Genomic DNA, 268,758 nt, shown 5'->3' with positions numbered 1-268,758 from the left:
CTTTTTCTTCACCAAGAAATTATGAAACCCTTAGAGTGTTGAAAGGGGACATTGTGTTTCACGCAGCACTTATGAGAAGGTTACCCAATGGGCTCAGCAGCCTCTAACATACTGTATGGGAAGAGGGTTGAAAAAGGGTGAGTGGGTTTAAAAGGCACACACCAACAAGTTTACCCTTTGCTTTCTTGGGGGGGGGTGTTCTACTAGGACCCCCAAGAAAACAAGAACCACAGAAGAGCCTGTTATCTCATTTCAGCTTGTGCACAGAAAGCTGGACTTGGGCTGTGAGAATGGGCAGAGGGAATCTATTCGTTCCATCCAGCATATTGTGTGGGGTAAGGACGCAGTTAATCTACGCCACTCAGCGAAAATAACAGATTTAACATCCAGAGTTCCTTGTAGGAATTGAGATGCAGACAGTGAAGGAATTAGCTGAATGTCACAGCCAGGAATAGACTCTATGCAGCCCTTTGCCCACCAGTGGGAAGTGCTACAGCAAGACAATAGGCAGACACCACACACTCGTAAGGAAGAAAGGCAAGTGGTGATGGGGACCTTCTTTTTCCATGTGACATCGCCTGGCTAGCTGCCCAACTATGAGTTGCATGTGGAGCAGGAGAGGAAGTCTCTAGCAGCCACGATACCCCAGTGTTTTCTGTTTTGTCTTGTTCCTATTGAGTAGTTAAGAGGATTGCGAGAGGACGGAGAGAGATCTGATAAGGAGGCAAGGTTAGGGTAAATAAAAACATGAGCATGAGCAGGACAGGAAGGGCCTAGAACAAGTTTCCTGCTCTGGCAATGCTCAGTGCTCACCGGAGGAACTTGGCGACCGCTAACCTGGCATCCTCCAAGACGGTGCTGGTATTGGCATATGGCTCTCTCATCTACTGGCTGAAGCTCCATGACCTTTCTTTGAAGTGCAGCTTCAAGTGTTTACATATCCCAGAATTTCATATCCCAGAAAAGCAGCAGGGCTGTTGGGGAGGGTGAAGAGATACGACAGGGAAAGAGAAAACATTTCCTCCCATCTGCACAGTGTAGCTACTAGACAAATTCATGAAGAGTAAAGTTATTAATGGCTACTAGTTGTGAAGGCCCTGTACTCCCTCCTCCAGTATCAGAGGTTGTATGTCTCCGGATGCCAGCTCCTGGGAAGCAACAGCATGAGAGCGTTATGGGCAACTTAGAGGCTTCGCAGAGGCATCTGGCTGGCCACTGTGGGAAAGGGGATGTTGAACTAGAGGGGCCTTTGGCATGATCCAGCAGGGCTTTTCTTATGTTCATACAGTCATGCTCTTAGAACAAAGTCCACCTTGTGGGTCTCCTTTCCAAGCTCAAAGCAAAGCTGGCGACAAGGCTTTAGGGATGGGCAGGAGATTCAGTTGGAATCCAGAGGAGAAAGGCAATGGGAACACGTTGCCAGGGTGGTCAGGACAAGACGCCTCCTTGCTAGCTTAGGAGCATTCAGCACAAACAAAACAAGTCATGGAATACGTATGTTCAAACCACATTATAGATGGAACACAATGCTCCAGCTAGCTCTAAGCCACACTCCTGGTGGAGGGTGTAATTGATGTGGGATAGCCTTCCTGCTCGGGTGTGGGTAGAGATAGCTATGCTGCTGGTCACAGTTTTAAATAAATAAATAAAATGAGTTTTTGTCAATTCTAGCTTTGTGCAGGGTCGGGGGGACGGGGACTTTGCAGCCATAAATGAAATAAAAACTTGTAATAATAAATCTAAGTAGAGTGACACCCTGATTCAAATCTCACCTCTGCCATGAAGTCACTGCCTGGCCTTCAGAAAATCTCTCTCAGTCTCATGACTTATTCTACGGGGTTGCTGTACGCATTAAAACAACATGTGAATTTATATCGTTGTACAGTATATGTTTGTGCTAAATCTTCCTTTGCCTACATTTCTTCTTTGCTGCACTTCTTGCTTTGGCTTTTGTTTCCTTGTGGGGCCTAGTTTAAGCTACTATAGTTTTTGTTTACAAATCTCTTTGTCCTTCCCTTTATCTACATCTTCTTCCCTTTCTCTCTATTTACCCTCTCCATCACCTCTGCCCCAGTTTGCTTCCTCTATGTCACACTCTTCTTGTTCTTTCTCTCTGGCTGCCCTTTTTCTCTGACACTCACTACCTCCCTCACATTTGTGCTTTTCCTTTCTTGTCCTTGTTTTCACTGCATATGAAAATGCAACTCTTCCCTTGAGCCTTTGCCCTTCAGTCTCTGCCTCTTCTTTCCTCTCCCCCGCCATTCCTTTTCTGTTCTTTCACCTGTCCTCAAGGTGTTGACATGTAGATAATAAACTTGATAGCAGGCAGAGCCCATTTCTTTCATACTGGGCAGGACCTAGCTTGTTGAAGGACTTTATATACAATAAACATTATTAGTATTACATGAAAGGTGTGCCAACTCGGAAGCAGGACCTTTTTTTGAAGACATTAAAAGAATACTCAGCTGATGGACCTCCTGCCCTTTCCCACCACCTGTCCATGGCCGTAAAACAATAGAAATTCTTAACTAACTGACCAATCACATTGGTTCTGCCCCCCCACAAAAGTCCTCCCCCGTCCAACAAAATTCCTGGCTACGCCCATGCACCTGTCTTTTAATCTTTGCCCATATCCCCGCTGGTCCTCTGTCACCCTGGTGTGGTGTTGTGGTCCAATTATTTAGCCATGAAGTTTGCTAAGTGATCTTGGGCCACCCATACACACTACTGTGTTTACTCTGCATCCAGTGTGCCCCCCCCCACCAGGAAGCATGGTAAACATTAGCCATAATCCATATCTATCCCGAAATTACTTAGTAAATACTTCAATGCATTTCCCCCCCAAACTAGCTTTGATCTGAATTGAGATAAAGAATGACATAGCTGCGTTTTAGGCCCGAAACGTGTACATAGCCATTGTCTCTCAGCCTAACCTACCTCACAGGTTTTTTGCAAGGATAAAACGGACAGGGGTGAGAACTACGCATGCCACCTTGAACTCCTTGGAGGAAAAGTGGGGTATGAATGTCATTGTTGTTACTGGGAAGAGAGGGGAGTGGGGTGGCTGAATTGATTAGTGGAGCAATGGGACAGATGGCATAGTGGCAGCACTCTCTCTTGCCCAAGGTTGGAGACCTCCACTTTCAAGTCACGACCCAGACAGCCCTTGTTATAGAGCCACAGGCTCCAGGTAGTATGGGATTCTTGCCTAAGAATCACAACGGAGGAAGATGAGCTTCCATGCAGCAGCGCATTAGAAATGCACTCCTAGCTCAGCAATGCTGATACATATCTACCCTGCCAAAGGTCATTGCGGGAAGGGAAACTCAACTACTCTCTGGTGAAGGAACTCTTGGCTGCTTGAACTGCTCAGCATATGCAACTACCTCTCCTGTTCAGTTGAGAATTAACTCCAGCTCTTCCCACACCCACTTTACCACCAGAACCCAGTCCTTTGTGGCACCATTAGCGATAATGGCTCCATAGCTGCTGAGTGCTTTAATAATGGGATTGTGGTTGACTGTGGAAGGCCTCTAGGGTGTATTCCCAGCACCCAGCCCTCCACTCTCTGAAGAGGAAGCAGAACAAGGATAAAATTTGCCAGCTCTTCCAGTGCCCCTCAGCCCTGCCTCTAACTCCACATATATTGCAGCCTGAGCCTTACAAAAAAAACTCAAAGTGACTTATAGATCAATAAAAAAACTCTATGTACAAATATTTAAAAATAAATACATACCTAAAGAAAATAAATACATAAATAACATACAATTTAAGAAGTTGTATTACACTTGTGGTTTAATATACCGTACTTGTGGTTGTGTTATTTTTGTGCTTTGGCAATGAAGTCTCTCCATCAACAGTTCTCCATCAAGGACATGACAGGGTTTTGGGGCGTGCAGTTCTCTGGCCTTGTTCCCCCTAGCAGCAGGAGAGCAATGGCGAACTTCCCAGGAGTTGTTAAAGGCTTTCTTGGAACTCAGAGTGACAGAAATTGGGCAAGCCCTTTCTCTCAGTGACTCCTGCCTTCCTTCTAGAGGCACAGGGATTCCCTATGGCCATTGAGGAAGGGAAACAGGATAAGGCAAGAGGACATGTCTCCCACTTTCTCCACTCGTAGCACAAGCCCTAATCTATAGATGGAGATAGTAGTCTTCTACTAGGTGCTTGTAGGTATTAGGTTACACCTAGGATTCTGGGATGAAGAAGCAATAAAAAGTTACTGTTAAAAAGTGCCTCATTCTGAATTTGAATTAAAAAAAAATTAAATAGAGCATTTTTCCTCTCCAGATGAAGCAGTTTGGATTCAAAGTGCAGCATCTCATGAAAAATGAAGCATTTCCCCTTCTGCAGATACTTCCAAGGGGTTATAATACCTCCAGTCAGCTAATGCTGAAAGTGCATATTCAAAGGTGGTTGTTGTAACCTCCATTCAGCTGCTCAGCAGTTACAGTGACCTCCTTTGAACTTTGACAGGTGTCACCAACCTGATCTCTGGTGATTAACAAGTGGGTGGTCCTGACCATCTGTCAAAGCTGACCCACGTGGGTGAGGGATTTTTGAATTCACCCTGTGAACAGGATCCCGTTCATTCCTGCCTTAAAGCAAGATAGAAAAAAGGTGCCATTTTATTTGGGAGCTTTTTCTTTTTACATCCATTTTATGAAGATGCAATATGACACAGACTTCAAACCATATAAATCCTTTGCAATGGTATGCGTTTATAAATGCTGTACATTTTTGTATTTTTTGCATTGTTGCTGTATTTCACAATCTGTAACTATTGAAAATAACTATTATCGGCAAAATGAAAGACTAATCATGTCTATTTGGACGAGGGCTTGCCTTCATTCTAAACTTACAGATTTAATACAAAAGCAGCATAATACTCCAGTACTTTCTTCTAACAAGGAATTGTCCCTCATAATTGCCTATGGATCGTCCCACTGCAGGAGTGGGGAACCTGTGGCCCTCTTGATGCCACTGGATTCCAACTTCCATAAGCCCCTGCCAGCATGGCCAATGGTCAGAGGTGATGGGACTTGTAATCTGGCAACATCAGGGGGCGGGGGGATGGCAAATTCCCCACTCCTGGCTGGCCTATCTCTTGGGGAAGGGGGGGAGCAGTGAGGAGTTGCTGTCTCCAGTCTAGTGCTCTTGAGTACCATTTCTTCATGACCCAAAGAGAGTGCCATTTGCCTAGTCCGGAACACCAGTTTGTGAATGGTTCTGTTTTCCAAGGCCTTGGCCTCCAGCTAAGCACTCCTTAAGGCCCACTCCTCTTGGCCCTCACCCTCTTGTTTTTTCCCCTCACTGGCCTTTCATTCATCTCCAGACAAAACAGTCCTCCGCTTAGCAACTAAGGTTGCAGGCAGAATTGGTTTGTTTATATTATTAATAATAAACTGCCTCAGACACAAACCAAACAACATAATATGGCATTGGGTTCCAGGCCAGACCTCTATCACAAAAGAATCAAAGTGGAAAGCAAATGCATCGGGGCGGGCGGGCAGTGATAGTTCTTTACAACGGACTTGCAAACAAGACCACAAAAGCTGCTTCATGAATCATTAAATCTTTACATTCCTGATGTTTAACCATTTCTTTCAAAACTGCTTGTGCTAAAGACTTGCCATGTAAGAGATTATTTATAACCCCCACAAATTCTTGGCATACAGGTGTTCCAAGAGGCAAGAACAAAACAAAGGCCCAGTTTACAGAACTTCCCTGCTAGGTTACAAGACTGGCCCTATTGTTAGGCAGAGTGAGGTCAGGCAGCAGATGCTGAGAGGCAGGCAGCAGCAGTGAGATGCGGGGAGGTAGATCGGTGTGTGCCTCCCCCTAAGCTAGCCCATCAGATGCTGTGGAAGATGCTGTTCCATTACCAGTGTTGAATTAAGATTCAAATGCTAGTCCAGTTCAATTCCATCCATGGATTGAGGGGTGCCCTCCTTTACTACTGGCAGCAAAATCTTTTGGGCTAAGTACCCTTGAATAAATTCCTGCTAACCACAGGTGACTTCAATTACCATGCCTTTTTCACAACACCCAGAGGCAGATATTATTGTCTCTTTACATTGTTCATCAAACATGGTGACTTCTCTGATACGGAAAGCAAGTGAAATAGAGCAGGCACAACAAACCCACTCCCTCTTAAGACATCTCTTACACAGGGCTCATACACACATACTGCTTACATGTACCGTGTTTCTCATATTATAAGACACGTCTTATATTTATTTTTTCCTCAAAAAAACACACTATGGCTTATTTTCAAGGGATGTCTTATTTTTTTCCTCCTCCTGCTGCCGCGGCCGGCATTGCTGCTCCTCCTATCACTATGTCTTATTTTCGGGGTATGGCTTATATTCCTTGAATGCTTAAAAATCCTGCTATGGCTTATTTTATGGGGATGCCTTAAAATATGAGAAACAGGGTATTTAACTTAATTACTCAAGATTAGATAACACAGCTGCTTGTCTGAAGTTACTCTGCTGAAAGGCAAAGTATGGTATAAGGTGAAAATAAAGTTCTACCTGTGGTATTAGGTAAATCACCACTTGATGTTGGAATCCTCCAGGGGTGACCATACATGTAGAAACCATTGGAATTAATGGGACTGTGCAAAGAGTGAATAAAGACCTGGGAATCAAAGCAGGCCTTGGGTGGAATTTTTTTTACAAGGTATAGGGCAGGCATCCCCAAACTGCGGCCCTCCAGATGTTTTGGCCTACAACTCCCATAATTCTTAGCTAAGAGGACCAGTGGTCAGGGATGATGGGAATTGTAGGCCAAAACATCTGGAGGGCCGAAGTCTGGGGATGTCTGGTATAGTGCAAAAACCCACACCAACAACTAGGAACCTTAGAAATAAAAGGCATGGACATATACAGATGTGTATGGTATTATTATTTTCTCTTGGTTTACTTCCTTGCTTTTTACATGTTATGGTTCCTAGGAATGGTGGTTGTTAATAAATGTAGATTATATATTACTGTTTATTGACTTCATTTCATTTACATTCCTAAGAATTTGGGTTGGGGTCAATGATGACTTTAAATAAACACAGAAGTTTGGGGAACTTGAGCACACACACACACAAATTTTGTCCCTATATTCCCAGTTCTACAGTAATAGATAATCTAGGCCTGATGCTAGCAAATTTGCATGTTTATAGTCAGAGGAGTCCATTGTTAGCAACAGTCAGCCCACAGTTTATAGATTCAGAATTTGCACAAACTAGGGTTGCCATATGTCTGGAATTTCCCAGACATAGCTGGTATTCAGCCCTCGTAAACAGCATCCGGGCAGAAATTGAGTTTTTTTTTTTTTGAGATTTTGCAAAAAAAGTTCAACAACTTTGGGAATTCCCACCCCCTTTTTAGGAATATGGCAACCTTAGCGTGCACACACCCACACACCACTTTTATCCTCGGTTGACATCCAGTGCTGACAGGAGGAAAGTGGCAAGTGGGGGGAGAGTTCTCCACTCCTCACCCGTGGACCCCTTCAGCAGTTAGAGTTGCCTCCCTACCTGTGTGTCTACATGATTAGGAACAACCTGCCAATTTCCTTATGGAGTACAGACTAGAAAGTGAGAGAGGGGATTGTTGTTGTTGTTTAGTCGTTTAGTCGTGTCCAACTCTTCGTGACCCCATGGACCATAGCACGCCAGGCACTCCTGTCTTCCACTGCCTCCCACAGTTTGGTCAAACTCAGGTTCGTAGGTTCGAGAACACTGTCCAACCATCTCGTCCTCTGCCGTCCCCTTCTCCTAGTGCCCTCAATCTTTCCCAACATCAGGGTCTTTTCCAGGGAGACTTCTCTTCTCATGAGAAGAGATGACTCTTCTCATATCCTCAGAGAAAAAGAGAAGAGGAGAGAGGGGATAAGATACTGCAATATATTCTGGGTGTTTCAGCTAAAGGTATCAGTATATGCAAACATTTGCAGCTATATTCAACACAAGTCCTAAGAACTGAAATTCAGGACCAGATTTAAACAACAGTGGATTAACAAGAAATTCTTAGCTTCATGAATCATTAAAACAATGGCAAGCACCCGATGTTTAACTTTTTCCGAACTGTTTGCTCTAAGGATGTACTTATGTGTGGAAATATTTGCATATATTTTGTATCTTCCCTAGTAATCAAGCACTGTGGTTTTGTATTTGGCTGCAGTGATTTTTTGCTAAATGTGTGGATGCACGGATGATTAAATGTGCATGGTTACATAGCTGCAGCACAGTGTAATTATTTACTGTGACACCTGAAAAATGAAGGGTTTGATGTAACTTGAAACCTCATATTGTTGTATCCCAACAGCAGTAGGTCAAGATTTGAAAGAAACCAGAGCAGCTCATTCCTTTATACCCTTTATATTTTGGCGGCTGTTCAGGGATAATCTTGTCGCACCAATAAAAAAATTTGTGTGTTTTGTTCAGTGATGTGAAGGAGAATCAGGGGAAAGAGGTGGGTTACAAATTGGGAGCTCTCAGTTTTGCCTGTTCTGCTTCTCACAACATGAATAAATTAATATTAACCTAACCCTCTTTTCACTACATGCAGATAAAACAAGCTCTCTATTGCACAATTTCATTGTTTGCTAGCAGAGAAGACCTAATGCTTCCTTCTAGCACAGGGTTTGCCAACTGTTTAGGGCCAGTGGGTACATTTGGAATGTTGGGGTGGCAGTCACAAAATGGCTGCCACTTATAAAATAGCAGAAAAAGACGCAAGAACACTAGTGAATGTAGGGCTGCCAAACGTCAGACACAGCCGGGATTTGGCCATCAGAAACAGGGCAGAATTGCTTTTAAAATGTGTGGGTAAATTCAGATGTATGGCAGCCCATGTTGGAAGTGTAGATTTTGGTAAATTTCCTTAAAAAAAAGCTTACAAACTAAATTCCCCCCTCAAGATTTTGCAAAGAAAAGCTCAACTTTTGTGCCCATATTTTCACTTCTTGAAATATGGCAACCCTAAGTGCAGACATCAGTGGGGGAAGGTACCTACACCAGCCATCACCATGTTCACTCACAGAGAGAAGCTCTTTTCACCTCTTGGTTCAGAACAGATTCAGTCTTGGCATCCAGTCAAATGTGGGCATGTTGAAGAGGGCATGTTTAATGTAGGAGAATCTGAGCCAGTGCAAACAGGAGCTGAGCAGGAAGAGAAAACAGTTTCTCATACACTGTGGATTTTTCATGGAATGTTTACTAAGACTTTCACGGGCACCATAGCAGGTACTTTTGGACACACGTACACCTGCATGTTCCATGTTGCTGACCCCTGCTTTATTGGATTAGCAACAGTACTGATCTTCAGGACTTTTCAAATGCCCCCCTCCCCAGCCATCCCAGGGACCTCAATGTGGAACTGGTTCCTTTCTGAAAAGACTCAAGAAACTTTGCTGCCTGAGGTAGATTAACAAATGGGGCTTTCCTCCCTAAGGCAAAGGGCATAGTATACAAGGCTGGCCAAGTTATTTTGGCACCTGAAGTAGAAAAGCCCACAAACACTTCTCTCTTGGAGTAAAAATACAATAATAATCATTTAAACGCCTCACATTTTGCTGTCCTTTCATGACAACCAAAATAGCTGCCTGAGGCATCCACCACACTCTTCCTAATGGTAGGACTGGGCCTGACTCCTCTTGGGGCCCTTTGTGTTTGATATTCTTCATTACTGCTTTGTCCCAGATGATCTTTGTGTGTATTTTGTGTTTTTTTTTAAGGTCTAGGTATTTATGTAGCCCTGAGCCGATAAGTTCTGCCAGTTCACTTGCCTATCTTGAAACCCAAAGCGCTACTACCTGTGCTCAAGGATATTGCCAGGCCAGTATCATGGACAGCCACAAAAACGTTCCTTCCCCCTTCAACGTCCATTCTGCGGAGGACTGGTTAATGCTAGTTAATATTTGGTATAGTCTTCTAATATTATAGTAAAGTGATAGCCTGGGCACCACCTGTTGTGGCGTGGGGTTTGTGATTTCAGCTCTCTTGACAAAACATGCTGGAGACAGTTCTCTAGTAACAGCTCTTTATTAAAGTGAACAAGACTGACTGTGAGGGCAGGAAGGCTACATTTATAGGGACAGGGAACTAGCTAGAAGGGGATACATTTTGGAGGGAACAATATCAGGCAATCACAGTGCTGCCTTTTGGAGGGAACCAATAAGACAGAGGATCCAAATACAGCAGCTTAAATGAACCAATAGTAGCTGTACCCTCTGGAACCAAAAGGCAGTTACTTTATCCTAATGCAAATACAGACAATAATAATACAGAGATAAAATCCTTTGACTCAATACACAACACCCCTCCCCCCCTAGTGAGCACAGCAGACGTAATCCCTCAGGTACTGTGGGGGCCTACAACTTCTACTTGATCTCCTGACAACAGGTGTTGCAGGTTCTGGATTGGGTGTTACCTGTGGTGGAGGGGCTGCTATAGGGGTTTCGTCAGGAACAGATGGAGTCCCAGACATCTCAGGGTCCCCTACCTGTACCTCATCATCCTGAGGACTAGCAGACCCTGGTTCATTTGCTGAAGCCCCTGGTGACTGCACCTCTGGGCCATTTTCACTCTGGTCTCGCAGCTGTGCGTCATTAGCCAGGGATGAATTATCTGACTCCTCCCTGCTGAGCGCCCGGCGCCTCAGCTGATCTATATGTCTCTTCCAAACTTGCCCATTTTCCAAGGTCACATAATAGGACACAGGTCCACTAGCCCGGGTGATCACACCGGCCACCCACCACGGACCTCGTGAATAGTTCCTCACCCAGACCAGATCTTCAGGGGCGAGATACCTTGTTGTGTCAGTCTCAGCCTGGGGGGTTGCTCTTGAATTACGGTTTGGCATTTTATCTGGGTGGACATAATCCAGCACCGTTACCAGTCTTCTACCTAAGAGCAGCTCGGCTGGCGACTTGCCCGTCGCAGTACACGGCGTCGCATGCTGCAAAAATAGCATTCGCGCAATGCGAGCCGACCAGTTACCCTCCATTAAGCGCGCAATGGATTCTTTGGCTGTTCTTACCATGCGCTCAGCCTGCCCATTGGAGGATGGGTGAAAGGGCGCGGATGTGACCCCTCTTATGAAGTTATCAGCCAAGAATGCCTTGAATTCTTGGGATACAAAAGCTGCCCCATTATCTGATACAATGGTCTCAGGTAACCCGTGGGTTGCAAACAGCTGCCTCAACACCTTGATTACGGCAGCTAATGCCATGCTAGGGACCATCGCCACTTCTAACCATTTGGAATATGCATCAACGATAACCAAAAAGACCTTCCCTTGGAATGGCCCAGCAAAATCTATGTGCAGCCGGCTCCAGGGAGTCCTGGACTGCTCCCACCAGTGGACTGGTGCTCTGGCCACTTCTGGCCGCACCTCTTGGCATGCCTTGCATGTTCGTACCCATTGTTCTATGTTCTGGTCAATTCCAGGCCACCACACATAACATCGGGCTAGCGACTTCATCCTGACCATTCCTGGGTGTCCCATGTGAAGCGTCTCAAGAACCCTGTTTCTCAGTGGTGCTGGGATGATCACTCTATCTCCCCATAGGAGACAACCCTTATGCATGGACAATTCGTGCTGCCTTGTCGCATAAGGCCTGAATTTTTCTTCATGCGGACCACCTGGCCACCCCCTCCCCACCCCAAGTGAGCACACGGGAGAGAACAGCATCTTTCCTCGTTTTCTCAGCTATATCAGTAGCTGTTACAGGAGCCCCCGGAAGTGTTTCTAGCATCATAATGTGCTCCGCCGGAGCAGGATCCTCATTGCTCCCGCCAGGAAGGGGCAATTGACTCAGCGCATCAGCGTGGCACAACTGTTTCCCCGGCACATGGGTCAAGGTGTACTGGAACCCATTCAGGAATATTGACCAACGCAACATTATGGGGGAGAGAATTTGTGGTGTTTGTTTGTTTGGGTTGAACAACCCTAACAGTGGTTTGTGGTCCGTTTCAATGGAGAAATGGCGACCATACAAATAATCATAGAACCTTTTGATTCCTGACACAATTGCTAGTGCCTCTTTATCAATTTGAGCATAGTTGCGCTCCGTGGGTGACAACGTACGGGAATAGAAAGAGATGGGCTTTTCCGACCCATCCGGTTCCCTATGACTCAGCACAGCCCCCAGGCCGTATTGAGAGGCATCACATGCCAGGACCAGCGGCTTCGACTCATCATAATGAGCAAGGACGCTCCTGCTACTCAGCATTTCTCGCAAGGAGTCAAAAGCCTTCTGCTGCTCCCGCCCCCATCGCCACACATTCTTTTTCTGCAAAAGTCTATGTAATGGTTCAGCTACCGAAGCTTTCTGGGGTAAGAATGAATGATAAAAGTTAATAAGTCCCAGGAATGACTGCAACTCCGTCTTGTTCTGTGGTCGTGGTGCCTCGATGATGGCCTTAATCTTAGCATCTGTGGGGTGGATGCCTGATGCATCAATTTTAAACCCCAAAAAATCCACAGTTGGCACCCCAAAACTTCATTTTTCTTTTTTCAGTTGCAACCCCACCTCCTTGAACTTGAGCAACACTGCACGGACACGCGCAACCAGTTCCTGTGGGTCTTTTCCAGCAATCAAAACGTCATCAAAAAATGGCAAGACCCCCGACAGACCCCTTAACAGGCGTTCCATGAGCCCTTGAAAAATCCCTGGGGCCACACAAACTCCGAACTGTAATCTGTTAACTCTGAACGCCCCTTTATGTGTGACAATAGTCTGTGCTTCCGCTGATTGTGGGGTTACTGACAGCTGTTGGTAAGTTTGTGCCAGGTCAATTTTGGCGAACACCTTGCCCCCAGCCAGTTTAGCCAACAGATGTGATACGACTGGAATGGGGTATGAGTTTCCCCTGAGTGCCTTATTGATAGTACATTTGTAATCTGCACATATCCTGACTTCCCCATTTGCTTTAAGGGGCGTGACGATTGGAGTCTCCCACTTAGCAGAGTCCACGGGTGAGAGAACTCCCTGCTTGACCAATTTATCCAGCTCTGCCTTGATCTTGGGTTGCAGTGCAAATGGCACTCGCCTTGGTTTGAGTCGGATTGGGACCACCCCGGGGTCCAACTCGAAGTCAAATGGGGGCCCTTTATAACAACCCAGTTTTCCATTAAAGAGACCAGCAAATTCTTTGCATAATGCCTCGCTCATCTCAGGGCAGGTTTGGATTGAATTAAGCCCTGAGATACTCAGTCCCAGGGTGGGGAACCAGTCAGTGCCCAGGAGACTGGGGCGACTGCCCTTCGCAATCACCAGTTTGAGTACAGCCTGTTTGTCCCGGAACTGTACTCTCACGGCACACATTCCCATAACATGGATGCGGCCTGCTGAGTACGACTGCAAGGTTGCCGGGAAGGGCTCCAGAGGGGGCAACTTACCCCTAGGGAAGAATGTCTTCGCGGTCTGGTCCGACACAATGGTGAATGCAGATCCAGAGTCCACCTCCATGTCGCACTGCTGACCCTCAATCTTCACCTTGACGTGTGCCTTGCCTTGCGCTGGAAACTGCACGGCCCTCCCGTTGATCTCCGTTATGTAGTGGCAGTCCTTTCGAAAATGAGTTGCTGTGGGCGGTCTGTGATGCTCCAGTCTAGGTGCTCCTGTTGCTCCCGACGCCGCCGATCTACAGACCCTGGCGATGTGACCTGTCTTCCCGCACATCCGGCACATAGCATCCCTGAAACGACAACTCTTCCGCCCATGGTTTCCGCCACAACCTGGGCAACTGCCTCGGTGATCTTTGTGCACTGTGCAGGCCTGACGCACCAACTCGACCCCACGGACTGGGCTCTGGCTCGGAGTAGCCTCTAGCTCGTCCATGGCATGCGCAACTTCTATCTGTGGCTTAGTGGCCTTGCGACTGGCATCAAGCTCCTCTCTTTCATAATTCTCCGTGGCGGTGGCCTCCTTCAAGGCTGAAGCAAGGGTAACCTCTTCTTTAGCCACGATGCGTCTTCTGGCTTTCTTGCTGCTCAGACCACCAATAAACCGATCCAGGAGAGTCTCTTCCAGATTTTGGAAGCCGCAGTGCTGAGCGAGCTTCTGGAGTTCAGCCAGAAATGCGGATACAGACTCCCCAGCATGCTGCTGCCTCTTATGGAACTCCATCCGCCGGGCCATCTTGGAATGTGGCCCTTCTTTTGCTGGCATCGGTGATCCCTTGAGCCACTGCGAAGAACTCGAAGCGTTCGACGTAGTCTTCCCAGGTGTGGGGCTCTGATGGCTGGAAGGGCTCCAATACCCTTGGACTCTCCATTGTCCTAGCGGGCAGGGTCGTCTTCTCAGCTGGCCAGTGAGTCTTGTTCTCAGCTGCAATCTGGACTCTGAGGCAGGGTTGTGTTTAACCGCTCCTCAGCATTCCGGATCCCATCCTCGTCGCCAGTTGTTGTGGCGTGGGGTTTGTGATTTCAGCTCTCTTGACAAAACATGCTGGAGACAGTTCTCTAGTAACAGCTCTTTATTAAAGTGAACAAGACTGACTGTGAGGGCAGGAAGGCTACATTTATAGGGACAGGGAACTAGCTAGAAGGGAATACATTTTGGAGGGAACAATATCAGGCAATCACAGTGCTGCCTTTTGGAGGGAACCAATAAGACAGAGGATCCAAATACAGCAGCTTAAATGAACCAATAGTAGCTGTACCCTCTGGAACCAAAAGGCAGTTACTTTATCCTAATGCAAATACAGACAATAATAATACAGAGATAAAATCCTTTGACTCAATACACAACACCACCAGCCCAAAGATCTGCCGTATCTCAATCCTTCCCTTCCTTCAACGTCCACTCAGAGGAGATAACCAAGGACTGTTTTGTTTCTGTTGGGCCCCGTGAGGCAATCTGCAACGAAAGAGACTTATACATTGCTTAACAAGAGGCTTGTGCAAACACTTTCTCCTGTGCCAATGTTGTGTTGACAGGACAGTGAGAAAGCACCATCTTTCTCCCAAGGGAACAAAGCAGCTAAAATCCTGCTAGAGACAGCGTACCTATTCCTGGGCCTGAGGAATCGTGTTGGCATGTGGAAGAAACACAGGGAACAGAGCATGAGTCCCTTTCCTGATTTCACACAGCCTTTGCTACCACCAGCCAGCAATTCTGAAGAGGGTTGTTTCTGTGTTCATACAGCAGCAGGCCAGACAGTGTGGTGGGAAGGTTTGAAAAGGATTAGATAAAGGGAATATTCACAGATTCATCATAGCCTTTCAATATTGTGAAAATAACTAAGGGCAGGAACAGGAACAGCACATCCCATTTTGTTGCTCCTGCTCCCCCGCTGCTGGCGAAACACAGCTCTCTTACCTGCATGACACAGCAGCGCCCACAAAGCAACAGCAGCAGTGCCAGCTTCCGGCAAGATCTCATCGGAAACCAGTGCCACTTTTCCACTGGCAGCAGATGCAGTGGGGAGCCGGAAGGGGCAGCAGAGGCAATGTGGGTGCTTCTTCTTGGGCTTCTGCTGCTCAAGGCAGATGCCTCACCTTGCCTCTTCAGAGGGCCGGGCCTAGGCAGGAATTCCATTTCTCTCAGGACCCAGCATAGGGCAAAATCTGCCTTTCTGCTGCTGCATCTTGGCAGTGATTTGTATTGTGTTTTGTTCCAACAAAACTCCTCAGTCCCTCTGGCAATTGAGGACAGTGATTATTTGGGAGGTTGGGGAAGTGGGATAGGATTCCCAGCACAACAGAATAAAAATTCTTCTTCTACATTATAGGTTTTCCTGAGCAGGCTTCATGCTGTTTTCTCTTCCGTGCAGTACTTGAATCCCATCCAGGAATGAGGCAAAATTATTCTGTAATTTACTTTTGTGCCAAGAGCGCCAGCTCTGAACGTTTTCCAGGGGTCCATTAATGCAAGCTTTATTTGCTTCTGTCAAGGGCACTTCAGAGCTGATGCCACATAAACATTGTGATGTGGGCAATCCCCGGCCCCATCATGAAATTTGGCTCGGAAGAGAGGAAGGAATTAGAGTAAAGGCCAGGCACCTTTCTTTTCTTTTTTGTACAGGAATCCTTTGCTAAGAGAAGTTTTTACCACTTCATCCAGCCCCTAACTAAAATAAATTTTATTTACAGTATTATTATTATTATTATTATTATTATTATTATTATTAAATAACATAAGGACATAGAAAAGACCCTGATGGATCAGGCCAATGGCCCATCTATGTAAGTCCAACATCCTGCTCTCACAGTACCTAACCAGATGCCTCTGGGAATCCTCTAGACTAGAGACTTTTAACCTTTTGATCTCTATGGATGTTCTTGATTGCTATTAGTATCTACTCACTATAACACTACTATTGCCTAGGGTGGCCATGTGTCCTCCTTTACAAAGGACAGTCCACTATTTGAATGACAGACAGAGGGCAGTCTTCTGTGAAATAGTATCCTCTATTTGAAGTGCTGTCCAGTCCAAGAACCCTAGGAAGGGAGAGCACCAGGGGACTTGAAATTGCCCATCAAGCCCCTCAGACAGCAGACTAATCAGGCACACGGGTCTTCCTCACAGCCTTCCCCACTATGGTCAGATATATTGTGTTATATTTAATTTATAGCAATTATTTCTAAATTTGCATCTATACAAATTTTATGCAAATCGCCACCTCTGTTGTCTTGTTTTCTGGTGATTTCTAAATGGCCGCCCCTCATGCAGCACCCGAAAGCGGGAATGAGTAAAGTTCTGTTCGCAGCAGCAGCACTCCCTGTTACAAACTTTAACTATCTGTTTCTTTGCACATTGTTGACCTGTGGTGGAGCATGCTTTCAGAGATTCGCTTACGTAGGTACTTCCTCCTCTCAAGGTTATTGGGTTGTTCCTTGAGTTTCTGAGTAGAGCTATATTACATTTGATTGCACACAATCAGCCGCTTAAGGGTGCACATTAAAAAAGAGAGAGAGAGGAAGAAACTGACCTTTCTTTATGCCGTTGCAAAGCAGCCAATTGCCTTAAAGGAGAATATCCGTAGCCTGGGAGGCTCGGGGCCTTCTTGGCATGACAGTACAGTGGTACCTCGGGTTAAGAACTATAAATTCATTCTGGAGGTCCGTTCTTAACCTGAAACTGTTCTTAACTTGAGGTACCACTTTAGCTAATGGGGCCTCCCGCGCCGCCACCACGCGATTTCTGTTCTCATCCTGAAGTAAAGTTCTTAACCCAAGGTGCTATTTGTGGGTTAGCAGAGTCTGTAACCTGAAGCATCTGTAATCTGAGGTACCACTGTATAAATCCAGCAGGCCCCTGGCAGGGCCCCTTAGCCAGTTTAGCCCTCCAAGGCCCACGGCAAATGTACCCAGCTGCCTCCCACCTCTGCATGGGCCTGTCCATAGACTTGTTGTCTGTAGTTCCCTAAGAAAAGGAGAACCCCTGGCCTTCCAAATATTGCTGGACTGACTACAACTCCCGTAATCCCTGATCATTGGCTAGGTCTGTCCTTCAAGACCAGCTCTCCAAATAATAATCAGGGCAAACGCATAGCTCCATCCTGAGGCAGATGTGAATGTGCAGAGCTTTTTTGCACACAGGATTGGGGACACGGGTGACACAGTGGTCTAAAAAACCACAGAGCCTAGGGCATTTCCTTCCCAACTCCACAGCTTAATCCTCGCAGCTTCATTTAATACATACTAGAAATGTTGGTGTTTCCCTGTGGATTTCAAGAATTAATACAGTACATAGTGAATGCCTTTTCTGGCTGTGTAAGCAGCTTGATAGACAGCAGGTGAATTATATATTGTTTGGAAGAATCCTGAGGTCTTATCAGGCTCAGTCACAGACCTCCGGTGTGAGTTTAGGTGAGTTTCTTTCAATGCATCTTTCTCTCTCTCATTACAAGGAATAACGGAATAATCCACACCATGGGGCCAGTCTTAGGTCCTTGTCCTGCCAACAAATTTTGTCATTTTCTATAGGAGCTCAGGGTAAAGTGTCCAAAGCAGGGATACTCAGATATGTAGAGAAAGGGAAACAATACAGACTCCAAGAACAAGAAGCCGATATGGATTTATGGAAACCGAGTGATAATCCTGGGAGTTGTGCAGCCACAGGACGAACCTTCTGTTAATTGCCTTTTTGCCAGGAAGAAGAAAGGAACACATTAAGAATTGTTATTATAACTCCCATCACAAGGAGACCAATCTGGTGCAGTAGGCCCTGTTTCTTTCATATGAGTGAAGTAGCCTGCTTGCAGCCTGAATGGCAGGGAAAGGAAGCAGTGTACAGTACAGTACAGTGTTTTCCCTTTGGAATGGATCCAGGGTTCTTCCTTCCTTCCTTCATCCCCTCCCTCCCTCAAACATAACAGATGCCAGACGTGTCTGCCTGCGCAACAGCCAACCCCTGAGGCATGGGATCTATCAACAGGGCAGTGAAGGTTTATGGATCTCAATACAAAAGGTTGGCAGTCACCAGTGTCCAAGCACCTTGCTCTGCAGCAGCCACTCTCTTGTCTAGTCCAGAGCTCCACAAGACCAGAAAAAGGTGGTCTCTCTTCAACAGAAAGAAAGGGACAGCGTTTACAAACAATGGCTGAATACCTGAGCCCAGTGCTATTTTTCTATAAAAAGAGGTGTCGGAATTCACCATGAACACCTCCCTCGTTCTCTTAGAATGGCAATGGCCCCACCTGAGAGGTGCCAGAACTGAATCAGGCAAGTTCCGACTGAAAAAAACCCCAGGCTGGCCCACACAAAATCGTCTGTCAGATATGGGACAAATGCGCACATTATTGGGAAGGGTTATATGAGTCATCCTTGAAGCTGTAAGACTGGCACAAAAAAACGGTGTCTGTAACTGACTGATGGAGTTGGGGTATGAATCTTCAGTATTAAGACCTCACAGGAGCATTTCATGGTATTTAGGCCAGAAATATGTGGATTTCTGAAGGACCAGCATGATGGCTAAAATCCTAACCCAACATACCTGGGAGTAAGCCCCGTTGAATTCAATAGGACTGGCTTCTGAGAATACATGATTAGGGTTGTGCTATATGGTTGCTATCTAGCCCCAGATACCATTTGTTTGAAACAAGTGTGCTCTTTCACATTACTACTCTTTGTCTGTCCTTTTGATATTGTCAAAATTATGAGGACAATTAGGCCACTCAGTTCCAATGGTCATGTTCACCACCTCACATGATTTTATTATGGGTTGTATGAAATATATGTCATGCTTTGATTACTTACCATATGTCATGCTTTGATTACTTACCTAGCACCTCAGCTGGTTGTCAAAATAGGCTTGATTCTGATGGCGGGCAGAGGCAGGATGTGAGAAGCAAAGAAGGGAGACTACACTTAAGACATTTCAGCATTGTAGTTTATATCAGTCTTATGCTGCTTCAAATTGTCTGACATGGTTTCCCCCAAAGAACTGGAGGAAGAAATTACAGTTATATCTGTTTTAAGTTTGTAGTATAGATATGCCCTTAGAACATGATGGTGTCCTTGTTTGTTTATTTAATCATTTTTAATACCACCCTCCATCTGAGGATCACAGAGCGTTTTACAGATTAAAAACACCAAGGTACATAATGTAGGATTTGTCCACTCTTCCACTCATCCCTTGCCTAGAAAGCATGGCCCTGAGCAGTTTTGCCTTTGCCCCTCCACTTTCCCCCAGACAACCTGCTTTTTAGCACTTTTTAGCTGTTGCTTACCTGGTCAGGACTGGGGTGGGGTAGGACAGTATTGAGATAAGAGCAGTGCAGATGTCCTGGCAGAAGTGCACCTGTACAACCCTAACCTTACTGCTGCCTAACTCCACTCCAGCCAGGTGAGTGGCAGTGATCAAAGCGTGGGGAAGGCATCTCCATCCCACCACAGGTGCTGCTACTACTCAAACCACCTCTTTATCATTTGGCCTTTTAAATTGTTTTTAGCTATGCTGCTGTTTGTGATGTTTTCAATGATGCTTTAATGTTTTTATGATGTTGTTTTAATGCTTTTTATTGTGTTTTAAATTTTTTAATCTGCTGTGCACTGCCTTGGTATATTGCAGAAATGCACTGTATTAAAATGTTTTAAAATAGTACCTATTGCTGGAAATCTGGAAGGGCAGAGCATCTGCTTCCATTACCCTGCAGATTGAGGACTGATCCATGCTAATCACCTACAAGCAGATAACATTTGAAAATGACTCTTACAGGGACACTTCCCACGCTACCTGGGCATCACACAGAGAGAGATCTTTGAGTAGCATATGGTTGCAGAACACATGACCTGCAGCACAAAACGTGGTGTTATGTTATGTCACATTCACACTATGCATTAAAGTACATGCCTTCCCCTAAAGAATCCTGGGAACTGTTGTTTGTTAAGGGTGCTGGGGAGGGTGCTACAGTTCCCATGATTCTTTGTCATGTGCTTTCAATGAACAGTGTGGATGTGCCCTGCACCTCATTTAACAACTGTTACAAACCCACTGGTCCTTTCCCCCCTTTCCCTCTGTCCTGTAATTTCCCCCTCTTCGCTTCCCTTCTCTGGCTATTCCTTTCGCCTCTCATCTTAGCCTTTGTACATTATGTACTAAATGAAATCCTGTTTGAGTAATGAAACAATCAAAACCATGTTGTTGTTGTTGTTGTTTAGTCGTGTCCAACTCTTCGTGACCCCATGGACCGGAGCACGCCACGCGCTCCTGTCTTCCACTGCCTCCCGCAGTTTGGTCAAATTCATGTTCGTAGCTTCGTGAACACTGTCCAACCATCTCGTCCTCTGCCGTCCTCTTCTCCTTGTGCCCTCAATCTTTCCCAACATCAGGGTCTTTTCCAGGGAGTCTTCTCTTGTCATGAGGTGGCCAAAGTATTGGAGCCTCAGCTTCAGGATCTGTCCTTCCAGTGAGCACTCAGGGCTGATTTCCTTAAGAATGGATAGCTTTGATCTTCTTGCAGTCCATGGGACTCTCAAGTGTCTCCTCAAGCACCATAATTCAAAAGCATCAATCCTTCAGCGATCAGCCTTCTTTATGGTCCAGCTCTCACTTCCATACATCACTACTGGGAAAACCATAGCTTTAACTATACGGACCTTTGTTGGCAAGGTGATGTCTCTGCTTTTAAGATGCTGTCTAGGTTTGTCATCGCTTTTCTCCCAAGAAGCAGGCACCTTTTGATTTCGTGACTGCTGTCACCATCTGCAGTGATAATGGAACACAAGAAAGTAAAATCTCTCACTGCCTCCATTTCTTCCCCTTCTATTTGCCAGGAGGTGACGGGACCAGTGGCCATGATCTTAGTTTTTTTGATGTTGAGCTTCAGGCCATAGTGTGCTTTAAAGGTAAAGGACCCCTGACAGTTAAGTCCAGTCGCAGACGACTCTGGGGTTGCGACTCTCATCTCGCTTTACAGGCCAAGGGAGCTGGTGTTTGTATGCAGACATTTTTCCGGGTCATGTGGCCAGCATGACTAAGCCACTTCTGGCACAACAGGACAAAAGTTTAAGCTATATTAAAACAATTCTAGTAAGGTTTAGCCAAGAGAGGGTTTGCCAATCCTGGCTTAGTAGAACGAATTTGCAATTTAACCTTTAGTCAAATGGTTAGAGGTGTTTCCACACCCACACCCACCCCACCAGTAAAAGCAGGGGCACTTTACTTTTTTTATATAAAGGGGTGTTGTTGATCTTAAAGGGATGCCGGAACTGCGTTGGGGAATGCAGATTATGGGGCAGGGAAAGTGGCTGAGGTAGCCTTGCCTGAAAAACCTTGAAACAAGAACATCTCTGAAACTCTCTCCAAGATTAGCTGTTTATTTATGCAAAACAAAAACCCACAGTTAAACTAGGCCTTAACTGTGTAAAAGCCACTCATGACTAACTGAGAGACAGACCACTTCAAGGCTGTTTTCCAGAAGGCTGGTCCAAAACATTCCCTTCCCAGCCTATCAACAGCCTTGGGCAGAGGTACCCAGGGAGCTTTCAGACAGTCACTGTTTTCAGGTGAGATTCAATCACTTATGCACGCAAATTCAGGTCTCATAATTATAGTGGATTGGGAGCCACAACAAACCCACTTCCCCAAAAGATCCATTTTTTTTTTGAGATAAAGAAAGTGACAGGACAAGTGGCCTAACACTTGCCTTGACACAGAGTCATCTAGCCTCCCCCTCAAACAAATTAAGAATGCTAAGTAAACAGGTTGAATTGATGTACCCCCCCCCCTCTTCAGGGTGAATAGTTCCACTGCAGATTCTCCAAATTTGTGGAGATTTGGTTGGATTGGAATTTACCCAATGTTAATAACGCAATATCCAACAAAGTTGCCCCACAAGCACAAAGACATCTGTCTGCACAATGAGACTTCTTCTCCTCTTCCTGCATGTTCCCCCAACAGCCCTCACATATATTCTGGGGTTCCCCAACCCTCGAGCAGATTTGGTGGGGGGACAGACAAGGAGAGAAGAAAGGGAGTCCTATCAAACAGATGAAGAGCCTTGCAATATCAGGATAACTGTTGGATAAAACTGAAAGTTTATTTGAGCAGCAGTGAAAACAAATTTGCAAAAAACTGAAATGAATGGGTGCCAAACTCATGCGTGATCTCCTAAATACATTAGCCTGAATGTGCCAACTCCACTTCAGATCTTTCCATGCTAAGAAGGTCTGAAAGGGACCTAAGCACATCAGGATGTGTGTGTGTCTAGAATTCCCTTTGCAATCAGGAACTCTTGATAAGACAGGGTTCCTGATAATAGAATCTGAAGCCAGCTTGTGTGGAGATATTGGGGTGTGCCCCCTTCCCATTTTAACCTGCATGTATCCTGACAAATGCCGGCATCAGGCTTTTCCCGCTCAGCTAATCCTCAGTTGTCAACTTACAAAAAAAAAACAGCGGTCACTCCACACCTGCTTCAACTTCCACTAACCTTAACATTCTATACTCCAAGCGATCCTCTTCCCTCCAAATGCAAGAACTAAGCTTGGGGGCAAACGGAGGTTGGGCCAGAGCCTGTTTTTAATTTAACATGATATTCTTGGGAAAAACACAGACGGGATTCATGCTAAAAATAAACATAGGAAACGTGTACGCTAAAGGGTTGATTTGCAGGAAATGCACCACAGACCTTGGAATGATGATTCCTTGGAGTTGTATGGAAACACCAGTAGGGAAGTCTACTGGAAAAACTAGTAGGAAGAACTGTGGAGCACAAGAGCTGTGGTAAGGGAATGGGAAAATATGTTCATCTTTCACTTGGGGAGGCTTTGGCATAGAATACTGCCACCCTCATGAACCCTCACAAGTCAGGCTTTGTACTGGCTTAAACAAAACTGGCTTTATTGCAGTAGTTGTATATATAGCACATCAAAGGAAAATAAACAGAAATGCATTATCTCAACCTAAGATTTATGCTGTGTGGTGTCCTCTGGAGATCTGAGAACCAGGCTATATTGCTTATGAGCAGAGGCACTTGCTCTCCGTGAACCAAGAAACCAAGAGCTAGAGAAGCTGTCAGTACAGCTAGCTTGCCTGCTACAAGAATTGTTAGTGCAAGTGGTCTAGTCTGCTCACAAGATGCCGGTTTTCTAACCCTGGAGGAGGAGTTACGGTCTTTCAAGACTCCTCTCTGACCACATCACACTATTTGCTTGAGTAGACTGATCGTACAGTGATGTCTGCTCCATCTCAAAAATCCTATAGCCTAGAAACCCAAATTCTGTAATTTGACTGTAAACAGAACATGCTACGCAGGGTGAGGACCGACGCAATGTACGACTATCCAGCTGTTTACCTTCCAGCTTCACACCAGAACTCACCATCTGCATGAATAATGGCAGAACTGCTGATCATTGGTCCATTGTCGGCAGAATGCACACACCAGAAGTGAGATGTAATGTAGACATGGAATCTGGCAAACACCACGACTGCTACCGCTGCTGAAGATATTTGCTACTGTTCAGTTGCTTAAAAGCAGATTGCCTCTTTGGGGCAGATGTTTCAATGCAAGATCTTGTGTGGTATATGTTGTTTCTCCGCACCCAGGGACGTAGCAGCTACAATAATATGGCTTTGCCCCTGTCCAATCTCTGCCTTACACAGGGGTTTAGTGAGATCCAAATGGAGTGAGAGTGAAATGGCTTGTGTGTTCATTCCCCTGCTTATCATATCTCCACACTGCATATTTAACATTTTCATCTTTGCCCCTGATGGGCTTGAAAATGCTGGCCTGACCCAGACTTGTGCTATTCTACAAGCTGCACTCTAGTGCATGCTTACTTAAGAATCTCGTTGAACACAGTGGTATTTCTAAAGTGTGGCTATATTCCAAGACTTTATTCTATTTTATTGTATTTTTACTTCTGTGATTGGTGAAGACTATGCGGTTCAGATACCCACAAAGGTTTTAATTACTAATTAGTCAAATAAATGTTCCTGTTTCCCTTGTTCTCTCCAAATTACCTCCTTCTATCATAAAAGTTTATGCATGAATATATCCCAAGATGTAATTTTATTGCATTTTTATTCATCTGACTGATGAACACTATGTAGTTAAAATGGCCACAAAGGTTTTTAATAACTAATACAAGCTTGCGTTTCCCCCGCTCTGTCCAAATTACCTCCTTCTATCATATGCGCTTAAGCTTATATGAGCTCTAAATATTTTGGAAGCATTTTGGCCCATTGAAATAAAGCTCTTTGAATAATAGCATTGCCAATATTGTCCAGGCGTTTTGTTTGTGAATAATGTCCTAATGCACAGGCAGCCAATCCAGATGTTGTAGACTCCATCAGTCCCACCCAGCATGGCCAGTGGTCAAGGATGAAGGGAGTTGTAGTGCACACCATTTGGAGGACACCATGTTGGCTACTCCTGAAATAATCATTAGAATGATTCTTTCTGACAAGGAGTCTCTTGCGACCTCCAGAGATACCTCAGCACAAGCCATATAGTCAGAATATTTTGCAGTGCAAGGAAATGGTGGTTCACCAATAAGCAAAAGGTCAGCTATAGATGGGCCTTCTGTGTTACGCTGAGCAAGTTCAAAGGTTTGAGAACTGAGCAGAATCAGGAGTATCAGCCGACAAAAGACAGTAACTCGGTTTGTATGGTTTGTTTATAGAAACCCCGCTAGCAATCTGTACCTGGAAGCAGAAGTAGGCAAAAGGTGGCCATGTGCCAGATTAGATTCTGGGGTACCACCCTTCCCTGACTCCCTCCCTGCTTTCTTCTTTGTTCATGTTCAATTTCACACCATCAGGTAAATCCATATAAATGCAGCCTGTTGGATTGCCAGCATGTTTTCCTCTCTGGGTAGTGCTAGGAAGCAGGAAATCCAAACACACACACACACACACACACACACGGAACATAATCCACTAGGGAGCTCTCTTGTGCAAGCTTTGTTGAAATGAGCAGGATCTTTGCTAGAACCTTCTGGTTAGGTCCCATTGATTTCTGTGGTTCTTTCAGTCTGAGAGAACGTCTGAGTTGCTGTCTCCTGCAATTAAGAGAGTCCCAAATTCACCATCTGGAGACCACTGCCTCCCCTTAACCTCTTGGCATGCCACATCAGTTGCCTGGGTATGTTAATTCAGAAGTAAATCCCACTGTGTTCAGTGCGGCTTGTTCCTAGATCAGTGTGAATAAAAAAAAAAAGTTAATGGGGGGGGAGTGTACGCAGTACATAAAATGGATCTCAGCTGGCTGCAGCCATAATTTTTTGAGGAGTGATAAACTGTGGAAAAATACAGCAAGAGAGAGAGAGAGAGAGAGAGAGAGATTATCTGGGGGAGCTCCAGTTAAGGCATACTCAGAATTAATAGACTTTTAAAAAGTTACATTGGCTATTACCCTCTGTATTTGATAACAATAATCTGTTTTTCTATATATTTATTCAATACCTTATATTCATTTGGTCTTCTATTTATTGTTCGGGGAACCCCCATTTAGGCACAGTCTAGCTCAGGCATAGGCAAACTCGGCCCTCCATATTTTTTGGGACTACAACTACCATCATCCCTGACCTCTGCTCCTGTTAACTAGGGATGATGGAAGTTGTAGTCCAAAAACAACTGGAGGGCCGAGTTTGCCTGTGCCTGATCTAGCTGAAGTTAAAGCACTTAAGTTCCATTGATTTAATCACATGCTTAAGTCTCTTCTACTGGGCTCATTCAGATTTTAACATGCTTACTTTTGTTTGGATTTACATCCTTAATTTGTAGGGGGTGCCATGGTACTTCCTTGAAGTTGGTGTAGATATGCATGCATATGCATGTTTGACAAGGATGCTTTGGAATCTAGCCAAGTATTTCAGCATGGAAAAATAGAAGTCCTAAGTAAAAATTCCAGAATAACGCTTGAAATTGCTGGTAGAACAATTTTTTCTGCAGACAAAAGAAAGGATCATGAATGGAAGGAGAAAAGAATTGATAATCAGTGGAGATGTAGCAAACTAAAGAATGTGTAATAGGATGTCAATGACAGATAGTTCGGGAGGTCTGTATAGGATATGATAGGATGGAAAAAATTATGTATAATGGATACTGTATTTTAAAAGTGCAAAAATAAAAATTAGAAAAAGAAAAAGAAATTACTGTCAGAACTGCTAGTGACAAGGGTGCATGATTGACCTGACAACCAAACCACTACAGAGGCAGCAAGCGTGAATTCTGAAGTTACAGAAGCACATCTAACATGGTTTCAACTGTAAACATTGAATGCTTGTGCCAAACCATATTTGGCATATCAGGACCTGATGTCTGCTAATATGCAGGAGCAATGATCATCTCTACAAACAAAACCAGGCACTGAGAGACTTCATATGTATGTGGATGTGGTGTGTGCTTGTACGTGGGTGGAAGAACCGTGCAGGGCCTATGTTCTAAGCTCTTCCAGCAAATAACACAAAGTGGATTCCTTTACTAGGAAAATATGCTTTGTACTGGCCCCGCAAGCCTTTTTTGGGTTGTTTTCAATCACGTTGCTCTTTCTGAAGAAACAGTGCCTCCCTCTTCCGGAGAGCTCCCTTCTCTGCCTGAGAATTAGCACAGAACCAGACGTTCACAGGGCAGTGAGAAAACGGGCCTGTTCTGTACTGACACACACACACACAAGGAGCCTGCTAAATAGCTCACAACAGTTGCATGTTTGGTATGTACAGAGGTGGACACGCACGTGAATGTAGACATCTGTCTGGTTGCTGCTGCAAAAGCAGGCAACTCTTTCTCTGCAGCTCCTATGAAAATAAAATACAATAAAACAATCAACAGGTGTGGTTTCCCCTTCATTAGCATAGCATGTCAGAATAATCTACCTCTGTTGGCTTTCTGTATAGATGTTAAAGACGCAGAACCTCTGTCAAAGGTGGGCAAGGTGGCAATTTGAACTACGAGACAGGATTACTGAAATATGATTCATGTGCTGCTACCTTTGAAGATGGTTCAGAAATTTCAGCTAGTGCAAAATGCAAGTAATGGGGGCCAGGAGATCTGAACACCTGACACCCCAGCTGCTCACAGAGAGACTCTGTATGAATTGCACTGGCTATCACGGTACTGGCTCAAGACATTTTGCTGCCTGACGTTAAGGATAAGGTGGCACCCCAGCCCTATTCCATGTACAGACTCTGCCAATCTAATCTTCTTTCAGCATGGTGATAGGACAGCATCTCCGCACTGCACATAAGAGGCCAGCATAATAGAGGGCAGGCTGTAGGGCACACACAGATCTGTCCTTCAGTACCTCATTGCTGCTCTTCGCTGCCCCAGCACCTGCTGCCTGCGGTGGCTGTCCCACTGCCTAGTGGCACAGCAGACCCTGGGCTAGCAGTCTTTTTTTATCTGGGCCTCTTAGGCCCTAAATCTGGCTACCTAAAGGACTGCTTGCGCCCATACGTGCGTGCCCATAATTTGAGGTCTTTGTCTGAGTTCCTGCTTGTGCGAACCAGGTGAGACAATAGGTAACAGGGATTTTTTTTTGCTGGTGGCTTAATAGCTGCAGAACTCTCTTCCAATAAGCATTTCCTTGGCCCCTGCAGTCCTTGCATTCAAGAAAGCCTTTAAAACCTACGTTTTCACTGTTGCCGTTCTTTAAGAGAGTTTAGCATGGTGCTCTAATTCGCACATCTTTTCATCGATATTCACTCATTGCTTCTTCACATTCGGATGTTCTAAATGTCTCCTCTCTCTTTTGAGTTGTGAGGGCTTGGCCCTGAAAAGTGACTAAGAAATAACGTGAATAAATAAATACCATTTTTTAAGGCAGCTCTATTCAAGAACAGAGCAGCAATGAAGGGCAGTATACAAATGTAATAAATAATATTTTTTGTTGCTGTCGTTATACCTTTAACTTGATATGCAGAGATGAAGCAGTTACCCTTTACCTGTCAATTCATCTCCTTGCTGAGGAATACCTACTAGGCACCAGCATGTTGTGCCGCTGTTTGAAAGCATAGATGCCAAGCTGGTAAATTGGTCATCATCTGTGGCTGGCATTTACAGCACATTGCACTATAGCCTCTAATGATTCTGCTCTTGAAGATCCCAGATGCTTCTGGTGTGACATGGCTGGATGCAGTAGAATGTTGGCTGGATCCTGCAGAGCTTCTCCAGCATTCTTAAGGGCTGCCACACACAATATGCTGTTGGACCTCATAGCCAGAAAGGAAATATATTTGGGCCTGTTGCCAGTAATTCCTGATGTATGATGATCAACAGCCCAGCCACTGGTGTCTGTAGCAGCCTTTTATGGATCAGGCCCCAGGACAATAGCTGGAAATATAATTGGTGGGTGTATGATTGCTTCTGCGCATGCCATGAATAAATGAATTTTGTGCCCTGTACCATCACTAGGATATGGAAAATATGTTGAACAAGGCAGAAAAATGCAGAATGTATACATATGTACATATATGTGATCACTTTTCTAGCCATAAAATAAAAATCTCTCACACTACATGAACTCAACTAATATCTTATCTTAAAATGAATGCGGGAACCAGCTCTTAACTTTGGGTGACTACTGATGACTGAAAATAGCTGTTTGTACATGCAGAAATCCCACCAAGAAAATCTGACACAATTGTCATTGAAGATAAGGTTTTGCTTTGCTTACCTTCTTAGACACCTTTTAAACCATAGCCTCAGCGGCATTCACTGCCATTACCTGGAATTGAGCAGAGGCCTTTGGCTCACTTGTGATAAGATGCCTAATGCTAATGCTGAGGTAAGAAGATAACACTTTTTTCAGGAAACAGTGTTATGTCTGTTCTTACCATTGATTTAGAACAAACTGGAAAATCCATATGATTTCCAGCTAATTCAAGGTTCCCGGGAATCATGGGGAGGACAGCAAAAAAAAAAAAAGCAAAAAAAAGCAAGCAAACAGTCCGGCTTCTTCCCGCACCTACAAGAGAAGCTTCATTTGCAAAATCAAGTACTGTAGGTAGAGACACTCACAGCAACACCCCGGCTCCTAATTTCTGCAGATGAAGTTACTGTTGAGGTACAGGAGCTGAGGATGGTAAAAAGTTGGCAGCTGTATTAGCAAGATTATCCCTGACCGCTTTGGAGCAAAAACTCTATGCTCAAAAACACTGCAATGTCTGCTGCTGGAATTCACCAGGGAGAATCTTATTCCTAAATTTATATTAAGCTCAACCAAGACCACTTTAGGCCATGCTTCAGTATTTATTTATTTATTTATTTATTTATTTATTTATTTATTATGTTAATGCAAATTATATCCCACTCTTCCTCCCAAAGGAATATGGGAATATGATGTTGAAGCATCAGTGTTGAACTAAGATTCAGCTGCCAGGCCAGTCAGTTTCTGTGGAAGGTGAGTGGAATTGCCCTCTTCTCGCTTGCCTGAGGCCATCAAATGTCTTGGGCTAGTAGTCCTAACACCATGGCCCTCTCTGAACAAGAACAGCTGACAAATCGCTAAAGGTCGAGGCCTGTCAAAAGACCAAAGTCCATTCCAGCACCCATAGAGCAGATTTTCTTCCTACTTGGGATGGAAAAGTTGTACTTTTTCTCTCTGGGACTGTCACTGAAGCGGAGCTGGGAATACACTAGGAATTCACCCTGGAGACAGACATGTCCCTCTGCAATTATGGGGTGAGCAAGGGTCAGCTGCTGTAATGGGAAGCTGTTATTTCTGATGCTGCCCCTTTGTGCCGGGAACTTAAGGGTATGCTCACATTACCATTTACTGCAGCTCCGGTGTACTCCACTGCTGGTTTTTAAAGGTGGGTTCATATGCCGCTAGCCACCATCTGCATGTATTCTGAAGCTTTTAGAGAAATACTCTTCCTCGATGCGGTCTATCTCAACCCAATTTCCATAGGATTTGAAAATAGAAACCACAGTTCCATTGTGGCGTAAACAGTTCGGGCAGCTTCTGCACATGTGCAGATGATGGCGCATGTGCAAACAGAAGCCTCACTGAATTGGAGTTTGGCATGGTGGGGGCATTGAATCATCTGGTGAGGACGTCTACCCCCCTGCTCTGGTGTGAGAAGCAAAAAAGTGACATGGAAATGCAGTGGGGGGTGGGGGGTGGGGAATAACCTCAAAAGCTGCTTACTCTCTTTGGTCTGTAGTCATTCCCCACTCCAGACCCTGGACCAAGCTACAGGTGCGCGTGTGTGTAACTCTAGTACAAGGCAGTGTGGGAGGATGTTGCAATGTTCCTCATCGAGGCTATAGGAGAGGCTTTATAAATCAGACAAATGGTTCAACGAGCCCAGAGCTGTCAGTCTTGATGAGGAACAGGTCTCAGAATCATTGAACCAAGCCATTGGGTTGTCTCTAGAGCAAATCTTTTAAGAAAGGTATGAAGGGGTGGGCAGAGCATGTCCTTATCTTTCAACTTTTCCTCTCCCCGGCAGAAAGAACATGCTGCTCCAAAATGCCCAATTTCTAAAATTTATTTCTTCATTTTAAAGACTCCCATGCTGTTTTGCAGGACAACCACCTCACAAAGCGGTATACAAACCATCAGATTAGTCAAAACAGTCAATGCAACCATATTAAAGTTTTAAAAACCTGGCAGGTGACCTATACGCTGCATCATTCTCCTGCCGCTTCTGCCTCTGCCTGGCACGGTGCTCATCCTCTTGAGGCCTCAGCTGATGGAAGGCAGCACCTCGCTGCTCTGGCTGTTTCCCTCTCGCGGCTTTTCTGTAATGATGCTAAACAGATCTAGGCAGGGCCAGCATCAGCCCACAACAGAGGAACACGAACTGGGCTGCTTGGAGCAGAGAGGCACCGCTAGATCTTTAAAAGACAAAGGGCACAGACCAATGACAAAAAAAATTGCATGCCATTTGCAGGTGCTAATTTATATGTTCAGACACAATTTTGGGCTGCTCTTCATAGGGGAAGTCACTCTATGATACAGAAGGGAAAACTCACGTTCAACCATACCCAAAAGCCTGGATGGAAAGGCGAGCTTTGGCGTGTCACCAAAAATGTGTGCAATGTAGGTGCCAGATGCACATGTTGACCTTAGAATTAGTACTTATTGTATAATTATTATTGGTCTTATGCTTGTTGATTCATTCTTGTCTTTTTTTTAAAAAAATATATATTTTTATTAATTTTCCAATTAAAACCAATTATATCACATTCATTATTTCAAATTATACACATATATATATCAATCAAACCGAATGTTATGCCAAATCGTCTAGAGAGTTTTTTATTTGGGTTCCCATGCTTCAAGAAATTGGGGATTCCTCGCAACCGTCCACTGCCGTCTTTTTTCTAAGGTTCAAATCGTCCTCCAAGTTCATAATAATCCAGATCTTCCCCTTACAGTCACATAGATGTTTTCCACTTTCAACCGATTGTTTCCCAGCTGCTGAGATAAATATCAAACAAGGTTTCACAGATGTTCTTTCTCCTGTGTGGGTTAATCAGTCCAGCCTCCCCATAAATCTTCTTGGTCTGGAGCTCCCTGTTGCGTCAACTCTCAACACGAAGCAGCGCCATCTTAAAAAAGCTCAAATCACTTTCGTTTTCTCTCATAGCCATGAAGATTAACGATCTTTATAGAATTTACAGCTTTTCCAGGCAGAAGACCCAAACATCAAACCATAAACTCTTGGTAAATTAATGGATCTCCTTGCCCTATAGCTGAACTTAGCTTCAGGTCGCTGCTCCAATTCAAAGTGCGTCACAGCTCATAAATCCTCCGAACGCGTCCAGGACTCCTTCCGTCCGACTAGGGGGGGGGGGGCTTTTCTCATCGGCAACTCCACATCTTTAAAAAATATGCTCAGTAACAACAGTTTATAAAGTTCAACTCACACAGTCTTTTGCTTCTCTTTCACTCCAAACAAGCCAGGACATCGCGTCTGGGAAGGTACGAAGTATGAAGAAAAATAAATAAAAAACTCAATTCCCTTATCGCTCCGTCCCCATCAATCCTTCTTCCAGATGATATACAGCCTTTGACTCCTCTCCCTCAGCAGCATAAATTTCTCAGCAGTAAACAGCGCTTCTTCCCCTCCTTCTGAAGTATGTCCATAGTTTTAAGCCTAATTATCTTCTTTAACCATGGAAATCCCCGCCATGCAGATTAGCGTCCGGGAGTCCTGGCCCTCGTAAGTGCTTTTCAGCCCAAGCTCCCCCCACTCCATAACCAGTCGGAGTGGGTCTGGGGGCATCGCGGGCCAGCGGCCCCTCTCCGTAACCCCCGGAGAGGGTAGGGGGTTGCCATTTACTCCCCTAGCAACCGCCAAATTCCTTACGAAGGTCAGAGGGATGGAAAACAGGTCCGCCATTCCTGCCGGCGGAAACCGGAACCCCGATTCATTCTTGTCTTAATGCTCTCTCTCTCTCTTGACTGACTGTTTATTTACGCTGTAAAGATTTCAAAATTCCTCTAATGTTTTGATGGGCAGGGGAACAGGGGAAGGGGCAAAGATGGGTGGGTGGGCTTTATTGAAGGTGTAAGGTTGAGTGTGGTATATTTTTTATGTAATGGGAAATTTCTAACAGACTGTTAATAATACAAAAACACGGGAGGAGGGGGAAAGGGACAGGCAATCTGGGGCTCAGGCCCCCTAGATCCCCTCCAAGAAACCCCCTGATTCAGAAGATGCAAACACAAAGAACGTCTGCCTGCTTGCCTGCTATAGAATGGATTCTGAGTCCATGAATTGCAAAGCGATAGAATGGGTTGAAAAGGATGGGCTGGAATGGAATGAAATCCTTATTCCCTCCCAACAGACCCTTTTCACCCACCCTGTCTCATTGCAACACAAAGTATTGAGCTCATAGGTCAGTTATTTCTCTTTTATAGCATCCAAAGAGACTGGGGGAATTGATTCTCACCATTCACCTCCCGACATATTCCAATATAAACTCTATAAAATATTTTTCTTTGAGAGGCAGGCAGGCAGGCGGGCTGCCACATTCTGTACTGGCTGCAGCTTACAGATGGCAGCCCCAGGCAGATTTCGGCACAGTAGAAAAGTTCTTAGCTTTTGCTCCTTGCTAGTCTTTTGCTACAATTTTTCTTTTGTGTCTGATAAACCAAGTAGCTGCTACTAAATCTGCCCCACACTCTATCCTGCTCTCAGGAGCAATACAGTAGATGCAGAGCAATGGTGCTCCATCGCTTTGTTGAGGTGTGTGTGTGTGTGTGTGTGTGTGTGTGTGTGTGTGTGTGTCCTTCAAGGAGATCTAAGAAAGTGGTGGGCAAGCAAAAGCCACACCAAGTGGGAAGAGACTCATGGCAAGAGAGGCAGGTGGTGTTCTATGTGTGAGATCCTGACATGCGGCTATTTCTGGCTACACATGAAAGTGGCACAATTGCATCATCCTGCTACTTCTCAAGTAGAGAATCAGATAACATATATGTGGCAGATCCTGAAAAGGGGGTGGGTGGGTTTAAAAGCCAGTCTGTGCCAGTGACACAGATAACGGTCCAAGTAGGTCCTGATATGTAATTGTTTCTTGCGCCATTAACACATAGTGTAGTTTTACTAGCCATGAGCTGTACAACAAGCTTGACTACGGAGAGGAAATTCTAACAAAATAGGGCATCTTTAGAGTCATCTGTTTTATCTTGCTATGGCTGGAACTGATTCCATTAAAAAAAAAATGCTAAAAGTAATTGAACTGCATACTACCGTCTTTTACTTAGAGGCCACAGCTGCAAAGGCCTTTCTCCGAGCCATCAATGTTCTAACCCGGGGGTTCCCAGGGGGAACTGTTGTGCTGACCTTCAGTTGGCAGACGCCAGTTACCATGAGCCCTAGCCAACTTGGACACTGACCTTCACACCCTAGACCAGGGGTCACTAATCTTTTTGGACCAGTGGGCACATTTTAAATTTTGAGAGCGTGCTGTAGGCTCCCGTCACAAAATGGCTACCATGGGGGCAAGGCATAACACAATGTGTTGTAACACAAATTAGAGTGAGTACAATCATTGCTCCTCCTTCCCCTACCCCTGGGCAAGCTCATACTTACCATGGGAAGTCAGGTATAGGATACCAATGGGGAGAGCTGAATTCTCACACGATTGGCACAAATCTCTGATCCCAGACTTGGGTACCACTTGCTTTGGGACATCTATATCTTCCTCCATCCATTTCTTCTTTTATTGTGTGTACTGTAGCAAATTGTCATGGCTTTGGGTTGCTGGGGATCTGTTTATCTTTAAGATCAAGGTGTATATGTACTGTGTGATTTTCTGACCACATATATGTAACTTGGCTGCGGCTGCCTGAAGCACCATCTATATATTCTGCCTCCTTTATTTCATATAATAAAACAACATTTATTTATTCCTCTGGGGTGAACTTATCAGGCATAAGGTTAAGAGCCGAAACATATACTGTATTCATAAATAGTCACATGTATTGACTCTGGCAAAATATCCCAAACCTATTGGGAATGTGTGTAGGGGTACGGGGGTGGGGGGTGGGGTGGACATGCATGTGGATTCAGACTTACACCACATAACAAAAGATGCACATTGCTTGGTAGGAAAAAATGAATGGCAAACTATGGCATTTCCAAGAAAATAAAACAGAAGCAGGGAAAGTGCGCTAAAAGGGAACGGAAAACAGTAGTTCTTTAGGAGCCTAGGGATTCCTATAGCTGGTGTTCAAGCAACTCACTGGAAAAAGCTGGCTCTTATGGCTGGGTGAAGTGTCACTTCATCGGCTGAAAACACTGGCTCATTTCGTGTAAATCACTTAGAAGCGTACCTGCACATTTTGCTTCATAACTTTATTTTAAGTGTCTTGCTGCTTTACTCTTGAGTAAGGACCTTTGAGGCATGCATGGTGGCCCCACCTACTGGCCAGTGTTTATGGTGGTTACGAAAGTGCTAGTGCTGCTTTTTAGCAAATGGCACAACCCACACTTCAGGCCAGCTGATGAGGGCTGTCATGATGTTTGCACAACACCCCCCCTTAAGCCTTGCATAGAACCCTGCTCCTGACAAACTGGTCACCTGAACCTATCCACCTGAACCTAACCTATCCACAGATTACCACTGCCCACATTTCTGAGGTGGTTTGAGGTATGGTGTTGGCCTCTGTCCACAGAAAGAATTCACAAAGTCAAGCACTTTGCTCTTTGTAAAGCTGGCTGTGAGTTCACAGCAGATGTATAGGCTGGTTCTCCCACCAGCACTGCTGAGGATCTTGGAGCTCTCAACGTGCTGATGGTTGAAGCTCTACCAAGGTATTACGTTGATGTTGACCAGCACCTCAGAACACTGGGTGCTTTGACATGGAGACACGTTTTTCTAGTTCATTGCAGATTATGCTTGTAAGGCAAGAACACAAGTGGAGCAGGTGAGTTATACCAGCCCTTTGAGTGCATGACAGGCTGGCGTGCTGCCACAAGCACTGTGTTTTGGGATACCTCTTTGTGTATCACCTACTGCAATGGATGTCTTGCCTGTGTTGCAAGTTTTCCCGCTTTGGAAACACCCAGCTTCCTGCTATCTTTACAATACCCTGACACAGAGAGATCAAGCAGGAGCCAGCTACTCTGAAGGATGAAGGCTCGGGGCCACTTTCCCACATTTGGCAAGTAGTTTGAACTATCATTTGGTTGCTGCCTATTTGAGTGATCTTCAGGCCCACAGACAACATCTCTCCACTTGAGTGCATACCTAGGACTTATGTGTACTGGGCCCTACAGACAGCAGGAGCCAAGGGAGATGTTGAGAATAGGAACCTGTTTAGCAGAACAGGGAGTGATCATAGTTAGACAGCCCATTAACCAGTTCTGGGTAAAGAGGGAGGCTGCTAGCCAAGAACATCTGTGGGCCGGCTTCCTAGCGCTACTGGACTGGAAAAAGCTGGCTCTTATGGCTGGGTGAAGTGTCAAATTAGTTCTCATAAATGTTTGAATACTATGTGTTCTATCTGGCTGGCTCATCAAATTGATCCAAATAAGAGGGTTTTTGTTTGTTTGCCTGCCTGCCTGCCTGCCTGCCTGCTTGCTTGCAGCAGGAATGCAGAGTGTGACTCAGTTGCCAGACAACACCTTCCAAGCTTCCGTGTTGACAGCAAGGAAATATTTTCACTCGAGCGCTCCAAGACCAAATTCAAGCTGTGGACAAAAAGCGAGTCCTCATCTCCCCAATCATAATCATACACTTCCCCCATCCCATCTGCCCGGCCACCTTCTCTTCTGCACCAGCAGGTCTACCAATGCTTGTAAGTTAAGGTTATCAGACGTCCCCGTTTCCCGAGGACCATCCCTGGATTTACAAATCAGTCCCCATACAAAATCCATTGAAATTGAAAAGTGTCCATGGATTCATTGGGGAAAAAACTGGTAACCTTATTGTAAGTCCTATTTTGATTGTGGGCTGCATGACTATGACAAATCATTACATGCAACACACTTCCTCACATACTCCTTTTACCCTTGCTTGTACCATTGGTAAAAACAGTCCTCTGAGGTTAAATGAAAGGAACTTCTTCACACAATGCAGAATTAATCTGTGGAATTTATTCCCTCACAAAGGACTGCTGGCTGCTATCTCTTGATTGCTTTACAGAGGCCATGGTAGCTCCCCCACCTGAGTGCAAAGAAAGTCAAGCCTCCAGGGATGGGGAATCTGTGACCCCCCAGAACTTCCATCAGCCCAACATAGCCAATGGCTAAGGATGATGAGAGATGTAGTCTAACAATATCTGGAGGGCCACAGGTTGCCTATTCCTGATGCATCCTTTGGAGTACCTCAGGCTGAAAACACACAAAGAAAGGCTGTTGCCTCCACGTCCTGCTGGAATTTCCAAAGAAATCATGCTGGGACCAGACCAGATGGAGCTTTGTTCTCATCTACAAATCTTTTTTATATATATATTCTTGAAAGGCATTTTTGTAATTTAGCATGTGTCTTTTCTCCCTTCCCTATTCAAGTCAAAGGCTAAGTAGTCCCTGCTGCACCATTCCAAAAGGAGTGCTAAGCTGGTCTTAAAAAACTCCTCTAACAGCTGCAATGTTATAGCGGTCCCTGAAGACTCTCACACCATTTAGCAAGGCATTTGCACCCAACTCTCTCCCCTCCTGCAGCATGTACAAAATTACCGCCCGCCCCCCCAAGCTATATGGGGAATAGGATTTTGCACTACTTCTGAGTGCTCGGTCCAGAGAAGTGTGTTTTTAATACCAAGAAATAAAGTTGCTAGGACATCTGAATAAGCCCCCCAAAAAGATAGAATGACACACAGAGCAGGATCCAGATGAGTTCTACTAATGGAAGCCCATGCAAGGCTTCCCACTGGCACAGCAAGGCTTCCCCCCAAAAATAAATTGACTCGGTGTGTGTGTGTGTGTGTGCACGTGCGCCAGGGGAACGCACACAACAGTGTGTGGGTGTGGGAGAGGGCAGACTACAAGTGCTTCTGGGATGAGGTGGAGTGGAATGAGGAGAGTAGCTTCTCCGGGGCACCATCATCCTACATGGAGAAGCAGCTGTTTACAAGGGTGGAGTCTTGGTTTTCTCTGGGAGACATCCTATTATTTCTTATTGTGCTCTTTAAAACAACTTTAGGGGATGGAACAGGTCCAAGTCCAACTACCAAAAGGTAAATAAAACACAGATGGCAATATACGTCATGCAGGCTTCAAAAACAAGCACCATCCCAATTGCTTTTGCGTGGCACGTTCAGCTCAATGCAGGCACTCCCGGGGGTCAATTGCACTAAAATGTTGGCAGCATGGCTGCAGCTAAGGAATGGATGGGCAAGTAACTTTGCTCTCAGTATTTTAGGAGCAAACTTTGACTCTTAACAGCTAGAGTGCTCCCAGACATTCTGTACTGAACCAGTTTCATGATATATGAAATTGCAGACCAGTTACTACAATGGCTTGCTGAATCTCTGTTTAGACCTGTATGGGCCAGCTAATTGTCTTGTGCATCCTGACAGGGGATGAACAAGTTGGCCTTTTTCCCCTCATTGTTTGTGCCCTGCCTCCCATGGGGGGAAGCCATCCCATTTCCCAGCCCCCAATCAGCCGGCAGGATGGCGTGTTTGTTCCTGCTTGTTGCTTTTCAGAAACATAGCCACAATAGTCCTGCCCGACACAGCCAAGACAGTAAGCTCAAGGTCCACCTTGTTGACTAAGGATGGCCTGGTACAGTGGTTGCAGTAAGAAGACTGGAAGACAAGACTACCATAAGCATCACTGCGGTCCCTCAAAGGGTGGGCATCTGACACATCCCTGCTAATTTGATTCTAAGATAGGGGGAGGTTTTGTATGTACCTGGGAAGGGGGGGGGAGCAACTCCTTCCAATACCACATGACCAGAGCATTCAAGGGCCTACACAGCTCACTAGGAGCTGTAGAATCCCAGAGTGCCCATTAAAATGAAATTGCTGGCTCCACACAGTGCAGCATCTGGTTCCACTTCACATGCAGGGCCATTTCCTACCCAGCCCTCACCAACCTGTTTAACATTTGCACTGCTCCAAGCAGGGAGATTTAGAAATATTTGAGCCAAGGAAACACACATATCACAGGGCAGAAATTGAATGACTATTTTGAGGTGATTTGCTCTCACTCCAGAGGCAGACCCCTAGCACACGAGACACATTATTTTTATGTTGCTGCTCTGACAGGGCTCAAGCATAGAGACACACCCCCCCCCCAGGAAAAAGTTGCACCTGGTCATGAAGTTAGGGTGTTGCAGTTGTTTTACTGGGTATTTCTCTGGGTAGTTTTCTTTTTCCCAATGTGCCATCTGCCAACTCTCTTCTGAGGTAATTGCTACAGGCACCTGCTCACTTCTCCCTTAGCAGACACCAGAGAACCATCTTGCTTACCCAGATCTGCAATACCACCCAAACCAGCTAGGTCCCGACTCTCGCATCCTACCATTTCCTCCACAGAGGAAGTTTTTAATTTTGTCCATGTCGGCCAAGAGATGGGATAAGCCAGATTTCCATTTGTGGGCACTCTGCACCTCCCCTCCCCTCCCCACAACACACCCCTTAAACACACATGCAGGCAAAAAGCAATTTAGTAATGTCAATATATTTTTATCTTAAAGATGCTTTACACATAGAATACAAAAATATGCCCAAGGAGAACGTGGTGCCTGGTCTACCCACAAGGCTTCCAATGCCAGGGCACAGGAAGGCAGCAAGGCTTGGCAGAAACCTCACCCACTCTGAGCATGAGGTGTGGGTCCCGAGGGCAACTAGGCTCCACATCCTACCTGGGCTTAGTGTCTTAAAAGAGATACAGTAGGTGGAGTGGGGCTGTGAGGTGTGATTGAAGAGGGAGGGGGCCTTCACGGCTCCTAGGGTGACCAGACAGTGCCTGAACTACAGTATTGGGATACAGTACAGGGAAGAGGCCCAACATTTGGGTGTGTGTGTGTGTGTGTGTGCGCGCGCGCGCATGTGTGTAGTGTCAGTGAGAGAATATCAATAATTTAACAGAGGCAGCTTTTCAGGCATTATTAACTGGGCCACCCTGGGAGGTAGGTCAGTATGACAAAGTTGGACAGATTAGTCAAAGACAGATCTCAACAAGGACATGCCCAAACCCAGACCGCAAGGAGAACCTGCTGCTGTTGCTGCTTGTGGTTTTTCTGCCCTCTGGGAACGTCCCCAGTGCCAAGCAGCACCACCCTGAGCAGAGGAGTTCCCCAGAACCAGTCCAGTAAGGGAATATTCCTAGCAGTAATTGGGACGGGGGAATGCCACTGGTGTGACAGGCTCAGCAATGGCTCATCGCCAGTGAGACACATGGGACAACAACCTTTGTACTATCCACACAGTGTGAGTGACTGGGGGCAAGAAACCCAGCTGCAGATGGGGGGGAGGCGGTTAAAGAGGGGGTGGGCCTTGAAACCACGTTTCGCTCTGGGGAAGTGGTTGGGGGCAGGCCAGGCCAGATCCATTCAGGGGGAGTGGGAGTGGCTGGCTATACAGCCTTGTGTCTCTGCTGTCAGCTGTTCTCAGCCATGCCCAACCAAAGGAAGCTGGAGACTGCTGCTCAAAATGAATTCATATTCAACAGCTGATGATGGGGCAGGGAAGCAGAGGCAGGCTTTGTTAGGCAGGGTAGGACCAGCAGCTGAAACTCAGCTGGAAGGACTGCCTAGTCACATGGAAGGAAAGGATTTCTCTAGGAAACAGGATTGGGGTCAGGGACTTTATTTCCTCCACCAGTTTTGGTGTTTTTTCACCTTGTAATCTGATGCGCTCTGATTTCTGAGTGCCACTCTTGCATTTACTACCCAAAGCCAAGCTATGAGGATCAAGCAAGAGAGAGCAGCTCTCAATCTTCCCAGTGCATATCGTACCAAAATGGATTGGAGCTGGACCAGCGGAGGATGTTCATGCTGGAATAAGAGGGATGCGTGTGTGTACCCTCTTAGCCTATCCAGAGCAGATATGCACAGTGAGGAGCTTTTGCTGCACCTGCCCACCCACCCAAATGGTTGTGTCAGGGCTGTCCAAACCCATCCGAGCTCACCCCAGCCTCATCCATCGCCCAAGAGTGCCTGTGAGAGCCCCCCCCCCCCGACTAACTGCCTATCAGGATGCCCACATATCCTTGTTCAAGGACAGGCCTGGAAACCAGCAAGGAGCAGCTGCATCTCCCTGAGAACAGCAGACTGTATGAGCAGAGTGGCAGAAGCCAAGAACTGGCAGCAAGGGACTCCTAGCGGACTGTGTTCCGGTCTGAGGGAGCCTCATGCACAAAGAGGTGGTCAGCAGCAGTGATTCTGGCCCCCATTCACATTACACTCCAGTCATTAATGCAGGTGACTTATTGCTTGAGGGCCTCTCCAGCCCCTAGGGAAAGGAGGCAGGTGTGGCCCAGCATCGAAGTGAGGGCACAGTGGTGTGCCAGGCCCACCAGTGGCCTGCCTAGTAGTCCTGCCTGCAGGGTCCAGCAGAGGGCGCAGAGTCCTAGTAGCGCCCAACCTTGGCGTCGCCAATCGCTCCCCAGACGTCGAAGACAAACTCGTCGGGGAAGGCAAAGTCCCCCAGCTGCTCGTCCAGGGACTCAGCAAATTCGTCAGGATTCCGTTTGTCCTTTCCCAGCTCCACCATGGTAGCAGCTATGTGGGGGAAGGAAAGAAAGCCAGGTGAGCATCTGCTCCACACCCCAAACAGCTCACAAGCCTACACAACAACTGAGACGGCACAGGAAGAGCGTCACATTGGCTCCCATTCCACCATTGGAAGGGTGGGCAAATCAAGGAGATGCGCCAGCATCTACAGGGAGGTTCCCGTCTCTTAACTAGTTTGCTTTGGGTTGTTTATTTCCAGATTAAAAGAGGAGAGGTAGCGGCAACTCACCTAGCTCTGTGTCACGGATGCCCATGTAACTCTCCAAAAGATCATCCACCTTCTCGATGGCCTTTTCCTCAAATGCAGATGGCTGTGAAGAGGAAGAACACAACGCATGAAACAGCAGCAATGTCTGTTATCCTCTCTATTAACTTGGGGGGTGCCAGCTGTGACTTGGCTACGGTTACTAGCTGACAGGGCCAATGGGTCTAATGCAGAAGAAAATGGCTGCAATGTGGCTGAAGAATTTTGGTAGAGATTGGAGGGCAGGAGAATCTAGAGCTGGTTATCTGGGGACCACATGTGGCTCCATGTCTTCAGAAGACGCATGAAGGCTGTGAGGAAGAGTACCAACCCAGGGCTGCGTGTATCAGCTGGACTATCCCTCTTGCCACCAATACCATCATAACATCCCTTTACTTCTCTGATCTGCACAATAACTTGAATGAGAAGCAGGGAGAAGGAGATGAGAGAAACAGAAGGAGAGATGGCTTCTCCCCCCTCCTCTAAAACCACGCCACAAGGAAGAGCTCAGGGGCAGGGGTAAATATGCTGCTGGGCATCCCTCTCACCAGAGGTGGATGGATTTGTGGACAGCTGCTTTAAACCACTCTTGGAAAAAAGTGGAGCAGAGCAGAGCTCCTGATCCTTCTGCTCTACATTTCTGGGCTTGCTGAACACACACCTGTTCCTCCACAGTGGCTGGTCCTTTGGCCCGAAGCCGCAGGGTGCCCCTTCCTGTGCCAAGCTGAGCGCTCCCGCTGTGTTTGCCTCCTGCAGACCGCTGACTGATCATATCTGGAACAGAGCAAGAGAAAAGCCTGGTGAGCTTTTCTGCAGAGTCTGCACGCTGATGGTCCCAGCTTAGAAACAAGCCCAACAGAATGTTTTCCAATGCAGTGAAAGCATAACCACACACAGTTTTCAGCATGTTACTACTGACCCACATTTTAAGGCGGTTTGCAGTCACGTGCCAAAAGCACAGAGGTGAAGGTCCATGCACATAAGGGAAGTTCACAGAGAAGTGCTTCAAGCTCTAAGTCAAAAGGGAAAAATGTTTTCCAGGACTACCACACACTGTGAAACGGTCATGAAGCCATTGTAATATCTAGAGAAGACCATTTCGCTCAAGTCCAATTCCAAGCAAGTGACACCCAACCTGTATCACTGACTGTTTGTCAAAGTACAAGAATGATACGACTTTAAAAAGCAACTTCAAAATGATACATTAAAAAGCAATAATTCCAAAAGGAGAACCAGGAAGAAACACATTTTAGTATGCCAAGTGCACAGATAGGTAAGCGGGATGTCAGTGGAACTGGGGAGGATATGATGTGTGGGGCAGCATGCGCCAACCAAGGAAAGAAAGGACAGACATTGAGAGAGCCATTCAAGAAATGGTGTAGGCAATAGCAATGGTAAGGACAATCTTTCTACAGTGGAAGCTAACAGGGGAGTGATGGCAAGGAGACCACTGTGAAGCAAGCTTGGGAAATGCCATTCTATGTAGCTGAAGATATCCCAAAACAACACACATCAGGCCCATTTCCTTCTCACATCCCAATGCTCAAATAAAACAAAAAAGACATCTTCTCAGCAGCAGCTCCCATGCCTGCAGATGTCATATTTCCATAGCCCTTGCCAGAACTGCACCTTCTGAGTCTACGTGCCTCTCGAGACACTGTTAATTTCAGCCGAATAATCAATTAAAGCCCCTAGGGAGAGGGAATTTGTCCTGTTAGATCCATAGCCTGCCAAGGGGTCAATGCCTCTGCAGCACAGTTCCCAAATAGAGGAAAGGGGAAAGGGGAAGTGGAGGGGGGTAAAGTCTAGCACTGCAGGACAGTCTGAATTAGACATTCTTTCTAAAGGCAAGAATAGAAAGAGTGATGGATGTTGGAAGAAGCCAGCTGTGTCAACACCAAGGGGGAGATGCGGGGCAAGAACAGGATCCAGGGGGAGCAAACTTGCAAGAACTCTACCCCAACAAGTTAAGCATAATCAAAAACAAGATAGTGATAACAGAGCTATGTTGGGCAGAGGAGATGCAGAGGGCCATTTCAGATGTTAACAGAAGAGCAGTTAATTCAGGGTTTGTGCCAGTGTTTCAAGTGGCACCTTTCCACGCTTTCAGGTTATTGTTGATCATATTGCCTATGGCAGAGGCAGGGGACCTGTAGCTTTCCAGAGGTTGATGGATTAACTCTCACCTATCTCTGACTACTGCTCACACTGGCTGTGGCTGATGGGGATTGCAGGGCAGCAGTAGGCGGAGGGGCACAAGTTCTACACATTCCTATGAGGAGATCTGTGAGCTCCTAATCCAAAATACAGACTGTTCTCTTCACATTATACCTGGAAACATGGAAAGGAAAACCGCAAGCTGGTCACCTGTCTTGCTCTCACACACCCTCAGCTCCAGTCCCTCAGCAGCCTGCAGTGGACACTGTGGAAGAATTCAGCACTGCACTGAGCTGGCCATTCCATTGGCAGAAGCACCACAGCTGGCAAGTGGAATGAGTCTCTCCTCTCCTCCCCCTACACATGGTTCTGTGGGTTCTCCTGACCTCCTTCTCAAGCCAACTGAAGAGGCCATGCCAGGAGGAGAGAGGGGAAAGCCCCTCGCATGCCGAAGTCCTAGCACAGGGCTTCTGCTTGATGGGACCTGCTAGGTGGCCTCCACCCTGTGCATTCAACCACAGTACAAACAGGATGGGCATTTCTTTCCCCGCCAGTATTTTACCTCTGCCAAGGTTTTGTACAAATTCTGCAAGCTTGAGAAAGCAGTCTTTGCTCACTTCCTCTGAAAGTGCATGAGGGTGGTGAAACCATCCGCCACAATGTCCTAATCTCCTTGCCATTTCCCGACTTCTGCAATTGCTTTGGGCCCCTGTTGCCATCACTGGTTTGTAGTGGTTCATCGAGTACCTGATAAGGAGGTTTGTTCTTTACACAGCTGCAACTGTCTGGCCTGTTGCTGATCTGGATGCTTCCTTTCCTGTAGCTTATGTTCAGACCGCTTGTAAAATTTATTCTCTAACCTCCAAGCAGACTGTAGCCGCAGGAGCCTTTTCCTTAAATCAGCAACATTATCCAAAGCACTCTCGCCACTTACAAGCAGTAACAGGAAGGCCACTGCATATAGCGGGCCCTTTCTCTATAGTTTACAGTGGAAATGCACAAGATAATATTTTATCTCAGACACTGTGCATTTTTGCCCACAGAACATTGTGTTGAACTACATGAACAGAGGGTCTATGGGAGATGTGTTAATCTGATGTCATTAACACAGGGCACTTTATGGAGGGACATGGAAAGTATCAATTCTTTAATGAAGCACTTAATAGTCCCATGGACTTCTAGAAGATCAAACCTATCCATTCTTAAGGAAATCAGCCCTGAGTGCACACTGGAAGGACAGATCCTGAAGCTGAGGCTCCAATACTTTGGCCACCTCATGAGAAGAGAAGACTCCCTGGAGAAGACCCTGATGTTGGGGAAAATTGAGGGCACAAGGAGAAGGGGACGACAGAGGACAAGATGGTTGGACAGTGTTCTCAAAGCTATGAACATGAGTCTGACCAAACTGCGGAAGACAGTGGAAGACGGAAGTGCCTGGCGTGCTCTGGTTCATGGGGTCACGAAGAGTCAGACACGACTAAACAACAACAACAATAGGATTAGCCAACTAAACTGGCTGGGGACAATAGGGAATTTTGTCCAAAACATCTGGAGGGCATTAGGTTGGGGAAGGCTTTCATGAAATGGAAGTACCACTCTTTTTCACAACCAATTAATGGAAGGGTGAAGAATGGTGCAAAAGAATACAGAACTGCAGCGATATCCTCCCCAACCCAGCATATGATCTGAGTCTATCAGCAGGAATGCAGTGCTTAGAAATGGAAAACTTCTGCCAAGCTATTTCCCCCCCTGTATATTCTGTGGTATACACTGGCCTAGTTGAATAAGCTCAAAAGTCTACAGATTTCCTGCCCAAAGGAACTAAAAAGCACTTCATATTAGTTCAAATCATTGCTTAAAATCTCTGTCATAACAGAAGTGTGCAATGACACGGGAGCAGCTTTGAGAAAAGAATTAAAACAAGTGCTGAGGCTTTCAAATTTGTTTTGTTCTCTGAAGTCAGATGCCCAACAGAACTAACTGGTGGGAGGCAGCCTCCAATCCAGTGTGTGGTCCTGGAAAAGTAACAGGCAGGTTAAAGCCCTGGCTGGGAATGGAAGAACGCAATATTCTAGGAATGTCGCTGGGATGAGGCATTGACTTCCTTTGCCATGACAATTAGCCTGCCAGCTTATAAGGCAGATGTGGCCACAAGAGTGGTCACGTGCTTCTGGGTAACATAATCAAGAAGAAATGGCCACGCTTTGGGCAGCAGGGGGTGAGTGTCTCCCATTAATTTAATGAGGACTACCTTCATGTTCCAGGCTAGAGCGGGTCTTTCCAACTGGAGGACAGGCTTCAACAGTCACTTCGACAGAAAATTTTAGTTAATTGCCAGAGGAGAAAGAAATGCTTTTGTTATTGAAGTGAGAAGCCGTTGCAACATACACTTTCAATGCAGTTAACAGGGTAACTCAGACACTTAATAAGTAAGAAACAGAGATTCCAAAAGAGGCAGTGAGCTCTGGAGCAAAAGCTTAGCACCTCTTTTACATGCTCCTACGGTAGCTCTTCATTTATAAAGGAAAAACTTAGGTTTTCTATAGTTCACTATAATTGCCTGCATTCATAATGAGAGATTGTGCAGAATCAATCTTCTATCAGCCAGAGAGGTAGAGCAATTCCTGATTTGGATGAGAGGCCAGGCAAGCACTCTATGGCAGCCTTCCCTAAACTGGTGCTCTACTGGTGGACTACAATTCCCATAATCCCTGACCACTGGCCAGGGCTCATGCCATGGGAGTTGCAGCTCAAAACATACAGATGGCAGCAGGTTGGTCCATCTAGCTCAGAATTGTCCACACCATGAGCAAGGAGCCTTTTAAAGGTCAAAGGCTGTATAGCCAGCCTTTGGGTAATCTTGTGGGGCTGCATCCCAAATCCAAATGTTGGCAGAGCCAAAGCCACACCTACTTTTGATCAGCCATACTCAGTCATGTAGATCTCCCTCCTGAGCTATCTCCACTCCATGCATCTCTCTCTTCCCTTGTATAGGAATTTGGCTTAAAAAAATATCCAATTTGTGTTAATGGGACTTTTTCTTCCTAATGGCCACACAGGGGGGCAAATGCCACAAATGGGCAAGGCAGAATTAGCCATTCTTACCAACTCCTCAAATATCACACACCCCTATGTGGTCACAAAGACTTTGCGGGAAACATCTGCATTGCAAGCTGCTGGTTCTTCACCATGATCTAGGCCAGGCACCCCCAAACTGCGGCCCTCCAGATGTTTTGGCCTACAGCTCCCATGATCCCTAGCTAACAGGACCAGTGGTCTGAGAAGATGGGAATTGTAGTCCAAAACATTTGGAGGGCCGAAGTTTGGGGATGCCTGATCTAGGCTGAGAGGAGGTTCTCCAAGGCTGCAAACAAGGGTCTTTCCCAGCCCCCATTGGAGATGCCTAAGCATGCAAGTCTTGTGGTCTACCACCAAACTGAGATCCTTCTCTAAAACTAGAGGAAGATTGCACAGGCCAGTATTCTTCTCTTCCGGAAAGAAACTCCTCCCTTTTTGCAACATACAACAGCACACTTCGTGCTCATGTCACACTGACGTGATTCATCCGGTGCTTCAATACACTGCTCCCAAGGACCTGCCAGGTTGTTCCACAACACACACATGTGCTCCTTCCTTGTTTATGTGCACACAGCTGTGGTGTTGTCTGTAATTATAACCAGAGTTTTCTCCAGGGGCAGCTAAAGACATGTAACGCCAGATGGTTGATACGTACTTTCCCAAGTGACCTTGGCTCCTCATGGTGCATCAGCCCGGCCACCCTAAGGTGGCAGCGGCACTGGCAAGACAGATTAATAGCGCTTTTCTGAAACTACACTTCTTGATTATATCGACAGACATGTTGATTGGGAATAGGCTCTACAGATCAATTGGCAAACTGCAAGAAGAGGAACCCAATACTCTGCCCCTGCCATCAGTGAAGTCAGCCTTCTCCTTTGCCTTATCACATAATCCCAGTGTCAGAGCTGCAAGGAGGCATGGTACAAATTGTACAAGCTAGGCAACCGCTCTCTAGTTAACAAGGACAGAGGAGCCCCATGTCCAGCAAACTGGGGTTTGCAGAGTTCAGTAATCCAGAGAAAAACAACTGCCTGCTCACAACATCCTGGCACCATCCCCAGCAGCAGCTGCCTGGCTCCTCCAAGCCTCCAGCACACCCACCCTCAGATCCCTCCAGCATTCCACTATCCTCCAAGTGCAAATTAGCACATTATGGGCTGCGGCTGTGCCAGGTTTAAGATCAGAAAAGGCTATAGTCTTGGCAGCAGACTGCCCTTAGACACTGTGATGGGTTTGGGCTGAGCTCAAACATATGGCACAATTAAAGAGCCACGCGACAGACAAGAACTGGCACACCAACTTTAAGAACTGACATGCTGCCTGTAGGAAAGACCAGGATGCAGACCTACCAATGGGACCTCTCTATACCCTCCCTCCCTGCGTTTTATGATGCTAGGGCAGACTTGCACAGGAGCTGTGGTCTCCAAACTGCCCCACTGGCTTTCACATGGGGACAGACACGAGAATGAGTTTTCCTCTGCTGCAGTGGCTCTTGCTTTGCATTCCCTTCCTGAGGAGTACACTTGACCGCAGAGAAGAGGTGCTCTCGGTTAAGAAGGAAAGGGCAAAGGATTTACACAGGCTGCTCTCCTACCCATAATTTATAAGCAACCGTTTCTAACACATACACACTCAAAATAGGGAAAAACAACATTCACTCAGGTCCAATTCCACTGCTTCATGCAGACCCTACATGGGCCTCCTCAACTACTGAGAGTCTGCTTACAGCTCCCTACGGCGGAGCTGGGAATGCACAGACAGAAGCAGCACACATAAAATGCTTGGTTGTTCTATCTGGTCTGGCAGGGACGTTTGTTTGGCCAGAAGCTGGGTACTATCCCCAGATGTTCCTGGCCCAGTTCTTTGTAGGTTTCCTGCCTCTTCCCTTTCAGCTTCATGGTGGGGACATTCCAAGGAATGATACACCCCTAACTGGGCGACAAAGCCTCATAGTATTCTTGGCTGGCCCTTGCCTTTAGACTTGGCTGGGTGTCCAGGCGTCAACAACTTTTTCATCACCTTCATTATGAAGAGCAATGAGAGCCAGTGAAATAGCTAATCTGCAAGGGGTGGGATGGGGGGACACACACAGCAATTCAGAGGAGCCCATCAATGCAGACCATGCATTAAACAGCCAGCTAAAATACCAATGAAAAGGAACAAAAAAGCAGTAGGACCAAAATGCACACACAGAACTAGGGCAGGGAGAGAAAGTATTGATTTCCCAAGACTAAGACTGTTCACCCTGAACCCCAATTTTATTCGCCTAGGGACAATTCTAGCAGTGCCCCCTCCAACGTATCTCTGTTATAGCAGGAGGACTGCAGTAATTGGCCTTCACCAGAAAGACCAACTAGAAATATAATGAGCAAGGGAAGTGCTGCTCCAGGAGATTCTTTCATTGCTCCAACATAAAGGGTCAATGTCTAAACAAATATGTGATGCGAGATTGATGAAAGTGCTTAAGGATGGAATCTGGCAGTTAGCAGGCAATAGCTCAAATTGGTTTATGGCATGAGTAGAAAGAAGACTTGTGGATTTCTGGGAAAGAGACCTCTGCTGCAGGGTGGGCCCATGAGGACCGTATAGTCCCACATACTGGTAGAGAAATGAAAAACTCCACAATGTAGACCAAGCCATAACCAAGGGTCCAGCTAACACATTTGACTGCATCAAGAATTGGCACCTGGATACTTTTTAAACTGGCCATTTTATTTTTAAATCAAAATGATAGTCAGTGGCAGTTTATTTCTCTTACATTACAACATTAAATTCAAAACAAGTAGATCCCAGAAGTAATAGGGGGAAAGTTATAAAGATGTCAGGATATGAAATTTTGCTGGAGCTTATTCATATTATTAGGCCATCTTGACAGTAACTTTGCTGTTGGTTTATTATCTGCAGCAAAAATACTTTGGTGTTATTATTGTAAAATATATATTCTCCGGACATGTGGCTGGTTGTCAAAGAGTTTATGCCCTAACTCATGCAGTTATGTGAAGGCAGACAACAAAATGAGTTCAAATGGTAACTGATATCTCTCTCTGAAGAAGTATAGGTAACAATGCTGTACTGAAGAAAAATCCCAAAATACTTATTAAGGCAATACCTTTATTAGGCCAAGCAAAATATCACAAGATAGCAGTCAAATTTTCTAGTTCTCCAGAACTCTTTATCTAACCGGTCAAAAAAGCAAGAAAGAAGAGAGAAATAACATGTCGCTGTCCTAAGGCAGACTGAGAGAGGGGCTAACAGACATTCAAATGAGGCTCTTTTAGGGACTATGCAAGTATTGGCTTGCACCAAGGCTTACTGGGAAGAAAAACCGGTTTGTTTGCTTTGGTTCCAAGTAGTTGGAACCAAGTTTCTGTCTCACTGGCAAATCCCAAAAGCAAAAGCCCTGTTTCTGGAACGAATGAATCATTCCACAGCTCAGCTCTCCTGTGAAATACCTGTGCAGGTTAAGGAGCAACATTGGTTGCTTGCGAAATGATCCAGTGTCTAGGCAATAAATGGAGCCTTTGGGGTTCCAAAAATTGGCAGCAAAAATTGTTCTACTGGAAAAGTGCTAATTTTGTTTCTCTCTTTCTCCGTGTTTCTTCTCCTCACGCTTCGCTGGCCAGCCAGCTTAGCAAAGAACATCATTCACATCCAAGTATTGCATGATGGGGAGGAGGATCAGTGCAACCTTCCTGAAGCACTAACAAATATTAATCTAGCAGAGGAGATGAAAGTGAATAACAAACACACACACAACAGCCACAGCCAAGGAAGGAATAACTTGGAAAGTGGAAAATCATCCTTCCCAGAACTGTCTGGTGAGTCACTCAAGGAGGAAGAAATTTGCAGTGGCAGAGGCAGACTGAAATGATGGATAAGCAGTGCTGCAAACACAGCAGGGGTTGCAATGCATTTAGAAACTGGAACTGCTCATGACTTATTCTGGGTAACACGAAGAAGCATTAAGCATAGCGGATGTACCACAGACACAGAACTCCAAGGTGCGGTTATTACCCAGCAATGTGATCTTAGGCTCTCTCTGCTAAGTAGAACACTACAGGCGCAGGGAGGTTACTTAGTACCAGGATTCAAAGACATCCTGTATGGCAACCAGCCTAATGCACCAGCCACAGAGGAATATAATGACAGCACAAGGCTCTGACCAAAAGGGAGCTGGATCCTACCCAGAATACAGTTGTTAAGAGCAGGAGTCTTCACCATGCAGGAGATAAAATGAAAAACTGAGCTTTGTGTGTTCGACAGGGAAGTCGACAGGGAAGTCCAGCCCCAGGTTTTGCTCCACATACCTCTCACTTCCTCAAGTTCTCCTCTGGGTCACTTAAGACTACACTGCTTCTCCCTCCCCATCATGGATAACCTCCCCATCTTACACTGACTAAGTGCAGAATCCACTCTGTGCTCACTTGAGCCAACACTGAGAAAAATTGCTGCTCTATTCAGATACCAGTTCTGCTCTCCCAAAGGTAGCTGTTTCACCTTACTACATGGCAAGGGCCACCCTCTCTGCTTGCCTAGGAAGAGGATGCGTAAAAAGTTTCTTCCACCCAGCAGATTTGGCTCAGGGTAGAGAATGCTACTGAGCTGGTGCCACCCTGACCTCTGCTGGCGAGAGAAGACTACAGCACCACACTTTCAAACGAGGGCTGCCTCTCCAGGGATTTTCTCCCAATACCGAAGTTACTTGTGTGCACTATATATTTTGTTAATGCATGTGAGAGAGATTTTAAATTCATTGTATATCCACGTTTTGCCAGCACATTCCAAATCTCAGAACTGCACGTGTGAAAACTCCCTCAACCACAATGTAAATTATATGGTGCAGGTGCTTAACGAAGCTCCTGTGCCACATTTGTGCAAGCTTGTTAGAATCCTGAAAACTGCAGATATCCATTATTAGGGAGCTGCTATACTCTGGTGGCCAACTGCTTGACTACTGTAACAAGCTCTATGTGGGGCAGCCCCTGAAGATGATCCGGAGGCTGCAGCCCATGTAGAATGTGGCTCTTGGGTTGGTAAGTGGGGTAACCTGGTGGGACCACAGGGCTGCGTGTGAACTACCAGGTCTGACATACTAGCATTCAAAGCCCTAAACAGCTTGGGACCCAAGTACCTAAAAAAGCACCTTCAATTACCAACCATATTGAGACTATCATCGACAAAGGAGGCCCTGTAGCTGCTGTCACCAGTGGGGATTGGCAGTGACTCGTAATGGGGCCTTCTCAGTGGTGGTTCCTCATTTGTGGAATGCCCTCCCTAGGAAGGTACACCTGCCCCTTCATTATTAATTTTCAGGAGGAATTTTAGAACATGCCTTTTTACGCAGGCATTTGATGACTGAAAGATACCGTCAACTCTGAAATTATGAGCTGCGAGAGTAAGTGATTGTTTAAAACTTTTTTTTTTAAAAAAAAACCTCCTAACTGTATTGTTTAACTACTGACACATCTGCCACCCTGGGTTCCTTTGGGAGGGAGGTGAATCTATAAGCCTAATAAATAATAATATAGTTGGAAGAGATATTTTAAAACAGTACAGTAGTTGCTCAAGATAACTGAAGATGAAAGGAGGCAACTAATATGAAGCCCAAACTTACTCATTTTCTGAAGAACTAAACTGAAAAGTATCCCATGTTTTGTATTAACAGTATCATGATATACCACAGAATCAGGGCAATTTATGTCTCAGCTTCACCATGCTCATGAAACCAATGTGCAAATTGGGTCAATTACAAACAACTGCCTGGGCATGAGGCCACAGCTAATTTGAATAAGAGTCCTTTCTACAAAAATGATATGTCCAGGCTGGTGCTGTGGCACCAGCGACATCTGTTGGCTGTGTTACAGCACAACTGTCAACGGGTGCCATAAACTTCTTTTCTTATCATTATCATATTTCACGATATGAAATTTGGCTGGCATGCATGTCTTTGGTATGAGAAAGCCAAAATATATAAAAGTTTCATGAACCATGTCATTAGGAGAAATTTGTATAGAGTCTGGGAGAAATATAAAAAATTGTTGGAAAGAAAAACACCCTTATGGTTATCGCCAACCAAAGCAATTACAATTAAGACAATAAATATGGATAGATGGTGGGAGTCCTTTTGAGACTTATTGGACTTTTCAGGAAGAGAACCCAAATTGAAACCAATGGAAGAAGTAAGGAACCAAGTTACTGTTTGATTACAGTATTATCTAATAAACAATATGTTTAAATTAGATAAGAAAAATGGCTTTTTGGACCAAAGCTCACAATTTGAAAGAGAGTTATTGCTGAGTAATGAAAAACTACTGTCTAAAATGTATAAATTATTATTGGAATGAGAAACAAAATACGAGCTGGTTAAAGCATCGATGACCCATTGGGCAATGGATTTAGGGTACAATATAAAACTAAACCTCTGGGAGAAACTTTGGAAGAATGATTTGAAATTTACTGCATGCTACACACTGAAAGAGAATTATATGAGAATGATCCATAGATGGTATTTAACTCTGAGTAGATTGGCTAAGATGTATAATGCAGAATCTGATTTGTGTTGGAAATATAAAGAAGTAGAAGGAACCTTTTTTCCATATGTGGTGGGCATGCAAAAAAGTTAAAAGTATATTGGAAAATGATATATAATGAGATGAAAAAAATGTTCAAACCAATTCCCCCACACACCCGAAAGAGAAGCATTTCTGTTAGGAATTGTTCAAACAGAAGTTGCCAGGAGTCAGAAAAAAATAATATTTATGTAACAGCAGCAGCTCAGATTTTGCTAGCCCAAAAATGGAAAGTGAGGGAGGTCTTTAGCAAGGAGGACTGGCAACTTAGGATGATAGAATATGCAGTTAGCAGGTCTAATAAGCAGAATAAGGGAGCAAGAAGAACAGGGATTTAAAGAGTGGAATTTTTTTGTCGAGTATATTGAAAACTATTGTGCACAGTTGAAAAATGCTGGCAGTACTAAAGTAAATTCAACAGTAAAATATATATTGAAATAATGTAAGATAGGAAAATAGAATTAGATGGATCTATCAAAATATGCATGTATGGTAGATAAGTTAAATGACCCTTGGAAGGAGAGGAAGGGAAGTCAATGAATGTATGGTATAATAAAAAAATGTTTAATTTGAAATGTAAATTTTGAAAATTTAATAAAAAATATATTAAATAAACTTATTTTCTGGGTTGTATGCACTCACAGCACTTGAAAAATAATTCTGCACGCACACAGTTTAAATTATGCGGCAAGAAAAAATGGGATGTATAAATAATGCAATCTTGCACCATGTATTCTGGATTTGATAGTCATTTGAAGTGGCAGGGGATGGGGAAGAGAGAAGAGGAGGAGGAGGCAGGGCATCAAAGTCCTCTCCGGCTACTCAAAATCTTATTCTGCCACCTATCTGGATTCAGATTTCAGCAGGTATTATCCACACATTATTGAGAATAGCCACCCATCCATAAGAAATAGAAAATTGCTTTTTCTTTTTTCTTTTCTTTTATAAAGGTCCTCAGGAAGTTGAAGACAGACAAAGATAGCACACACTGCAAGAGGGCAAACTTCCCTTAACTCTAAGCTCAGGTGAGTCTGCTGCCAACTGAAACGGAGCCTAGCCTCTTCTCCGCTAATCCTTTGACACATGTATGTTGAATTAGAAGAACGGTTCTGTGTTTCCCTCAGCTAGGCTCATACAAATTATGGAAACCTCTCTGTGCATCTGTATTGGGTGCAAAACTTACAATTTTGTCTTGCATGTCATGAGCAAAATGTGAACCACGTTTTGCTCAAAGTTCAGTTTAGAAGCTAACAGGAAACCAGCCTGCTGCAAGTAGAGAATTCAAACACACCCTATGTCAACTTTCTCCTCTTACACCAGGTGGTTGCCAAGTATTAAAACACTTCCTCCTTAGAGGAAGAGTATATAAACCTGCCTATAAAAATGCATGGGACCCAGGTGAGTCTAGGGCTTGCTGATTAGAAGGTTGGCGGTTTGAATCCCTGCAATGGGGTGAGCTCCCGTTGCTCAGTCCCAGCTCCTGCCTACCTAGCAGTTCGAAAGCACACCAGTGCAAGTAAATAAATAGGGACCGCTCCGGCAGGAAGGTAAACGGCATTTCCGTGCGCTGCTCTGGTTCGCCAGAAGCAGCTTTGTCATGCTGGCCACATGACCTGGAAGCTGTCTGCGGACAAATGCTGGCTCCCTCAGCCTATAGAGCGGGATGAGCGCCACAACCCCAGAGTCGGACACGACTGGACCTGATGGTCAGGGGCCCCTTTACCTTTACCTTTTATAAAAGGTGCATAGAAACCAGAGGTTCTCTGTGATGAATTTTGTACTCTTAAGACATATGCATCGTAGAAACTTAGATCCTGTTTGCTACACTCCAATGTGAGAGTTCCTGAAGGTGTTTGGAATGTAGGCCACTGAAAGAATCATTGATTGCCACAGGGAAAGCCAAAATACAAGTGTGTGTCATTAGCCAAAGTGTACAAATGTTATTCATTCTGTGTTCTTGAAAATGAAGTCAGATATACCCTTACTTTTGACTGGGAATCTGATCTGGAAATTGGCTTAAAAGCTCCAGTACAATGGTAATCAAATTCTTTCTGACTTGATGCAATACCGAGGACAAAGCCAGATATTAGCTTGCACCTTCATTTTCTATGCCTAATCTGCACCTGCTACCTTATTGTAAAGTAAGACATCAACAGGTTAGTTGAAGTACCCTTGACATTTTGCTTGAGCACTGCATGTATGAAGATTACATGCAACAGTTTGTGGGATGGTGATGCCCATAGCTGGCATACTGAGGGTTGGTCAAGAAGGAATGTTGCTGCCCTTGAGCGGAAAAAGATGTCCCGCCCCAGGTTATTATAACTGAGAGGCAGTCTAAGAAATAGCAGTCCTCAAGCAAGAGAAGGCACGGATTTTCCTCCAGCAATTACGGAGTCCTTAGTTTTACCTCCTCTTTAACCAGTGGATTGGCTTGTAATGGAAACATGCCCCCGGGACCAACTGAATCTCCTATCAGTGACCAGAAGGGCAGTCTAAAAGAGGGCATAAGCCACCTCAATTACCTCTAGTCTTGTGAAAATAAAGTTCAGCTACGGTTGCTTTGAGAAACAGCACACTGCCAACTCCCCATTTCTTGAATGATGTATTTTTATCTATTTTTTCTACACTTCCCAGAAATTCAGAGTGTGCAGAATACACTTACCAAAAGCCTTCCGGGGCTCAGTGAGCTTCAGTGTGAAAGTGCGGCCTTTGGGCAGGTCCTTGAGCATTTTGGCGACCTCATAATGCCGGCAGCCGATAAGACTCTGTCCATTGATAGACTCGATCATGTCTCCCACATTGATGACTTGGATCCTGTCAATAACACTCCCTTCCTTGATTCTCTGCCAACAACAGATGGGAACAGTCAAGATGCAAATACAGACCCAACCATTTCCTGACACTTCCCACCTCAAGAAGAAGTTGTGTCCAGAAATCAAGTGATAAACTATACGGCAATAGAGGGTCTAACTCTAAGATGACCTAGGCTCACTCATCCATTCTAGCTTCACAACCATACCTTTATGATGGACAACTGTCAGCATTTCTACAGGGAAGGAAGCAAGTTAGTGAGAGAGGGGAAGAGTGAAGCTCATAATTAAGCAAGCCAATGGCAGAATCCTTTTCATTGATGTTTTTCTAACACCTGGTTATGACCAGACAACTAGTGTGCCAAGACCAATTCCTTGGTGAGCATCACGTGCCTTTTAAGCATGTGGGGAAATCTCTATTGTCAGGCCTCCAAGTAGAGAAGACCATGTACCTCTGAGGAGTAAGAAGCCCAGCTTTGTGTTCAGTGTGTTTTAACTCCCCTGTCTCATGACCTTTCAGTCTTGGGATCCACCATGGCCCTAAACTATGTACATACAATGCTCACTCTGCTCCATTCTGCTCCAGTGCTGAGCCTGCAGCTTTTTCCTCCCTGAGGATTGTGACTCATAATTACACTTATATATTTAATTGACTCATGGTGGATGCAAGCAGCAGCCTAACCAGTCTGGCATCCTGTTTCCAGCAGAAGCAATTGTCAAATACCTTGGAAGGAGGTATAACCCCACCTCACCAAGCAAAGTTATACTTCTGGAAACAGTTTAGAAAAAGGAATAGTGCTTCTGGATCACCAAATAACCCGCACATCAAGCCCAAGGAATAAGAGCCTTCTTCATACAAAGCTGCATGTAATGAGCACCCCGAGTCTATCTCTTCCCTGACCCATGGTTCCTAGACAGATTGCCTTTATTACACTGCAACAGGGTGCCAGCATTCCTTTTCTTGCAGGCTTTGCCTTGCAAGAGTGGAGAACGCCCAGGACCACAAACTGAGTGTGAGACGTTGCCTGTGCACGCTTGTACTGCATGTGGAAGTGTGCAGCAGAATCACTCTGGAGAGGGGTTACATGTGATTAATGATACAGAGAAGTAGAAAAGGGGGAGGAGACGAGAACAAGGGAGAGCACTGCTAAGGAGAACAGACTTTGACAGCTTCTGAAACCAAAGCAGGCCAGTACTGGCCTGGAGAGGTTCTGAATACTGTTTCACAGGGTATTTAGGTAATTGTGAACAGATTTCTGTTTTAAAGCTGCTTAAAGAACTGCAACAGCAAACCTTCACATTAAAAACAAACACTGCAGTGTTGTGCTGTTTCTAAAAGGGCAGGGACTCCCTCAGATCATCCTGTGATAATACACAGTCACTTCCTCCAGGACTGAGAAGCTGATGAACCCTGGGCGGAGACAGCAACTGTTTATTAACTACGTAGCTGGTACTGTGGCAGCTCTGCCCAATGCCACGTGATGATTTCCTTATCTATCCAAAAATACCAAACCGACACTAGTCTTACAGCTCCTTTACACCTCCATGAGAAAGCACAGGAAGTTCCAACTGCTCCAACAGAAAACACCAATCTTAAGTAGAGCCACAACTTATTTTCTGCAAGAAAGCTGGAACAGGGCCATGTGGCAGGTGGTCTATACTAATCTACTCCAGGAGAGAATGAGTGTTGCAATCTCATGCTCTTGCACATGCTCAGAACTGTGAAAGCAGAGCAGGCTCCAGTATTTTCCAGAATGTAAGCTAATCCTTAGTTTATGAACCAATCGTACGAAGGGAACATAAGCAAGGGTACAAAGAGGATTGAGGCTCTTGCATGAGAGGTAGAGCTCTGTTCCAAGCGTCTAGGAACGTATAACCTGAAAAGTGGAATCCAATATTCCTGCAGAATCTGAGGAATCTCACACACATACAAAAACACCACTACCACCACATGCACTTTTAAAGAAGGAGGAACAGAATAACTATTCTACCGGTAGTTAGAAAATGGAGTGTGGTTGGGTTAGTGTAGTCAGGTAGACAAGCTTCTGTACTCAGTAGTACAGGGGAAAATTTGTGGAATATTTGAAAAATCTAGGTATGCAAGTAAGTTCATTTGTAGGGTTAACTTAAAACAAGCAGTTAAATATTATTGAGAGAAACAGAAGATTATCTTAAAAATGGAGTAAAGTAGAAAATGCAGTGTAAAAAACTAAAATTAAGAAACCACAAAAGTTGGGGGGAGTCAAATATGTAATTGTATTGGATGTATGTGTTTGTAATGTGTCTGCAAATTTTTGAAAACTGAAAAATATTTTTTTAAAAAAAGTAACACCAAACTAAGGTTTGCAAACCAAACAAACTATAGTTTCACCTAGCTCACGGCATGTTGGCAGTAAACAAACTGTTAAGCCACTGAGCAGGTTTCACGCATAACGCTAATCCATGCTTTTAGAAACCATAAGCATTATGTGCTAACTTGTCCACTATGTAAATAAGTACATTAATTCACTTAGATTGAATATATTTCCACATAGCAGAATTTATGGTTTATTATCATATTACTCAAATAATTTTAGCATAGACTTTAAAGAGAGTAAGAACATGAATGCTGGACAAGAGCAAAGATTTAGCTAGTGCAACTTCTTTTCCGACTATAATAGTAATAAACATCAACTGATATTCAGGGATACACTGCCTCAATAACTGGAGGTTCCATTTTGCTATTGTAGCTAATAGACTTGGGTTGTCCTATCTCATTTTAAAGCCATCCAAGCCAGTGGCCATCAGCCTATCTTGTGACAGCAAACTGAATGAATGATCTGTATCATTTTCTTCTGTCTCACTTGAATCAACTCCAATTAATTTAACTGGGTACCCCAAAGCATCTATAAAAGAAATTCTTATCTGCTTCCTCAAACTTTTATACAACAAAAATCTCTGTATCATATCCTCCTTGGTCATATTTTTTTCCTTAACCCCCCCCCAACCCAAATGCCTAGCATTTCTAGACTACTTGGTTTATCAGGATTTTTCTGTTCAGACCCTAGAAGATAACCTGGTTATCATGTTTCATGTAGAAAAGGCCAGCAGGTGTGTTAGGGAGCCTTGTGCATTATACAATCACTTGGTAAAAGAATACATTCTCAGCCAGAGTGGGAAGGAAAAAAGGGCAATTGTTAGGAATGGGTGGGTTGGACTCCCTAGCTCCTGTAAGACACATTAGCTCCCAGGGAAGATTTGTAGCTCACAGTATGAGGATTAGGGTAAGCACTGGGCTTAGTGCCCTCTTGGGAAGTAACTTCTGAAAGATAAAATAGCCTCCCTGAAGCTGATAGATTAGAAAGAACAATGCAAGTAACATTGTGGACCAAAACAAAAACCAAAACACACACACACAAAAAATGGAAGCCCCATACATCCTCCTTCAACAGCAGCAAGAATTCAGTAGGAGAGCAGCACAAGCTGAGCGCACCCAAAGATACCTTGATAAAAGCATAGCCAGCTCCGTTGTCCGTGATGGTCAGGCCGAGGGCTTCCTCAGATTTGAACACCTCAACCTCCTTCCTCTGGCCCTTTGTGTGGGCGAAGATGAAATCCTCTAGGCCAATCTGGCCACCCAACAGTTTTTCCATGTCCACTTTGTGGGTATTTAAGGTGCAGAACATCACCTAGATAATGGGAAAGGAGGCATGAACACTTGACGTTACAGGCATCCTAACTGCTTTAAGAGATAGTACTCAAAGTGCACCAGTGGAGTCTGCCCCTTCGAGAGGTAAGAGACCTGGAAGCTTTTGGCCACAGACCTCCAGCATAAGCTCCCAGATATTCACTGAAGCACAGCCTCATGCCAATCCAAACTGTGGTTGACCCTGACACCTGCGCCACCCAAGCTGACTTAGCCATGCCATCCCCAACACTAAATGGGCATTCCCAGGAAAACATGATGATTGTGCCTACCTCAGCTGGTGAGATTTTAAAGGCCTCAGCAATTTTACTGTACAGTTCTTTGACATTGGTAAAGCCCTCGATCCGTCCAGTGGGGCTTCCATGAGCCAGCTGGGTGTGGAACACAAGTCGAGGGCGGAGACTGGCAGGGGGTGGGGGAAGGCCAGGCTGAAGTGCCCCGCCAACCACACCAATGCTGCCTACCCCCAGCCCGCCCAGGCCACTGCGAATGGGCTCAGCTTCCTCATTCTCCACCAGCGGTGGGGCCTTCTTCCGTCGGCCTAGTCCAAGCGGCATGAGGGAGATGTGGCCAGTCAGCAGCGAGGGTCAGTCGCCCAAGGTATGGACCTAGAAATGGAGGGGGCACAAAGGAGAGCACAAGGTGAAAAGGGGGAAATGGAAAAGGACAGGCAAGCCTCTGGAAAGACGCATTATCTTGAATTCAAGCGAGCACTTTTCCAACAAGGAAGAAAGGAAGCTGGACCAGAAACAGGTATAGAACTTAATATCACTAGACAACAGCAGTTCTCTATTTGTGCCATCAGGTCGGGTAGACTCAGTTTATAAGTAAAGTAGTCTTGCAAATAAGATCACAACAAAATCTTACTGGCTTGCCTGCTCACACATATCTATGGTAGCCCCTTGTGGTAGCCTGAAAAGAGTGAAGAGCAAGGAAGGAAACAAAACTTTCCCCCATTTATGAGCATTTCAATATTCCTGCACAGCAGGGAGTTGGACTAGAAGACCATTTGCCTCCCTTCCAACTCTACGATTCTATGATTTCTCAGTTTGGCAAATGGCTATGGGATATGTGTTTCTTGGGGACATTTTGCCTTCTTGTAGAAACTAGGGTTTCATCTGGGCAATCTATGTATGTACCTGTACACAGATCCCAACCACACCATGACTTTTGCACAGAAGTGCCATAAGTTCCAACTCAAAGGCACGAGACAGCAAACAACTACCATGGGTATTCTGGGCTTTCCTTGGAAAAAAGGGAAGGCTGTAGCCCAGTGGCAGAGCATCTGCTCTATATGTTCTATCACTGCTGTCTAAAGGCAGGGATGGGAAAGACTCGCAGCTTGAAACCCCATAGTGCTGCTGCCAGGGCGCTGGGCTGGCGGGGGGGCGCTGCGCAGCGAAGCCGCGTGAAAGCCGTGCTGCGCGCTGCGAGGGCGGGGGCTCCGGAGTGATCTCCACACCTCAGCGCCAAGGCGCCCGACCTGCTCGAGACGACCCTGGCTGCTGCCAGTCAGCGTAGAAATTACTAAGCTAGACCAATGGCATGACTTTGTAGAAGGTAGCTTCCTATGTTCCTGTGGAAATGTAACAGCCAGACCAGCCGTCACAGTGAATTCTATTATGGAAATACAGTACAGGTATGTAAAACAACTATATCCATTGAACCAGACAACAACAAATGGGCCAGCTATGATACCATTAATTTGTACAGTTCCTCTTTATAATTGGCATACAAGACACACATATGTATCCGGGTTGTGTTATTGCCCCAACTCTATCTATTATTTTCATCGCCATGATCCTACACATTGTCAAAGGGAAACTCCCCACCAGAGTAGAAATCATATATCAAATGGATGGAAAGCTCTTTAATCCGAGTACAGTAGTCTGAAAGCAAAGAATAAGGTTACAATAACTTCCGTCATAGAGCTTCAGTATGCTGATGATAAAGTAGTGTGCACACTCAGAGGATGGCCTCCTAACCATCCGAAAAATCTTTGCAGAAGCTTATGGAAAGCTTGGCCTATCGTTCAACATCCCCAAAACTGAAGTGCTGCACCAACAAGCACAAAACAACCCCTGTGCAGCACTATAAATTCAACTTAATGGTGTAATGTTGGAAAATGTTGATCACGTCTCCTACCTGGGCACAGGTAGGTAGCCGTGTTGGTCTGGGTCGAAGTAAAATAAAAATATTCCTTCAGTAGCACCTTAAAGACCAACTAAGTTTTTATTTTGGTATGAGCTTTCGTGTGCATGCACACTTCTTCAGAATTTTTTTATTTTACTCCTACCTGGGCAGTTATCTTTTCACAAGGGCCAACACTGATGCCGAAATCCAGCATCACCTGAGCTCTGCAAGTGCAGCTTTCTCCCAATTGAAGCGCATAGTGTTTGAGGACCGGGACATTCTCAGGGAAACCAAATTGCTTGTTTACAAAGCTATCATACTACCAACTTTCCTGTACGCTTGTGAAACATAGACTATTTATAATAAGGTTACCAGAATTTTTTCAATGAATCCAGGGACACTTTTCAACTTCAGTAGGAATGATAGGATTTTGTCAAGAGACTGATTTGTAAATCCTCACCATGATCAACTTCTGCCCGGAAACCTATATCCCCACTGTGGAAAGACATGTGGTTTCAGAATTGACCTCCACAGTCACATTAATAGATTCACTGTTAAGACCATGTTCATGGAAGACAATCTTACTTGGCTATGAGTGATCACCAAAGAAGAAGAAGAATTACTACTAGCATGCTCCTAACATGAACAATAATCTCAGTCAACAATGCATGTTTTCAAGAAAAAATGTATTGGAAAATTTCCAGTGTTTTTTCCTATGCATATTTGCATAGGGAAATTTCCGTGTGCATCAGGAAATTTTTCCTAGAGAATGATCTAATTAGCATGTTTGCTTAACCTGTATTTAATAAATGAAGCTACAAACTCTGATATTGCCAAGCTTACCTAATATTTACTTGCAACTGAAATCCATTAGCTGTCACTAATGAACTTATGAATAGGAAAATTTTCCACAGAGAAGTTTATCACAGGAAAGTTCTCCATTTTGCAAGATTTTCTGCCCCACATCTCAGTAAGACACAGTTAGCTCAAGCTCTCTAGATATGTATGCCTAATCTGTTTGTGGTTGTCTGACTACAGGAACTCTATTTGGTGAGTGGACACACACAGAGGAAACAAAATGGGGAATGGATGGATCTAGATTTTAATCCCTTTGCCATCTTATATCTGACTTTATCTCCTGACTTCTGAGTTTCACTTGATGCGAGAGGTTTCTAGTCTTGCTTGCTGAAAGGCTTATAGGATCCTGAAATGCTGTGAAACACAGAAAGCCTATTGTTGAATTCAAGTTGGAAGGCTGCATCACAGAGACAAGATTTTGCTGTCTGCTGAAGAGAGAACATTCCAGTTGTTCGAAGTTACCAGTGATAGGCTGAACTGAGGCTATATATGAACTGGGTATTTTGTTTTAACATTGAAACTGTAATTTACGGTAAAGATGCCTTGGTCAACCACTGCATATGTTGCTTACTCCAGAAAATGCTCACAGAGATGATGCACATTTTCTATTAACCAGGGGAAGGGGTTAATGAGTAGAAAAGAAATCCCATTTTAGACAGATGACGTTGATGTTGCATCACCTGGATTTTATCACTGTCCAGAGGTGAATACTGGCCAAACTCCTTTTAGCTGTTTGTATATGCATACTTGTTTAACTGCCTCCATAAGCCAAAAGAGGTTTTTATCTATGAAATGGCATTGGGACATATTAATTATCTGCCATGAACTACTATGGTTGTAGAGATCAGGCTCTGGGCAGCAGTCTAGTTGCACAGCCATTTGCTGCTGTTAAACCCCAACTCCCAGAAAAACACACTTGAGGGTGCATTGCAGCACTCAAGAGGGGAAGAGCACATCCTCAGAACGAAGGAAAATGAAGTAAAAGCAAACACTGGGAGATTAAGCATCCTAACATTCACCACTTTTAAAAGGCAATACAATGTTCCCATGTTGAAGCAGTACACTAGGGAGCAGTTCACCACTAAAATGTGGGTTTTTTAAATCAAATAACAAGGCCATACAGTACAACAGTACAGGCCAGGTTTGTTTAGGGGTGGGGCAAGAAGAGGGGTATTGTCTCTCATCTTTCTCACCACAGGCTATATCCAACAGGCACCTGAAATGCTCACATGATATTCCACACAGCAATTACAATGGCTGTGACCACAAGAAGAGCCCTGATGGATCAGACCAAAGACTGATCAAGTACAACATACAATTTTGCACAGTGGCCAGCTAGATGCCTCTGGGAAACCGACAAGCAGGATATGAGGGTATGAGGGTACTAGCCCTCTTCTATGCTTGATCCTCAGCAACTTGTACTCAGAGGTACTTATATTGCCTCTGATCCTGGAGGGTAATATAGAGCAACCGTGATTATAGTCAATGATAACTCTGCCCTCCATGAATCTGTCTAATAAGTGTGCTGTAGAGATGGGGGAAATGCTTCTTCCCCCAATAAAATTGATGAACTTCCATGATGTCTCCTTCCCTTACACACCTTTCTTCTAAATTAAAAGAAGCAAGCATTGTATTCTTTCTCTGTAGTGGAGTTGCTTCAGCCCCCTGACCCATTTGGTTGCCCTTTCTTGCACCTTTCCCTAAAAGTGACAGGAAATGGGCATTTCAAAGCTGGATTCAGTACAAGAAACCACTGTAAAATCTCAGGTCTGGGTCCATGTTCAGTACCGCTCCATAACACACAGGTAATTGAAACAAGAACAACCAATAGGTAAACACTATCAGATTAAGATTTAAATAAACCAAAGATTAGAAATAACTGGGAAGAAAATGTCTAACTGTCAAGACTTTGGTTTAGAAGCAGCTGTATGTATTAACAGGAGACAAATTATTGCTCCAAGTTAAAAACTGTGCATAATGCAGACAAAACAGATAAAAAATACCCTAAAATAGCCTTTGGGTCCAACAACATGACTCTCTCCTAAAGGAAAAAGCCCTTGATTAATACAGCAGGACACAAGATCCTAGCCTTTCTGCTAATTTATGTGCATCTCCAAACCAGGCTGTGGGAACGTGCAAGTGTTGGGACTGGCGCAGCAGGAGCAAGCCTCCGACGCCTCTGTTCTGGGATCAGGGTGGAGCAGGCCTTTGCAAGTTGATTCAGAGCAGAGAAACAGGCTACAGGGTGTTCCCTAGAGGGTGGGACAGCAAGGGAACGCAGCCAAACCTGTGAGTGCTCCACATTGAAGAACAGCTAAAGCAAACTACAGGGCAAGGCATTCCACATTCTAAGCACAGCCTTCAGCATTGTCAGAACACTACTGCCAACAACACTTCCCCTTCAAACATTGCCAAAAGTAACTATTTTCAAAGCAATATTTTGTCTCCTTTTATGCTGCAAGTTCCACTGTGGTCTGGCTTGTCCCATCATTTTCAGCTCCCAGCAATCATTACACCATTCTGCACTTGCATATGTCTCCCTTGACTTCTCTTCCAAACTCTGCCAGAGACCAAGATCTTATCCCTATTTCAATATTACATTCATATCCCATCTTTCCTCAAGGGGCTCACTGAGATAAACATGGTCCTCTGTGCTATTTTTCTAGAAAAGGGGTGCTGGAATTCACCATGAAAACCTCCCTCATTCTCTTAGAATGGCAATGGCACCCACCTGAGAGGTGCCAGCCCAGAACCCACCTGAGAGGTGCCAGAACTGAGTTTCTGTGAGTTCCTCCTGAAAAAAAGCCCTGGTCCTCCTCCCTCCCTCTTTTATTCTCAGCACCCATTTTCAGGCTGTGAGATGATGATTTGCCCACGCTGACCCAGTAAGCTTCACAGGTCAACGTTGATTTGAACGTGGGCCTCCCCAGTCTTCCTGATTTCACAATATTCCCATTTGAAGCTATTATGAAAAATATAATCACACACTCCAGAGCGTGAACCCACCAATATTATGGCCATTTACAGGTCATGGAATTAGCTCTAAACAAGACTCCTGACAGGTGCTGAATTTTAATTTGTCTAGACAGCAGACATACTGGAGACAAAGTGCTGACAAGGCCCCATCATAGCAGAAATGCAGAAGGCAAAAGGCTGAAAGCCCTAAAGCTATAATATTTACCTATAAAAGAAATCATTTTGAAATACTAACACATCTAAACTTAAACTAGTGTGAAGCATCCTAAGGATTTCCAAATTTGAAGCCCAATGTATAGTTTTGGGGAGGGCCAAATAACTTCAGAGATCCGCTCCATAAATCCTACTCAAGTTTTGTTGACATTCCATACTGTAGCTGACTAGGATAGGCGTTAAAATGCTAAGCCTTGAATAACTGAAGGTCTCAAATGAATTTTTGTGGTAATGCCTCTGTATTAAGATAGAATTACTTCACCTAGGCCTAAACAATCAAGAGGAGGCTTGCCAAACCTCCTATAACTCTCCAGTGAAGAGATAGCCTCCTATCTCCGCTGCTCTTACAGCTAAGGATTTGCTTTCTAAATTTTTAACAAAGCCTTCGTTTCCTGCTGTTAGAAACACTACTGGTTGACTTCCACCTGTTACCGTATCATCATCATCATCATCATCATCATCGGTATCCCCTTGAGTCCAAGAGGACTGTCTCCCATGTTAGGATTGCAGAAGAAGTATTTCCCTTTGAAGTGCATCCCATTACCAGCAGCCTCACCAGCTGTTATTACCATCACTACTATTTAACCTTTTTTATTGTCTGTGTGAGACAATATGTGACCTCACGTATAAAAGCCACTCCTGCCCAGATGGCTTACTATGTAAGACTGGGAGGACAAAGATGAAGGGAGATAACAGGAAGAAAGTAGCAAAGGACAGGTGGGAGAGGGTTGTGCTTACTATTACTCCTGCATGTTAACAGGATCAAAATGAAGGCACAGTATTATTTCAAATGACTTGGATAGAATACTTTGTGCATCGCAGAAAATCCTTTGCTATTCTTGCAACAGACCACAATCAATTTGTGATCCACAATTACCACTGAATCCTTATCAGCAGAGCTAGAGCCTAGCTAGCCTACTTTTTCTAATACTATAAGTACATTATACCAGACAGTTGCTAGATCCCACAGCAGGAAAGCATGTGAGCAACAGTGTTACTTCACCAACATCAACACAGAGGTGGGTGGGGAGACCTTTCAGCAATTTTGTTTTACTCTTCGAATGAATACTGTTTTTGGAAAGGAAAGATGGTCAGAATCAACAGGGTTCCTCCCTGCTTCTGCTCCCTGGGTTCAGCTAGAGAAGAAAACAAATGGCACCTCACCCTACAGTGGGCGCAGTTTCCTGCTTCAGGAACCAGTGACCAGTGACCTCTTGGCAGTAAGTGAAGGAAGGTCCCCAACCTCAGGTGGGGAAGAGAGTGTGAACTGGCAGGGCTGAGGAAAAGGGTGGGCTACATTATACACATCTGCATGAATAGGCCAATTCATATCTCATCAGTAACACAAATATACTGTATACTGAATGCATTATAGAAACTCACCAGTATCCTGCTATTGGAACATATTATGCACATTCACCCACATTTACTCCTTTTTCATCATTATTCTACCTGCAAGATTTAAGATTTCAAATAATTTGGAGCGTTTTGCAAAATGTAGAAAGCCAAAGGAGAATCAGTGATTAGGCTTAAATGGTCAGTAGGAGGGGAACAGAATATGGTGGCCACAGGAGGGAATAAATGTGTATGGTGCTGTATTGTTAGATTTCGCACAACTTTGGTGACAGGTTATGCTTGCCAAGCACCTATCCACCCCGACCTTGTTAAAATGGTAAGGGACGGTAATGGAACAGACAGTGTGCGTCCCTTTTGACCTAGATAAGAAGCCTTTGAATGCCTCTGAAGAGTAAAATGGAAGCACTTGCCAGTTTGGCCAGTTGTTGAATAGCACCTAGGTTACAGAACACAAATCTTTTTTCTCCAACTTCCTCAAACGTTAACACCCTCAACAGATTACCTATAGCAATAAAAGAAGAACAAAAGTCCAACACCTTATACCACTGAGCCAATCATAGAGGAACACCTTCTAAATTCAGCAAAAGAGCCTTCAGTTAGGAAAGATGGAAGCCCAAATGCAGGAGAATGGCATAAAGTACACAATTTAGGAGAAATATCTGACAAAACTGGATTTTTTTTTAGCTTCTCAAGTCTCCTGAGAAAGCAGGGGTGCTGACCTCACTGGAGAGATGTTAAATGAACAGGAAAGCCAGTTTCCTTTGCTACTAGGCATTTGGGTGTTGCTACCAAGTTTCCCTCAATTCCTACACTACAATAAAAGGAAAACAGAAAAGTCAGTTTCGGTAGTGAAACTCAATCCTCTCATCATTGATAACACAGAGACACTGACCCAAACACTCTCCTAAGCCCACTTGGCATCAAGAACAGCAGGAACCATGGAACTCGGCACACTTTGAAACAGGTGGGTCTTTATCAGGCACTTGTTAAACCATCTTATTTTATATTCTCTGAACGTAGCAGGATAGTTAAAAAACGCCTCACCTAACTTAATAGTACAGAGCGGACCTGCATGGACGTTTATTTAACCGCCTACCCCCTTTTACTAATGGAAGGGGGAGCAGAGGGTGAGGGAAGAGAAACTCTCAGCATGTGCAGGGGGAAAAACAACCCTGAAATTCAAGTCACAACACACCCAGGGGCTCCATTCAGAGAACCCAGGAGTCCGGGCTGCCGCTCCAGCTGGCAACTCCCCTCAAGAGCAGGCTGTCTCGGGGCAACGGCACTACTTTCCCTACGTGTTTTGTATCCAGGCAACCCCGGCGGGGCATTTTGCATCTGCAAACGGGCAGGAAGCTCCCTCCCGCCGGGTGGGGGTTGGGGAAAGAGCGCTGGATGCCAGGACTCCTGGGTTCCCCCTCACCCCTGAATCTCGCTTCCTCTTAGGAGCCGCCCCCACTTCTCCCACACACACACACACACTCCAGAGCTCCCTTCCCTCGCAGCGCAGCCTACACTCCTCCCCCCGGAGCCCCTCTCCTTAGGCAAGGCACGTCCATTCCCTTCTCCTTCTCCTCCTCCTCCTTACCAGCGTCCCTTTCCTCGCCGGGCCCGTCCCTCAGCCAAACTACAACCCCGCGCAGCCAGGCCTGTCCCTCAGCAGGAGGCGGGACTCAGAAGCCGCGCCTACTAGCCAATTGGAGCGCGCTTCGCCTCCTTCCTTGGCTAATCACAGGTTGCCCTCCCAAAGCAAGGAGAACATTCCGGGTCCTTCGTATCAAGTTCCACACAACCGCCGCCGCCACCCTCAGCTTCGAGGTGCAATGGAAGGGGTGGGATGGGGTTGCGGAGCAGAAACGCAGAGCGGATGGAACATACCATCCTCGAAGTGGGGGGAGAGGTGGATACCGTAGTAACCATCTAGGAAGGGCTTTGGGGATATCGCTTCTTACAACTGCCCGCTGCCCTGAACCCGCCCGAGTGACCTCTCCTCTTCCCCCTCCCCTCCCGGAAAAATGCGTCCGGCTGGCGTCCGTGTTCTCATTGCCTTCTAGTGGTCAATTCTGTCACTACAGCGCGCTTGGAACCAATGGGAAGGCGGGCGGGCGGGCGCGGCTTGAGCCGGAGGCGAATTGGCTGTCCCGGTTGGAGGGAGGGGGAGGCCTGTCGGTGCCTGGCGCTTAGCAGCCGAGCGCCGGGGTGGGAAGGGACGCTATTGCGATCATGCCTTTTCTCTAGGTTAGGTTAGGGGGCGGACTGGAGTTTACCACTTCGGCCTCGCCCCGGAACCTGTTGTGAATTCGAGGGGATCGAAACATATAAAGCCGGATAACTGCGCTTTTCCTTCACGCGAAACCAGCCCTGCTCCTCGTCCCGCAAAAGCCTCTCCTTCCAGCCTCCACCTTAGGCCGTAGGAGAGGTGGTTCTTGGAGGGCAGCGGTGGCGTCCAAGGCTGGGGGGAGAGGACCAACATGTCATACTCAGAGTGACCGTGGGAGGCCGTCTTGCCCACTTTCAGAAACGGGGTGTCAACATCCGCTCCCCACGACGCACATCACACACACATTTTCCTTCACTGCGTCGAAGAGAATCTCCCAGTTCTCGGTGATTTCGAAATCTGGATTAAAATGCCATTGAAATCAATTGGGCGCGACAGAATTATCATAGGTTGGGGCGGCTGCTTGCCTTGAAGTAGGCCCATTTAAGTATCCCGAGCGCCAGCCCTACCATTAGGCAAAGCGAGGCAGCAGGGAAGCTCAGCAAAGCACACGCAAATGCATAGGTCATATAATAATATCCTGTGTCATATCAGTGTTTTTTCCGGGGGGGGGGACACGGGTACGCATACCCCTAAACATTTTGTGAATCTACGTTTGGCCTCATTGACGGCAGTATTTCAATAGGAGTAGGAAACAGAGTATCCCTAAACTTTTTTTTTTTTAGAAAAAAGGACTGCATATAATATACAGCTGTGACTCTTCCAGGGCTAGCCTACCCACAAGTCAAGGTGAGGCAACTGTCTCTGGTGGCAGGATCCACAGGGGCAGCAGATCCAGCCTCTCTGTGAATAGGAGGCACTGCTGGTCCTCTCCTCCTGCCTTTGTTCCTCATCTTCCCTAGCAGGGACACACCATTTTGTGGTTCATCTCAGGTGTCAAAATGCCTTGGGCCGGCCCTGGGCTCTGCATTAGTACTTTGAATTTGCAGGGTGGGGCTATCTTTGGTTATATAAGACGACAGTCGGAATAGTAGTCTTCATTATGCTTGGGGGGGGGATGATGCTGATTTAATCCCAGTTCTGTGCATGTTCAGTGGTGCTGTGCACATTGAAATTAAGGAAGGGTTTTGCTGGTTTATTTCAGGTAGCAAAATGTATTGGGCTAGCCCTGATTATCCTGCTCTTCCTCCAAAGGTGGCATCCATACAGTAGTTATCTTCTCCACTCCTGTAGACTCCTAACATTTGTACCAGATAGGTTTGGCTGTCAGCTACCCAGCCATTATTCTGTGACATACCCAGGTGTGGCCTGTCCCGTTTTGCCACCCTGCACATGCTTCATGCACTGCCCACCCCCACTGAAGCCTCGCTTTCTGGGGTTGTGCAGCTGCAACTTCCAGGTTCAAATAACATCTTTCTAAAACCCAGAAACCGCCACAGCCGCTTCTCTGATGCAGAGGCATCGCTTGGGTTCTACCACCTGAGGCGGCAACCTGTCTGCATGGACAAGCCCAGCCCTGGCCATACCACAGCTTATTAACAGCCTAGGCCAGGAATTGAGAACTTGTGGCTCTGCAGATAGTGTTGGACTGTAGCTCCCATCATCCCTCCCATTTGTCTGTGCTGTTTGGGACCAATGGAGTGGAACGCCAACATCTGGAGAGCCACGTATGAGCTAGGCACCAAGAATTAACATACCAGGGAAAGAAGTTCAACTCAAGCCTGTGCTCTACTTGTACTGCTTTTCTTCAGATAGAAAAAAATGTGATTCGTGACCTACCATCTGAACTGATAAGAGTTCACTTTACCTCCATATTCTGCATGTGTAGCATCAACCCCCCCCCGTCACTCTTCTTGGCTGCTATCTGGTTGAGCTTCCTAAAATTAATCTCTTGGAACTTGCTGGCTCAAGCTCATATGGCTCACACATGCAGCAGACTATCGCTTCAGCTGTCAGATCACATTTTGGAATGTGCTTCCTGCCCCCATATAAAATATTCAGCAAGCTAAAAACTAGCACAGCTTGTTGCTCTCTGTTATGCTAGTTTTCAACTTGTAGAGAACTGAGAATTCTTCACATAGGAAAGAATTCAGAAATGTGATCCAGCTCCTACTTATCTACCCTCCTCTTCCTGCTGCACACATAGACTTTTGGGAACAGGGAGCTAAATACTTTAAGCCAGGCATGTCCAAAGTCTGTTTCGGAGGCCTCATCCGGCTCGCCACTCACTTCAATCCAGCCCCTGTGGCAGTTTATTTCTTGGGTAAAATCCTAAAAAAAAAACTCAACTTCAATCATAAAAAAGGACAACAACTTTGGTCAGCCCTCTTTGAAAAAAGTTTGGACACCACTGGTTTAAGCAAATGAAGAGATCTCTTAGAATGCAGAACAAAACCTTAAAATTTAAGCACAGTTTACAGTAAGAATAATTATTTGGATGAGGCTGGTGCAATAGCATATACGAGTTGGCAGTCAATACTCTGGAGGGTTTGTTTTCAGGGCTTTCGCTCTTAGCCTTTACTCCCTGTGGCCTAAATCGTCACTAGAAAAAAAATCTGTGTGAATTGACAGAATGTAGGAAGCAGGGCCATAAACAGTAGTGTATTAAGGGTAGAGTTGTTGCCAATATATCCATTGTATGGAGAGGAAGAAGGAGAAAACATCAAAATGAAGGCAATTTTAAGATACCTTAAAATTGTGTTGAACAACCTCTTCATCTTCTTGTTGAACTTCTTGCAGGAATCCTATTGGACTACATGCATATAGTACCAATACTTGACCAGAATGCAGATACACCTCCTTAGACCACACACGTATTAAGGTAAAGGTAAAAGGTAAAGGACACCTGACAGTTAAGTCCAGTCACAGACGACTCTGGAGTTGCAGCGCTCATCTTACTTTACTGGCCGAGGGAGTCAGCATTTGTCCACAGTTTTTCCGGGCCATGTGGTCAGCACGACTAAACCGCTTCTGGAGAAACCAGAGCAGCACACGGGAACGCCGTTTACCTTCCTGCTGGAGCGGTACCTATTTATCTACTTGCACTTTGACATGCTTTCGAACTGCTGGGTTGGCAGGAGCTGGGACCGAACAACAGGAGCTCACCCCGTCATGAGGATTCGAACCACCGACCTTCCAATCGGCAAGCTCTAGGCTATGTGGTTTAGACCACAGTGCCACCCATGTAAATTTCACTCAGTTTTCTGCTGGTATTTACAATAAAGGAAGATCCAAGCTTAGGTCATCATAGAATCATAGAGTTGGAAGAGACCACAAGGGCCATTCAGTCCAACCCCCTGCCAAGCAGGAAACACGATCAAAGCATTATTGACATATGCTTGTCAAGCCTCTGCTTAAAGACCTCCAAAGAAGGAGACTCCACCACACTCCTTGTTAGCAAATTCCACTGCTGAACAGCTCTTACTGTCAGTAAGTTCTTCCTAATGTTTAGGTGGAATCTTCTTTCTTGTAGTCCATGTCCGCTTCTCTGGAGCAGCAGAAAACCTTTCTCCCTTCTCTATATGACATCCTTTTATCTATTTGAACATGGCTATCATATCACCCCTTAACCTTCTCTTCTCCAGGCTAAACATACCCAGCTCCCTAAGCCGTTCCCCATAAGGCACCGTTTCCAGGCCTTTGACCATTTTGGTTGCCCTCTTCTGGACACATTCCAGCTTGTCAGTATCCTCCTTGAACTGTGGTGCCCAGAACTGGACACAGTACTCCAGGCGAGGTCTGACCAGAGCAGAATACAGTGGTACTATTACTTCCCTTGATCTAGATGCTATATACTCCTATTGATGCAGCCCAGAATTGCATTGGCTTTTTTAGTTGCTGCATCACACTGTTGACTCATGTCAAGTTTGTGGTCTACCAAGACTCCTAAATCCTTTTCACATGTACTGCTCTCAAGCCAGATGTCTCCCATCCTGTATTTGTGCCTTTCATTTTTTTTTTTTGCCCAAGTGTAGTACTTTACATTTCTCCTTGTTAAAATTCATCTTGTTTGCTTTGGCCCAATTGTCTAATCTGTTAAGGTCATTTTGAAGTGTGATCCTGTCCTCTGGGGTATTAGCCACCCCTCCCAATTTGGTGTCGTCTGCAAACTTGCTCAGGATGCCCTCAAGCCCATCATCCAAGTCATTGATAAAGATGTTGAATAAGACTGGGCCCAAGACATAACCTTGTGGCACCCCACTAGTCACTACTCTCCAGGATGAGCAGGAGCCATTGATGAGCACCCTTTGGGTTCAGTCAGCCAGCCAGTTACAAATCCACTGAATGGTAGCTTTGTCTAGCCCGCATTTTACCAGCTTATTTACAAGAATATCATGGGGCACCTTGTCAAAGGCCTTGCTGAAATCAAGATAGGCTACATCCACAGCGTTTCCTTCATCGACTACTAGGCTTGTAATTCTGTCAAAAAATGAGATCAGATTAGTCTGACATGACTTATTTTTCAGAAACCCATGCTGACCTTTAGTGATCAGAGTTTATTTCTAGGTGCTCACAGACCGTTTGCTTAATGATCTGCTCTAGAATCTTTCCTGGTATTGATGTCAGGCTGACTGGGCAGTAATTGTTTGGGTCCTCTCTTTTCCCCTTTTTGAAAATAGGGACAACATTTGCCCTCCTCTTTCAAACCTGCCCCCCTTTTTATCTTATACTCGTATGATGGAAATGCTGCTGGTGCATGTCCATAAGATGCCAACCCACCACCTGAAGATGAATTCTCTAGCTTTTTCCTGTAGAAACATTTACATTTGCTTATTAAGAAACAAAGTGTTCACAAGCTATTTTAGGCACATACACATCATTATGTACGAGACAGATAATTTTAGTTTGAGATAAAGTATATGACCCATTATTTGGAATTCATGTCTATCAGACACATAGTGGGTACCGTACAGAACTTCTGATGTACAGTGAGATTTTTTAGTGAACATGTAAAGACCATATGGCAAGGCACAGAAGCCCTTCGGTTTACAATTGCTATTCATTAGACTAGTAGTGATCACGCAGAGGAATGAAGAAGCAATCTTGCTGAGGAAATTAAACAGGTTGCATTTCTAGAAGAAATGGGTAGCTTTGCTTGCAGTAATCAGTTATTTTCCTTCCATATAATCCCTCTTTAGGATCAGATAGCACAGTGGAATGCCTGTTCAGAGAATTTAGTGACAAGGATCGAGCAGAAGCTGTGGATTTGTGTTGTAGCTAAAGAGCATTTCTTCATATCTTGGAATGCATTCCATTTTAGTTTTAAGCCAGTAAACTGTAAGCCATTTAATGTTAATTTGGTATTTTTCAAACCCAGAACACTGAAGAAAGAAGCTCAGTATGACAAGTTTCTTACTTCAATGAGCATGAACCAATAAACACTCACATCTAGGTTTGTTTGCACTAGTTATAATTTTTTTAAAAATGTTTACAGGAGGCTATACATGTTCCTTCACAAGAAACAATACCTTTAAGAAAAATGACTAATGCTTTACTCTTTTCAGCTTCAATAGTTATCACCTATTGAAATACTTGTTTATTAAAGAATGTCTTCAACTGAACATTTTACATCTTTTCTGCCAGTCCAATCAATCAACCAGGATCAAGTCCGACATATACGGTAAACAGTGTATGGCAAGAAGACAAAGATTTTACTGAAAAACCTGTAAACTTCTTACATGCTGTCAAGAAGTTATAAGGCAGCATCCTGCTTGCTTAACAGGGGAGGCCATACTCCACCAATTTACCTTCTGGAAAACAGCAATTTATGACCAAGTTTCAGGATGCCTTGCCTTCCGGGAGCTTCAACACATGGCACCATTTTAGAATGGCTTAGTAAGGGCACCCTTAAGAGCAACAAGCAAGTTAGAAAACTGAACATTAAAGGTACCCCCTGGGAATGAGATAGTGCAGAATGCAATAAGACACAGTACAGCAAAAACAAGAGATTGGAGGTGTTTACTTCTGAAGTCCAGTTTAGATTGTAATCTCCTCCTTCCAATGGGAGGACCTATGTGACATGCCCCAAGTAGGGTTAGCCAACTAAGTGAAGGCATGAATTATGATTGGTTGTCGTCTTCCATGTTCAATTAAAAGATGTTCTGCCAATTCCTTCTCTTGGGTAACTGAGCATTGCTATAAATGTTTTGAGCAATGACAACCTGGGCCAAAAGTCACTGAGAAGTGCAATGTTCATCTTGCAAGAATGGATTTCCCGAAAATCTTTTAGCAACATGAAGTTAACTTCCCTACCCACTGCCAAAAGTGACTCTGAAATCCTGATTCCAGTTCCAATTGCTCTGCTTTGGAGGCACAGCAGTCCAGTTCTGCCTGTCTTATTATATTGGCAAGATTTGTTCTAGGACGCTTTTTGAAGACTGTGGAATTCTGTCTGGGAATCTTATATCAAACTCAATAATAAGATCCCCTCGTTGGCTTGGATTCTTGGGGAATGGAAGACCTTCTCCAGGAATTCTTCGCTTCATTCCAGGTTTAATGATATCCTTGAATACCATTGGTATGTTCCTACCATCTAGAGTTGGTGTGTTCACAGTGCAGCCACATAGAGCCTAAACACAAAAACAAGCCAGAGAAGATAATGCCATTTTCTGTAAATAGTTCCCTCTTGTAATTCTCATTGAACCCAAGTATTTTTAGTGGGCCTATGACAACTGACTAGAGTTCACGAAGACGGGAGGAAATGCTGACAACTCTTGAGCTAAACATTGAAGCTACATATAGGCCTACAATCAGCATCCCATAACATTTCACTGTGCCTGAAATCATGCTGCTGCTACCATATCATGAGCTGCTTCCTCAGTGCGCTCCCCATGAGGCTCTGATGAAGTATACTCTTAATAGCTTGCCCATAATATAACAACTCATACTATAATCATGTGTAGTGGTGAGTAGGAAATAGATTGGAACATTCTCAATTTTTACCCATTTCAAAATCTAGTAATTTAGAAACTTCAGATGGAGTTCAAATGTTGTGCTATCATGAACAATCCATCTGTGCAAGAATTACAGCTTGCCTGATGGAATGACTGCCCCCTCACTTCCTCCCCACAAAGCTCTGCGGTTCTCTGAATGCCCCCCCCCCCGAGCCAATTTCAGAGGCAAGCCCCACTGTACAAATAGAAATCCCTGCATAGGACTTCTGCTGACTGGGCATGTTAAGTGAATCCAACCCTTTGTTCCTCACTTCATTAATCAGCAACAAGTCAGGAATTTCCACTTACCTCACGGAGGCTGATTTTGGCTGGATATACAATATCAGACCCATCTCTTCTAAAAATATTATGTGGCTTGTCTTTTAAAACAAATACAATATCAGCTGGAATGTTGTTTGGTGTCTGGTCTCCTTCTTTGGGGAATGTAATCTTTGTTCCTTCTTTCCAGCCACGTTTGACTTCAATTGTTAGAATCTTATCTTCATTGCGTGCGCTTTTCCCATCTGGACCGAGACGTTTATGAGAAATTTTCATTTTCTTGGTGCATCCAGAGTAAATCTCCTCCAATGATACTCTCAACTCATGAGTAATGGGTGGGTCTTGTTTCTTGCGTATATGTTCAGGGCCCCCACGACCACGGGAAAAGCCAATGTTACCAAAGTTCTGAAAGCTTGTGAAGGGGTCATCAACATCCATGTCTTCATCGCCATTCCTCTGGACAAAAAAGGTATCAAAAGGATTCCTCCCACCAAAGAATTCTGCAAACATGGCATGAGGATCTCCATGAAAGGTGTAAGTGAATGAAGTGCCATTGGGACCACCTACTCCGCCGCTGCTGCTGGGACCACCTCCCTTTAGTCCTGAAATACATACAAGGACAAACAAATTAACCTCTTTCAGCAATTACCACTGGAATTTAATCAAACACTTCTAAGGAAGTCCTGTATCAAAAGGCCAAGCATGTGCTAGCAAAGAAATGCCAAGTAAAGTTTTTATCAGAACTGTTGCAGCCTTCTTTTTCTCCATTTTCCTCAAGTGCAGTGTGTTGAGAACCCTACCATTCAGGAGTAGCTAACGCCGTGTCCTTCACCATGTTATAACTCCCATCACCTCTCAACGTTGGTCATGCTGGTTGGGGCTGATGTGTACTGCAATCCAACAATATCTAGAAGGCCCTACACTGGCTAACCTTCACATTTTGTAGAGATTATAAATAACTGAATCCATGCTGCTACACAAACACAGCACCATTTAGGATGCATTTCACCTTAGCCTGCATAAACAAATAGCCCTTTAACATGACATTAATAAATATTATTGGGAACAGATCTACAAATCAAAACTAACATGGTAAAGAACAGGTTAGCATGAAGAATATGCTAGAATCTTCTAGCAAGTACTAGAAGACCTTTTTGTAGCAAAGGCTCCACCTATCCTAGACAGCCTGTCATGCAGCCCAATTTATCCAGTCAATACATGTTACCAACAATGTTACAGGAAAATGCTAAGCATTTTACTATGAATGTAGGCAATAGAACACCAGAATAATTACACAAACCAAATATATTTGTAACTATATTTAAATACTTTAGTCTTATGTGCTACATGCCTTAATATATCACAAAAGTAACAGTATTGTGTTTAGTTTCTTCTAAAAAACAACAACAATTCAAACATAGCATACTAAGTTGCTGGAAAGCATGAACGTACTTGTAGCAAGTTTATTATTGAAAAACTGAGAGGTCCTCAGAAAAACAATAGAGATAAATCCTACATCAAGTTATTTTTTCACTTTCTTCCCTGCCTAAATGATTTCAACTTTATTTCAAAGTAGGTTTCTCAAACAGGAAGAACCTGAAAGGTAATGGTGGATTTTTAAGGAGTGACCTTAATACTATATGAACAATTCAAAGATGGCAACTCATCTGGCTAGTTTCCAGGACGACAGAGTAAAATAACTTGTTCTTTCTTCTCACCTACTTTCCCCTCCCTTCACCTATCTTAGAAAACCAGTTCTAGTAGATTAGTTGCTGAACAGTCTTTCCAAAAGCCACTCCAAAGGGAAATGCTTCCCAACAGCACTAAATAGCAGAGTTGATCATCAGTTATAAAGCAGAGATTTTTAGAAGATGTTATCGCTCAAGGGTGGGGCAGGAGGGAGAGGAGGAAAGTTACGACCGGGGTGGGGTGGGGGGAATGACACTATTTGACTCTACTCTCGATATCAAAGCAACTTCTGCGAGAGGAAAAAATGCTTAGCTTACGTAAGTGCAAAAAAAATTCTAATTATCTGGTCCCATTCGAGGACGCTGGCTCGACCACCCTGTGCTTTTTTTGTACGCACTATATACCACACGGTTTCAAAGTCAACTTTCCATTTGAAAAACTGTCAGGTTTGCGTTAATCCTGACTCCATGACACCTCGAAAAGCGGGGCTTATTTTGCATCCCGTCCTTTACACTAGAAGCAGATCCCCTCCACATCCTCGCCCATTCTCTTCCCGCATATAAAAGAATAACAGACAACAGCTAAGAGGTGGTATATACAATACATAAGACACTCGGGAACCCCTGTCTAGAGCAAACGGCTACGATCTCACTGCGGGACTTCGGAGCTGTGTGAACGTGCAGGGGGACCGAGTTAGCTCCGGTCCCAAGAGCTCCGCTTCTACCCTTTCCTCCCAAGCATCCTCTCCCTCCACCACCCCCCCAAACACGCACCCTCCTCGCCGAACTTGTCGAAGATCTCGCGCTTCTTCGGGTCGCTCAGCACGTCGTACGCCTCGGCGATCTCTTTGAACCGCTCCTCGGCTCCCGGGTCCTTGTTCTTGTCCGGGTGATAGCGCAGCGCCTGCTTGCGATACGCCTTCTTAATGTCGTCCTCACTCGCCCCGCGGGTCAGGCCCAAGATCCGGTAATAGTCCTTCCCCATCGCCAGTCACCGAATGCCCTCGCTCTCAATCACTGGCTCAATTAGCTTTCTCCTCGCACGGCTGTCCTGGCTATAGCTCGGCGGCAGCCGCTTCCCCCTCACTATTTATATGGCGGGCGGAGGAATCTTCCAGAGCTTACCACAACGTTCTCCGCCCCAAACCCGCCCACCCCTTCTGCCCTCGCCAATCGCGGCCTACAGCCACTTACGCTCCACCAATGGCAACGGGGTTTGCGTCACACATGGTGGGGAAAGCAACGGTTGCCGAGATCTCGCCCCCCCCCCCGCCCGGCCCCCGGCCTTAATTGCGGAGGTGAAGAGCATTCTCTGCAACACCAACGGTTCTCATTCTCCAGAGTTCTGGATACGGCGGCGGCCGCCCGCTGGGCCCGGACGAATCAGGCGAAGCTGCGGGATGCGCGTTGTCCGCATCTGGATGAGAAGCTACAGGCCGTCCAATGAAAATGATCCTGCCGAGGCCTCGCCCTCGCTGGTGCGCCATCACCTGCGAGTAGAAACTCCGCCCACAAGCCACGCCCCCGTTTTGTTGTTATCTAAACCCGCCAATCCGCAGAGGGCCCTCATTTAACTAATTCAGCGAGAGGGAACCGGTGGCCCTTAACATATTGTCGGACGTCACCGTGGGGCCAATGGTCAGGAATGAGGGTAGCTGTAATCCAAACACAAGTGAAGTTCCCTTTAGGACCTGTAGTGCTGCAGATCCCTTTCTTAAGGTGTCTGGGGGCAGCAATGTTCGTTTTCCCATTTCACAGATTTTTCTAGCCTTTTTAAAAAAGACTCCAGGACAGGCAGCGTGTGCGGCTCCTTTTCAGTGGCATCACACCATCCAATGAGAAGAGTGGTTCTCATCCATCACTTCCCTGTCTCTTAATGTGTGGAAGTTTGTAATCTGTTCACATAGTCCAGATTGGACACCAATGGCCAGCTGTTGTATTCCATGAGAACCGAATATTGCTTCCTTCTGCCCTGATGGATGTGTGCCCGACTCCGTTGTCTCTTCTGTTTCATATGAACATTTTTTGAATTAGTGGTTTTATATACAGGTAGGTAGCCGTGTTGGTCTGGGTCGAAGTAAAATAAAAAAATTCCTACAGTAGCACCTTAAAGACCAACTAAGTTTTTATTTTGGTATGCGCTTTCGTGTGCATGCACACTTCTTCAGATAGGTTTTATATAGTCTGCATTAATACCAGATTATTACACTCCTCTTAAACCTTGATTCAATAGAGGGTATACGTCTGTCTCTTCTGCCAGCGGGGTTGCTGAGGTACCTGAGAATAATTACACTAAGAGCTTCTCTGAAAAACCTGTTCCAGCATAATTCCATCAGAGCTGTATTACTCTTGCTCCAGAGTTCAGGGCAACTGCTTTCCTTTCAAATATTATTAAGGGCCGGCTACACCAATTCATTCCCTTCTGTAAAAATAGTTTGTAACAGTTTCAAAACGGGGTTTCCAACGAAGCTTTTCATTTAAACAGATCCCCTGCTATTTGTGGAGCAGTCATCAATTGTCCACTTACGTTCCCTAGATGAATCCCCCCCAACCCCACATTTTAAAATAGTGCTGTCGTGTTACTTATTGCAAAAGGAGTTGAAATTGACTCACATTGACCTCAAACCAGTTCAGTGAACAGACAACAGATCTAAATCATTAGTACCGGTATGTATCAGAATCTGAACAGGAGGAAAAAGGCAGGAGATTGCACCTCTTGTATTATGTTGTTAATAAGCAATTAAATAAAAAGGGACCAAAATGTAACTTTGACCTGTTGGCATATGTAATGCTTTCTTTGGTGGAACTTTTGAAGCAGCCACAACAATCAATAGCTATACTAAGTTGAAGCTTATTTATGGAATCAAAAGCACTAGTTCGGTCTACAAGGGCTGTGAACACATTACTGGATGGCCCATGAACAGTTTTATTTATTGTTAGATTATAAAGAACAATTTTTCAGTCTATGGTGCATTAGTCTTTTAAAAATTCCAGTTATAAGTTTTAGAATTGTGAGTGTTAACTTCTAAAAATATTTCCTGTTCTGTTCTAAAAGATGTATAAGATCATTTTTGTCCTACCAGTGTGCATTCCATGGCACACTGATGGTACCATTGGACTTGAAGACAGGAAAAGGCATGATCAACTTAAGAGGCAGATTATCAGTTTCTGCTCTGTGTTCTATGGTTCAGTGAATAACTTTTGTTCATAAAATAGAGGAAGCTGGTATGTAACCCACAATACTGCTTCCCTGTGTGTTAACTCAGAAGTCAATCTCACTATATTCAGTGGGGCTTACCATAGCTGTCAAGTTTTCCCTTTTCTTGCGAGGAAGCCTATTCAGCATAAGGGAATTTCCCTTAAAAAAAGGGAGAACTTGACAGCTATGCTTACTACCAGGTAATTGCATAGGATTGCACCCTAGTCTTGAACTTGCCGGCTCCTGAAACCCTTTGAACTCTTATTCAGACCCATGCCCTGACTTCATTCTGAATTAAGGTAGTTACAACAAACACCAGACAGTAGGTCATTATGTTAGGCATGCAGTAATTTTAAAGTGTTGTGTTAGCAATTCCCTACAATGTGAAATTCAGGAGATAATTGCAGGTTAGTGGTTGTTAGATAAATGCAAATTGAAATAACTTTTAACTGGAGAGTAACAGCCCTCATAAGCCTGATAAGAAAGCATTAGCATATGTTACCTCTGCGATGTTCTGCTTTCAGATAAGCATTCTCTCTAGAAGAAGTGGATGATCAAAATTTCAGTACAGAAAAACTCAGAATTTTGGAGAAAACATTCTTTTATGTGTGAGTGTGAGTCACAAAAGCAGTTACTGTACTCAATTTTCTTAGGAACTGCTTTTCAACTTTGTAAAAATTAGTGTTCATAACCATCTTTGTAATCAGGCACAGAACAAAATCAGATGAATTTGCAAGCAGCACTTTACAACCTGCCTGAAGCATGGGAGGTTATGCAAGATATACATCTCATTTAGCACTCAATTTAATGATAAGAACATCTGTCAAAAGCAGGGTGGGGAACCTCCAAGGGGTTTTTAAAATCAGAATCTCCTCTTAAACCTCCTTTAAATACATCCTTGGTGGCATGACCACAAAACATAGGAAGTGTTATGTTCTACTTTTTTCCCATCAAGGAGGTCCCAGAGTATGGTTGACATGCTTGTTTATCATCACCTTACTGTAGATTGTTCCCAGGCTTCCCTGTTGTCCTGCCTCCTGTACAATGTATATATGTAGCTAAAGAATAAGATCATATAAACATCAAATATTAATAATTTCATTATTTTTAAATATCAAAGTGCAGATTTTATGTGCTGTTCTCCCCTTCAATATTTCAAAGTGGGCTGTGGGCTTAGTCTAAAACCAACATAAAGGCTAACACCCTTACTACACTGATAGCATTTATTATCTGCTAAGAATATGCTCATCTGTCTCCTGAGAAATCTCTATGTGGGACAAGAAGCTACAGTTAGAACTGGATATGGAAAAACTGACTGGTTCAAAATTGGGAAAGGAGTACGACAAGCAGGGCCTGCTCTAGGTGTAACCCCGGTGGTGCGGGGCGCCAGGGTGGGACTAGAGGAGGAATTAAAGAACCTTTTAATGAGGGTGAAAGACCCCTTGGGCCTTCACATCTCTAATCCCATGCATTGGGCACAGAGCACAGGGCTTAGACATGATAGCTAAATCAGACCTCCATGTTCAGAGGCAGTATATTATTAAATACCAATTGTTAGGAAGAAAGAACAAGGAAGTCCTGTGAGCTTCCATAAGGCACCTTCAGTGGATATTGTGGGTAACAGGATGCTGAACTCATGGGCCCTTGGTCTGACTCAGCAGGGCTTGTGGCTTTATTTGTTCCTGTGGTTACAGCACTCAGATAAAATTTTGTTGCTTTTATTGTCTGGAAAGGCACTAAATAAGTGTGTGTGTGTGTGTGTGTGTGTGTGTGTGTGTGTTTGTGTGTACACTAACCCAAGGTTGAAGAGAATTAAGGGTCAACAAAAGAGAGACTACCCAGTGAAGCAGATTACCGAGATTGATTTCACAACAAAATACCATAAAACTGTAAGGGATTAATATGAATGCATTGTAACTGGGGCTGAGGGTTAAATTTGTTGTTGTTTGGTCGTGTCCAACTCTTCGTGACCCCATGGACCAGATTACGCCAGGTTAAATAGTCATGGTTAAATACTAACTCTCACACATCCAACCTCAAAGCTCCTGCCTCCAGTCAGCTGGACAGAGGAGAAGAGACCTCATGATATACAGTACTTCAGTTTCACTTCTCCCAAATTACAAACAGGCACCAAATCTTCACCAATCCAGACCAGTCTCTGTTGCTCTCCCTTGCACAGCAAGACCCATAAATCCTAAATACACTGTTGGCTCCTGGACAAAACGGGAAAGGAAATCTATTCCTTCTACTGTTATTCATCCCATCATTATTGACAATTAACCTCTTAAACATTTTGATGGCACATGTGACATAACAGGAAAGTCCAGAAGAAACATCAGGCATCTTTTCAACTGATTGAGTGCTACAGCAAACATGAGAAGGAAGTGTCAAGGAGAAAAATAAATGATTTTGTTAAAAAAAAAACCAACAACAGCCAAAAACCACAACAAAAATACCCACTCTGATCAGAATAGGATAAGCTAAAAGATAAATAAGGATGAAATGAATGACATTCAAGATGTGTACTGACAGATGTAAAGGAGAAGAAACATAAATTGGAAATTCGTTAGAGCATCAGAGCATGCCAGGTTCTAATACCATTATTATTAGAACCGAGATCCTTTCCGAAAGGGTGAAGTTTAAAATATAGAAAGTGTATCGGATGTCTGGAGATCATCTATTAGTGTGAATCACAGCATGCAGCTGAGGAGGGAGAAGAGATGGAGAACTGGTGTTCATGGAGACACCTCAAGAAATACGTGCTAACTCTAAACCCAGGTACTAGAACCTGGAAAAGATGAGATAATCAAGTGTATAAACAGTTTGACTATCATCATCTCTTAAGATTTCTACGGCATTTCATTAGATAAAATTTAGACATAAAATAGCTTTGCAAATGATTTTGATGTCCATTCAGGAGGAATTTGACTGCTCTGTAGGATCCAGAAGGTACACATTTCCAATTGTGTGCTAAATGGAAACTGCCAGTGTTTAGGATTGCTTGGAGATAATAGTTGTGGTAGGTTGGCTTGGTTTATTGGCCATTATTTGGCATGGCAACTGTTGTGTATTGAGTCAAAGGATTTTATATCTGTATTATTATTGTCTGTATTTGCATTAGGATAAAGTAACTGCCTTTTGGTTCCAGAGGGTACAGCTACTATTGGTTCATTTAAGCTGCTGTATTTGGATCCTCTGTCTTATTGGTTCCCTCCAAAAGGCAGCACTGTGATTGCCTGATATTGTTCCCTCCAAAATGTATCCCTTCCTAGCCAGTCCCCTGTCCCTATAAATGTAGCGTTCCTGCCCTCACAGTCAGTCTTGTTCACTTTAATAAAGAGCTGTTACTAGAGAACTGTCTCCAGCATGTTTTGTCAAGAAAGCTGAAATCACAAACCCCACGTCACAACAACTGGCGACGAAGGTGGGATCCGGAATGCTGAGGAGCGGTTAAACACAACCCTGCCTCAGAGTCCGGATTGCAGCTGAGAACAAGACTCACTGGCCAGCTGAGAAGACGACCCTGCCCGCTAGGACAATGGAGAGTCCAAGGGTATTGGAGCCCTTCCAGCCATCAGAGCCCCACACCTGGGAAGACTACGTCGAACGCTTCGAGTTCTTTGCAGTGGCTCAAGGGATCACCGATGCCAGCAAAAGAAGGGCCACATTCCTGAGCTATTGTGGGCCCGAGACCTTCAAGCTGGCCAAGGCATTACTTGCTCCAGCGAAGCTGAGTGAGACATCTCTCAAAGATATTCTTGCCTGCCTAACAAGCCACTTGGCGCCTACTGAGACCAAGATGGCCCGGCGGATGGAGTTCCATAAGAGGCAGCAGCATGCTGGGGAGTCTGTATCCGCATTTCTGGCTGAACTCCGGAAGCTCGCTCAGCACTGCGGCTTCCAAAATCTGGAAGAGACTCTCCTGGATCGGTTTATTGGTGGTCTGAGCAGCAAGAAAGCCAGAAGACGCATCGTGGCTAAAGAAGAGGTTACCCTTGCTTCAGCCTTGAAGGAGGCCACCGCCACGGAGAATTATGAAAGAGAGGAGCTTGATGCCAGTCGCAAGGCCACTAAGCCACAGATAGAAGTTGCGCATGCCATGGACGAGCTAGAGGCTACTCCGAGCCAGAGCCCAGTCCGTGGGGTTGAGTTGGTGCGTCAGGCCTGCACAGTGCACAAAGATCGCCGAGGCAGTTGCCCAGGTTGTGGCGGAAACCATGAGCGGAAGAGTTGTCGTTTCAGGGATGCTATGTGCCGGACGTGCGGAAAGACGGGTCACATCGCCAGGGTCTGTAGATCGGCGGCGTCAGGAGCGACAGGAGCACCTAGACTGGAGCATCGCAGACCGCCCACAGCACCTCGTTTTCTAAAGGACTGCCACTACGTAACGGAGATCAACGGGAGGGCCGTGCAGTTTCCAGCGCAAGGCAAGGCACACGTCAAGGTGAAGATTGAGGGTCAGCAGTGCGACATGGAGGTGGACTCCGGATCTGCATTCACCATCGTGTCGGACCAGACTGCGAAGACATTCTTCCCCAGGGGTAAGTTGCCCCCTCTGGAGCCCTTCCCGGCAACCTTGCAGTCGTACTCAGCAGGCCGCATCCATGTTATGGGAATGTGTGCTGTGAGAGTACAGTTCCGGGACAAACAGGCTGTACTCAAACTGGTGATTGCGAAGGGCAGTCGCCCCAGTCTCCTGGGCACTGACTGGTTCCCCGCCCTGGGACTGAGTATCTCAGGGCTAAATTCAATCCAAACCTGCCCTGAGATGAGCGAGGCATTATGCAAGGAATTTGCTGGTCTCTTTAATGGAAAACTGGGTTGTTATAAAGGGCCCCCAGTTGACTTCGAATTGGATCCCGGGGTGGCCCCAATCCGACTCAAACCAAGGCGAGTGCCATTTGCACTGCAACCCAAGATCGAGGCAGAGCTGGATAAATTGGTCAAGCAGGGAGTTCTCTCACCCGTGGACTCTGCTAAGTGGGAGACTCCAATCGTCACGCCCCTTAAAGCAAATGGGGAAGTCAGGATATGTGCAGATTACAAATGTACTATCAATAAGGCACTCAGGGGAAACTCATACCCCATTCCAGTCGTATCACATCTGTTGGCTAAACTGGCTGGGGGCAAGGTGTTCGCCAAAATTGACCTGGCACAAGCTTACCAACAGCTGCCAGTAACCCCACAATCAGCGGAAGCACAGACTATTGTCACACATAAAGGGGCGTTCAGAGTTAACAGATTACAGTTCGGAGTTTGTGTGGCCCCAGGGATTTTTCAAGGGCTCATGGAACGCCTGTTAAGGGGTCTGCCGGGGGTCTTGCCATTTTTTGATGACGTTTTGATTGCTGGAAAAGACCCACAGGAACTTGTTGCGCGTGTCCGTGCAGTGTTGCTCAAGTTCAAGGAGGTGGGGTTGCAACTGAAATAAGAAAAATTCAGGCCTTATGCGACAAGGCAGCACGAATTGTCCATGCATAAGGGTTGTCTCCTATGGGGAGATAGGGTGATCATCCCAGCACCACTGAGAAACAGGGTTCTTGAGACACTTCACATGGGACACCCAGGAATGGTCAGGATGAAGTCGCTAGCCCGATGTTATGTGTGGTGGCCTGGAATGGACCAGAACATAGAACAATGGGTACGAACATGCAAGGCATGCCAAGAGGTGCGGCCAGAAGTGGCCAGAGCACCAGTCCACTGGTGGGAGCAGTCCAGGACTCCCTGGAGCCGGTTGCACATAGATTTTGCTGGGCCATTCCAAGGGAAGGTCTTTTTGGTTATCGTTGATGCATATTCCAAATGGTTAGAAGTGGCGATGGTCCCTAGCATGGCATCAGCTGCCGTAATCAAGGTGTTGAGGCAGCTGTTTGCAACCCACGGGTTACCTGAGACCATTGTATCAGATAATGGGGCAGCTTTTGTATCCCAAGAATTCAGGGCATTCTTGGCTGATAACTTCATAAGAGGGGTCACATCCGCGCCCTTTCACCCATCCTCCAATGGGCAGGCTGAGCGCATGGTACGAACAGCCAAAGAATCCATTGCGCGCTTAATGGAGGGTAACTGGTCGGCTCGCATTGCACGAATGTTATTTTTGCAGCATGCGACGCCGTGTACTGCGACGGGCAAGTCGCCAGCCGAGCTGCTCTTAGGTAGAAGACTGGTAACGGTGCTGGATTATGTCCACCCAGATAAAATGCCAAACCGTAATTCAAGAGCAACCCCCCAGGCTGAGAGTGACACAACAAGGTATCTCGCCCCTGAAGATCTGGTCTGGGTGAGGAACTATTCACGAGGTCCGCGGTGGGTGGCCGGTGTGATCACCCGGGCTAGTGGACCTGTGTCCTATTATGTGACCTTGGAAAATGGGCAAGTTTGGAAGAGACATATAGATCAGCTGAGGCGCCGGGCGCTCAGCAGGGAGGAGTCAGATAATTCATCCCTGGCTAATGACGCACAGCTGCAAGACCAGAGTGAAAATGGCCCAGAGGTGCAGTCACCAGGGGCTTCAGCAAATGAACCAGGGTCTGCTAGTCCTCAGGATGACGAGGTACAGGTAGGGGACCCTGAGATGTCTGGGACTCCATCTGTTCCTGACGAAACCCCTATAGCAGCCCCTCCACCACAGGTAACACCCAATCCAGAACCTGCAACACCTGTTGTCAGGAGATCAGGTAGAAGTTGTAGGACCCCACAGTACCTGAGGGATTACGTCTGCTGTGCTCACTAGGGGGGGAGGGGTGTTGTGTATTGAGTCAAAGGATTTTATATCTGTATTATTATTGTCTGTATTTGCATTAGGATAAAGTAACTGCCTTTTGGTTCCAGAGGGTACAGCTACTATTGGTTCATTTAAGCTGCTGTATTTGGATCCTCTGTCTTATTGGTTCCCTCCAAAAGGCAGCACTGTGATTGCCTGATATTGTTCCCTCCAAAATGTATCCCTTCCTAGCCAGTCCCCTGTCCCTATAAATGTAGCGTTCCTGCCCTCACAGTCAGTCTTGTTCACTTTAATAAAGAGCTGTTACTAGAGAACTGTCTCCAGCATGTTTTGTCAAGAAAGCTGAAATCACAAACCCCACGTCACAACAGCAACCATAAAAGTACCCTGTTTATGTCACCAACTAAAAGGTCTTCAGCATGATTGAAGGCTGATAAAAGGAACACAGGGCAACTCCTTTCTCTTACTAAGCACATGACAGGTGATTTTAGAGTAGAGCTAGGGACCACAACATAGCATCATTTTACTTTTAAGCAATTAAAGGTAAGGATTCACATGTTAAGTTGGATTATGGGAACTCTGGAGACTATCCAGTCTTGCATTGGTTTGCTTCCCATGTTCTCTTGGATATCATCCATAATTGCTTAAAAAGCTTCTCCAACTACGTGCAGTTGGAGCAAGGATTGATGTGCAATGGAATGTTCTCCCACTCTCCTCCCAATACCCTCCCAAATCTTATTTGGGGTTTTCCAAACCCTTCAGAGAAGATTTGGGAAGGGCATGTGGCATGCATGGGGGAAGAGAGGGGAGCAGAGTGAGGAATTTTCTGTTGCCCAAGCGTAAATCATTGTTTTGATGCAATAACTTAGTTAGAAACCACATGGTGTCCAAAATTAAAAAAATGTGTAAACTCACAGCTGAATATTGGAATTAGTTTGATGCATAAGAATGAATGAGTTATTTCTGTTTTACTTTGTTTTTATTGCATCCCTAAACGTACTGCATATAAACATTGAGTGTGGTGATCTCCTAAGCGGTAGGCGCTTCCAGATGGTCACTACTTTGGGGTGGGATTTAATCACATACCTGCAAATTCAGGTTGCAGCATTGTAATTCACTATAAGTTCTTGGAATAATGAAAGTGATGAGGGAATGCAGTGGAAATTGTGGAGCAACACTTGCTTTGATCTAACATTGCCCGGCCAACCTGCAAACAAATCAGAATGAATGCTCAATAATCAGGTTGTCTGGGAACGCCTAGAGCTATCAGAACAGTGTATTGTTTTTCTGAGCACTGCAATAGGCAGCTTCTTTGTTTCCTTACATCCTAGTGAACCTCAGTGTTGAATTACACTCCATGGTTTCTTTCCCTGGATCATCTTTTTGAATAACATGGAACACTTCGGGGTGTGTGTGTGTGTGTGTGTGTTTGCGTTTGCAGAGTGGGGGTAGAAAAGCAGCAGGAGAGAGGGTTTGAGATGAACAATTAAATACTGTTGTTTATCTCTCCATTTCATCTCTTCTGTTCATTCACTTGTGACATTTCTGACCCTGTGATCAGTGTAGCATTAGCCAATTCAAATTGTGCAACCTCTGTTCTGAGTGAAGCACTGAATCAGTTGTTGAGAGTTTCATTAAAGTATTTGCATAATTCCCATTAACAATGAAAAATGAAAACTTGTGTTTATTACCTAACCTTGGGTATAGATTTTACTTGAAAAAGGGTTCTGAGTAGGCATAGGCACAAAGAATTGAACTGATCTTTCTGCTCATGGAATACAAGCTTTTAAAATATCACTAGACTAGAAAAAGGAGGCTATTTTTAAAAACCAGTGAAATCCAGCAACAAACTAGACATTTTGTGATTACAGCGATTTCACTACAACAGATAGAGTAATTTTGCTGGGACTCTGAGATTCTGCAGCCTCTGAGTCCTTTGTGAAGTTAAAAGAGCAGCCAGGAGTTAAAGGAAATGGTCACAACAATAGTCACAACTCATAACAGGGATGATGATAAATATTGACAAGGATCTAACTCATTTCCATCCTGTGACCTGTTCACGTTGTCCTAAGGAGCTAGCATTAAGAAGAGATAAGGGCTAAACTACATTTGGTGTTTGTCGAGCTCTTTCTCCTTGTGCTGTTGACTTTAAAGAGATAAATGTGCTGGGGGTGGCAACTGAGCTGAATCAGGATCCTTCATCCCTGCTGTGCTCCTGATTGAAATGGCCCATCATACTTACTGAAAGCTACCATTGGCGTCAGTAGGAGCTTTATTCCCATTCAGAGTAGTGTACATGGAATGGAAATCCAATTGGGACCATGGTGGAGAGGAGACTATAGCAGTATAGCTCCCTTCCCCCCAGCCATGGGCCTGATCTGACTTAGGCCTACCCACCCTGGCTATTTCTTTTTAAAAACATTAACTTTGCAAGAGCAAAAATATAAGACAAGTGTCCCAATGGACTCTGGACTCCATTGGAATCAAGTTCATCCTTCCCTCTACTTCTTTAGACAGTTGTTTTGGATGCTACTGGGTATAAATGGATAAGAGGCGTCTTAAAGCAGCCTTTGATGTGCACATAGATTACCCGGTACCTAGCAGAAGTAGAACTAGCTGGCCTCTTTCTTCTGTAAGATATTTCAGTCTTTATGAGGTGTATCACAGGATGGATGCTGCTGCCAGCTCATTCAGCAAGGTGCGAGAGGGTGAAACTGAGTTTAGTAAACCACAGGTAGTTAATTCCACCCTTGAGTCTCCCTCAGCCAATACTGTTGGTTCCTGTGGTTCCATGGTTAGGATGGCACACATACAGGTACTAGCATATGGTAGGAGGAAGAAAAAGACTTGTCCAATTTTTAAATTTTTAATTAGGGTTTGAGAATAAGCCAGGATCTGAAACCATCTTGATTCTGGCTTGTTCTCCGGTAGTTTAAACATACTACAGTTCCCTGAGTTCAAATGTACCAAGGAACTGTGATTGGTTGAAAATTTAAAGTAGATTCCCCCCCTCCACTTTCTTTACAGGGAAAAAAGGAGGGACAGGGAAAAAAGAGGGGCAGTGTATGGGTTCAAGGCTTGTGGAAACTCATTAACTAGCAGAATATCATGATTTCCGGGTACAGTATGCCTGAAGCAGCTCCTATTCTAAGTGTGACTGGTTTTATTTATCTGAAGAAGTGTGCATGCACACGAAAACTCATACCAATGACAAACCTAATTGGTCTCTAAGGTGCTACTGGAAGGTTTCTTTTTAATTTTGTTTCGACTACGGCAGACCAACTCGGCTACCTACCTGTAACTAGTTTTATTGATGGTGTTTCCTGCTTGGCAGGGGGTTGTACTGGATGGTCCTTGTGGTCTCTTCCAACTATGATTCTATGATTTATGTCACAGAAGATCTGATACAGCAGTAGCTCAAACAGCAGGCAAAGGACATCGTTCTGGTACTAAGTGTGGCTACAATCCTAACTTCAAGGGAGTTACTTTTACTACTCAATTCCTTGTTGGAATATTGCATTAGGAAACTTTGTGCCAGGGATGTTGGGGAACATTTGGCCATCAAGTTGTTGTTGGACTACAACTCCCAACATTCCTGACTATGCTTGCTGGGACTGATGCCAGTTGGAGTCCAACAACATTTTGAGGACTGCCAGTTCCCCATACCTGGCCCTCAACAAAAAATACACTAGAAAGCTATTGTTTGGACGTTAAGAATACAGTCAAACATAATCTGTTCCAGAAGGCCATTTGGCTTCCAAAATGTTTGACAACCAAGGTGCGGCTTCTGATTGGTTGCAGGAACTTCCTGCACTCAAGTGGAAGCCATGGCGGAGGTTTGGCTTCCAAAAAACATTAGAAAACTGGAGCTTTTACTTCCGAGGTATGACTGTACTTCCACTTTATTTATATGGGGGGGGGGGACTCCTACGTTTTCTCATTGCAAAGTCTTTGATCAGACCTTCAAAACTAATCTTACGTAACACATCAGCTTCCATACTTAGTAGAGATAAGGCATTGCACAGTTAGAATCATACAGTTGGAAGAGACCACAAGGGCCATCCAGTCTGTCACGGTCCGGTCGGCGGGCGTCAGGACCAGAGGCAAGATGGTGGGGTAGAAGCAGGAACAGGTGCAGGGCTGAGGGTCCAGCCGCAGGCAGTTGCAGGGTCAAGGAGCAAGGCAGAGACGAAGGTCCAAGGAGCAAGAAGCAAGGCGAAGGCTCAAGGAACAAGAAGCAAGGCGAAGGCTCAAGGAACAAGAAGCAAGGCGAAGGCTCAAGGAACAAGAAGCAAGGCGAAGGTCCACGGGTCGAGGAGCAAGGCGAAGGCAAAGCAAGGGTCCAAGGGTTGAGGATCCAGGCGTTGGCAAGGCAAGGTTCCAAGGAACAAGGCGAAGGCTCAAGGAACAAGAAGCACGGCGAAGGTTCAAGGAACAAGAAGCAAGGCGAAGGTCCACGGCACAAGGATCAATACGTCGGCAAGGCAAGGGTCCACGGAGCAAGGATCACGACGTCGGCAAGGCAAGGGTCCACAGAGCAAGGATCAAGACGTCGGCAAGGCAAGGGTCCACGGAGCAAGGATCAAGACGTCGGCAAGGCAAGGGTCCACGGAGCAAGGATCAAGACGTCGGCAAGGCAAGGGTCCATGGAGCAAGGATCAAGACGTCGGCAAGGCAAGGGTCCAAGGAGCAAGAATCAAGGCGTCGGCAAGGCAAGGGTCCAAGGAGCAAGGATCAAGAGGCCAGATGCAAGCAGGCAGGGATAGCGTTGCTGTGGCAAAAAGCTGAAGGGAAATGCTGGGCTTTTATCCCTCCCAGCTCCTGCCACCAGGTGCAGTGAGATCTCAAGTGGCTCCACCTGGGTGACTACTCCTTGCCTCTCCAGCACAAGCTGAGGTCTTCACCTGTGTGGCCACGCCTTGCTTCTCCAGCACAAGCTGAGGCAGGCCCCAGTCCTGCAAAGCACTACAGGCCCCAGAGCCTGACTCCTGCCCATACTCCTGACACAGTCCAACCCCCTGCCAAGCAGGAAACACCATCAAAGCATTCTTGACATATGCCTGTCAAGCTTCTGCTTAAAGACCTCCAAAGAAGGAGACTCCACCACACTCCTTGGCAACAAATTCCACTGTTGAACAGCTCTTACTGTCAGGAAGTTCTTCCTAATGTTTAGGTGGAATCTTCTTTCTTGTAGTTTGAATCCATTGCTCCGTGTCCACTTCTCTGGAGCAGCAGAAAACAACCTTTCTCCCTCCTCTATATGACATCCTTTTATATATTTGAACATGGCTATCATATCACCCCTTAACCTTCTCTTCTCCAGGCTAAACATACCCAGCTCCCTAAGCCGTTCCTCATAAGACATTGTTTCCAGGCCTTTGACCATTTTGGACGGTTGCCTCCTTCTGGACACGTTCCAGCTTGTCAGTATCCTTCTTGAACTGTGGTGCCCAGAACTGGACACAGTACTCCAGTTGTTCTGTTGGAATTTTTTAATATACTTCAACTGAGAGAATGAACACTCAGCTGAGCAATGTGTGACCATTGTTAAAAATCCAGCAATGGGAACTATCTGTGGTGCCCCTCTTCCCTTGATACACTAAGCACATGCTTATTTTGTTTAATGGTTAATCCTGCCCTGGTTGCTGGTGCTGGGATTGGTCCAACCAAAGGGCAATGCACAACTAGGGAGCAAAAAAGGAAGTGAGGAGGAGCACTGGGCAAGCTGTTGCTCCCAGCCCACAGTACAGTATTGACATGCACTGCTGACATGTGTTGATGTCTGGATTGTTCTAAATATGATTTTGGTTCTGGCTTTGGGTTTTAAATTCCATTTTTAGGAATGTGTTCAGTTAATGGGACAGGGTTTGGGGGGTTCTCTTTAGTTTTAGGAGGGAAGGAGGTTAAGTGTGTCAACGTGAAATATTTGTTGTGTGTGTGCTGGAGTCTTAATTTGAGTCATTGCACTGCTAAGCTTGTGCTGAGCTCTTTCCTCCCCATCTAACCTTCTCTTTGTGAATCAGGTTTCCTCATAGGTGAGTTGGTGACTGCTGGAGAGCTGAGAGGAAGGATTAAAAGTGGAGTGTTTAAATACTGAAAACCTGTTAGCAGTGAGTCAGTTGGGTGTGGTGCTGGGAGTGACACAGGGGAAAGCACACAAGGATTGTCCAGCTCACTAGGTTAGTAATTTAATTTAAAAACCAAGGCTGCATTGCATGTACAAACTTGCTATGTGCAGACTTGTTAGCAATACCTATCCGGTAAAGGTAAAGGTAGTCATGACCGACTCTGGGGTTGCGGCGCTAATCTCGCATTATTGGCTGAGGAAGCTGGCGTACAGCTTCCAGGTCATGTGGCCAACATGACAAAGCTGCTTCTAGAGAACCAGAGCAGCGCACAGAAACGCCGTTTACCTTCCCGCTGTAGTCTTACCTATTTATCTACTTGCACTCGAACTGCTAGGTTAGCAGGAGCTGGGACCGAGCAACGGGAGCTCACCCTGTCGTGGGGATTCGAACCGCCGACCTTCTGATCAGCAAACCCTAGGCTCTGTGGTTTAACCCACAGCGCCACCCGTATCCCACCTATCCGTTAGGGCGTGTCATTTTAGGGGGTTAAACTTTTTTGTTGTTGTTCCAAATTCCTTCCCTGAGGGGTCTTTAAAAAGTTTTTTTTGGATGTCAGGAATCCAAATCTGTCATTATTTACATCTGGCTTAGTAAGTCTATGTTTGAGGAAAATACAGATAAACTGCTTTTGGAAAACCAAATATTTTTTATTTTACCTACTGAAAATGGCAGGTAATGCTAAATAATAATAATACCGTTATAAGAAAAAAACTGCTCCTTTGTCCCTTATGGGGTATCCAAGAGCCCGCATAGAGTCCTTATGTAAGTTTTCTATCAGTAGGAGAAAATAAAAGAGGCCAACCAGAGAATATTGAGAAGCAAAGCAGCTAGTAAGCATGATCTTTATTAAACTGTTGCAACAGGGTCCCCCGCTCACCCCACGCAGGGAGGGAGGAGAGGAACCCAGAACAATGGTGTCCAAGCTCTTATATATAGACATTTGACATTGCCTCCCCTGTAGCTCAAGACCACCCCTCAAAACATCATACATACATCACAGAAAGATTGAGTGTGTTGCTTCACTCTTGTACGCCAGGATACCTGATAAAGCCTTATCTCAGACATAGTTACAGGTAGGTAGCAGTGTTGGTCTGAGTCGAAACAAAATAAAAAAATTCCTTCAGTAGCACCTTAAAGACCAACTAAGTTTTTATTTTGGTGTGAGCTTTCATGTGCATGCACACTTCTTCAGATTGCAGTCATTAACAGTCGTTAACAGTCATCAACAGGTCTACCACTCCTATCAGCCCATCACCCATTCCCATCACCCCCCCCACCCCACCCTCTGAATATACATAAGGGTCTGGTGACTTCTGTTTCAGTGTATCTGAAGAAGTGTGCATGCACACGAAAGCTCATACCAAAATAAAAACTTAGTTGGTCTTTAAGGTGCTACTGAAGGAATTTTTTTATTTTATCTCAGGCATGTCCAACTCCCAAGAGACTGTGATCTACTCCCAGTATAAAAAACTGGCCGTGATCTACCCATTTTCATTGGAGGGAGGAGGAGCGTGTGTGGGGTGGGTGGATTGCCCAGAGTTGTGGAGCTTTTTTGGGGTGGAGGATATTGCACAGAGTTTTTTAGCTTTTCCCCTGTAACTTTTTGTACACGATAAGGATCCCAGGATCAGCCGGGGATCTACTAGTAGATAACGATCTACTGGTTGGACATCCCTGCCTTATCTGATTGCCATTCCTTTGAGATGGTAAATACTTAGTTCCTGAATCTCTTACACATGTTGATAGCGTGCTCAGCTTAACAGATACTTGCCAGACTGTATTTACAGGGAGGTGTAAGCCTCTACAGTCCAAAGACAATTGGAAAGCTTTTCCCATTTCCTTCCTCCTTGCAGAGAAATATTTGAGGTCAATTTGAGAGAGTCAAAATAGCTTCAGGATTATTCTCCTGTACTATTTCAGCCACGTGGTTTATATACTTATTTATGTGTTTGCCTTGTACATTTAAGAACATTTATTTTATATATATATATATAAGACCTTAGAATTCCTATAATAAAATTATTATTAACATATAACTCTGAATACATGGCAATCATTTTTCATTATTTCTATGATTTTTTCACACATTTTACTTACCAAGCAAAACCAAATTATATTAATTTAACCAAAATATAATTTGAATTCCCAAGTCATCTTACGACTTTTTAGCACCCCTCATTTTGGGAATTTGAAAGTCGAGAAATTCAACAAGCCCTAGTGGCCCGTGTCAGTTAATATTTTGGCATTCATGTGCTGCAATTACTCGCAGGTCTCCAACCTAGATTACTGTACATATTTAATTTTATATCAATAGATCCCTGAATAGGTAGCGCTGTCGGTGAACAGCAGGTGGAGCACTTCAACTAGTAGCAGTAACATTGATAATTCAATTTGGAAGTCTTGTAGACTCTCTTATCACCATCAGCAACTTGGACTTCCTTATGCTATACAAGGTAGAAGTGTCAATAGTGGAGTTACAGGCATGTGCAGAATTAGGCCCCCCTGTGGCTGAGAGCCCCCCCTCCAAGTTATTAGTATACATTGTTAACTGAGAGCATACATTTGCAACCCGACTACAAACAATGAATGGCCAGCAACTTAGTACAGCGTGTTTCAACTTTGTGTGGTTGGAGGCTGGCCAGTTCAAATTACACAAATTAAATGGATAACTCTTTTTGTGCAGGGTTTTTCTGGTGTGGAAAGAGTGTTTAAGCTCTCAGACTTGTTTACTAGACTCTACAAGGCTCTCGCAAGATCTCGAACAGCCTCACTCACTACCGTAACTAGTACTGCATTTACAGAGAAATCATCATTTTTGGGGGACAATAAGAAGTTTATAGGGAAGCTTCCAGTGTGTAATGAATAGAATGGTGGTTGTCTTCCGTATCATGGTCTGCAAGATAAGGGAGCTTTAATGACATCACTGCCCATGTGAAGACAGATTTAGGTACCTCAGCAGCACTGGAGCTGATGTAATGCAGTGGCCAGAGCTGGGATGGGGAACCTTTGGTCCTCCAGATGTTGCTGGACTAGAATGCCCATCATTCCTGATGAATGGCCATTCTGGTTAGGACTTATGAGAGCTGAAGTCCAACAGCTACCGGAGTGCCAAAAGCAGAGCCGACTCAGCCATTAGGTAGACTGAGGTGGCTGCCTCAGGCAGCTGAAGCCCCCAAGGCAGCAGCCTCCACCTCCACCGCCAGTGCAGAAGTGGCACCAGTATTGGCTGAAATCGCATTCAAAATGGATCAATATCTTGTGGCGCGTGCAAGATCTCATGCAATTTCGGTGATATCTCATCTTAAGTTGGCGCCAATGCCAGCACTGCTTCTCTGCCAGTGGTAGAAGCAGCAGGCCAGGTGGAGAAGTGGTTGCGGAGGCAGTAGGTATGATGGCAACAGTGACAGAGCAGGGAAGGTGGCCCAAAGTTATCCTTGCTTGGGACTGGGAGAGCTCAGTTCAAATTCGAGCACAACTAAAAAAAAACCTCATTGGATGATGATCCTGGGCCACTCAATATTTCCCAGCATAAGTTGCTCACAGGGTTTTTGTAAGGCAAAAGTGGAATATCTTCCCATGTATGCCTCCCTGACTTCATCAGAGAAGGGTGGGATGCAAATGTGATTAATGCAAAATGGAAGTTTATAGGGTAGCTGGTGTCTGTAATGGAATTCCTGCTGCTTTGACTTCAACCAGAAGCTATGATAGTCTTCGCTGCCTTTCGTTAGCTGCCTTTTATTGCAGAGAATGCTGCTATTTAGTAACAGACAAGAAACGGCTGAGTAGCGATTTGTGTAAAATCACAGTGGATTCCATTGATGAGCAATGTGCTGGCATGTTTAGAGCCAAGTTTCTGTGTGGGTGTGCCAGGAGGAGATCCTAGGCAATGACTCATTAATATATTTTAACCCTCATTTTGTGGGAGAATGTGGTAAGAAGGTACCATCCTTGGCAAATAATTACATGCATGATTCATTAAAAAGATTAAAGGGGTCACAAAAAAACTATAAGTCTGCACCAAGCCTCTCAAGCTATTAAATGTCTGAACAGTACCATAAGTTGTGTGAAAGAAGCCTCTGGCTTTGGATGTCAATGAACCTATTCTCCCTCTCAAATTATTGTGTGTGTGTGTGTGTGTGTGTGTGTGTGTGTGTGTGTGTGTGTTTAGTTCAGGCAGGAGTGAATCCAGTTCTTAGCTATATGACGAACAAAGAGAAAGTATAAGTAATGTAGTGTGTACAGTTAATCACATCCACCTGTATTTTGGCAGATGCTGACTGTAGGCAACAGTGCTAAATTCCATGGATGAACACCCTTCTACAGGCAAACTGCTGATCAGGCACAAACCAGGTTAAGGTTAGTACAGTATTACAAAAGATTGTGCAACAGAAGTGTCTTCTAGTCACTCAACATGTTCAGACAAAAGTGACAACAGAACATATTTTGCACATAGCTCAAGGCCTTGAAACTGGTAAAGGGGGAAATATTTCACAGCAGGAAATAGGAATGAAAATTCTCCCAGGTGCGTCCATGCCTCTAAACATTAAGGTGAGGTGGAAGACTTGTTGAGCCATGAATTTGCATAATTTGCTCCACAATGAAGGTGAAGTGGACTGATAATATAACTATATATACATATGGGTTGAAAATTCAGCGGCCATGATAAATGACCACTAACAGATTTACAGCACAATCCTATGCATGTCTACTCGGAAGTACATGTGAGAATATGAAGCTATTTTATATGGAAACAAACCGTGGGGAACATCTAGCTCAGTATTACTTACGGTAATAAGCAGCAATTCTTCAAGGTCTGCAGCAGAAATTGTTTCCAACATGTCACATCCACACCATACATTTAAAGCAAGTGGCTTCCTGCATAGAATCCTGCGAACTGTAGTTTGTTAAAGATGCTAGGAACTGTAGTTCAGTGAGGGGAAAACTACAATACCCATGGTTACATGGTGCTTTAAATATATGGTGTGAAAATGACGCTGTTCCATCGCATAACGTTTTAACTGGGAATGGCTGGGAAAGAACCTGGGGCAGGATTCAACTAAGTTGTTGTGTGCATGGAATGATGTCCACCTGTGCAACAGGACTTTTCTCTCCTTTCCTCCATCCACATCCCACAAATTTGTTCCTAAAAAGGTTTTTGGGGTGCAATCTCATCATATAAGCAGATGTTGTTCCTATATGCATACCCCACTTAGTGCTGCATTGAATTCCACCCCAGGACCTTCTGCATGCCTACATCTTCTGATGTATAATTCTCACTAATTTACAGAGCAAGATCATCACTTTTGTCTACTTCGGTTGACTTTTGCCCCCAAAGCACAAAAAGCTTTAGGAGTCTTCTTCTACACAGACAAGGCCACAGTCTTGGACAGCCATAATGCAGGTGGGCAGGGGAGAAGAACAAGCGCAGGAGTCTTTGTGACAGCTAGTCATTTGGTGAAAGGGGCAAAAGGAGCTCTCCTATTTTAAATCCGGCTTGCCTGTTCAACCAGTTACAATAAACCTTCAACATATCTGTAGCTATTTTATGTGCATGCTTCTTCACTGCTATCCTCTGGCTATCTAGGACTGCAACCATTTCTTCCAGAATTTGTCTGCCTGGGTGAGCTAAAGTTTCCACTGCCTGATGAATATACTGTAGTGATTCAAAAGCATCAGGGGGATATACGGGGGATGAATACAGCCTTTTAAAGCCATTTGAGGACCTATAGCTCTTCATATCCCCTCCCAATGCTGGAAATCTCTGTCTGCTACATGTTAGCTGAATTATTAATCTGAAGGAGATTCTTTTAATCAGTGCCTTTTTCCTAAAAAAAAACATTTAGGGGTACTCTCATTTTGACACAAGAAAATTCCATTTTATAGTTTAAATTGGGAAAAATAAATACAATAAATGGACAAAAGTACAAAGATTCACAAAATGTTTAGGGTATGCGTTCCTCTGCACCCCCCCCCCCCGAAAAAGCACTGCTTTTAATTTGAAATGCCGTCCTAGAAATAATGACTTTTCAGGGGAGGGGAGATTACAAATAGAAAAGTGAAGCCTCAGACAGTGTTGGCCTTTTAAGTTAGTATTTCCTCCAATTATTCATTTGCCTGTACTGTTTTCCAGAGGCTATATTAATAGAACCTGTGCTTGAAATAGCCTTGCAGTATGCACAGTACATATGAAGGGCATTTGCTAAGGAAAGAGGATTAAGCAAAGGAGTGAAAATAAATGGGAGGTTCTTCTTCAACCACATAGAGACTTTAGACCTGTAATAATTTCCTTATTCTCTTTTCTTGTGCTGTACTTCTGTTGTCTTGTCTCAGCAACTTTATGAGACTATTAGGCTTCCTTCCCACATTTGTCTTCCTTGCCACTATCAACCATGTTGTATTTATGATGAAACTCTACTAGATAACTGCATCTTGCATTGTGTGGGTAAATGCCAGGATCTGTCCAGGTCTTCTTAGGCCCCTATGCCTGGGCAGGACGTCTGGAACACCTTCAGCATACACCCGGGATTCATGGACTCATAACTGGGCTTTATGAGCACCAAATCAGCAGTGAACAGCAGAAGCATTTGTAGAGGTTTCAAAACATTCCTCATTTATTTCTATTAACTACTGCATATTTACAGATCTGGCTTTGTGAGTGTTACAGCCTCTCACTTAGCCATCTTGTCTACAGAAGATATTAAACTGCACACAGCACACAGCAGAGAGCAGAGTCAGGACTGAAAAACAACAAAGTAACAATTCCTAACTGTTCCCTCCCAACAGCAGATATCACCAGATTTTCAGAATGGGAGGGGTGAAAATGCTCACAACCTCCCCCTTTTCATTCTGACCATTATGAAAATCTAGCACAAAAGCAATTTCTTTACATATATACCAAGTTGTTCCTTATTAACAGCTTTAGTCAAAGCATCAGCAGGTATTTCTTTCCCTGGCATATATGAGACTTTTACAACTCCTTTCTGAATGCATTCTCTGGCACGGTGCAATTTGATTAGCAAATGTTTTGTTCTTTGCTTGCACCCTTCTGAATGGATTAGTTCTATGCAGGCTTTGTTGTCCTGATAAACTTGAACTGGACAACAAATTTTTACTCTCATATCCTCACATAGTTGCAACAACCACTCTACATTCATGAGGGAAAAATTTAAAGCGTTGAGTTCTGCTTCACATGAACTCATGCTTATTGTTGCCTGTTTCTTACAAGACCAATCAAATAGGCACTGATTGTACAAATAACACACACCTGAGGTGCTCTTGCCATCAGTTGTATCACTACCAAAACTGGCATCGGCATAGATCTCAAGACCTCCAGATTTTTGGCTAGTAAGCTTCAACCTGTAATGCATAGTGCCTTTTAAATACCTAACTATGCGTTTCAGTGCCTTCCAGTCTTGCACTGTAGGTTGATTTACATATCTGCTGAGCAAATTTACGCTAACAGCAATGTCTGGTCTTGTGCACCTTGCTATAAAACTAAGTTTACCCAAAACACTTCTGAACAATGTAGTGTCAGGAAAAACATTAGCATTAGTATCATGTTGGTACCCTGTGACCATGGGGGTGTCTACAGAATTGGCATCTGTCAGATTTAATTTTTCAATCACATCATTGATCTTACGTGATTGATGCAGCAAAACATCACCTTGCTTATTTCTCTCTACTTCCAGTGAGAGATAATTGCTGACTTCCCCTAGGTCTTTCATATCAAAATGCTTTTGCAGTTTTGCAAGAGTGGTTTTGTAAATATTTGCATCCTTCCAGAAAAACAAAATATCATCCACAAAACAAATGCAGTACAATTTGTGCTGGTTAGATTCTTTAACAAAAACACAAGAATCAGCCTTTCCTTGCTGGAAACCTAAGGAAAACAGCACTTCTGTCAGCTTAGTGTGCCAGCATCGAGCACTTTGTTTTAGACCATACAGGGATTTTTTTAATTTACACACCATTCCCTTTTTTATCTGCACTCCGTCTGGCGGTGACATGTAAATACTCTCATTGAGAATTCCGTACAAAAACGCAGTATTTACGTCGTGATGAGATATGGTCATGCCCTCTTCTGCAGCAATTTTCATCAACAGCCTAACTGTCTCAAATTTGACTGTCGGTGAATATGTCTCATGATAGTCCTGATCAGGAACTTGAGAAAAACCACGTGCAACTAATCTGGCTTTATATCTGACCACTTTACCAGTCTGATCAGTCTTGGTTTTGTAAATCCACCTGCTGTCTACAAGTTTCATGCCTGGTTCTACTGGAACCAATTCCCACGTGTCATTTTTCTTTAGGGAATTCAATTCAGCTTTCATGGCGTTAAGCCAAGGTTCAGCATCTTTTTCAGGTAAATTTTGAACCTCTTTGTAGTTAGTTGGTTCAAAAACTGAGTTTGGATTGCTAGTGGCAGCCATATCTGAAATAGCAGCTTTAGCAAATTCTTTAGAAAATCGTTTAGGTGCTTGTCCCTTGGTAGTTCTCTCAGATCTACGCAATACTCTGGGATCCTCTGGGTCTGGTTCCTCCTCCTTGGGAGAATGGTGACCTGTATCTGGCAAAGATTCTACCTCTAGATCAGTGTGAGACCCATCTGATTTCTTAAAAGAGGTCTTTTCATTCTGATCATCTGTATCAGTGTCAGAATCTGTGCTACCATCAGCATCAATTACAGGTTTTGCCTCTTTGTTAATTGGTTTAACCACCTCATCATCTGAAATGGGATGACATTGAAAAATGCCAACTTTGTCCCATTTTGGATTACAATCCATGCTTCTGGTCAGCCTAATTGTGTTTGTGTCTGTCATCAGCACACGATAAGAACCTTTTTCATAACCTAGAAAAATGCCATGTTGACCAGATTTGCTCAGTTTGTCACCTTGCAGAGTGTGCACCCAAACTTCAGAACCGAAAATTTTTAAATGTTTTACAAACGGTTTCCTTTTGAACAGCATTTCGTATGGGGTGCAATCAATGGCTGATTGATACCTGCGGTTGTAAATATAGGTGAAACACGATAGAGCTTCAGCCCAGAAGGGGTTGGGTAGGCCTGAATCATGCAACAGAGTTTTAATTCCTTGTTGCAAGGTCTGGTTTACTCTTTCACATAAACCATTCTGCCATGGAGATCTGGGCGTGGCAGTCATGTGCTCTATGCCCTGTTCAGCAGTAAAGTTTTCAAACTGTTCTGAACAAAATTCTCCACCCCTGTCAGTAAAAAGACAACGTACATGCTCATCGTGAACATTCCTGAGCCATGCACAAAATTTTTGAAACTTGGAGAAGGCTTCAGACTTCTTTTGTAACATATAGACCCAAACATATCTAGAATAGGCATCTATCAGAACCAAAAAATAACATGAGTTTCCTCTAGAGAGTGCTAGAGGTCCAACCAAGTCTGCATGCACAATCTCATAAGGTTTCTTAACCTCCCTCCCAGATTTTGTACCTTTGGGAGCTTGCTTAATTTTGTTCTCTGCACATGAGACACATTTCATATGATAAGGACACTTTTGAACTTTCATGCCCTCAACCATATTTTGCATTTTACCTACTGCCTGGAAATGCAAATGACCAAACAAACGATGATAATCATGAATACAATGGTTATGCAATTTCTCATTCTTATCTACTGATATATTACAGCACGCCTTTTCAGTTTCTTTAGTTGCTCCAGCAGCTGTACCTGTAACAAAAGGCAATACATATAAACCATCAACACACTTAGCATAAAGAATGAGTTTGTTGTCTCGAAGAATTTCACACCGAGAGTTTGCAAACACCACTTTAAATCCTTGAGCGTCTAGCTGAGAAACACTCAAGAGATTATCCTGCAAATGAGGAGCATACATAACATTTTTAACTGTTGCATTAAGGCTCTGCAAAGAAACCGTTCCCTGAGCCAAACTTTTAATAGTCGTTCCATCCGCTTGATGAATTGCTCCTCCCTGTTTCTCAAGATGAAGAAAGAGATTTTTATCATTGGCCACGTGCCTTGTCGCTCCTGAGTCGACAACAAAAACAGAACGTGTGAGTTGATTAGAACTGCGTGAGATCAAAGCCTTTGATGCAGCTGGCCCTTGGGGTTTTCGGCCTCCTCCCCCTTTGCCTTTGAAGTTGCCCTTCTTCTTTGAAGAGTTTTTACACTGATTTTTAAAATGGCCGACCTCTCCGCAAGAAAAACAGCGGCGCATTTTAAGAGCTTTTGCAACACTTTCACTTTCCCCTGTTGAAGGCTTGTAGGCATTTCCAACAGCCTTGTCCCTGCTTTCTCTAGCAGTCTGTCTGCGATCCCACTCATTCAAGAGCACGCTAGACACATAATCTTCTGTTAGACGGTCATTGGGCAAAGACGACAATTGAGCAGCTACAGCATCATAAGATTCATCCAAACTGTTTATGATAAGCATTGCAAAAACAGCTTCTGAAATATTTAAGTCTCGCTGGACAAGATCCTGTCTGAGACGTTTTAATTGGGCTAGATGGCTGGGCAAATCACCATCTTTCTGCAATTCCAGCCTACACAGCTTTTTAAAGAAAAGCACACTGGATCCTGCATTTTGTCTTAGATGCATATCTCGAAGTTTATTCCAAACAGCCCGTGCAGTCTGCTGGTTCTCCAAGTTGACCAACAACTGGTCCTGGACACTCAGAATAATTGTCCCCCTGGCTCTCATGTCTGCCTCATGCCACGCTGGCCATCCATCATCATCCTCATTAGGGGGGTCATCTTCTATAATATGGTAAAGCTTTTCCCTTTGTAAAAGTGCTTTCATTTTGACCTGCCATGTAGGATAGGTCTCTGGTGTAAGGAGAGGAAAAGATAGAGACATCTGGCCAGAATGTGCAGAAGCCATGCCTGTGTTTAGTTAACAGCAAGACACTTCCCTTCATGCACCCCAAATACTCTTGACTCTCTCAGCAACTTCTCTCCCCACTCAGCACAATTAACAGGCAAACTGGAAAAGCGTCTCTGCTGTCTTCCTGGCAGCCAGCAACATACCTTTCTGTAAATCAAACAGCAGCTTGAAAAACAGCTTCAGCTCACAGCTCAACTCCGATGTGCAGCATCAGATGGAAATGGATCAGAAACATCCAATTATCCAACCATCAATAGCCATCTGCAACCACCAGTCTGCTACCAGCAACCATCCGCCTGCTACCATATGTGGGTAAATGCCAGGATCTGTCCAGGTCTTCTTAGGCCCCTATGCCTGGGCAGGACGTCTGGAACACCTTCAGCATACACCCGGGATTCATGGACTCATAACTGGGCTTTATGAGCACCAAATCAGCAGTGAACAGCAGAAGCATTTGTAGAGGTTTCAAAACATTCCTCATTTATTTCTATTAACTACTGCATATTTACAGATCTGGCTTTGTGAGTGTTACAGCCTCTCACTTAGCCATCTTGTCTACAGAAGATATTAAACTGCACACAGCACACAGCAGAGAGCAGAGTCAGGACTGAAAAACAACAAAGTAACAATTCCTAACTGTTCCCTCCCAACAGCAGATATCACCAGATTTTCAGAATGGGAGGGGTGAAAATGCTCACAGTATGCACAGTACATATGAAGGGCATTTGCTAAGGAAAGAGGATTAAGCAAAGGAGTGAAAATAAATGGGAGGTTCTTCTTCAACCACATAGAGACTTTAGACCTGTAATAATTTCCTTATTCTCTTTTCTTGTGCTGTACTTCTGTTGTCTTGTCTCAGCAACTTTATGAGACTATTAGGCTTCCTTCCCACATTTGTCTTCCTTGCCACTATCAACCATGTTGTATTTATGATGAAACTCTACTAGATAACTGCATCTTGCATTGTGCAAACAGAGAGCCCTTCCAGATGACCTGTTTATTGAGCATTCATTCTGGTTTCTTTGCAGGGGAATTAGATGAAGTTGGCTATTTAATGAGCATTCATTTTGGTTTGGTTGCACGGAGGTTAAATGTGCTGTGCTGTCCACGATTTTTAACTACAATGAATAGGTCTCTGAGTCTGGTTTTATTGGGTTTCAGTCCACATGGGAATTATATATAATGAGACTGAGGTTCAGGCTGACAAATATGCTTTGGGACACGTATAAATGGATAATGTATTACCTTTGTGTTTCCTAGAAGTGTTGGGTTAAGCAGGACCATAATGCTGAAGGCATTGAAACAGATGCAGCTGGTAGGTGGGTTTACTTTTTTTGTCTGGATCTTTAGTCAGCAAACAGATGAAACACATCAGTCTGTTTAGGGTTTGACAGGGCACTGCATTCTTCAGAGTAATTTATTTAACATTGAGAAGGGGCTACCTTTGAAGGTGACTCGGAAACTGTAATTAATCCAGAATGCTCCACCCCCATCGTCCAGCCTGGACATTGAGGTCCAGCGCCGAGGGCCTTCTGGTGGTTCCCTCGCTGCGAGAAGTGAGGTTACAGGGAACGAGGCAGTGGCGCCTGCCCTGTGGAATGCCCTCCCAGCAGATGTCAAGGCAATAAGCAACTATTTTACTTTTAAAATACAACTGAAGGCGTCCCTGTTTAGGGAAGTTTTTAATGTTTGATGCTGTATTGTGTTTTTGATATTCGATTGGAAGCCACCCAGAGTGGCTGGGGAAACACAGCCAGATGGGTGGGGTATAATTAATTAATAAATAATTATATTACAGAAGACCAACCTTGATTCCTGTGAAGTATGTGCAGTGGATACGGCTGATGATGTGTTATTATGTCGCGGCCTGTGGTACAGGGATGAGGAGGAATTTCTTCTCTGCAAGTTGAATGGAGTGTTGTGTTTTCAGCTGTAGGGATTGTAATTCACAATAGAACTCTTTGAGCTTCAGTGCTTGCAATATTGTGGAAGCTTTTATGGTTTACCAGGATTTGTGATGGACTGTACTGTAATTAAGAAGTTGTAATGTTGTAGCCACTAGGTGGCAGTAGCAGGGCCCTTCTTTTCTGGCCTTGCTATGCCATTAAACCAGAAGAAACTACATTCCATCTGTTGTGGGATTAAGTTTAGAACCTATTATTATTAGAGACTAGAGAAAGACTGCACCAGTAGACCTTTATTGTCAGTTTCTGCCCAGTGGTCTTCTCGCAATATACTGCCTATAATGTTAGCCTGCCAATAAATTTGTAGGACATAAAGGCCATGCCCTCCAACATTTTGCCAATGAAAATAGGGATGTCCTATTTAATAATAATAATACTGTAATAATAATAATTATACCCTGTCCATCTGACTGGGATACCCCAGCCACTATAGGTGGCTTCCAACATACATAAAAATATAAAAAACATTAAACATAAAACTTTCCCTTCAAATGTCTTCTAAAGATTGTATAGTTACTTATCTCATTGGCTGAGGGGTCACATAACTCCATACCCTCCAACATTTCTCTGATGAAAATAGGAACATCATAAGGAAAAGTTGGACAGTCTGGGATCGAAACAGAAACCGGGATGGCTTCTGTAAATCCAGGATTGTCCCTAGAAAATAGGGAAACTTGGAGCGGCTGCGTAAAGGTACTGTATATTCCTGTGTATAAGACTACTTTTTAACCCAGGAAAATCTTCTCAAAAGTTGGGGGTCGTCTTATACACCGGGTCATATTTCTTATACGGCGAGTATATACCAAACTATATTTTAACTGGAAAAGCTGGGGGTCGTCTTATACGCCCAGTTGTTTTATAAGCCGGAATATATGGTATATCTAATGAACACTTGCTTATCCCCCAGAGGGAGCAACAGCCAGAATGCTGGTTTGTTTCTCCCTCTTCCTCTCCTGCTCTGGAGGTAGCATCTGAACCAATGTATTCAGGTAACCAGAAAGGAAATTAAGACAAAACATCAGGAAGAACTTTCTGAAGGCAAGAGCTGTTCGACAGTGGAACAGGCTCTCTTGGAAGCTGGTGGACCCTCCTTCCTTGGGTTTTTTAAAGCAGAGGTTGGATCTCGCATGTATTATGCAGTTAGTTGAGAGTCTTGCATTGCAGGGATGGGACTTGCTAACCCTCAGGATCCCTTCCAACTGTACAATTCTATGATTCTATAATCTCTGAGTCCCAGTGAGTTCAGCGAGGCTTACTCCTATGCAAGGCTATCCGCAGCTCAGCCTATCACCTACAGCAGTACTGTATTCGCAAAAGGGTTATTGCATTTCTATGACCTATTGTGATTGGTTCATGTCCCACCCAGCGCCCCCCCCCGTCGAATTTTATGACAGCTTCAGTAGTCTGCCACTCTTATTACCCTGCCCGTTGATTGGCTCGGGTGCTGTCACGCGCCACGTGTTTCCATAGGGACGCTTGGGGCGAGTATGTAGGCGGGTGGGGCCTTCCTATTTCCCTGATTGGTTGGGCACCTGAGCCCGAATCCCTGTGATTCGCCGCCCTGATCCTCGTGCCACGCCCCTTTCAATGATGTTAGGGTGTCACGTGAAGAGAAAGGGTGCCAGGCTGTGACAGCGCCGAGTGCGGAGCTATGAAGTACTATGAGGTGAGGGGGGACGAGCGGAGGCCGGGAAGAGCGGCCGGGAGGGGGAAGCGGTTGTACTCCGGTGCCGCCCTCTTGTCCCGTGGGAAATTCTGCCGCTTGCGCTCTGACCTGAGGGGAGGTTGGGGGGTACGACGCACGCGTGGGACTGTGGCTCGCGGGGGGCGCATGCGCGGGGATTTGTGTCCAGGGGCGCGCGAGTGAAGGCACGCATGTGCGTACAGCCATAGGGCGCGCGTTGGCTATAGGAGAGCAGGAGGGGCCGGGGATAAGCTTTCTCATTTAATCGGCTCCAGGGTAGGGCAGTCCTTTTTTTACTTTGGTGGCACGAACTTTGCACCATTTCTATGTAGGACGTGCAGCCTTAAGCCTTTGAAACTGCTGTCGTGCCTAAGGGGGAGTTCTGTGATACCTGAAAGTTTACATAGGACGCCAGCCTCAGTTGGTCCAGTTAAAATATATAAAGTACTGCCATTATTATTTATTATTTAGATGGTCTTTTTCGTTGGTGTTTCCTTGCATAGTGTGCTCTTGATGCTGATTACAGTACTTAATTCTTTCACACTTGACATAATGACTTCCTGTCTCATTTTTCTTGTTCTCTTAAAATATGAAGTGGCTAACTGCAGCTGTTGAGATATATTCCAAGCCATTGTTTCTCTTAGGTGAGATGTGTTTTCGATAACCATGCTGCCATTAGAATTTTAGATAAGTGGTGCTTTTCTGCACATATACGCTTACCATCTCAGGTGTATATATATATAAGCTCAATGTATATATAAGCTCAATGAGTGGTCGTAGAGGAAGGATGTTTAAAATGCAATAACCATCATTAGAATGTTCCCTCATTCTTGAAATTGCAGCATATGCCCTCTTAGTACAGTGATATATATATTTTGTTCAGATCATTTCAGCTAAAGATGCTTGTTTCACCTGGTACTGCTACTTTATTATGCTGTTATTTGGCACACAACACATTTTTGATTGCTCAAGAGAACCTGATTCTTATTCTCATTGTGCAAGCCTGTCTTGATGTGATAATGTTCTGGCTTGTCCAGACTCCAGCAGTATTATGGGTTGCAAAACTTTGTCAACTTTGCAAGATTTTATTTAAATGGGTCTGGTGCACTGATGCAAGCATGGAATACTATATAATTGTAACTTAATAGAAGTCTCTTGAAAATGTGAACAGTGTAACTTGGTTTGCTAAGTGAGTGAATGTGCAAAGCACTTTTCTATTCATCAGTATGAATGTGGATCCTCCTGGCTGGCTTTTTTTTCTTTTTAGACAGGTGTCTATGTGGGATTTACCCATAAGTCTGACTTCTTTGTACTGCAGCTGTGTGATTTCTAATAATCCTATAGAGAGTGGAATGTGTATGGTGCAGTTTATGAGTTACTGTAGTCCATTGAACATTGGATTGCTCAAAGGCTTTCATGTTTCATCCCGAAAGTGGGAAGTGTGTGCACCTGCAAGGTGCCTGAATAACTTGCTGCTTTTATATGTTAGGACTTACCCACACTTCCTCTTGTCCCACTGCTTTCCTCCAGGAAAACCACTCTTTAGTGCTCAGTTGGAGCAAACAGTAATTCAGTTTTTTCTAGTTACAGGTAGGTACAGTAGGTGTGTTAGTCCGCTGTAGTCGAAACAAAATAAAAAAAATACTTCCAGTAGCACCTTAGAGACCAACTAAGTTTGTCATTGGTGTGAGCTTTTATTTTGTTCAGTTTTTTCTGGATTGATTTTTGCTCCATTTTAGAGCTAAAGAGCATGGCAAGGGCACAGATGCTCAGACCTGTGCCTAGAAAGCACTGGTCAAGAGGAAAACTGCTTGGACCTATGCTTTCTAGGCACAGGACAAGTGGAAATGTGAACGAGCCCTTTAATCAATAAGTCTCTAATTTTGAAAGATAAATTGGAATATTCAGAAAGCTGTTCAAACAGAACTGGCACTTGGTAGTTAGAAATAGGACTTTCTGAGGGAAATATTTAACTATGCTTGATGCATGAATTTGAGGTTTCTTCCATGGTGCCGATTGTTGTCTCTTCTTGGAGATTGGCTGTTGAGCAAGTGAAACCATAGGTCTGTTTCCAGCCAGGAAATTCCTGTAGTTGTCAGTTTCCCAACATCCTTATCAGGAACACCTGCAATTCATGCTTCAGGCACAGTGTGTGGGATACATTGAAGTTCTGCCCTTTGATCCTACATGCATCTGCACAGTGGTGTGATGTACTGAGACACCAGAAAAAAAGAGTAAACTAACTTAGTTGTACTAATACGGTAGCTGAAAAGTTCTGCAGGTTCTGTTAGGAGGCCAACTAACTGTCCAGCATATAAACATATAATAATCACTTTGTGTGTCTTCACTGTTCAACAGTGTAAGCCCTCCTTGGGCATGAAATGTCCAGCCTGGAGTTGGGTAGAAAAAAACTGGCTTTGATTACAGTTTTCTGTTATTCAGAGATACATCAGGCCAGTCATTTAATTTTGTATTAGCTAATGGAGTTATGAGTGGAGTTGAGCTAGTTCATGGAGGTAGAGGAGGGGAATTGCCAGCAGGGCTTTCAACTTGGTTTGAGGGTCCCTTGTTAATCTTACCTGACCTGGAAGACATTTAGGCCCATCTACTTCATTGTTTTGACTGCTAGCAATCTGGTAACTGTGTCCTAGTGGTTTTCAAATTGTGTTCTGTAAAATTCTGAGTTTCATTGGAATCTTATGAGGTTATCAGTGAAAAGATCCATAGACAAGATTTCCTGAAATACAGTTAACTGACCACTACTATTCTTCCCATACATCATGTAAACATGAAATAATACTGTGTTTGTAGGTTGTGCTTGTTTTGTGGTAATGGCAACACCCAACCTGCTTAGTTAGTGACCAAATGAACCAAGTATATACTAAGTAGAACCCTAGAACACACCTCAGAGTCCTTTGTAGCATATTGGAGTTCCATGGCCAATGTGTAGGAGTCCCTTGGCAGACATATCTGTACAGAAAGGCTTCCCTGAAGGTAGAATATTTGGATACAATTAGCCTAAGAGAATTAAAGTCTTGTCTGCAGAATAAGTTTGAAGTGGAGCATTTGTCGTTTTGTGTTTATATTGTTCTGAGACCATGATAACATGTCTCAGTTCCTGCCCAGGAGACATTGCATTAAAAAAAAAAATTAGGTGTTTACAGAATTTTTTTCAAAACAAACATGATGTGGAGAGTTGCATGATTTCTTTTTTAACCGTTCTGAGGATTTGTAACTTGTAAGTAACTGAAGCTTGTAAGGCAAGAAAGCAAATGTTCTGCTGCAATCTGGAGAATGACCTGAGCAGCTAAGTCTGTCTCTTCACCATGAGGTCAGAGCAGCCTTTGCACCTGTTCTGTAAATGGATATATGCCTAGCAGTGCAGCACTTACTAAGATTGGCTATATGTACTGCCTGTCCAACCAGCTCAGCAGTTTCTCAGATATACTGTATGGTGAATGGTCTTGTCTGGGAAGTGAGCAGGAGAATGTTTAATTTCTTTCTAATATATTGATGTGGAATAGAGGAACACCCCTCCCCAGAACAAACTTGGGATACTTTTTTTTCCTAAATAGACAAATGGGCTCAGCCCTCCTGTCTCTAGTTAGCAACATGAACAGATCTAGTTACATCAGGCAGGGGAGATAACTTCAGCATTTGTCTCTACATTATTCTATTCCTGCTGCCAGTTTCAAGTTGAGCCTTTCATAATTAAAATATAAATCTGATTCAACCTGCTTTATCGAAAGGGAAGGCTTGCCTAGGGTGTTACACACCTCATTGAGTAAGATATTATGTATGTTGTACATGTCACCTGTTTGTTATCTTTTAAGAAAGTGGGATGGGGAAAGGATTCAAGGTCTGTTTCAGGCTGAAACATGTAGGAAGCTGTATTCTTGTCTCCTTAGACTTGGGTGAAGAGACAGACTCCTTAGACTTGTCTCCTTAGACTAGGCAGTGTACTTGTGTATGCCTGTTATTAAATACATTGTCCAGTTAACAACCACTTGCATTTCTTCTAAGCCATCTTAACTACCACTGCTTAGTCTTCAGTTACAGCTCCTTAATATTTATACAAAACTTTTTAAGAGCTGTCAATTCAGAGACTGGAATCTTGATAAAGGATCTTTGCTGCACATGCAAAATAAATTCCGGCTAGAATATTAAGGTAAAGAACACAAAGAGCTGTTTGCATTGGAGGCAGCTTGGGACCCCCATACACAAGGTCCAGCCAAGGGCCTATCTCTTGCTTTTTGATTAGCACAGGTTGGGTGGGACATTATGAGATTTGCAGGCAAACAGAGCTGGATTATTAGGCTGATGAGTGGGGATTAAGTGTCTCAGCTAACTGGAGCTTCACACATTACATATACACTGAATTGGTCAGGATGGGAAAGCTGTCACCCTCCAGATGTTGGATCTAACTTCCTTCAGTTGCAGGCAACTTGGCCAATGGCCAGGAATGATCAGTTATAGTGCTACAGCATCTAGAGAGTCACAGGTTCCAAATCCCTGATACAGGATGTTTTAAGTTAGGTTGTGACTAGAATACAAATATACCTGCTTCTCTATGATCTGCTCTTAAAAAGATGACAACTAACCAGCCAAATACAAATCACTAGAATTCCTATGTTAACAATTACAGCATATAACTAATTTGTGCTAAGCGATGCTGGGTATGTACTCTGGCTTAAGTCCCTTGCTGGATCATATCATTCCCTAGTACAACATTCTTTACAAGATTTCCAGCAATCAGAAAGCTTTAAGTAGTTCAATGCAAATCATGGTGTAACTACTGCCCATCCCTGGCCCACTGGATTTCTGTTTCTGATCCATTATCTATCTACCTTCATTTCAAGATGGTCCCTTCCAACTCTATGATTCTATGTTCTTTATCAAGGACAACCTATCTTTTGGATGTGTCTGACCAGCTTTGAAAACTTGGGAGAGGAGTTTCTACAAGTAACTTGTGCAACTTTTCCTTCCTTGGAGGCAGAAGGATAAGTTCTCTGAGTGGGTTGGTGAAGTTAGGAGCATACTTTGTTTGCATTTGAAAGGTAACAATCCTACATCTTGCAGCAATCTGCAGATTCTTAGGATAGTGTTGGCAGCAATGTTAATTCTGCTTTTCACTGGGTAGGTTAGCTTTTCCTCAGATTTCTGAGAGTTTGGGGCACACTTTTTCTGAACTGAAATGGGTGGAAAACCTAACCCCCACATCTGAAAAGATTGGCTAGAATGTGGTCAGCCCAGAGTAGTGACTCGTACAGAGTTGCTGCAACTGACCTCCTTTGAAGGCAGGTAATTCTAACACACATCCCTGTATCGGGTATGATGACATAATTTAATCACTTCTGGTCCAATCAGAAGAGAACTGCCCTTGTAGGAGGCTCACTGAAAAAGTGGTCAGGACCTCATGAGAGCTTTGAATGAATTAAATTAATTGATTCCATTAGTTCTTTCATCTGCGATGAACATATGGTTTGATAATGACTGGTGTAAAGATCAAGCTTTTAATGCAGCCACCCCCAAACTGTGGCCCTCCAGATGTTTTAGCCTACAACTCCCATGATCCCTAGCTAACAGGACCAGTGGTCAGGGATGATGGGAATTGTAGTTTGGGGGTGCCTGTTTTAATGTATCACACTGGTTGGAGGTACTATTTGATCCTGCACAGATCAGGGCAGAGATCATAGCTGTCAAGTAAGCTGGGAGACTTACACGCCACTTCAAGCTAACAGTTTGAACTCTGTTTATCGGGGCAGAGCTCCCTCCCCACCATACCTGCTGCTGCTGCCACCAGCCCTGCCCACTCTGCCACTATCATGAGCCCTGCTGGGCGGCAATGATTTCAGGCAGGATTGTGCCAATTTTGGGTGAGAACTCACCAAAATGGATGCGATCTTGCCCCAAATCAGTGCTGCTGGCAGAGGTGGCAGGGCAAGCGTATTCTGCTGCTTTAAAATGTAGGCATAGGGAACTCTTAAGGCTGAAGTGTAAAGTGAACCTTAATCAAAACTTTTGGATGCTTTTGGAAGTGCCACCTGGGGGGCTTCCGTGGCTCTGCTGGTTGAGCCTCAACCAATTTAGTGTGGCTTTGTTTTCTGAGCCTGAAAACAGCAACTGTTAGACATTTCAGCAGGAATGCCCTCCTCTTAGGTTCTAGTTACAGGTAGGTAGCTGTGTTGGTCTGAGTCGAAGCAAAATAAAAAAATTCCTTCAGTAGCACCTTAAAGACCAACTAAGTTTATATTTTGGTATGAGCTTTCGTGTGCATGCACACTTCTTCAGATACACTTGTATCTGAAGAAGTGTGCATGCACACGAAAGCTCATACCAAAATATAAACTTAGTTGGTCTTTAAGGTGCTACTGAAGGAATTTTTTTATTTTGCTCCTCTTAGGTGTTTGTGCAAGAGGTTTTAAAATGAATGAGCCTGGCTTTCCCTGAGTGAGATCAAGAGCTTATAGAAGCATTGCCATTTGGGAATCTGAATATGATAGTTTTGATTAAGGTTCACTTTACACTTCAGTCTTAAGAGTTCCCTATGCCTACATTTTAAAGAAGCAGAATACAATTCAGTATGCTTTGTTCCAGGTACATTGAATGGGTGTGAATCTCTGGGTCCTCGAAGGTTACCCTATTTGTGTGGAAGCTGGTACAGTGGAACCTCGGGTTACAAACACCTCGGGTTACAAACACTTCGGGTTACAGACTCTGCTAACCCGGAAGTAGTACCTCGGGCTAAGAACTTTGTCCCAGGATGAGAACAGAAATCACGTGACGGCGGCAGCGGGAGGCCCCCTTAGCTAAAGTGGTACCTCAAGTTAAGAACGGACCTCCGAAACGAATTACTGTAAGTTCGTAACCAGAGGTACCACTGTACTTTGGAAGTGGTTGGCTTGCACAAACTGCCATTTGTGTGTATTTTGCAACCTGTTGAGTTTGTTTAGGCATGTTGCAATACGCTCAGTTTAAAAGAAAATCCAGGCTTACAATGCCTGAAGCAGTAGTATTAAATGTGGGAGGTCAGAATTGCCTCGTACCAAGAACTTACTGGTTAGCACACATTTATTTTCTTCAGCTTCTTTTCCACTCTTCATCTTTTGAGTATTTAATGCTGTTTTATTCAGAACCTCTGTTTGATGGGTTTTGAGTTTTTGGTGGAATTATTTTGTATATGACATCATATGTAATGGGTGTTCTTAGTGTGATAGTAATTTAACACTGTCAGCCTAAGCAAGGGCGGCTTTTTACATCCACTTGAGGTCATTCCTTAGCTGTTCAGGTTTTATATGTACACCAGAGGGCGCTCTCAGCTTAGCATTTTGAGAAGATGTGTGTTTATTTTGTTCTCTTTCCAGGGTTGTCCTTTTTTCCCCTTCAGTTGCTTAGCCTGGTATTTGGCAGCAGCAGCAGCCCCACTGCAGATGGATGCATTTACGTAAACTGAAGAGACAAGAGTCCATAGGCTGTGGTCACTGTGCATTTAAAATATCTGTCCCACTCTGGTTAATGTAGTTGGGACCTTTGCCAAGTCGGTCAGTGCAACTTTTGTTTGCTTTTTGTCCCAGTTTTCTGCATATGATGACAAAGCTACCAACTGTCTGGTCTAAATGACAGCATCCAGGCCTACGTGGATGTAGAGGTCACACCCATATCATACATGAATAGCCCAGTCAGTAGAGCTTGAGGCTTAATCTCGGGGTTGTGGGTTTGAGCCCCATAATGGGTGAAAGATTCCTTAATTGTAGAAGGCTGGACCAGCTAACTCTCATGGTCCCTTCCAACTCTACAAGTCTCTGATTCTGCAATTTAAAGCATATTTAAAGCACGTGCCTTCTCCCCCCAAAAATCCTGGGGACTGAAGTTTGTTAAGTGGGCTGGGAATTGTAGCTCTGTGAGGAGTAAACTACAGTTCCCAGGATTATTTGAGGGAAGCCATGTGTTTACATTTATGGAGCAGATGTCAGCCTAGATGCTGTGTGAGTGTCTGCTGCTTCACTATAGGAGCTGCTGCTACTTTTATTATCGTCCAAGTCTCTCACCATGAATGCACTAGTTGGGCTGTGACAATGCAAGAGCAGGATGCTGGACTATAGATGTTCCTTTTGTCTGATCCAAGAGGGCTATTTGTGTTCTTAGGTTCTTTTCAACTTGCAGCTACTCCTGTATATTCAACTCCTACATCTGCTTCTGTAATATGTAATTCTAAACCCAGAATTGTGTTGCAAATACCACCACTAGTTAAAACTTTGTTCCTCATATGAACCATATTTCTTACTTGTCTTTTAAAAACTTTAACCATAACTCATTCTAACCAGTGTGTCAAGAGTGGCTAACCACTATATTACTAGAAGCACAGAGGGTACTGATTTCTATTTTACTTAACATACTCATAAAGCAAGTACTGTATTTTACATTAACTCTCAAGCATTAGCTTCTCCCCTCCCATTTTCTCTCCCCTTTCCTATTTGACTTCTGTCCCAGGCCATCCTGCTGTGACTATGATACCTAAATGAATGGCAGGCACCACCATCTCACTGCATCTCAATGATGCACCCATCTGAAAGCTGTTAAATATTTCCTAGACCTGCTTGGCTTTTTGCCCTGCAGCTCACAAGTCTTGAAACTGGGAAGCCACCACTAACTTATTTCCACATCTCTGCCGTTAGTACTTGTCTGTACTGTATTGTCACATGTTGATTGCATTGTTGAGGGAGTTCCATACTTCTCCAGACCACTTTTTCCTTACAGCTCCATTAATAGCAGAATTGTAGCAGTTTGGAATGCTTTCATTGTAAACTTGCCAAGCTGTCAAGACACTTAAATAGATAACTTCATAGGGGTTATTTTTGTAACTGGGTGTATTATAGGAGTAACACAATACTGACATGCCACTCAGGTGTGAAATATGCATGTGTTGTCTTTTCATGGTGATCAGGAATTTTATGGCTGTATTTCCAGGATAAACTACCTGGGAGATCTGTAATGAGCCTGAAATAGTATCTGCTATATTTTTGGAAAGAGGTTTGCTGGTTTGTTTGTTCTCTGTATATTCAGACACCTCTTGAGAGGTTATTCTCAAACATGGCACAAGGGTTTCCGAGTTGGGGGCGGCGGTCTTCGTCAGTGTTTGGATGCCAGGCGCCATTTTGAATCAAGCTGGCAGACCAAAACATGACTTAGTTTCGATTGACTTCACTCAGTTTTTGGCATGACAGATCCAAACTCACAAATTGCACTGTCAAATTAAAAATCACAATCTTTTTTGGTTCCTAAAAATACATGGGCAGCTCCGGGCACCCCCTGCTAGCAACAAATAAAACAATGAAGTATAATAACTCTGGGCTGTAATTTTGAGATTAACTGAAGTAGAGCATGTGGCAAAACTGTATCAATCATTCAACTTGTCTGGCATAAATACAGTGGTACCTCGGTTTAAGAACAGCCCTGTTCACGAACTATTCGGTTTACGAACTCCGCAAAACCGGAAGTAGTGTCCCGGTTTGTGAACTTTACCTCGGTCTAAGAACGGAAGCCGAACGGTGGAAGGGCACTGGCGGCGGGAGGCCTCATTAGGGAAAGCGCGCTTCGGTTTAAGAACAGACTTCTGGAACGGATTAAGTTCGTAAACTGAGGTACCACTGTACACCCATTTCTTGTGCCTCAGGAGTCATTAGAAGGGACAGAAACAGCAAGCAAGCTGTGACACACATTGGAGTTGTTAATATTTTGAATCAGTGGGGATTAAGGGATGCAATTACCACATTTTTGCACTGTCTTCAGTTACACTTGAGGGTGGGGAGGGGGAAACACCTTAATTTCCCTGCTCTGATTCTCTTCTTGCTCAACTTGGGCAGCTGTGAATGCACATGTATGAGTATGAGAGAGATTTCATAGTAGATAAGCTATGAGTTGACTGCCAGTTGCTCAACTTCACATTGCACCACAGCAAAGACATTGTTGCTGTGTGTCCAATGAAATGCAGAGCTGGAGGTAGCCGCTGACCTTTCTGGGGTGATTTCGTTTGCTATGGTCTCTCTACTACGCCCCTTGCCAGTGAATGTGGCAAGTAGGCTATTTTGCCATACATAGGTTCAATCCATTCCAGAGAGGGAGGTGGTAGACAATTAATGCATTAAATAGCTTTCAAATTCTCTGTTACCTTGGGCAAACAGTGCTGCTATATAGCCTCCAAAAGTCATCTTTTAAACCTTTCTCCCTCTTGAAACTTAAAAGTCTATTACATGGTTGTGACTATTTGGGCTCAGAGATTAAGTTTGGTGAGCTGTTAATATCTTAACCAGTTTATTTCTGGTGATTTTTCAGGCAAATATAATATGCCTTTTTCTTGTGAGAAGGTTTTCCCCCTGAAATACACTTTTCCTCATGCCGAGCTGGAGAACTCTTCAGCCCCAAACACCCTCCATGGACAGATTTCACATAAGCTTGACAAGATTGCACATTCAACCCATCCATGGAAGGGATGCTTTAAAGATTGTCTTAGTTTTCTGAGATACACACTGATATAGATTAAGTACCAGCCTCTGAGCCACACACTGGGGAAATGCCCTCCCCTACATATGTTACACGCCTGTTTATACATTCATCTTGCTTTCCACTGCATTCTTAATCTCAAGCAATTTATAAAGAATGATTTGAGAGGAGATTTCAGCAAACTCCATCCTTGTTTGCATAAAGCAAGTAGTCTGTGAGATAAGCCAGTCTGGTTTATATTAGCTGTTCAGATATTGCTTTCCATTGCCCACCCACCCCTACCTCAAATCCCACCCAGTCCTTAGTTACTTACCAGGGCTTATTCATGTTGGTGGGGCTTTTCTTCCTCCTTCCCTGGTTTGATGGCAGTGCATACTGTACTGGCAATCTGTTTGCTTCCCCATTGGTGGTATCTGGGGAGGTCTGCAGTCCTGCTGCGTTTGAAGGCTGCAGTGTGTTGCTTTGAAACTTTTCACAATTTCTTTGACATCCTGATTCTTCTCTGGAGCACTGCTTCTACTGTGAATAGTCCATCACGACACCGTGCGATCTCCCTGCGCAACTGATTGTCATTCACAACAGCTTAATATGGTCAGCGTGATCTGTGTGCTGCTTCCCCTGGAAGAAATTCTTTGTTCTAGAAGCTCTGAGGCATGAGAGTGACCATTCCAGGCTCTGAGGCACAGTTCTATTAATACCTCTGTTTGGAACTGGCCCTTACTATCTGTTGAAAGTGCTGAACAGACTCCAAATTCTTGTTGTCCCACTCGAGACAGCTTCTAACTTCACAGAGGCCATGAACTTCTAAACTGAGTAGGAGGCTGGAGAGGACGGCACTTTTGAATCTTATCTGTGAAGAATGTAACATATGGAAAAGTCTACTGTGTTAGGTTTGTAGCTTATCTATTCCAGAATCCAGCCACCATCAATGACGTGATCTGGAAGTATAGAATAGCACAAGGCACTACTCATGTATTCTGTTTCCCTGGTTATCACAACTTCTGGCTAGTGTTAGAAATTCCCCAGGTGCCAGGCACATTTTGCATCTGGTATGGTTCCAGTTGCAGACATGTGGAGATCTCTGGATGCCAGGTTGGCGACTGACATCTCCACCCAGCTGGCCCCTCCAGTTCTCTTAAGCAGGTAAGCAGTATAGCTTATTTATTTCATATATATCCCACCTTTTCCTCCAAGGAGTACATGGCTCATCCCCTCCTCAGTTAATCCCTACAACGACCCTGTGAGGTAGGTTAAGAGGTTGTGACTGGTCCAAGGTCACCCAGTGAGCTTTATGACGGAGTGGAAATTTGAACCCTGATCTCCCAGGTCCTAGTCTGACACTCTAACTACTACACCACACTGTCTTCCGATAGTACTTCTGCTATGGGGTAGCTATGTAAATTAAGTTGGTAAATAAATATGGGGGAAGCAAAATTTCCCTTAGAGAAGGATCTGAAATATTTTCATTGAAGCATGAATTTGTTTGTTTTATTTGTTTTGTTCTGGTTTGTTTTATTTGACGTTTTAATGTTTTGTAAACCACTTTACACATTTTTCTTTAAAATATAAAGCAGTATTGAAATGAAATGGAAAATAGTAATAATAGCAACAAATCTCACCAGGGAAAAATGGCGCCTAGACAATCCATTGTGGCAACTGCAACCTAGGTTTAAGGTGCCATTTGGCAATTAACTTCTATCTGAGTTTCTAACACTGCTTCTAGTCTGATGAGAAGCAAGATTTTCATAACTAATTTGCAAAGGGGCCTATCATGCCATTGAGCACAAATGTGCTTGAACCCATGTAATGATACATTGGACACCAACACACATGGGCTTTTGTGTGCTCTGTGTCTCTTGATGCTATTGCTTTGATAGCACAAAGGCTGGTTTACCTTGACCCAGACACTTAAATCATTTGGGGCGGAGGGGGGGGAATGTGAAATTGCACCCTAAGGCTCAGGAGCAGGCATCCCCAAACTGCGGCCCTCCAGATGTTTTGGCCTACAACTCCCATGATCCCTAGCTAACAGGACCAGTGGTCGGGGAAGATGGGAATTGTAGTCCAAAACATCTGGAGGGCCGAAGTTTGGGGATGCCTGCTCAAGAGCATGTTCATCAGCTTTCAAATGACACCTTGTTGATGCAGATCAATTGAGCAGTCCAGTTGTGCACTTTTAATATTTTTGTGTAAAATGTAATCTCTGCAGCCTGGTAACCTTCCTAAATTTTGCATGCAAGAGCAAAGTGGTGAAAACAATATGGAAAGGAACTATTGCTGTAAGATGGGGTAGCCAATATGGTATGCTCCAGAAGTGGGGATCCAGCAACAACCCCCATCAACTCAGCCAGCATAGCCAGCAGTCAGGGATGTTCGGAGTTATAGCTCTCCTCAAGATCTGGAGAGCATTATGTTGGCTATCTCTGCTATAAGAAAACAGTCTGTTTAATGGAAACATACAGATTAAGCCAGTTGTGTTCCAGGCTCAATTTAAGGATAGGCTGAAATAGGGTGTGACTACTGGGATTCTAAGGGTTGTATCCAACAAAGTCATCCTGTTCCTGCAAGGACATGCACCTGTACAATGAGTCTTCCTCTCCCAACTCCAAATCTGCTCCAGAGCATTGGAGGGATCCCCAAGAGAGATTGGGAGGGCACACAGGGAGAGGAAAGGACAGGGGGAAGTCCTTGTGCTAACAGGACAACTTGGTTGTATTCTTTGAAGCATGACTTTTAAAACTTACTTTTAATCCGAAGATTTTTTTACAACTGATTTATGTGTATGCTGACTTGTTGCTTCTGTTTTAAACTGTGTTGTTCTCATTAGTTCTCATTAGTTTTCACAGTTTTGACATTATAGCTGATTTTCGTTGTTCAATGTGTTAATTGCCATAACTAACTGTAAGCCACCTTGTGAGATCTTTTTTCAAAGAGACTGCATATAAACCTGTTACCTAGAGAGTATTTTTACTAGGAGACTCATGAATTGAACTAACTAACTAAATAAATACATGATTTCCTGAGTCCCCCCCCAAAAAAACCCCATCATTCAATGTGTGTCTGTTTTAAATAAGTTTACCCAAATTATTAGTACATATGCACCTGGTAGAATCATAGAATTCTAGAGCTGGAAGGGACTTCAAAGGTCATCTACTCCAACTCCCTGCAATGTAGGAATCTCAACTAGATCTTACATGGCAAATGGCCCTCCAGGCTCGCTTAAAAACTTCCAAGGAAGGAGATAAAATTGCACAAAAGACTCTGAAGCATTTGTCTTCAACTGGTGGGTCAAGACCTACTAGTGGATTGTGGTCTGATCTAAGGTGGGTGCAATACAGGGGCCAGAATGGTTGTTATGCATTTATAGAACACGAAACATCGCAAATTCCCAAAGATGCCAACTCCCTCTAATTATTCTGAGGGACAGGGCTTATATATAAGTCTCTAAAGTCCACTTGGACATGGATCATCTCTTAATAATTATTAGACTCCCTGTATAAATGAGATGAACTGAGTGGTACAGTCTTTTTGGGGAGAAAGAGAGAGAGAGATGTTTTCAAAAACTTCCTGCTATGAGTTGACTGGTCAGAAGGCTGCTTGTGAGGAGTTATATGCTGGACTCAGTTTTATATTTAGCTGGGAATGGTAGCAGTTCAACTCCCAACACTATCGGCTTACGCCTTGGAACGCATCCTGCTGAACAGACTAGAAGGGAACCCCTTCTACTTGAAGGGCTGAGTCTGGAACTTTAGTCTTGGCTTCTTCTTCTCTTCTCTTCTCTTTTCTTTTTTAAAAAAGAATACTGGGCAATTAGCTCCTCTTGAGAAACAATTTTGTTTGCTGATCAGGAGAAGGTCTACATGTAGCCAGGAGAGAAACCTGTGGTGGTGATTCCAGCTCTTGATTGTCCACGCCCCTGAGGATTTCCTGCTGTGTGAAGAGGCATGGACGGGACTTTGGTTCTTGTCGAGGGGGGTCCACCCCTTCAAAGAAGTTTCAATGATATAGGAGCCAAGCTACATAAGAAATCTAAAAGGGGTGTTCTTTTTTTTGAGGTGGAGATTCTGGATGCCAAGACCCGGGAAAAGCTGTGCTTCCTGGACAAGGTAAGGACACTCTAATCTGCTGTCACTGAACTTTATAACATGATAAATAACTTTTAAATGGGGAAGGCACTGGGATCTCAAATAGAGGGTAAAGCAGGAGTTGCCCGCTAGTTTAATACTAAAATCTACCAAAGACCTGTATTGCCAGCTAGAGTGTAAATATATATTAAGACAGGAAAACTAAATGGCTGTCCTGTCTTTTGGATGACTTCTGCTAACTGTGAGAGAGGCAGTAGTTAGCATTAATCGGAGATGATCAATTGGAAGAGGCTTCATCTTTAGATATTTCTCAGAATTGATCCATTAAAATGCTTCCTCTCAACTACATAGGCATCCAAAAAAGAGATAAAAGACTGCTGATATTTCTTTCATTTGTGCACACTTCCCAGTGCATTGAAAAGTGGATGTCCTCTTTTCTGCTAGAAGGTATGAGCAGAAGTCCCCATTTCTACCTCCCAATTTTAATATTTAACTAGCAGCAGCTACACTGGTGACTGGGAGTGGCCGCTGAGACCATATAACTCCGGTACGTTTCTGAGCACAATTCAAAGTGTTGGTGCTGACCTTTAAAGCCCTAAATGGCCTCGGTCCTGTATACCTGAAGGAGCGTCTCCACCCCCATCATCCAGCCCGGACACTGAGGTCCAGCAGCAAGGGTCTTCTGGTGGTTCCCTCACTGCGAGAAGTGAGGTTACAGGGAACCAGGCAGAGGGCCTTCTCGGTAGTGGCACCTGCCCTGTGGAACGCCTTCCCAGCAATAAGCAACTATCTTACTTTTAAAAGACATCTGAAGGCGGCCCTGTTTAGGGAAGTTTTTAATGTTTGATGCTGTATTGTGTTTTTAATATTTTGTTGTAAGCTGCCCAGAGTGGCTGGGGAAACCCAGCCAGATGGGCAGGGTATAAATAATAAATGATGATGATGATGATGATGAATATGACATTTACCATTATTATAAATATGTGGTACTTCTGCATGACTTGTGGTCCTGTGGGGCATTCTTCCTCACCTTGAGTCCCCAGATGTTGTTAGGCTACAGCCTCCACCAAGCATGGCCAATAGTCACGGATGATGGCAGCTGGAGCCCAGCCACTTCTGAGGACCCAAGGGTGGGGAGCACAGTTGTGTATGCTTCTCATGGAGGCCTTCAGTGTGACACTCATGGGTTCCCACTCCACCCCCAAATGAATTTTGCTCTCCCTGCTCTGGGAGGCATGTGAGTTATGCTCTTCCCAGCTCACCCCAAAAAAATGTGTGGTGGGGCTGGGGAGAATGCAGTGTATGTGGGGGCCGGGGGGTACTGGAAGAATTGTTCCTGCAAGCCATCCTTCCATGTAAATTGCTTTCCCTGTGCCTGCCAAACAGCTACCTGGCAGTCAGGCTGGAGGGGAGCATCATTGTTATAGGAGGACATGAGTGAGAGGCCCAGCCACCGCCAGATCACACCTCTGCTGGCTCTGGTCGCACCCACTGGCAAGTGGCCAAATTGCCCATCCAGCCCCACATTTGGCCTGCTAGGACAAGCGGTTGCCCACATTTGCTGCAAAGCACAAGATTCTTACTCCTATTCATAAGAATACCACCCTGCCCATCTGGCTGAGCCGCCCTGGCCGATCTGAGCGACTTCCAACACATATAAAAACAATATATAACAAGCTGGCTCCCAGTTTTCTCTGCAGTCATGTGGTATAGCTAGAAAGGCTTGAGCTGGATGTGTTAAGGATCCTTTAAGCCTGATCTGTTGTCAGATGTTTCCGTAGAGGGGTCTTAAAGAGTACATTGCTAGCTGGCTGTTGCTAAATGAGCTGGAGTTTTTCAGGAGGCCAGCAAGTGTGACACACACCACTGTGCAAACCTTCACGCCTTTAAATCCTCACTGACAGCAGCTGCAGGGAGGTGGATATCCGCTGTAGCTGGGAGAGGAGGGCCTTAAGCCTTCTCTTCATATCAGGCTGTTTATTTAAATAAGTTTCCATTCTTACTGTTAACAGTTGATATGTCACTGCCTTGAGTTGCTAAGGCCACAGGAAGAAAGAACTTCGCTAGCCTGAACAGCTTTTGTGACTGCAGCCAAATGCTCCCACTCTCATATGGGATCAAAAACACTGAATGAGTTGGGGAAGTTAATTTATGAGATAACAGGATCAAATATGTAAGTGGGTGTACACACCTGTGCCATGTGCTAAATAAGGTGGCTGGCTAGGATGAACAAAAGCCAATGAGCTTTCTTCTATTAAAATATAACATCATAATGAAAATTGTTTTCAGCCAGATTAGTTTTATAAACATGTTTTGGAAAGCTGGCAGAATCAACTGTTCTTTAGCATTCATGTGCATACATTTGTCAATAAGGCAACCAAATGTGGTTGCTACTCATAGATGCCTTCACTTTGCTGATGAAATCAGCTTATAGATTTACCCCACATAAACCATAGAAGAGAGACTATGATGTGACCCCAACCATGGTTCCCTCTGACTCTGCTCACTGCTTGTTTTAACCCTACACATGGTCAGCATGAGGCCCCTGGCAGCTCACCCATGAGGGAATGTAACCCCAGGCAGGAAACAGGTTGCCCACCCGTGATTAATGTGGCACCTAGCAGCAGCCACGAGTACCATCCTAAGTATTGCCTCATTTACCAAACTAATAAGTGGGGCACAAGAACATGCTGTTTGGGTTGCTGGAGTTTGGGCTGCTTCTTGCTTTGATTGCTGAACGATAGGACTCCAGTGTTGGGTCTCCAGAAATCTCTCTGCTGCAGGATGCCTGCACCCATCTATTTGGGCCACATACTGTTCTGTAAGAATTGACAGCAGAGCGGCCTGTTATGGCCATAGAGGCCTATAAAATGACCACTGACGTGCTAAGTGTCTGTCATGCGAGAAGGATCATATTCGCGATGTGGTTGCATTGCTGACTTGTAAATTTCATTAGACTGGCTCCAATTAATCCCATCCAAGCTCTTGGGTTGGCTGGCTTGTAGTCAGCCGCACTGGCTGTAGCCTCCTGTCCTGCCATGCTCCAAGCCAGTCTAAACAGCTACTGCTGTTAACCTTACTGGTGCTTTAACAGGTCAGTTTTCATAGCCCCTGGGGTATTTGTTAAGTTCTTGCATAGTTGTGCTGCATATGAGAATCGGCCTTGTAAGGCAGAAGACAACCACACCTCCCCACTGGGAGTTGGACTTCAGCTGCCTTAGACACCCTACACCAGCACCTGCTTGGATTGGCTATGATGGTGGGGGGAACACCCTTCTGAAATGTCAGCATCTCCTCCTTCACCTTTCTCAATTCCCTGCATGCCAAGAGGCTTTCTGCACAAGGAAGGGAAGAGGAACACTGTGTTTGTTTTGAGCCGAGTGTGAGATTCCTCCTGGGACAGAGGGAAAGAACACGAGGAAATTGCAGGGGGCTCTGTACTGCCAACTGTAAGCTTACATGCACTTTGTTGCACACATGGGCTGGAATTTTGGGCTTATTATAAACAAAAGATTGTAAAAGCCATTCCTTGTTCATGTGTTCAGTGAATTTATGCAACATAATTCTTACTGTGACATCTGGAGCTTTTGAATTTGGAAATACTTTCAGGACTAGGGCACTTGCTGAATCCTTGTGTCCCCTTTTGTAAAGACACAAAGGGGTAGGTTTAGGGAGCTGTGAGGCGGGAAGAAGTTTCCTTCCCTGGTTTGATGAAGCTCCACTTCTAGGTTCTGAGCCTTTGCAAAAATTCTCAATGTGATTACATCCCTGTAGCTGAAGCTGTCTCATATCAGAAATGATGTCACAGGTGCTAGCCAGTAAGCTGCTATGAAAGCTGCGTAACAAAGCTGAAGAAAAGGAGGCCTGAAAGTGGCTGGAAAAGGCTTCTCTTCAGAAGGATGCAAAATAAGTGACAACACAAAGAGAGAAACATGTACACTCCATTTTATTAGACAGGATTGGCTTAGTCTGCTGGTTGGGGAGCCGCCTCCTATGTCTCTTTCTGTGGTCACTTCTGTTACAGTGCTATCTTTTACTGTTCTCCTCTCTGTGGACCTTCGTCACAAGGCAGGTGGCAGACCACCTTACAAGTCTCCGTAGATAATTAATATTGTTGGGGCAAAAGCAAGAGGAGGTGGCTCCCTAAGAAGTGACAGCCAGCAGTGAGAACAACCTGCTACAAAGAGAGTTCAAACCGTCTGAGTCCCAGCTCATGCTGCTTACTTAGATGTAACCCAAGACCTAAGCTTTGCTTCCCAGGCTGTGTTGCTTTTTGAAGCTTCTGGAGGTGCTGATCCATGCTTGGCACCTGTTCTGGAATCCTCATACATTTCTTTTGCTTTAATTTGAAAGCTGAGTTGGGTGCTCTCTCACCAGTTTCTTCTTGCAACATCTCCATTGCTGGAAGAGAAGTGTGTGTGTGTGTGTGTGTGTGTACACGTGCATGTAGGACAGACAGAACTCACTTTTACTTCCATTGTCAAGGTGGATGTAAGGCTTCCAGTGGCTAGAAATATCATGTGGGAAAGCAGATTTGCTGGCAAAGAATGCAGACCTAGTCTTTTATGGCCAGAAATGGCTGTATAATGACCAGGTTGCTGCTTCTGTGAAGTGAGGGACTGAGATTCTGTTGAAACAGTTTTTTGAATTAAGGGTCTGGTGCTGCATGCATGCAACACTTTTCTTGATTGACTCAGGTGTCCCTGGGTGGAAAGCTTCTCTCTTTCCTACTGCCAGGGTGCTCCATTTGCAAGCACCTCAAAAAGTCTGGGTGCAATTTTTCACACCTAGTTGACACTTGAGGATTACTGAAATGTATGTGCTTTGAAGCCTTGAAGTATATGTTAAGGATAGACAAAGAGTAGCGTGTTTTGAAAACTGAAGTTTGGTACCAATATTTTTTATTGAAAACAGCAAATTAAACATGTATTCACAATTTCTGTTAAAAATGTGATATTAACAATGTGTCACTTATGTGAATTGTGTATTAGTTCATGCTTATCAATATAATAACCAAAAAGTGTTGCTGACACACTCCTCCTGGCGACTAGACATATTTTTGGCATCCACAACTCAGGTCCCAGGAGCCACTTGGCTCCTAGCTTTTATATCCCTTTTCTCTCTATCTAACACTGGTGAGGTTGTACAGTACCCTGGAATCAAACCAGTGTCCTCAAGCATGTATAACATAAGCTATAAGATGCATAAGCTATAAGACCCACTTAAGATGCAAGTATAGGACTGCTCTGCCTGAGGCTGTCTTCTCCTGGCCTTTTCCCCTGGGTAGAAGGTGCTTGGATAGATGGGCTTTATTCACTCTTTAATCATATATGATGTGCTCGGGTTTCCTGATTTCCTTCCTCTGCTTTCTTTTCAGGTTGAGCCCAATGCCACCGTAATAGAGATAAAGAACCTCTTCACTAAGTCCCGTATGTATGGCGCATGTATCCTTGTGTGACTCCTACCTGAACACATGCATCAAAGCAGACCTCTTATTGGTTTTGCCCCTTGTCATTTCCTCACTCCTACAATGGGACTGGCCCTCGGAGGGAGGGAGTGTTGAAAGTGCTGAGCTGCTTGCTTCATGAGTAAAGCTTGCCTCCTGACACCCTCGTCATGCCATTTTAATAATATATTCCTAAAACTACTATTGTCATGCGTTTTCCCTTTAATTGAAAACAACTTCTGAAGGTTCTGATTCTGAACTTCCATTTTTATCTCTGTGGACTTTGGAGAAAGGAAGCTCTTTGCTTTTACCCATGTTTCTTGTTTCTTGATTTGTTGTATTTCCGATGGTGCTGTAAGGCAGCTAAGCAACAGCAGCATACAAAATACAACAAAGTAGCAGTAAAAAATAGACTATTTTATTTTACCTGCTGCTGAAAATGGAGGAACTTTCTCGAGTCAGGAATGGGAAGATCTCCTTTCTGAAACCCTGGGAGGCAGGGCCAGTCATTGTACATACACAGGGCTGAGCCAGATGAAGCAATGTGCAGCTTTCTTTCCCCCTTTTCTCTTTGCAGATCCTCAGTGGTATCCAGCCCGGCAGTCTCTGCGACTGGATCCCAGTAAGTTGGTGTATTACAAAGCCTTCTGATATTTTTCATGCCTCACTTTTGCAGGTAGATTGTCTTAGCTAGGAAGTTATGGGGGAAGGAAGTGGGGCTGCTAAGACTACGTACACTGATAGAGTTACTAAGTCTTTAACCAGAGGATGCAGCAAACATGGGAATTTCTGGCCTTGGGAATTATTATGAGGGGCATACATGAAAGGCTATGTAATCCTGCAAGAAGCTGTCATTTCTTGGACATCCAGATTCATGGGTTTGGTGAGGCATAATTAAAGCATCCATCATCTCGCTTGGAGCCTCTTTGCCCCTCCCCAGTTATGGCTTCCTCTCTCAGAATGTTAGGCAGCCAGAGCTTCTCGGACATGTGACCAATGAAGTAGCCACTTTTGTTTGGTATCCCAGCCAAGGTGCCCATGGCAGTTGCATTGTGATTTCTCCTTTCTTCCAGAGGGGAAGTCCCTAAAGGATGAAGACATCCTTCAGAACTTGCCGGTGGGCACCACAGCAACGCTGTATTTTCGAGACCTGGGAGCACAAATCAGCTGGGTGACCGTAAGTGCGCCTCTTCCTTCCCTACAACAACCACACGGCCTTCCCACGCCCTTGGTTTTTCTCCCCTTCCCTCATCCTGCCTTCTTCCTTTTAGGTCTTCCTCACGGAGTATGCTGGGCCCCTGCTCATTTACTTGCTCTTCTATTTCCGTGTGCCCTTCATCTACGGCCATAAGTATGACTTCACCTCCAGCAAGTATTCTGTTGTACAGTAAGTACCTACAGGCCAAGGTAGCCATCTTCCTGTGTGTTTAGCTTGTACTGGATTACTACGCGCTAGTTTTGCTGGGATCTGAGCCTGCACCAGGTCAATGGGTAGAATATGTGTCCCATCCCTCACCCGCCCACCCGCCTCCCTCTCAATCTGTCTCAAGAACAGGATACATGAAGGAACTTTTCATACTTAAAATCTGTCCTAGATTCCCTGCACTATTGTCAGCATTTCTTGAAACAGGGTTTGAGCTGGCAGGAAATAAAAGGATTATCTGTGGTTGTTGGGTGTAGATGGAGCATTACAGTGTTCCATAGCTTCCTTACGTATTGGTTCTTCTGGCAGGATTTTAGGTCAATGGTTTTTTTTTAGATCAATGTTTTTAGGTCAGTTGACCCGACTCTGCTAGTTTAAACCATTTGCTGCAGACTTCACAAAGGTCTCCAAGTAATCCTTCTGATCAAGGAACCCCAGAATGTGGAAGCTTAAAGCAGAATGCCAGGAGGACTTGCAGAGAACTGGTTATAATTGTGTTCACTGGTCTTGCTGTTGAAATGGGGGCAGAAGGGTCTTTTGCATTTCTCTACAAGGAGAAGGGGACGACAGAGGATGAGATGGTTGGACAGTGTTCTCGAAGCTACGAACATGAGTTTGACCAAACTGCGGGAGGCAGTGGAAGACAGGAGTGCCTGGTGTGCTATGGTCCATGGGGTCACGAAGAGTCGGACACGACTAAATGACTAAACAACAACAACTAGATTTCACTGACTGCTACAATAGCCTCTTATTCTGCCTGCTCTGTTTCTCCTTTCCAGCCTGGCCTGCATCTGCCACTCTTTCCACTACGTCAAGCGCCTCTTGGAGACCCTCTTTGTCCATAGGTTCTCCCATGGGACAATGCCCTTACGTAACATCTTTAAGGTGAGCAGTGCTGGGGATGAGGTTAAGGGAGGAGGATCAGGAAGGGGCAAGCAATAGTGGAGGCAACCCTCAAAATTCCTTATTGTGGTTTTCAAGAAGTAAATGGTATTAGGCATCTTCCTAGGAATGAGGTGATGAGGTCTGGCTTCCTCCTCTGTTTGGGCCTTTCCCAGGGCGTGAAGTTTGCATATTCAGCACATCTCCATTTTGCTACAACTTCACTGGATAACTGTTTCTTAATGTGTTTGTTTCTTTCTCTCCAGAACTGTACATATTATTGGGGTTTTGCTGCCTGGATGGCATACTACATCAATCACCCATTGTATACTCCACCAGGTGAGCCAAAAAATGAAAGGGAAGCTGTGGAATAGATTTTGGTGGTTGGTGCTGGACAAGGATCTCTAATGGCTTTTAAAACAGATGGATATTAATGGGGTTGATCTTTCTTGCCTTGTAATTTAGCAGAAGAATGTCTGGGAGGAAGTCTCAGGCTGTGTTCACACAAGTGACTGACAGCTCTTGGCATGGGAGATAATCTCCTGCACTCAGTTAGGTGCTAATTGGCCAACTTGACATATTAATAGGTGTATGATCATGACCAATCCGGCCCGTGACGACCCCCGCCGCCCGCTCTTACGGCGCGCAGCGCGGCAGTGCTCTTCTGGGTCGGGAAAAAAGCGCCGAAAATCCTTTGTGCGCATGCGTATGGGCCTCTCCCGACCCGGAAGAGGTCATTTCTGGTGAACTTTCGGGTCGGGGGAGGCCCATACGCATGCGCACAATGGATTTTCGGCGCTTTTTCCACCCTGAAAGCGCGCTGCCGCGCCAGTAAGCGCCCGTGCGCATGCGCTCCCCCGCCCGCCGGCCCGCACAGGCGCGCGCTCCCCCGTCCTCTGGCCCGCCGCGCGATCGTCGCGGTGGGAACCAGCCCAAACGCCGGTAAATCTGGGGACCCCTGATCATGACTATTATGTGACTCTTGTGTCCAGGAAATGCAAAAAGACGGGGGTGGTCCAGGTTCAAATTCCTCCCTCAGCTGTTAAATTCACCAAATGACCTTGAGCCAGTCACACACTCTGCCCTAACATTTTCTGTTTTGTCATCCCTTCAGCGTATGGACATGAACAAGTGAAATTGGCACTTATCATTTTTCTGGTAAGAACTTAAGGATGGAGTGTAATAGCCCCATGTGGAATTGAAGTACTGTAGATAAATATATATGTGTTAGAAAATGGGGCAGGAGCCGTGGGGCATGAGGCTGGAGGTGAACTTGGGGTGAAAGCTCAGTCATGCAGAGGCAAGCATATAAAGCAGAGGAGTTAATTTCTACAGAACACAGCTGTGAAACAGTCAGGGCTTCCTATTTACGTTGTGAGACCAGGCCCTATACAGAGTGGGGATTTTCAGTGCTGAATAAGTGCTGGATTTTGCACAAACTTCAATGGTTCCCCCCACGTAACAGAAAGTTGGTGTTGCATTGTTGAGTCATGGGGATAAAAAGAGCTTTGAGGGGTGTGGGGCAGATCAGATCAGTAATGGTCAGAACTCTGCTGTATGGGCTGAGGACTAAGATTGCCAGTGTTGACTGGAAAAAATGAGGTCTTGATAACTAGTGCCTGGGCTGATGAAGATAGAGGCTAGTTCCTCATTTTCCTATGGGTGCTACTGTGTTTAAAACCAAGCTGCCACCTTCTGGTTGTTGATGTTAGCACAGTCTACTCACTTGGCACTTGCCAGAGAATGAGAGGGCAGGTTGTTTCCCCATGGGGCTTACAATCTAAAAACATCCACAAGCGGGAACAAAAAGAGGAATGGAATGGAAATGGTACCAGGATAAATGGGGAAGAGTTACTTCAGTTGCCCATGCTTTGGCTTAGTTACAGTAGGACAGCCTTCGTCAACCTGGTGCCCTCCAGTTGTTTTGAACTACATCCCTGGGGCTGATGGTAGGTGTAGACCAAATCACCTTGAGGGCATCAGGCTAGCAGAGGCTGCAGTAGGAAGTGGGTCTAGGGGGTTGTGCATCACAATCCCAATTTCCTTGATTTGAGCACTTGCTTAGTGGTGCACAATTCTAGGGCGGTGGTACAAAAAAAAAGTGTCTGTGAGTTTATGGAGGGAGAGGGTATCCTGCACTGAGGGAGCAGGATCCCTCCAAGCCGTTTCCTAAGATTTTTGCAAAAATGTGTCCGCACAGGCTTTTCATGGCAGACTTTTCATGCAGAAATGTCACTTGTGATAAGGGGGGGGGGGGACCTGTGAGAGGTCAGTGCTTGGTCTCTTCACATGCCTATGTTGAAACTGACTCTGATTCCTCTTGTAGTTCTGCCAGCTGGGAAACTTCTCAATTCATATTGCTCTACGGAACCTGCGCCCTGCTGGTGAGTACAGGGGAGCCTTGTGGAGTGCCTCCCTACCAGTAGCTACTATAGGTGCATGGCAAGGACCTACTCTGGGTCTGTCTTAAGGCTGTTCGGCTGAAGGGACATGTACCATAAGGTACTGGCAGCCCAGAGCTGGTGAAACCCTGTGCAATTGCTCTTCAACAAAGGGAAAGCATTGCTGAGATTTGAACAGTCCTGAAAACACTATGAACAGTGAACTTAGGGCCTGTGTAAATGTGCATGATTCATTTTTCCAACATTGGTGGGTTTTGCAGAGTCTACGCTGTGTTTTGAATAACCTTTGAGAAAAGAGTTGAGCAGGAGAGCAGAAGGACACTGAGTTGAAGAGGTTAGGATAGATGCAGATGGGGTGGAGGAGAGACAAAAGAAAATACTTCGCACAGTGCATAGGCTATGCAATTGGCTCCCACAAGAGACTTAGATGCCTTTAGAAGAGGAGTAGACAAATTCATGGAGGGCAGGGTTATCGGTGGCTACTAACCCTGTAGGAACAGGATGCTGGACTAGATGGGTCACTGACTTGATCCCATAGGGCTTTCCTTATGTTCCAGAGAGAGTGCACGTGTGCAAGTGTATATGCATGCATGAGATTGAAAGGAGGAGAGGACAGTGGTACCTCTGGTTACGAACTTAATTTGTACCGGAGGTCCGTTCTTAACCTGAAACCGTTCTTAACCTGAGGTACCACTTTAGCCAATGAGGCCTCCCGCTGCCGCCAGCACGTGATTTCTGTTCTCATCCTGAGGTAAAGTTCTTAACCCGAGGTACTACTTTTGTGTTAGTGGAGTCTGTGACCCGAAGTACCACTGTACTCTCCTCTCCTCCTCCTCTCAATCTCATTCATGCATGCATACACTTGCACACATGCTCTCTCTCTTTTTTTTGCTGGGGTTGTGGAGGCCACATATGTCTTTATGTAGCATTGATACTTTTTGGTATTCTGGATTCTATGTGTCTAGGCATACACACATATACACGTAGTCCAACTGGGTTTTTGCTGCAGAAGTTCTTAAGACCAGAAACACCTTGACAGATCTTGTTAGTGACCATATTTTTGTAAGCTTATTCTGTGGGCTTCAGACAGAACATAATGTCTGAGAGAGGTGCCACATGAGGTTTATTTACATGCTGCTTGCCATAGGTGGGCTGTGCCAAAGCAGTCCTCAATTAAGTTGTACTGTAGTAGCTTGGTGTCCCTGGCTCAACTCTCTGTCTGGTGAAATGCATAGTTGGATGATCAGGACCCCATGCAGTGGTGTCTGCAGATGCCTCAAGCTATGATAAAGCTGAGGATGGTGGCAGTGGCATTTTTTCCTGGAGCCGCATGTGAGGAGGAAGCAGAATGTTCTTGCTGTGCAAGCTGGTTCCACCAAAAAGCTCCCTGCTATACTAGAGACAAAGTGCCTTTAAGTACAGAAAATAGTACCATTTGGGTTAGACTCAGCCTGACCCCTGTGTTTTTCTCCCTCATGGCTTGGATTTATGGCCTACTTGAAATGAGGCTGCACTTTAAATTTTAATACTGTATTTTAATCTGTATTTTAACTAATTGTTTTTATGTTTTATTGTGGTTCTGTTGGTGTCAGCCACTTATGGCCTACTTGAAATGAGGCTGCACTTTAAATTTTAATACTGTATTTTAATCTGTATTTTAATTAATTGTTTTTATGTTTTGTTGTGGTTCTGTTGGTGTCAGCCGCCCTGAGCCCGGTTTTTGACCGGGGAGGGCGGGGTATAAATAAAAATTTATTATTATTATTATTATTAAAAGGGTGTGTTTGTATATTGCTATCTTTATGAAATGAATCAAACTCTTAATTCTCCCCCTAGGTTCTAAAGCCAGGAAGATCCCATTTCCTACCAAGAACCCCTTCACATGGCTTTTCTTGCTTGTCTCCTGCCCTAATTACACCTACGAGGTGAGAACAGGATAGAACACCACAGCAAATTAGAGGGTCTTGAATCCGGAAGGTCCCTCATGTATCTTGTTCAGAACATGTTTTCACATGTATGGGCCTTTTCTGAAGTGTCTCCCCATTTGTGGAATGCTCTCCCCAGTGAGGTTTGGCTAGCACCTTCATTATACACCTTTAGGCGGCAGGTGGAAACATTCTTCATGCAGGTGGAAACATTCTTCATCCAGGCCAGGCATGCCCAACCTTTGGCCCTCCAGATGTTTTGGACTACAATTTCCACCATCCCTGACCACTGGTCCTGTTAGCTAGGGATCATGGGAGTTGTAGGCCAAAACATCTGGAGGGCCGCAGGTTGGGCATGCTGATCCAGGCCTTTGGCTGATTAACATTCTATACCAGTGCTTTTTTTCTGGGGGGAAAGGTGGGGGAACTCAACATGAAATTTGTTTGTTTATTGTGGGCCCAGTCACAGTACCACACCCCCACAAGCCAAAAGGCTACTGGGTTGTTGTTTTTTAATTTAGGTTGTTGTGAAGGGTCAGTTGCGCTGAAGGGTCTTACTCACCTTGCCTGCTACAATCCTGAGCTGGTGTTCTTCTCTTCCAGGTGGGATCCTGGATTGGCTTTGCCATTATGACTCAGTGCCTTCCAGGTAAGTCCTAGCCTGCTCTGAAGAAAGATGTCTTAAATAATGGTTTGCAGGGGATAACAGTAGGGTTATAAATCAGGGTGGGTTGGTTGCCTGCAAGCCTCCCTCCAGTTCTTTTTCTTTTTTTTTAATTTTTAAAATGTCAACTTTATTAAAGTTCATATTAAAATACAGTTTCTTTAAATTCATACATACTTAAACAAAATATAAAGGTAAAGGTAAAGGGACCCCTGACCATTAGGTCCAGTCGTGACCGACTCTGGGGTTGCGCGCTCATCTCGCATTATTGGCCGAGGGAGCCGGCGTATAGCTCCCAGGTCATGTGGCCAGCATGACAAAGCCGCTTCTGGCAAACCAGAGCAGCACATGGAAACGCCGTTTACCTTCCCGCTGTAGCGGTTCCTATTTATCTACTTGCACTTTGATGTGCTTTCGAACTGCTAGGTTGGCAGGAGCTGGGACCAAGCAACGGGAGCTCACCCCGTCACAGGGATTCGAACCGCCGACCTTCTGATCAGCAAGCCCTAGGCTCAGTGGTTTAGCCCACAGTGCCACCTGGGTCCCTAAACAAAATATAGATATAAATAATGAAGAAATAGTACAAAATCATAGAAAATCATAAATGATAAAGGTAATAATACCAAAAAAACTTATAATAAGGTGATAGTAAAGATATAACATATAAAGATTAGCCTCACCCCACCTCATCCTTAGATTAAGTTCATCCAAAAATAAAAATTCATAATCATGGTAGAGTCGGGTGAACCCGAAAAGAGAGAGGAAAAAGGACGAAAAAGGCAAAAAACAGATGGCCAAAAGTGAGGGGAAAGGGCAGGGAGAGGAAAAAAGAAAGAAAAAGAAAAAAAAGAGAGAGAAAGAAAAAGATCCAATATTAAAAAAAGTAATTTATTAAAAAAAAAAATTCCAGGTAAGTCCTAGCCTGCTCTGAAGGAAGATGTCTTAAATAATGGTTTGCAGGGGATAACAGTAGGGTTATAAATCAGGGTGGGTTGGTTGCCTGCAAGCCTCCCTCCAGTTCTTGATCAGGGGTGTGGAAATGTTTTTGGACTCCCATCAGCCCCAGCAGTCTTGGATGATGCATGCTGTGACCCTTCAGATGTTGCAGGCCTGCATGGTCCCATATCTGTTCTAGATAATGTAGCCCAAGACAGGTATTGCTGTCTCAAAAATCCTAGATTGTTGTAGAGTGGCTTGAAAGTCCAGCTTGAATGTACCCATGGGGCATGTTTTTTGCCTGTAGTTTCCCATCTGCTTGAGTAGTTACACTAATGTGTGTTTACAGGCGTTTGAGGCATGGAAATTATAGAGATCTGTGTAGATGCCTAATGACATGCAACTTTCTCTTCCTTGTCAATAGTGGCTCTGTTTTCCTTGGTTGGATTCATCCAAATGACGATCTGGGCAAAGGGGAAACACCGAAGTTACCTGAAGGAGTTCCGGGATTATCCGCCACTGCGTTCCCCCATTGTCCCTTTCCTGCTTTGAGCTGGAAGCAACTGCCTTCTTTTGTCTGGGCCGATAGTTCTGTTTTTGTTTTTTACCTTGTGAGCGCGTGTTATTGGAGTCTAAAATGAGATTTTCTCTTGCTGTCTACTGTAATCTGAGGGAATCTGTAGGGATTTCCTTCCTTTTGTAATTTACTGCCCCTCCCTACAGAATCTTTGACCATATCCCATTCCAAAGCCTTTCTGAGGCTGGGAGCAGCCTTCCCTACAAAGCGCCCATTAAGTCAAAAGCTACAGCGAAGGGAACAACCCAGTTTTAAAGAGAACGAAGCAGTGACTGAGCCCTAAGTCTGCAGGAGCAGGTGCTGAAAACTAAATCTAGGCAGATGGAGCCTGGCCTAAACTGAATACTTTTTGCTCCACATAGTGCTTAGGAGAGGTCTCCTCAGCTCTATGGTTCATCAATATAATTTAGGAGTTAAGTCTCCTAGTTCAGCTTTGTGCATTCTCCTTGACTAAGTGAGCCCTCAAGTGCCAAATACTGGCATAGCATAAATCTTCTGGGCTTTTTCTGGGATGCTTCCCCATTCTAAAAGCTAGTAGTACCATTCTGAAGGGCATGAGACTGATGCAGGTGAGGCTGTCTTCATCTCTTACACACCCTCTTGCTCAAAAAATAAGTGCCGGTTCCTAGAGGCTGATAAGTATTCTCTGAGCAGCCAAATTAAGTGTGTTCTTCTCTTCCAATGCAGAGAGGATTATGTTAATTCTAGACACACGGCAGGTAGCAAGGTGCTGTGGGGAAGTGTTTGCAGAAAGTGCTGCTATAGAAGGTGTGACTGGGGAGCAGCTGTAGCACTTTAGTACCATCTACAGTGCAAGCCAGCACCTCCTTCCTCACCCAATATGCTAAGCATGAACTGTTTGGGATGGTAGGTTTTACCTTGTACAGCTGGCAGAGCCTTGAGATGAGGGTATGAAAAACAAGGCTGTTACATTATCTTGTTCTCAGTCATGCTACAATTTTCCCCTGGACTTTAGGCCCACTCCTGTTTGTTTTGTGTAAGTGGTATCAGAGCTGCTTTTGGAACCTTCTGCAAGGGAAAACTATACCTACAGCTGCACTGAAGTTATTTGGGGACGGGAAATACTTTAATACCTTGTAGCTATTTGTAGTCCCTAAAGAAGGAAGGAAAGGCTTGTAATCTTTCTTTGGGGGAAATTCAATGTTACAGAAATTTTGACAGCCTCCCTGAGAGGAACTTACTTCTCCTTTCCTGTTTAGTCTTAATGTCACTAAGTTTGCAATTCTACGTACACTTATTTGGAAGCAAGCCCCATTCAACTCAGTGGAACTTACTTCCAAGTAAACATGCCTAGGATCAGGTTGAAAGTTTGCAATAGTCTTAGTTTATGCTGCATGTGAGCAGTGAGATCCTGGAAACCTGCTAGGCTCCATGGCAGCTGTTAAAATGAGCCATTGACTTGTTATGGTCTGTTTCATATGGAACTATCTTCCTTCTTGGATTTACACAAATAAAACTAATCCATCCCCTGGACTGTAGTAGGTGTTTCTTTGTAGAGTTCCATGGAATTGAATGCAAAAGGAATGGAACCTTGAGTCACCCACAGGAGGGTTGTGTGCAAGGCAGCCTAGCAAAAAGGAAGAACAGAGCTTCAAATCATATTGGATTATCCTGCCCCCAAAGGAGACAAGATGTTTAAAATCAGAAGCCAACCTTGAAATGGCAACTGCACTCCTACAACTTGATAAAATTCAATATAGGCCAAAGGGCTGGAATTATAAATTAACCAAAGGAATTTCTAGAAAGTGTATTCACTACTTGAGCATCGCATTTAGTTCAATAGTCAGTTGGCTTGCTGGGTCAGAAAAAAAATCAGCAATGTGATTTTGGAAGCTCACAAGCATATTGATCACCCCTGCTTTCTTGCCTCTAGCATCTGTTAACAGGTGCCGTTTCAGCAACTGGGGCCAGCCAGTGTTCCTGGATCGTCCATGAACATATCTAATCCTTAAAAAAAAAGGTTTATCAGGCCACACACAAACAGTACAGTATATACAGTGGTACCTCGGGTTACAGACGCTTTAGGTTACAGACTCCGCTAACCCAGAAATAGTACCTCAGGTTAAGAACTTTGCATCAGGATGAGAACAGATATTGCGCGGTAGCAGCGTGAGACCTCATTAGCTAAAGTGGTACCTCAGGTTACGAATAGTTTCAGGTTAAGAACGGACCTCCAGAACAAATTAAGTTCTTAACCCGAGGTACCACTGTAGTTTTATTTAGTATTACTTTACTAAACATTAAACACTATTTGAGATTAAGGTGAAAATATGCAAGTATTTTCTCAAATTGGGGCAAAGTTCATTTTGTCTAAGGACACTAGAAACATAGGATTTTGTGGGAGAAATAAGTTTCTACTCTGTAAATTCTTAGCTACTTGGAAAAGAGAGTTGTATTTTGAAAGCTTATTACAATTTAGAGCTCCCAAAGTGTTGTTTCCGCAACAACAAAGTTGAGAACTTGTTCACAATTCTGTTTGCTAAATCTACACTAAGATACCAGAGGGCAATGTATAGTATAGTGTAGATTCCTACATTAAGCAGGTGGCATTGGAAGTGTGGCTTTTGGGGCAGTCATCTTTCTCATTTCCCCAGCCAGGGTGAGGGTCATAAGCTGCAGTTATAGGATGCCTGTGGTCCTACAGAAGTTTGTTCGATAACAGATAGGAATTACTGGAGTCTAGCCACATTTGGAGGATTAGATTTCCCACCTGTACTTCAGCTGAGCCAGAGGAAACTCTATCCACATTTCAACCAGAACATAATATAGCCTGAACCTTAACTTTGTGTCTGCAAAGTTGTGGTGCAACTGGACTTCTCCGCGACTCTTCCCCTCTGCAGGGAGGTGGGACCGATTCGGATGGTCCGCCCCCGCCACCTACCCGCCACCTAATGGATCCAAATGGTTTCCAGAGAGTGGTAGGGGATGCTTTATCCCATGTTGATGGCCTTTCAGCCAATTCCCTGGTGGCCCGCTGGAATGTGGAGTTAACCAGGGCTATTGACTGCTTGGCTCCAAAGCGCCCTCTCAGATTGCATGGAGCCCGGACAGCCCCGTGGTTCTCCACGGATCTGAGGGCAATGAAACGATCGCTGAGACGGCTAGAGCGCCGGTGGCGAATAACTCATTCTGAAGCTGACCGGACACGGGTTAGAGCTCAGCGTCGAGCCTAACAACTTTCTTCTCCGCCTCTATTGCATCTGCGGAAAACAGCAGGAGACTCTTTCAGGTGGTTCGCAATTTAGCGGAACCACCTGCTCCATCCGGGCCCAGTACGGGCCACATGATCTCCTGCAATGATTTTGCAAAGTTTTTTTGCAGATAAAGTTGCTCAGATTTGGGAAGAGGTAGACTCCACCGTGGGAACAGGGCCGGGGCGGGGGAGTGCTAGAGTCCTGTCTAAAGTTGTGTGGGATCAATTCCAATCTGTTACCTCTGAGGATGTGGACAGGCTGCTTGGACAAGTGAAACCAACCACCTGTCTCCTTGACCCTTGCCCATCCTGGCTTATAAAAGCTAGCCGGGAAGGGCTGGGCGATGGGCTTCGCGGGTTGGTGAATGCTTCTCTCTGTGAGGGAGCCTTCCCAGACCCACTGAAAAAGGCGGTTATTAAACCGCTTATTTAAAAAACCATCTTTAGATGCGGCCAATATGGCCAACTATCGCCCAGTCTCAAATCTTCCATTCCTGGGCAAGGTGATTGAGCGAGTGGTTGCTGAACAACTCCAGGCATGCCTGGAAGAAGCGGACCATTTGGATCCCTTCCAGTCGGGATTCAGGCCTCATAATGGGACAAACTGCCTTGGTTGCACTGGTTGATGATCTCTGGTGGGCTAGGGACAAAGGTGAGAGCTGTTTCCTAGTTCTGCTGGATCTCTCAGCGGCTTTTGACACAATCGACCATAACATCCTTCTGGACCGTCTAGAGGGCTTGGGAGCTAGGTGCACTGTCATACAGTGGTTCCGTTCCTTCCTCCTGGGCCGTGTTCAGAAAGTGGTGGTGGGGGATGAGTGTTCAGACCCCTGGGCTCTCACTTGTGGGGTGCCTCAGGGTTCTGTCCTCTCCCCCATACTTTTTAACATCTATATGCAGCCGCTGGGAGAAGGTTTGGACTGGGTGTTCATCAGTATGCGGATGATACCCAACTCTACCCCTCTTCCAAATCAGAACCAGTGAAGGTGGTGAAGGTCCTGTGTGAGTGTCTGGAGGCGGTTGGAGGATGGATGGCAGCTAACAGATTGAGATTGAATCCTGACAAGACAGAAGTACTGTTTGTGGGGGACAGGAGGCGGGCAGGTGTGGAGGACTCCCTGGTCCTGAATGGGGTAACTGTGCCCCTGAAGGACCAGGTGCGCAGCTTGGGAGTCATTTTGGACTCACAGCTGTCCATGGAGGCACAGGTCAATTCTGTGTCCAGGGCGGCTGTTTACCAGCTCCATCTGGTACGCAGGCTGAGACCCTACTTGCCTGCAGACTGTCTCGCCAGAGTGGTGCATGCTCTAGTTATCTCTCGCTTGGACTACTGCAATGCGCTCTATGTGGGGCTACCTTTGAAGGTGACCCGGAAACTACAATTAATCCAGAATGCGGCAGCTAGACTGGTGACTGGGAGCGCCGCCAAGACCACATAACACCGGTCCTGAAAGACCTACATTGGCTCCCAGTACGTTTCCGAGCACAATTCAAAGTGTTGGTGTTGACCTTTAAAGCCCTAAATGGCCTCGGTCCAGTATATCTGAAGGAGCGTCTCCACCCCCATCGTTCTGCCCGGACACTGTGGTCCAGCGCCGAGGGCCTTCTGGTGGTTCCCTCGCTACGAGAAGCCAAGTTACAGGGTACCCACCCTGTGGAATGCCCTCCCACCAGAGGTAAAAGAGAACAACAATCACCAGACCTTTAGAAGGCATCTCAAGGCAGCCCTGTTTAGGGAAGCTTTTAATGTTTGATGAATTTCTGTATTTTAATGTTTTGTTGGAAGCCGCCCAGAGTGGCTGGGGGAACCCGGCCAGATGAGCAGGGTATAAATAATAAATTATTATTATTATTTTAGTTGCCTTGGACTACAACTCCCAGCTGATAGAATGGCAAATGGCTTGGGATAGTTGTAGTTCAAAATATTTGGAGTGCAGCAGCTGGATGGGGAAGGCTGACCTAACAGAAAGTTTGATAGTTTTGGTGCCACAAAGTCTGACTTCTCTAGGTTGGCTCTAGCTCCTCCCAGGTGTAGGTAAATTCACACCCTGCCCCACAGATACTGGCTCCCTTTGATGCCTGCCTACCTCCTGTCACACTGGAGGAGCAGTAGCTCCTTATGACTGTATGTGGAACAAGACACCTAAAAGAAGTCGTCATTACTAGGCAAAAATGAACAAGGTTTATGCAGTGGAGACCTATCCCCTCCCAACTGCATTCAGGAAAAGAGTGACAAGTGAAAACAGCTGTGTGCACAGTCAAGACTGGCAGCTAAAACATGTAATGGTTGGTATTTTGTCTTCGTCTGTCTCTGCACTTTAATACAGTACTAGTTAATACTTGCAGCAACCCACAAAAGGGACATCACCACCCCTTCCTTTAAAATAGCAACTACAGAAGAGACGTAAGGGGCAGGGGTGGGGATTTTTGACTATGAGAGGCTTCTTGAAGGCTAAGAAGGCTTCATTAGCTCTAAATATTCAACTGCTATCCATTTCATCTCAGGAACTGCACAGTGATTGTTTTAGACAGAACCATAGGATAATGTCTTTATTGTTTTCAACGTAACAGACCTAGTGGATTCTGTAAGCCTCTTGTTGAAGAAGCCAGGAAGCACACCAAAGCCAGTTAAGATGCTGCTGCTGCTGCTGCTGCCGCCTCCGCCTTTTTTGCCTTTTGTTCAATGCGCTTCTTCCGAGCCAGCAAGCGCCTCTCCCGTTCAAATTCTTTCATGCGCATGACATAGCTGCAGGAAGGAAGCACACAAGTGCAGGTCAGGTCAGAGGAACCGACACTTCTTCCCCCCCCCCCCCAAAAAAACCGATCCTCTCATTCTGTGGTTTCCAGGCAAAAAGATACTAGCTGGCTTGAATCCCTCATAAAAGTTCTCTCCGTCCTCACTTGAACATTCTTATATTCTACAGAGACATTTGTAGCATGTATATGGAAATCTACCTAATGCACTCTTCCCCAAGTCACCATCTGCTGATACGGGATCAGTGAGATAACCTACATTCTGCTTACCTTTACTATCAGGAGAGAATACTGTCAAAATTTTTGCCAGTTTAGAAGTCTCTTGAACCTGGAAGGACTTTTATAAAGACTGGTGAGATGCTTTGAGTGAAGCAGCTCAAAAAGCCAAATCAGCTCACTCAGCATTAAGGAAGAATAGTTAACTGATGAGTATATAAGATTTCACCCTACCCATACCACCAAAGGAGTTGTGACACAATAACTTCCCCTGCCCATATGCTACCTGTTAGTCTTGCTAAATTCTTATGGTGGACAGAGAAAAAGTGACACAGGAGTGTTGGCAACAAGCTAACTTGGAAGGCTGATTTACAGGAAGAAAGGAGGCATAGCTCTGACTTACTCCAGGTGCTCACAGTAATCCCAGTCATGACGCTCATGTTTGCACCCAAAGATATTTGGAAATTTGTCACGTTTGCACTTCGCCAACTTAAGGAAGTAGTGTGCACAATAGTCTCGCAGGTCAAGAGGAAGCTGAGCATCATTCATCTGCTGCTGTGTTGCTATCATCACTGCATGGGAAAATGGAAGGGGATAAAATGAACAGAAGTGAGGTCAGGATCCAGGCAGGGTCAACCTGATCAACTGTCATCAACCCGCTTGAAACCTCTGTAGTGGCTTGTGACCTTTGGAAACCTGATCTGCAAATTAATTAGCTATTAAAGTTGATAGACCATTCCAGTATAAATCCAAGTGCTACATCCTCACAGTAATCATAGCTAGTCAACACCAGTGAAAGAATTCAGAGTTCCTGCCCTGCGCTTAGAGCTGTGCCTTAAACCTTATTTAAGCATAATTTAAACAAATCCATGACCTTTCTGTAGAGACAACACAGTCACTCTCAAATCAGACATTTCAAGGAGCGGGCGCAGCTCGTGCACTAGCTTTTACTGTACAAATGCACTCCTGGCCACTGCAGAAACCTGGACATCCATGCTCGGGGCAAGTCCAAATTGCAAAGCTGTGACTTCAGGAGAAGTGTTACCTCATCCAACAAAGGCTGAATCCCTATTGCCTGGTCTGCCTTCCAACTGACCAAGAGCACCTCTGCCTTGTTGGGATTAAGTTTCAATTTGTTCACTTTCATCCAATCCATTACTAATGACAGATGGTGGTTTTGAACCAAAGAAGCTTCCCTGGATTTAGCCGAAAAGGAGAAATAGAGCAGAATGTCATCTGCATGCTGCAGACACCAAACCCCGAAACTCTAAACAACCTCTACCAGCAGTTTCATATAATTGTTAAATAGCATGGGAGACAGAACAGAACCCGAGGGGCACCACAAGCCTGCAGCTAATGCGTGGCACTGAAGTCCCCCAGCACCAACTTCTGGGTTCACCCCTCCAGGAAGGAACAGTCCCATCCCAGCAAAGCATTCCAGAAGGGTATCAGGGATCTAGCACACACGTGGTAAATCTCACATTTCTCATGTCCACATCCTCAGGAGGCTGTACAAAATGAAAAGTATCCATTAACAGTGAAGAAGCAGGGGCCAAAGTTACACCCACCGGGCCTGTTATCAACTATAGCATCCCAAATCAGAACGGATCTAAGCAATTTTGTAAGCAAAGCGCTGAGCAAACCTATTTTTTATTCCGGGAGGTGAACACACCCCCTCACTTTCATCCTCACAACCACCCTGGAGGTAGGCACTAGCCCGGGATCATCTGGTGAGCTTCACAGCCACCTCTGGATTATTATTGTATTTTACAGTTATGCAACACCTTTCATCCCAAAGCATTTTTTAAAGAAGAAGAGTTTGGATTTGGATTTGATATTCCGCTTTATCACTACCAGAAAGGAGTTAAGCGGCTAACATTCTCCTTTCCCCTCCTCCCCCACAACAAACACTCTGTGAGGTGAGTGAGGCTGAGAGACTTCAGAGAAGCGTGACTAGCCCAAGGTCACCCAGCAGCTGCATATGGAGGAGCGGAGACGCGAACACGGTTCCCCAGATTAGGAGTCTACCGCTCTTAACCACTACACCACACTGGCATAATGCCCTATAATGCCTCTGTGAAAGTGTTCTCATGCAAGGGTGAGAAAAGGAAGGATGTAAACCATGGCAACGCAACAAACACCTGTTCTTAAATAACACTGCCTCAAACGCGGCTCTCCGGCGATGATGGCAGATAAGCAGAGAGAGCCCAGGGCGGGAGCACTTTCCAGCTCGGGAAAGGGGGTCTCTATCCAGCGTCACTCAGGATCTTCTGCCGCCCGAGGCGGTCGCCTCCCGTTGCCTCATGGGCCGGCCTCGCACCCCACCCACCCCCGGCAGAGAGAACCTACCTCGCAGGGCGGTGGCGAAGCCTGCTTGCAGGGCCAGGCTGCGCTTAAGGGCTGTCCCAGGCGAAGGCTCCGGGAAGAGGCGGAGCCAAGCGCTGGGTGACCTTCGCCTTCCCTTTCTCCCTCCATCCCTCCCCGCTCAGGTCAGCTCGGCTCACCGCGTTCCTTGCGCTCCTCGCGGAAGCCGTAGTGGGGGTCGAAGGTGGGCATCTTGAGCGGGTCCGGCTCCACCTCCGCGTCCCATAAATACCGCCGAGCCAGATGAGCCCCCATCTTGGCCGCCTCCAACCCGCCTCCTGAGGTTGCTGTTGCTATTTCCCGCCCCGCCTTTCCACCATTCCGGAAGCGGAAGTAAATCCTTTTTTTTAAAAAAGGCTTCCGGTAACAAATGCATGCCGCTGTCGCAGAGCTACGAAATAGTTAGAGAGAACCATCGCATCCGATGTTGCCATTGCCTGGTTCCACGTGAGGCGCCATTTTAAAATATTCCTTGGCAGCTGACCTGAAAAATACAGTAAATGGAGAAAAACCACACTTTTAAAACGTAGCTGTTGCTGGGCACTAGCGTGCTGTCCCGTGAACGAATGATATACCACGAAAGAGGGTGGTTTTATTGCTCTTCTAAACTTTTTTCTTGCTAGTGTGTGGAACTTTTTTAAAAAAGGGTTTTCCAACATCCGCCTCGCTATTGCAAATCCCAATGCAGAAGACACCGCACATTACTGCCATATTGCAGGAATTGCAGGCTGTGGCTTGGAGAGAGTAGCCCTCCAAGTGACTATTGCAAACTGAGGGTTATGCGAAAGTCTAGTTTGCAACAACCATATAATGGAGTCCAGTGGTTACACTTCTGCTGTAGATTGGGAATTGGGCTGAAACTAGAATTTCAAGGCATGTGGTGCTGAGGTTTTTTCCTTTTTTAAATCTTTGTGGCAGACATAGTATGCCCCTCCCCCGTGTAAAATGGCGATCCCAAATAAAAAAAAAAATAACGAGACATATATACATGTCTGTTTTTTTCTAGCTTTACAGCCATTGCGATCCACATTGCAGTGGGAAGAATAGCCAAAACGGATGCCTCTGCTTTTAACATTTTCAGCTGGGAAAATGTGCTGCAAAATGTGGAACTTAACACCTTAGATTTCAAAAAGTAGTTTTGGAACTGTAGTCATTTTAACATGTATTAGGCTATAATTAACTCAGTTAATGCCATCTATTACTTTTGTCCTTATTGGAATTTAGTTTGGATTTGGAGGGGAAACAATCCCCTGTGCCTCTCAGTTTGCAGCAAAAGTCATTTTACTTTTAACCGGGGGGGGGGGCAGACCTCCCATCAGGTCAATCACTCCATTGCATATTGATGCCTTGTGTTCCATTGCCTTGCATGCAGGCTGGCTGCATTTTTAAATGTTCTAAACTTTTTTTATGCACAAAGTAAGGCCCAAGGGGCTTATGTCTTTGATGCTAACTTTTCTTTAATCTCCCTCAGTCACAAGCTCTGTATACAGGAGCCCTGCTTGTATACTCTTAGATAGTACTACACTAGGAGTTGCCAGCACAGTACCTGCACGCTCAGTGTCTACTGAGACATTTCCTGATACTCACAGGGTTCCCTCCCCCAGCTGAAACTTGACTTGAATGAATAGATTGAATCAGTAGGTTGAAGAGCTGAAAATTGATTTGAAGGAATCTGTTAGTATAGGTTGTTGTGTACCAAAACAACAGCCCAAAAAGTTTGGTGATCCCTGTAAGCAGTTCTAAAAAAGACTCCAAAAACTCAGATTTTTCCCATTGTGATTTTTAATTTTGACATCAAACTCTGAACATAACGCTCAAAAGAAGTGAGATGCACTCCTAGATATAGGATATATAGGACATCAAAGACTAAGAAAGAGTTGATACCTCGGATTAGCATCACAGCTGCTTCAGACATGGTTATAATGCTGCCAGTTTATATATGTCTATGTACAAGATTAAAAGGACCACTTTTATTTACATGTCCTTTGGATGACCACATAACACCGGTCCTGAAAGACCTACATTGGCTCCCAGTACGTTTCCGAGCACAATTCAAAGTGTTGGTGTTGGCCTTTAAAGCCCTAAACGGCCTCTGTCCGGTATACCTGAAGGAGCGTCTCCACCCCCATCGTTCTGCCCGGACACTGAGGTCCAGCTCCGAGGGCCTTCTGGCGGTTCCCTCACTACGAGAAGCCAAGTTACAGGGAACCAGGCAGAGGGCCTTCTCGGTAGTGGCACCCACCCTGTGGAATACCCTCCCACTAGAGGTCAAAGAGAACAACAACTACCAGACCTTTAGAAGGCATCTCAAGGCAGCCCTGTTTAGGGAAGCTTTTAATGTTTGATGGATTTCTGTATTTTAATGTTTGATGGATTTCTGTATTTTAGAATTTCTGTTTTGTTGGAAGCCGCCCAGAGTGGCTGGGGGAACCCGGCCAGATGGGTGGGGTATAAATAATAAATTATTATTATTATTATTATTATTATTATTATTATTATTATTATTATTATTATTATTATGTCTGGAGATCACTGAATGTCTGTGGTAGATCACTGGCTCTCCCCAAAGAAGCTAATCAACCTTGGCTCCCTTAAAAATGGGGCTTTCCTCCTCCCAAAAAAAGCTCAACAACTTTGACCTGAACCCCCCAAAAGGGGGTAGATCACTGCCAGTTTTTAACTGTGAGTAGATCACACTCTTGGGAGTTGGCCACCCCTAATGTGGGTTAGAACAAACTCCTGGGACTATCTCCAGGTAGGTGCTTACCGGTACTTGAGTGATCAATTACGGGTGTGCTTCAGCGAGGCTTTGTGGGTGGTTTTGCTGTTTTTAGGAATAAGAATTTTGAGTGGAAAGTATTCCACAAATTTGCAGATTAACACAAATTGGATGGGATTTGTGGGGTACAAATTGGAAGATAAGGTTAGAGCCCAAGGCCCCAGGAATAAAGTGGGAAAGCACTCACTTAGAAACTGTACTGTTGAAAAGGTCCTGAGGATTATAAACAATTATAAGGAATTCTACACACAGTACCACTTTAACACTATAGCTTCCCCCAAAGAATCCTGGGAACTGTAGTTTGTTAAGGGTGCAGAGATTACCGGTAAGTAGGAGTTTCCAGAAAGTTTAACAAACTACAGCTCCCACAATTCTCTGGGGAGTGGTAAATGAGTGCTATGGTGTGGATGTGACCACAAGAAGTACAATTGCTATTTTTTTTTTTGTAATTATTTTTATTAAAGATTTTCTTAGGTTACAAAGATAGTGCAATGTCTCATTTTTTTTTTCATGCATCATTTTTACACATCAATTTTAACTTGTTGAGACATTATGAGGAAGGGGGGAAAGAGGTAGGTGGGATGGGGGGTTGGGTGTGGTGGATTGCCGATGTTTCTGTTTTTCTTGATATGTGTAGGGGTTCGGCGTCAGCGTCGTTTGTACAGGTTCTCTGTTGTTTGTTCGTGTTTCTTTGTTGGTGAGAGAGGTCAGGATTCGTCTTAGAATGTGGTTATTCATGGTTGGCTGTGATGATCCTTAATTTCTTGCGTGAGGGGGGGGGGAGGGTGTTTTGATCAAGTTAGCCATATTGATTTGTATGCTGCCGGTAAGCTTTTGTCATTTTCCTGTTGGGTTGTATAAGTGATGAAGGGGAACCATACTGGGGTGAAGGTGTCTTCTTCTGTTTGTCCCCGTGTCAGTTTCAGCTTACTGGTTAGTTTTTCTAGCAGGGCCGTTTCCCATACAACTTGGTACCATTGGTCCAAGCCCACTCCCGATAAGTCCTTCCAGTGCCTGGCTATGATGCTTCTAGTTGCTGACAACAGATGGATTATAAGTTCTTTATGATTTGCGTGAGCGTTGTTATCTTGAAAGATATTTAGTAAAACCAATTCTGGGGTAATTTCTAGCACTTGCTTAGTTATGTTACAAATTTCTTGCATAGATGTCTTCCAGAATGATTGAATTTTAGGGCACTCCCACCACATGTGGAGGTACGTGCCTGTGGAAGTGCATCCTCTCCAACATTTTGATGAGATTCCTGATCGTATTAGTGATAATTTTCGTGGAGTCAGGTACCATCTGTGAGTTAGTTTCAATGAGAGTTCTTTTCTTTTCATTGATATAGATTTGAAAGGGGGTTTCGACCACATTTTAGTCCATTGGGTAGGGTTGATTTCATATCCTATGTCATCCTCCCATTGTCGTTTTATCTTGTCCAGGGGATCTATGGGATTCTGAATTAGTATCTTGTAAATTGCAGATACCATCCCTTTTCCGTGTCCTTTTGGCAATTGGAGGAGGTTTTCGAAAGCTGTCAGAGGTCTAGTTGCTGCTGGTTTTACAGTTGGGTTGTTCAGAAAGGCATGTAGTTGATGTTGTGCTAACCAGGACATTGGGATGTCTTCTAGTTTGTCCTGTATTTCTTGTGGTGACAAAGGTTTGTTGTCTTTATAAAAGTCTATTAAGCGATGTAAACCTTTGGTTTGCCAAGTCTTCATCTGGAGGTTTTGTGCTGCATGATGGAACAAGGGATGGTAAGCCAGGGGAATTAATGGGGATGGGGTTGGAGATAGTTTACTAGTTTCTGCTTTCCATGCTTTGAACATGGTTTGTGTGTATCTGTTGAGTGTTGTGGGAATCTTCCTTAATTTGTTTGGGAGAAATGGATATGCTGTGGTGCAGATATTTTCAATTGAGTCCCTCTCCAGATGTACCCATTGTTTTGTCTCGTCTTGTAGTATATATGGGATTATATGGCGTATTTGGTTGGCGTTGTAGTATGTTTCTATGTTGGGGATTCCCCATCCTCCTACTGAGGTGGGGAGGTGAAGGTATTTGGTGCCAATCCTTGGTTTTTTATGTGAGAAAATAAAAGAATGTAATTTTCCCTGCCATTTGTGAAGTTGGGTTGGGGGGATCCAGATTGGGAGGGTTTGGAATAAGTATGTCAGTTTTGGGAGGGTGACCATTTTGACGATGGCTATTCTGTCTGAAAGAGTGAAACTCATACTGTCCCATTTCTTTAGGTCTTTGTTTATTTGTCGCCACATGGGCTTGTAATTATGGAGGTATAATTTATTGAGGTTCTTGGTTATTTGTACCCCTAGATATCTGAATTTGGTATGACAAAGTTTTATTTTGGTGATATTAGTAAGTTCTTTTTGGATATGGGGAGGGGTGTTGAAGCACATGGCTTCTGATTTTCCAAAGTTTACCTGTAAGCCCGACACCATTGCAAATGTGTTGAGTTCTCTGATTAGGGAGGTTGCTGTATTTAATGGGTCTGATGTTGTGACCATCAGGTCATCTGCAAAGAGCCCTAATTTATAATTTTTGCCTTTTATTTCCACTCCCTTGATGTCTGTGGCTGCTCGGATTCGGATTGCTAGGGGCTCCAAAGCTAGGATGAATAGGAATGGAGACAGCGGGCATCCTTGTTTTGTGCCTCTTTGAATTGCTATGGTGTTTGAGTCCATATTATTAATTCTGCATTTTGCTGAGGCTTGGGAATATATTTGTTTGAGGATTTGTAGGAAGTTGGGGCCAAATTTCATGTTAGTTAGTACTGCTAATAAGTATTTCCACTCCAAGCAATCAAAAGCTTTGAGGATATCTAGGGACATAATTGTCAGTGGAAGTTTAGTTGCCTTACTGTGGTTGATTAAGTTTAGTAGTTTCCTGATGGGGTCTGTAATATTGCGACCAGGGACGAAGCCAGTCTGGTCTGGGACTATTAAATTGCCTAGAAAGATTTTTAAACGATTGGCCAATATTGATGTGAATATCTTGTAATCCTGATTTATTAATGAAATTGGGCGGTAAGATTCTACTTTGAGGTTGTCCTTTAATGGTTTTGGGATGGAGACTATTTTAGATTGATTCCATGTTTTGGGAATGAGCCCCCCTTTCATGATATCATTGAATAGGCGTATCATGTAGGGCATCAGGGGTTCTTTGAATTTTTTATAGAATTCTGCCGTGAAGCCGTCTGGGCCCGGGGCTTTATGTGGTTTCAAGTTTTTAAGGACCGTATCTATTTCCTCAGGGGTGATAGGGCTGTCCATAAATTCCTGTTCCTCGTTGGTTAAGGTGGGCATGGTCAGTTCTGCCAGGAATTTTCTAATTCCCTCCTCAGTTGGGTTGTGAGAAGTGTACAGATTGGAGTAGAATTCTGCAAATTCAGAGGTTATTTCTTTCGGGGAAAATGTCACGTTGCCGTCTTTTTTGGCGATGCAGTGTGTTCTTGTTTTAAGTGCTTTTTTCCTGCATCTATTTGCTAATAGTCTGGAGTTTTTCCCTCCATACTCATAGAAGCGCTGTTTAGAATATAAAATATTGATCATTGTTTTGTTGATTTCTAAGGAGTCTAATTCTCTTCTCTTTTGTTCTAGAAGTTTAAGTAGTTTTTTGGAACCTGTTTGTTTGTAACGTGATGAGAGGGCAATGATGTCTTGTTCTATTTTGTTAATTTTTGAAGAGGTTTGTTTTTTAAGGAGTGCTTTCTCTTTTATGCAAACTCCTCTGGTCACCGCTTTCATAGCGTCCCATAAGAGGGGGGTATTTATATTGTCTACATCATTCTCCTTAAAATAGTTTTGGAGAGTTTTTGTGATACTTGCTCTAATTTGGGTGTTTGTGGTTAGAATGGGACTGAAAGACCATGATGGAGTAGTTTGCGTTTCTTCACCTATTTTAACAGTGACTTCTACTGGGGCATGATCTGTGATTTTGATGCTGCCTATGTTTGTTGATTCTACCAAGGGGATCAGACCCTGTGTGAGCAGGATGCTGTCCAGTCTGGACGTTGTACCATGACGTCCGGACTGGAATGTGTGGGTGATGTCTCCCGGGTTGTGTTCGCCCCAAATGTCATAAAGACCCCTGTTTTTTAACATTTTTAGTAACTTGTAAGAAGCCTTAGTTGTTTGGGAGGGAGGGTTGAGGAGGGTTGCCTGTGAGTTTACAGGATGTGTGTTTTCCAGAGTTATGCCCTTAATATTTAAGTTAAGGTCGCCTCCTAGAATTGCTTCCCCCTCAGAGAAAGAAAGGAACTTGTTTAGTGTTTTTTGAAAGAATTCAAGTTGTCTCGAGTTAGGGCCATATAATGAGCCGATTGTCAGTTTAATTTTGCCATCTAGTATTCCTTTAATGAAAATGAATCTACCTTTTTTGTCCTTTAGGACTGTTGTGGCGTTGAAATTTAAGTCCCTACTAATTATTACAGCTACTCCGCGGGCCTTTCCTGAGCCTTGTGCTACCCATTGTTGACTAAAACGAGGGTCATTCAGGAGTTTGTTCCCTTTGGGTGGGTTGTGTATTTCTTGTAGGAAGGTGATGTGTGGTTTCATGGTATTTATGTATGAGGTGATACGTTTTCTCTTGATTGGGTTTCCCAGCCCCCTCACATTTAGTGTGATTGCTTTTAAGCTAGCCATCTTGTTTATTTATTCTGTAGGATGGTTCCTTGCCAACCCATTTGGGGTGTCCTATATCCCTCACTTCGTGTCGTGTATTGAACCATTGGAGTTGCGCTGACTTATGATGTGGCAGGTGGGGGTTCAATGGGATCAGAATTAGAATCGGGTTAAAGAGTGGGAGGTAAGTTATAGAGGGTTTCCTATATGTAGTTATATAGGTGTTCGTTTGGGGTATTTTGGACCTTTTGGCAAATAGCCGGTTGGTCCTTGGTCTCGGCTGATGTGAAGGGCTGTACTCAAGGACAGGCCTTCCCCTTCGTCGTTTATGACAGGGGGTGATCAGCAAGACGGTGTAGAGTGGTTTCGTAATGTTAGTGTCTGGTATAAGGTTCGTGAGCAATAGTACAATTGCTATTATACATTTAGTAAGTGCTTTTATTATACATTTAGTAAGTGCAGTTCCCTGGTGCTTTTACCCATATGCTAGCAAGGTAGCAGGTAGGACCGTGAAAAGAACAATATGTAGGTAGAACAGTGAAAGCTATCTTCTAAGTAGGGGATGATATGAAGCAGACTGAACTGTTTGTTTGTGAAAGACATAACTGCAGACCCAGTGCTGTGAAACACACCAGCTTCACTGTGCTTTAGTGTGGAAATGTGAGAACACCCTAACTGAGGGCTTGCAACCATTTTCATTCAATGGGTTAGCCAAGAGTTTCATGTATTTGGACAATGGCTGGAGGTGACTATTGCCCAAAGACATCTAGACAACACATGCCACACTAATGATGGTCTCAAAAAACATCCACAAAGCTTTGGTCATTTAGGGAATATCCAGCTATATTTAAGAGATGAGAACTCCTTGAAGCTTGCGTCAAGGATCCCATATAGGAAGATCTCCTTCGTTGTTGTTTTTTCTTTAGCAATTTCAACCTGTTGGCTTCTCACAGACAAAGTGGACTTTTAAATTACAGGCAATGTCATTCCAATTACCCTCCTTATAAAGGACAGCACAATCTTCCACACCATGAATATTGTTGGGCTCTCCTTGCTTCCAGAACCTGTAACAGAGAAGCAGTTAGTACATACAGTGGTACCTCTACTTACGAATTTAATGTGTTCTGAACGCACATTTGTAAGTCGAAAAAAATTGTTAAGTCGAATCCCATAGGAATGCATTGGGAGAAAAAAATTCTTAAATCGAAGCAACCCTATCTAAAAATTCGTAAGTAGAAAAAATCCTATCTAAACTGCATCCAAGATGGCGGATGGAGCTCCGTTCGTAAGTAGAAACATTCGTAAGTAGAGTTATTTGTAAGTAGAGGTACCACTGTAATTGTGAAATTGCTGTAGAAGAGGCTTGCTGAATTCTGTGGATGCCTTCTACGTTGGTAGGGAACCAAAGTTGGGGACCACCTGATCACAAATCAGACCTCATTGTGCTCCGGAGAGCAAATATACTATACAAAGCTGGTCAAAAAGGGAGGGATGACATGGGAGAGTGAAAAAACAGGAGGAGGGCTAATGCCTCAAAGTGGCAGTGAAAGATAACCATGTAGGCCTACTGATTCTTACTGATTTCATTAATAGAGATATTTAGGTGCAAATAATATCATTCAGACTTCCTTTTGTGCCGTATTTCAGCTTCACACTTGAAAGCTCTGTGTCTAAGCAGGGGGGAGGGGTGTTGGTCCCTGGGACAACCCACGCTTTACTTCTGAATTGGGGCAAATGGCAATCCGATGAAAACCCGCTTGCTGTTTGCTCCAATTCAGCGGTAAAACGTGGGTTTCCTCAGGGAAAGCACCAGGACAAAGAACAAACAAACAAGCAAGCAGGACGTTTACACCCAGAGCTTTAAAGCCCGGACCTGTGCCTAGAAACACAGCACAAAAGTCTGGATGAGCCCTGTACCTAGGAAAGCAGCTAGAATAGTTGATTCAGCTGCTTGAGCAGCTCCACTAGATCAAGCCAAGGGATTGGATCCTATGGAAGGAGCGTAACAAAGAAAGTTTCTGTCCCCTCCGTCCTTCCGCCTCCCAGAAAAGCTTCTCAGAGTAATAAACTGTTATGTACTGAGCTGAATCCTAGAACAATAGGATCCAGAATACAGCAGTCTGATTGGTCCGCAGGAGCCACCCAATCCAGCTCCAGGTGGAAGTGAATTAGCAACCTGATTGGTCTGCAGGAACAGCCAATCAGGCTGCTGGCAGAAGTGAATCCACAACCTGATTGGCCTACAGGTGCAGCCCTGAAGTAGCCAATCACGGAAGGCCTATTGTGTAAATAATGTATATAAGCAGATGTTTTGGGGAAAGAGACATTCTTCTCTTCTTCTGTTACTACTACAACCAACTAAAGAGCATGAAATTCACTCTCGACTCCAAGTATATTTCATAAACACAAGTATATTTCATAAACAATCTGGGATGTTGCTCTGGCCAGTTTTATACAACCCTCTCTTCCCACAACAGTCCCCTGAGCTGCATTTCACATTGTTATCCCCCCGCCCCATACCCCATGACCCCCTTGAGAAGCTTTCAGGGGCGCAGGAGGTTGCAGGGTAAAAGAGGAATGGCTATGTGGCTCCTGGGAATTCCTGACACCGTTCTGCCCCCTGCCTTTTCCTTGTAAGGGGTCCAGAAAGAAGAGCTAGGCATCACCCACATACCTTTCTGTTGGTGCTGATCCATCAACCCACTGCCACGCTCCCTCGTTCACTGCATCACTTAGGCCAATCCAGACCGAGGTACGCTTTATTTTTGTAACCACAAAATCCTAGGAAGAAAAACATGTAGCACCTTCACAAATGCTGTAGCACATGAAATCCATAGTCTGCCTAGCTGCAATATGTTGATGTGATAACAATGCATTCAGGACTTTAATCAGCCTTAATGGTGCACACCTAAATTTCTTGTGTGCCCTTGAATCTCTCCCACAAAATAGGGACCATCTGGAGGCACCCTGAATGGCTGGCCTTTTGCCTCCATTTCTGCTCCCTTCAGAGGATGATACTATCAATTTGTGGGTGGGTAGGGGAGAGAAATATCTATGTGGCCGTAGGCTACTTGGAGGGAAGGTGGGGTATAAATGCAGTAAACATGTAGAACAAGTGCAAGAGCTGTAAAACCTGCCCACTCAGAACTGATATATGTGTGACAATATGTTAGCTGATTTTAAAAATTAAAAATGAATTACCAGAGTGGCGATATATTTACTTAGGTTTCCCTATCCTCTTCTCTACCCACATATTGCCTAGGTGGAGGAAAGCAACTGCTAGGAACTGGAAGCTGCTTGAATTCTTAGGAAAATCTGGTTTGGATAGAGTATAACTACAGGGCAAGCAAAAGACAGTTTTATGAATGAACAGAGCAAATGTGCCTTACGACCAAAGGTGCTGCTCAGACCTGCTCAGACCTGCTGTTAATAATGACCAGGTGGGAGCTGATAGTAATGCAGAATTTTCTGGCATCTTCCCATTGCTTTTCATCTTCTGAGTAGTAGTAGCAGCTTCCTAGAAACTCATGCCAGGATAGAGAGTCAGTCCTCCTGCAGATTTCTGAAAGAGGGAAAAGTTTTATATGGAAGCTATCAATAATAATAGTGGCAGTAAAGGAAAGATTGATTAACTGGAGTGCAAGCTGAACTGTAGCAGAACAGAAACAGTTCTGATTGCAACAAACATAGGATGCCTCCTTATACATCACTATCTGGGATTAGAACCACTAAGATGGCAAGACACATCTTAGGGTTAGGAATTGTTATAATGTGGTCTAAAACATGGAGGTTGGGACGTTCCCCCCTCTACTATCCCTGCATGGAGCCCCAGTTTGTCAAATAGATTTGACTAGAGGTTTCCATGGATAAATTCTGTTCGGTGATGCTTTTTGCTTTTCTATATCAGTTGCTTACATCTTGTTCCTCTCGCATGTACCTCTTATATTTTCCATTGCACTCATTTTTTCATCCAATTTAGATATTTGTTCCTCCACTTTTCTAACAGTTGCTTTGCTCCTCTTGTCAATATGTTCTTCTAAAGCTTTAAGTTCCTTCAGAAAAGCAATCTTTAATTTGTCAGCTGTTAGAGGGACGATTGAGACATCACAGCTTTCCTGTGGGCAGGTGGTATTCAGCTTCCTGAGCTCAGAGAAGATGGCGGCATCTAGGAGGGCAAGAGATGGGCATCAACGCATGAGCCACCCTGCATGGAGCCCCACACCATTGTTGCTGCTCCCTCCAGAGGCAAGTTTGCAGTCAGACATTTTATGGGGAGGGAACCTAAGCAGACAGGGGAGGGATCGTTACAGAACAACAGGAATGCAAAGCCAATATGTGTAAAGTTACTTAACACTACAGTGGTACTTCGGGTTATGAACTTAATTCGTTCCAGAGGTCCGTTCTTAACCTGAAACTGTTCTTAACCTGAGGTACCACTTTAGCTAATGGGGCCTCCCACTGCCACCACGCTGCCACCGCCGTGCAATTTCTGTTCTCATCCTGAGGTAAAGTTCTTAACCCGAGGTACTACTTCCGGGTTAGCGGAGTTTGTAACCTGAAGTGTTTGTAACCTGAGGTGTTTGTGACCTGAGGTACCACTGTATTAAATATCAATAAAATGTAATGTAATTTCATATTTTAGAGAGAGAGAGAGATGGGTCAGTTATCCCAGTGCCTTTGCACTCACGGGCCAGTTTGCATATTCCCAGTTCACTTCTTCCTGAACATTTAAGTAGCATACTGCATGCACGGCCTTCCTTATAACTTCTGTAGTAAAATTACTAGATGCTTATTTTCAAATGAAAGCTAAATATTCAAGGTGGAGAGCTAGAATATATGCGAAGAGCCCAGCCCTGCCCATGCAGCTCGCCCTATAGGCACAGCCTGTGACGGAATACAGCGGATTCAATCAGGATTTCCCCATTTCCCTCCATTGGTCACACTCTCTGACTTGGGAGAGGGACTGCTGGGTTCTGTGAGGCACAGAGCCCCTCCAATGGTACCGTGACTGGCCTTGCACTTACCAAGGCTCAGCCAAAGGGATTGACCTACACACACACACACACTTTCCAGTGTAATTACTGAGATCTGAAGCTTGCGAAGATGACAGTCTTGGGAGATGCCCGCCAAAGCACAGAGATATGAAGCTCATTTGTTTGTACGCAGACCTTCCAGCACCACAGTACACCATAAAGGTAAAGGTAAAGGGGCCCCTGACCATCAGGTCCATTCGTGTCCGACTCTGGGGTTGTGGCGCTCATCTCGCTCTATAGGCCAAGGCAGCCGGCGTTTTGTCCGCAGACAGCTTCCGGGTCATATGGCCAGCATGACAAAGCTGCTTCTGGCGAACCAGAGCAGCCCACGGAAATGCCGTTTACCTTCCCGCCGGAGCGGCCCCTATTTATCTACTTGCACTTTGATGTGCTTTCGAACTGCTAGGTGGGCAGGAGCTGGGACCGAGCAATGGGAGCTCACCCCGTGGCAGGGATTCGAACCGCCGACCTTCTGATCAGCAAGCCCTAGACTCTGTGGTTTAACCCACAGCGCCACCTGGGTCCTTCACGGTACACCATATATGTGTACAAATAAATCTTTTCTCCCCTTTGAGTCCCAGTCCCTCATTGCTTTTATCTCTTGAAGCTGGGGTGCTCCACAGTGTGTCTTGACACACATGAACACTCACGCTGTACGAGAAGAATGATGCCAATCAGGAGACCAACAAGAGCCAGGAGCAGAACCAAGCAGTTTCTCCAACAGCCTTTCCATTGGGCTGGAGTTAAGGTGCATTGAGCTGTGGCTGGGTGGAGAGAGAGAAAGAGGGAGGGAGAGAGGGAGAGATTTGAAACAGCTCAGAATGGCAACTCCAGGAAAAAAGAGAATCCAATAGCAAGCAGGCTGCTGCTGCTGCCGCCGCCGCCATGTTAAGGCATGGTCAGTGTAAGGGTGCCACAAAGGCATTCAGGATAGCCTGCTGGAACTGTGGAGAAGCTGAGGTAATTGTAACGGTGATATAAGCTATGCTGTGGGCAACAAGCCATGTTCTGAGTGATTGTCTGCAATATGTTAACCAGTAGGGTTGCCATACGTCTGGAATTTCCCAGACATATGCAGCCAGAAGCAATGGCTGGGCAAAAATCTAGGAAAATCTGGACGTATGGCAACTCATGTCAGCAGTGTAAAAAAGAAGAAGAATTGTGTCCGGATTTTCACTTTTTGAAATATGACAACCCTATTAACCATGACTTATAAACTGGTTAGCTATAATGAACAAGGCCACCGTTACAAGGCCACAGTGTGGCAACTGTAATGTACGCATAGCTGCCCTCCCAGTCTTCCCTTGTGCAGAATAGCCAGCAGAGGGCAGCAACACTGAAGCAACCAAGGGTCCATTCTTCTCATACCTGGTGGTTCAGGCAGTGCCTTTGGCTCCTCCATTTCACGAGGCACAGAGATGCTGTCATAGTCGCTCTCTTTGTCGAAGTCTTCATATTCCTCTAGACAGGGGGATGGACAGAGTTAACTTTGGGAATGTACCGATAGGGATATCAACAGAAGCTGGGAGGCTCCTCTTCCCATTTGTAGCAGGTGAGCTCTGCTTCCCACAGTCTTTTTTGTTGTTGCTACGCTTGAATCTGAGTCCACGGCTATTTCTTCTTCGCCCCTCCACCCATGCTTCAGAAGGTGGGCTGTCACTTCCCCCCACCCCAAAACACACCCCAAGTTTATCTAATTAACTTTTGTCCTGTTTTAAAGCAAACCTCAACTATCCATTTGCTAAGCTTGAGACACTTCTATCTCAGAAGGCATGGGTGGGTGGAAGTAAGGAGTGGCTTCATAATACATAGCACCTCCCTCGCTCCCCTGCTGACCACATTTTAGCAACAACAACAACAAAATACCTTCTACATTTCCAGTTTTCCTTGTGGGTTGTTGGGGAAGGGGACGGCAAGTCCCATACAGCTGGAGATCTCCTCTGCTTGATACTCCTGTGTCATCATACATGGTCTACACTGAAGAAAGTGAGATGCTCACTTGAAATATAAATCTTCCTCCTGCTCTCAGGTTTCATTTCATCTATTTTCTTTGGTTTCTCTTCCCTTTTAAGTGGTTTGGGGCAGATTCAATATCTGGCTGGATAAGGTGGAAACCCACCTGTGTTTGGGTTACACCTGAGCAAAGTGAGTTAATTTTCTATTTTTATTAATAAACTTATACTTCCAGTAATATATAAATATCAAAACATAGAACATATAGCCTAAGATAAGCAATAGCAGTCCGTAAACATTTATTTTGTTTATTTATTATAATTTTATTTATGATGATAAAAAACCACAGTGACTAAACACTACATAATTCTCCATGAAGTGCAAGAATAGAAAGCAATCTAGGCCACATTCACACCACACATTTAAAGTACTTTTATGCCACTTTAAACAGTCATGGCTTCTTCCCCCAAAGAGTTGTTGTTTGTTAAAGGTGCTAAGGGTGGTTGGTAAATCTCTATTTGCCTTCCAGAACTACAGTTCCCAGAGTTCCCTGCAAAGGGGCAGTGATTGTTAAGCCACTGTGAGAACTGTAGCCCTAGAAGAGGAACAGGGGTCTTCTAACAACACTCAGCACCCTTAACAAACCAGAGCTCTCAAGAGTCTTTGGGGGAAGCCATGACTGGTTTGACTTCACCCCTGAAGGTACACTTTTCCATTGCATTCCGAGATAGACGGGTGCCAACCAACCAATCAACTATGTTTTAAATCTATAATGTGAATGTCACTCAAGAGTCACATTTCATCCTGTGGCCTCCTGAACAGGAAGTTGCATAGCCAGCTTTTCAGTTCATCAAGTTCTTCCCAAATTACTTCTGAGTTCCTTGTGGTTTAAAAAAGTACAAGCCTTTATTAATAAACATAAAAAAGGGAAACCACTCTTCTACAAACATGCCATGCCTAATTATCCCCCGTGATGTTCTTGCAGAGAAGCTGGTAAAATGTGGACTGGACAAGGTAACTGTTAGGTGGATTTGTAGCTGGTTGACTGAATGAATCCAAAAAGTGCTCATTAATGGTTCCTTGTCATCTGTCTTGGGCCTGATGTTGTTCAGTGTATTTATAAATGACTTGGATGAAGGAATTGAAGGGATGCTCATCAAATTTGCAGATGACATCAAACTGGGAGGACAAAATTGGGATTCAAGATGACCTTAACAGATTGGAGAACTGGTCCCATATAAGAAGAATTTCAATAGGGACAAATGTAAGGTTCTGCACTTTTTACAAGCTGCACAAATATAAGATGGGGGACACCTGTGAAAAGGATCTAGGGGTCTCAGTAGACCGCAAGCTTAGCATAAGTCAACAGTGTGATGCAGCAGTAAAAAAAAAAAGCTAATGCTATTCTAGGCTGCATCAACAGAAGTCTAGTGTTGAGATCAAGGGAAGTAAGAGTACTGCTTTCTTCTGCTTTGTTCAGACCACACCTGGAATACTGTGCCAGGTTTGCCTCTGCAGCTTTGACCTTCTCTCCTGCTCCCATTGTTGCCTTAAAAATTTGGCTCATCTCGATCAGAGTTTACAAAGCTGCTCATCTTCAGGGATGGGTGGGGTTGCGCACAGGCCTCGCGTTTCCCGCCCTCAGCGTGGGGCCTGTCAGGGCCCCCGCATCACAGGGGAGTCCTGGCATGCGTCATGTCCACAGCTGGCCAATTCAGCCGGCTGGGGGCATGGCTTGCCACATTTCAGCGGCTGCACGGCCAGAAGCTCTTTCTTGTGCTATGGACCTTGGTTGGTCGACTTTGAGGGGTGTGGTAGGAATTTTTCCATTTGGCAATCTGGCACCAGCCACTTGGTTTTCGCCTACCTCGTGGCAAATTGGCACAACTTTGTAAGGTTTGGTGGTTAGGCACTAGAAAAGCTTGGTTTATGGAAGGGGAGGTTGCGGCCATCACCTGCCCCTCCCCTTTAAGGGTATTCTGTTAAAGGAATCCTGGGGTCGTGGTTCCTGTCCAAAGCCCGGGTGGTGGCTAGGACCGTGGCACGACCTTTCCAGTGACCCCGGGGGAGCTCTGAGGTGATGTACATCAACAGGGCTCCCCCTACAGGTAGTTAACCCTTGTGAGACTTCCTGCATGGCAGGCAGGAGTCAGATATAGTCGTTTCGGATCCAATGCCTAAAGCCAATACACTCACATTCTGTAACCAATAAAAGTTGTGGCCTTTTTCACCCATTAACCTAAAATACTGGTGTCCACATGTTTTTATTCCTCAAAGGAGGGGATGTGGGGCCTTGACATGCAACTAAATTCATAGCTTCCTTCTTTCCACTCCAAGAAATCTTTACCTCAGCTATCAGGAGCTCAACTGGACCTTCTATAAGCACCTTCTAGGTTTGTTGTTTGGAAGGGATCCTCTCTGAGAGTAGTATATCTAGTGTGGTCCAATACATGCTGTTCATTAAGAGCCCCTCACTTAACTCAGAGTCAAGGGTTTCAACTTTCTCAAACCTCGCTTTACAGAGTTTAATCTTTGGTGAGGGCCCTGAGGAGGCCTCTGCAGTTGTCACTGAGGCTTTAGCACAAACATACTGGAGGTGACCTAGATTTCCACACTTGCCCCCATTCACCTAATATACTTACCCACACATCTAACACCATAAAAAGGTAAAGGGGCCCTTGACCATTAGGTTCAGTCGTGACCGACTCTGGGGTTGCGACGCTCATCTTGCATTATTGGCCGAGGGAGCCAGCGTACAGCTTCCGGGTCATGTGGCCAGCAAGCCCTAGGCTCAGTGGTTTAACCCACAGCGCCACCTGCATCCCAGGATCTAACACCATACATACTATCATATGCTTACTCCCCCTTTTTACACAACATCGTGTACATATTCATCAGCACATCACACATGTGAGTGTGTTATCTTGCACATCAGATTTGATGTGCTTGCACTGACGCAACAATCAGAAGATTCCAGCATTGAATTCCTCGCAGTGTTTCCCATCTGCACTAGTGGATGGGGCTTTGGTGGGACTTCACAACCTCCATGATAGCCATGAAGCTGTCTCAGTACATCAGCAGTTCAACATATGTAGTTGGGCATACCTTTTTCACCTCAGAGCGGACTGGTAATATTCCATTGATAGGTGAATTCATTGTGAGTTCGTTCTCACGGATTAACCATTCATTGGTGAGGTTTGGGCTGGATATAGCTACTCCCCTCTGCAAGAGCAGGGAACCTTTGAGTTGGTCTGTCTTCGGAGACTGATGGAATCTGATGCTCTGGGAAATTTCTCTGCTGACACAGAGTCACTGACATGGTCACCCCGCAGTGTCCTTGCTGTCACTACAGTGCACGCAGATTGCTTTGGTATTCCAGTGCCCTGTGTGTGATAAAGGTCTCACCTCATCTTTAAAAACAGTATCTTTAAAAACAATGGCAAAAATAGGGTTGCCATAAGTCCGGAATTTCCCGGACATATAAAGAATCCAGCTGTCTCTAGCAGTGCCCGAAAAATGTCCGGGAAAATACAGACGTATAGCAGCCCATGTTGACAGTGCTGTTTTATTATTATTGTTGTTTATTATTTATTGAATTTATATGCCTCCCTATACCCGGAGGTCTCAGGCCGGTTCACAGAACAAAAACAAAATATAAAAGCCACAAGATATATAATCAAAATAAAAACAATAACCCAATACCCCCCCCCCCCCCGGCCACATTTTAAAAGGGCATAGGATGTCAATTAAATCAACCAAAGGCCTGGTTAAAAAGGAACGTTTTTGTCTGGCGCCTAAAGGTGTATAATGAAGGTGTCAGGCAAACTTCCCTGGGGCCATTTCTTCATAAAAATAGCTCAAAAATGGCATATATTTTTTTTGCGATTTTGCCCAAAGAAGCTCAACAAGTTTTCTCTCCGGATTTTCACTGTTTGAAATATGGCAACCCACAAAAAGAACCATCACTAAAGGTGTGTGCATGGAGGGGATCTATCTCTTTGTTTAATTTGAGCACAAATGTTACTGCTCTGTTAGTTTTAAAATGTGAGCTAAATTTGCATATGCACCAGTGAAATGGAAGGCCTCTCCCAACCCTCTTAAAAACGTAGTCTATCTCCAGCCCAGGAAATGGAGTGCTGACATGAACAGAAGAGCAAAAAGAGAAGTTGTGGTGTCCTGATTCAGGATATCACAGATGGAATCCTGCTGTGTCATCTCCTCAGGGCTAACTAAAACTAATACTGCTTTTCTTTTGCTTTAAATCAAGTTTCCACCCTGCCCTTCCATATCAAAAATCCCAGAGCAGCTACTAATGAAAGAAGAATACAGACAATAAAATCAATAAAATGTACTTTGAAATAACAAGTATAGTATATGAAAATCAACACCGCAGATTTAAATAATAATTTTAAAGACCTAGAGCAGACATGTTCAACTGGTTGATCACGATCGACAGGTAGATCGCTGGGTGCTACAGGTCAATCATGGGATTAAAAAAAGTGATCGCCTGTGTGCCCCTAATCGATCGTGCCGCGCCGCACCCCCAGCACTATGTCCCATTGCCACCGCCACTGTGAAAGCTTGTATTCCCTGCCTTGGTGGCATAGTTTTGGAAGGAGGAAGAACAGCGTACTTTTGTGTGAGCGTTTTTATGCAATCCCTCCCCCCAAAAAAGCTTAGCAACTTTGGGCTCTCCCCCCCCAAGAAAAGCTCATAATCTCTTGGCAACTATTTCCCCAAAAAGCTCAACAACTCTTAGCAATGACAATGGGTAGATCACTGCCAGTTTTATTATATTGGGAGTAGATCACAGTCTCTAGAGAGTTGGACGTGCCTGGCCTAGAGGAATTAAAATATCTTCACATTTACTGAAATAGTTTGTTTTCTCCATTTTGTAGCCCACCTTTCTTCTACCACAAAGCTTAAGGCACCTTACAAGTTGTTTACAGACAGTTATCATCCTGGACCCAGGTGGCGCTGTGGTTAAACCACTGAGCCTAGGGCTTGCTGATCAGAAGGTCGGCGGTTCGAATCCCTGTGACGGGGTGAGCTCCCGTTGCTTGGTCCCAGCTCCTGCCAACCTAGCAGTTCAAAAGCACGTCAAAATGCAAGTAGATAAATAGGAACCGCTACAGCGGGAAGGTAAACGGCGTTTCCATGTGCTGCTCTGGTTCGCCAGAAGCGGCTTTGTCATGCTGGCCACATGACCTGGAAGGTGTACGCCGGCTCCCTCGGCCAATAATGCGAGATGAGCGCGCAACCCCAGAGTCGGTCACGACTGGACCTAATGGTCAGGGGTCCCTTTACCTTTTTATCATCCTGGAACTGACCAGATCCAGACCTGCTTGGCTTTAGCAAAGTGGTGGTCTCATGTGCCTTCAGACTATGCCACGGGGCATTGGCTTCTTTGTGCAACCCCCTAGGGAGACTTTTGCAAAGGTTGGGCACCATGACTGAAGAGATCCCTCTATCCTAGGACTACCTGTCTCGTAAGAAGTTAACTGCGCTCAGAGGAAAGTCTCTAAATAAACCTTAGACAGATCATTTAGTCTTTTGTCATGGAGAAGCAGTAGAGGGGGCTTATCCTTTCCTCATCAGCCATTGGCTGTTCCAATTCCAGTGGCTTTCATTCATGTGGTTTCCAAATGGAACCCACATTTTGAAGGCTGCAGGAGGAACAGCCACTGGCGAGGTGATCTGAAAAGCAGGAGGAGGAAAAGATTTGAGCACCCTTGGTGCTTCTCCACTCTGAATTCCCTTCTTCCAAAGTTGTTTTTCTTTAAATGAAACAAACCAAGGAATGAACACGAACATACATTTGTGTGTAATGTGTAGGTGAGGCTTCAAAGTTGTTCAGATCCATGCTTTTCTGTCTAGAGGCAGGAAATGAAGGAAGTATCGGACTCAAGTCTATGTCAGACTTTTCCAAAGAATTAAAATGCCTTTTATTAAGAAATCTGAGAGGCACATACATTTTTGGCAAACAGCCTGCCCACTTTCATTTCACAACTGCTTTTCCTCCAAATCCCTCTTTGAAAACAGTGACTCACACAACACAGTGGATCTTTGAGAAAAAAATGTGTCCCGAGAGCTTCACCTTCATCAAATTGGAAATAATGTGAAGGATAGCAGGACAAGGTGTGAAAGCGTAAAGAATTCCCCCCCCCATAATATATAGTCTTCTTCCCCCCCAACTGAACAGCTTATCAGCACATACAGTATAATAATAAAAGCATCCATTTACATTGTACACTTTCACAATCATTGTGTTATGCTGCGTAGTGCTATCCTTAACTAAAACAAAACCCATATTTGGCAACAGATAAAACCTAAAGCTATGTATATCAAGCTTAACAAGGAAGGTGTCAGGTGGATCCAGTCTGGAGAGAGAATTACATAAACAGAGCACCATCACAAAAAATACGCCATCTTTCCCCCATTTTGTTACCTATCTAGTGAAGCAAAATACTAAATGCCTCAGTGGAAATAGTACCTAAGGAGGACACATAAAGCCCCTTGGCTGTTCAAGGCACATGAGATACTGGTACAGGCCATGAGCAAGTGCTACACCCCCCACTGGAAAGCCAAGAGCGAGAAGGCCTCCCAGTCACCCCAAAGTACTGCTCCTCCATGCTGGGAACAATCTTGGGCCTATCAGGATCCCCTTTATATGAAGGAGATCTATGTAAGGTCAAATGGGTGAGCGGATGGGCAAATCTATCAATTTTGGTTTCTCAGTTTCTCATTTCTATAATCTTAAATTCATTTCATCATATTTCCACATTAATTAGCGATTTCCATTTTTAAAGTCCTCATGAAAATCACCAGCATTTTAGTGCAAATTTCACCTAATATACACATTCTTGTATGCAATTTTGTCTAATATACATTTTTTTTGAAAAACCATTTCCCATAATATAATGCACCATTGCCTGTTATTTTCACCAACACATGCATTTTTAAATGCGCACCTTAGTCTAACACACACACACACACAACTTGGCTGGAGATCTGCACTGCAAAATTCAGAGCAGTGTGAATTTTTAAGTATTCCTGTGTTTTGGTTCGCATATTGTTTTGGAAAGTGCAAATCAGGTTGGTTTGCATTTAAATGCAAACTGAATTGAATACCTCCCGTATACCTGGTAGCCAACAGGTGCTGTGCTGCCAGGTGCTACTTCACTTGGAGGAGCCCAGCCTTCTCCAGTAACCTCCTACTGCAGAACAGGGGAACCTCTGATTGGCTGTTCAGCACTGGGGTCCTCAGAATCCAAGGATGCTACATCCTCAGGCTGGGACATGTTAATCTGGTGATTCAATCAACATTAGTGCACACCCTGCTAAACCCACATTTCCACTTGCCCAGCCACTTCCCCCTGGGAAAACCCGCTATTCACTGCTAAATTGAAGCAAACATCAGCTGGGTTTTCTCTCGATTGAGGTTTGCTCCAATTTAGCTCTAAATCTAAAGAGCCGGTTTTCTGGGGGAAACAGTGGGGGTAAAGGCAAAACTCCTTGGACCCATGCCAAGAAAGCAGGGGACAAGTGGGAAACCGCTTGGACTCATGCTTTCTAGACATGGGACAAGTGGAAGTGTGTTTTGGGGGCCTAATTCAGCCTGCCAGTCGGTTTAATATGGCCCCTGTAGCAGTTTATTTTCTAGGGTAAAATCCTAAAAAAAAGCTCAACAACTTCAGGGTAAAATCATAAAAAAGCTCAACAACTTCAGTCCTAAAAAAGGTCAAGAACTTTGGTTGGCCCTTTGGTCGGCCCCCACGGCCCTTCACTTCGTCAAATCTGGCCCTCTTTGAAAAAAGTTTGAACACCCTGGATGCCCTTTGAAAATGTGATGGGGGGTTATTGGGTTGTTATCTTTATTTTTATTATATATTTTGTGGTTTTATATTTTGATTTTGTTCTGTGAACTGCCCCTGAGACCTCCTGGTATAGGGCGGTATATAAATAATAATAATAATAATAATAATAATAATAATAATAATAATAATAATTCATTGGATTCCAATCAAGGTTCGGTTTCTCTCAGTAGCAATTCAGTGGCACAGGGAGTAAACCTTATAGTCAGTAGTCTGTGATTTATTATTATTATTATTATTAGGTAACTGAAGGTAATTGACTGATTTATTAATATACACATCTTAATAGAATTAAATGTTATGAAACAGAATTATGCATGATATAAAAGTTATATAGAAAATTGAATTTGTAGGAATTAATACAAAATTAGATAAAATAGTGTTATGAGTTTGTGGGTGCTAGACCACTATAATCTCTGGACCTAACATGTGTTAGCATTTAATTAAGGCTTGGGGTGCTAAATTGTGTGCTAGACACGTAATCCCTGGAATTAGCATGGTTCAAAGCTACTTAAACCAGGCTAGTTTCCTATGTGAGATGATAGCCTGAGTGATGGGCTATTAAGAGAAAAATGGATCAAAAAGACTTGGTGTGATGATGTTTAAGGTCAGATTGAATCCAAGATTGCATGTCTGGATGCAGAGGAACGGTGGGAGATGCCACCAGCTGGGGGGGGGGGTCCCAAAGGAACCCCCATGGGAAGGAAGCTCAGAGCTAGGAGATTGGTGGTGGGATGGTGATGAGAGGTCAGAGGAAGAAGAGGAGGCAGACTGGGAAAAGAAGGTGTCAGAAACTGAAGAGGTAGTAGGGATAAAAGGTAAAGGGGCCCCTGACCATCAGGTCCAGTCGTGTCCGACTCTGGGATTGCGGCGCTCATCTCGCTCTATAGGCTGAGGGAGCCGGCGTTTGTCCGCAGACAGCTTCCGGGTCATGTGGCCAGCATGACAAAGCTGCTTCTGGCGAACCAGAGCAGCGCACGGAAACGCCGTTTACCTTCCCGCCAGAGTGGTCCCTATTTATCTATTTGCACTTGCTGGGTGGGCAGGAGCTGGGGCCGAGTAGGGTTGGTGAGCAAGAAGAGGCTGTAGCAGCAGCCCAGAAGTAGAGGCAGAAGCAGAGCAGGATCAAGAGGCAGAGTGGGGGCAGGCTGCTGGAGAAGCTAGGGAAACTCTCCCTCCTGCTGTGACCAACTCTCCCCCCCCCCCTGGTCTCCCAGGCCACACAGAGAAATAGAGAGAGAGGAGCAACAAGAGACAATACAACAGAGCCTTAGGCTGATGGGGAAGGACTCGGGAGAGGAGCCTTAGAGAGCGGTGGGAAGGGGAGGTCCCTCAGTCCTCACAACTGCTTCATTGGGGCAAGACCTACTGGGAAGAGTTTCTGTGATCACTAGGCTATTTTGGTTTCTTTGTTTTATTGCTGGACCCATGACTCCAGCTCCTGACAATGTATTTCCGGGGCTGGCCTTGAGGTCCCTTCCCCTTCTGCTTCAGAGTCCTCACCCGCATCCCCAAAGGCAAGAAGACCATGACACCAGATGACTTCCTTATGGCCTTCAGGTTTTTATGGGAGTTGTAACTCCCATCAACCCTGACCATTGGTCATGTTGGCTGGGAATGATGGGAGTTAAAGACAAGCAAGGTCAGGGAGCCAAAGATTCCCCTCTCCTGTTGTAGATACTGCTGGAGTGTTTCAGACTAGCAATAATCAGAATGGAGATGCCTGCAGTCGTTGTCTGCCTGTGGTTTGTATGTGTCTGAATCAGCATGCAAGGCCCCAACTATAGGATCACCATCCCTACAGAATGCCAATGGCTGGAGGAGGATCTTTATGGACAGGCCTCTTAAGCTGCTGGAGTTGTTCAGGACAATATTGGGTTGGCATCACTTACAATGAATGAGCTTAACCATCATTTCTGAGGATGCCCTGTGAATCAGTGTCTTACAGTGCAGATCCTTACATGAAGATTTCCAAGAATTTCAATGCAGAAGTGACAGCCATAAGAAGTGAAAAGAGGAAGCGTGGTTGCATGCATGCATTTCCTTTCCTGAGAAAAGTCCACAAAATCTTAGATGGTATTAAAGTAGCCGACAGCAGAGATTGAGACAGAGACCAACGGGCGATGGCTCAAGGTGGAATCTACAGGAGGTGCGAAGAACCCGAGAACCTGGAAATCAACGAGAAAATGGAAAGCTTCTCATCAAGAAGAGCAGGTGATTACCAGCTGCAGAATGGGCTCAGGAATCATCACCACTCTGATTAAAAACCTGACTTTTGGGGGAAAGGGATTGATTTGTTGGAGATAGAGAGGAAGTGACTGCCAGCCTCTATAGCAGTGGTGGCGAAGCTATGGCATGCGTGCCAGAGAGGGCACTCAGAGCCCTCTCTGTGGGCACGTACGCCATCGCCCTAGCAGGGCCGTTGCTGGGGGTTGGCAAAGTGGGCAGCCATTCCCCCCCCCCCTCACGTCGCTGTGGGTGGGAAGTGCTCCCTGCAGTGCCTGCCGCCTGCAGCAGTGTTTGGGAGAGTTGTGCACACACACCAATGCTGCTGTGAGCGGGAAACGCTCCCTAGAGCGCATGCCACCTGCAGTGGCATTGGGGGGAGTTGCGCGCCCGCCAACCAGCTCCCCTCCCCCATGCCGCAATTTAAAACAGACAAGCCAAGCAGGTAAGAGGCAGATAGTTATTTATGTTGTCAGCTTTTATGAAGATAATAAGCAGAAGGTGGATGCACACACGAAATAAAGCCAGCCAGTACCTCTAGCCAAGCAGCTCCACAAATTTAGAATTATAGTATTCTCTTGCAGGTCAAATTATTCAGATTTTATCTTGGTTGTGGTCAGTGCTTCTCTGCAAGAAGGACATTGCAGGAAATCTGTTCTGAGAGGGGCAGTAGTTACACCTTTACTGAAGAAGCCTCCTCTCAACCTGGTGATTTTGGGAATTACAACCTGGTGATTTTGGGAATTACAGACCAGTTTCAAATCCAACAGGTTTGGCTAAAATGGTTGAGCGAGCAATGATTCCATCTCTATGACTTAAGGTTGACTTAGGGCTCATCTGGTTGACCCACCACTTTCCCCAGGAGGGAACCCACTGTTTACCTCTGGATCAGAGCAAAGTCAAGTGGGTTATTTGTGGAATGATGTTTATCCTGATTTAGAGCTGAATAACGGGTTGCAAAGGCAAAACCTCCTGGACCTGTGCTTTACCTTCTCTAGGTGACCTATGTGATCTGACATGTACCTTCTTTCAGCTGATATTATCCTTTAATATAGGCATAGCCAACATGGTACTCTGCAGATGCTACTGAATTATAAAACCTATAATCTCTGCTTACTGGCCATGCTGGTGGGGTTGGGAGTCCACCAACATCTGAAGGGCACCGTAATGGCTGCCCCTGCGTACACGAATAGCCTGCCTTTCCTTCATCATGGAACTCGAGGTTAGCATTCATGGGGTTCTTAAGCAAACTCTAATCAAACGGCAAATAATAATAATAATAATAATAATAATAATAATAATAATAATAATAATACCCTGCCCATCTGGTTAGGTTCGTTTATTTATTTATATTTATTTGTATGTGCGCATGCTGACAATCATTATTATCCCATATTAAATTGCCGTGTTGGCAGTTTGTGTGAGTTTTGGGTTGCAGTTTGGGCACTCGATCACTAAAAGATTCGCCACCACTGCTCTATAGTGTGAGGTAGCTTCCGCAGGAGGGAGGTTTGGCATGATGGAACCTGTTTTAGTCATGTTAAGACTCCAATCCTATACCCACGTCCTAGTCCCAATTGAGCATACTGGGACTTACTTCTGGGGATACAAGTATAGGACTGAGCTATCTATGACCATCAAAGGGTGTACCAGAGGCTGGCTGAGCATCTAGAGGATGGTAATATGAGGGAGGCACCATGGCTCAGTGGACCATTTCTAGCAAAGGATCTGTTTGCAGGTGATGGAGAAAACGACCTCTGCCAGGACCCAGAAATGCTCCTGGGTGCTAGATGATGCTGGGCTAGACCTCAAGGCTGCTTCCTGTTTTCCTCTGCCCACAGCAATATCTTGTGATTGTGGCCGGATGGCACTTCCTTGCGCAATGGCTCACAGAGGCCGAGGCCTGGCTATTGCATGAGCCAGTCGCTGGGTGCGCAGCTGGCTTCCTGCTTTTCCCTTCCCTTTGCGGTTTTGCTCCTAGAGAGAAAGTTTCAAGTTGTGGGGGGAAACAGCTGCTTCCTGATTTCAACAGCTTGGGGGAAAGGGCCAGAGGACAGGCAGAAGGAAGCTCTTTGATTGGAATCAACAAGATTTAGGAGGGTGCTGAACAGGGCAGTCTCGAGCAGGTTGGCTGCCCTGGCGCTGAGGGGCAGAGATCGCTCCGGCGCCCCCGCCCTCACAGGGTGCAGCATGGTTTCCGCGCGGCGCCCTGCCTACCAGTCCGGCGCCCTGGCTCACCGCGCCACCGGGGGTTTACCTAGAGCCGGCCCTGGTGCTGAATGTGGGAATTGTAGTTTGACGAAGGTGCTGAGAATGATCTATCTGACATCTACCGTATATCCTGCCCTTGCCCCTTTCTACTCACCTCATGTTCAAACTGAAGATCTCCAGATTTTCCCCCCCTGGGGAGAGCGACTTTGACCGTGTACGTAGTGTATATTTAAAGAGCATTCTTTCCCTCAAAGAATTCTGGGCACTGCCATTTCTTAAGGGTTGCTGGGAATTGTAACTCTGTTTGGGGGTAAACTACAGTACCCAGAATTCTTTGAGGGAAAGAATGCGCTACAGATATGCTTTGAAGGTATAGTCTGTACACAGCTTCATTAGAGGTATAATGTGCACACAGCCTGACAGTCTATTCATTTAAGATATTTATATGCTGCCCAATAATGTAGGTTCTTTGAGTAGTCTACAGTATCCCAAAGTGCCTGACCCCAGCGTGAGGTGGCTTCCCTTGACCTTATATTCCCAGCATCATCTTGTGCTTGAACCCAGATGGCTCCTTGTGACTCAGTTAAATGTATAACTGGTTTAGTACTAACTTGTGCTATTCAAAAACCAAGAACTCATGCCCCCGCCCCCCAGTTAGACATGTAGAATTAGGCCTTGTGTGCACCTGCATCTTCTGTGGCTCAGAAATACTGTTTACAAGGAAGTTAGAAGGAGCTAGGCTGAAGAGCTGCAGAAGTACAAATGAAAGAGCTGTAATCTGACAGTGAAATGTAACAATGGTACATTTCTGTTGCTCTTGTTTCATATTTGACCAGCAGCACTGTAGGCTGTAAACGTATTGCTCAAAGATTTGCGGCCGTTGCCAATGTTTCCCCACCTCAGAAGTTTGAAAGAGATAATCAGTGTGAAATGGAACAAAGCATAGCTAAATCTGTCAGAATGAGCAGTGCCTTTTTAGAAATATCAGAATGCCCGCCTTCCAGAAGTGAAGTACTTTACCAGAGAAGTTACTCCTGGAGAGAATTTGCTGTGTGAAAAGATGCATGAAGTGTCCCCAAGGAAAGTATTAGGACTTGTGAGGGATGGACAGGGACACCATTGAATTTCTCACAGGACTTCCAGGAAAATATAAGGGACTCTCATTCATCATTCAGTGTGTTGGGCCACCCAAAATGCAGTAAACTCTGGATTCACATAAACAGCCTGTGACTGTGTGACTATTTAGGAGCATTTGCTATCACATTGTGTTTCCAATACCTTTTGTCCTTGCCTGCATATTTTATCACTGCTTTCTCAGTCAGGTGGTGGTGCCATTTTGTCTCTTGCCTCAGGCAGCAAATTCTCAGGGCCAACCCTGCCTAGCTCCACCCTTGTTAGTTTTCACTTCCTACCACCGCAAATAATTCACATGATGTGTTTTTGCTGTCCACAGGTGGTTTCCTGCTGCAGCATTGCAGGTGTGGTTCAAACGAAACATCCATATCCGTCCTTTTCATTGTGACTGCTGCCTCATTTCTGCTGTGGACCATAATCTCTGCTGTTTTGATTTCAAAAAGTATGAATTCTGCAGTCCATGGCTGCTTTATTTATGTGAAGTCTGAAAGACATGCCGGGCCGGGGGGCAGGGAGGCAGGGAGAGGAGAGAGAGTAGTAGAGGGATAAACTAGAGTTTGCAACAGTGGTTCCCAAACTCTCCCCCTGCTCGCAGGACACTTCAAGATTGTTGGGGTTCTTGGTGGACCACTAGATGATTGTCTTGCCTTTTCTGGCCATTGTAATACACAGTAGTAGATGCTGTATGATTTTTAATTGTATTTTACTGTATTACAGATTGAATTCCAGAGAATTCATATTGTAAGTGTTCTTCACACACATGCCACAGACCACCTGAATTAAGCATATGGACCTCAGTTGGTCTGCAGACCACTGTTAGAAAGCCCTTGCCCTCTTTTAAAATCATTGTATTTATCTCCTGATTGTCTCCTGATTGTCAAAATATGTTTGGGTTACTATTTAGAACCAGACTCTCCCTTGAATTTTGCTTTCAAAATATTCCCAAATCATGGAAACCAAACCCCTAAATTATAGTGTTTCAGTAATGTTTGTTAAAAGGTGTCATTGTAGAAACATTGCAATTTTTTATTTAAAAAAATGCTTACTTTTTAAATCCTTGACTGAAAACTGTTGATCAGTTTGATGTAAGGGAAAGCTGCTTATGCACTGATATGCCCAAAACATCTTGAAGCATGCATAGGAGTTATTGGTCTTCAGAGGTCCAGGAAGCAGGGCTCTTGTAAGGCAAAGTGTTGCTTCATTGATGAACCTGATAACCTCCTAATGTAACTGAGGTGTGGTGAAGGAACTCTCTCTTTTGCATCTGTTTATAACAAGGATGAGGATTTTCCAGTTGCCTGAGCCTCCCCACCGAGCCCGCTGACCTCTCCCCAGCACCATGAAAAAAACACATACCAGAAACAGAGATAACTTTAAACTGGTGCTAGAAGTTTATTATGCTATCAAATACGCCCAATATTCGTATCGTCAGGGCTGGCCCACCCATAAGGCAGACTGAAGCAACCACCTCAGGCAGCGGAAACTTGCAGGGTGGCGCCATGAAGGTGCCCTGCCCACACCTGCTGCCACCAGGGTTGTGTGGTGGCAGCTTCTTGTAAAATCTCGCAAGATAACTGGCTTGTTCCAGAAGAAGAAGAGTTTGGATTTGATATCCCTCTTTATCACTACCCTAAGGAGTCTCAAAGCGGCTAACAATCTCCTTCCCCTTCCTTCCCAACAACAAACACTCTGTGAGGTGAGTGGGGTTGAGAGACTTCAGAGAAGTGTGACTAGCCCAAGGTCACCCAGCAGCTGCATGTGGAGGAGCGGAGACGTGAACCCGGTTCACCAGATTACGAGTCCACCGCTCTTAACCACTACACCACATTGGCTCTCTTCCTGAAGAAGACAATCAGTTGAAATGTGCTCAGTATACTCCACTCTACGGTACAATAAATGTCTGTTTACTAGCACTAGTTTAAAAGAAAAAGAAAAGTCCCCACCTACCGTTGCCAAATGGTAATGCTGGCTGTGCCTAAGTGAAGATAAAGACTGCTCTTTCTATAAACTCCTTAGGTTCAATGACAGTGACCAGACCTTCGTATTGTTTCAGATTTGGAGATGTCCACACAACTAGAACAGCTGCGTGCCAATCAGTCCATGCTGATAACTAACGGTAACCATTCAGTTTTGCTTTTTTCAAATGGCTAATTGCTTCTGTCTTATTCCTACTCCTATATCTAGGAGTCAGCTTTTAAAGGGGGACCTATAATAACTTGTAGGGACGCAGGTGGCGCTGTGGGTTAAACCACAGAGCCTAGGGCTTGTCGATCAGAAGGTCGGCGGTTCGAATTCCTGCGACGGGGTGAGCTCCTGTTGTTCGGTCCCAGTTCCTGCCAACCTAGCAGTTCGAAAGCACGTCAAGTGCAAGTAGATAAATAGGTACCACTACAGCGGGAAGGTAAACGGCATTTCCATGTGCTGCTCTGGTTCTCCAGAAGCGGCTTTGTCATGCTGGCCACATGACCTGGAAGCTGTACGCCAGCTCCCTCGGCCAATAACTTGAGATGAGTGCCGCAACCCCAGAGTCGGTCATGACTGGACCTAATGGTCAGGGGTCCCTTTACCTTTATAATAACTTGTACGTACCGTGGGCTCTCTATCCATCCGGATAAAACATGTTCAGGATGGAATGGCTGAAGGAGAGGAAACAGGTAAGGGAGTTCTAACATTCAGGGTTGCACAGCATTCAGTCCTATTCAGACCCATGGAGACCAGAGGATATAAGTGAGTCATGCCCATTAATTTCAGAGGGTCTACTTTGAATAGAATTCACATTGGATACAACCCACAATTATTACTTCAGTTCCTCTGTATTTGAAGCCTAAGGTTTTACTTTCTGCAGTTATGGTTTTTCAGAACACCCCCATGCCCCACTTCATTCTTTAATTAATTCAGCCTGTCAATAATAAAGTATAACTTGACAAATTCCCAATACAAAATTGTATGGGGGTAGGGAGAGATAGCAGTAAAGATGTTATCCATAATAAAAAGTTATGACGCTTTCTGTGAGGGGAGGACTATATTAATGTTCATTTGTGTGTGGGGTGTGTGTGTGTGTGCTGTCTTAAAAAGACATTTCTAAGTGGAGCAACAAAACTTTTCCTAAGCTGAGCCCTTCCGGACATCTCAGTGGGCACATTCATCCATGCAGGCTCATCACACCCAAACTGCAACGTCAAGTGGCAACCTGCTTGTGTGAAACAAATACTCTAGGAAACATCAGAGGTGGAGTTTTAATGCAACTGCCCTTCACTTCAAACACAATGCCTCTGTCAATGGAGGTAGTTAGTATGTTCATCTGCAACCAGTCACTGAGTGATTCACATGCACGTGTGTGAATCAGCCGGAACGGGAGAAGTTTTAGTACTTCCAGTCCCTGCACTCCATCCAGAGCCTGTAGAGTGCTTCATACCTATGGTCTTTGCTAGCTGACTTCATTGAGAAAAGAGTGCATTAGCATAAGAGCAGTGTACCATGGTCATGCAAGGTACTGTACTAGGAACTCATAATGCACAGAGGAGGCAAGTTAGGCCTTCTGTGCTACTCTGCCCACCTTGAACTGAGGTAGTCTGGATCTCCTAAGAATGTATTACTAGGGAAGCAGATCTCTATAACTCTCTGATCCTTTTGACAAATCAAAACAGATGAGCCACTTCTCACCTCTTCACAAAAACTGCATGTTCTTCCTGTGTACCTCCTGGTAGCTCAGAAGAACTGTTCAACTCAGAAGCATGGCCATTTTGCTCAACACAGGTAGACTCTGAATGAGTGCCTCCTGACTAACTGAATTCTGTCTTTTCTAGGCTCCAACATGGAGAAACAGCTAGAGAAGATTCATTCTAGTCACACTTCATCTGGTATGCATTGACTTGGCTATGATCCTGTCACCCCTGCTGGTGTTTCTATTTTCTCCCTCTCTTCTCGACAATCCCTAGTTGCTACTGACTTTCCTTCCTCCAATCCTCACTAAGTACTGTTACGGATGTCAGGTGACCATCCTTCATTAGACTGATTGCTTGATAGTTAGTGATGATTGGTGAAATTTCCTGAAGGGCGTGGTTTAAATCCCTAACATAATGCATAAAAATATTTTCTCAGCAGAAGCTAATGCTACCTTAATATGTGTTTCTTAAGTTAGATAGTTTTGCTGCCTGGGAAATTTACCTGTATGGTGGGATCTGAAATCAGGGTTCTGCAGGGATGTATGTTGGAGAGGGTTGCTGACATTGTTGAGTTTGGGACAGGGAGAGGCATTGATGCTGTTGCTTTGGGTGACCTGAAGAAGGGTCAATGGTTGTGCTGTCTGCTGCAGCAGTTGATTTGCTTCACTAGGCTTTTTTCATATATTTGTAATATCAGTTCTGCTTACAAAGATAAAGTAATTTCCCAATCTTTTCTTATGTAATTGAACTCAATTCTATGGTACTACCATAGGACTTCTTTCTCAGGGAAGTGTAGACAACTTAACAGTACCCTTTTGCCAAATGCAGAGACTGGAAAGTAGCTGTTATCTGTGGCTTTCTTTTAGAATCTGAGCTAAGTAAGGCCCTGAAGGCACTGGATACTAAATATGAGGAGTCACAGAAGAATGGTAAGTATTCTTTGTTTCTGCTGGGAAAAGAAGGAAATGGGTGGAACTGTCTTCAGGCAGGGATATAAGGCGGCAACATTTTCGATTCCATGCTGTATTCCTCGCACACAGCACTGCTTCTGTTGCACTGCAGTTCATTTTCTGCCAAAAGCTATATTACTTGTCTCGATGTCCACTAGGTGACATTATGTACTTTTCATAATTTAAGTACTGTAATCATGTAAATTATGTAAGTAACATTACTATTGCATTATTCCACACTATTATTTTTAGTGTAAAGTAAACACAATGCAAATGTAGGAGGGTGGGTGTAATCATTTACATATTGTCTGCAGACTGAAAGAAACAACAAGAGTGCCAGTTGTATTTGCTGGATTGATTTCCATTCTGGACATGGGATGAATAAGTAAATATTGGCAATTTCTGCTCTTATTTCTTTTATCATCAGAATTCTCTGACATCCCTACCTTTAGGGAATCTCAAAAGCAGGAGTTATTACAGAGTTTTAATGTCTCCTACTTAAATTTATGGTGTGTTCCCCATGTCAAGTTAGCAACCTGAGCTCTACTTGCCATACTTCTCAATTATCATTCTTTCTGAATTACTGTTTCTGCAACATTTCCTTTCTCAAAGCTCTCCTGACTCCCCTTATTTGGCTTAGCAAGGGTTTCAGGAACATGCTTTCACCCAGAACCCCTTTGTGGATTAATGCTTTTGTCAAATGTAAGGGGCTGGACTTCTGGGAAAGACATTGATGTCTTAGGCATTTTCGGCCCATTTATACATCTTACAGACAAAAAAGCAAAAAAAAGAAGAAGATTATATCCACATGCCTGAGAGAATAGGAAAAGCCTCTCAACTGATTTTCATTTATCAGTTTGTCTGCCTTTTACTAATAAATCAACTGATTAAATGTTTGCATTGGACCAGATTAGGGTTGCCATATTTAAAAAAGTGAGAATACGCACAAAAAAGTTGTCGAGCTTTTTTTTTTTAGTGTTTTGAGCTATTTTTAAGGAAATTGGGTAAAATCTACACTTCCAACATGGATTGCCATACGTCTGAATTTTCATGGACAATTAAGCCCTAGCATTTTCCTCAGCATGAAAGTTTTTGAGGTGAAAATATTATCTTGGTATGGAGCCCTCTACTATCCAAACACATGCGCAGGCTTATGATCATAGTGAAAGAACAAAACCTTAGTTGATGAATCCACCAATTAAACTGGGGAGTTTTTAGGTAGGTTTGTTAAAAGTTTGCTTCAGATTCACACCTGCATTGCAGGCTGTTTGCATCAGACCAAATTCACTTCTCATTTAACTCCCCTTTCTAATCTCCCCCCCCCCCTAGGGAATGAAAAGCTGCGTGAACTATCTAGAGACAGCATGCGTTCCTTGGCCGAAATTGATAAGATAGAGGATGCACTACTGAAGATTAATGGTAAGACACTAGACTTCCTCTGCCCCGGGCTAATGTAAGTCAGGGAGGCAAGCTGGGCAGACTGCTGTGGGCTGGACAGAGCAATGCTTCAGAAGATGCGGAGATGCCCAATCTGCAGTCTAGTAAAGGCAGTGCAACAGGTGGTCCCACGGTGGGCAAGTGAGGAGAGATGTGAGAAAAACTGAAACACAGCCAGAAGGGAGTCTAAAGCAGGGTGGAGCCAGAAAGAAACACTGACAGAAGGGAAAGAGGGGAAGAATCAAGGCAAAAACGTGAACATAACTACAGGCAGCAGGAGGAAAGAGGGAGAGGCTGTGAACCACACATGTAAACCACCTGAAATCTCCCAAAGAATTCTGGGAACTGTCATATGATAAGGGTGCTGGGAATAGTAGCTCTGTGTAGTGTAAGCTACAGTTCTCAGGATTATTTGAGGGACATTATGTGCTTTGAATGTATGATGTGTACTCAGCTGGAGGTAAGAAAGTGGGCATAGAGACCGAGAAAGAAAGCAAGAACAGCAAGGAGGGCACTGAGACAGAGAAAAGCAGCGCAACGGAAGGGAATGTGCAAGATGGCCACAAAGGAAAAACTGGTGGCTTAGGGAGATAATAGATCCCCGGGAGCTGGTGGAAGGACTGGGAGGTCTTCCAATGTCTTATTCCTTCAGATACAGTGCTCACTCCTATGCTGTGGAAGACCAGGGACAGAAAGATCGTATTGGCCTTGGAACCCATATGATGTGATGATAATTAGTGAGGGACAAACTGACTCTGTTGTGATTCAAAATTGGGCATGACCCATCCTCTGATTGGTCGTAATACAAATTAATGTGGTGGATACAAATTAACACAGGCATCCCCAAACTGCGGCCCTCCAGATGTTTTGGCCTACAACTCCCATGATCCCTAGCTAACAGGACCAGTGTTCGGGGAAGATGGGAATTGTAGTTCAAAACATCTAGAGGGCCGAAGTTTGGGGATGCCTGAATTAACATGTCAGATTCTTTCAAGGTGATTGGTTATTCCATAGTTTTGTATCCAAACTTAAATGGATAGGTTCCTTTGTCAAAGCATTACAGAGTTAAAATAAAAATATTCTGAGCATATGCAGACAACTTAATTTTTTGTTTGTTTAAGTAACTGAAGGAAGCATCATCTGAGCATGTTTTAACCACATAAGCTGCACAGGTGCAGAAAAGAGAAAAGGACTGATAATAAATCTCAATTTTAATTACAAACAGTTCTGCAATGTTGATGGATCAGAGTTAGGAAGGGTGTAGTATGGACTGAGTGATTATAATTTTTGGCAGCACCACTAATAATGAACATAAATATCTGTAGAAGGGTGTTCTGTTCGTGATCTGGTTGTTTTAATGTCTCTGCTATTACATTATAGCTTCAACCTGCAAAGTTTGTCCAATGGGCTGGTTGTTCAACAAAGGATCATGCTACAGTTTTCAAGTAAAGGTTGCAGCACCTTGGTCTCATGCCAAGAAGTCGTGTGAGGACGAAGGTGCCAGTTTGGTTATTATCAATGATGCCGACGAGCAGGTAATTCAAGGTTTTTGTGAAATTGTGACAGCCCCATCCTAGCCACCCTCTGGGTCCCTTGGCATCTGAGGAAGAGGAGAGCAGGCCACAACAGTGTGTACTCTTTTGCTTGCACCCATCCTTCCCATGTTTGAGGTACTTGAGTATCTGTTTGCAAGGCTGCCCCTGACCAAATAGCCTCCCAAAATTCCCTGGGGTCTCTCTCTGAAGCAGGGGTCAGCAAACTTTTTTTTAGCAGGGGGCCAGTCCACTGTCCCTCAGACCTTGTGGGGGGCCGGACTATATTTTGAAAAAAAATATGAACGAATTCCTATGCCCCACAAATAACCCAGAGATGCATTTTAAATAAAAGGACACATTCTACTCATGTAAAAACATGCTGATTCCTGGACCGTCCGTGGGCCGGATTTAGAAGGTGATTGGGCCGCATCCGGCCCATGGGTCTTAGTTTGGGAACCCCTGCTTGAAGCCTCTTTATCTAGAAGGAGGTTAAGGCATTTAGGTGTCAGGGTGTTTATATTAAGTTGAGACCACAATATTTAAGAACAAAGTACTTACTTCTGCCACATCCACACTATACTGTACATATAAAGCAGTAGCATACAACTTTAAACAATCATGGCTGCCTGCAAAGAATCATGGGAGCTATAGTTTCCCAAGGGTGCTGCGAGTTGTTAGGAGACCTCCTATTCGCCTCAAGAGGACTTCAGTTCCCAGAGTTGTATAACAATAAATCCTTCTACCCAGGGAATGCTGGGTAATGCAATTCTGCGAGGGGAACAGGGGGCTTCTAACAACTTACTGCTTTAAATGTATGCAGATGTGGTGCAGATGTTGACCAAGATGAAAGAAAAGTAAGGCGTTATAAGGGAAAGGTATCATAAGAAAACAATACAGAAACCCAAAATATTCCCTTTGGAAGAAAAACAATTCACAATTGAGTAAACTCAATCCTCTTTCCCAGGTTTACCCAAACCATAAAATGTGCCAGGCTCTCAGTAGAATCCCTACTCATCTTTGTTCACTGAAGCCTCCACCTCAGGCTTCAAAACACCTGTTATTATGCTGATTTAAATAACTTGTTAACATAGACCTTTTAATTTTCTGCCTGTGCATATGCCATGTCAGCGGCATTTTCTAGGACTTTATGTTAACCTTAGACTCTCCAAATAAGTTGCAACAAGGCATACAAGCAACAAGGCATACAAGCTAGACATACATCCCCACACTATATGCAAGTAAACATACATGTTCCCATACAATATGCAGACACTTCAGGACAGTAAAGTCCAGTTGCTCCACATCAGTACATGAACAGCTGTTTCCCATTAATCAAGCACTGAAGCCACACATCTTCCATCCTTTTGTGGCAGGGACATCTTGAGCAAAGTACATTTTGTTCCTGAGAGGTTGTGGTATTTCCCACCGAGAGTGTTGCGATTGCTGTGTGGAATGTGATAAATTAAGTGCCAGGGGACCTCTTGGATACTGTTTGTGATGTCAACACTATTCTTCCTTAGGGCTTCCTTGAGTTTTACCTTTTATTGCATATGAGCAAATGGTCCTTCATTATGGCAACTAGGGAGGATGTCAAGAGATGTGAGCCATATATTTAAGGCCCCCTGGAGCTGTAGGGCATCTCTGCACACAAAAGCATACTGCACCCTCTGCAAGAAGTCTATCTGCTGGCCAGTGTTTGGGGAAGAGGGTGGGTTTTTTCTTATACCATAGCTACCATAGCAATCTCCAAATGCTGTGCTTTCATTTCCCCCATGCACGAAAATGGCAACTCAGGGATACTGAGGGAGGGTAAACCTACCCACTTGCTTCTGGTGAGCCCTGTGCTTAGGGTGAGGGATAGATTTTGCCAATCTCAGCTATATCACAGATGTCATTGAATAAATGTAAGTAAAGAGTAGGATGGAACACTCAGAACTGGCTTTTACATACACACAAGTAGGACTTACAACAAGATGTTGCGGTATATCCTTGCCTCTTCTCAGGGGTGCTGCTCTTCAGACAGCCATCCAGCCATGCCTTCTGCTGGGATGTAAGCCTTTAAAGGCTCAGGCAGGCCAACTTACTATCCCGCTCACGAACTTTGAATTTTTCTTTCCCAGCTGGCACCCAGCTTACTGTGATTCTGTGCTTGAACATCACTGGGCTTGTTGTTGTTGTTGTTTTGTGGGAGGAGTTGCCCTCTTTTGGTGTTTCTTAAAATATATATGTGTTGAACTGACTGGCAGTGATTCTCTAAAATTTCAAGGAAAGATAGTTCCCACCACTGTTAGTTACACAATATCTTTAAGCTTTTTTAATGAGGCATTGAGCATGGGCCTTTGTACCTATAAAGTTTGTGTTTGATACAGAGGCGTGTAGTCAGTCATGTTTCTGGCAGTGTGAGCCTGATGTTGCATCTCAGCCATACATTTTGAAAGAACACTATGTTACTAGCTAGTTGTGGTAGGATGTATATTCCATATTGTATATTTCAACTCCGAGAATTAAATGTGGTTTGTGTTTCAGAGATTTCTCGGATTAAATCTAAAACAAAAATCCTACTGGATTGGTCTCCATGACATTGAAACAGAAAACAAATTTGTCTGGGCGGATGGAAGTACGGCAACTTATACGTAAGTCTAGCATCAACTTTATTCCATTTTTGAACCCAACCTGAGTGGAATCTACACACATAGAAAAACTGTTCTGAAAATCTTTTTTTTAAGTGTTTTTAGGAATACTGTACATTGAATTTTCCATGAGGCTCACCATAGCCATCTAGTGTCACATTGTATACTGCACTTAAAACATTTTATTTGCAGCTGTATAGCTGAGTCCTAGCTACGTCTGTGTCTGTGTGTGAAGGAGCTTGCTGGCAGGTTGCTTTTGGAAGGTGGACACATTGACACCCCATTGAAAAAATCTATTCCCTGTGTGGGTCTCCCAGCTGGGAGTCAGGGTCAGAAACTCAGCTAGCGAGGCTACACTGGTTTTCATTAAAAACTAATCAAAGACTAACTGGGACCAGTAAGAGGCTAAAGTCTCCAAACACAAGATGACACATTTATTCTCTTCTTTAATCCCAGGGGGCTTGGTCATTCACTGCTGGGGATCAGGGAGGGTTCGCTAAGGTCTAAGAATCTATCTCACCAGAACTGATTGAGTCTGCTGTTTCTTTATTCGTTATATTTCCATATGCAGCAAGTGGGGTGTAGGGGAGCCGAACAATCAAGGCCACGGGGAGGACTGTGTCGAGATGACACCTAGAGGCTGGTGGAATGATATTCCATGTGGCAACGACAAAGAAGGCTGGATCTGTGAAAAGACATGGAGCTGCTAGCTGTGTGGCCAGCAGGAAGAGAACTCGACATGAGCCAATCATGACTCCCTCGCTCTGCTCTTCATTCTCACAGACCTTCCAACAGTCACTTCTGGCTAATGGGTGGGCGTAGCAATCGCCAGTACCAGTTCATTAAAACTGAGGTGAAGAATTCCAGCCAGTATTACATCAGTAAGTCAGCAGAAAGCTAGGACTCTCCATACAATTTTTAGCTCTTGTCCATAACCCACTAGAACTCCCTGTCTACCCTGGGAATAAAAGCCGGGAGAATAGCTGGGGATAAAAGCCAGAGTTCTTGTCTTCCGTCCTAGTTCCTCTTCCTTCTATATTAACATGCTAGATTAACCTAGTTCTCACATCCACAAATTCAAAACCTAATTAATCATTCATTGAAAAGCCCAATAATTTAATAAGTTCTTCTCTCCCCCCCCCAATGAAAATGAGAGGATGATATCTGAGACAGGGCCTTCTTCAGAGTGGCATTTCCAGGCATGAGCGCAGCCTAGGGGGTGGGGGACAGCTGCCCCCTCTGTATCAAGTAAAACAATAGAAATACTTAATGTTATGTACTGAGCTGAATCCTAGAACAATAGGATCCAGAATACAGCAGTCTGATTGGTCCGCAGGAGCTACCCAATCCAACTCCAGGTGGAAGTGAATCCGCAACCTGATTGGCCTGCAGGAGCAGCCAATCAGGCGGCTGGCAGAAGTGAATCTGCAACCTGATTGGCCTGTAGGAGCAGCCAATCAGGCTGCAGGCAGAAGTCAATCCACAACCTGATTGGCCCACAGGTGTAGCCCTGAAGTAGCCAATCAGGCAAAGCCCATTGTGTAAATAATGTATATAAGCAGATGGTTTTGGGAAAAGAGCCATTCTTCTCTTCTTCTCCTTGATGACTATGAGCTGAAGAAAGAGCATGAAATTCACTCCGAGTATATTCCACTGGCGACGAAGGTGGCTCCGAGTATATTCCACTGGCGACGAAGGTGGGATCCTGCTGAGCTGACCGCCACCACGCACTGCACCGCAGCACCGCCACCTGCCGCACCGCTGCATTGCACCGTGCATCCAGGCTTCAGCTCCAGGACCCAAGGAACCCAGAATGGCAACCGACAGCAGCTTCTTGCCATTCAAACCAGCATCAGGAGACTGGGAAGGGTACGCCGCCCGTTTCAACTTCCTCCTGCAAGCGAAAGAAGTCACCAATGATGCCATGAAGAGGGCAACATTCTTCAGCGTCTGTGGAGAGGACTAACTGACCAATCACATTGGTTTTTCTCCACACTAACAAAAGTCCTAACCCCTTAACAAAAATCCTGGCTATGCCCATGCCTCCAGAGAGGTCTATTTGATCCCTACATTTTTATTACAGTGGAACCTCGGTTTACAACTACCTCTGTTTATGAACGCCTCCGTTTACGAATGCCGCGGACCCGGAAGTGTTTACATCCGGGTTCTGTGGCATCGGATGCACAGATCGCTCCTGTGCAGCTTGAGCATGCGCAGAAGCGATCTATGCAGCGTGTGTGTGCGCAGAAGCACTCTATCGGCACTTCGTGCACGCACAAAAGCATGCCTTCGGGGAGCGAATGCCTCCGTTTACGAATGCCTCCGTGGAACGGATTGCGTTCATAAACCGAGGTTCCACTGTTTTTCTTTGCTAGCGGATCTTTTCCTCTATTTTCCTAGGTTTTAATATCTGAATTCCCTCATGAGGCTCTTATGATGCTCTTCTAAGATTTCAGATCCTTTTGCTTTTTTAAAAAACTTAATCTTCTGGGTTGTTGCCACACTAGCCCTTAATTTTAATTTCATTTTTTTACAAGAAAATACAAGGTGTGGACATGAAAAGTTCTTTAAGGTATTACCGGTACGTACAAGGCTTCTGCGTCTTTAACTAAACACTTTCCATTTGCACACTAGTTCCTTTTTATTGCCTTCTGTTGATACCAACTACTAGGTTAACGATGAATAGCTTGTTAACTGTCCCTTGAGTAATCTCTCTCTTCATGTCAGTTTCTGTTCCTGCAAGAGAAAAGACCCCTTTCATTATTGGATCTTTCTCTTCTTTTGTTTTTTGTTTGTTTGCTTTTCTTTTTAAAATAGTGAAATAGTACTACAATAAATTTGTCTTTCTGACTTTAACCCATGGCTGCCACCAAGAGAAGAAAGCCAGTGTTTTAAAATTTCTCCATGGCTGCTGTTGCCATGAAGAGAAGGATGCCTACATGTTAAAAACAAAAAACAAACAAGCTGCAGTTTTCCTTCTCAGCAAGGCATAAAGGGAGGTGAGGTTGTGGGATTCGTGGGGGTGACAAGCAGTGCAAGAAGGGCCATAGCTCCACATCCATCCATCCATCCATCCATCCATCCATCCATCCATCCATCTCTAAGTGTGCAAAACTTAGTATTTAAAGCTCCTCATTCCATGGGAACAGAAACTGACATTACAGTAAATAGGAGAGCCAATAGGAGCAAATAGAAGGCTATTTGTAATTCTCCCACCAAGATTGCTAGGAAATAATAAAACGCAATGGATTTGTAATCAATAATCTTCCAGTTGATGTTGCCACTAGCCTTTGCAAAATGGGTTTTAACTTATGTATAATAGTAGTTGAGGATCTTTGCCATGGATAATATAGCACTCTATTCTTTCATTTGCTGTGGATTGTGGGAAAGCAAGGTTCAGGAGCATGATAGGACTCAAGTGCGCAAGTGTTCTTCGACAGTTATGAAATCTCCTTTGATGCTTCACCAAACTCAAATCTGAGACTTTCTTAGAGGAAACTAAGTTGCTTCTTTTTCAGCTGGCATTTGGTTTTTGTGGTTGGGCCACAAAGAGGTCTAACATCGCTCAACTATTTGTACAAATGGTCCTGTAGAAAATAAAATAAAAGTGACTGATGTGTTTTCATGCTTTGAATCTCTAGGGCAGAGGTTGCTATAAATTCAAATAAAAAATCAAAATGAAGAACTGTCATGGATAGTGTTGCACAGGTGGGACAGGCAGCAGCCATTTTATGCTTTCAATTGATGCATGGCAGGTCATTTTAGACCTGGAAGAGGGGGGAATGGGGCAGGCCTAGGGTTTGTACGGGGCCCAGGGACACAACCCTCATGCAAATCGGGAGGGTGTGTGTGCCTGTATATCCTCAATTCAAATGCACATTTGAAGCCCTTCTTGGGCTTTAATTTCAATGGTGTCCAATGAGTGTTTTGCTGAACCGAAATTGCAGCGTGGAGGGTCAAGTTGACAGCTGTTGGCAGATGACATAGGAAGTGACAAAGCCATGCTCAGCAAAGGGCAGTTCTGTTTGGATATAGTTTGGGCAATCGGCTCTGACTGTTCTCCTAAATTGTGGTTTTTAAAATCTACAAGATTTTATTTGTACTATTTGTGCTGCTCCACAATATGCCCACATCTTATGATTGCCCCCATTTCTGCTTCACCTGGCTTTACTCTCATCTGAGAGGCAAACTGGAACTCCTGACCACTTTCCCTTTTGTGTATGTTTGTGTGTAGAGGGAAAAAAGTTTGCCCATTCATTGGAAAACTGTAGGTGCACTGTAGATAACTCACAGTAGAGTTGGGATCATGTGGTTCATGGAATTGGGACTAGGGATGTTGGAGAATTCTAACAAAAATGGAAACAGGGACAGAAATTGCTGGTGTTCACTTACTGATCCCATACTGGAATGGAAGTCAATCCAGTGAATACAATTGGTATTTGCTGTTGTCGTTTTCAGTCTACAAATGATATGGAGTATGCTTTTTCCTCTGTTTCCATTGTGTTTCCTTTGCATTGAAATGAATGAGGTGGAATAATGTAATTTCACCACAGTGGACAGTGAAATGAATAACATAGTTTTTTGGGGGAAGGTGAACTGCAGTGGAGCGGAACCGGTGGTGCATGTGATGAATGCAGGGCAGGATGGAAAACAGTGCCTGCTTGCCTCCCTAACTGGGGCTGGGGCAAAGAGTTAACCATCCCTCTCCCATCTCCACATCTTGCCCCACATCTCATCTGGTTTGGTCCCCATGTACATCCAGATACATTTGATGCTTGTCCAAAAGGGGAATGGGAAGCCTTGAGTCAGGATTGTGAAGAAATCAGGTTTGGCATTCGCTAAACCAAACTACGGTAGCAAATGAAAATGACAAGGTGCTGCAATTTGGCAGTTCTTGACTTGTGGCTTAACAAGCAGCGCTGGAAGCTATTCAAAAAAGTTGGGCAGAAATAATAATGTGCAGTTAGGAAAGTTGCAAACAAGCCACCACAAGGGTATTTTGCCTCTTTGAGGATCATTTGCTTGTTACAGAACCCCTTGGGTGTGAATCCCTGGGGTGTCATTAAAAAAAAACCTAGATCCAAACACACATTCCCTGCAGGCAAAATCCCACAGTTCCCTGTGTTGATGACACAATGAGCTCCCTTAACAGTGTGCAAAGTGTAAAGCAGAGACAGGACAGTGGGACAGTATACTGTATACACAGAAGGGCCTAAGAGAAGCCTCAAACCAATGAGAAATCCCTACACGCCACAACTAGTCCCCATTCACTAAACTCAGTGCACAGCTTGCTTGGAAGAACAACTTCTTCTTCTTCTTCTTCTTCTTCTTCTTCTTCTTCTTCTTCTTCTTCTTCTTCTTCTTCTTCTTCTTCTTCTTCTATAATACTACTGTACTACTAATAATTTATTTCTTATCTTCCTTCACCCTAAGGTCCCAGCACTTAAAACAAAATGTTAAAAACAGTTTAAAACAAATCAGAATCACACGAATAGGGTGTGTCCTAAAAATATACTCCCACAACTGTCGAAGACCAGAGAAAATAGATGTGACTTGAGCATACAACATAAACTGTATAGTGAAAGTGACAGACACACCACTGTGGGGAGTGAATCCCACAGCTTAGAAGGGGGCCACCACCCGTGAGGGCAGTGGAACTACCAAGAAGGCCCCTTCTACTGATCATAAGATACGAGAAAGGGTGTGGAGAAGGAGGTCGCCTTTCAGATATTTGGGGGCTAAGCTGTTTAGCACTTTAAACTCTAATGTGTTTGTGTTAAGGAGGAGAAAGTGTGTAATAACAGGACAACCCAATCTGCTTAAAGCATCCTGGATTATTGTTTGAAGAAGAAGAAGAAGAAGAAGAAGAAGAAGAAGAAGAAGAAGAAGAAGAAGAAGAAGAAGAAGAAGAGTAGTTTGGATTTGATATCCCGCTTTATCACTACCCAAAGGAGTCTCAAAGCGGCCAACATTCTCCTTTCCCTTCCTCCCCCACAACAAACACTCTGTGAGGTGAGTGGGGTAGGAGTCTACCGCTCTAAACCGCTACACCACACTGGCTTGTCTTAGTTTCCAAGTTTAAGCTGCAAAGGATGGTACTCTGCTGATCTCACTAATGTTAGCAAGGAAGGATAATAACTAAACAATATGTCCCCTCATAGCGCCTACTGCCTCCTACAGTGATGATGCTTGTTATGCACTTTGCCACTGCATAGCTGTCTTTTTTTCTTATTAAAGGAATATGTATACCCATCTTTTGAGGGGGCAGCTAGATCAGGACTGTTGATGGTGAAAGAAGGCTTTAGCTCTTTGTCTCTGCAACAATCCCATTCACAATTGTACACATATACAGTTAGTCCCTTGCCCCTTTCCTGCAGTGGTGATTTGACTGTGAGAATGGCACTTTCCCAGTGGCTTTTATCTAGTTAACAATAATATATATTCCCCCCTCCCTTGAGCAGTGAGGCATTAGTCAGGCATCGGGGTGCCTGACTTTCCTGTGGTTTGTTACATAGAGGAAGCTGATAGTGATAGAAAGAAGGCAGAAGCATCCGGTTGCCGAGCTTTAGCTGCTTTGGAAACCATTACAGAAGAAGATTTGAGGCCACCATGGATGACGGCTATGAGATTGAAGAGTATCAGAATGACATTGTTTCAGAGAAACTGCCCCATGCTTTGGAAATGTCCTCGAAACATGGAGGAACAGGTAAACATTTACACTGGCTTCCTTTCCCCTAATTTCAGTCCCGTGGCTTCCTCATTTCTCCTGAGCTGACCATGTGCTCAAAGGAACAGACTCTACACTCCCGAAGCATAAGCTTTAGCAACATCATAGCCTCAAAATATTTGGGTAGGTGCCCTGACAGTTCCCAGCATGTACAATTGTAAAGTAGAGTAATGTAAGGGTGGCTACTGCTTCCTTCCTTCCTTCTGGGCTCTGCCTCACCTTTAGGTGGTCTAGCCAGGTAGCTGTGTCCAAGGCTGCATGGAGGAACAGGTCTTGATACCAAGGTGCTAGCCAGCTCAAAAACAGCCTCTACAAAATTAAAGGGAGGGAGATCTAGTAACATCTCTCAAGAACAATGGGTCTGTGTTTGGAAGAATGCCTCTATAGGTGCATTAACTAAAAATAAAAACTCTATAAAATATGTGAGGTGCGACGGAGGGAGAGAGACCATTGTATATGGCAATATGTATCCAGCTTTCAATATATATACATTTTGCACAGGGGAGACTTTTCTCTGAACAGCATTTCCCCAGGTTGGGACAACTCATTTTTGATTGTATGAAAATATTTTACTGCTTAATACAAAAGTAAAAAAGGACACCCCCCCAAAAAACCCCTCACAAAACAGCAAGAAGCATACAAGTCAAGGAAACCATTCATAAACCACATAGTAGCATTACTATAGATTACAAAATATACAAACTGAACCAAAATGCCTAACAATGGTCCACAGGCCATCTATGATCACTGAGACAGTAGCCTTCTGTGAGAGCAAGAGGGATGGAAGTACATATTTGAGAATATAGAGCAAGAACGCTCAATCTGAAGTGCAGAATGCCTGGGACTTGCCCTTTCTCTCTCTAGAAACAGTGACTATTGGTGGTGAGAATAACAACCAGGACTATGACTACATCATAGACGAGGACATGCTGATGAGAAAACTACCAGAGAAAGAACTGGAAACAGAGCAAGGTGAGAAATATAGATTATAATTATATAGATTATATTAAGATGATCTGCCTCTTACATGTTAAAAAATGTAAATGTGTCTAATGGAGTGTGCAATACTGAAAACAACAGTTTTTAAATTGACTTATGCTCCTCAGAAATGTGGCTAGTATTAAATCATTGATAAAGGCAATTTCCTCCCTCCTTGTTCTTGTGTTCCTAAACAGGAGTGGGCAGATCTCAGCCCTGAGATATACCAATTGAAGACAGGAGTAAAACATATGTTGGGGACAGACATACACTTAGACCACTTCCAGACTATTTTGCAGATGGGAATTCAGTTGAATTCCAGATTATCTGGAAACGACCTTAGACAGGATGAGTACATGCTCAGCCCATGTATTTGTTTTCAAGGTGGTAGAACTGAGTGCATATTCCTATCCCACAAAAATCCACTCTTTGTCTCCCTCAGTTACCTGCCTAATTTGAAGGTACATAGTATCTTCTTGGGTGTAGGTGTTTGCCTTTGTTAAACAATTGGGAATCGGAATCCCTTTGCCAGTCTAATGTAAATCACAAACAGAGCCAACAGTAGACCCCAGTCTACCTTCTACCCATCCCTCAATATCAAAATGTTAATGACAGAAAAACATAGAATATGGGCTGCCCTTTCAAGGAGCATCGCATATGTTGCCCTTGGAAATTATGACCCAGGAGCATTAGAGTTGCATGACCACCGTTCATATTCGAACGTGCACAATGCAGATCAGGAAATGGTGGGATCTGCACTATTGTCTGTCTCAGGGATTGCCGGCATGGCATGCACAGTGTCTTCTACAGGGCTTGTGAAATTTCTCAGTGAATATCCCCTCAGAAATCCACAATTCATAAGATACTGTTTGCTCTTCCTGTTTGCACTGGCTTGGCCTCTCCTACATGGAACACACTCCCTTAAACATGCCCACATTTCATTGGGTGATAGGATGGACACCCTCTCTCCCTTCTATTCTGAGCAGAAGTGCAAATAACTTTTCTCTGTGAGGAAGGATGGTAGTGGCTGGTGTAGGTGCCTTTCTTCCATTGATGGGCCTGCACTATTTTTGCATTTCTGTCTCTTTTTCCGCTCTCTTTTTTTTAAGACATGGAACCATTTTGTATACTGCCCCACCCTATGGTGGCCATTTTGTGTTGTTCCACCTACCTTACCCACAGCACATTCTCAAAATTCCAAATGTGTCCACTGGCCCCCAGAAGCTGGCAAACTCTGGTCTATATAGAATATGGTAGTGGGTATCAGTAAGCTTGCATGCCCCTAGCCCGTAGAGAGCAGGGATGACACTAACAGACAGTCAGGGAAAATCCACTTTGTGGTTTCCCACTAACCACCTAAGCTCCACTCCTTCCTGCTCTCTCTCCTTCCTGCTGCACAAGGCAGGAATGAAACCTCCTCTCACAATGAAACCTCCTCTCACAATGTAAACGTAGAATCCAAAGCCATCCTTCTGACAATGAATAACTGTAGGTACAGAACCTTTTGTTCTTTACCAAGGGAACTCCTGTGCACATATTTTATTTCAACTTTTAAAGCAATGCTGGTGATATGTGAATGAGATAGATGCTGGGTTGTGGGTTAGCTCCAGCTTCCAAGCGTTTCTTTTTAAAAAACAATAACACACACCTCTGTTAATAACTACTGTGAATGTCTTCTCATTTCTTTCTAGCTCTGTTTGCATCCAGTTTTGGCAAATGGTACCGCCACAGGATAACCTTTGTCATAATCTACCTTCTGACAATCTTTTCCCTGATAATGGCGAATGCTGCCTTTGTGATTGCGTTTCTCAGATGTAAGTCCAGGTTTGAAGCTAATTGCTAGCTTGAGTCTGCATCCTCCATAGCAGGCCATGGGCAATGACTGCTCCAGGGCTGGATCAGCTGGGTTTATGTTTGTGGGTTCACTGACCAAGTCTTACAGCAGTTGCAGAAAAGAACATGAAATGGTCTGGCCATCCTTTCAATATTTAAACTCCTGCCCCTTAGGGTTTCATAGATTTTCAGACCTCTGCAGACTTGTGGCAAGGCATGACTTAGCTGCTGAAATTGTATACCCAGGCATTCACTGTACGGTATAGGAGCCCTAATACTGAAAGCCTGTGGTTGGTTACAGTGATCTCTTAAACTTGATGGTGCCTTTCCAAGAGGACTGGGCTCTGCTCACCAGTTCTGTTCTTGAAAAAGAGCCATGGAGGAAACTAGCTCCCATCCTGCTATGTCAAAAACTGGCAAGGACCGGCAAGCAGACATGCATATGCTGAGCCTGGATTCCAATGCTTTAGAGTTGGAAAAAGTTCAGAAAAGGGCAACAAAAATGATCAAGGGGATGGAGTGACTCCCCGCTGAGGAAAGGCTGCAGTGCTTGGGGACTTTTCAGCTTAGAGAAAAGGCAAGCAAGTGGTCACATGATAGAAATTCATAGTTTTATGCATGGCATGGACGAAGTGTGTAGAGAAAAGTTGTTCTCCCTTTCTTATAATCCTAGAACTCCCGGATATCCAATGAAGTGGAATCTTGGAGGTTTCAGGACAGATAGAAGAAATAAGTACTTCATGCACCACATAATTTAACTATGGCATTCACTCCCAGTGGAGGCAATGGTGACCACCAACTTGGATGGCTTTAAAAGAGGATTGGACAAATCCATGGAGGATAAAGCTATCAATGGCTGCTTAGCATGATGGCTCTTATCTGCCTCTATAGTTGCTCAAAACTGCAGGGCAGCAGGGAGGATACTCTTGTGCTCAAATCCTGTTTGTGGGGTTTCTAAAGGCATTTGATTGGCCACTGTGAGAATAGAGTACTGGACTAGATGGGCCATTGGTCCAGCAAGCTTTTCTTATGTTCTAATGTTATGTGATGCTCAAGCTACTGTATGAATCAATTAGCATCAGTCAGGATGCTAAAGAGTTTTGTTGCCAGTCCAGTAATAGTCTAGCCCAGGGGTTCCCAACAAAATTTTCTCGAGGACCCCTCATCGAGCCGCTATTGTGACAAGGACCCCCATTAATTCCTAATCCTAAAATTAAAAAGTGAGAGTCAAATTAAGAGTCTTTTTATATTTTATATTTATACATTTTTTTACAGTTACAAAAGAGTACTCCATCAGTATACAGTTAGTTTTAATTTTCAGTTCTTAATGAGATGAACCACTTTTTAACCAACGGTCCATTTTTAACTACGCGAACTGTAGCTTCCGCGAAAAACAATGCTTTGTTTACAAACACTACTGTTTTGCAAAGAGGCAGTGCGCGCCAGGGAGGAGGGAGGGGAATGGAGAAGACAGGGTACCTGCGCAGTAGCGCACAAATGAAGCCGACGCACGCAAAGCATCTTGGGGAGGTGAGCGTTAGTAGAATGCGTGCGCTGCCTCTTTGCAAAACAGTAGTGTTTGTAAAGCGGCATCTAACGGCATACAGCAGAACTACTGCCTCTATCTAATTCTAGTTTTGCGCTAGACTCTGCTCATGCAGGAAGCGGCCAAAACAAAAAATCTGTTACGATACGAAATATATTTAATATATTTTTTATTCTAATAGCATCTTGCGGACCCCTCTGGCATAGCTCGCGGACCCCTGGGGGTCCCCGGACCACCTGTTGGGAACCACTGGTCTAGCCAGACTAGCAATGGGGAAGGCGCTGGTGGCGGCATTGTGTACTACAATATGGATGAACAGAAAAGACAAACAGGCCACACGTGTGCATTTGCTAAGTGTCCATCTGTAGCGGTATATGGTGCCACTCACAAAAACATCCTGTAAACAATGAGGCATTCATTCTGTGCTGCATTATTTCACGAATCTGTGTATTGCAGGCTTTCCAATATGTGCATTCAATTGGCATGAATTCCAGGACAAATGCTACTACTACTCCAGAAAACAAGTCCTTTGGGAAAAGGCCAGGAGCACCTGCCAAGACCTGAGTGCAGATCTGGTGATTATAGGTAGTGAAAAGGAACAGGTGAGTTTCCCCTGTGATGGACATCTTGCACAAGAAGCCCCTCTTCTGCTACCAGGAATGTTATGTTTGCAACCTACCAGTACCTTAAATCTTCCCAGTCAGAACAATAAGGAAGGCAGCACACAAACCCAACTGCTAGGTGTAACCACATGGAAAGGTGTAGTTAAAGACCAGCTTGGGGAGCCCCGAATGACAGCTATTCCAATTAATTCTACTTTCTTCTCAAATGAAATTCTATCTTTTATATTGCTACAAAGGTTGGGTGCCACCCCCGATTGGTAACAAGATTCCAGGGAGTTCTAGGCACCCACCCAGGGTCTGTGTTCCTTTGGAGAATTGAGAAATGGCAGAGACTTTAAGAAATATAGTTTATTCACCTATTTACACCTTCAGTCTGCATGTTGGAAGTCCCGATCTTACAGCATGGTGATCTCAAGCAGAACTTGTTTCCCAGAACCAGTACAGCACAGGAGTCAAAGACATCTCTCCCAGCCAGCCTTCAGCCAGCCTGCCCAAGATGGAACTCACTCTTTCTTCTTCCCCTTCTTCTTTCCAGCCCACCTTGTTCTGAAGACTCTCCTTTCCTGACACCTGAAACACACACCCCATCACCATGGCAACCTCTGTCTGCCCAAGCCCAAGAATCCTTTTTGAGCCATCAACAACTTTTGTCATGTTTAATGCGCAGGTGAAGAGCTGGCTTGGAAAGGAAGCTTAGCCTGTTTCCCCCTACTGGCTTGCAATCTTCCCTTCAGTACTCTAAATAATCAAATTCCTACCATTTATTAATTTCTAGGGTTTAGAGGAGGTCCCCCTTCACAAATCTATAACAATTTGTTTTTCATTATGATCAAACAAAAGTAGATGTTTATTGCAGTGAAGAAAGTTCAATAAGAAAGCGGTGTCACATCCCTAAGGCACTTTTCACATGGGCCAAACTTGTAAAAAGGTAAAGGGACCCCTGACCATTAGGTCCAGTCGTGACCGACCCTGGGGTTGCGGCACTCATCTCGCATTATTGGCCAAGGGAGCCGGCATACAGCTTCCAGGTCATGTGGCCAGCATGACAAAGCCGCTTCTGGCGAACCAGAGCAGCACACGGAAACACCATTTCCCTTCCCGCTTAGAGCGGTACCTATTTAACTACTTGTACTTTGACGTGCTTTCGAACTGCTAGGTTGGCAGGAGCTGGGACCGAGCAACGGGAGCTCACCCCGTTGTGGGGATTCGAACCGCCGACCTTCTGATCGGCAAGCCCTAGGCTCTGTGGTTTAACCCACAGCCCCACTTGTGTTCTTTGGTTCTTTTGCATCAAATGTAAACAAACTAAACAAAAATGCCTCTTACTGAGGTGTCTTTGGTCCTCCTGGTCTGCCAGTAACTCTTCTGACTGGCAGAGGCTCTTTGAGGTCTCTCAAGCTGAGGTCTCTCCCAGATGTGCTTCTGGAGATTCTGCAGTACAAGTAAGCTTCTCCTTGCATACCTCCTAAATGCTTTCACTCTCCAGCGATACTTACAGTGGTACCTCGACTTACGAACGACTCGACAACCGAATTTTTCGACTTACAAATGGGGCAAATGGCTGCACGCTTATGAATTTCTTGACATCTGAACGGAAACCACAGAGTTTTTAGTTTAGTTTTTGAAATGTTGTCGTGTTTGCCACCCTGGGCTGCTTCAGGAGGAAGGTGGGGTATGAATTCAATAAATATATAAAAGAAGTAAATAAAGATGTTCTTCTAATGTCAGCTTTCTATGTTCTAAATTCTTGTAAGAAGATACTGTTCCCCCCACTGTGTATTGAATGAAGTTTTTTTGACTCTAAAATCATGTCCAAAAACTGGGGTTGTCCAATACACGGATACTGGCATGGGGGGGGGGGAGAAGCAGCATGCCGCTGGCAGGAGTGCAGCTTCCCCCAATGCTGCAGCAAGCGATCTGGGGTGTGTGTGTCTTTCCTGCCCACAGCTGTTGGGGGGGGGAGAAGCTGCACACTGCCAGCCAGCTCGTTGGCAGGAGCGCAACTTCCCTCAATGTCACTGCGCGCGGGAAATGATCTAAGGAGTGTTTCCTGCCCACAGCTGCATGGAGGGGAGAGGCTCAACAAATTTGGGCCATATCCCCTCATTTTCTTAAAAATGGGGGTGGGGTATTATACATGGGGGCGTCTTATAGACTGAAAAATACGGTAACTGTTTTGCAAGAGTTAAAATTCCCTGTCCCAAAGTTGGGACTTGGAGACAAGAAATCTCTGGCTGTGTGAACACATTCCTGTTTGCTCTGCATTCAGTTTGGGAAGCAGTGAGCACATGACGTTAGAAAAAATTCATATCTATCCTGTTCTTTCTTATGAAGCACCACATGTCAATGTATCCACACACACAAACACCGTCTAAACCATCTTCAATTTGAATTGCGAAAAAGAACAACCTAGCTTCGCTTTAAGTTGTCAATGTGAAGCCTGAAAGGACAAGAAAAACAGGATGGCAGAAGTTCACCCATCCCTCAGCATGCTAAGTGTGTGCTCTACTCCTGAACTATGTGAACATGTGCATATGATTTACTCACATTTGTACAGAGACACGTGGGGTGCACTCCCCAGGCCCACTTCTGGGAACACTGGGGAGCGGGTGAGGAGAAAATCCATCAATTCTCTACCTTTTTCCTAGGATTTCCTCGTTTATAACATGAAAGAGAAGACCTCACAGTGGATTGGCTTAAGATACACGACAACAGAAATGGCGTGGAAGTGGGTGGATGGCACAAATGCCTCTTACACGTGAGCTTTCATTCTTTCAGTGGATTTATCTCAGATCTCTCATGACGTTTCAAAAGCACAGCTGGCTAGCTATGTTAGAGAGAGAGGGGGTTTTGGACTACCAAACCTAGAGTTATATCATGCAGCGGCTGGTCTTTTATGGATAAGAGAATGGATCCTGTTGGAGAACCCAGAGATACTAGATCTGGAAGGGTACGAAAATTGGCATGGTTGGCATTCCTATTTATTGTACGAAAAAGTAAGAGTACATAGCGGTTTCCTAAACCATCTAGTAAGAAAATCTGTATATAATATATGGGCCAAATTTAGAGGAATACTGGAACCAAAGATACCACTGTGGGCTTCACCAGCAGAAGCTACAGCAGTGAAAAAACTAAATATGGAAACAAAATGGATAACATATAGAGAAGTGTTGGAAGGGACAAAGGAAAAATTAAATTTGAAAGAATATGAAAAAATCAAAGAGAACATAACAGATTGGTTCCAATATTTCCAGATAAGGCAGAGGTTTATGGAAGATAAGAAATTAGGAATTGCAGAAGAAACATCAAAGTTTGAAAAAAATAATAACGCAGAAGAAAGGAAAGTATATCTCGCAATTCTACGATACTCTATTGGAATGGGAATTATTCGAGGAGCGAACAAAACCAACAATGATAAGATGGGCCCAAGACTTGGGCCATAATATTTCAATAGAACAATGGGGAAAACTCTGGCAAAAAGATATAAAATTTACCCTATGTTACACACTAAGAGAGAACATTCTGAAGATGATGTACAGATGGCACCAAACACCGGACAAATTGGCCAAAATTTACAAAAATAGATCCCACATGTGCTGGAGGTGTGAAAAAGAAAGGGGTACATTTATGCACATGTGGTGGAGCTGTACAGAGGTGGGGGTGTTTTGGAATAATATATATGAAGAACTAAAAAAATTATTAAAGTGTACATTTAGTAAAAGACCAGAGACACTCCTATTGAGTATAATGCCAAAAGAAATGGAGAAAACAAAGGTAACATTACTTATGTATGGAACAACAGCGGGTAGAGTATTAATAGCGAGAAATTGGAAGAATAAGGTAGTACCCAGTATAACAGACTGGCAAGCACTAATGGTAGAATATATGCAACTGGCAAAAACAACTGGTAGAATAAAAGGTCAAACTAAACAAAAAGTCAATAAGGAATGGGAAATTTTTGAAGAGTATTTGAAAAAGAATAAATTAAAAGAAACCCTGTTGGCAGAAATAGACTGTACCTTGTAAAATAAATTATTAGATATCAGTTGGAATGAAAATAAACAACACATATATCACTGTGCAAAATATAAAGGAAATAACTTAAAAACCAGCAAGTTTAATTGGAAGTCTGTTCAGAATCTGGTGAAGAAAGTGTGAAGATGAAAATAATAGAATAACGTGATTTTTAAGATTAGTGTGGGTTATGTGTATGTTTTTGTGACGAGTCGTATGTTGGGGTACGGGAATTATGTAGGTATGTATGTATGAGTTAGTCGTGTATGTATGTATGAATTAGTTAAGTGTTAGTATGGTGAGTTTATATGTCCGTAAATGTGAAGTTGTGAAGTTGTTTGTTTCAATCTATTTGCTTTGTTTTTTTGTTTTAAACAATAAAGACTTTTTTTTATAAAAGATACACGACAACAGAAATGGCGTGGAAGTGGGTGGATGGCACAAATGCCTCTTACACGTGAGCTTTCATTTTTTCAGTGGATTTATCTCAGATCTCTCGTGACGTTTCAAAAGCACAGCTGGCTAGCTATGTTAATTTGTGCCATCAAATTGTTGAATCTGTAGTTGTGGGCAGAAGGGAGGCCAGTTGGTGGTATGGGGTCTTTTTTCTGTGCTGTTGTATTGTGAGGAGAATGCTGTTTGTATGAGGTACCTTTTTCTCCTTTACATCGCAATGCAGTTGAAGCAGAATTCCAAGTACTGTATGGTTGATACTTGGCCAATAAATTATTCTATTCTATTCTATTAAATGGGCAGTTTTGAGCTGAATACTGCAGTGCGCGTTAGTGTTTCTATCTGTGTTGGGGTAGCAGCATATTCGGTTTTTTAGTAAGTGGCCAAAAGAAAGCATTCTATCCGAATTCACATCACTCCTTCTGTTTCTCGCCTCCCCCCTCCAACCCCCGGCACCAAGTTGCACAATGCCTTGATATGGAATTCAGTATAGTCATACCTCGGTTTAAGTACGCTTTGGTTTGAGTACTTTCAGTTTAAGTACTCCACAGACCCGTCTGGAATGGATTAATCCACTTTCCATTACTTTTAATGGGAAAGTTCACTTCAGGTTAAGTACGCTTCAGGTTAAGTATGGACTTCCAGAACCAATTACACTCATACTTCGGGTTAAGTACGCTTCAGGTTGAGTACTCCGCAGACCCATCTGGAACGGATTAATCCACTTTCCATTACTTTCAATGGGAAAGTTCACTTCAGGTTAAGTACGCTTCAGGTTAAGTACAGACTTCCGGAAACAATTGTACTTAAACCGAGGTACCACTGTATCTCATCACAAGACTTCAGAAAGAGAGGAGTCACCCTCCTTGACCGAAAAAAGCTCAGCGCCCCTGGTCTCACAGCCACATGCTATAACATTGTTGGTGTGCGGAGGTGGGCTTGGAGTCTAACTTCGGTAATTTCACTGGTTATAGTAGTGGCAGCAAACTTTGCAAGGGATTGCTTGTGTTCTGTCCAGAGCTGAGTGAGACCAGCTGGCTTGCCTTAGTTTGCGGCAGAAACTATAAAAGAAGCTGCTGCCTAGGGTTGTGCTGTTGCACCGGGTAAGGAAACAGCCCCCTTCCTATCTCAGCAGACATTTCTGGTAAAAGAATTTATAATTATAATTATAATTATTATTAAGTTTGTATTGAACAGCATTAACTGTTCATTGAACGGTTTGCTTTTTGCTTGACTGATACGCCACTATGTTCTTTAGCTCTGGTTCTATGGATGGTAATGTGGTCTTGTTTATTTCGTTGTTCAGCTTTGTTGTTGGGAGAGCAGCATGCAAATACTAAATCAAAATCAGCACTTGAAAGAAAAGCATCAGAAATGGCACTAAAGGGGCAAGGGGCATTTCTCAGTGGGTGGGGAAGAAGGTGAGCATGTGAAGAGGAACCACATGGGACTAGAAAGAGGGAGGCGAGTGAGAACTGACAGTCTGGCAAGTTCATCACCAGGCAAATGTTTGCTTCTTCTTCTTCTTATTTTCAGACAATGGGGACCTTCTAAACCGACTAGCAAAGCTGACTATGATTCACAAGAAGACTGTGTTGTTATGGAGCAAGGAAAGAACCATAAGTGGAGTAATGGCTTGTGCGACTCCACCAATCTGTTTATTTGTGAAAAGAGCATGCAGTTTGCCTGTGTCTGGCAGGCTCTTCGTAGTTCTCACTGAACATTTTCCTGTTTGGTATTGGTGTACATCCTCAATCAGTTGCAGAATGCTATGCACAAAATCTATAGATCAGTTTATTGCTCTGGATCTGGTGTGTGTGTGTGTGTGTGTGTGTGTGTGTGTGTGTGTGTGTGAGAGAGAGAGAGAGAGAGAGAGAGAGAGAGAGAGAGAGAGAGAGAGACCACTCATGAGAATTGTTCCAGAAGTGCACTCCAAAACACACAGCCATCTGTTATTGCAGCAGCAAAAGGCCACGCAACAGAGACACAAACACAGAGCCCACACAGCCGTGGCCTCATGCATTCTACATAGGTGTGACTTTGCCCCAAAGGAAGAATGAGTCACATCAGAAAAGGACATACTCTGAAACCAACAGACTTCCAGGACACCCCAACACTGACCTCCAGGTGGCTATCCATGAACCAAAGGAGGAAAACTTCATCATGAAATTGCTGAATGAAGACTCATCAGGAAATTCAAGTGTATTTCATCTGGTCTGCATTAAGACCGTGGGGTTTGAACCCTCTACAGATGTTCATTAGCCAATAAATAGCAGGATGTTGTCCTCAGCACTTCTTTATGACTTGTTATCGTAAATATTTTCCAATAATTTCAGCTCTTTTGAGAATACATTGCTTTTGCTTTCTTCTTATATGACAATTTACAACTTAAGAGCAAAGCGTCTGCGATAGAGAACAATGGGCAGACTCAGACCACAGGCCCATCATACAAACTTTTATAAAATTTGCATATGGTGATTTATATGGATAGATTCCTCTGGGAAATTTAAGATGGTGTGTGAGTGGGATCTCACCATCACTCCACTTTGCAAGGCCACCAGCCACCCTATAAGCAGGATTAGGCAGGACACCCAGGGTCAAATATGAAAGACCCAGGACTCAAACCCTTTGGGCTATCCTCTAACATGAAGTCATTTGCTACACAACCTAGGGATACACTGAAACAACCACAAATGCAATTTGGTTTAAATGGAATCTGTTTGCATTTATTGTATTCATATCTTTTGGGAAAGTACCTTTTTAATGATTACCTTCCTTACCGCAACCTTGATTTCCTTGTTTCTCAAAGTAAAGATAATGGGACTGAGAAATGGAGTAATTATGGTGTAGGGTATGGAAATCAGTGTGTCATCTTCTAATGTGTCAGCTGTGCTCGATTTGAAATAAATGATGGAGGCAAAGGTATAGTGCACACTTACCACAATGAGGTGGGCGGCACAGGTGGAGAAAGCTTTCTGGCGGCCTTCAGTGGAGGGAATGCGCAGGATGGTGGAGAGAATTAAGATGTAGGTCATCATGATGAACAGAAGGCTGCCAGCCAAACCCAGCATGCCAATAGTAGAGATCGACACTTCAGTCATATTATCGGCAGTGCAGGCTAACCTAACCACTGCCCTCATGTGACAAAAGAAGTGCCGGATGGCATTGGGGCCACAAAAGGGCAACCTAAGGATCTGTGCAGCCTCACTCAGAGATATGAGGAATCCCGCAACCCAGGAAATGACTATGAGCCAAAGAATTACCCGCATGTTCATAAGGACAGGATAGCGCAAGGGGTGGCATATTGCCAGGTACCGATCATAGCCCATAGACGTAAGAATGAGACAGTTTGTTGCACCCAGTCCAAGGAAAAGAAACATTTGTGCAGCACACCCTGCAAAAGAGATGATTCCGACTTTTGCTATCAGATCAACCAGCATTTTGGGGACAATGACTAAACTGTAACAGGTTTCAGAGCAAGACAAAGCAAAGAGGAAGATGTACATGGGAACATGGAGGCTCCGATCAGAATAAACAACAGACATTATCAGCAGATTTCCTATCAGGGTTAGGATGTACATGAGCAGGAACAGGATGAAAAATGCAATCTGTAGCTCTGGACGTACAGAGAACCCAAGCAGGATAAATTCTGTCACTTGTGTGTGGTTCTTCTTCATTGTGTTTTACCAGCACCTTGGGAAGAAGAAGATCACAGTTAGCAAACACAAGGCTCAGTCTTACGGACCATGAGCAGCATGGATCTTTTATATTGTTACTAGTTATTAAAAAAATCACTATGAGCACACCTAGATTGCATCATAATCCCTTCTTAACCATCTGATATATTATAGTTTAATAATTACAAAATTTAATAAACAATTTTTAACCTCTTTGCCTTTTTTACCAGCAAAATATGTATCACAGGGCTCAACCTTCAAAAGTTCTGACTCCATCCGTTTTAGAATTGGTCCATCTGTGTTATGATTGTCTACACCTGTCAACTGCCCTAAGACCTACAGGTATGTTGTTGTTGTTTAGTCGTGTCCGACTCTTCATGACCCCATGGACCATAGCACACCAGGCACTCCTGTCTTCCACTGCCTCCCGCAGTTTGGTCAAACTCATGTTCGTAGCTTCGAGAACACTGTCCAACCATCTCGTCCTCTGTCGTCTCCTTCTCCTAGTGCCCTCAATCTTTCCCAATATCAGGGTCTTTTCCAGGGAGTCTTATCTTCTCATGAGGTGGCCAAAGTATTGGAGCCTCAGTTTCACGATCTGTCCTTCCAGTGAGCACTCAGTGCTGATTTCCTTAAGAATGGATAGGTTTGATCTTCTTGCAGTCCATGGGACTCTCAAGAGTCTCCTCCAGCACCATAATTCAAAAGCATCAAGGTATAGGGCAGTATATAAATTCAATTAACAACAACAACAACAACAACAACGACAACAACAACACACTGACTGGCTCAAAGAAAAGGACTCAAAGACAGATCTACCTAGCATCTTGTCTGACTCCAAGGATTTAAATGATACTTCTTTCTGCAGGCTTAATTTCTTTGCCAGGATCACAGCATTTTTAGATTTCTCTGCTATTTGCACAAAACCGTCTCTCTGTAAAAAAAAAACATGGAAAAACTAGCTGCAATTGCATTTTGGATTTAATTCTGAAGCAATTAGTTTAATGGCTAAGAGTTAACTGCATTTTTTATTCATGGAGTGCCTATCATTTACGGGTCCACATTTTTACTATATAAAGGATGGTATTTAGCTAAAAATTGGGAAAGGAGTACTACAAGGTTGTATATTGTCTCCCTGCTTATTTAACTTATATGCAGAATTCATCATGCGAAAGCCTGGACTAGATGAATCCCAAGACGGAATTAAGATTGCCGGAAGAAATATCAACAACCTTGGATATGCAGATGACACAACCTTGATGGCAGAAAGTGAGGAGGAATTAAAGAACCTTTTAATGAGGATGAAAGAGGAGAGCGCAAAAAATGTTCTGAAGCTCAACATTAAAAAAACCAAGATCATGGCCACTGGTCCCATCACCTCCTGGCAAATAGAAGGGGAAGAAATGGAGGCAGTGAGAGATTTTACTTTCTTAGGCTCCTTGATCAATGCAGATGGTGACAGCAGTCACGAAATTAAAAGACACCTGCTTCTTGGGAGAAAAGCAATGACAAACCTAGACAGCATCTTAAAAAGCAGAGACATCACCTTGCCTACAAAGGTCACTATAGTTAATGCTATGGTTTTCCCAGTAGTGATGTATGGAAGAGCTGAACCATAAAGAAGGCTGATTGCCGAAGAATTGATGCTTTTGAATTATGGTGCTGGAGGAGACTCAAGACTCCTCCTCCCATGGACTGCAAGAAGATCAAACCTATCCATTCTGAAGGAAATCAGCCCTGAGTGCTCTCTGGAAGGACAGATCCTGAAGCTGAGGCTCCAATACTTTGGCCACCTTATGAGAAGATAAGACTCCCTGGAAAAGACCCTGATATTGGGAAAGATTGAGGGCACTAGGAGAAGGAGACGATAGAGGACGAGATGGTTGGACAGTGTTCTCGAAGCTACGAACATGAGTTTGACCAAACTGCGGGAGGCAGTGCAAGACAGGAGTGCCTGGCGTGCTCTGGTCCATGGGGTCATGAAGAGTCGGACACGACTAAACGACTAAACAACAAATTTAGCTAACGTAGGTTATGTTTATTAATTTCAGTGGGTCTACTCTGAGTAATACTTACGGTACTTGAATATCACTCAAAGTGGACAGAAGCTGACTTAGTTGAATACCACCCAAACTGGACAGAAGTGAGGGGTGGTGAGATCTTACTTCAGTAGTCTAAGGTGTGTTAGGGAGAGTGACACTGCCCCTTTCCTCTCCTGCACCATACCTCTATTAAGTTCATCGCTTGAGGCATTCTTCTTCATTCCCAGATCACTTCCACTAATTGCAGTGGTTGAAATTTATACACTTTCCAAGTGCACACCACTGTGTGGATCAACCAGAAGGCAAAAAATTATATATATTTTCAAAGTCATTGACACATACACGAGATGGTCAGCAGGTATTTCCCCAGGTAATTCAGCATCATTAGAGGTCACGCAATAATGCTTTCGGACTCCAGAATGTGCGAGAAGATCAGTAGTGATAGAAACAAGTGGAACTTTCCAAGATGCTTGGTTACCATCTCTGTTGTTCTCATTGAAGAACCCTAAAGAATGTTGGAGGTCCCTGAAACATTATTTGAAAACTAAGTCATTGGCTTAAATGAGTTCTCAAACAAAGCACACTTTCTGATTGTCAGAATGATCCCAATAACAGGCGACTTACCTTCAGTTTCTGACCTGGAGCTGCAAAAAGAAAAAGAGAAGGAGGAAACTACAACTGGCCACAGGGGGGGGGGGGAGTAAACTCAAGTAAGGAACAAAATGTCTTGCCACGATTTCCACTGAAATCTGTGGTCCTGTTGCAAAGGGTGGACAGTATGTCATCCCCTAACCATGCAATAAGTTTAACATTCTATGCCAAAAAGTAAAAGAGAAAGGGAGTTTAACCCTGTTCATAGGTTGTGGGAATTCAGCATCAAGATCCCAGAGACATTCGGGGAGCGAGGCCTGTGGGGAAATTACACTAATTTGGCTCAGGAGATGTTTAAGAAAGGAAAGCACATCAGATATTTCATCATTTGTTATTTACTCCAGAAAAACAAAATTTAGTTCAAGTTTCAGAAACTCAAAGGGCCAATGTTTTTGAGTTTAAAAAACCCACACATTTCTGATCAATGTGTGTGCCCTTTCCTGCACACTCCATGCTTTTCATGGTCCTGTGAATTAGGAGGCCAGCAGAATGATAAACCAGATGTCAGCAACCTTTTGGGGCAAATGGAAATGCAGTGGGTGCCACACACAAAATGGCTCGCATGCGGAGTGGCATCACACAAATTGGCTGCCACATCCAAAAGAGCAGAAAGAGACAGGGTTGCAAAATGGTGCAGGCATGCTTCCCCATCAGCTACCTTACCGGTGGGGGAGAAAAGCACCTTCATCAGCCATTGCTGCACTCGCTCCCATAGAAAGCCCCTGAACCTCTTTTCTGTTCACAATAGGACGGTAAGTGCCCATCATGGCATCAAATGAAACATGGGAATATTTAAGAGGGCATGCACATCATACGAGAGGCTGAAAACAGTAACCAAGCAAGCAGACCAAATAGTCTCTAAGGTATTGTAGATTTGAGTGGATATTTAATGAAACCTTTTGTGAGTGCTATAGGAGATACTGGTGGCCACTTTCAGGCCTAGGAATACAGTAGGTTACTTTTGTAGGGATAATGAAGAACTAGTCTAGGTTTCACACCTTCTCTAACTTCCATGAACTGCCTCATGCCTCAGCTACTCACAGGAGATTTGTCTAGCTTGTACAGTGGTGCCTCGACTTACGAATTTAATCCGTTACGAAGGCACCTTCGTAAGTCGAAAAATTTGTAAGTCGAAAAATGCCATTGGAAACGCGATTTCCCATAGGAATGCATTGGAAACGGAAAAATTCGTAAGTCGAAGCAATCCTATCTAAAAATTCGTAAGTCGGAAAATCCCTATCTAAAACCGCCGCGGTTTTTCCCCCGGATGTCGAGACATTCGTAAGTGCGCGGCCATTACCCCCATTCGTAAGTCGAGGTACCACTGTAGTTACTGAAAGTGGTGGTTCCATGGAAAAGAGAATAGGAAGCACTCAAGAGTTCTTACCCAGAAGCTGATCCCCAGATGGAACCTTGCATCATGCAACAGCTGCACCAAAGGTTGAGCACCAGATACTCAGTTGAGTAGCACAAGCACTCAATTAGCAAACATAGTATATCCGATAATAATTACTGGCTGGAATGAGCACCTTTAAATGGCAAGGGTATTACCCATTAGATAGCAATGGCTCTCAAAGTGAACCATTAACAGTGGGATCAGGCATTAAACAGGGATCTGTTATCGCCCCAACTCTATTATCTTCATCAACATTGTTGAAGAGAAATTCCCCACCAGAGTAGAAATCATATATCATATATTGAACAGATGGAAAGCTATTTAATCTGAGTAGGCTGAAAGCAAAGAGTAAGGTTACAATAACTTCCATCATAGAACTTCAGTATGCTGATGACATACTGAGTGTGTGCACACTCAGAGGATGACCTCCAAACCATCCTAAATATATTCACAGAATCTTATGGAAAGCTTGGCCTATCGCTCTATATCCAAAAAACCAAAGTGCTGCACCAACAAGCACAAAACAACCCCTCTGCAGCACCACAATGACCGCTCCACACATCAAGTGGGGGGGCGACCTTTGTGTGGTCGCACGCAGCCCTCTGATCCCATAAGGCAGGCACCCCCAAACTGTGGCCCTCCAGATGTTTTGGCCTACAACTCCCATGATCCCTAGCTAACAGGACCAGTGGTCGGGGAAGATGGGAATTGTAGTCCAAAACATCTGGAGGGCCGAAGTTTGGGGGTGCCTGCCATAAGGTGACTCCCTGGTAGTTCGGGGCTGGCACTGCCTTCCCAGGCAGGATGCCAGGGGTCTCCGCCTACCCCAGCTAATTACCCAATCCTGCCTGGGGAGGTGTTGCCAGGGTACTGCCCAGGTATGGGGAGGGTCTTTCCAGCTCATACAAAATAGAAGTTGAATCCTATCTGCAAGCACCAGTCGGCTCCAGAGCTTCTATATTGCTCTATATCCAAAAAACCAAAGTGCTGCACCAACAAGCGCGAAACAACCCCTCTGCATCACCACAAATCCAACTTAATGGTGTAACGTTGGAAAATGTCAATCACTTTTCCTACCTGGGCAGTTATCCAAGGGCCAACACTGATGCCAAAATCCAGCATCGCCTGAGCTCTGCAAGTGCAGCTTTCTCCCAATTGAAGCGCATAGTGTTTGAGGACCGGGACATTCTCAGGGAAACCAAATTGCTTGTTTACAAAGCTATCATACCACCAACTTTCCTGTACGCTTGTGAAACATGGACCACTTATAAACGTCATCTTCAAATTGTTGAATGATTCCATCAATGGTGTCTCCAAAACATTTTACACATTACTTGGGCAGACAGGCAAACTAATGGCGGTGTACTGGAAGAAGCAAAGATCACCAGTGTCAAAGCAATGATTCTTCAACATCATCTTTGTTGGACTGGTCATGTTGTTTGGATGCCTACTCTATTCTCAACTTAAGAATGAAAAGTGAAATACCAGTGGACAACAAATGAGGTTTAAAGACGCTCTCAAGGCAAATCTAAAAAAAAAAAAAGTGTATAAGCACTGATAACTGGGAAACACTGGCCTGTGAATGCGCCAACTGGAGAACAACCTTTACCAAAGGTGTCATGGGCTTTGAAGAAGCACGATCTCTGGACAAAAGGGAGAAACAAGCTAAGAGGAAGGCATGTTTGGAAAACCCTCACCCTGATCAACTCCCACCCGGAAACTTACCATATGTCCTCACTGTGGAAGGACATGTGGAACCAGAATTGGCCTCCACAGTCACTTATGGACTCACTGTTAAGACCATGTTCATGGAAGACATCTTACTCAGCTACAAGTGATTGCCAAAGGAGAAGATGACCCATTAGAAATGTCTCCAGAAACTTAACTTCCTAGGTCATCAGCAGATGTTGATTTGGCACTCAGTTAATTGCATTATTATGCACTCAAACTTCCCTAAGTGAATTTACACTCAGCAGTAAACAGCGCTTCTTCCCCTCCTTCTGAAGTATGTCCATAGATTTAAGCCTAATTATCTTCTTTAACCATGGAAATCCCCGCCATGCAGATTAGCATCCGGGAGTCCCGGCCCTCGTAAGTGCTTCAGCCCCCTAAGTGAATTTACAAAGTTTTCCCCATGGTTTGGGAAAGAACCATGTGGATGATTGCTCTGTCCAATGGTTACATGGTTAACAAAGCAAGGATTGGCTTTCAGAACATCAGCCCTGTTGTGAATGTAGCCACAGATCAATCACAGGAACTCCACAGCCGTGATACGTAGTGGGAAAGGACTATATGCCAGGATACTGCCCCAAATGTAATTGAGTGAAATTGCAGTGCAAAACTCCTGCAATTTTCTGAGTAAATGGGTTTGCAATGAATTTTTTCTAGTGACAACATGGAAATGAACACTAAACTTGCATTAATTTCCTGAAGTGGCTTTTATGTTGTGTCATGTAAAACGCAAAAATTAATACCGGTAGGTAGCAAAGTGTTGTGAACATAGAAAGAAGTACCATGGCCTGATTGCAAACTAATACACAGTCATCTGCTCCAACATGTAGTTTAAGTGTATTTTGGCAATTTAATGGAGGACAATTCTACCAAAAGTTGCAAGCCATGACAGCTACCGGTAGATGGAAACTAAATGTTGAGAGATAGTTTATCTATTACAGATGCTGGAGACGGATAAAATAGGCTTCAGTTCAAAACAGGATGCTAGACTAGATGGCCTGATACTGTCAAGCACTCCCAAACTTCTGAAAATATATATACACATTAACTGTAGAAGGACAAGCCATGTGTTTTAAATGACTACATTTTACCAGTGCTTTTTCTCTTTTAAAAAATGTTTAGGGGTACTCTCATTTTCCTATTCATATTGAAAGACTGCTCTCAATGAGGCCAAAATTAGATTCACAAAATGTTTAGGGGTAATTAGTATTATTAATATTAGTAGTATTAGTATTACTACTACTACTACTACTACTACTACTGGTAGTAATAATAATAATAATAATAATAATAATAATAATAATAATAATAATAATAATACCGGCATTGGGACTTAGGAGACATGGGAATGAAAGCACATTTGCAGGTCTTAAATCAGTATTTTAATTGTTTGCTTAAAATATTTTTAATACAGATGTTTTACACAACAGCAGATTTGTATTGAATGAACATGGACAGGAACTGAAAGCTACAATATGCAAACATAAATTCAGAGTGAAGGGAAATGGAGCCGATTCTTCCCTCCCCTAGCTGCCTCCACAGGAGCCGACAACATTATTTAAGCTACCTGAAATTGGACAGAATCTTTTCCATTTCAAAGCTCAAGAAGGGGGGAAGCCTTTTTGAACTTCTCCAAGGCTTTTAATATTTGCAAAATGTTTAGGTGACATCATGGCTTATTCAGAAAGCCATCCTCTGCTGAAAGTGGTGAGCATAGGATAGGAGGGAGGGAAGCAAGCAAGCAAGAAGATTTCTTAGACTGGCTTTTTCTTTACCAGTGACAGATCCAGCGGGGGTCTTTTGCAGGAATCTGCATTCATCACAGAAGGATGTCTGTTTTGCCTATTGTGGAATATACTGGTAGAATTTGGCTCTCGTCCTTCCTGGGTATTTCTTGAATAATAATAAAATGTAAAGAAATACCTGTGCATGCACCCAGTTTGACCAGGCATAACCATTAGATTGGACCACCATGTTTAGGGGAGGTATACTTCAGAATACAGATCTGGGAGACAGATAGCAGGGGGAGTCTTGCCGGTGGCATCAAACTGGTCACTGCTGGCTCTAAAAACCAGGGCAGAGGCATGGAGAGGGAAACCCATGTGCTTCGTTCCTCCCCATGACACCATGCACATTCAGCCAGGCTTATTTCTTCCCCCCACTGCCTTTCAGAGACATTTGCCTGGCATCACAGTCTAGAGGACCAGACAGACATTGTTCTAACCCTGCAAATTCTTGCAACCTTAAAAAAAAAATCCAATGAATTGCTTCTGCTTGCGCGCGCGCGCACACACACACACACACACACACACACACACAGCCAAGTTTCAATGCGGTAAGAATGGGGACTGCAGGGCACAGGCAATGTGCCTGCTCTTTTCACAAATGGAGCCAAAGCGTCTTTGGCACTCGGTGTCCTTCCAATTTAATTCATACGCGGGGTCCAAAATCACACAGTGTCGTTGGGAACGGCTTGGTTCTGTCCTTCCATTCCAGTTTCTGAAAAGGAGAAACACAGATTTGTCTGAATTGCATGCTATCAGGGGAATTCAGTATATGGGGCAGGATCGTGAACTTGGGATCAGGGGTGGAAAGCAGATGTTGGCCTCAACTTTTTTATGTGGGATAACTAGTCTCATATAACCAAAGAGTTAATGCCACAATGACAGAGAGAGCTGCCCTGTCCGGCTTAGCTAGTTCATTCTCCCTCACTTTGGTAAGGAGGGAATCAAGGCCATTGCTGTTCCCCTCCAGTTTATCTGAGAAGCTCAGTGTGTAAAGAGGTCTGAGCTGGTTGCTCTTACAAGCCATCCTTGTGTTCCTATACCAATAATTTAGGAACTTTCACCACTGAGACGAAGCCCAGGTTTACAACCTGTGTTTTCTGACTGCTGTATGGAAAAGCACATGAATCTGACCTTTGGAGAGTTTGGGAAGATCTGCTACCATCTTCTAAGAGGAGAGGTACTTGGAGGAGGAAAATGGTTCAGCTTTAGCTGTCAAGGTTTTTTTTGGGGGGGGGAGACATTGCTAGTGCACTATAAGCACTAGAGAGCAGATCTAACTGTAGCTAATGCACATAGTAAACAGGGGTGGACAAGAAGTCATCGCAAATCAGTGCTATGATATGGTAGAGAATTTTCAGCTCAATAATGCTACTCACGTGTAGGAATGATTTTTGAAGTCTTGCCACATCCACTTTCTTCCAGCCTCTATGTAAGTCAGTCCAATCCAGGTTTCCTTGCTTATCTGCAGTTCATCTTTCAGAAAGTCCTCATAGAAAATGAAAAGAACATGGATTTGCAGTTCTCTAGCCAAATAACACATGCAAAAGTGCACATATTAGGCAAGTGTTCATAGAAATGAATATATTAGTGAAAGTAACATACTCAATTACATTTTATCTGGACAATTACTTGCAAAAAATGTGCAACATTAAAACTGCACACGAAAAGGTGTTTATTAGGAGAATATTGTGCTAAAATGCTGTTGAATTTCAGTGAGGGTGATTGTTGTTGTTTTAAAAAAGCTAATTGCTGCAGAAATTGGGGAGAACTGGGGAAAATTAGATACTGTACCAGGAGAACCGAAGTAGGAAGGTAGGAAAGTAGGTAGGCTTAGCACTTCACCGAAGTCGAAAGTGCAACAGTTTGCATGTCCATCTGTACTTAGGAATGGAATATGTGTCAAGTGAATATGATTGGTATTCATTAGCACACACTGTTAAGAGCATTTTCATGGAAGACAATCTTACTCAGCTATGAGTGATCACCAAAGAAAATGAAAAGTGTTAAGTCCACAAATGATGCATAATTAATGACATTTCTTTACATTGTTTTGACCAGGCATCCCCAAACTTTGGCCTTCCAGATGTTTTGGACTACAATTCCCATCTTCCCTGACCACTGGTCCTGTTAGCTAGGGATCATGGGAGTTGTAGGCCAAAACATCTGGAGGGCCACAGTTTGGGGATGCCTGGTTTTGACGTTTCCTTTACCTTGAAACGAATATTAGTTACAAAAATTACGTTAAGAAGCAGGCAATTGAATGAATAACGTAGTATTTGGTAGAAGCCGAATTGCAGTGGAATGGAAACAGTGCTGATTGTGACAAATTACAGGTCAGAACAGAAATTGCTGCCCTTTCCCATTCCTTAGATAGAATTGTTGCGTATTTAGCAGATTAATTGCACTGCAGAAAGTGTGCTGGGGAGACCACACATTCAGGAAACAATGAACAAATGCAAAAATATATTTTGCTTGGCTTTGATTACAAAAACTCCTCTTACATTAAATCTATAAGTATGACCCATTCACCAGGGTACTGAGAGAGGTGCATGCTGCTCTTTATATACTATACCCAATTGCTGACACAGCTTAATTAACACAACTTAACAGCACCTGCTATACTGCTTCACAGCTGTAAAACAAGGTCATGATATTTACTCAGTCCTTTAAAGAGATACACATCTTGTGAAACAATAATGAACCTTAATATTTAAAGAAACCATTCAACAAAAATTACCTGTTCATTTTCACTGTCAATCACTATTAGATCTGCACCTAGGGCTTGGCAGTAACGTCTAGCTGTATTCTGTTCCATTCTTTCCGTGGAATAGTAGTAGCATTTCTCCTGAAACTTATACCAGTCATCTGCACACTTTGGAAAGCCTGCAATATATGGAAATGTTCATTAATGCTACCTAGCATGAATATATCTTAAATGTTTTGCTGGTCAAAGGATGTTATTGTGCCTGGAGTCAAACACTAACTGGGTTCAGTTAATGGAGAAAGATGTGATCTGTGATTTGACTTTGGCTGTGTGTGCTGGGGAGATATGTGAAAAAACATGTACCGGTAATTCCAAGAGGATCTCTTTTACCAGTTCATGTGTGTGTGTGTGTGTGTGTGTGTGTGTGTCTGTGTGTGTGTGTGTGTGTTTGAGAGAGAGAGAGAGAGAGAGAAACTTCTCATCTCTCCTGCTCCAGCATTCCACCCCCTCCTCTCTGTGTGTGTGTCCCTCTTGATCTCTGTCTTTGTTCTCACACTGCCTCCTCGTAGCGACTCCATTTTCCTAGTCTCTCAGACTGCTCCTCCTTTCCATATTCTCTCTTGTCAGTTTGCTTTCTTTTCAGCTGCTGATTTGAGCCTTGAAAAGCAATGTTATTAGTTTGTGGTTGCCAGACCTCTTTAATCACTGGATCCAACAAATGCTAGAATTTAATCAACTCGGGCTAACTGCCTGGGTGAGGGGCCATTCAGAGAACAAAGGAAAGGTGATGGGCCATTAAGAGAATAAAGGAAAGAGAGCTCTGTGCCCGATGGCAAATGGGAGGGGCTCCTGAGTTTGAGGGCAGAGTTTGCTATGATGTGAGCTAGAAACTGGAGAAAAAGCTGCAGGCTGGAAAGAAGAAGAAGAAGAAGAAGAAGAAGAAGAAGAAGAAGAAGAAGAAGAAGAAGAAGAAGAAGAAGAAGAAGAAGAAGAAGAAGAAGAAGAAGAAGAAGAAGAAGAAGAAGAAGAGGAGTTTGGATTTGATATCCCGCTTTATCACTACCCTAAGGAGTCTCAAAGCAGCTAACATTCTCTTTTCCCTTCCTCCCCACAACAAACACTCTGTGAGGTGAGTGAGGCTGGAGACTTCAGAGAAGTGTGACTAGTCCAAGGTCACCCAGCAGCTGCATGTGGAGGAGTGGAGACGCGAACCTGGCTCACCAGATTACAAGTCTACCGCTCTTAACCACTACACCACACTGGCTCTCACACCACACTGGCAGAAGAGTGGGCCATAGTTGATTTCTGCTTTAATCCAAGGCTGCAGCTATGGGAGAAGCAAGAACTTTTTGGGGTGTTGATGCTGTGAACCGCTCCATCATAGGCTCAGGTTGCATATATGTGTAAATATATCATAAAGACACCACAGTCTCTACTATGCCTCATTTCCAGAAGGAAACATCTGGAACCCCTAGAATCCTGGCACTTCTCGGAGATTGGGGTGATTTGCAACAAGACATATAAGCTGAAAGAGTAATACATACAGCTGAATACATAGAGCTGAAAGAGGAAGTGGGACAGAGTGTCGCTCTCTCTACTTCCTCCTTCAGCACTATGTACTTTGGGGTGGGGCAGGTGGAACTACACAGAAGTAATATCCAGAAGAATTTACCTTCTTCAGATATGCACTTACATCTAAGAAACGCCATTATGAGAGCAGCTGTCACTATGATCAAGGAGCAGAGCAAGAGAACTGAGAAGATCATGAAGGGTTTCCTGCCAAAGGGTCCCCACTTGCCGTCTTCAAATGTAAACAGTGCTGCAAATAAAGAAGAATAAACCTGGAAGCTCCAGGAGGACCACAGGATTTCAGGAGCAGGACTATTGAGAATAAAGAAGGCTTCCTTCAGATAATCGTGGGGACTTTAATTTATTAAGGGTTCCCTTCAGAGAGCTACAGTTCCCAGGATTCACAGGGAAGAGGGATTGGCTAGTCTCCCTTCCGTCCAGGTTTCCCTCTTTTCCCCTGCCAAAATACAGCAAGCATTCCATGCCTACTGAGCATGCTCATTCTGGGTTTCAAAATATTTTTTGTCCTTCTGGAAAAGCTTGAGGTTTCCCCAAGCCTTCTGATACTGGTACCTCCCTCTTGTGCGTGAATGGTGCCATTTTGGCTACATGGGGCTCATCTGAATTTTGGAAACAGAAGGAATGAGAACAACAACAATGTTGATGTGGTCCTCCAATACATCAGAGCCCGAAGCGGGACCGGGAAGTAGATGAAAAGTGTAACTGGTGTCTGAATTGGGCAGCAAAGGCTTTTTAAAGTCTAATGAGGAAGGGGCATATTGTTTGTGCTCTTCTTCAGACTGCAGCACAATATAGAGGGCCAAAGTCATTTATTTGTGCCATTTGCATGTCGAGGTCACAGGACATCCCCCCAATAATTCACACATCGCACAACAATTTAAGTTTAAGGTTTTTTGGCATTATTTTGGCCACAACTTTATTTAAAATACAACCAAATGTGAGTGGTTGCTTAGGCATTGGTTCATCCATCTGTCCCCCACCCTGGGACAGATCTGACATCCCTAGCCGTCTAGGGAAGTCAGTAGGTAAACACCCCCTGAGAGAGGATGGAGCCGTGTGTCAGGCTTTTCACCTCTCCCTGAATGTTCCCCGAGGCTCTTGCTCTTGCATAGCCCTAGCCCCTTGTGGGGGTACAGATGAGAGCCCGTTGAGCCCCAGGATTCCTTTAACAGAATACCCCTATAAACAGCAGCAATTTCGAGGGGTAGGCCCAGCCTTTCCATACCCCTCCACTAACCAATTTTTAACCAATGCCTAACCGCCAACCTTACAAGTTGTGACGATTTGCTACGCAGTAGGCAAAAACCAAATGGCAACAGCCAATCAGCCAAATGGACAAAATTCCTACCAGGCCCCTGCCCCAAAGCAGGTGACCCCATGACAGGCATAGCCATGTCAAAGCAAAAGGCCCTTAAAGAAGGCGGGCAGGCAGGAGATCCATTGCATTGGCAAAAGTGGAACCAAAACTTGCCCACAAAGAATTTATACCTGCTATCGCTATCAATCATTAACTTGCAACATGACTTTCCCCCCATCAACAAACTGTCCAATCACCCTGTGGCCATTTTACTAATCTGCCCAGCAACCCCAGGGGATGTCCTATTAACCCTACCACAACACGTGCTCTCAATGAATAGAGAACCCGATTTATCGAGGTATGTTCTCTTTTCACCTGGTTCTCTTTCCTCTCCCTTCTCTGGTAGCCTTCTCAGCCAGATGCCAGAAAACCCAATATACTCATATTCCTGCGCAGCATTCTCATATCCCTGCTGGTCCAAAACCACTGATTCTAGAGACAAAAAAGGTTGTTGTTTTTTTAAAAAAGAGATTGCCTACTTGGTTCTCCATTGTGACTTTTCAGATTTCATGGTCTTGCTACCCACTGGAAGTGGGCACGTCCAGCTTTGTCACTCATTGTGGAATAGTATATCATTCAAAGAGCTAAAACTGGGACAAAAGAGGCTTATTAGCAAATGTAAATATTGAGAATGCTTGTGCTGATAGCAAGTTAGAGCCTAACATGTTAATGTGACCACGCTGCAACTGCTGCAGCAAATGTGACTGTTTATTGCAGTCTCTTACTAAACAGCCTCCCAAGACTGCCATCCTTGGATAACTGTGGCAGCATGATCTAGTCCAGGCATAGGCAAACTCGGCCCTCCAGATGTTTTGGGACTACAACTCCCATGATCCCTAGCTAACAGGACCAGTGGTCAGGGATGATGGGAATTGTAGTCCCAAAACATCTGGAGGGCCGAAGTTTGCCTATGCCTGATCTAGTCCTAATGAGTATAGAGGAGAACTCCAGTAAGGAATGAAAAGATTTACCTTGTTAGATCACTCACATAGGGAATTGTGTGTTTTATATGTGTTGTGGACACAACAGCAGCAGCCTTTTGAGAATCTCCCATCCTCCCTTCCACCGCCACCCCAGTTTACCTGTGCTTCCATGTTCTGACTCTGAGGAAACTTCAGCATTATGAGACACATTGTCTGAAACAATGTCATTCTGGTAATCTTCATTCCAATAGTCTTCATTCTGAAAACCGTCATCCATGGTGGGTTTGATTCTTCTCCTCGAATGCCTCTCAAAGCAGCTAAGCCTCAGTAACCGGATGCTTGTGCTTGCTGTCTATCACTATCAGCTTCCTTTCTCTCTAACAAACCACAGAAATGTCAGGTGCTTGCCCCACTCCTGATGCCTCGCTGCTCAGGAAGGGGAGTGCAACTGTCATGGTTGAATGTAGCAAAGCAGGATGGGATGATCCTAGCTAAGTATGGCTGAACTGTGAAAGAAATTGAAACTGATTCATTACAATAGGTTCAGACACCTATGAGTGGGCTCTTAATAAAAGAGCAAGTGATCAGGCTTCATGTTATTTGAGAAAAGAAAGGGACTGCAAAACAAAGGTTCAAATTATCATAAGAAATGTCTGGAGGAGTCTGAAAGAAGGTTGACCACAAAGGTATCTGCCAAAATTTTCACTTTCCCTAACACAGCAAGACACACACTCCATCTGTGCACAGCATTTTTCCGGAAATGTAATTTCATCTGTATTATTTTCCTTGCTGTTGTTATTTTTAAGTATTTGTGTGTGGGTTTTTTTTTCCTATTGATTTACATTGAGAAATTATCCATGTACTAGTCCAGGCATCCCTAAACTTCGGTCCTCCAGATGTTTTGGCCTACAACTCCCATGATCCCTAGCTAACAGGACCAGTGGTCAGGGAAGATGGGAATTGTAGTCCAAAACATCTGGAGGGCCGAAGTTTGGGGATGCCTGGACTAGTACATGGGGCTTCCCCCAAATGCTACTCAGAAGGTGCAGAGCACAGCAGCCAGAATACTGACAGGTACAGCTGACAGAATTCTTATTACACTAGTCTTGAGAGAACTGTTCTGGTTGCCTGTTTGTTTCTGGGCCCAATTCAAGGTAGGTCCTGACCCCGGATATTGTTGTTGTTGTTTAGTTGTGTCCGACTCTTCGTGACCCCATGGACCATAGCACGCCAGGCACTCCTGTCTTGCACTGCCTCCCGCAGTTTGGTCAAACTCATGTTCGTAGCTTCGACAACACTGTCCAACCATCTCGTCCTCTGTCGTCCCCTTCTCCTAGTGCCCTCAATCTTTCCCAACATCAGGGTCTTTTCCAAGGATTCTTCTCTTCTCATGAGGTGGCCAAATATGAAATCCTAAATACCTGAATGGCCTCTTTCCTTGATGCAAAATAACTTGAGGGTTGTGATTGACAAAGGAAACAATTCTGACACCCTCAGAAATCTGTGGGACAGTGGTATGCAACAGAGCCTTCTCTGTGGTGACCTCTGGACTATCAGAATCCCTACCTTTTAGATGTGTGCACGGCACCATCTGCTTATATTTAAAAGGCATACTAACATGTGATGTTGGAAAGAGAAGCTTGGGGAATAGATTCTTCCTCTCTCCTCGCAGAGATAGGCCGATTGCTACCAAGCACATTAAAACTTAGTTAGATTCTGCATATGCCTTCATCCCCCTTTAAACCACAAAAATACTTAGGCTAGAATAAATCACAGACACCTTGTTTTGTAAATAAATAAAGATTTCACTTACAGAGTTTCAGAAGTTACAGTAAACAATTCTCCATCCATTGGAAGTAAAAATAAAGAAGAAAAATGGTTCCAAACAATTTAAAAGGAAAAGAATGTGGTTTCATTACAAAAGGATCATGCAGTCTTTGTGTTAACAAAGACATGCAGGGTGTGTAAATCTCCTAGCTAGGAAAATTTACTCACGTGTATATTTTGTTGAGCTGGGAGCCATGCATAGCAGAAACCTGTATGTAGAAACCTATTCAGTTGATGGAGCACAGTTAAAGCTGTTTGAAATTATCACAAAGAAAAGCTTCATGCAAGAACTAAACACATTAGGGTAAAATACTACCATGTGCATTAGGTAATACAAGACAGACATATTGAATTGGTGTATTGTCAAACCAATGCAATGACAGCTGATATTCAGACTAAGCCACTTCCAAGAGACACTTCTGAAAACCTTCAAGTCAAGATGGGACTCTGAGTGGGTCGTTAATTGTGCATGCAATTGTTACATTTGCTTGAGAGGCGGTTTGTGGGATAACCAGCCTCATATAAACAACATGCCTGAGTCTAATTAGTGTTTGAATTGGTTTCTAGGATTCCAACAAGACGCACCTTTTAACCCAAGCTTTGGGGAATACTTGGTTGGTTGTCTTGCCTTGTAGTTGTTGATTTTTAATACAATGAAAACAAACCATGAAATACTGTTAGGAATAGAGCACATGTTTTCACAGCAGTGACACATCTGTTTGACTGATGTATGTCCTTGCTACAAGCTGCTTTTGCTTTTCTTCTGTATTTTCTTTGTACAATTATCTTTTTAAAAAAATTGTTTCTATGGAATAAAAATAAAGCAAATGATTTCAGTGTGGTGAAAGTGGAGACTGCAGAACGCAGGTCACCTCCTTGTCCCTTTCACAGACAGACTGATGGAGCTTATCACAGGGAATGTTGTTCCACTTGCCCTTTGAGGCTTCATCTGATGTAACAACACAATGGGTTTTATAATTATATTTGTCGGTAAGTTGAATGTTATCTGGCATCTCCCAGTTTCTGAAAAACATAAAACAGCACGAGTCACATACCAGCAGGGGGATGAAAGGGAGCAGAGCATGAAGTTGGGGAAGAAACAGCTACTGGCCTCAAATTTTCTGCAGATTCTGAGCAGCAGGATCAACTGCAAGTGGCTGCAATCCTAGGAACACTTTGCCTGGGAGGAAATCTCCCTTAAACACAGTGGTACTGACTTTTAAATAAAGATGGCTAAGATTGTGGTGCATGTGAAGAAGAGACCAGCACATTGACCAAAGAGGATGGTGCTGCTTTCACAGAGCCAATCCCAGATCAAACATAGTCTTTCTTACTTGTCATTTATATTGAAGTACCGTGTACTTCAATGACTCTGGTGGCAGCAGGATCTATATTCTTCCTTCTCCATCCAAGTTTCCTGCTATGCCCTTCATGCTTTTATCTACCACCTATAAAATCTAATAAATACAAGTACCCGCTGTTTGGATTAAAGACCAGGGCTGAGGAATAGGATATAACTAGTGGGTTGAATCCTTATCTCCTCCACCCACAGGCCAAATGTGACAGGTGGGTAGGGCTGGATGCCTATCAATCACCTGGCATCACAATGACATCATATGACCCATTGTGGGACACACTAAAACCCTGACAATCAGTTGATCAAAGCACCACATACAGCACAGGGATACTGGCCCAGCCCCGTTTTTATCCCTCCACATCTGATGGAAGAAGGAGAATTAACATGGGAGGCTTTTGGCCAAGCTGGCACTCCATGTAACACCCACCTCCATACGGACCATATATACACAATGGTCACATCAACACCCTACATTTATTTCTTTGCTATGGGTGCTGAGAGCTGTTAGGAGAAACTTAATACACAACTCCCAGGATTCTCTGGGTGAAGCCATGACTGATAAAGAATAAGAGTGCTTTAAAGGTTTGATGTGAATGTGTTGTTTCCTGTCCATATTATTGGAAACACACTTCCAAATTTTTACTGCTGAAATTCTTAAAGCTTTCTGAGCCTCAGTCTCAATGTGTAAAGATAAAGGATGATGCATTGAGGAATTCTACTCACTCGAAGGTCAACTCTGTACCATCCACCCATTGCCACCCTGGTACACCCTCTGCATAACGCAAGCCAATCCACAGTTTCTTTGTGGAATCCATTTTATAAATCAGAAAGTCCTAGACAAAATGAAAACAGAATCAAATTACTCCTTACCTGCTGCCCAATATTTTTGCCAAGCACTTTTGCATGTTCTTTCCAGTAATATGTTCATTTATGTGCACTGTTTACCCTGGTATATAGTTTTGTACACATTACAAGGATTGCATTGCAAAATCCAGAGAAATGCAAATCTTAAAAGATGACAGCACTTTGGTTCACATATTGTTTCAGAAATTGTGAATTAGGGTAGGTTCACCTTTGAATGTGAACTCAATCAAATTTCTCTTCTGTCTCTACTTAAGTCTGGATTTTATGGGAAGGCAGTTCTTTGCCATCTGTTGTTTGCCTGCTTGCAGTAATTTCTACCTAGCAAGGAGAGGATGTCCTATGCAACAGTCTCCGAATCTCCACATCTTAGACGAGAGAGTCAGGACAGGAGAGACTCGCCTGTTCTGTTTTGTTGTCAATTATCATCAGATCTGCACCCAGGCGTCGACAGAAGCTTCTGACCTCACCCCAACTTCCTGGTTTTATGGGGAAGTAATAGCATTTCTCCCGAAATGCTACCCATTCATCTGGACACACTGAAAAGCCTGGAGGATATGGAGCCTTAAACAATATATCCCACAGCAAGTGCACCCAAAATGTTCCACTGGTCATTCATCCGATATTTCTATGACTGGTGTCAGACACTACATGAACATTCAGCAAATGATACAATATCTAGGAGTTTTTAATCATATGATAGTTAATAACACAATAGTGTGACAGCAGAGACATGGGGACCTGCCACCTTTTGGAAATCCAAAAGGGGTATTTAGGTTTCCCATTCAACCCACATACCCTACTGACCTTAAGATGGTGTGCCACTTCCTCACAACTTTCACCATAATAAAGGAAAAATCAAGAAAGACATTGTAATATTTGTACAGTATTCACTTCATTCCAATGCCTGGTCTCACTTAGCACGCAGTGTGCTTTGAAGGATCATGCCATAGAGTTACAGACATGGGGTGGAATTAAGCATCTCTATTGGGACGCAGGTGGCACTGTGGGTTAAACCACAGAGCCTAGGGCTTGCTGATCAGAAGGTCAGCAGTTCGAATCCCTGTGACGGGGTGAGCTCCCGTTGCTTGGTCCCAGCTCCTGCCAACCTAGCAGTTTGAAAGCACGTCAAAGTGCAAGTAGATAAATAGGGACCGCTACAGCGGGAAGGTAAACGGCATTTCCGTGTGCTGCTCTGGTTCACCAGAAGCGGCTTTGTCATGCTGGCCACATGACCTGGAAGCTGTACACCGGCTCCCCCGGTCAATAATGTGAGATGAGCGCGCAACCCCAGAGTCGGTCATGACTGGACCTAATGGTCAGGGGTCCCTTTACCTTTACCTTTATTGTTCCATCAGTGCAAGTATTTCAGCTTACCAGGTAGAAAAATCTCCCCTCTCCTCCCCCCTGCACACTGTTCTGGGGTTTCTTACAACCCTCCAGACAGGGTTTCTGATTTTGTCATATATTGTGAAGTGAGTTGCAGTAAGTACCAGCTAATCAGCAATGATTTAAAACTGATGTATATCAACAGTGTGATGCAGCTGCAAGAAGAAGAAGGGGTGGGGAGGCTAAGGCAATATTTGGCCTCATTAACAGGCCTATAGTTTCCAAGTCATGGGAATTCATAATCCCACTTTATTCTGCACTAGTCAGACCTCATCTGGATAACCATGTCCAAGAAGGATATAGAGACAATAAAATGGGTTCAGTGGAGGACCACTGGCTAATGAAGATAAATAAAGGTGTAAACTAAGAACTGGGCATATTCATCCTGGTTTGGTTTGGTTAATTGGGGGGGGGGGGTTGGTGGGGGAAATGTGGCACTCTTCCAACACCTGAAGGGCTGTCACATAGAAGCTTATTTTCTGCTGCCTCAGCAAGCAGGACCAGATCTAGTGAGCTTAAGTTACAGGAGGAAAGATTTCGGCTGAACAACAGGAAAACATTCTGGATGGTAAGAGTGGTTTGGCAGTGGAACCAGCTTCGAAGGACAGTAGTGGACTCTCCCCTGTTGTAGGTCTTTAATTAGAGGCTGGAGAGTCATCTGCTATGGATGTTCTACGTCTGGATGTCCTGAGTTGAGTAGACTCTACGTGCATCATGCTTTAAGCTTCAGAGAAGTAATAACAAAAAAAATGTTTAACCTTCTCCAGATATGGACTTACATCTAACAGATGTCATCACAAAAGCGGCTTTCACCATGATAAGGCAGCAGAGCAGCAGAAGTGAGAAGATGCTGATGGGTTTCCTGACAAAAGGTCCCCACTTGTCATCCTCAAATGTATACGGTGCTGCAAATAAAGAAGAGTAAGCCACCTAGAAGCTGTAGGAGTGTCAGAAAATTTCAGAAACTAAAAATCTTGCAGGCAAGCAAGAGGCATTAGCACAGTTCAAGGACAAATTCCAGCCAGGAAAAGCAATCAAGGATGCTAAAAAGCAAGGACTGTGGCCTGGGGAGGAAGCATGACTCCAGGAGTGTCCTGAGGTCTGGGCAGCATTTGGCCCCCAGGCTTTAGGTTCCCCACAGTCTCTGAGCTGTGACCTCCCTCAAATCCCTGTTGTAATTCTAAACAGTCCTCTTCTTCTCTGGAAGGGTCAGGCTAGTGAGGTGGTCTCCACCATTCCTCCTCTGCCCAGTCCCTGACAGTTTCATATATTGCACAAGCATATTCCCAGAGTTTTCCAAGCACATTGGAAAAGTTCATAATATCATTTGTCAAGTGCATTGAACCTTTCACCTGGCTCTGCTTTCCCTCTGTTGTCCGGTAGCCTTCTCATCCGTATGCCAGAAAACCCGATGTACTCATATTCCGGCTCAGCATTCTCATATCCCTGGTCCAAAATCATTGAGTCTACAGAGAGGAGAAAGCACTTCTAAGAGACTGTCTGCTTTGTGACTTTCTGGATGGAAGGGTCTTGCTGCACCCTGGATGGGTGCACATCCAGCCCTCTCTTTCTACAGTGCACAGGTAAGAAACTAACACAAACCAATGGGAATATGGCTCTTTTGGTGGCTTCTTTCCTACATTTATAACATTTATGTATTGCATTTTATTAAGAGCGTATTAGTACAGTGGAACCTCGGTTTATGAACACCTCGGTTTATGAATTTTCGGTTTATGAACGCCGCGGACCCATCTGGAACGGATTAATTAATTTTCCATTACTTTCAATGGGAAAGTTTGCTTCAGTTTATGAACGCTTCAGTTTATGAACAGACTTCCGGAACCAATTACACCCATGCTTCAGTTTATGAACGCTTCAGTTTAAGTACTCCGCGGACCCGTCTGGAACGGATTAATCCACTTTCCATTACTTTCAATGGGAAAGTTTGCTTCAGTTTATGAACGCTTACTCCGCGGACCGTCTGGAACGGATTAATTCACTTTCCATTACTTTCAATGAGAAAGTTCGCTTCAGTTTATGAACGCTTCAGTTTATGAACAGACTTCCGGAACCAATTGAGTTCATAAACCGAGGTACCACTGTATAGGCAATACTAGGGCTACCTTCTGGACCCTCCTGCTTTGAGTGAAATGTCTTTGGGGGATAGTGAGACATAAGCCTTGGAGAACGTGAATAAACTACTGTAGTAATATGATTTCCCCACCCCCATCACTAGTCCTGACCAATGTTTCAGGTCAGCCTCTTCACTTTGGCAAATATTTCTCCCAAAATTCAGTTTAATGTATTGATTTACTTTTTGGAGGTACCAAGAGATTCCAGATATACTAAACTGCTCCTTTTCCAGTCAATTTGATGGCTGCAGACTAGTAGTCTCCCTACTACTTCAGACGTTGCTTCTAACCTTTGCCCACTGTGGAACAGGGGCCCCACCATTCAACCCTCACTCTTGAAAATTGAGCCCTTTGGAACACATCTCTAAAAATTGAGAAAAATGTTTCAAGAGCTGACACTTTTTAGCAGATATCCATTTTAAGAAAGTTTATACAGCAAGCCAAACGTTAGCAAAAAGCACCTGACATTAACTAAACTGTAGTGAAAAATGTGACTGTTTCTTACAATGTTTCCACAAAAACATCTGAGTTCTGCAGCAAGACATTTTATTGCTCTTGGAGAACTGTGGCTACACGGCATAGTGAGTAGTTACAAATTTCACTTGGGAATAAGACACCTTCCGTAGCTAAGGACACTTCCTTTATTTTGCTTCTGTTGTGTGAACATAACACTTTATTACAGAAACAGAGCAACCCTTTGAGAATTTCTTCTCCTTCTCCGTTACCTGCTTTTGTAGGTTCTAACTCCGAGTGCACTTCGTCAGTGTGGGATATTCTCTCTGACACATTGTCATTGTAGTATTCTTCATTCTGATAGCCGTCATCCATGGTAGGTTAAGGCTGCTCCAAGTCAGAGTTCTTGGGGCAGATGCAACACAGCCACTTGTGCTTCCTTTCTGTCACTATCAGCTTCTCTTCTATCTAGTAAGCCACAAATGAGTCAGGCCCCTAAATGCCCACCCCTAGCACCACCTCACTGCTTGGGGTAGGGGAGTCTTCTTGTTTACTTGGTAAAAGCCAAGGGAAAGCACAATTTGTTGTTCTGTTTTTTTCCTCCTCGTGCACCTCCCTTGCAAAGATGGTGTGGACACTTTTAAGCATTGCAGTTCTGCAACTACTTAGCACTTAACAAAATGTAACATGCCTTACTTTGGTTCAGAATGTGTCCCTGCTGTCACAGTCACTTCTCTGCTGGGAGAAAAGTTGTATGGTCTCCTAAAGCTATATGGATGTATTTCGCACTTAAGTTCCTGTTTCCACAAGCCAAACACCTCCTCAGAGGTGGCTCTTATTCGATGGAAGTCGTTTACAATTTAGTTGTTATGATCACCATCAAGTCATTTGTATCATGAGTTGTACCTCCTACCTACTCAGCATCTGCAAGCATCTGATTACAGGAAAAGCTCAATTTGTTCCAAGATAAGTTTACAGCTTTTGGTGGTGAATAAAAGCCATCATATGCACCCTGATCAGTAGATCAAAAGACAATGAGCAAAAACTGTTAAGACTGGTAGAAGTCTGCAATTCTATGTAGGCTTTAGCAAGAATGCATAAAAGTGGTTATTGGTTACGTTCCATAACTTGTAATCTTATTTAATAATTTTCTAATGAACTGCATAGGGAGGGGAAGGAATTAGTCCTACATCTGAGAGTGATCAAGTAGCATATACAAGAGTCCTCTCTTGGAATTGTAAGTACAGTATAGAGTAATAGAATCATTGAGTCAACTGTAACTTCTCCCACTTTTAAGAAGCATCAATTTGATGGTTTTTATCCAAAATGAGTTATGATGCAAGACACTACTTCTGGGGTGCTTCTGGAGGCAGCTCTATCACTGGAGGCTCAGGCAGCCTCAGTGGCGAGAAGTGCCTTTTACCAACTGTGGCTGGTTCAACAGCTGCAACCATTCCTAGACTGGGAAAGTGTTGCCACATTTCCTCAAGGCAATGGACTATGTGGGGCTTCCCTAGTCACTTGATCCAGAAGCTGCAGTTAGTGCAAAGTTGCTGCCAGGCCAGGGGTGAGACTTTGTCAGCATACAACACCTGTACTCAGGGATCTGCCCTGGTTGCTGATTTGCTACCAGGCCAGTTTCAATGTGTTACTATTAGTATACAAAGTATTTAACAATTTGGGCCTAGTTTACCTGCAAAATCACCTTACCCCATATATGTCCACTTGACCACTTCAAACTGAGGAACTGGCACCATTACAGGTGCCACATAATACCCATTCTGCATTTGTAAAAATGATATTTTAGTGTGGTAGCACCTATACTTTGGAACTCCCTTCCTATTGATACCAGGCAGGCACCTTCACTGTACTCTTTTCAGCACCTGCTAAAACATTGTTTAGCGAAGTCTACCTAGATATCTAGAATGCTGTTTGTTGTGTTTTTTTGTTTATTGCTGGTTTTAGTTTTTTGAATGTTTTAAATTGTTGTTTTAATTGTTATTACCAATAAATTTTATTGTTTTATTCTTTTTGTAAACCACTTTGAAGTTTTTTTCCACTATGACAAAAAACAAATAAATTCACTTACATATTTATAATAAAAACAAATAATAATAATAATAATAATTTATTATTTATACCCCGCCCATCTGGCCGGGTTCCCCCAGCCACTCTGGGCGGCTTCCAAAAAAAACAGAAATTCTAAAATACAGAAATCCATCAAACATTAAAAGCTTCCCTAAACAGGGCTGCCTTGAGATGCCTTCTAAAGGTCTGGTAATTGTTCTCTTTGACCTCTAGTGGGAGGGCATTCCACAGGGTGGGTGCCACTACCGAGAAGGCCCTCTGCCTGGTTCCCTGTAACTTGGCTTCTCGTAATGAGGGAACCGCCAGAAGGCCCTCGGAGCTGGACCTCAGTGTCCGGGCAGAACGATGGGGGTGGAGACGCTCCTTCAGGTATACCGGACCGAGGCCGTTTAGGGCTTTAAAGGTCAACACCAACACTTTGAATTGTGCTCGGAAACGTACTGGGAGCCAATGTAGGTCTTTTAGGACCGGTGTTATGTGATCTCGGCGGCCGCTCCCAGTCACCAGTCTAGCTGCCGCATTCTGGATTAGTTGTAGTTTCCGGGTCACCTTCAAAGGTAGCCCCACGTAGAGCGCATTGCAGTAGTCCAAGCGAGAGATAACTAGAGCATGCACCACTCTGGAGAGACAGTCAGTGGGCAGGTAGGGACTCAGCCTGCGTACCAGATGGAGCTGATAAACAGCTGCCCTGGACACGGAGTTGACCTGTGCCTCCATGGACAGCTGTGAGTCTAAAATGACTCCCAGGCTGCGCACCTGGTCTTTCAGGGGCACAGTTACCCCATTCAGGACCAGGGAGTCCTCCACACCCGCCCGCCTCCTGTCCCCCACAAACAGTACTTCTGTCTTGTCAGGATTCAATCTCAATCTGTTAGCCGCCATCCATCCTCCAACCGCCTCCAAGCACTCACACAGGACCTTCACCGCCTTCACTGGTTCCGATTTAAAAGAGAGGTAGAGCTGGGTATCATCAGCATACTGATGGACACCCAGCCCAAACCCCCTGATGATCTCTCCCAGTGGCTGCATATAGATGTTAAAAAGCATGGGGGAGAGGACAGAACCCTGAGGCACCCCACAAGTGAGCGCCCAGGGGTCTGAACACTCATCCCCCCCCACCACTTTCTGAACACGGCCCAGGAGGAAGGAGCGGAACCACTGCATGACAGTGCCCCCAGCTCCCAAGCCCTCTAGACGGTCCAGAAGGATGTTATGGTCGATGGTGTCAAAAGCCGCTGAGAGATCCAGCAGAACAAGGAAACAGCTCTTACCTTTGTCCCTAGCCCGCCGGAGATCATCGACCAGTGCGACCAAGGCAGTTTCAGTCCCATGATGAGGCCTGAATCCTGACTGGAAGGGATCCAAATGGTCCGCTTCTTCCAGGCGTGCCTGGAGTTGTTCCGCAACCACTCGCTCAATCACCTTGCCCAAGAATGGAAGATTTGAGACTGGGCGATAGTTGGCCGTATTGGCCGGATCTAAAGATGGTTTTTTAAGAAGCGGTTTAATAACCGCCTCTTTCAGCGGGTCTGGGAAGGCTCCCTCATGGAGAGAAGCATTTACCAACCCGCGAAGCCCATCGCCCAGCCCTTCCTGGCTAGCTTTTATAAGCCAGGATGGGCAAGGATCAAGGAGACAGGTGGTTGGTTTCATTCGTCTAAGCAGCCTGTCCACATCCTCGGAGGTAACAGATTGAAATTGATCCCACAAAACTTGACTAGACAGGACTCTAGCACTCCCCCGCCCCGGCCCTGCTCCCACGGTGGAGTCTACCTCTTCCCGAATCTGAGCGACTTTATCTGCAAAAAACTTTGCAAAATCATTGCAGGAGATCATGTGGCCCGTACTGGGCCCGGATGGAGCAGGTGGTTCCGCTAAATTGCGAACCACCTGGAAGAGTCTCCTGCTGCTGTTTTCTGCAGATGCGATGGAGACGGTGAAGAAGGTCCTCTTCGCCGTCGCCATTGCCACTTGGTAGGCTCGAAGTTGAGCTCTAGCCCGTGTCCGGTCTGATTCAAAATGAGTTTTCCGCCACCGGCGCTCTAGCCGTCTCAATGACTGTTTCATTGCCCTCAGCGCCGGGGAAAACCACGGGGCTGTCCGGGCTCCATGCAATCTGAGAGGGCGCTTCGGAGCCAGACAGTCAATAGCGCTGGTTAACTCCGCATTCCAGCGGGCCACCAGGGAATCAGCTGAAAGGCCATCGACATGGGATAAAACATCCCCTACCACTCTTTGGAAGCCAATTGGATCCATTAAGTAGCGGGGGCGGACCATCCGAATCGGTCCCACCTCCCTGCAGAGGGAAAGGGTTGCGGAGAAGTCCAGTTGCACCAGAAAGTGATCTGACCATGGCACTTCTTTTGTTTCGCTTTTACTTAATGTCAGATCACCAACATCCATAGAGGTAAACACCAAGTCCAAGGCATGTCCGCGGCTATGAGTTGGGCCAGACTTATTCAGGGACAGCCCCATGGTGGCCATGCTTTCCACGAAGTCCCGAGCGGCTCCTTGTAAGGTCGTGTCGGCATGGATGTTAAAATCCCCTAAGACAACCAAGCTAGGTGTCTCCAGGAGCACATCCGACACGACCTGAAGCAGCTCGGGCAGGGAATCCTTGGTGCAGCGGGGAGGTCGGTACACCAAAAGGAATCCTGTACTGCCTCTATTGCCCAACTTCCAGAACATGCACTCAGAGAACTGGGTCTTCCCAATAGGACGCCTGGTGCAAACTAATGACTTCCTAAAAATCACTGCAACCCCCCCTCCCCGCCCAGATGGCCTGGGTTGCTGTGCATAAGAGAAACCTGGTGGGCAAGCAGCGCCAAGAACGGGCCCATCGGCTTCCTCCAACCAGGTCTCTGTCACACATGCCAGGTCAAATCCTCCATCCACAATCAGGTCGTGAATGGCGGTGGTCTTATTCATCATCGACCTGGCATTGCACAGCAGCACCTTCAGGTCATGTGGGTATCCCTTGCTGATTCCAATATCCGTCCGGTCAGGACCAGACCTGGAGGCAGGGATAGTCCTCAGACAACGACTAAGTCTGCCTCCTCGGTAATGACATGGTCTGGTCTTAGCGTAACTCCTCCTCCTACCCGTGACCACTGAGATCGGTTGTTCCAGTGCACACACCCCTGTGGAATCTGCCCCAGCCATTTTGCTTGCTGGGATCCCCTCCCGGGCAGCCCTGACCCCTCCCCTTAAAAACAAAATAAAACCTCTGTAAAAAACAGCAAGAACTCAACAAAAGAAGAACACAAAAAGACAATAAAACAATAAAACCAAAAACAATAAAAATTACAAATACACTAAAATTTAACAGATTCCCACACCCAACTAAAAATCCCTCCCACCTACCATCCCAAACACAATAAAACAATAAAACCAAAAACAATAAAAATTACAAATACACTAAAATTTAACAGATTCCCACACCCAACTAAAAATCCCTCCCACCTACCACCCCAAAGAAGATAAAAACATTAAAAATTCTTTAAAAAGCATTTTAAAAAGGACTCTGTGCTGTTTCAAGTTCCCCTGGGCAGCACCAGCAGCAGAGCGGCGGCAGCAGTCCTTTATGAGGCCTTCCAGGCCCCGCCCTAGACCAGGTGGAAGGAGGCAGGGACAGGGCCTGTGGGCACTCACAGCAGGAGAGAGTCCTGGGCAGCACCAGCAGCAGAGCAGCGGCAGCAGTCCTTTATGAGGCCTTCCAGGCCCCGCCCTAAACCAGGTGGAGAGAGGTAGGGACAGGGCCTGTGGGCACTCACAGCAGGAGAGAGTCCTGGGCAGCACCAGCAGCAGAGCAGCGGCAGCAGTCCTTTATGAGGCCTTCCAGGCCCCGCCCTAAACCAGGTGGAGAGAGGTAGGGACAGGGCCTGTGGGCACTCACAGCAGGAGAGAGTCCTGGGCAGCACCAGCAGCAGAGCAGCGGCAGCAGTCCTTTATGAGGCCTTCCAGGCCCCGCCCTAAACCAGGTGGAAGGAGGCAGGGACAGGGCCTGTGGGCACTCACAGCAGGAGAGAGTCCTGGGCAACATAAGCCCAACAATTCAATGCTATTTGGAAATAGACTGTGCACAGAACAGGAACAAAAAACTAAATGAAGTTGAGAGCGAGAGCGAGAGAAACATCCTTAATGGATTACTTTATGGAATTTATTAACCAGGTAAACAATTCTTCAAAACCATTAGCATCTTCACTGTATGGAATGATTTGAAACTGACTGGTTTAGATGAGATTTCTGCAATAAAATATCTTTCAACAGTATATTCCTGGTATTTTAGTTAATTTATTTTAACATTTTTGAAAAAAGGAAAAGAGAGAGAAATCTCAGTTGGGGGGGGGGGTGACATCACTTTCCTCTCTTCTCAGAGCAAATAGGAAACACTGTGAAGGATCAGTTATGCTGAGGGAAAGCCCTGTAAGAACAGCTCTTGGAATAACTATCAAAGGAGTCTTCATAACTCTTAGAAATTTTCCTCAGGTGTGGGGACAAGTATTCAAAGAAGAAACATGGGCAGTGAACAGTGTATTTTACAGAAGCAGGCAAAGCTCTCACCAGTTCTGGTGTGTTTTACCCCTGTCATTGAGCTTTCTACTTAAAGTGCTTCATTTGCAAGTCTGAGCCACTCTTAAGCAAACTAATGTAATTTGTGGGTTTCACTTGATTTGCTAAGGCAGACTGCAAAGTTAAATAATAACTGATAGGTACTAGGTAAGAAGCAGCAACAGAATGAGTAGAGACAATTTAGCTCATTCCAAAGCTGGCAGCCTAGCAATAACCTTTCATCTGTGCTTTTCTAGTGGCAATGTCAGCGGGGTAACAACAAAACCAATACAACAGCATGAGAGGAATCTTTACAACAAATTACATAGCTCATATGCAAATCAAGACTACGCTATCTCTTGGCTAGGAAAGTGAACTGCATTCCCTCTTCAAGCCTTCGCCAAGAGTCAAGCAACAGAATTAAGGGTAGATTTCTGGAAGCAGAAGTGGTCTTGTGGAATCAGTACAAATGCTGTAGAAACATTTACCATCAGTATATGGGACACAGTCATTTGTTCCGATGCCACTTGATTCTCCATTACCATGCACCAAGCATGGTCAGCGTAGTTATTTTAGGATACTGTCAAAATGTGTGTATATATACATATACATACACACATACACACACAAACAATCCAGATTAAATCAAATGAAGCGGTCAGCGGCCATCCAGGGCTTTGTCACGTGCTATTACTGACTCATCAAATTTGATCATGAGGGTGGTTCCCTTGTGCCAGTGGGCTGTCACCTTGGCAGGGAAGCCGCTGCAAGTGAGCATAGCCTCCACGATGCCCGCTGTGAAGGAAGCACAGTTGAGTGTGCTGTTCTCCTTGGGAACAGAAATGTAAGTATTGATAAGAGGCTCCTTCTCGATGATGTAGTAAGTCTTGTCATCGTCATTGGCTTGCTCCAGCTTGTCAGCCTCCTTCCCAAAGAGAGCCTTCCATACAGTAACCTTGATGAACAGGAGAATGTTGATGACCTTGGTTTCTCTCTTACCATTTTTCTCCCGCATCACCAACACATCCAGGATACGGGCACCCACCTGCTGACCTAGCTCAGAAAGTTTGTTCTGAAGCTCAGAAACAGAGTAGACCCTGTTCTGACAGTACTGCACAATCTCAGAAAACAATAATGAAAAGGCACTGAGGCTAACATCAGTCTTGGGTCGGGTGAGTGACCGTTCAAGGATAGCAGACTTTCCACGGGTAAAACGTGCGTCCATGATGCTATTGAGAAAGAGAATAAAAAGGGTAATAAGCACCTGTCTGGATTTCGCACAACTGCATTTCAAATGGGGCACTACTTTATATAGCAACTTCTAAATGATATTTATTTTGCATGGGAGGACAGACATATAAGCTAGTACAAGGAAGTGGATAGGATGCTGAATCTGGGTATGGCCAGCCTAAGTTCAAAACCCCACTAGGTGACTTTGGGCTAGCCATCACGTCCCAGCCTAACATAACTCACAGATTTTTGTGAAGGTATAATGTGAGAATTCCTACAAATGTTACCATTCAGCTGCTTGGGAAACGCATTCAGTAAAACCACAATATAACAAGATATGCATAATCTGTGAAAAAAGATAACCAAAATGATGACGCTTGATCACCACCTCTACAAAAAAGGGCCTAGTAGTTCACAGCTAGTAGTTCATATTTAGCCTAGCAGTCCCTGAAGTGGTGTCAGTGACTTACAAAAATAACAAACTAGAAACTCCAGTTTCCTTGAGATTAAGAGGGGAAGGCAATAACGATAACAATATTGCTTCCTCTCCCTCCCCGCCAACTTTTATTGAGCCAAATTGCATCTTCATCTCTCTTACCTACTGTGTGAAATTATCACTCTTTTGCAGCGATGTTCACCTTCCGCCTGTACGGCAATCTTTACGGCCGTTGCAAAAGGGGCGGGGAGAAGCGAATGCGTCTAACGGAAGTGGCGAAGACTCGGAAGCGTCACTATGGCAACGAAACGGTGGCCTAGGTGTTTTTGCGCCTATCGTTCCGTGAGAATGAGCTTAAACGGAGTGTTTCCTCGGAGCTCGAGTTGAACCTAAGGGAATATTATAAGGCTGGTAATAATAACTTGCGTGTCTTTACCAAACTGCGGAAGAAAACAGGGCTTGGTAGAAGTTCAGCGTAAACGGCAGAGGGAGGAAAAGAGGGTGGGGCTTGGAAGGTTGAGCAGTCACCGTGGCAATCTGTCTTGTGCTCTATGGTTATCTTATACGCATGCGCTCCTCATTTCCCCGTTTAAAGGGAAGCCTCCTGGTGAGGGTTATGGTTAAGGCAGCTTTTCTCGCTTTTTAGAAATAACGTAGAGAGGCAATGTGTGTGCTTTGTGCCCCTCTAGTGGCCAGATGGCATTGCAGTGATTTCAGCGTGGGGTGGGGGAATAACAAAAATAGAGAGAGTAGAGAGTCTTGTGGCATTTTAAAGAGGAAGAAACGTATTCCGGCATAAGCATTCGTTCTTACTATGCTGCAGCACATTGGTTACTCAAAACTCTTAGATTTTGCTGCATCAAACACAAAGCTGACCCCTCTGGAAATTGCAGTTGCAGTGGTTATTAAGTGATTGAAACGCACAGTTACTTTGCATTCAGTACGGTAACTGGATGGAGCACCCATACTTCCTGTTAGTGTTGGCCATGTCTGGAACTTCCGAAGTCTGAGGTAGGCGTTCAGTTTGTTGGCACCTGAGCCAATCCCCCACCCTCCAATTGTAGGCAGCTTTTCTGTACACCTAACTCCCAAAAGCTGTTTTTGGTTGGAAGTGCACCCTAGCTGTAACATTCCAAGATGTATTTCTAATTCAGATTCATCAGTGGACTGAAGTATATCGGAAAACACTTCATGTACCTGGAGAAGGATAGAGCATTGTCTCATTTGTGAAGGTAGTCCTACTTCTGCTCCTCAAGAAAGAGAAAAATTTCACTAATTATTAGCAGAATATTAGACTGGGGCATCAAGAAGACTGGATCAAATTAAGCTTTTTCTTTATTTTTAAAAATTCTGTGCTTTATGATCCTCATCTTTCTCTGGTGTATTTATACACTATTCAAGGTGTTAGCACTAACATATAAAGCTCTAAGTGGCCTGGGTCCTACATACTTTTTGAGGCGTTGTCATATGATTATTCCTGCCCAGTAGTTAAGGGTCATCAGATGGTCCTGCTGTGAAGCCAAGTTACCCACTCCTCACAAGAGGGTTATGGTGTAGGGCTTTCATAGCAGCATATTCTGTGTGGCAGCTGAAGTGCTGAATTGGTGCCTGAAATCAGTAATAGCCTGCTTTGGATGAGGACCAATAATCTGAAGCGCAATCCTGACAAGATGGAGGTTTTGAGGGTCCGTGTTTAATTTTCTCAGGGAGAAGGTGCTTAGCCTGTTCTGGATGGGACAGTACTCTCCCTACAGGACCAGTTTTGCCATTTTTGGATGCTCTTACATTCAACTTTAATCAAGCCTCCCAAACCCCTGGATCCAGCAAGGGTTAAAGTCAGACAAGCCATTAAGAAAACAAAGGGAAGATGATGAGCCATTAAGAAAGCAATGGAGAGGGGGCTCTGTGCCAGACGGGGATGTTGCAGGTTGCAAAAGGCAGCAAGCTAGAGGATCAGAGCACAATGGTTGATTTCTGTTTGAATGAAGGCTGTGGCTATGGGAGAAACAAAACCTTGGGGTATTGATGCTGTGACCTCTTCTATCATAGGCTCAGGTTGTATATGTATGTGTAAAAAAAAAAACCCTATATGATGAAGACACCCCAGTCTCAGTTGTGCCTCATTTCCAAAACAAAACATGGACCTTGTGCCTGGAACTCTTGGAATCTCACACTGCTTGGAGATTTGGGTGGTGAGCAATGGTATATTAAATAAATAAATGTTTATTTCTCTCACTCTATTACTACTATTACTTTGATTTTAATAACTTGTATTCCAGTCCATCAAAGATCGACCCAAGATGGCTCATAAAATTGAAAAACAACTAAAACATCAAAACCACAGAATATAACATTTGGTGTCTTTGAGTTTGCATCCTGGTGTCTCTTGTTCCAACAGGGCCAGAACTTCATAATAAAGTTTGTCACAGAGTTCCATGTTACTTAGAGAGGAAGCAGAATTGTCTGTACAAGGTCAGGGAGGCTATTTTGTCTGAATTTCTTGGAAACTTGTAAGTGGTATATAAATTGATGGTTGGTGATTATTAATGTCCCATAGCCTTTTTCTTCCTTTCCTCTGCTTTGCCCCTTAGTGACTCAGCTTGCTTCAAAACTGATCTGCTTTGTGCTATGACTAGCCCAAGATGGCTCCCCATTATTATATTTGATTTATTAATAATCACATTCTAAACCACTGTCTCAAGGCGATTTACATATAAGGCAATGAAAAACAAGTTAAAAGCAGTTAAGGCTGCTCACCGTCCCCTCCCAGCAATACACACTAAGCAGGGTAAAGGAACTGAGGGGGCTGGTAGAAGAGTCATGATGTGTAGACCTTTTATGGCTTGTGGTCTCTGAGCTAAAGGAAGCTTCTGAGAATTTTGCAAGACATAAACATTTAGGTCCACTTGTTGTACAAGTCAGTGACGCCTGCCTTTGTGGAAGTAGCCACATCTCACTTTTGAGGGAACTGCAAACAGTGCCAAGTGCCCAAACAGTTCTGGAGCACTGGAGCTGTACTACACCACGAGAAAAGAACAAATGGCACGTCGGAGGCCAGGTAGGAACTGGACAGCAAAAAAAGAACCTTGAAGTGTTTGTGTGTGCGCACGTAGGCCTGTCTTCTCTACCTTTACCAGAGTTTTGATGGATTGGTCTATTTACTCTAGTGAGGGAAGTGACATTTGAAAAGGGAGACCAATACCAAATTAGAGGGGTAATTATTAGGCCTACTATGTGGGCAGAACGGAGGCTATGTCAGGCTCAGCAAAAACACAGTGGGAATGGGATGGAGCCGTGAGGATAATGGTCTCGCCAGCATTCCTGGTTGACCTGCTCCCAACATTATGTGTTTCTGGTAGAGAAGCAGTGACTCATCCTGGCTTATTGACCTAATATTTGCCCCCAGTGTTTCTTGACTTCTAGCCCACTGTCTTTACTAAACAAAGAGCCCGGGTGACATAGCGGTTAAAGTGTTGAACTAGGACCTGGAAGACTGGGGTTCAAATCCCAAATCAGCCAAAAAGTTTACTGAGTGACCTTGGGCCGGTCATCATTTCTTAGCCTGACCTTCTACATAGGATGTTTGTGAGTATAAAATGGGGGTGGGGAGAAGTGTGTCTGCCTCCTTAAGCTCCTTGGAGGGAAGGTAGTATATAAATGTGATGATGATACAAAGGACCACATTGCTTTTGAACAGACCACTGCAACCTGGCATGGATTCTCTTCCATGACCCACCCACCCACCCCTGGCTGCCTCTTTGAGATTACGATTTGGGCATTCTCTCTTGAGTTTCATTCTGGTCTCTTTATCTCTGGCTCTGGATGGAAAGGGAGGTTTTGGGTTAAACCACTTCTGGATAATGTCTGTCTCTCCCTGCCCTCCCCCCAAACCTACCAAGTGTGACTGTGAAATAACGCAGGATATCTAGAAACTGCCCTGAACATTGCATGAAGAGTGGGATATGAACGTTATACATAAAACATAAAGTTTACCTCCACATAATGTGAAATGGGTACCTGCCGTTAGTTTATTTAGATGTTTCTATCTGTCTTTCACTGTATGGTCTCGGGGTTGTGCTATAGTGTACTGTATTAAAACTCACCAGTACATATTTCTAAAACATATTTAGTCTAAAGCAATAACCAGTATCAAAGGTTACCTATATCTCTACCTGGATTTTATTCATACATGTACTATGGGTTGTATCCAGCTCATTCCACACGAGGACTTCAGTTTCACTCTCTTCCCCTTGCTTGGCCCCCAGTTCCCACACTTGGCCTTGGGGAAAAAAATTTTGGAGCAGTGCAGGAGACACATGAGAAGAGGAGAAGGAGGAGAAGTGCCATTGCACTTATGGAAGTTGTTCTGCATGCACAGTGATTTAGCTGGCTGCAACTGTGGCATTCTTTGACAAGGCATGCCAGACAGGAAGGAAGTGGTAGCACTGCTGTGAGAGCAGCTTAAAAATGGAATTTATATATATTTAAGGTAAATGTGTGCTAGTATCAAACCTGTCCATTTTACCCAGCCTTCCAAAACAAAAAACCACTGTAACACATAAGGCAGTGGCTCAACTAGATTACATGATTAGTTTGTTACCCTAGAATCAATAGGATGTATGAAGCACCATCTCCCCAGTTTGTTCCTTGCTTTCCCTTGCAACATATGCTTAATGAGGTCATGGTGATACAGGCAGGAAAGTCATGTGAAGTATACTGGGTCTGGCTGGGACTCAACTTCTCAAAGGTTCTACTCATAGAAGGCAAGAGGTAGAAAGCAGTTCCTATACAGAGGCAACAGAATGACCAAATAATAAAAATATATTTTGGCCCAGCTTAAAACCAGAGGCATACATTTCCTGTTCACCTTTTCTTTCTCTTTTCTATAAGCTATGTTTACTTCCCAGATGTATTTTCAGGGAGCTTAGGAATTTTAGAGGCCGACTGTAGTTTTTAACTGATGTGTTTCTTTCCTGCTCATATGCTAGTATTACAACATGTATTTTATTTGTTTTACTATCAGTTTATGGGTCACTATCCCCCACCCTGAGATCGTGTGAAGAAGGGTTTCCTATTGTGGATTCTAACCTCACATACATAGGATCACAGGTTTGGAAGGGATCCATGAGTATCGTTCAGACTGACCCCCCTCAAACCTATAACAATATAAAATAATGTCTTCTTTGCTTTGATAGTTATAACTACAAGAAGCCTGTGTTTAGTGTTTTGGCTGAACAACTCAAAGGCACACTAGCTAATTGTCAGTCTGTAGGAAGAACCTTGCTCTACCGTGTATCTCTCTCCTCCAATGCATCCTTTTCTGTCACACATCATTCCCCTTGTCCATCCCTTTCCATAGTATCTTCTTTCTCACTCCTGCACACATGCTGTGAGTGGGTGGGTGGGGCAGCGGGTGGCTTACAGCTTGCAATGGATGAATTTGTCAATTTCTGTTTCTCAGTTTCTAATTTATTGAATCTTAAATTCACTTCTCCGCTGTTCTGCATCAGTTTAAGGTTTGTTTGTTTTTCTAACAAAAAATTAAGATCATGAACATTCATTTGCATCATAACTCATTTTGGAGAAAGATCGTAAAGTTGATGCTTCTTAAAAGTGGGAGAAGTTACAGTTGCATCCATTTGCATTCTAGTGTGAATTTCTCCTAATGTACACATTCTTGCATGCAATTTTGCCAAATATACACATGCAAACAGTGCTCCCTGAGAACATAACACAGGAAGAGCTCTTGCAAGGATCGTGCCAAAGGCCCATCTAGTCAAGCATAATCTTCCCCACTGTGGCCAACCAAATAATAATAATAATATTACAGTAATAATATAGTTATATGCCTCCCATCCAGAGGCATAGTTATGGGGGGGGGGGTAGCCAGATTTTTTGTCCCAGGTGAAGCCTCCAGAGGGGCGCCATTAAGAATCCTAGCCTGTGTGTGCGCACGCATATGTGTGTGTGGTGCGTGTGCCAAACTGGGTCTTCGACCCGGGTGAAATAAAGCCTGGGTTCGCCCCTGCGCCCATCTGCCTGGGTTGCCCCAGCCACTCTAGGCAAATCACAACAAAAAACAGTAAAAGCACAATACAACATCACACACTAAAACCTTTGGCTCCCAGCAGTGGTGAAGCTTCAAGCTCCAGTGGGGGGAGCAGAGAGCAGGCAGGGGCATGACTGGTGCGCGTCCCAGGGGCATGGCACGCGTCCTGTGGGCGTGGCGTGCTGCCTGTGGGGGCATGGCGCCCAGCGCAGGTTGAGGGGGCAGCTGCGATGGCACCCCACCGGGATCGTGCCGCGGGGGGGCGGTGCGCTCCACCCTGCACCCCTGTTCTTCCGCCAGTAGCCCCCAGACACAGTAAGGTTCCCCAACCCCAGTATAGAGGGTGCCCTCCTGAACATTTGTGAAGCCCAGAAGCAGGACATGAATGGAGAAGCACCTTCCCACTTGTGCTCCTTAGCAGCTGGTATTCCAAGGCATGCTGCCTGTGGTACTGAGTTAATATACAGCCATCATAACTAGTAACCATTAATAGCCTTATCTATCATTAATTTCTCTAATCCTCCTTTAAAGCAAACCAAGCTCTTCATATATCTTATGGTATTGAATTCAAGGGCAAGTAGAAGTCCTTGCATTGGGCTTCCACGGATGGGACTCTCTGTTGAATCCTGTTCCATGGTTTTAACTACAGTATATGCTGTGTGAAGAAGTACTTCCTTTTATATCTTCCAATCTTTAGCTTCATTGGATAGCCCCAGGCTCTAGTATTAAAAAATACTAAGATGCTCTCTTCACTTTCTTCACACCATGAAGCACATGTCTTTATACACGTCTATCACGTCCCACATCTTCTAAACTGAAAAGCCCCAAATGATGTAACTTTTCTTCATAGGGAAGCTGTTCCACCCCCTCCATTGGTTGGGCTTTTCTGAAACCTTAAAGGATGGTTTTCACTGTTTCTTTCTCTAGATTCCATAGAAAGTTTGTCCCCATCTGAAAGGGATTATGAGAATGTTATACCTCCCCATTTGCTGAGATGGCAACAACCAACCCCACAGCAAACACAGAAAGCGGATACAGGTGAGTGATTCTTAACAGCACAATAATGTCTAGGGCAGGCATGTCAAACCTGCGGCCCTCCAGATGTTTTGGCCTACAACTCCCATGATCCCTAGCTAGCAGGACCAGTGGTTGGGGAAGATGGGAATTGTAGTCCAAAACATCTGGAGGGCCGCAGGTTTGACATGCCTGGCGTAGGGCTTCAATCTGGTTTGGGGATCGGGAAGAAGCCATTGCATGCTCTGCGGAAATGCCTGTGAGGTCTCGCCCTATCACCCCATCCAAAGGGCCCACTAGAACCTGTTTAAGTAATTGCTTGCCTAGATCACTTCCACATAAATAAACAAACTATCCTACTGGAGGAGTAGGTTGAAGCAGATCATGAGGTGAGTGACCACACCATGTTGACATCTTTCCAAGGCCTTCATTATTTTTAACCAATAGGATGTTTTGTTAAATGACTCACTGATGCTGATAGGTCAGCTTTGTGGAGAAAGGTAGAGTGGATGTGTCCTTGAACGATACACCTCCCTTAAATTAAGGTTGTATACATGTTGTTGTTGTTGTTGTTGTTGTTGTTGTTGTTGTTGTTTAGTCGTTTAGTCGTTTAGTCGTGTCCGACTCTTCGTGACCCCATGGACCAGAGCATGCCAGGCACTCCTGTCTTCCACTGCCTCCCGCAGTTTGGTCAAACTCACCTTTATAGCACATTCAAAACATATCATTTCCATATAAGCAGTGCTTTTTTTCCTAGACAGAATGGTGCCGGAATGCACCTCCCTCAGATGTCCCACCCCAGAAGCCCTCTGTGGCGTTCACACAGAGCCCCTGGTTGTTCCACGGACTATTGACCCTGTGCCACCACGTCTATTCTCTTCCACTGCCACCAACCAGGTTTCCCCAGTAATATATTCAGAATCAGTCAGGTTGTAACGTATTAACAAAGATTCCAGTTTACTGTGAACGCAAACAAGTTTTAAATACTTTGAAACACTGTAATCTGATTCACTCTCTCTGTGTCTAACCCACTCTGACTCCTGTGCCTCCCACCCACAAGAAACCAACTGAACTAACTGTCTCTCTATTTCCAACTGTCTTCCCCACTGTCTAAACCTCTGGCTAAGCCTTTTAAAAGCAGGTAGGCTCTGCCTCTGGGCTTCCCTATTGGTCTACCTATTAACCCTTTCTCTCCCCCTGTACAGACATTTCCAAAAGAATGGGCAAATGCCACACCCTCCTTCTCCTGCTTTGATCAAACACCATCTATTACAGATCACATATCAGGATGCCTGGTGCTTATCTGCCTGCTGTACACACTAGGCCCATCTGTCCTTTCAGAAGGATTGAGCCTAGAAGACATGGAAGTTGGTGGTCTGAGGCACCACTTAACAGGCTCATGGAGAGCTTGTCTGAGGCACAGGGCAGAAGTCTTGATAGAATAAAGCTATGAAGAAAAGAGCAGCCAGTGCCTGCCCACCCCAACCCCAGCCGGCTTAGCCCTCTGAGGCCCAGGGCAAGTATACCCACCTGTGTCCCCCTCCCTCTGCACGGGCCTGTCAATATACATTAGGGGGGGGTTCACCCCAAGTATCATCCTCCACCACCCTACCTCATCTTTGAACCACAGATCCCACCATCTTCCATCCACAGCAGGTGTAGTGGGTGGAGGAAGTGGGCTGCACTTAAGCATGTCATCTCATATACACATGCATTTTACATACATACAGGTCACATCTGGCCCCTTACTCCGTGATACCAGCTATTTTGTGTGTGTGTGTATGCTATAATAATCACTCTTATTGGTTATCTGCAGGTGTGCCCACGCCCACCAGATTTACTGATCATACGGACTGCTGTTGTCGGAGAGCTTCTGTTGTCCCCCTCTACATCTTGGTGTTTGTTTCCCTGTTAATAGCGTCAGCTGCCTTTGTGCTGGCCTTTCTGAAATGTAAGTTCAACAGAGGACCTGGAAGGGCACATCATCCTATGCCGCTAGTCATTTTAGTCCAAACATTCTCAAACTTTATACTGTGAGAGGACCTGTTAATGTGCCACAAGAAACAGACTAAAAAAATAAGATTCCTGCTAGCCTAAAGTACCCACTCCCAGAGGAGGGATGCCACTGTGCTTCCACATTATGTACAGTTCTTGCCTTCTTCCATTCAACCCCACCAGAATGGGGAGAGTCATGTTACCACATCTTTCTGCATTGGCTCTGGTCTGATCAGTCACTGCTAATGCAGCAGGCCCAGAGCCACTCAGATGGAAATGCAGCAGTTGGGCTTCTCGAGTGGGTAAAGGAAGTTTTCACTCTTAGCATGCTCATGTAATGAACCCTTTTTGGATGTAAGAATGAAATGTACCTTCAGCTTCTCTCCAGAAAAAAGTGCACTTATCAGAAGTTCAGGAAGTATTGTACTAATTGATGTTAGTGCAAGAGGTGTGTTGTGAGGAGGAGTTGAGAAAACGTGGCACCCTCTTGGTTTGGCGCCCAGTGTGGACAAACCGGCTAGTACCCCTAAATCCGCCTCTGTCTGTGGCCCTCCTGATGCTGTTGGCCTCCAACCTTTGTCAGCCCCAGCCAGCATGGCAAGTGGTCAGGGTGATGGGAGTTGTACTCTACTAGCATCTAGAGGGCCACAGGTTCACCATCTCTGATACACAAAATCAAAGCCTTTTGCTGTGGACAGCTGATGTGGTCACTTCCTGATGTGATTTTCATGGAACTATTGTGTATGTGTGAAGTTGTCAAGGACCAGTTGATTAAATATTCAAATACAGATTTGGCTCTTTGAGAGCATAGCTGGCTGCCTTGGGTTTCTGAGGATAGTTCAGTTATGTTGCTGTAGCACCGGCATGTACACTGGAAGAACAGTAGCCAAGTTGTTAGAGGGAAGATGGTGTTAGGAGCTCTACAGCCCAAAGGAATAGAGGAAGGACAGGGCTGAATTATAGGTTAAACCAGGCACCCCCAAACTGCGGCCCTCCAGATGTTTTGGCCTACAACTCCCATGATCCCTAGCTAACAGGAGCAGTGGTCAGGGATGATGGGGATTGTAGTCCAAAACATCTGGAGGGCCGAAGTTTGGGGGTGCCTGGGTTAAACCCACAGCCTGTTGTGACGATCCATGGGCAATGGATCAAAACCTCATGTACTCTCTGCTGGGCTGGGTAGAATACATTTGTAATATATAAATGTGCAAATATCCACAGCATTAAGCACTGGGGAGCCCAGTTTTGGATGGTTGAGTATGACTAGCAAGCTAGGCTGGAGTTTTCATGATGAGTGCATATAATCTTTTCAGTACTATGGTTTCTTATCCCAGGGCTCTGTGTGTTTCAGTTATTCCTCAGTGTCCAGGTGGCTTTCAGAAGTACCAGACAAAGTGCTTTTACATCTCCATTCATAAACATACCTGGGCAGAAGCACGGAGGGACTGCAGTAGGCGAAGTGCGCCCCTGGCAACAGCTGAAGCGGTGAGCATTGGTGACTTTCCTGGAACTAATGGTTGGGTACCTTGCATAGAGAACCAAACCTATATTCCAACCCTATTCCCACAATATTAATTAATTATTAATAATTAGATTAATAATTATTAATTGATTAGATTTCTGTGATGCAGGACACGCACACACAAACTGTTCTTCTCATTCTTGGTCCTCATGGTTTTCTGTGATGATCCATCTGCTACTCAGTTTCTTTACTTAACTCTATCCCTAGGTACAGTAGTGGCATACAATTGCAGCCTCTTATGTACCATGTGCGACCTTTCCCCTTCCCAGAATTTTACTCAGATTCCTGCTTCACAATTTTCTCCTGCCATTTGTTTCCTGAGCACTGCCAAATGTGCTGAAGGCACCTCATTGGCCACTGTGGGATGCTGAACCCAACAAAGAAGAAATATGTCCCAGCCCACCCACCCACAAAAATGGGATCTAAATATCAAAATTATACAAAATAGAATAGTATGAACTAGTTATATAAAGCAACTTTATATCACAGATGAGAACAAATTCAAGCTGAGTGCTAATCTACACTTCTGCTTGGACTATGACTTCCCTTGAACTGGACAATATGATGCAGCCTAGAATAGCATTAGCTGTTTTTTGTTGTTTTCTGCTGCTGCTGCTTGCTCATGTTAAGCTGTTGTCTACTAAGATACTTTTCGTATGTACTACAGTGGTACCTCGGGTTACAAACACTTCGGGTTACAAACTCCGCTAACCCGGAAGTAGTAAATCGGTTTGAGAACTTTGGCCCAGGATGAGAACAGAAACTGCACACCGGTGGTGCGGTGGCAGCGGGAGGCCCCATTAGTGAAAGTGCTCCTCACGTTAAGAACGGTTTCGGGTTAAGAATGGACCTCTGGAATGAATTAAGTTCGTAACCCAAGGTACCACTGTACTGGCAAGGCAGGTGTCCCCCATCTTATATTTGTGCGCTGATTCTTCCTGACTAAGTGTAGAACTTTACATTTGAGCCTATTGAATTTCATTCTGTTAGTTTGGGCCCATCTTGAATCCTGATTCTGCCTTCTGTGGCATTGGCCCCCCCCCTCCCAGTTTGGTGTCATCTGCAAATTGGATGAGCATCCCCTTAATTCCTTCATCTAAGTTGTTTATAAAGACGTTGAACAACCATGGGCACAGCACAGAACCCTATGGCAACCCACTTGTCCCTTTTTTCCGGGACGACGAGGAACCATTAGTGAGCACTCAGTCAGTCAATCTCTTTTAGTTCGTTAAATTAGTGGTGCAGTTGCTATAGTCCAGAGCTGTCTCAGAGGTCCTAATTTGGAGGGTAACTTGTGGTTCCTTTTTAAGTGTTGCTTACACCCTTCTGAATTGAGGGGGAGGGCAAAGAAAACCCTTTCCTGCTTTCCGAAGACGGCTCAGAAACTTCAGCTAGTGCAGAATTCAGCAGCCAGGTTGCTCACCGGAGCAAGATGGTTTGAGCATATTACACGGATCCTGGTCTGACTGCACTGGCTACCAATTAGTTTCCGGGCCCAATTCAAAGTGCTGGTTTTGACCTATAAAGACTTAAATGACTCAGGACCACAATACCTCAAGGACCGTCTCTTTCCATATGAAACTACCCGGACCCTGAGATCATCTTCTGAGGCCCTTCTTCATGTGCCTCCTCCTTGAGAGGTCAGGAGGGTGGCAACACGAGAACGGGCCTCCTCTACAGTGGCTCCCCATCTATGGAATGCTCTCCCCAAGGAAGTTCGCCCGGCACCTTCATTATACACCTTTAGGCGCCAGGCAAAAATGTTTCTTTTTAACCATGCCTTTGGTTGATCTGATTGACATCCTATGCCCTTTTAAAATGTGGCTCTTTTATGGGGGGGACGTGTTATTGGGTTGTTGTTTTTATTTTGGTTATATATACACAGTATATTGTGGTTTTTATGTTTATCTTTTCTGTGAACCACCCTGGAAGGCTGGAACCTCCGGGTATAGGGCGATATATAATAGTAGTAGTAGTAGTAATAATAATAATAATCTCTCCTTAGATCAAGGAGGTCAATCTAAACCTTGAAAATAATTCTGAATACTGGGTTGACAACCCTGAAGGAGAACAGAATAAAGTGACTGACAGGTAAGTAAGCTTCATTTACTACTGTTGGCCTCCTATCAGCTCACAAGAATTTTATGACCACATGAAACTGCAAATGTGTGCTGCACTTTTCAAAAGAGAACATTATGAAATCAGCTGATAAGGGTCACATCATGGGCTGTAGGTATCCATTAAGCTCCAGTAGAGAGAGAACAAAGACCAGTGTGGGCTAGGTAGAGCAATTATATGAATGCCAGTGTATATAACCTATAGTTTGTCTGATGAATTCCCCACAAGTTTATTTTCCCCAGAGATCCTGCATCATGTATAACACAAGATTCCATCTCAGGGCCCATCCTGCTTCTTGTCCTGTGCCTAGAAAACATGGCTCTGGGTGATTTCCCACTTGTCCCATGCTTTCTAGGCATAAATTTAGTGGTTTTGCCTTTGCCCCGCCACTTTCCCCCAGAAAACCTGCTCTTTAGCTCTAATTTGGTGCAAGCAGAAGTATGGATGAGCCTTCAGTGTATCTCAGTTTTCTTGAGAAACCCTACTAGTGTGGGTTAAGGCCTAGATATGGCAAGTTGTAATTTTGACTAACCGAAGCACTCAGAAAGCTGGTCCGTCATATCAGAATTCTCCAGAGGAGTTTATATATGGAGAAGTTACCACATTAAAAATACTGAGAACCAAGCCTTTAGGTGGGCACCACATGTTATTCGAGAGATGACAAACCTACCCGTGCTTCCCTAAGTAAATTGTCATTGCAGGTAATTGTTTCCACCTCCTGATGTTTCTGTAGGAACTTACAGCGCAGACCTGTAAAGGTTAAGGGGTTCAGTGTCAATCGAAACCCCTGAACCGGTAGGCTGTCACCACTCCTGTTAACAGTCCACCCCCAACTCAGACCCGGGAGATGCCACACTCCTGCAAGATTCCAGGAAATAAGAATTAAAACGCTACTCTCTGCTGTGTGTAGCCTCCAGCAGAACAAAACACTTACATGTTAGCCCAGTGTGACCAAAGAGATCTAAGGCACCGGTTTAGATCAAGGCAAGTTTCCAAATAACCACATAAAAGTATAGCACATATATATATTTATTGAAGATTTCTAAAATAGCAGAATGAGAACCCTGTTACCCAATTAGAATGAGAGATTTTACAGTTGGTGGGAAGTGCTGATCAGTTAGGAAGGGGATTGGCCAACCAAAGGAAGCCAGTTCTCTTTGATATCACATCATTGTGGTTTATATTATCCACAAAGGGAAATTTTATCATTAGCATTTGCCAACAATCCAGTGAGGTGTGACAAGGTGTGTGAATGGGGCCAACCTCCTTCTGAAGTTTCATGTCAAATGGAGTGGTGGTCCACCCTCTGTGCGTGTGATGCTTTTGACATGAGTTGTTCTCTCCTAGGCAATGGAGTACAGGGTTTCTAGATGTAGATGTAGATTCTCCTAAAGTGATTGAGAGGGAGAGAGACTGGATTTTTTTTGTTACCTGTGCAGTGAATCAGCATGTTCAACACCTAAGAAATCCTTCATCTGGACCTGCCTTTAAGGTGACTTCCGCCCTATTTTCACTGGAATTAACCTCCTTTGTTCACTATTTTTTTATGTGTACATTTTATTCATAATGGCAGCCCATGTGAGTTCCTCTGCTGTCTTCCCATTTTTTTCAGACCTGATAAGGGCCTCTTTTTGTTGTAAAATACAGTTGCAGCACCAGTCTGTCTAGTGTGGACTGGCAAAGTACTATGGACACTTTTGAGTTACTGTAGCTTTTTAATTAGTAACACCCTCCTAAGTAGTTGATTCCTTTTCAGTCACTAGCCATGACTTTCCTGAATTGTCCTTCATAAGTCAGTTCCTATTCCCTGCAAATTACAGGAGTGGAGGAGTTTGTTGTCATTAATTGGTTGTATTTATGTTAGACACTTGGAGTGTTTCATTTTGAAATTGGAGAGCTCAGATGTACAGTACAAAAATGCTCCAATAAAATAAATGAGTAATATATAGTGGAACTTTGCCCAATGAAAACAGCATTATCTAAAGTGTCATGTAGGACCACCGTTTTAATTCTGCTTCCAACTGATTGCAGAAAGGCAAGGAATGCCTCACCAATGCTAAAGGGTCCCGATCAGTTGAAAGCAATCTACCGTAAGTGTCCTTGTGTGTTTCTTAACTGACACTTGTAGAATTGGGTCATTCTTTCCCAGGAAAAATGAAGCATGTTATTCTTTCTTTATAGATCTCAGAAGACAGAAAGTGAAAACTGTATGTTTGTCTCTTGGAAAAACAATACAATTGCTCCTTCACAAATTTCTTGCACCCATCATTTGCATTACATTTGTGAAAAATATCAAGCATAAGAAACAATATATTTTCATGTTACTTTGTAAGCTTTGCATTGTCATTAGTGAAAAATTATGGTATGTAGCTGTAATGTGCTAGTCTATGTATGTGTTCTGTTCATAGTTTCAATGTACGGTGGACTTTGCCCTTCTATGGCCGGTTGCATGGGAATATGTCTCAAACGGCTGTTATAGTGCTACGGAAGTATATCTCCAGAGCGGAAACAAAACAGCCAATTTTGAGGTGGGCAAACAGCTGAGAATGGTCTTTTAAAAATTTGGTATAACACTAAAGAGCAGGTGTGTCTGCTTCCGGCGACCAGCTCTTGGCCTTCTTTTGTGTGTGCTTGTGCAGAGACTTTGCATCTTGTCTTCCACCCCATCACTGTTGGAAGCAGAAATGGATCATGCTCTGAAAACTGAAAAAAGAAAGAAAAGGAAATAAACAGGAAATGGGAAGGGCGAGAGAGAGCATTAAATATGGCTTTAAATAGCACAAGCATGCCAAGAAAACAAGGGAACAGCAAACTGAAAAACAGTACCAAAAGTAGATTTCAGCCAGAAAAAAAGGATGTTAGAAATGTGCCTCAATAATAAGAGGGAAATGAGAGAAAATTGCCTCGCTGCTCAACTGGCAATGTGAACTAATATTGAAAATACGAAAGAAGGAGGGAAAATGTTCAGTGCTGGCTTTGATTCAGCCTTTCTAAAGCTCAGGATGTGACTGGATGATTATGCAAACATGTAAAAATAAGGGAAGGCAAAGAATGAAAATGAAAATACAGAAGAAGAAGCTCAAATAATATTTACCTGATTTCAAGGAAATGAGCTGAGCCTAAAGTAATACACTGTTGTGCATGGAACTTGCTTGAGAAATGTTCAGTTAAAGGTAGACAAATCTCACAGTTTCTCCCCATTTCAAATTTTTCCAATCTTAATTCACCCTTATTTCTGCATCAGTTTGTAAATATTTTTAAAGTTCATGAAAATTTATTTGCATTTTCCTGTGCTTTTCTCCTTATGTGTTTTGGATGCAGTTGTGCCCAGCATATGCATTTTTGCCAGCATATTCCCTAATATGCTGTTTTCATCAAGACACATGTTTTTAATATATGCATTCTTTTACATACTGTTGTTATTGTTGTTAGAGAACTGCATCACAAAAGCGCAAATTTCAATGGGTTGCTGTGTCTTGTGCTTGTGTACTGGGTCTGGAAGTCTGGATTGGGTAGATTCAATTCATTGTGCAAAGTTTGATCTTCACCCTTCAAAATAGGTCAGATGACAAATGCAAACACTTCTTGACTGGTTTAAACTGAGAAGTATTTCAAATGAATAAGATAGTTGCAATAGCGATTGGATTCTGAGTATAGTGGTTCCGTGGTTCTCAAACTCAATCTGTTCTGGAAGTCCTTTTGACTTCCAAAATGTTTGCAAACCAAGGCATGGCTTCTGATTGGCTGATTGGCCCTGGAAACAATGCCGACATCCGAAATGGACGTTCGGCTTCCAAAAAATGTTCACAAATCAGAAAACTTACTTCCGGGTCTGCAGTGATCGGGAGCTGATTTGTTCGGGAGCCAAGCCGTTCGAGAACCAAGGTACCACTGTATTTCACAATTCACTGAATATCATCTTTGCAGATGGTATTTGGAATCAAAATTTGTAGATCTGTGGGTAAAACCACACACAAACACACAGCGGTCCCTGTGAGTGAGCACATTTATGTGCCCCAAAAGAGAGAGGGTCAGACAGCTGAGACTTTGTAGATGGAGTTCAGCTGTGGTGATGGAAGCTGCCAAAGTTTCTCTGGGGATCTGCCTGCTGATGGAGTGTCTATTTGCTTCCAAAAGGCTCTGCTTATATCACTTCTAGCTGCAGACAGATGTTGCATACCAACAAGACTGTAGCCAAAACAGGGCTACTGGGGAACAAGCTGGAGGTATCAGCATACTTATGTAAAACCCTAAGTTTGCAAAGTAGGGGGGGGGGACTAAGAAAGGGGAACACCACCACCCTTCATAAAAAAGACCAGTGAGGACTGGGCATGCTCACTGGCCATATGAAGAAGAGAATGGAGTATGATGGGAAGGGGCATGGCTCTGTGGATCACCAAACAGGAGCATTCTGCACAGCATAATTTTTAAGCAAATGTTCAAGGAATGGTGAGTCTTCAATGCTACCTCATTCAGAGGGAATTAAACCCTGTAGGACTGTCCTTGATGTCTTGCCACTTAGGGAAGTGGTGCCATGCACTCATGACAATTTTTTTAAGGTACTTGGAAAAAACCGTTCAGTGTGGGTGCTAAATGTTTCTAAGGAAATAAGTTCATATTGCATAATTCCCTGCCAAGTTTTAAGGAAGTGAGAGGAGAGGTGGTTAAAAGTTACAACAGATGCCCTAGTTGGATCCATTGTCCTTCTTTGTTCTCCTTCAGTAGAGTTTCTCCTGTTTTTCCAGCTAGCTAACCACCCCAAATCTGTTTGCCAAAGCCCACAACCTCCCCTTTGCATGTCTCAGGTGGCATTTCCCTGGACCACTGAAGGATGGATTATTATCAGTAGTTTCATGAACAGAAACACCACCAGTTGAATTGCTGTCTTAACAAAATGTCTCTTGCCCTCACTTGTTCTAAAATAATAGGACTAAACGTAGGGGCTGAGTTCAGCAAAGGTGCTTTCTATTTCCAGCCCGTTTTAGTCACTCACACCCTTACACTCAAGCACCATTTGGCACCCTGGAGTCCTTGGCCTAATTTGCCTGTCATCAGAAGGGATAGGCATTGTTCCTGAACCTCATCCACCTTTTGTTGCCTTGGAAACCATGAGAGCCAGCAGTCATATTTGCTAATGGAAGCTCACCTGCCTTCTGAGTTGGACTGGTAGACAGTTTTATTATTATTATTATTTTACTAAGGGCATACTGTGAAAGCCCACCATTTCAAGGTTATATATGGGGTGGGAGAAGAGACTTCAGGAGAAGGGCCAAGATTAACACCAACGTTTAGTCTCATCCTAGCCTATATTCAATATTAAATTGGGGTGGGAAGACCTTAATCACCATGGCACATTAGCTGAAGATGCAACTATTCATGCCTACTTTTAATAGACCCATGGCCTTTAAAAAGATGTTATTGAGTCTGGCTCTGGAGCAGTTCTAAGCTTAAATGTTCATTAATACCAATTTTAATCTATATCTTTTTAGTTTATGAGGCTGCTGTGAGACAGCCTCTATTTAAAGGGCCTATGAAGGGAGAGCAAAAGAGCAGAAGGAGACTTGACGACGTCCATCGATGGTTATTACCAGTGCTTTTTTTCAAGAAAATAGGTGCCAGAACTCACCACGAAGTTGTTACAGTAAGTCGCTGCTCGACACACGGCAACCCTGAACAGATGCTGGTTTGACAACAGCTGTGTTCACCACAGACGGAGGTGCGAAAAACTATGGCTAGCTGATTTTTGGGTCACCCCTGGTTCTGGCACAGGTCAAATAAATGTGTCCCTGCCAGTGCTAGAGCCAGTGTGGTGTAGTGGTTAAGAGCGGTGGACTCGTAATCTGGTGAACCGGGTTCACGTCCCCGCTCCTCCACATGCGGCTGCTGGATGACCTTGGGCTAGTCACACTTCTTTGATGTCTCTCAGCCCCACTCACCTCACAGAGTGTTTGTTGTGGGGGGGGGGAAGGGAAAGGAGAATGTTAGCCGTTTTGAGACTCCTTCAGGTAGTGATAAAGCGGGATATCAAATCCAAACTACTACTCCTCTTCTTCTTCTTCCTCCTCCTCCTCCTCTTCTTCTTCTCCTCCTCAGTCTCACTCACCTCACAGAGTGTTTGTAGTGGGGGAGGAAGGGAAAAGGAGATTGTTAGCTGCTTTGAGACTTCTTAGGGTAGTGATAAAGCGGGATATCAAATCCAAACTCCTCCTCCTCCTCCTCCTCCTCCTCCTCCTCCTCCTCCTCCTTCTTCTTCTTCTTCCCTTCTTCCCTTCTTCCCTTAGATTCAGGTGGGTGGCTAAGGCAGCTCGGAAGGGCCCTTGGGCAAATGCGCACATGTACAATAGTAGAGGCTTGGCTGGAAAACTTGGGCCACTATGAGCTGAGCAGCCATTAACAGATAGATAATAAAGAGTTTCAGCAAGACAGAGAAGTTACTGCCTTTGAATATAGGTAGGAGGCACAAAGTCAGGTCTGCCTGTACCGCATTACCAACAATAGTGCTAATTTCTGCTATTACAGTGGACCAGAAAGTGCGAACTGATGGGCAGGGGCACCAAAGGTGCCAATATGTCCCTATGGCTCCACAATTACACCAACGGAACTTGTTACCTGGTTTCTAAAAGTGATCCCCATCCATGCAGGCATGAGAAAACAACTGTGAATTATTTTCATTGAATTTTCTGTAATGGTGGTTGAAACTGAAGAAAATGGTTTTGAGGGCCAGATCTTATTCCACCTTAACCATATGAATTTCCTCTCCCATGTCCTGTCCCCCAATGGAGTTCAAACCACACAATGAAGGATATAAAAAGTTTTAAGGTTTTGCATGACTTTTAGGGACTGTCCCCTTTATTTGAGTGGTTGGCAGTGTTAAAATGTGTTCAAAATGCATTTCAAATTGAGATAAAATCTGGATAATATGCACTGTATTTCTGTTTAAATTGTAGTCATTATTTCCAAACTTGCATCTATACACATCCTCTTTTACATGCAAATTTAGAAATAATGACTATAATTTAAACAGAAATACAAAATACCTCGCCATAGTTGGGAAGTCTACAAAACTCGGTCTCATGATTATTCTTTTCCAGCTGATGGACTTCTTTGATGATATGAAAGTGGCCTCCATAGTTATTGCCTGTATAATTCTATTCTTTTTACTGTGCTGTTCTGCTTTTATGTTTGGGTTCTCTTATTCTTCTTTTAATGTGTTTAAAGAAGAAGAAGAAGTGTTGTGTAAACTCCCTTGCAAATGAAAGATCAGACATAGGCTATAAATATTTTATAAACATGCAAATAAACCACTTACTGGCTATAGGAAATCAGGTACAGTACCTGCACCTTTAGTTGTTCTGAAATACCTTCTCTGTGGGTTGCAAATATGTTAGGCACATTAGCCAAGCAAGCCACAGAGAATATGCTCCAGGACAACCACAGGCACAGGTTTCCAATCTCCTGTTCATGTAATCCCTATGCTATTGACATAACCCCACTTCTATGCATGGTTTCTTATAAATCAGTCCTACTGAATCCAATGGGTCTTACTCTAAGTAAGTATGCATAGGATCTCAGACTTACCCACTGTGATAAGTAACAGTAATGGCTAGTGCACATTAGAACTGGCAGGAAAGAAGGCAGAGAGAGTAATAGTAGGTGGAACTAGAGCCAATGACCAGTGTAGCAAACCAATTCTAGTTCTGCCCTCTTCCTCCTCCTTCCTCCTGAATTATACAAAGGGCAACAGGAAGTTGATGGGCAGAAACAGATGCACATATATGCACTCACGAAACCCCACATGGATTCTTGCTAGGACCTCATGCATATGACCTGCAGCACAGTAAGAAGGTTGACTAGGCTTGCCATATTTCAAAAAGTAAAAAACCAAGACCACCCAAAACTGTTGAGCTTCTTTAAAGGAAAACCCGCATGGCAGCCCTAAGGTTGACTACTTACATCTTAACACAGTGTTGACAATGGCTACATAAAAGCAGTTCTTCTTTGGGCACCAATGTGCTTAGATTGGACCTTTTTAAAAAATGTACATTCCAGATTAATTGGGTATTAACAGCACAATCCCGGGCATCTTTACTCGGAAGCCTCACTGCATTCCCATATAAGCAATAGGACTGCAACCTGAAATATCGACCAGTAGGTGGCCCTTGAGAACACAGAACAATGTGCAGAATGAACCCACCAGGAGGAGCAATAGATGTTGATAATGTGATTTTCCAGAACTTCAGATGAAATTATTGTGGCTACTGCTCACTTCAACCTGCCTACACAACACCTTCTAATGAGAATGACAAGAAGGAACATTTTGTGCTTTTTGACCTCTGGATTATCCCATCTTCAGGGTAGGAGAAAGGTGAAACATCTTGAAAGGAGGTTGCTACTATCTAATGTCTGTCTGCAGTGGTATGGACAATGTAACCTATGCTGCTGGCCCTGTGGCAGTGTGGTGTAGTGGTTACAGTGTTGGATGAGTAGAACTTGGGAAACACAGGTTTTGAATGCATTTAAGCCTCGGAGAAAATGCAGTTTGAAAAAGCTTTATTCTTACATTTGAGGGTCCAGGGAGTGGATAAATCCAAGATGGAGCACCAAACACAAAACCATGTGCTGAAGAAGGCAGAGTAGAGTCATGTTATCCACTCCACAAACAGAAAAAGAGAGACTTGCTTCTGCCAATCTTGTGGCATAGCACTTCAGTTCAGATTCCTGCATCATTTAAGTTAAAACTAAAATCCACAATCAGACCTTCCCTCAAGTCATTATTACTGTGTATAGATGAACTAAAATCCTTAATGTTCTGGTTATTGTATTGAAATAACCATGAATTTCTCTCTGCAAGACCCTTGATGGCTTACCGGTCATCTTGCCCTATCGTCTTTGTCCTTCTCAGCATCCTTTGGCAGTGCAGACCAGGCAGAATCGTTCATGACGGAAGCCAGGTCAGGCGAAAGGGTTAAGTTCCCTCCATGACGAATTTCACTTCTGCATTGCGGCAGCCTGAGTGCACTCCGTTGTCCCCAACCCGCTGCCGGAACAGGAAGGGGAAAGCCTTCTTGAAGGATTTGCGGAAGCTGTCTCCCATGAAAGCGTAGACAATGGGGTTGAGAGACGAGTTGGCATATGACATGCAATTGGCCCACGTCTTGATCTTGTAGGTCTCATAGTTGGCTTGGAAGTGGCGGTAGAAGCCCTGGAAGAGCAAGTAAAGCTGGATAGGACCCCAGCAAATGGTGAACAGCAGCACAATCACCACCACCATCTTGGAAATCTTGGCCCTCATGGCAGCTGAGCGCTCAGATATATGTTGCACCTGCTGGGACTGAACAGAAAAGGCACAAGTGGTCTACCCAGTGTAAGAGAATAGGAAGAGCCCTGGTGGATCACACCCAAGGCCCATCTAAACCCAGCATCCTGTTCTCAGATGCCTATTGGAAACCTGGAAGCAGGACATGCGTGTAACAGCACTCTGCCCACACAGCATTAGGAGAGAGGGAGGTCCACTTTCTCCATGCCATGCATAATTTTATAAAATTCTATCATTTTTTTTAAACTGAAAAGTCCCCAATATTGTAACCTTTCCTCATAGGGGAGCTGCTCCAACCCCTTGATCATTTTAGTTGCCCTTTTTGGAAAGTTGCTACACGATAAGAGAATAGGGGAGGAATCTGACGTCCTGCTCTTCTGCTTGTTCCATCAGTGAAAGCGTTTCAGCTTAGCAGGTGGAATGATCCCCCTCTCTCCTCCCCACACGCCTTGTTCCAAGGGTTCTCCCTACCCCCCTACCGACCACCCACCAAACAGGAGGCCTGGAGGGGAGGCAGGAAAACCCCATTATGCAAGTGATTATAATAATCATTCATTCATTCATTCATTCATTCCCCACCCATTCGGCTGGGTTTCCCCAGCCACTCTGGGCGGCTTCGAACAAAATATTTAAAATACAATGAAAATTAAAAATATAATAAATATCAGTCCTTGTGCAGGACTTATGTTGACAGGATTAAGACCTTTAGAGGGCCTAAGCACTTAAAAGATTTTGGTGCCCCCATATATATCTTATTCAAAACATAAACACGTGAGTCTTGGTGGACCAAGTGGCAGTTTACCAATTACCAGATTTTAATTTTGTTAAAATTAATTTTCTTTTGTTGCATATCATTAATCTCTATTATTATTATTATTATTATTATTATTATTATTATTATTATTATTATTTCTTTTTATTCTTGCATAGATAAATGTAATTTTTTCATTTATTGTGGAGGCCATTTTTCCCCAGCTGCACCATATGGCCCATGGTTAAATCCAGCAATGGAAAATTTCTGCCGTGCCCCCCTTCCCTTGATGCCCTAAGCACATGTGTCTTTTGCGTAATGGTAAATCCTGCCCTGTTAACAGGGCTTGTTAGTTGACTCCTACCCTAGGTGTTTAGTACTTTGCCTGTCTTTTAGCAGTTTGGTATAGATCAGGGGTGGCCAACTCCCAAGAGACTGCGATCTACTCACAGAGTTAAAAACTGGCAGTGATCTACCCCGTTTTTGGGGGTTCAGGTCAAAGTTGTTGAACTGTTTTTAGGAAGGAGGAAGGTCGATTTTGGGGGGATTCGGGTCAAACTTGTTGAGTTTTTTCAGGGAGGAGATAAAATGTTGAGCTTTTTTAGGGGAGCCACATTTGTTCAGCTTGTTTGAGAGGAGCCAATGATCTACTAGTGATCTACCACAGACGTCCAGTGATCTACCGGTAGATCACGATCTACCTGTTGGACATGCCTGGTATAGATTTCATAGGCCTCCCTTAGATTAGCGAAATTGAAAATTTGCCTGTAACATGTATAGGGTGACAGAGTTGTGAAAGCTCAACAAGAAACAGGGCGACCATTTCTGTCCACCGACTTACCTGGTAATCATGGTCCATGGGTTCCACCACAGGGCGCCCAAGGCGCTTGAGCATGATAGAGTAGCAAAGGCAGATAGTGAGGAGGGGCAACAGATAGACAGCCAAGAAAGTGTATAGAATGAAGATGCGCTCCTGGCTCTTGCTTGTGAATGCCTCAATACAGTAGGTGCGCAAGCCGTACCAGTAGCCGACCTCAGTGCGATGGTACACAGCCATGGGCAATGAGAGAATGAAGGAACCTAGGGGGTCAGAGATACAGGTGTCAGGTTCCTAAGCAGCGATGCTCCATCTTGTAACCTGCAGAGATCAAAGCAAAACCTGCAGAGATCAAAATAACGTCAACGAGCAACAGTAAACAAACTAGGCCTTATCCGGATACCATGTGATTAAGGCAGATTCTGTTTTTTAGTAAATAGGAGTGGGCCTGTGAAGAAAAGGCGAGACCAGGATTTTGACAGCAACTGAAGTGAACGTTAGTGCCGGGGAAGACACTGGAACCCCCAATTCTGCTTATTTCTTAATGTACTGCAGGATGTTAATTAACTTCCCAAAGTCATTGTGTTTCTGTTATCAATACTGATTTATGAATGGTTACTGCACTCATCTTACACACATGTGTGCTTTAAATAAATTATGGCAATCTGTATTTGTTGCACCCCTTTACTCTCTGACCTCACTGTGTATGATTTTTCTCTATAAAAGGTTAAAAGAAAAAAGGTAAAGGACCCCTGGGTGGTTAAGTATACCCACATGTAAAAATACCTGCTAACAAAGGGTTGCATGTCATGCATCTGATGAAGTGGACTGTAGCCCATGAAATTAGCCATTTTTGGTAAATAAAGAAGTTGGTATTAGCATCTAAGCAAGTACCAACTTCTTCTTTATTGACCAAAGTAAATACGTACACCAAAGAGTCAATAAAGAAGCTGGTACTTGCTTAGATGCTGAGTGACAAGCCTGATGCCAGGAATACCAAACTGGGTGGGTTAGGATTTACGTTTACCTGGCTCCTCCATATCAAGCAAGCGCCAGCCCCTTTCTTCCCCATAAATTTGTGTTCAGAGACTTAGGTGCCCTCACTCACCAATCCAGATCGCAAAGCTGACTGCCATGGCTACCTGGGGGGTCCGATAACGGAGTGATTGCAGTGGGTACAGTGTAGCATAGCAGCGGTCCATACTCATTGCCATTAGAGTGATGCACGTAGCCTGCACGGTCACCTGGTGAGAAGAGAAACAATGGGCAAAGGGAGACCATATGAGCTGTTCCTGTAGACTTCAGCACACACATCCACCCCCTTCATGGGAAAGGCGCTGTTCCCAAGCACATGTGTATGATATACAGTGCACAGACACCTGCCCTCACTTCAACACACGTAATACCATAAATCCACAAAAATATCACACATAGATTCTTCCACCATTCAAGCTCACCTGCTGCAAATAGTTGACGAATTTGCACATGAAGTCCCCAAACACCCAGCTGGGGAGGGGATAGAGTGTGGCGGTGAAGGGAACGCAGCACACTAAGAAAATGATGTCAGTGGTAGCCAGGTTTGCTGCAAAAGATACAGAGTCAACATCAGCATGGGGATAATAGGCGCAATAAAGATCACACGTGTGTGTACTTGAATCAGTATTGGTTGTAGTGGGAAGTCCCTCTTACTGCCTCCCTCTATCTTTGTTGTTGTTGTTGTTGTTGTTGTTGTTGTTGTTGTTGTTGTTGTTGTTGTTGTTGTTGTTGTTCAGTCGTGTCTGACTCTTCATGACCCCATGGACCAGAGCACTCCAGGCACTCCTGTCTTCCCTTACTGCCTCTCTTATTAATGACAATCCAGTCAAATGGGTGACATATAAATAATAAAAAGTTTATTATCGTCACCATCACCATCACATACAGGAAAAATTTATAAAAGATTTCTGTTTACTGAGGCATGTTATGGCTGAAAGATACTGCTCCTGGAAACCTTAAAATGGTATGGAAGATGGAGCAAGCTTGTTTTCTACTGCTCTTGAAGGTAGGACTTGAGGCAATGGCTTCAAGTTACAAGAAAGGAGATTCCGACTAAACATTCGAAAAAACTTTCTGGCCGTAAGAGTTATTTGGCAGTGGAACAGACTCCCATGAGAAGTGGTGGACTCTCCTTCCTTGGAGGTTTTTAAGCAGAGGTTGGGTGGCCTTCTGCCATGGATGCTTTAGTTGAGATTCCCGCATTGCAGGGGGTTGGACTGGATGACCTTTGGGTCCCTTCCAGCTCTATGAAAGTTTCTATCATTTGCTGTGGAGACATGTGGTTGTTTTGAAATGTTTTTACTTATGTTATTCACAATTCCTTTGCTTTGTGGTTTACTGCTCTTTTAGGAAGAATTGTGGCACTTAAAATGAAATAAATAAACAATATTCTGCTTCATGTTGCTCACTGCATCCAGAATTTTGGAATAGTGGCATTTCTGATGGTGCAGAATAAAGGAGCATTGAGACCAGGGCTCTTGTTGCTAGTTACTCCTCTGGTATCTTTGCACAGTTCCTGTATAAATCTGCTTCCAGAACTGCAAGTGCAGGTGGTGCTGGTGTTTTATTTCCTATCAATAGCCCTTTAAAATTGAGCAATTGCACCATGTATCCCTATACATACCAGGATATTTGAAGATATTTGGTGAGCCAACATGACAGTGATGTGGGATCGAGGATTGGAGTGCTCATTCTGTGATATTTTGGCAGTGGACAGAGCTGGACTGTAATTTTAAAATAAATGTTTTAAATAAAATTATCTAATTAAAAAAGATACTGGGATATTTAATGCACAAAAAATAGGGCTGAGGACTTCCAGGTGACCTGTTTATTGAGCATTCACTCTGATTTGTTTGCAGAGGGATTAGAAAATGCTGGTTCCTGGGCAGTTAGATGACCTTGCATCAAAGCAAGTGTTATCCCATCACTTTCCCATCACTTTCCTTATTGCAAAAAAGTCCAGTCTTTGGGGGAAGTGGATTTGTCGCAAAAGACCACTCAATCAGCTAGAACCGTGCAACCTGAAATTGCTAGTACTGTATGTGTCTGAATCCCACCTGAAAAAGTGATAGTGTGAAAGTTCCCCGAGAGCAGATTACAACCAGTTGGATGCAGCTTTTGGTAAAAGAATGTTAGAAAATAGTTGCATTCATGAAAATGGAGAATGGGTCCAGGGTATAATAGGGTAAATCTAGGTAAGAAGGAGGAGGAGGATCACCAATAACAGACCCCAGTAATGACGGAAAATGGGACTGGAAAATAGCTCAGAAGAGGAATAGTATACAACTTCTGCCTAGACCAGTCAAAAAACCATTTTTGATGCGATACAAGCCTTCACACTAATAATGGAAAGCCTAACAATGATTGTGAGATGGAAAACAAACTAAACTAGACAATGCAAAATACTGGGAGTCTTCACACACTAAGGAAAAGCAGAGGGCAGGGTGGTGGATCGTGGTAATCAGACAAAAGAAACATTTTCTGTGCCAAGGACTGCGAGTGGAAATTTCTCATCTAGACTCACCAAGCTTTGCTTTGGATGCAGACGCTGACCAGCTTCACACATTATATTGGCTGAATCCCTTGGCTAGCTCAAGGAAATTGAAAATGTGAAACCATGGGGAGCTTCCCTTTATACTGTCTTGGCCGAACAGCTGTAGTATCAGGCAGCAAATTTGCATCTCTGTTTAGCTTTTCAAAATATTTGGAAGATGTTTTATCACTTCTCATTTGCTGCCTTAGGGAGGAAGGGTAGGATATAAATGTATAAACAAACTACTTAAATTAAAGCTCCAACCAGTGAGTTGTAGATGTTTCTCAGGCAGTTTTAAAATAGAAACTGAGCACAAAAGGTAGGGAATCCTCTTGCTCCCAAAAGCATAATGTGCCTGTTGTACTGTGTACCTGTTGCTGTTGTGTACTGAATTTGTATCTAGCACTGAGATACCTGTGTGTTTTGCCCCCTCCCCTGGTATCTGTTTAATGGGTAAAATGCTTGCTTTTTAAAAGAACAAGCTAGCTCAAGGATGGTGAACCTCCAGCCCTCAAGCCTAATTAACCCTGTTACTTTGGCTCATGAGGCTATTTCCCTCAGACTATGCCTGCCTGCTCCAAACCTGGAATTGTATGTGGAGGAAGGTAAGGACACGTTTCAAAAGAAACATTCAGGAGCTTAAAGTGAGCTCCCGAGGGTTCCTTTGCATGTTTTCTCAGAACAGAGTCCCACTATATTCAATGCTGGACTCAGTGGGACTAACGTCTAAGTAGACACTATAGCTGTGGCACGCAATCTAAATATGTTGATAGTACATGGAGAGCTATGAAATTGTGAGAGTTGTTATATCAGGGTGCCAAATTTGTATGATAAATAATGGAAGAAAGAGATTACCGGTAAGTAATATACCAGTTTGCAGTATTTTCTATTGGTAAATCAATGTACATCTTGAAGATAAATTATACCCGTAATTATTTTAAAGTTAGAGCAAGTGTACGGAAGAGACCTGAAGAGCATAGAGAAGAGTAAGATTCTCTCGTCACTGGAAGACCTCAGAGCAAGTTAGATCCTAGGAACTGTGCAAGCAGGAGGCTACAGGTCACTATTGACCATAAATGTACTCTTAGAAGCTTAGAATTACGTATAAGGTTGGAAGGGACCCTGAGGATCATCCAGTCCAACCCCCTGCAATGCAGGAATATGCAGTTGCCCCATATGGGGATTGAAATTGAACCTGCAACCTTGGCATTGTCAGCACCATGTTCTAACCAACTGAGATATCCAGCTGGATGAGAATCAGTTTAAAATGAAAATGATGGGTGGGTATTTTAACCATCTGTCTGCGAAATTAATAAAATGCAATCAAGACAATTCATTAGTGGTGGGAGGCTGACCAATAATAGATAATACTTTACCACACTGGGTGGAGAAGGCATGTCTGGCAAATTCACTCTGAGGTTAGTTTTCAACAGCCTTTCCTGTCCTGTTTATGTTATGGAAGAACTGGCAGTAACAATGGGGAAGGGCTGTGCATATGAAATATTCCATTAGCAATCCTGTTTAGGACTGATGGGCACTCTCTGGCATAACAGGATCCTAAAGTCATGTCCTGGCACTGTGACATGTGGCAGGTTGATGGAGATCAGAGAGGAGAGCTGGAAGAAGTTTTACACTCCTTCTCCCCCCACCCCCACCCTGACACCTGTCAGCAGTCAAGGTGGTCATGGGGCAAGCCTAGAGCACAGGAAAGCAAGCAGGCCGGGTTCACTCACCAATGTAGAAGTTGGTGGCTGTGCGCATCTGGCGGTGCTTGCTGATGACATAGATGACCAGTGAGTTCCCCACCAGACCAAGCAGCATGATGAGGGCGTAGAAGACAGGTACAAGCCAGGCGTCCGTCAGAAATGGGGGTGAGGTGTCCTCCTCTCCACTGCTGTTGAAGATCCACAGCTGCATCCCAACTGGAAGGGCACCATCTGTGCTGGGCCCAATACTGCTAAGCTCCATCAACCAGGGTGTGGTGGGTTCTGCTGTCCCGCTGGACCAGGCCTCAGAAGGCAAAAGCTCAGCCTCCATTCCTGGAGTGAAAGGGAGGACCCACAACAACCCTACCTGGGCAGCCTTCCTTCCTAAGCAACGTGGGTGGGAAGCCTTACTAATTTCTCTGAAAGGAGAGAGAGAGAGAGATGATGCAGCAGGGACTGGAGCAACTACTGATGTCCCAAGGGTGATCAATTTCTTCTTAGCCACAGGAGAGAGGGGTGTGTGACTTGCAAAGTCCTGGCAGAAATAGGGTTGGCTGCCAAATGTAGGGAAAGGATACATCCCCCGTTAAACTTCAAAGCTTAAGCAGGCAGGTCTTTGGGTGGAAGGAAAAAACAATTAAGAAGCTTCCTAAGGTTTCTCCAACCTTTCAGGCTCAGGGGCAGTAGCAAGGTGATGCGGCAATTATTAGAAGTGGGGTTGGCAAAAGAGCATCTTTTGCGCTGGTGGGTTCTCTCTGAGTTGATCCCATTATTCCTGCAATCCTTCTCCTGTGCCAGAACAGAGACCCCCTTCACCCTCACCTGCACCACAGCGTGCTGGCAACTCTCTCTCCTTCTCTCTGCCTGCCCTTTCCACTACGCTGGGGGGTCCAGAGCTCCTTCCTGTACCAACTCCTTCTTTTCCACCCGCCTCCTTTGGCTCAGCATCCTTCCCGGGACTTACCCTGACCGACGCTGGGCTCTGCACCCAAGGAGAGGCACAGCAGGCAAGCTGAACTTGCCGATGAGGGGAGGAAGAGGCGGCTCTGATTGGCTCCCAGGGATGCAGTCCACAAGTGCGCGGGGGAGGCTTGAAGATGCCCAGTCCGGGACGAAGGGAGCGGCAGGCAAGTGCACAGCAGAAAGGATCCACGCGATGCGTGCAAGTGTTTGGCAGAAATGAAGAATACCATCCTCTGTCTCACACGCCGGCTCGGCTGCAACCCCTCCCGCAGAGCGGGAAAGCAGAGGCGAAAAGAGAGCGAGGAGATCAAACGTGGACGGTTAGAAATGTGAGTCTGGCGGACGGGAGGACTCCAGAGGTCTCCCTGAAAGTTCTTCCGTGAGACCATAGAGGCCACTATTTTCCGTGGTCCTCTCTGATTTAAACCGAGGAAGGAATCACAAGCATTACTTCTTTCTGCAGAGGTACGGAACTGAACCAACGACGTGCAACGGGTTGACCCTGGGAATCCCTTCCAACTCTACAATTCTATGAATCCATGACACAAAAAGCTTTGCCCGGTTTTTCTGCATGTTTGAGTTCTTTGACAATTTGAATGGGACTGTGAGTTATTGGGTGAGTGGGGGAGGGTGATTTTCCTTTTCAGCATTTCTGAAAACTTTAGGTTAGGGTTAAGCACACTATCCTGCACTATTAAAAATGAACAAAATCTTCGTTTTATTTGCAAAACAAAACAAAACAAGTACCTAAAGCTCAAGAAAACCCATTTAAAGAAAAATAAATCTTGCTGAGTTCCCTGCTCCCTTTTAAATAAATGACTTGCATTTCAGAAGGACTCACGTTCAAATCTGGGCATCTTCAAGTGAAAGCACTTCAGCAGCAGGTGATGGGGGGAAAACTTCTTCTGCAGATCCTCCAATGTTGTGAGACTCAAAGTCCCATCAGTTCCAGACAGCATGGCCAGTGGACAGAGATTATGGGAGTTGCAGTCCAAAACGTCTAGAGGACACCAGGCTGGGGAAAGTAGGTGTAGATAGACAGTACTGAGCTACATGGACAAATGTTGGCTCCTTCCCATTTCAGAGTTGTGAGTGGGAATCTCTCATTTGCTTAAACAGCCAAAACACCTATAGACCAGCCTTCAACACCTGCTGTGCTTCCCCCCCCTCTCTTATAGTGAATGGGATTATATAATGAGGGGGATCCTAGGTGCCCCTCCTGCCCCAATCACAACAAGCCTCTGAGGGTACATCAAGCTTGGAAAAGGTTGACACCTTCATGGCCTGGCACAAATTGAACCTAGTCCTCCATTGTTTGTATCCAACACTTGATCCGAAGGGATTCTCAAGCTTCTGATACTTGAAGCAAGGTTTGGAGAAGAGCCCTTCCCATGGTACACAGGGAGAGGGTCATCTTCTGTTTTATAATTAGGGAATGAATTCATTATAGGGACCACCTCTGTTTGGGGAACAAGGCAGACCTAAGCAACCAACCTCAGCCAGGTCCTTCAAAGATTTTTACATGCATTGGCTCTTACTTTTGCTACTCCACTTATTTTGATAGTCTCATCCCCTCCAAATGAGTATTTGTCCTTCACCCCTGAGGCATCTGCTTTCCAGCCTCTTAACTAATATAAGAGCTTTATTTTTCTTTTCCCCGCCACGCCCCTCCATCCCAAATATCTCCGGTTTCTATAAATGAAGAATGATTGAATGAATGAATAACCATCTAGAATAGCAATCGTTCTCAGGAAGAAGCTTATCTTCTCTCTTGAATGCTTCTGAAAGGTATGAGTGGCTTGGCTTCCTGATATAAAAATGTCCAAGTGTTTCTTTATTTGCTTTTCATCCTAAACCAATTTTACCGAGAGATGAATGTCTCATCTCTTTTGGGGGCTGCTCAATATTCTCTTCTTCATTTGCTAATAAGGCACAGCATTCTCTTCATCCATTCCCTTCTATGATTTCTTTGGAAGAGCTTTTCACAGGCCTCTTAGTTCCAGTGCCATGGTGACACATGCTGGCATAAAGACCTCAATAAGCAAAGAGGCACTAAGGATGGGAAAGCACACAATGAGGCAGAGCCATATTGGTAATGAAGTATAAGGGCAGGTGAAAGGGTGCTTGAATGAGGAAGGGGAAGAGAGTGGGAAAATAACAAAATGGGAGGAAGCCAAGGACACAGTCCTGTTCTACTCTTGGACCGCATTCAACTCCTGTTTGCTGTGCACTTACTGCATCTCCACTGCTGGGTTTTTAATCCATGTCCGCACAGCATGATCCAAAATGCATATGTATCCTGTACTGCTGGTTGATGCCTCATTTATCAAACCAGCTTCACGCTGATTGGATTCCTTAAGCTGTTACTAATTCATCTCCGGTGTGTAAACAAACAAAAATGAACCTCATACTAATTAAGCTGTACTGATGTGAACAGCTGGTGGGGAGGGGAAGAGCCGTAAAGCACCCCAGGGGGAAAACAATTGTGCTGCACTGTAAGGCGGCAATGTGAACACACCCTTGGTCTCTGTCTCTCTCCAAAGCTTGCTTATGATGGAGCTTCTCTCTGCCTTCCTCAAGTTAATTTAGTACCAAGGTGCATAGCTGCCAAGTTATCCCTTTTTTAAAGGGATTTTCCCTTATGCTGAATAGGCTTCCTCACGAGAAAAGGGAAAACTTGGCAGCTATGCACCTTGGTTCTAAATTAACTTGAGGAAGGGTTTGCTTTTGATGGAACTTCTCTTCCTCAGTTCCCCTCAGATTAATTTAGAAACAAGGTTTCAAAGCAAATACCTGGCAAGGACTGCTATGGCTACCACAGCTACCCTTCCAAGAAGCTCAAAGTTGCATGCTTGATCAATTATTATTCTCAAAGAAGCCTTGTGAGCTGGATTGTACTGAAAAAACAGCAGCTCCCTCAAAAGGTTTGTGGCTGAGTATCATGAGGACTTGAACCTTGAATCTCCCCACTCCTAGTCTGCCCCCTGTAGAGACTGGATTGCCGCACTGGATTGCCAATGCCTCATGGATTGCCCAAACTCTGGGTCTCTCTGATATCACCATCTCTCAATCTAGATCATTGTAAATGATGGCTCAGTCCCCAGACCTGCATGCCAATGTACCTACTGTGAGAACAGATTCCTGGATATTCTTGAGCCCCTCCTGCACCTGGGATTAGAGAGCATGTGTCTTGCAGGCTGGCTTGAACATCAACACCTCTGGTCTGGTCTATGCATAGAACAGAATGAGATAGTACAGTCTTCCTGGGCTGAGCTGGGGAGCCTGTGGTCCTCCAGATGTGCTTAGGCTACAATTGATAATTGTGAGTCGAGTTGATCACAGTCGCTTCAAACAGCTGAATGCTATGAGTATGCATTCATCTCATATTCAGAACACACCAATATGACTTGGCCCTACAGTATCTCTGATCCAGAGGTGTAGTGCAGAGCTCCCTCACAGACCTTTTTGTAAAGTTGTTTGCATCATGATGTAAAGCCAGCAGGATAATTCTCAAGAACATAGACTCTTCCCCCAAAGAGAACAGCAGACATCTGAGTCAGAACTAATCAGCAATAAACACATTACCAAGCTGGCAAATTGGATGATTAGAAAATCAGCAGCCAAACACCAGGTGGGTTAGCAAGCACATCGCCTGGCATGACCGTCTCTCTGGAGAGGCTTGACTAAATTCATCTAAAGATAAACTCACAAGGAGCCTTTGCAACCCACAAAAGGCAAAAATGTTGTGTCCTCTCTGCATCATTGGAGTGGCTGAAAAGCACTCTGCCAGATAAATGTTGTTTGTTATAAATCTCTTGCCAGCTTAG

At 44.3% G+C, this 268,758-nt stretch overlaps 13 protein-coding genes and 1 long non-coding RNA gene across 36 annotated transcripts; 4 read left to right on the top strand and 10 right to left on the bottom strand.

Moving 5' to 3' along the window:
• Positions 1-39,466: 39,466 nt before the first annotated feature.
• On the bottom strand, positions 39,467-69,662 carry GIPC1 (GIPC PDZ domain containing family member 1). 2 transcript variants are annotated; one of them, XM_060271765.2, is made up of 7 exons: positions 69,496-69,662; positions 60,354-60,689; positions 59,879-60,064; positions 56,249-56,429; positions 42,444-42,556; positions 41,768-41,849; positions 39,467-41,526 (listed from the first exon to the last, which is right to left on the bottom strand). In XM_060271765.2, the coding sequence occupies exons 2-7, from the start codon at positions 60,636-60,638 to the stop codon at positions 41,375-41,377; spliced, it is 999 nt and encodes a 332-aa protein (XP_060127748.1). In that variant the 5' UTR covers positions 60,639-60,689; positions 69,496-69,662; the 3' UTR covers positions 39,467-41,374. The 2 variants fall into 2 exon arrangements, with proteins under 2 accessions (XP_060127748.1, XP_034960705.1); XM_035104814.3 differs by having other exon boundaries at positions 69,206-69,626.
• A 5,663-nt stretch (positions 69,663-75,325) lies between these two features.
• DNAJB1 (DnaJ heat shock protein family (Hsp40) member B1) lies at positions 75,326-79,798 on the bottom strand. The gene is made up of 3 exons (XM_035104811.3): positions 79,509-79,798; positions 77,077-77,648; positions 75,326-76,404 (listed from the first exon to the last, which is right to left on the bottom strand). The coding sequence occupies exons 1-3, from the start codon at positions 79,717-79,719 to the stop codon at positions 76,174-76,176; spliced, it is 1,014 nt and encodes a 337-aa protein (XP_034960702.1). The 5' UTR covers positions 79,720-79,798; the 3' UTR covers positions 75,326-76,173.
• Positions 79,799-82,434: 2,636 nt separating this feature from the next.
• Positions 82,435-120,615, bottom strand: LOC148686822 (uncharacterized). 2 transcript variants are annotated; one of them, XR_015948435.1, is made up of 4 exons: positions 120,118-120,615; positions 112,209-112,292; positions 107,464-107,586; positions 82,435-82,470 (listed from the first exon to the last, which is right to left on the bottom strand). It is a non-coding gene; the product is annotated as an uncharacterized LOC148686822 (long non-coding RNA). The 2 variants fall into 2 exon arrangements; XR_015948434.1 differs by lacking the exon at positions 82,435-82,470 and adding an exon at positions 89,725-89,864.
• TECR (trans-2,3-enoyl-CoA reductase) lies at positions 109,238-139,638 on the top strand. Of its 2 annotated transcripts, XM_035104810.3 has the most exons (13): positions 109,238-109,286; positions 123,860-123,910; positions 129,267-129,318; positions 129,913-129,957; positions 130,409-130,512; positions 130,607-130,722; positions 131,538-131,643; positions 131,907-131,979; positions 132,755-132,798; positions 133,967-134,024; positions 135,879-135,967; positions 136,571-136,616; positions 137,992-139,638. In XM_035104810.3, exons 1-13 carry the CDS (start codon positions 109,272-109,274, stop codon positions 138,117-138,119), a joined length of 927 nt encoding a protein of 308 aa, XP_034960701.1. In that variant the 5' UTR covers positions 109,238-109,271; the 3' UTR covers positions 138,120-139,638. The 2 variants fall into 2 exon arrangements, with proteins under 2 accessions (XP_034960701.1, XP_034960700.1); XM_035104809.3 differs by lacking the exon at positions 109,238-109,286 and having other exon boundaries at positions 123,618-123,910.
• A 4,255-nt stretch (positions 139,639-143,893) lies between these two features.
• Positions 143,894-146,980, bottom strand: NDUFB7 (NADH:ubiquinone oxidoreductase subunit B7). Its single transcript, XM_035104808.3, has 3 exons — positions 146,833-146,980; positions 144,732-144,900; positions 143,894-144,104 (listed from the first exon to the last, which is right to left on the bottom strand). Exons 1-3 carry the CDS (start codon positions 146,945-146,947, stop codon positions 143,987-143,989), a joined length of 402 nt encoding a protein of 133 aa, XP_034960699.3. The 5' UTR covers positions 146,948-146,980; the 3' UTR covers positions 143,894-143,986.
• Positions 146,981-154,530: 7,550 nt separating this feature from the next.
• On the bottom strand, positions 154,531-161,112 carry LOC118076475 (uncharacterized). The gene is made up of 7 exons (XM_035099256.2): positions 161,008-161,112; positions 160,510-160,602; positions 159,792-159,905; positions 158,046-158,273; positions 157,519-157,670; positions 156,783-156,889; positions 154,531-155,172 (listed from the first exon to the last, which is right to left on the bottom strand). Exons 1-7 carry the CDS (start codon positions 161,108-161,110, stop codon positions 155,040-155,042), a joined length of 930 nt encoding a protein of 309 aa, XP_034955147.2. The 5' UTR covers positions 161,111-161,112; the 3' UTR covers positions 154,531-155,039.
• Positions 161,113-170,496: 9,384 nt separating this feature from the next.
• LOC118079966 (C-type lectin domain family 4 member G) lies at positions 170,497-188,371 on the top strand. Of its 2 annotated transcripts, none has more exons than XM_035104807.3 (9): positions 170,497-171,182; positions 174,859-174,981; positions 176,593-176,655; positions 178,346-178,399; positions 179,071-179,133; positions 180,484-180,573; positions 181,972-182,126; positions 184,653-184,759; positions 185,328-188,371. In XM_035104807.3, exons 1-9 carry the CDS (start codon positions 171,092-171,094, stop codon positions 185,464-185,466), a joined length of 885 nt encoding a protein of 294 aa, XP_034960698.3. In that variant the 5' UTR covers positions 170,497-171,091; the 3' UTR covers positions 185,467-188,371. The 2 variants fall into 2 exon arrangements, with proteins under 2 accessions (XP_034960698.3, XP_088517816.1); XM_088661690.1 differs by lacking the exon at positions 170,497-171,182 and adding an exon at positions 171,510-171,639.
• A 2,912-nt stretch (positions 188,372-191,283) lies between these two features.
• Positions 191,284-203,210, top strand: LOC148686821 (CD209 antigen-like protein C). 2 transcript variants are annotated; one of them, XM_088661688.1, is made up of 6 exons: positions 191,284-191,462; positions 192,348-192,455; positions 194,153-194,275; positions 196,297-196,442; positions 199,112-199,221; positions 202,467-203,209. In XM_088661688.1, exons 1-6 carry the CDS (start codon positions 191,366-191,368, stop codon positions 202,648-202,650), a joined length of 768 nt encoding a protein of 255 aa, XP_088517814.1. In that variant the 5' UTR covers positions 191,284-191,365; the 3' UTR covers positions 202,651-203,209. The 2 variants fall into 2 exon arrangements, with proteins under 2 accessions (XP_088517814.1, XP_088517815.1); XM_088661689.1 differs by lacking the exon at positions 194,153-194,275 and having other exon boundaries at positions 202,467-203,210.
• A 160-nt stretch (positions 203,211-203,370) lies between these two features.
• On the bottom strand, positions 203,371-204,761 carry OR10X1 (olfactory receptor family 10 subfamily X member 1). Its single transcript, XM_035099243.2, has one exon. The coding sequence runs from the start codon at positions 204,605-204,607 to the stop codon at positions 203,666-203,668; it is 942 nt and encodes a 313-aa protein (XP_034955134.2). The 5' UTR covers positions 204,608-204,761; the 3' UTR covers positions 203,371-203,665.
• Positions 204,762-211,795: 7,034 nt separating this feature from the next.
• Positions 211,796-219,252, bottom strand: LOC118081489 (early activation antigen CD69-like). The gene is made up of 6 exons (XM_035107976.3): positions 218,948-219,252; positions 218,181-218,297; positions 216,612-216,737; positions 214,952-215,097; positions 213,591-213,700; positions 211,796-212,926 (listed from the first exon to the last, which is right to left on the bottom strand). The coding sequence occupies exons 1-6, from the start codon at positions 219,063-219,065 to the stop codon at positions 212,755-212,757; spliced, it is 789 nt and encodes a 262-aa protein (XP_034963867.2). The 5' UTR covers positions 219,066-219,252; the 3' UTR covers positions 211,796-212,754.
• Positions 219,253-221,448: 2,196 nt separating this feature from the next.
• LOC118081487 (C-type lectin lectoxin-Phi1-like) lies at positions 221,449-227,819 on the bottom strand. The gene is made up of 6 exons (XM_088661180.1): positions 227,080-227,819; positions 225,575-225,688; positions 225,002-225,127; positions 223,209-223,381; positions 222,696-222,805; positions 221,449-221,638 (listed from the first exon to the last, which is right to left on the bottom strand). The coding sequence occupies exons 1-6, from the start codon at positions 227,180-227,182 to the stop codon at positions 221,449-221,451; spliced, it is 816 nt and encodes a 271-aa protein (XP_088517306.1). The 5' UTR covers positions 227,183-227,819.
• A 5,213-nt stretch (positions 227,820-233,032) lies between these two features.
• TRAPPC5 (trafficking protein particle complex subunit 5) lies at positions 233,033-235,678 on the bottom strand. 2 transcript variants are annotated; one of them, XM_088663137.1, is made up of 2 exons: positions 235,549-235,678; positions 233,033-234,675 (listed from the first exon to the last, which is right to left on the bottom strand). In XM_088663137.1, exon 2 carries the CDS (start codon positions 234,669-234,671, stop codon positions 234,105-234,107), a length of 567 nt encoding a protein of 188 aa, XP_088519263.1. In that variant the 5' UTR covers positions 234,672-234,675; positions 235,549-235,678; the 3' UTR covers positions 233,033-234,104. The 2 variants fall into 2 exon arrangements, with proteins under 2 accessions (XP_088519263.1, XP_034960695.1); XM_035104804.3 differs by lacking the exon at positions 235,549-235,678 and adding an exon at positions 235,275-235,325.
• On the top strand, positions 235,384-251,219 carry LOC118079964 (early activation antigen CD69-like). Of its 17 annotated transcripts, none has more exons than XR_015948429.1 (8): positions 235,384-235,523; positions 242,089-242,199; positions 243,451-243,691; positions 243,992-244,126; positions 245,522-245,655; positions 247,698-247,783; positions 249,158-249,302; positions 249,992-251,219. XR_015948429.1 is itself a non-coding variant. In XM_088663131.1 (8 exons), the coding sequence occupies exons 2-8, from the start codon at positions 237,202-237,204 to the stop codon at positions 250,010-250,012; spliced, it is 735 nt and encodes a 244-aa protein (XP_088519257.1). In that variant the 5' UTR covers positions 235,390-235,523; positions 237,162-237,201; the 3' UTR covers positions 250,013-251,219. The 17 variants fall into 17 exon arrangements, 6 of the variants coding, with proteins under 6 accessions (XP_088519257.1, XP_088519258.1, XP_088519261.1 ...); XR_015948430.1 differs by having other exon boundaries at positions 235,387-235,523; positions 249,250-249,302; positions 249,992-250,751; XM_088663131.1 differs by lacking the exon at positions 243,451-243,691 and adding an exon at positions 237,162-237,304 and having other exon boundaries at positions 235,390-235,523.
• A 5,125-nt stretch (positions 251,220-256,344) lies between these two features.
• Positions 256,345-264,945, bottom strand: LOC132591651 (G protein-coupled receptor 54-like). The gene is made up of 5 exons (XM_088663129.1): positions 263,996-264,945; positions 260,152-260,276; positions 259,803-259,938; positions 258,719-258,957; positions 256,345-257,141 (listed from the first exon to the last, which is right to left on the bottom strand). Exons 1-5 carry the CDS (start codon positions 264,546-264,548, stop codon positions 256,776-256,778), a joined length of 1,419 nt encoding a protein of 472 aa, XP_088519255.1. The 5' UTR covers positions 264,549-264,945; the 3' UTR covers positions 256,345-256,775.
• Between the last annotated feature and the right edge of the window lie 3,813 nt (positions 264,946-268,758).

This window comes from Zootoca vivipara, chromosome 2, assembly GCF_965207765.1.
Source record: "Zootoca vivipara chromosome 2, rZooViv2.hap1.1, whole genome shotgun sequence".
NCBI lineage: Eukaryota > Metazoa > Chordata > Lepidosauria > Squamata > Lacertidae > Zootoca > Zootoca vivipara.
Note: the sequence above shows the minus strand (reverse complement) of the source record. Positions and strands in the feature narration are given on the sequence as shown.

Coding starts and splice junctions, on each gene's coding strand:
- GIPC1 (XM_060271765.2), bottom strand. CDS start 60,638: ATGCCGCTTGGACTAGGCCGACGGAAGAAGGCCCCACCGCTGGTGGAG. Junction 60,065..60,353: donor TTAAAATCTCACCAGCTGAG/GTAGGCACAATC, acceptor CCCATTATCTAG/GTGATGTTCTGCACCTTAAA. Junction 42,557..56,248: donor TGAGCCCCGGAAGGCTTTTG/GTAAGTGTATTC, acceptor GCTCTGTTCCAG/ATATGATCAGTCAGCGGTCT.
- DNAJB1 (XM_035104811.3), bottom strand. CDS start 79,719: ATGGGGAAGGACTATTACCGGATCTTGGGCCTGACCCGCGGGGCGAGT. Junction 77,649..79,508: donor CGACAAGTTCGGCGAGGAGG/GTGCGTGTTTGG, acceptor TATGTATTTCAG/GACTAAAGGGAGGTGGTCCC. Junction 76,405..77,076: donor CCAAAATCAGCCTCCGTGAG/GTAAGTGGAAAT, acceptor TTTTGTGTTTAG/GCTCTATGTGGCTGCACTGT.
- TECR (XM_035104809.3), top strand. CDS start 123,749: ATGGACGGGACTTTGGTTCTTGTCGAGGGGGGTCCACCCCTTCAAAGA. Junction 129,319..129,912: donor GAACCTCTTCACTAAGTCCC/GTATGTATGGCG, acceptor TTCTCTTTGCAG/ATCCTCAGTGGTATCCAGCC. Junction 130,513..130,606: donor CACAAATCAGCTGGGTGACC/GTAAGTGCGCCT, acceptor TCTTCCTTTTAG/GTCTTCCTCACGGAGTATGC.
- NDUFB7 (XM_035104808.3), bottom strand. CDS start 146,947: ATGGGGGCTCATCTGGCTCGGCGGTATTTATGGGACGCGGAGGTGGAG. Junction 144,901..146,832: donor CGAGGAGCGCAAGGAACGCG/GTGAGCCGAGCT, acceptor TTTCCCATGCAG/TGATGATAGCAACACAGCAG. Junction 144,105..144,731: donor GATTACTGTGAGCACCTGGA/GTAAGTCAGAGC, acceptor TCCTTCCTGCAG/CTATGTCATGCGCATGAAAG.
- LOC118076475 (XM_035099256.2), bottom strand. CDS start 161,110: ATGTATGATGACACAGGAGTATCAAGCAGAGGAGATCTCCAGCTGTAT. Junction 156,890..157,518: donor TTAACAGCAGGTCTGAGCAG/GTCTGAGCAGCA, acceptor TTTTCTTCCTAG/GATTTTGTGGTTACAAAAAT. Junction 155,173..156,782: donor GGATCAGCACCAACAGAAAG/GTATGTGGGTGA, acceptor TCTCTGTTACAG/GTTCTGGAAGCAAGGAGAGC.
- LOC118079966 (XM_035104807.3), top strand. CDS start 171,092: ATGGCTCAAGGTGGAATCTACAGGAGGTGCGAAGAACCCGAGAACCTG. Junction 176,656..178,345: donor GTCCATGCTGATAACTAACG/GTAACCATTCAG, acceptor TGTCTTTTCTAG/GCTCCAACATGGAGAAACAG. Junction 178,400..179,070: donor TTCTAGTCACACTTCATCTG/GTATGCATTGAC, acceptor GCTTTCTTTTAG/AATCTGAGCTAAGTAAGGCC.
- LOC148686821 (XM_088661688.1), top strand. CDS start 191,366: ATGGATGACGGCTATGAGATTGAAGAGTATCAGAATGACATTGTTTCA. Junction 191,463..192,347: donor CTCGAAACATGGAGGAACAG/GTAAACATTTAC, acceptor TTCTCTCTCTAG/AAACAGTGACTATTGGTGGT. Junction 196,443..199,111: donor TAGGTAGTGAAAAGGAACAG/GTGAGTTTCCCC, acceptor CCTTTTTCCTAG/GATTTCCTCGTTTATAACAT.
- OR10X1 (XM_035099243.2), bottom strand. CDS start 204,607: ATGAAGAAGAACCACACACAAGTGACAGAATTTATCCTGCTTGGGTTC.
- LOC118081489 (XM_035107976.3), bottom strand. CDS start 219,065: ATGGATGACGGTTTTCAGAATGAAGACTATTGGAATGAAGATTACCAG. Junction 218,298..218,947: donor GTCAGAACATGGAAGCACAG/GTAAACTGGGGT, acceptor TTTTGTCTCTAG/AATCAGTGGTTTTGGACCAG. Junction 216,738..218,180: donor GGGAGAGGAAAGAGAACCAG/GTGAAAAGAGAA, acceptor CTTTATTTGCAG/CACTGTTTACATTTGAAGAC.
- LOC118081487 (XM_088661180.1), bottom strand. CDS start 227,182: ATGGATGACGGCTATCAGAATGAAGAATACTACAATGACAATGTGTCA. Junction 223,382..225,001: donor TGTGATGACATCTGTTAGAT/GTAAGTCCATAT, acceptor CATATCCTCCAG/GCTTTTCAGTGTGTCCAGAT. Junction 222,806..223,208: donor TCTCCTGTCCTGACTCTCTC/GTCTAAGATGTG, acceptor CATTTTGTCTAG/GACTTTCTGATTTATAAAAT.
- TRAPPC5 (XM_088663137.1), bottom strand. CDS start 234,671: ATGGACGCACGTTTTACCCGTGGAAAGTCTGCTATCCTTGAACGGTCA.
- LOC118079964 (XM_088663131.1), top strand. CDS start 237,202: ATGATGAAGACACCCCAGTCTCAGTTGTGCCTCATTTCCAAAACAAAA. Junction 242,200..243,991: donor AACACAGAAAGCGGATACAG/GTGAGTGATTCT, acceptor GGTTATCTGCAG/GTGTGCCCACGCCCACCAGA. Junction 249,303..249,991: donor CATCTGGACCTGCCTTTAAG/GTGACTTCCGCC, acceptor CTTTCTTTATAG/ATCTCAGAAGACAGAAAGTG.
- LOC132591651 (XM_088663129.1), bottom strand. CDS start 264,548: ATGTATCCTTTCCCTACATTTGGCAGCCAACCCTATTTCTGCCAGGAC. Junction 259,939..260,151: donor TCGTCAACTATTTGCAGCAG/GTGAGCTTGAAT, acceptor TCTTCTCACCAG/GTGACCGTGCAGGCTACGTG. Junction 258,958..259,802: donor CAGCTTTGCGATCTGGATTG/GTGAGTGAGGGC, acceptor CTGACCCCCTAG/GTTCCTTCATTCTCTCATTG.